The sequence below is a fragment of the Ammospiza caudacuta genome, chromosome 2, assembly GCF_027887145.1.
Source record: "Ammospiza caudacuta isolate bAmmCau1 chromosome 2, bAmmCau1.pri, whole genome shotgun sequence".
NCBI lineage: Eukaryota > Metazoa > Chordata > Aves > Passeriformes > Passerellidae > Ammospiza > Ammospiza caudacuta.
The window spans coordinates 44,933,203-45,221,560 of record NC_080594.1 but is presented as its reverse complement, the minus strand read 5'-3'; the positions used below and the strand labels follow the sequence as shown (position 1 = coordinate 45,221,560).

Genomic DNA, 288,358 nt, shown 5'->3' with positions numbered 1-288,358 from the left:
ACAGGACAGCCTGAGACGTGGGTTAGAGTAGCAAATGTGTGGTCTGGGCATGAGGTTTCCTCTGTTCCCCAGCCTGTGTTGATAGCAGTTTCACTCATGCTGCCTTCCTTACTCACCACTACTCAGTCAGTGTTAATGGAAAATACAAATTACAAAATCTGCTTCTGAATTTGCATTTGAATTTTTTGCCTAAAATATCATCATTCTAAGGTTTTCTTTCAGAGGCTAGACATATTGCCTCTTGTTTTGTCTATCTAGTTGCTGCCATGAACAACCTCTGAACCTGCTGTTTTCAAACAGCAGTATCTGCCACAGGTTTACAGATAGTCCTTCAGGGAGAGCTGAGAGCAATATGATCAAATTAATGCATACTTTCTGTTTCATATCCCTGGAAAGTTGGATGCTCAGAAAGTCACAAAGATAAACAGTGCCAATATGGAATTCCTGATGTGGAGACATAGCAATTTTCTCCCTCTTCTTGGTTTCATATGAATGTGACATTTTTCTCTTTTCATCCTTACCCACTGGCTGCAGAGCTAATACTGGCTGCATTGCTCTAGAGTCGTAGAATTGTAGCACAGTAGAAAGGTGTCCTCTTTTGGTAATACCTGGAATGTTTTACACTGATGAAAATTTAGTCAAGTAAAAATTTTAGAAACAAAAAAAATCTATTCAACAAATTGAGTATGAGCTGCCTTCTGCACCATAAGTGTGATTGCCATAGTCATACTCACATAACCTCACACCTTTTGAAATTCCAAAGGAACACCAACATGGTCAAAACGTACATGCACATTAAATAATGGATGTGAGAAAGGAAAGAATAACCGTGGTGCCCAGCTGAGCACTATGCAGTGTGTCTGTCAGCAGTTTCCTGCTGTGATGCCATCACTGTGCTGCTATACCCCTGGGAGCTCTCTGCTGGGACCTCCATCATTCCCCACTGCATTCTCTTCTCCCTGAACTATTTTCTTGGGAGTTAACCTGAGCATCACTTCCTGGTCCTGCATTGCAAAAGCACATGTTCCTATTAGCATTTAATATTTGAATATATGTTTTGACCCTCAAAAGTGCTGGTCAGAAGAGAGATGGTGACACTCTAGCAACACCTCTATTTACTTTGTTATTCTGAAAGCATAAGTTGATGACATGACCCCAAGCAACCATAAAGTGATATAGACATTTTCCCAGAATTGTCTGAACAATAAAATACCACTGCATATAATTCAAAAGCAAGAACCCTTTTGCTCTGCTAGCTAGGGCAATGCTGTTATTATCATTCAAAGTAAATATCTGAAATAAATCTGACTAAGAATTTTGCTTTGACAGAAAGGATAAGGATAGTAAAATATAGAGATGTTGGAGATTTTTAGGGAAAAAAAAGCTTCTGACTTTTTCTTAAAATCTGCTTCCTGAAGCCACAGAGTCAGCCAAAATTTATTCTGGGTCAGCCTTCATTGCTCTGAGAAATTAGACCATTAGGCAATGCTGTTTTACAACGCTCCATTTTATGGTCACTACGGAACAGACACAGGATTTCAAAGCATGTGGCCAAAAGTCAATATTTTTAGCCTATTACCACATTGTAACCTTTCCTTTATGATTGTTGTAGGCTTTGAGCAGTGCTCTATATCTCTGTCACCTTGATTTTAGATTGTAATGCAGCATTACCTTCAGAAGAATAAATGCATATTACAATAAATGTAAATATTATAAGGACACATGTAATATGTAAAATATATAAGAGGACACATTTTGTGTCATTCTCTTTAAACAATACCTAAAAGTACATTACAGTAACTCATCAGGATATGACAAGCACGTGTGGCTTCCTTGTATCAGCAGACAATCTTCCCCACACAAAGGGAAATTGCAATGTCAACAGCTTTGGATGTACTTAGTGCTACTTATATGCAGCTTTAAACAAAGCAGAACTTCCTAGACAGGATAATAAAATATTTGTATATCAATATAGATATTTTTTAACTTTCAATGATACAAATACAATGACACAATGTACAAATTCAATGATACAGATGCATCAGGAAGAGGCGACAAAGAGTTGAAGAGAGCTCTAAGGAACTCAAGGGATATGACACCTCTAAACTCCTTATAACTGCAAAGTGAGAACACCAATATCAAAAGAAAAATTGCTAAAGGTATTTGATTTCTCTGTGTTGGTGGTTTGTTTTTGTTTAGTTCTTAGGTTTTGGTTTTGTTTTGTTGGGGTTTTTTGTGTATCAGCTTTCAAAGAGAAGGTCTTCTTCTTAGAGAAGTGATGAGAATCTTCCTGTTATGTTGATGCCTTAAGTTTTAGCTTTCATATTTTCCAAATTCTGTACTGCATTAGTAGATAACTCTGAACTTCAAAGAGAGTGCTAGCAAGTTCTCCTCACAGTTCAGTTAGACAAAACAATCCTTTTCCAGCCTGAGAACCAAGAACACCATTGCTGCTTCAAGCCCAAGAAAGTATAAACAACCATGAATTGAGGAGAGCAATCAAGGAGCAATCAGGGACTGCATAACCTGAAGCTTTAATTGGACAATTAACCCCAATATGTAAATAGACTGAAACTTACGAAAGTATGAAAATTCATGACTCGGTGCCCAACTTGAGTGTAGCCTCAGCTGGGCTCTTGTACTGCCCAAGGTGCATACTTTGAAGGCCTTTTTAATAAACACCTACTTCATTCCTTTAACTCTCTCTAGCCTCTGTTCTAGGTACCCCCTCAAGGCATCAGTGTCACCTTCTCATGCAAGCACTGCTGAGGAAGGACAACTTATTTTGGTCTTAGCATGTACAGGGGATTTGAAAGTAAGTGAAGTTAACAGGGAAGAAAAATACAAGGATTATTATCCTCTAGGTTCAAATTACACTTGTTTCTGTTGAACTGAGGACAAGAACTGCCAGCTAAAATCCAATATGCATTTTGCTACAGCAACAAGAGAATTTTTCTTTCCATCTGAGGATGTCCTGTTGTGCTAGCACATGCATAAGGATGTGAAGGAGAGGAAACAGGAGACTATACTCACTGAGATGAAGACAAACTTTGGACAACAAACTATGTCCTACAAGTTCTGTCCTCTGCCTCTTACCAGTAAAACCTTTCTGACAATTTCCATGAGCTCTGGATCCTGTCCAGAATTATGAAGTAGCAAACTAGGAAGTGTGAAAATCCAAAGCCATTTGTGTTCAGCAGGTAACAAACATGTCACTCAGCAGGTAGGTCCACAGTGACCTTCAGTCAAAACTGGGGGTTTTCCACCATGGTCTTCTACTGCAGTATGTGCCAAAGGGTTGAAGAGCAATCAGTTCAAAAGAATCAGTGGGTTAAAATAACATATGAATTTGACCATTTCTTTGGTCATGTCCACAATATAGAAATTTTTCATCAGGGAGGAAATTCTACCCTTCTGTTGTGCCCTTGGGCCGAATATATGTCTTGTATGGCAAGTTGAACTGAAATGCTCCCCATGTGTAAGGCTAAACTTCTCTTCCCCCCAAACACATCATAGATTATTCTAATCTACGTATGGATGAATAATTTGCCAAGGCCCAGAGGTAATATAATAATTATAGGTCAATGGAATATGTGAATGTCCTTTAAGAATATTAGTCCTCATTTAAGAAAAAAAATTACATGGTCCAGCATACTTTATTTCCTTAATGTCAACAATGTTCATAGTCTTACATAATTCATAGGAACTATGAGCAAGTAAAAATCAATTAAGGTTTGGTCAGGGATTTTTCTGGATTTCTTTTTTTTATTCACGTCTCTCATGAACATACATACAAATAGGAAAAAGTTCTGCCTGGGTTTTAGCATCCAGAGGCATCAAATGGACATCAAATGCATCAAATGCAGATGTTGATATGAATACAGAGCACTCCTTTACATGCATGCAACTTTGAGCACTTGTGTAGTTTGCACAAGTTCTTTCAGGATACTATCACCTCTTGTATTGCAAGAAAATGAAGCATGCAAAGTTCATTTGGTCAAGAAAGATAGTACCTGAAAAAATCACTCATTTTCTTTTGTACTACAGATCTAAAATTCAGACAATGTAGTTCTGGTTATCTTGCTTCTGTTGGCCTTAAACCCAACTGTCCCTTAGGAATGAAGTTCCAGTCTCCAGAGAGAGTAGTAGACAAATGAGTGGTGTCTTTTAACCCACATTTCTTACAAGTATCCTTGTCAAGTAATCTGCTGCAACCTCAACTATCTTGGTGTTAGAGCATTTGCCCTACCTGCTAAGCTGAATCTATTCACAGCAGACACTTCCTTGCCCTTTTGCCAGTATCACCGTGTAGCTGTTCTTCAACTCTTCTCTAGATCTAGCAACCCCATTGTCTTCATTATTTCCATGGAAGTTATGTTTAAAATAACATTCCTGTGGCTCAGGTCTCTGCCCTCTTCAGCTGGTTCCCACCTTTCTAGATATATGGTGCACATAACTGTGTGTGAAACTCTCCTCAGAGATGTACCAGCACCTCTTGGGGCAGAACAATGACTTCATTTGTTTCACTTCCCGGAATAATGTTTGCCTTTTTCAAAAGAGCAAAACACTCTTTTTACTCCCATTCTGCTTGTGATCAACTATTAACCAGTTACTCATTGTGCCTGGTGATGTGCAATATTTAACCACAATCACAGCACATGATTCTAATTCCTTTTAAAACTGCACTGGCTGTTTGGCTGGATCTTGGAGGTCAAAGGATAGGTTTTCAACTAAAATGTGAATCACTGATTTAAAGCACAACAGCAGATTCTTCAAGTCTCCACTGTTTCTAACTACGATATTTGTACTTCACATGAAATTATTCATTTAAAAATTCATTATTCATTTAAAAATTCTCTACTTGATTGTGATTCAGAACTTGACAACTTATGATTGTCTTATTTGCTGTTACAGTGACTTCATATCAGCTACCTACTACTGTAGGATTCTCTTCCTTCAGTCCCAGAGGGATAAATATATTCTATAATCATTAAACACTAATGAAGCTGTTGGGAAGGTGCTGGAATCAGAGAAGCAGCTGATTAAAGTCCTAGTTTGCACTAGACCACTTCTAAGTACATCAGTGTAGCTCTTGCCTATCTAGTCCAGCTGAATTGCTTGTCCATCCTCACTCACACTGCAGCATAGTAAGCATGCTATAACTCTGCTCTGTTTGTAAGATAAACATAATTTGAGAATAAATAGTATAAATATTCAGATTGTTGTATTAGAAAAAACCCAAACAAACTGCTAAGAGTCATAGAAAAACACACCTGTTTTCCTCCTGCCTTACCACCTGGCTGCAGCTGTGCGCCCTGTCAAACTAGAGCACATTCATGGTTTTGAGGTCTCTCAGATTCTGCTTCTACAAATCCACAGACTTCTTGTAATTACCAAGTCATCTCGTTCATACATTTGAGATCTTTAACTGCCTGAAACATGCATCTGATATCTAGTCACAAGCCTTGGTCTAGAAATTCTCCCATTCATGACAGTGAAATGAAAGCTGTATTTTATTGTCTTTGGTAATGTTCAAAAGATGTCAGTGGCACGAGTGTACACTTGCCTAGTACAGATGAAGTAAGTAAACCACTCCTCCCCCCCCAAGAAATTGCACTGCAATGGCTTTGACTGATGGTGGCTGGAAAACTGCTGAAGAGGATACACACTCAAGTTCAAGTGGGTTGCCTTCCTAGCTCACTGAGGAAGTGTGGATAGCTTCCTGACCTCTGCAAGGGTGCTTTACATCCCATGATAGCTCAACAAGTGAAGCATTCACACAGTTCAATTGGTAAGTCAGTAAAGTTGCATGAGGTTGCAACCCTAAAGTGGAAGCTGGCAGAAACCTGTTTTAAGTAGATTCATCATTACAGAAATTTTCCTTTTTACAATCCACAAAATTTTTCTCATTAGGTATAGGCACATTCAGGTCTTTTCTCTCCACAATTTCTCCTCCTGTGTATCTCCAACCATAATATCATTCAAGTAGCATAACATCCCCTTTGCTGCTCAGTGTATTCATTTCCTGCTTGTTCACCACATGAAAAGTGTATTGCGATCCTGATGTATACTCATGACACACTTTCTTCCATTCATAGCATTAAAATCTACTAATTTCATTTGCACTTATGTATAGTCCTTAATGACAGAACCTCTTTCTGTATTCTTCTCTTACACTTGGCTTGCATTATAGGGTTGTGCCACTATAGAACTACATGGCGTGAACAGCCTGCTGCCATACATGCACTCTATAAAAAATAAGTAAATAACCATATCTTCTAATTTCACATGTTTCTCCCCAGTTCAAGCTCTTGTTACAAGACAAAGTTGCAAAGAAATAAGGCACATAAAAATCCATAAAAATATTATGTAGAAATTAAGAATAATGAGAAATATCTGACTGCAACAGAGCAAAATTTTGTAGAGGTAAAGAAGACACTATAAGCCATAGAACAAGCCAGCTATACATCAGGTCCAACAGAAAAAGTTGTCAATAACCATAAAAACAGTTGCTCAAACATTAAACCAAATTTACATCCTTAAGACCTCTGGTACAAGCATATGAACTTTGTTTTCATGCAACAATGTTCGCAGCTTTGGCTTGTTAGGCATCTCTAGAGCTGTTTTACGATCAGCTGTAGGTTTTGATTGGCACGTATGGTTTAGGGGCTTTTTGAAGCCTGGGGGCAGGTGCTGCAAACCATGGCAGAGCTCTCCAGAAGCCCACTTCTCTCTTGCAATTATGTAACTCCCCTCACTGTTTTAGGTCAGATGTCCTGAGTGAAATCAGAACAATAAAAATTTTTATTTCTTCACAAAGAACAATGATAATAAGGCAAGAAATTAAGTCTATTAATTCTACAAATACTGGTATCACCAAGCACATCATGTGATTGCTCTTTAAAGATCTGTCACTTTTGTCTATATTAAGTGGGGGAAAAGTCACACTTGCTTGCCAAAAAGTTCACATTTTTGAAATTATTACATATTTCTTCTCAGGAATTGGGAAGCTGTCAGAATTCACAGCACAACAGGTAGAACAGCCTATACAGTCTAGTGTCCTGCTCTGACCTGGACAGAGAGCACATCCCTAGGGCAACACAGCTGGTTTCACTGTACACAAGAGATGAATTTCAACTAACTGTAAACTACAGAAAAACATCTGTATTGCAACTGTGTAAAGCATCCTGGATTTGCTTTTTCCCCCCTCCTTGTCATGGTACAGCCACGGATCTATTATTAGTGTGATGTAGTCAAATTCCTTCCACCATTTGCAGAACAGTAATCAACAACAACCTCCAGAGCAAGGCAGCAGGCTGGGGCAAATTAATTCTGCCTGCAAAGGTGCTGCTCATTTGTAGGAAGAAAAAAAGAAAATAAACCAAAACCAAATAAACTAACACACACACACACACCCAAAATCATAGGTAAGTAGGCTAGTTTCCTTCTTTCATAAAAATTTAAACTTGCATTATGTAAAAATGTAAACTTGATTTACAGTAAATTTCTGGGACACAGAATGAGGACTGGAGTGAGTCCTCTTGCAAGGTGCAATCTCCTGTTGTTACACATTAATGCAATGGATAATTAAGGATTAACATATACAAAAGCCTATTGTTCCCGACCTGTGATCAGCCATAGCCACCTGGCAGTGAAAATTGCCTCTGGAGAAAATGTAATGATGTCAGTCAGATTTTAAAGGGCCAGGGTGCTGGGTGTGCCTCCAGAAGTGTTCCACACCAGACCAGGTGTGTGTTTCCAGCCTTGTAACCATCTGCTCTTGTGGCACTTGGGCTCACACCAGGATCAGCTGGGCATGAGCCAACTGCATCCCTTTGGGATGGTGCTGAGCAATCCACTGAGGATGCTCAGCCTGCTGGAGGGGACATTCCTGAGCTGGTCTGGGACATTCCCCTCCCACACAGGCACCCAGGCCTCAGCACTCACTGTTTCACCCTCTACAGCCACTTAACTCCTTGGAACACACAGAGACTTTGGTTACTCAAATGGGGTTTGGTTAAGCAATCACTCAGGCTACTGAGCCGCTGCATGAAAAAGTTTTCTAAAATCAGCAAGGCTTCTTTGTGACTCACTCCTCACCATCCCAGTGCTAACAGTCCTTATTTGGTGGTGCACTTTTTAACGGTTGGATTGCTTTTTAATGGTGCCAAAGTCAAAATCCACCATGTTGGAAAACTCGGTGTAACTTGATTTGTGGGACACAGACGCTGCAAGTCTGTGCAAGGAAAGAAATTTTTCATGAAAGGGAACCTCAGTGATATAACCAGTTTTACCAATAAAGTGATGTTATTGTCTTTTTACTCAGTTACTGGAAACTAGACAGGGCAACAGAAAAGGACCTGTCCCACACCTGGAGTGGTGAGCAGCAAACAGCTTCCAGACATGAATCAGTGCTGGGAATCAGGAATCATGTGAATAGTGACAATAGCATGATGACACCTGACAACTTCCAGAGAAATGGTGCAGAGGTACACAAATTTTTTCACTTGTGTTCACATACATATGGTTGTGATCTTTTGCAATCCTCACAGCTGAATCTCAGTTCCAATACACGAGATAAATCAAACTTCTGCATTGATCTTATATTGACTACATTCAAATTCAATCTCACACTTCTATACTAGAGTATAACACCATGGAGGTAAGCCTATAATTCCTCTGGAATTGCTTTACTGCATGTCAATTTGCAATGAAATCTTGTATCAACTCTTTGGTATTTCAGGGCCATTGAAATTTTGTACAGAAGCAAGATTTTTCAAATCAGACTAAAGGTAAAATTTTGGTTTATGTCATCCATACTCCCAGCACATTTTCCAAATACTTATACAAGTCTATGAGGCTCAGCACACATCAAGTTCTGCAGTGTCTATCCTGTCTCTCAAACCCTGTTCTCCACAATCACCAAAGCCCAAACTCACCATGCTGTCTCAGCAGATCCCTACAGACCCCTTGCAGATCATCAGGATGAGTCAGGAGGAGCTGTGCACTTCGGCTGCTCCTCAGTTTGGGTTACAGTCAGTGTGGACAGGCCGAGCCCAGCATGCCTCCCATGCTGCCACAGCTTCTCTGCCCGTCCTTGCAGACAGAGAAGACCACCACAAGCTGAGTCTGTTTTAGGTGGGACTCTGCAGCTCATTCACAGGGTTCTACTGCAGGATTACAGGCAGTCTGAGGTTGCCTTAGTGCAAATGCTAAGTTAGGGGGTTCCTACACTAAGTAATATGGTTTTGTCAAGCCGAGATGTAGGCAGTGTTCTAGTTTACATCTTGTTTCAGTCATTTAAAGTATTGAGATAGACATACAAATGGATGGGGCTAGCCAACTACAAAAAGTGAATTCATGAATGAAAGATGACTATGGGAGGTTATGTAACTTTCCTACCCAGGAAGGTTTCAAATCACGCTGCAGCGAAATGCAGCTGGCTGGCTTCTGGCCCTCTTCCCTGCCCCATGTCCTGTGTACTACTGCTGGAAGACAGAATGACTGCATACAGCTAAAGGTTATGACTTCTACTTAAATAGAGTAAATTCAATTATTATGTAGACATTTTTGAGAGATCCACACGTCTGTTAGCTGGAGGAAAGAGACTCCTTATCATTGACCAAAGGATAAAAGAAATCAAAGAATTGAGGGTATCTGAAGGTCACACAGGTAGGTTACACTTACAGGAAAGCTATTTCCTTTGTGGTTTGTTGCTCAAGATTATTACTGTAAAGACTTATCTCTATACTTGCATCTTTTCCCACCAGATGTCCCAATTAAATTGTTATAAATACAAAGTAATTAGAGAAACAAAGCAAAGCAATTCTAGACACTGTGAGAAGATGGTAAATCCACAAGCTGAGATGTGTTAAGTTTGATTGCTTAACTATTAGTGACATAGATGTGCTAGTTGTCATCACATTGTTTGTGCTGAATCTGAACATCTAATCCCTTCCTCGGGCCTTTCCCTAAAGCAGTGGGATATTGCTGAGAAATATCTCAATGCAGCTTGATCCAGCCAAACAGGAGAGAAGAACTGGCTTGTCTTTCTCCTGAGACGAGCTGACGCAATGCCGAGGGGCCCTGGCACGACCTTGGTGCCCAGGTAGGAATGACTGGAGGGTTTTACCATCACACAGCATGAAAAAATGATACACAGCCCTGTATCACAAGTGCCAAGGTACTCCTTTGTAGAGAGACCCCTTGGGTAAAATCTATGGAAATGGACTGCAGAAGCTAGGAAGATTCTGAATCAGATTGCGCCTCGCAGGACTTAGCTTCAGAAATTGCAATGCAGGAAACCAAACATTTTGCTCTGCAAAGATATTTACCATGTTTGAATTTTATTTTTAGTTAGTGAAATTGAATAACCAGATAACAGAACAAAACCAGTCATGTGTCCTGCAGATCCTAAGAAAACAGGTCTATCCTGTTTGGTAGGACTTTAAATACAATATTGCATAATTCACAAGTGAACCAAATGAAACATTTCTCAGGAATTTTTGGCAATACTTTTTTGCTTGATATTCACCACAGGGGGTAGAAACCAGCCAACATCTAATCACCCATACAGCCACTTATTTGCTCCCCATGCACAGTGGGAGAGATTAGGAAGTGCAGATAGTTTAATAATGAAAGGATGAGGTGAAGGTGGAGGGAAGTGTTGCACAGGCTCACCACCTGCTGCAAACAGATTGATGTCCAACCAGCCTCCAGGCAATAACCACTTTGGAAGACAACCCTCACTCCACCTCCTTCTTATGCTAGCTCAGTTTTATTGATGAAAATGACATTATATCATATGGAATTTTCCTTTGGAGAACTCAGGTGAATTGTCCTCGATGTGCCCCTTCCCAGCCACTTTTCCACCCAGCCTCTTCCATACAGTGTGAGAGCTAAGTGTGAGCAGAGAAAGTCATGACATTGTGGGAACACCCTTCACCAATACCCAGAGCATGGGGATAAGAACACCATACATGCTGCTATTAATAAATTTAATCTATCTAAGATAGATCCATAACACCAATAAAGACTTTTTAACATTTCTTGACTTGTATGAACTCTTGTCTGCATTCAGATTGGGCAGAATTCAGCTGTGCCTTCTGCCCAAGTCAAATGACCAAGACAGTGATCATTCACTACTGAATCATTCATTTCTACTTCACTTTTTCATCCTAGTCATGCTCAAAGGAGACTCTGGTATTACTTTATACTGAAGTCTTCTTCTCTGTAACTCAAAAGGTCTGGTGTCTATCAATGAGTTCCACATAGGACATAGTTTTATGCAGCATTCTTGATCACAGCAGGGTTAATATCCTCAAAAATGTGACAGTATAAACTTTTCCATGGCAATATTGTAAGTCTTCTTAATGGAATTTACAGCAATTTCTATTATTAAAAATCTCTACAGTGTTACTTTGGATCTCCTTGACCTTTGTTTACACAGGTCATACACTCCAACACAGACAGATTCTCTGCTGAATACAAGTCACACGACTATGATGTTTGTGCAGGAAATTATTTTTCCTGACCCATAATATTTTTTATTATGCAAGACCAAGACAAAGCAATAAAGTCTGCAAAATTCACATAGCTAAATCTAAAGGAACAGAATCTGTTCCTTTTTGATTTTCATTTTGAATTTCCATTTCCATTGAAGCCTAAAGTTCTTCAAAATCTTCTCACTTTTTTGAGAAAAAAAATACTAGATAGCAAGCTTCCAGCAGAAAATTAAATACAGCATAGAGCTTGTCCTTTTCCATCAGGCTCTTGTGTTTAAACCCTCCTTTTTAGTCTTGCTTATATCCCAGTCAAAGATATATGTAAGTTGCTCAACAGTCTATCAGCTCTCAAGCCCTCAGATTCCTCTTGTGTCTATGAGGAAATAACCAATCCCACACACTGGAGTCATGGAGTTCAAAGTGTTTTAAACACATCCTCAACTCCTGCAACCCAGAACCTGGTCCAGAGACAACTTTATTAACACAGTCATACATAAAGGCAGCTGTTGAGGAAGAAGGAGGTGAACCTACTCCTAGCAATAAAATGTTTAGATTTTTTTAATCAAGCCTAAACATTTGGACATGGATTGATTTGCTGTAAGGTACAAAAACACACAGAAATGATCACATGTCAGTAACTAGGCTGTTTTCAATAATAGGTGACAGCGTCATTCCTTTAGCAGCTGTTTCAGACATTGCTGTGTACTGCAGTCCTCTCCTGCATAGTTCATCTGTGTGAGGTATAGATCCTCTTTCTCTGAAATGAAATTCTTTCTGATCATCAGTCAGAAGTACATTGGATACAAGCTAATAACCCACAAACACTTCCATACACATTAAGCTATAGCCATAAAGAGCTCCCTGAGTGTGAGAAATATTAACCTTCTTTTCCTATTTATGCACATTTCCTTTCAGATTAGAGGTAATATGGTCACAAAACTGCACACCCCAAGATAAAAATCATAAGTCAGTCTGTGGACTGGTGTTTCCAGGCCCCAAAGCTATCCACTGGAATTTAGCAGAGCGAAGCTGGGACCAGTGTTGGTATCAGAGGGCCAGGGAGGTTACAGCTGTCCTGCTGTGTCAGTGCTTCATGCAGCTTTCTCAGGTTGCACTGGTACAGCAGGAGGTCTCATATAGCTCCATATAGCTTAGGGAAAGCTTCTCTCTTACTCCTGAGAGGTTTCACCTACTTTTGCAAGATATATTCTCTAAGAAGTTCTCAAATGTGAAGAGATTCTTCTGATAGGACATCCAATTTGGAAGGAAAGGGACAAAGGCACCTGATGTCCTCCCAGTTCTATAGGGTGCTTTTAAAGAGCTGTCTCCTGAACTGCAGGAACCTCTGCAAGTTTACTGAACGGGCAGTGCTGTAACGTCAGTGGTTTCAGTGAGACACTGCTCATACCCATCTCCTCTCTGCCCCAACACAGACTGATACAGGCAGGCAGCCAAAGGGCTCTTGCAAAATGCCTTTGTATATAAGGAACATGGGAAAAGCACAGTCTGAAGTGATTACACAGTAACTGTACCGATAAAGTTACAGAAAGTGAATTTCCCTATGACCCTGTGGTTTCGCTACTGGAATAACATGAAAAGAGAGAAACAAAGCTGGCTGCTAGCTGTGACGTGACATCAACAGGGAAGTTACAGGCAAGATTTGTTTAAGGTGATTTCATTTACTTCTTAAAGCATTGATGACATTACACTAACAGAACCAAAAAGTGACTCACATGCGTAATTGCTGCTTGGAGGTATCAGGATCTATATAAGGGTTTCAGCTCTGGTCTTGGGAGACAGAAAGTCAAACTCTTTCTGCTGCAGCAAGGCTCCTCATCAAGATGGGCACCATGCACTACCTCTTGCTTTGTGCTCTCATCTTCCTGCCCGAGACTCCTGCTTTTCCACTACAACAAAGACCACAACCATGGAGCATCATAGACCTTGAGAAAGTAAAGGTATGGTACATGGGGGGAAACAATACTGCATTATGAGTAATCTGATTTTGATTCAATTTCTACATTCCTTTCCTACCTGCTTGTATTATCCTTGCCTTACATTACAACAACAGTTTTTGCAGACATGACATAAAACAATTTTGACTTGCTGACTAGCTTAAACGTCTTAAGGCTAACTTTAAAAGGAGACCAGCTTCCAACTGGTAAATAAAAGGGAGTATGTAATTTTTAGAAGGAGTCCAAAATTGTATGTGTACTGTTTTAGAAGGCTGTAGATTTGAATGCTCAGTAAATTGTGGTCACTTGACAGGATTTCTTACTTACAGTGTCTCATTGCTGTTACGATTCCTCTTCTATATGCTGATCTCTATTACTGAGAGAGCAGAATTTGGTACATTGAAATGGAAAGATACAACTAAACCCATGAATGATGCAGGATGAAGAAACAATTCAAACACATGCAAAATGCAATTGCCAAAACATCACAGATATACGTATTAATCTTTATTTTCCCTCTCTTCTTCCAGAGATATCTTGATAAATTCTTTCCAATTTTGTCAAAAACACAAAACCTAAGCATAGAAGAAAGGATTAAAGAAATGCAGAAGTTTTTCCACCTGACTGTAACTGGAAAACTAGACAAAGAAACTGAAGGAATAATGACAATGCCCAGATGTGGAATGCCTGATGTAGCAGAATACCAAACATTTCCTGGAACTCCAAGATGGAAAAAGACACACTTAACTTACAAGTAAGTGATGTTTCAGATTTTCTGAGGAAGGGGATTGCTCTGTATTTAACTAGGTGGGTTTCCTTCACAGCCTGAATGAAATTAACCTGTTGTTCTTTCCTGACAGGATTCTCAGTTATACACAAGACCTACCCAGACGGAAAGTGGAAGATGCAATTAGAAGGGCCTTGATGGTATGGAGTGATGTGACTCCACTGCAGTTCCGAAAAGTTGACACAGGCCGTGCGGACATTGAGATTAGATTTGCACGTCGTGGTGAGAATACCTGTCCTTTTTAACATACATTGCTCCATATGTTACTGAAAGCATGTATTTTTATAGCCATAGCTTTAAGAAAGAACAAAGAGTTGAGAATTAAATCAAAGTCTGCATAAATTTTATCTACTTTATATCATGCCACCAACTTTCTATGCCATTCTTCAATTTTACTCCTGTAAGAGAGTTATAAAAATCCTTTCAGAGTCACAGCTGTAAAATTGAGGGAGAATTCAGCTCCAGAATGAGACACTTAAACTCAGATGTTCAAGGTGTTTTTGCCTTGATAAAATGTAAAAACTAGAGAGAAGAACTCTGTAGAGCAAATTAGCAGCTTCTGAAGATCCAGCCTCCATAGGCTGCATTCAAGCAGCTTAAGGCAGGTTTACTCAGGCCTCGACCAAGCCTGGTTCCCAGAATAAGCACACTTTGGCAGCTGGCTTGCATTATGTTTGGCCACAGAAAGTTTCTTCGGGTAGATTTGTTTCTAGAAGGAATGGTATGTTGCACTCCAAGATTGCACCAAGGTGCAGCAGCCAAAGCGTGGTAAGTGGGGTGAACAGAAGTCACTTCAGAAATCCATCTCTCATCTGGAGGGGTCTGGAGTAGTCTATAGACATAGCTCTGCCTTGAACGTGTGCCTGGCATGTAAACTGACAGCTTAGACTGACCGAATGCCCACTTTAAGGTTGTCTGGCTCCCTCTCTAGATCTACTGACAATAATCAAAAAAGATCCATTGACTGGCAGTGCAGATCAGGCACGTGGCCTGCAAGCAGATGAGCACCAAAATGTCCAAAGCCTGTGTGTCACTGATGGCAAGAACATCAGGGTGCCATAAAGAGGTGACCTCACGTCCTAGTCAAAGGCAGAACTGATCCTTCAAGATGGAATGGGTTTTAATTCCATGTCACACACTGGAATTAGGTCTCTACTGCCTTAAGGATGGCCTCCTAAGGGCCATCAACATAGTCTGAGAGAAAGGACACAGGATGGCATCTCATTTCCCAACTACTCCTCAGAGACTCACTAATGTCAGACTCACTGTGAGGGAGAGGAAATTTTTCCAAGATGGTTCAACTCTGATCCAGGCCTTGCACTTGAAGTAGGAAACGGCAATATTCCACCTGCACTATGACAGAAGTAGAGAATAGACCAGACCTCAAGGCTAGGTATAAATGACTTTATCTCTACAGAAACATGGTTAACTATCCAAAATCACCATCCACACCAAAATCAGTGCAAGTGAGAATGTCTACAACTAATATTGTCCAGCACTTTTCAATATTAAACACATTCAGATATTAACAAGCATTAGGTATTTATTCTGAAATCATCCCTGATTTCAGCCTCAGGATCCCACTTCTGACAAAAGCTCAGAGAAAAATATTCAGCTCTTCCTGAAACATGCAACAGACCAAACTATCAAATACAAGATTTGAACTTAAGTCAGGAATTTGGAGAGTGTTTCCCTAAGCCTCACTTCTCATTTTCACAACCTTGCTGCCATTGCAAGATTATTTTAAGGATTGGCAATCAGCAAAATTAATAAAAACTGCCAGCATGCTTCTACTTGCTGAAGTTAAATATGACAACTGATCTCATCTGATGACATTGATTTATTTCAAATGCAGAGCATGGAGATGGATCTCCTTTCGATGGAAGAGGTGGCACGCTGGCCCATGCCTTCGCACCTGGAGAAGGGATTGGTGGAGATGCTCATTTTGATGATGATGAAAAATGGTCAGATGTCAATCAAGGTAAATCTCACATGTGTAGATGAAAGGGAAAGGCAAATATTGTACATGTTGGAAGAACACAGCCACAGGAACTTGTCACAGACATTTTATGAAAAATACTTTCCTTAGGATTTTTTTTCTCCTGAGAAGCTGAGAGGCCTCAGGAACAAAATGTAGACAATGATTATCTGCTGCTGTGGAATGCAACAGTTGGATCTGTGATTGGTCTCATGTGGTTGTTTCTAATTAATCGCCTATCACAGTCCAGCTGTCCAGACTGTCTCAGTCAGTTGCAAAGCATTGTTACCATTCCTTTTCTCTTCTTAACTAGCCTTCTGATTAACAAATCCCTTCTCCTATTCTTTTAGTACAGTTTTAATGTAATATATATCATAAAATAATAAATCAAGCCTTCTGAAACATGGAGTCAACTTTTTTGTCTCTTCCTTCATCCTAAGACCTCTGTGAACACCATCACAGGAACAGCTTTCCATTCCTATTCATCCTTCAGTGCTACTTCAGTACAAACATTTCTATCCTTTTCAACTACCATCATAACTACTATGAACACCTACATAATCCCTGTACTGTCCATCATTTAAAGCACTTTTTGCAGGCTAAACAAGGACTGGGAGCCCTTGATTCCTACATAAATTGCGAACAGGTAAATTGACTTGCTTCTAGGAATGTGGTCAACCAAAAGCAGAATCCAAAAGAGACTCAGGGTCTCTAGATGAATATGCAAGAAATCAATAGATTTTTTATAAAATATTACAGTAATAAAAGAAAGCTCAACAAAAATGGATCAAAAACCTGGGGTTTCATTTCAAGATGGATTGAAATATACAAATTCTCCTGCACTTTCTGCTAATTGTATTTCAAAAATAAATGCCATACATTTAATACCCATTTATGTGCTTCTATTTTGCAGATGTCAATTTGTTCCTTGTTGCTGCTCATGAATTTGGCCATTCTTTGGGACTTGCTCACTCCAATGTCCGTGGAGCTCTGATGTACCCTCTCTACTCATATCAGAACCCACAAACCTTCAGACTCCCAGCAGACGACAGAAGAGGAATTCAGAAGTTATACGGTAAAACTCATGATTAATTTGATTTTCAAGACAAAGCCTACTGGGATACAGCCTTCACTCTCCCTGATTGCAAGGGCCTCATCATGGTACCAAAAAGAAAGAAAGTGAACAAACTTGGGAAAAACCAACTCCTGCTTACTCTGTCCACTCACTATGTTGCCTCTGCTCCCACTGCAACCAGGAGGTGACAAAGCAGCAGTGCATGGCCTGCTGCTCTGTCCTCCCACACTCCTGCATTCTGCCAAGCATTCCTCTGGCCCTTGCTCTGCAAGTGAGCTCCTCCAGTGAGTGGTGCTCCCGGCAGGAAAGGAGAAGCACTGTGCCACTCACCAAGTTCAGTAAGGCAGAAACTCCTCAGCAACAGGGGAACATAACTAGAATTGACCCCACAAGACAGAATTTGTCAGGTTTGCTTTTCTTTAGGCACTGCCCAACTCAGGGCATGCTAAAGGAACACTAGGAAGAAAGCACAGTTGTTTGCATTGACAATTTTCAGTAGGGTCTCTATGTTTTGTGTTTCTCTTCCACAGGGAAAAAGCCATCAAACTCTTGAAGAAAGTGCTTAACCAAGAGCAAAGAATTCACATCTCATTGGTTTGGTTCTCCAAAGCAATTTTAATCCTCCAGCTAATTAAGATGGTAAACTCCTGGGCTGCACTTTCTCTCCCTGAATTTTTACATTGATTTATTTGCACTTTATGCCATTTCACCTAACAAAAATAAAAATAAAAAATTATATTCTCTGTTTTCTAAGGTTTTCTTTTTTCTTCTGGCATTTCACTGAGGCATTCAGTTACTCCTGCATGCATGACAGACAGTCAGACAATATCTTTGTGAAAAGGGTTATAGGCACCTAAAGTGCCCGTGTGCATCGACTGATGTCAGAACAGAACAGGGTTTGTTCTTACATCAGTGCCTTGCTTTCAATTCCCATGCATGTCCTGCCACTTCACAGCATTGACTCCTCAGAATCAGTGTGCTTCCCATACGGCTCACACATAGAGGAGGTCTCCACAGTGCTTCCTTCAGTCTGGGCTGGGATGTTTTCCCAAAGGGAAGAGCTTTTCATCATCATGTCCTCCCTGGCTTTCCAGAGAAGCAGGTTTGAAAAGCAGTGGACTGGGATTCCCATTGTCCTCTGTGATAGTCAAGCTGCCTTGGGTCTTTTTAAATTTATTAAAAAAAAAACCAAAAAAAACCCAAAAAAAATCCCCCCAAAAACAAAAACAAGCAAAAAAAAAAAAAAAAAAAAACCAAAAAAAAAAGAAACAAGGAATACACACCACAGGGATTCTCCCAAGGAGATTCAAAATCTTCCAAATTCACAAGGTAGAAGATGTATTTATTAATAGTTTCCAACAGATGGCTCCCTGTGCACAGAGATGCTGAGCACAAACACCAGCTCAGTGTCACTGACAGCATCTTCAGTCTCCTAAACCAGTGTTATCCAGCACAAGGAACGACCTTAACCCAGCCCCCAGAGTTGACACAGCACAGCAGGAAACGTGGTGCTCACACAGCTCACTTCGCAGAACAGAAAACACCTCTGAGAGCAAATATATCACCACTCTGACCAGTGACTATTAAACTAATGTAGTGGATACTTACAAAAAGTGTGGTTTAACATGCTCTGGTCAGATCTGCTGCTATCTCTGCCGCCTGTAGTTGCCAAAAAGGACTGACAATGTTCAACCCAACAGGTAACCAAACACCACACTCACTATGCACCCCTCAGTGGCATGGGGAGAGAAATGCAGAAAAAAGGTAAAATAAAGGGGTAGAGACAAAGACAATTCAATAAGACAGGAAAGGAAGCGGAAATAACAATAAATAATAAATACAAAAAGAAGAAAGCAAAAGAAAGTTAAAGAAAAGACAAGGAAGAAGAAGAAGAAGAAGAAGAAGAAGAAGAAGAAGACGAGACCAAAGATGAAGATGAAGACGAAGATGAAGACGCAGACGAAGAAGAAGAAGAAGAAGAAGAAGAAGAAGAAGAAGAAGAGGAAGAAGAAGAAGAAGAAGAAGAGGAAGAAGAAGAAGAAGAATAAGAGGAAGAAGAAGAAGAAGAAGAAGAAGAAGAAGAAGAAGAAGAAGAAGAAGAAGAAGAAGAAGAAGGAGAAGGAGAGAAATAGGAATAGGAATATACAAAGCAAATGATGCGCAATAGAGTTGTTCACCACCCACAGACCAATGCCCAGATGGTGCCCAAGCAGAAACCTCTGGCCAGCTTTCCCTCTAGTTTATACACCGAATATGATATCCTGTGGTATGGAAAATCCCTCTGGCCAGTTTGGCTCCCAGCTGTGTCCCCTTCCAGCTTCGTATACCCCCCAGCTTGCTCACTGCTAGGTTGCTGTGCCACGTTGAAGAGTCCTCACTCAATGTAAAGGCAGCTGAGCAACAACCAAAGCATCAGTGTGATATCAACGTTAGTTTGAAAATGCTCCTATCAGTTACCAGCCATTTCTTCCACACAAAGCTCAAAGATGAAGTGGCTGGTACTAAGTGTGGATATTATACTGAGGACACAGCTGTCTTCAGGTATGAGAAAAAATTTGAAGCCCCAGAATGGAGGGTCAGATCCAATCTGTATTAAAGGCTATGAAGAAGGGCTCTCTGGGCTATGTGGATGCTCGATCCAAATGGGTTGATCTGCACCGTCCTGGAAAGACGCAGTTTGACAGAAAATACCCTTTGTTCCCTTGGCCAAAGTCCCCACAGGGAACAAAGCACAAAACAGAGACACACTGTGCTCTTTATCAAGCTCAAGTCATTTGCTAAAGTTTCACAAAGAGAAAACAGCCATAGAAGACAGGCTGTATCAAAGACTGTGCAGAAAAAAAACACTCCTAAGGCCACATAGAATAATTCATGGACAGTGCTGGAGGAGGCACTCTATCAAATGAAGCTGGGAGAAGAAATGCTAGACTGAGCGTAGCACGTTTGTTTCCTAGTGTACAATTAACATCCTTACAAACTGAGACAAATGCAATAGAACCCAGAAATGTAGTCCTAGGAATACTGTCCTGACAATGGCATGCATCTGGGAGACAGCTTCCTGCGACCACATGAGGTGACAGGCCTGCAGTAGGGCCAGCACAGGGGACAGTGAGGCACCCTTGTGTCTTGAAGGATCCATCTCAAGAGAGGCAGCAGCACCAAGTTAGCATCACCACAGCAAGTGAAATAAAACAGAAGTCAGGAATTTTGTGCTCAAAGACAGCCACTGATGAGGCTGCCAGCAGCATTTTACTTCCTGTTGAGCTCCCATTGCCTTTCCATCCCCATAAGGGATCTCTCCTTTGGGGCAAAGCGCTGCCGTCGGCGCACCTCACCCTGCTGAGCAGGTGGGAACTGTGCAGCGTTTGCCTCCGCCTAGTGGCACAGCTGGGCAAACTGCGCTGGCTTTGCGGCCTGTTGTAAAGTGTGTGCCTTCTCTGCAAGCACATAGCTGGGCAGGAACTGCCGCACAAATAATCGCTGGGGGAAATCAGAGACAACAGCAATCTGGCAAACTTGCCTCTGCCTCTTCCTTCTTCCCTTTATCCCACTGCATTCTGTGTCAGTTTTTACATGCTCTCTCTAATACATCTCTAGGCACCTAATGCTACTCAAATAGCAACTTTCCCTCCGTTTCCACACCAAAGAAGAAATGGCAAACCACAACATTTAGTTTGTTGGGGATTTGAATTTTTACTTGCTTTTACTACTGTTTTTTTAAAATAAAATGATCTTTAAATTCATGCTTGCTGTTCCAGATAGTACAACAAACAGGAAATGAATTCTCAAACGTGTTAACATTTCTCACGGGTCCTTTGACCATGAACATTTAAAGGATAAACTCTACTCCTGCACTATCTAGAAATGCTATTATGGGGACTTACCCAGTCACTTAGGTACCCTGAGCCCACTCCATCAACACAGACTGATATTCTGAGAGGGCAAAATCAATACCTGCTATACCTGGTATTAACAAGGGAATAAGATCTCGGAAAAGTAAAATTAATGTTATCAGCAGCCGTACCAGTGCTTATTAAAGCTGTCACACATAAAAAGTCCAAGATATGTGATGGGAAAGATCTGATGAGATGCAAAAGTGCAAGTATGCCTTGCCCCAGTGATGTCCTCTTGATTTTTTTCTTCACAGTGTAAACTGCAAATTTAATCCCAAATCTTTAATCTTCAAATTTAAAGCATTTGAAGATGCCTTTTCCTTTTTTGTTTTTATAAAATTAGATCTTCAACAAAACCTGCCTCAGACAGGATGCTCTTAATGGCATCATTATGATGTTTTCAGTTTCAGAAATGCCAGTATGAAGTAGCTCCGCTGACATCAATGGAATTATTTGGAATTAATCTACTAGAGTAAAAATGTGAGCAAAGGACTAGAGAAAATATTAAGGGGTGAAAATTGTTACAGTTTTCTGTCAGCCCTAAAGTGTAGAGACAATAAAACAAAAATCATAGAGAGAAGAAGCAGGCTGCTCTGGAATATAGAAAAATATGGAAGTCTATCCACATCAGGGAAACAGAAAACATTAGAGGTCTTCTACTTGGCAACATGCAATGATCTGACAGAGCTGCTGTCCTGTGGGCAGTGAGAGAGTCACTATTTCTTGCAACTCAATGAACAACACAACCCCAATAAAATGTTGCAGAAGATTTGCAAAGAAGAAGGATGTGTTTTTACATAGCAAGCAAGTCAGCTCTGAAATTCATTGAAAGCATATTCAAGGGAACTGATGACACAAATTCATAACTAGAATTTTAAAAGTGACTCACATGCGTAATTGCTGCTTGGAGGTATCAGGATCTATATAAGGGTTTCAGCTCTGGTCTTGGGAGACAGAAAGTCAAACTCTTTCTGCTGCAGCAAGGCTCCTCATCAAGATGGGCACCATGCACTACCTCTTGCTTTGTGCTCTCATCTTCCTGCCCGAGACTCCTGCTTTTCCACTACAACAAAGACCACAACCATGGAGCATCATAGACCTTGAGAAAGTAAAGGTATGGTACATGGGGGGAAACAATACTGCATTATGAGTAATCTGATTTTGATTCAATTTCTACATTCCTTTCCTACCTGCTTGTATTATCCTTGCCTTACATTACAACAACAGTTTTTGCAGACGTGATATAAAACAGTTTAAACTTGCTGACTAGCTTAAACCTCTTAAGGCTAACTTTAAAAGGAGACCAGCTTCCAACTGGTAAATAAAAGGGAGTATGTAATTTTTAGAAGGAGTCCAAAATTGTATGTGTACTGTTTTAGAAGGCTGTAGATTTGAATGCTCAGTAAATTGTGGTCACTTGACAGGATTTCTTACTTACAGTGTCTCATTGCTGTTACGATTCCTCTTCTATATGCTGATCTCTATTACTGAGAGAGCAGAATTTGGTACATTGAAATGGAAAGATACAACTAAACCCATGAATGATGCAGGATGAAGAAACAATTCAAACACATGCAAAATGCAATTGCCAAAACATCACAGATATACGTATTAATCTTTATTTTCCCTCTCTTCTTCCAGAGATATCTTGATAAATTCTTTCCAATTTTGCCAGAAACACAAAGCCTAAGCATAGAAGAAAGGATTAAAGAAATGCAGAAGTTTTTCCACCTGACTGTAACTGGAAAACTAGACAAAGAAACTGAAGGAATAATGACAATGCCCAGATGTGGAATGCCTGATGTAGCAGAATACCAAACATTTCCTGGAACTCCAAGATGGAAAAAGACACATTTAACTTACAAGTAAGTGATGTTTCAGATTTTCTGAGGAAGGGGATTGCTCTGTATTTAACTAGGTGGGTTTCCTTCACAGCCTGAATGAAATTAACCTGTTGTTCTTTCCTGACAGGATTCTCAGTTATACACAAGACCTACCCAGACGGAAAGTGGAAGATGCAATTAGAAGGGCCTTGATGGTATGGAGTGATGTGACTCCACTGCAGTTCCGAAAAGTTGACACAGGCCGTGCGGACATTGAGATTAGATTTGCACGTCGTGGTGAGAATACCTGTCCTTTTTAACATACATTGCTCCATATGTTACTGAAAGCATGTATTTTTATAGCCATAGCTTTAAGAAAGAACAAAGAGTTGAGAATTAAATCAAAGTCTGCATAAATTTTATCTACTTTATATCATGCCACCAACTTTCTATGCCATTCTTCAATTTTACTCCTGTAAGAGAGTTATAAAAATCCTTTCAGAGTCACAGCTGTAAAATTGAGGGAGAATTCAGCTCCAGAATGAGACACTTAAACTCAGATGTTCAAGGTGTTTTTGCCTTGATAAAATGTAAAAACTAGAGAGAAGAACTCTGTAGAGCAAATTAGCAGCTTCTGAAGATCCAGCCTCCATAGGCTGCATTCAAGCAGCTTAAGGCAGGTTTACTCAGGCCTCGACCAAGCCTGGTTCCCAGAATAAGCACACTTTGGCAGCTGGCTTGCATTATGTTTGGCCACAGAAAGTTTCTTCGGGTAGATTTGTTTCTAGAAGGAATGGTATGTTGCACTCCAAGATTGCACCAAGGTGCAGCAGCCAAAGCGTGGTAAGTGGGGTGAACAGAAGTCACTTCAGAAATCCATCTCTCATCTGGAGGGGTCTGGAGTAGTCTATAGACATAGCTCTGCCTTGAACGTGTGCCTGGCATGTAAACTGACAGCTTAGACTGACCGAATGCCCACTTTAAGGTTGTCTGGCTCCCTCTCTAGATCTACTGACAATAATCAAAAAAGATCCATTGACTGGCAGTGCAGATCAGGCACGTGGCCTGCAAGCAGATGAGCACCAAAATGTCCAAAGCCTGTGTGTCACTGATGGCAAGAACATCAGGGTGCCATAAAGAGGTGACCTCACGTCCTAGTCAAAGGCAGAACTGATCCTTCAAGATGGAATGGGTTTTAATTCCATGTCACACACTGGAATTAGGTCTCTACTGCCTTAAGGATGGCCTCCTAAGGGCCATCAACATAGTCTGAGAGAAAGGACACAGGATGGCATCTCATTTCCCAACTACTCCTCAGAGACTCACTAATGTCAGACTCACTGTGAGGGAGAGGAAATTTTTCCAAGATGGTTCAACTCTGATCCAGGCCTTGCACTTGAAGTAGGAAACGGCAATATTCCACCTGCACTATGACAGAAGTAGAGAATAGACCAGACCTCAAGGCTAGGTATAAATGACTTTATCTCTACAGAAACATGGTTAACTATCCAAAATCACCATCCACACCAAAATCAGTGCAAGTGAGAATGTCTACAACTAATATTGTCCAGCACTTTTCAATATTAAACACATTCAGATATTAACAAGCATTAGGTATTTATTCTGAAATCATCCCTGATTTCAGCCTCAGGATCCCACTTCTGACAAAAGCTCAGAGAAAAATATTCAGCTCTTCCTGAAACATGCAACAGACCAAACTATCAAATACAAGATTTGAACTTAAGTCAGGAATTTGGAGAGTGTTTCCCTAAGCCTCACTTCTCATTTTCACAACCTTGCTGCCATTGCAAGATTATTTTAAGGATTGGCAATCAGCAAAATTAATAAAAACTGCCAGCATGCTTCTACTTGCTGAAGTTAAATATGACAACTGATCTCATCTGATGACATTGATTTATTTCAAATGCAGAGCATGGAGACAGATCTCCTTTCGATGGAAGAGGTAGAGTACTGGCCCATGCATTTCTACCTGGAACAAGGCGTAGTGGAGATGCTCATTTTGATGATGATGAAAAATGGTCAGATATCAATCAAGGTAAATCTCACATGTGTAGATGAAAGGGAAAGGAAAACATTGTACATGTTTGAAGAACACAGCCACAGGAAATACTTTCAATTCCTCTTCATCCTTCAGTGCTACTTCAGTACAAACATTTCTATCCTTTTCAACTACCATTATAACTACTAAGGCTTCATTACCATGAACGCCTACATAATGCCTGTTCTGTCCATCATTTAAAGCACTTTTTGCAGGCTAAACAAGGACTGGGAGCCCTTGATTCCTACATAAATTGTGAACAGGTAAATTGACTTGCTTCTAGGAATGTGGTCAAAAGCTGAGTCCAAAAGAGACTCAGAGTCTCTAGATGCATATGCAAGAAATCAGTAGATTTTTTATAAAATATTAAAGTAATAAAAGAAAGCTCAGCAAAAATGGATCGAAAGCCTGGGGTTTCATTTCAAGATGGATTGAAATATACAAATTCTCCTGCACTTTCAATTAATTAAAATTGAAAAAGTCAATTGTAGATCACTTCTAAAAAGTCAATTGTAATTCAATTGTATTTCGTAACTTTATCATCCATTTATGTGCTTATATTTTGCAGATATCAATTTGTTCCTCGTGGCTGCTCATGAATTTGGACATTCTTTGGGACTTACTCATTCCAATGTCCCTGGAGCTTTGATGTACCCTTACTACTCATATCAGAACCCACAAACTTTCAAACTTCCAGCAGAGGACAAGCGAAGAATTCAGAAGTTATACGGTAAAACTCATGATTAATTTGATTTTCAAGACAAAGCCTACTGGGATACAGCCTTCACTCTCCCTGATTGCAAGGGCCTCATCATGGTACCAAAAAGAAAGAAAGTGAACAAACTTGGGAAAAAACAACTCCTGCTTACTCTGTCCACTCACTATGTTGCCTCTGCTCCCACTGCAACCAGGAGGTGACAAAGCAGCAGTGCATGGCCTGCTGCTCTGTCCTCCCACACTCCTGCATTCTGCCAAGCATTCCTCTGGCCCTTGCTCTGCAAGTGAGCTCCTCCAGTGAGTGGTGCTCCCGGCAGGAAAGGAGAAGCACTGTGCCACTCACCAAGTTCAGTAAGGCAGAAACTCCTCAGCAACAGGGGAACATAACTAGAATTGACCCCACAAGACAGAATTTGTCAGGTTTGCTTTTCTTTAGGCACTGCCCAACTCAGGGCATGCTAAAGGAACACTAGGAAGAAAGCACAGTTGTTTGCATTGACAATTTTCAGTAGGGTCTCTATGTTTTGTGTTTCTCTTCCACAGGGAAAAAGCCATCAAACTCTTGAAGAAAGTGCTTAACCAAGAGCAAAGAATTCACATCTCATTGGTTTGGTTCTCCAAAGCAATTTTAATCCTCCAGCTAATTAAGATGGTAAACTCCTGGGCTGCACTTTCTCTCCCTGAATTTTTACATTGATTTATTTGCACTTTATGCCATTTCACCTAACAAAAATAAAAATAAAAAATTATATTCTCTGTTTTCTAAGGTTTTCTTTTTTCTTCTGGCATTTCACTGAGGCATTCAGTTACTCCTGCATGCATGACAGACAGTCAGACAATATCTTTGTGAAAAGGGTTATAGGCACCTAAAGTGCCCGTGTGCATCGACTGATGTCAGAACAGAACAGGGTTTGTTCTTACATCAGTGCCTTGCTTTCAATTCCCATGCATGTCCTGCCACTTCACAGCATTGACTCCTCAGAATCAGTGTGCTTCCCATACGGCTCACACATAGAGGAGGTCTCCACAGTGCTTCCTTCAGTCTGGGCTGGGATGTTTTCCCAAAGGGAAGAGCTTTTCATCATCATGTCCTCCCTGGCTTTCCAGAGAAGCAGGTTTGAAAAGCAGTGGACTGGGATTCCCATTGTCCTCTGTGATAGTCAAGCTGCCTTGGGTCTTTTTAAATTTATTAAAAAAAAGAAAAATCCAAGGAATAAACACCACAGGGATCCTCCAAGGACATTCAAAATCTTCCAAATTCACAAGGTAAAAGATGTATTTATTAATAGTTTCCAACAGATGGCTCCCTGTGCACAGAGATGCTGAGCACAAACACCAGCTCAGTGTCACTGACAGCATCTTCAGTCTCCTAAACCAGTGTTATCCAGCACAAGGAACGACCTTAACCCAGCCCCCAGAGGTGACACAGCACAGCAGGAAACGTGGTGCTCATGCAGCCCAACTCGGAGAGCAAATGTATCAACACTCTGACCAATGACTATTTAACTAACACTGTGGATACGTACAACAAATTTGTTTTAACATGCTCTGGTCAGATCTGCTGCTATCTCTGCCTCCTGTAGTTGCCAAAAAGGACTGACACTGTCCAACCCAACAGGTAACCGAACACCACACTCACTCCCCACCCCTCAGTCGGATGGGGAGAGAAATGCAGAAAGAAAGGTAAAATACATGGGTGGAGACAAAGGCAATTCAATAAAACAGAAAAGGAAGGGGAAATAACAAGAAATAACAAACACAAAAGAAGAATGAAGAAAGAATAAGAAGGGAAAAAGAGCTCAGAGAAATAAAAATAATTATATCAGCAGCCTTAGCAATGCATATTAAGGGTGTTACACATAAATGTTCACAGATATGTGATGGGAAAGACCAGAAGAGTGACAAAAAGTGTAAGTATGCCCTGCCCCAGTGATGTCCTCTTGATTTTTTCTTCACAGTGTTAACTGAAAATGTAATCCCAAATCTTTAATCATCAAATTTAAAGCATATTAATATATATTTTTATTTTTTGTTTTTTATAAAATTAGATCTTCAACAAAACCTGCCTCAGACAGGATGCTCTTCATGGCATCATTGTGATGTTTTGAGTCTCAAAAATGCCTCCAAGAAGTAGCAACACTGACATCAATGGAATTATTTGGGATTCATCTATTACAGTAAAAATGTTAGCAAAGCACTAGAGAAAATATTATGTGGTTTGGCTATTTGAGAGCTACAGGTAATCACTCTTTGTTGGACAAGGCTGAGGAAAATTATTAAGGGGTGAAAATTGTTACTGCTTTCTGCCAGCCCTAAAGTGTACAGACAATAAAACAAAAATCATAGAGAGAAGCAGCAGGCTGCTCAGGTATATAGAAAAATATGGAAGTCTATCCACATGAGGAAAATAGAAAACATTAGAGGTCTTCTACTTGGCCACATGAAATGATCTGACAGAGCTGCTGCACTGTGTGCAGTGAGAGAGTCACTATTTTTTGCAACTCAAAAAGCAACCCACTCCCAATTAAATGCTGTGGAAGATTTTAAAAGAAGAAGGAGGTACATTTTTACACAGCAAGCAATTCAGTTATGGAATTCATTAACACAGAGTATTCAATGACAGTGGTGACCCAAATTCATAAATGGAATTTGGAAGGTTTAGATATATTTTTGTAGCATAACAGCTACTAAGCATGAGGGTATGGTGGGATGTAGAGTCTCACTGTTTTGCTGAATAACAAAGGTAGAATCCATGTGAATTGACGCAGTTGTGCTAACATTGCAAGATTTTCTACAAGGAAAAGGAAGCACCTTGTCTACAAAGGCTGGTGAAGGAGTGCATCGAACATTTCAGTGACTGCCTCGCATTAGAAGATCACGTGGATCTACTTATGTACCAAGATTTCAAGTTCTTTTCTTGGAAATCACTTGTTTCAGAACCATTGTCCCAACAGCAAGGCACACCACTGTGCTAAAGGCCATAATGAGGCTGAAAGGGATCTGTGGTACTACTGTGGGCTTTCTCTAGATGAATCCTTGCCTCAAAGCAGAGATATCCAGGAGCTAAGTAAGGTGGTGTCAAAAAAGCAGTTTGCATTCAACACCAATAGACACAGCTCAGGCATGAGTTACAGAATACAGTATGAGTAAGCATACTCACAGGAATGCCAAGAGCATGGGAATGCCTTTCCATTAAAGCTGAGCAAAAATCCTGAAGGTAAAACTGAATCTCTAATGTTAAATATCTTTTATTTTCAATTACTGGACAGCATGGTAGTGCTCCTGAATGCAGACTACTTTAGACAATTATTTCACTCCAAATTCAACCAGTACTCTGAAATGAATGGTTCCCCAATTAAAAATCAATTTGTGCATTACAAAAATGAGATTTATAAAAGATCAAGAACAATGTTCTTGTCATTTGTGACTGGACATAGGACCAGGAACAGCCTGAAACAGTACTGTCTCATCTTTCCTTAAAGGGAATCAGTCTTATTATAATCATAGTATTTATGCCTAACAGAGCCTTTCTTTCTCAGGATGGTTACAACTCACAGCAGTTAAGGATGAAAGGGAAAAGTATTACAAAATACACGAAAAGATTTCCTAGTGTTACTTTAATGCTTACAATGTTGCTCTATTTTTGAATATATGAGGCCATATGCAGTATGAACTGACATTGCTTTGAAGTAGAAAAGTATATAATAACAGTGCTGTTGTTGGTAATTTGGCTTAGCAGAGACATTTTTGCCTCAAAATTCTTGCAATATTTTCTAGGTGTTCCAAATATGGATGGAAAAAAACAGTAGAAGAGGTGGGAAAGAATCATAATGAGCTGAATTGAACTTTTTCTCCCTGGTTGTGTTATTTTCTTCATTCCTACCTTCACTGCCAGAAACAGGAATGAGGATTGATTCTTTGCATAAAAATATTAAGACTTTTACCTCCTGGGAGCAAAAAATTAGGTAATAATTCGAGAAGAAGTCAAAATGCTGGCACTACTCTAATATTGGCACAATATTCTTTTAAATTTGCCTTAACTTTGTAAATAACACAAAACCACTAAGAATTCTCCTTGAGATAATTTTCCAAAACATTAGGTGATCATCCAGTCCTTATTCAAAAATATATAATTTAAATTTAGCAGTGAATAGACTACTTTCTGATAATAATAAATATGATCAAGGAAAAATCACTTTTCTTATTCATGTTTGCTATGGCTATGAAGCAGAATGCTTGTATCATATCACTGTCAGGCTACTTCCATAGTTCCAACAGCTCAGGGTTCATACACGTTGCAAATCACCTCTAAAAGAGGATGGATAATTAATGGTCAGTATTTTCCAGTGAGCTATTTGCTCCCACAATAAGATGTCTACAGTACAGAAATGTGGATGTGGGATGCTCTGTACACACTCCCTGTATGTAAAATGAGGAATGAGATCACCTATTTGGAAGTGTCTGCCAGCTGTGCAGATCTAAGCTGCTTGCCAGATCAGCTCAATAATTTCTCCATGTTCTCTCATACAACCTTTAGGAAAGTCCATGCAAATTCCACCCACCATTACACTGCCCATCTTCATATTCTGGTTTAACACTGGATTTCAACAAAAAGGTGCTTAGGAATCCAGCATACCTATCACTAAATGCACTAATCCTAACCTTTGCACACTGTTATCCTGAAATTTTTATTACCCTGCTATCTCTTAGTTCTAATTTCTGTTGTAAATCTTTCAGTTGTTAGCTGTGCTTTCATCATGTTTATATGGTACCTAAAATGATTTGCCCTCTGTTCTGTTTGTTTGGCCTCCTTGTTATTACAGAAGAGGAAGCAATAAAAAATAATATTCACCCCTTTCCCACAAATTAATTACACCTTAGAAGTAGTACCTTGGCACTAGTTTATTTAACAATTTAAAAAATCACCTAGCAAGAATAACAGTGTGAATACCCTGGAAGTGCCTGAGACAAACACATTGATCTTAAAAGGATCCTGTGTCCCAGAGTATTTTTGTCAACTTGACTGACATTCCTCCAGGCACCTGGAGCTTCTGCACTTCACATGTAAAATGTTGCCACTACATCTATTTGAATAAAATATATTGCAGTGCAATCTATTAATCCATTCTGAGAATATCACAGTTTTTTCACATCTTCAATTCCATTTATTACTCATGAGATCAAAGTTCTATTTTACCAAGCAAACAATGCACTGAACCCATATGAAAGTAACCAGAAGTTTTATAAATCAAGGCTTAAGTGCCTAAATGCATTATTTATTTCAAGCAGTAATTTAAAGAGTTGAAAAAGAAACATCATCTGGTAATTTGTGCTATCAGAGAAATTCAAACTGTGAAAGTTACATTATTCCCTGTTGGCACTTAATTTCTGGATTATGTCTATAAAGCACAGGAAAAAGTACCATCTTAGCAATTACTTCAAATTTAATTTCAGGTATCAGACGATATAAACTGTGCATTCACAAGCTGATGTGCACCATCCACAGCCACAGATGCTTCAAAGTGTACCTGCTTCAGCATCGGCCACAATCCTTCCATAATCTGCCATAGATGCTTAGAGATATGTTCTGCTGGATGTACAGGCAACCACAGTGAGAAGTTCAGATATTTGGAAAAGCTGTCTCAAAGTACCAAGAGTTACTGATGGAAAATAGTTTCTTGTGATACTGGTTTTTGCCTTCTTGAGTCCTGCAGCACATTTTTTCAGTTCAGGACCAAAGTCTGATATTTCACCCTGGCTGGTTGAGGAAAATGTGCTTTCCAGCTGCTTTGTGTCATTGCCACAGTATTAGCCCATGTGTGCCAATATCCTGGTGCCCACAATGAGCAGTGTATCAAAACCCCAAAAGAGTTTGCAGCTCACAAACTGTTAACTCCCCTAAAGGTGACCCAATCTGCCAAACAAAATGATGGTCTAACCAAACTAACTCCAGTATAAATATTTCATCTTACTATTATGGTTGATTTGAGCAGAAACAGAAGTAAATCCTCTGGAATCTAAAACATTTAGTAAATGAAGACTCACATTGCAGCATATTGCAGGAATGACCTAGTTCACTTGCATTTTCATAGCAACAACAGACCTATCTGCAGTCCTTGCTTAAAACACATCAGTCATAATTACTATCTGGAAAAAAGGATCAGTTAAAGTGGATGAAAGCATTTTAAGACCATCAATACTGAAAGCAAGGAACTTGCTTTTAAAAAGGATCCTGTGTCCAGAGTATTTTTGTCAACTTGACTGACATTCCTCCAGGCACCTGGAGCTTCTGCACTTCACATGTAAAATGTTGCCACTACATCTATTTGAATAAAATATATTGCAGTGCAATCTACTCATCCATTCTGAGAGTACCATAGTTCCCACTACGAAAGCAAGGAATTCTATGACAGACATAATTTACAGATTTATTCAGCTGATAAGTCACAAAATCTTGCTTTCAGAAAGAGTTTGGTCTGTGCTTTATACACCAGGACTGATTAATTTTTTTCAATTGTTTTTCCTCAACAGAAATAAGAACAAACAAGAACATATATGAAACCTACTAGAAATTTCATTGTATTTCAGGATACTCAATAACATTAAAATTAAAAAATTAGGGAAAAAAGGAAAAACTTGGCAACCCTGTAGTTGAAGTAGACTGCTCAATGCTTCTTTCCTTGCAATACACTGTCACAGAGTGCTAGGCTCTGAATTAATACAGTCTGAAGTTGAGAATTCTTTGCAGCTGATCTAGAAAGCTTAGCTATTTAAAAATAAAAACAATTACATCTTTTACAATTATATCAGCAGACACTTTTAAAGGAAGCAAAAGGACTGAAAAGGAAGCTTATTAGATAACACTGTGAACAATGTATTGGTAGTAAAATTATATAATGATTTTTTTCAAATAGAAAAAGAGAAGTCTGAACATTAGAGACTGGGATGGTACTGAAGATCAGATAAAATAAGCCAGGCTTGGCAGAGAAAACCTCATCTTGGGAATTTTTGAGTGCTTTAACTGTGGAGTTTTAATGTAGCTGGTTTTTTAAAGAAATTTTGTAATTGTTTGGGCCTTCCATCAGCCCTGGCTCCCCCAGTGCTGAGGTGTCTGGGTCACTGCGGGCAGAATGCTGGTAAGGGCCATGAGCCACGTCTTTGGGTCAGTGGGATGAGGCAGGAGGCAGAGTTCAACCTGTGGCACATGGGCTCCATGCAGACCTCAGTACAGGGTCATTTCATTCCAAGTCCACTCCTGAGATGTTTTCTTCTCTGTCTCTGTAGGTTTTCACCTAAGGCTGTTAAAGGAAAACATTTCACTGTCTTACATTTTTTCTCCTAGAAAACACCCACTGGGCATGGAGTTCCCTATAGATTCATCTGAAGATGCATATGGCTAGTATTCTGGATTTATTAATTGCAACATTACCATACAGTGCATGAAATCCAGGGCAGACTTTTTTCAACAGTTAAATAGTTTTTCTTTAATATTTCATTATATCTATTTTAACGCCCTAGAATTCTCAGAAATTCATTAATCTAAGTCAATGTCAACAAGACAATACTGGTATTTTATAAAAATATATTGATAACTTCCCAAACTCATGGCTCAATCTAAGTTTTGACATGGCATGTAAGACAATTTTTTATGATTCAGGTGTCTCTGCAGTAGATTATGTCATGAGAACTGGCACAGCACTCTTTTAATTCCTGCTTAGTCGAATATTATTTGCCATCTTTCTATGATTATTTTAATTCTTATTTGAATAAAAAGAATAACAGAAATATTTGAATAAAAGAGACTGCTAATCAGATAATATAATGCAAGTAATGCAAAGAAAGAGAATACTGTTTAAAGGAGACTTACAGACTTACACTCGGAATGTAACCATCTATTGTTTTCCTTCCTTGCCCTCTGCTATGATTTTTCAAGGCACACCCCTCCCAGAAATCTCACTGCATAGGAAAAAAGTGCATAAAAATCATGTTTTTCAAAGCCAAGTGTGACACCCTCACATCACTCAAACTGTTGAGAAAAGAGATAAAACATAGAAGGACTGTTGCAAAAGATCTGTCAGATAAATATTAGTCATGTTTCCAAACCACACTCTGAAATAGCTTTTTACCTTTTTTGTTGCAAGGGCATGCCAACCTGTGAGATGACACATACTACAGCTCCTAGTAAGCTTAACAATTGCACCAGACCTAATCAGACTGGGTTCAGGATTTTTGTTACCAGGATCAGTGCAAATAGAGGCCAGAAGCAGTAGCAGCAAGACTTCATCTTGCCAAGAGTTTACCTGGCCACCCTGTCAGTGCAGTTTGTATTTGTATTATCCTGCTCCTCTGGACTCTGACAAGATCAGCAAAAGCTGCTTGCCCCACTTATTTTTAAATAACATAATCATAATTTAATATTACTTTGTTATTAGTTCTTATAATAATAAGTTTTTTTATTCTATCTACTGATTCCTCAACCTGTGTGTTTGCTCAAGAAACAAAAAGTAGAAATCTTCCCCAATATCAACACAATATTCAGCTGGGGAAAAAAGGACAAGTATTATTTTCCGGAAAAATAAGGGAAGCAAAATTTTTATTGACTTGTCTTCTGCAGACTCTTCTAGTCCCTATTTGAAACCACTTTCTGTCTAATTTTTGATTTTTTTTTCCTCAGTAAATGGTCTTGATGTCATTAATTTTCTAGTAGGTTTGTAATGAGGTCAGATCACTATGTGGAACATTTTTTTTCACAAAAATTAACCCAGCAATATGTTCATAACAGGCATGGATGAATGAGTAATGGAAACCAGGAGAGCACTAGGATCCTACTCCTTCTCAAACACAAAAGAAGAAACCAAAAATTTTAAAAAGTCAGTGAGCACAAGCCAGCCTCAGCTCCAGTACAAATACAAGAGAGCTAAATACTCCTTGCAACAGCAGTAGTCATGCAAGACCTGCAAAGGCCAGAATTAGGGCTCAGGCTCTTCTGAGCTGATGAAATTGTAACAATGCAAAGGCAAACCCACAGATCAGTAAGAAAATCAGGATAGTTTTAGCAATGAACACTGTAAGTTGCTGATGCTTCATGTGGCCACTGCTTCTGAAAAAAAATATGGCTAATCGTGGTTGTGTCAATATGATTTAGAACTTAATTCCTTACTTTAAAAAAAAATTGCATGAAGAAACCCATATATGCTAACGGTCTTGATTAAGGAGATTGACACTTTGATCAACCTGTGTTATCTCTCCTTCTACAAAGCTCAAGTGTTAACTCTGCATTGCAAAGAAGCAAGGATTAAAGCTGCCCTTGCTAGTATTTCAGCAAAACATGTTGCATATTCCTGTCTTTTCCTGATTGAAATACTTTGCTGTAAGCTAGCAGTGTTGCTCTAACTCCAACATCTAAGAACATAAATATTACATGGGATGTGAAGCAAGGTGTCATCTGTTATGTTTGGAATAAGGCACTTAGGGGTGGAGAATAAAAACTAATTTACAAGTGGGATCTGTACAGAGCAGACACCAAGCCAAGTACAGCCTGGGAGTGACTGCTCTGGCTGTAACTTAAATTAACATTCCTTAAGAGAGCAAGACAGCTCATCAAGTATGTCAGCTAGGAGAGATGAGAGATTACAGAAGTGAACTTCCATGGCACAACAATGAGTTACTAGCTAATGGGATGTACAGAAAACCACAGCACTCATAAAACATTTACTAATCAAATACTGAGGCCAGTTTTGAATACTGACTGGAGCTGGTATTGTGGGTTCCCAGGTTTGCCTTTGTAGATCTTTCCTGAGGACCAGGTTTCACCATGTGAATAAAAAGTTTTCCTTCTTCAAGCTGGGTGTTTCTGGTCTTTCACTGATCATCCTTGTGAGTTAACCCTATGCTGGGCCTGTTTTGTTTCACCTTCGCCATCTCCCCAAAGCCATTTTATCATCTCATGAATAAAATGCATCTGAGATGTTTATGTTTAGGGTGTTTAGGTTTTTAATAATTCTGTTTAGGGTGTTTAGGTTTTTAATAATTCTGCTGTGAGGCTTTAATTTATAATCCTTGTGTGAATGTCCTAAGAGTTACACATCTACCTCAACAATACAAGAATAACTCTCACCAATCAAGGACATTCCTCTAAGAGGTCAGATTGTGCCTCTGAAAGAACTGCCTTCAGGCAGTTCCTGTCAGGGCTCTGAGTGCTCTGGCAAGCCTAAACTGGTCATAACAAGCCTGATCAACCTCACCTGTGACCTCCATGCACATGTCTATGCTCATTCTCCCAGCAGCTCTATTTCAGCTCTTGCCTGAGCCTTCAGCCCCTGCCTGAGCTGCAGCACAGCTGTGCCTGTCCCCAGCTGTCCTGATTTAGAGACTGGTTTTGCTAAAAGGACTCCAGACTGAAAAAAGTGGTAGCCTTAAATCATGTCCCTTGGAATGACATTAAATTTATGACATAGCCTTGTTTCTAAGCCCTCTCCTGCTGTTCCTTCCCAACTGACTCCCAGGATCAGGCTCATCACCTTGACTGGGGCTGCTGTGGGACCCTGTCACTATCACCATCCTGCCCTGCTCAGCTCCTGTGGAAGTGCACCATGTGAGCTCCTGTGGTTACCCTCAGCACCCATTCTCACTGCTCCCTGCCACTGGATATCATACAGAACTGGGGGGGAAAGAGTCCTCTCACCATTTGTATCTCCATGTGGGAATCTGTATGGGAAATCATTATTTACACTATGTACCAAAAGCGTATGATTACTCCTACTATGTTTTCCCAGAATGGCTCTTCCACAGTGTAGGAACATCTTCCAGCTACCCCAACACTTTGAAATTCACCTTGCACAGAACAACAAACACCAAAATTAAACAAGACTACGCAATCAACACAAGAACTTCCAGCATCTCTGCCTTACACAGCAAAGGTTCTGTGCAATTGTGCAACTGTACCTCAGCGCCTGCTAACTCATCACTTCTAGGTTAGCTACACTCCTACCTCCCACAATCCCATGACTGCTCTTTGTTCCATCTATCTTAACTGCTCTTTTCCTGCAGTTAAATTAAGCAATGTTAATTAGGATGCTCCCAAATAAATTGTTCCCTGTCTGGTTAAGCCTGGTGGTGACTGGAGGAGTGGTCACTCTTTCAGCAAGAGCTGAAAGATCTAGGTATGTTAAAGATACAGATATATCTTATATGGAGAGAGATATCCTCTAAATGTATGTTAGTTTAATAAATTACTATTGTTTTTCTCACTGTAAGTTTTGCCTTTGTAACCATAGGCCCTGATATTTAGTAACATATGGATTACTAGTATTTCTAAGCTTTTCTGGAATTATGCTAGCTGGAGACACTAGTCCTACAGCTATCATAAAGAAAAGCTTTGGAGGATCATCTCAGAAAATCCACAGTAAAAAGGTGCATATTGATCCTTGGGTCATGAAACCTTAGTCATGAAAACCACACAGGAAGCTCTGCAGAACAAAGGCATAAGAGAATGCTGGAAGTACAATGCATGCAGCTGTTTTCTCTGAATGCAGACTGAGGGGCCTAAACAGGCTAGAATTAAAAAGGAATAAAATATCTATTCACCACTTTCTTGCTGAGATTTACAGAGTAAATACACGTCTGCCTGCAGGGAAGTGAGCTAGGTTTCACACAGTACCCGAGTACAGCTTCACAACCTGCCTGTGAGCTCTCAGTGAGACACTTCACTCTCTCTGGCTCAGATATGTGGCTAAACATGGGAACACCGTTGTGCTGCAGCGAACATAAGTGTAGTAGTACATGCAAAATATTCTACTGTGGCTTTGCTGCTGATCCTTAATTATCCACATTAAAAATTGTTCTTTCCTCTGATAAATATTTTTCAAGTTGTTTTCACTCTTAAGAACATAGTGACAAATCCCCTTTGAAAAATAAATTCCCAACACCACGTTTATGTAAGAAGTTCTCAGGAAAAATTTGAAAGAACTGAACAATACGATTGTTCCCTTTCGCTTTTCCCCGTCGCCTTTGTGGTCGGTTTCACAATTTTCCAAGCATATCAGGAAATTTTAGGCACCTCGGGAAGGCGTGCGCAGTGAATCCAGGTGTTGGTTAGGTGGATATGCTTAAAAAGGAAGATAAATCCACGGAGTTGAGGCTCTGCTGGCAGATGTTGAATGGCATTTGGAAAACAGCCCCACATCACCAGCCGTGAGCGCTGTTCGCAGGCGGCGCTCCTGCAGCTCGGCCCTGTTTCCACAGGTGCTCACAGACCGCCAGAGCGCCGCTCGGGTGTCACCTCTGTAGCACCTGGTGAGGCACACGCATCTCTCCGCTTGCTAACCTCCCCTCGCGGCCACCGCAGCGTTCCGCCGCCCAGTCTGCCGGAAAATGCTGGGAGAAAGGAGAGAGAGAGGAGCCCACCTCGCCGCGCCCATGCCCAGCCCGGCCCCCGCCCCGCGGTCCCGCCCCGGCCCGCCCCTCGCCCGGCACCGCACAGACCGCGCCCGGCGAGCTCCGGCGGCCCCTCCGCGGCCATGCGGCTCCTCGGCGGCGCCTCCTGCGCTCTGTGGGCGCTGCTGCTGCTCGCCTGCGGCTCCCGTGAGTAGCGCCCGCGGGGGGACGGGCCGGGCTGGACCGGGCTGAGCCGGGCGGGCGGAGGGGCTGGCTCTGCGCCCCTCGCAGCCGCTCTGCCTGCCGGCTGCCGCCACAACTCCGCTGGGCCCACCCAGGCTTCGTCCCGCCGTTGGTGGCCGGAGCGGGGCCGGGGCTGCGCCCTGGCTGCCCCCGAGCGCCCCGGGGCGCGGCAGCGGGACGAGCCGGGCCGGCGGTCACTGGCTGCTCCCGAGCGGGAGCCGAGGGGGCCCGGCCGGCATATTCGGGAGCTGTGACAGAAACGGGGAGGAGCGGGAAACGTTCGGGGTGTTTGTTAAACAGAAACAACAACGACAGAAGAACCCCCGGGCAGCGCTTGGGCTGGGGGAGCGCAGGGAGCCCGCAGGGATGCGCGGGCGCGGCCCCGCCCCCGGGAGCCGGAGCGTCCCGGGAGGGTCCGGCCGGGGCAGCCCCGGCAGGGCCGGGAAGGGCCGGGATGGGCCGATCCCTGCCCTCTCTGGGGCTGTGCTTGGGGCCAGGAGCTTCGGGCGCAGGGTGGCGGTGCGGGTGCCACAGCCGCCGCGCTTTGTCGCGCTTCTGGCAGGCGCTCGCAGCAGTGCCCCGTTGCAGTGGCCTGTTCTAGCAGATGCACAGCCTTGTGCCCGGGCTCAGAGCACCACAGTCAGAGGATCAGCCTTGACAGGCATGAAATAAACCGAGAAACGTAGAGCTCTGAGCTGCTGAAGTTGCCTTTTCAGAAGACGGTGCCACACAATTTTCCAAAGTAAAGAAGCCAGAAGATTATGGGTACTGGAGTTAACTTGCTGTAAATACTGCCGATGAATCTCAGTCCAGCAGTGTTAATATGCTGTTGTTTAATCTGGTGAAGTTGTAATATAAATTGATTTTTAAAAAATAGAATGAAGAATATAAACAGCTTTGTAATTTCCCTTCCAAGAAGAAGGGCAAGTTGTTTTTTAAAAGGAGTAACTTGTAACTTGTTTATTGCTTTGCTAAGATCTTATGGCCTCCATTTAGCAACAATAGCCTGTCATTTCATGTGATATAAGACTGCACTGGTCTGTCTCCTATCATGCTGCTTCCTGAGTGCATGTGGTGATTTAACTCAGAATACAGTCACTGCTGTCTCCTGGGGCAGGGCTGCTCTCGTGTAACTCCTCAAACTCAGTTCTAGTCCTTTCTCTGTATGTGAGCTTCCTCTGGAGCTCAGTTGTGATATGTTGAAAGAAATTGTGCCCTTTTAAGGCTCAGTTTAATGTATCTATTGAAATAGCTTTTATTTTTTTTCCCCTTTGTCCACTTAGAAACTTCCAGAAAGTACTGCTGATTTCCAGAAAGTACTTGTGTTGATTTCAGCAGACATTTGTGATTATCTACTCAGCACTACAGGAGGAAGTGTGAACCTCATCAAATACTCCAATATGCAAAAAGTGAAAGTGGCAGATGTGTCTCACTCCAGTTAATATTTTTGTGCAGACTGGTTATTTCAATATAATGCTGCTCTTTTACTCTGCTGGACAGTTTTATTTCTATGTGTCAGTCAAGCCAGTGGAAAAACGTTATTTAACTAAAATAATATGGTTTTGAAAAAATCCTTCACATGTAAAATCCATCTGGCTTCCTGGTACCTGAGTAAGGAAAATCCCCTCTCCCTGTCAGGAAGCGGCCCCCACCCCCTTCCTGTTGTGTTGAGAAAAGGTAGTGAGTGACATCTTCCAAGAGCTTACTTGTGTACAGAACTACTCACAGTAAAAAAATCAGCAGCAACAGCAGCCTTCAAGCCTGAAAACAGGCTTGATATTTTGATTTTAGTGTATCATATTCTCTTAGAAGAAGTTATATTAATCTAAGATCTGTGCTTTAACCGTTCCAGCATCTCAGCTCTTCCTCATCTGGATTTCTTAGAGATTACTGAGCAAGTGGGTGACCTTTCTGATGGATTGCACATTATCAGTGCTTCTGTACTTTGGGGTTTTAAACCAACAACAGCAGAATGACTTGGGCATAAAACTCCCCTCTGTGCCTGCTATGCATTAATCTTGAAAAGAGAAAATGCCCAAAGAGAGTTTTAAATACAACTTTTGCCATGTCCCCAAAATGAGTACGTAAAGCTGTGCTTTAGTAACATTGGGAGTTCATATACCAACATTTTGTGCAGCATAAAGTTTAGCTACACTAGACGTAAAGTGTGTGAGTCCTGAGAAAGGAGTTTGTCTTTTATGTAATGGTTGGAGTGAACAAATTGACCTTTGTCACATGCAGGTAGTTGACTGACTATTGGCATTCATTTCTACCAGGGATCAGCCATGGAGAATAGTAATTTGATATGTGTCTAAGATGGAGACTACTGATTCCAAATGACTGCTATCCACTGTGTTGATTTTTGCAGCACCTGGCAAAATCAAGTCCATTTAACATCCTGTTCTTTTTATTTTTAGCAGGTATCAGAGCTATCCCTATCACTCACCCTGTATGTATTTGTTTAACACACAAGCAGAAATCTTCAGTCTCTGCCACTTCAGCAATCCCAATTCCAGCTATGAAACTGGAATAACTGGACTGATTTTGCCCTTTTGAAAGTTTGCATATCCAGATTGTCTCCAGTTCGTGACTTCTGATGCACTAGAGCAACAAAACCACAAGAGCACTCAAAATGCCAGACTCTGACAGGGGCTTTCACAGGAAGCACACTTGCCTTCAGATACACCCCAGCCAGCCACAGTTCTGTGGTTTTTTAGCTGTATCTGTGCCTGACCTTAAACAGAGCAAAACAGGGTTGTTGGACAAAACTCATGTTGATCCCTCATCTCTGTGCTTTTCCAGTATGTGGTGCTCTGATCCAGCTTTAAGTTGGGTATATCCTTGTGTTGGTTCTTTTTAGCTGTGAAAAATGAAAACAGGAGATCCTTTCTTTCTGTCCTCTCTCCTCTGGGTCACAGGGAGAGTAAACGTCAGCACAGAGTTTCTCTGCTTAAGATTCAGAGGCCTGATGTTGCAGCTGATGCTGTGGCCCCAAGAGCTCTGCTTCTGCTCGTGCACAGGATGCTGCTGCTGGCTCTCTCCCCTTCCTTCCTGTGCTAGCCCATGTGTGCCTACACCTGGGCCAGTGTGGATTTCTAACCGCTGCACTTCTCCTTCCTGGAGAAGGCCAGAGCCCCTCCCTGTTTTGCTTTGGGACAGTTGAACGGTGAAGCCTGTGGTCTGGGATGAGAGGTTCTACTTGTCAGAGCCAGCCCTGCGTAAAAGGAGTCCTTTCTGCCTCCATTTGAAGTCTCCTGCTTGCCACTGCAGTGATTCATGCAGCTTCAAATTCAAGGGCACAGTCTCAGGCTAGAGAACACTTTGGGAATAGTGTCATTTTAAGATGATCTTTTATCTGCCTTGTCCCATTCACTGTGATGTGTTCCAATGTGGAATATGCTTATGCAAAATCCCATTTAAGGAGTATTTATATTCTGGAGCCAGTGCATGTTATTCAAACTGAGAAACTTACCAGTTTAACTTGGTTTGCTTAAGAAGGAAAAAAATAAGCATCTTTTAAACTGGATAAGTCCTTGACATATTTCAACATGTGCAGTCCAAGCTGGTCTGAACTAAACTGAGACAGTCCTGCCTTTACTTCCACCTCTATTCCCTGCCTGTCTCTTTCAACCAGTAATATACTGAGCCCTTTTTACTGGTTAAAAAAATTATCTGCAGAAAAACCATTGTGTGCTGTTGAAGAAGGATGTAGTGTCTGTTTTGTGGTGGCTTAGCTTTCCCAGTCAGATCATTGTTTAATGTGGGGATATAGAACAGTTTTTGCAGGATTGGGTCCTCTGTGGGGAAGCTTAGTTTAGCAGTGTCCCATCCTTTGTTTGTTTGTTTTCCCTGATCTCCCTAATTAAACAGTGTAACATACTTTGCCGTGCTGCCCTTGGTCTTGATATTGTAGGGATGAGATACAATGAGTTATTTTGCCATTTGCAAACTTCACCATTTTGAGACCTTGACTAAGGTTTTGTAAGCATGGAGAAAATGCCCTGTGATACTCAGTTCAGCTTATTTGCTTGTCTTTTACACGATATTAGGTGATCAGAACTAAACTGGTTACCAAAGGCAGAATGCACAACTGATCCTCTTGTATGTGTGATAATGTCAGTCTAATCATTCTCTGTGGTTTATCTTTAAATTTTGTCACTTCTTTGGAGGCGTGATCCTTCTCAGTCCCATTTCCCACCTGCTAAATGCTCAGTGGATGCATTATCGGGCCCTTAGTCCCAAACTGAATAATGTAACTTCTTAGTGGAGCTCATTGTGTTATCATGTTGTCCATTTAGGGCCAGAGAAGCACCTCTCTGCCTGAAAAGGCCTGGCAAACTTCACAGGAAGAGATAGAAGTGAGAAATTCTTTCTCTTCTGCTGTAGGTGGTTTAGGTCAGATGTTATTACTGAAGGAATGGGCCTGATTTTTTGCCTCTTTTGGTCTCATTTCATCTTAAGGAAGATAAAAACTTGGGATGGGGATGATGGAGAAGATAAAGGGTAGGAGGAGTTTCATTTGGTGGTTGGGTAGTATAAATGATGTCACTTTTAATGCACTCAGAGCAGGCTATCAGGTGTGCTATCATGCTTCTGTATCATCATTATGACTGACTCTTGTCCATGGTAAATTAATCATTTATATGCCCAAAGCAAGTGGCAGATGCTATACCTTTTTTTTCTTCTTCCACCTAAAACAATCTTATTATTCCTGTGTTTTTTAATATAGTTAATGAAGGGACAAACGGCACTGAAGATGTGAACAGCACTACTCCGATTCCAGGCAGTAGGTTGCCAGGTAATACTTTGAGCATTTCTGTTGCTGTTCCTCAGTAGCATCAAGAAAAGCAATATGCATTGTTTGTTGTGTTCCTTAAACTGTCTTGTAATAATTTGCATTTTATTTTATTTTATTTTATTTTATTTTATTTTATTTTATTTTATTTTATTTTACTGACTTGTGAGCAGCTGTAGGGCAGAAGGGAGGTACTCCGATTGCCACACCTATTCTGGGACAATTAAAGATATTTAAGGGGAAAGGTAAAACCCAGTTCATATCCTTGGGTACCCCAGAGCAACAGAGAGAGGAGAAGTAAAATGGGAAAATATTGTTTATAGAACTAGAAACACCTGGCAACGTGAATTTACAGTTAAAAGGAGAACCAAGAATTGTGCTAGATTAGAATTCAGTGATCTTCATGGAAAGGCAAGGTATTTTTTCATTTGAGTCATTTTTGCCCTGTATTACTTCAGTCATCTCATTTACTGTTGGCCAACAATACTCTGCTGGTTAACTCACTCTGTCTTGTGTGAATTGCAGTACTGACTCACACCCAAATTCCAGGCAGTAGATGTGGCTCCTTTTTACCTGTATGAACATGCAGTCCACATCCAGAGCTGTCCCAAGGTTGCCAAAGTAAGCACTTGGAACCTGGGGAAAACTGAAAGATGTGTTCTGGTTACAGTGTTGGGTCTTTGTGGAAAAAATTTAACCCCAGGCATATCCATGGCTTATGGTGGGATAAAAGTCAACATATGTAAGAGAGAATATGCTTGTAATTGTACAGTCATAGACCCTTTCTCAAAGGCAGTTAAATCTGCAACTTAATGTCCCAGTTATGTCAGTGTAAGGGTTGATTGTGCAGTACACAGTGTGGGGGGCTACTTGGCTGTGATTATACCAAACAAAAAGCAAAGTAATGTGTGGGATCTCAGCACCTCAGGACTGAGGTGCAGAGTGACTGAGGCCACCCTTGGGGGGCTCGGGAGTCCTGGAATGTTGCCAGAAGTGTCTGGTGGCTGGACTTTGATCCTGCACAGGAGACGACACCTGTATGAGGATGGGAGGATTTCACTGGGTGAATGGTGAAGGGATAGGTTAATTAGAGTGTGAGACACAGGGTTTAGGATTTCTGTACAGGGGGGTCTGGAGAAGTAAGATTGGAGGAATTGGGGCATGTCCTGTCCTTCTTCTTCTTCTTCTTGGCCTCTTTCTTCTGTGGTGATGTTGGCACTTTGGGATTGGTTATTACTAAAGGTGTACTGGTCAATAAGGGTCAAAGGTATTGGGGAAAATAGGTAAATATTGTATACGTAGTTTTGAGTATAAAGATAGGTGACCGCCCCGGGGGCTCGCAGTGTGCTCATGGCTGGCTGCTGTGCAGACCTCTGTCGGGCCGAGAGAAAATCTTTTAGATAAAAAACTAATAAACACTGAAGACCGAGAAAAAACCTGAAGCCTCTTCTCGTCCTTTGGAGTGCGGGCTGCCCAAGGCCATCCCGACCCTTCCCAGGTCATTAAAGCAGCCGAGAAACCAACAGTAATGCCCTCTGTAATTTCCACCCCTCCTACCATTTTTTGGTATGAAGATGTAAATTTGGTGCATTTGTTCTTAACCTGACCTTGCTTATAATGTAGAGTTTTAGACTAGACTTTTCCAGTGGTAAGAACAGCAGATCCATTCAGAGGAAATAGGTGTAGGTCTGCTTCTTGATTGCAGTAACTCTGTTGCTCTCCTCTTAGTCTCTGAGGTTATACTTTGTTCTTCAGCCAGCTGAAAAGCAGCAGAGCTGTTGCAAGGCACATAGCCCTGCCAGTGTTGGAGGGTGCTGTAAAAGATGACTTACTTCAGAGAAAAGAATGGTCACAGAATGAGCATTCACAACAGTGCAGAATGAAGGGGGGAGGTATGGGCAGTGACACTCCCAGCAACAGCCCAGTAAATCTTTGCCAGGAGGAAGAGACACTTAATCTCTGAAGAAGGATGCAGCAATGTGGAGAGAAATGAGTGGGGGAGTGCCTGAGAAGCCTAGAAGCAGGAAGGAGGACTATAAGGAGGAAGGAGGGACAAGAAAAAGAGAACAGGAAAAGAAGAAGTGAAACAAAGGAGAGAAAGGCCACTAAGACTGGGTTGCACTTTATGTCTGGAAGCTGGTACATTCTTGAGACTTTTTTGTGTAGGGAACTTAGGTATGCAGTAAGATGTTTCCCAGAGTATCTGTCTGCCCCTACTTGACTGCAGTATGTTCCCAGTATCATCCAAGTATCATCATGCAGCAGAGATGCAACAAAATGAAAGAAAAGATCAAGAGATAGAAAATGGAACTGAAATAGAGGAATAAAAATAAAAAGCTGTCTTCCCTCATAGTGCATAAGTAGGTTAAGAAAATTAGTGACAGTATGGCTATTTTGCAGCAAACAGAATAAAACATGACATAGAAGTGGAAGACAACACAGGATGTGTAAAGAATCAGATGCAAGCCATTTGGGCACTGCTGTGCATACAGTGTTAACTGTGTTATTGCTGCACTGAGATCTGGAAGCATTTTGCAGAGGGATAAAAACCATCTGCTTTGGGATGGGCTACTCTCTGCTGTATTCCCAGCTGTAGTCTCCAAGCACAGATACCCTGAGGACAGTATTGTGTTGTGGGTACCTTAATTATAGTATGTTAAAATTAACATGAATAATACTGATTTTCTTGTTGCCTTTTTTTTCCTTGAAGACAATAGCAGCTCACCCAGTGCCACTGCATCATCCACACAAAGTACAGCAACACCTACAGGAGGTATGTATCTGTTCATTACTGTGAACATAGAAGTTAGTTCCAAACCCCTAACCCTGATCATACCAAATTCTAAAGAACAGGCCATCAAAAGTGGGTATTTGAGACAGGTGTTACCATTTTAAGGCTGGGAAGCAACATGTAAAACAACTCTGAAAAGAAGCTATATTGTTTCTCAAATTTAGATACCATACTTCGTCAAAAATTATATTTCTATTGCCATTTAGACACAGGAATCAAAATTTAACTTTGAGGAAGAATTGCAAGAAGTTGGGTTTTTTAAATGTTTATTCTTCATCTTTAGGCAAGCTTCTTCCATTTTCATGAAGATGAATAGGTTGTTATGCAAACAGTGCATATCTGTTTAATGTTATTTCACAATAAACAAATTTAGGGTATAATGAAATCCTGGGAGCTTGAGTTTCAAGAGTAGGACTCCTTTTTACATAAGACTCACAGAATCACAGGATCATCAAGGTTGGAGGAGAGCTTCAGGATCATCTGTCTAGCCATCAGTGTAGCACTGCCATAATCACCCCTAAACCATGTACCCGTGGGCCACATCCAGGCTTCTCTTGCACGCTTCCAGAGATGGTGACTCCACCAGCTCCTTGCGCAACTTATTCCAATGCCTAACCACTCTTTCAGTGATTTTTTTTTTTGTAATATCCCCTGGCACAACTTGAAGCCATTTCCTCTTGTCCTTTCATTTGATACATGGTTGAAGAGACCGATGCTCACCTCACTACAACCTCATGGCACCTAATACCTCAGAAAATAAGGTATAAAGAGATCATAGCACAAAATAGTGCCATTTAAACCAGTATCAGTCAAGTGGAACAATTTGTCATGAGTATGTTTTCATTGTTCTAGCACTACTGTATTTCCTTCACAACCTGCCCAAACAACTGTAAGTAAGTTAAAAAAGGGAGTTAAAACATTAATCTCCTGGAAGAACTTGCACAGAGAGATTTCACTGCATTAGTAAGGACTGGATATAAGTTAATATCATGCAGTTGTTCAGGCTGTGGTGCACAGATAGAATATTGCATCTGAGAGAAGCTAGAAACTGGGGCTCCTTTGTGTTGAGCCATGTAAAAGCAGGGCAGAAATGTTTAGTCTGCTTAAGATGCTTTGTGTATTTGTGGAGTTTTATGCTGATCCTAAAGTCCCAGCTATGTAATTTCATTTCTAGTACAACTCTTATATTTTGTCTTTGTAATTTCCAGATAAGCTCTGAGCTAGCACACTCAGAAGGTGCTTCTTTTTTCATTTAAGTATAAAATACTCACTTGGGGAAGGAAAAAAAACCCAAAGGTCTTTACAAAGGTCTTTGCAAAGACCTTCCTTTTGATAGGAAGCAAGTGGTGCAGTGTCTCATTCCATTGCCTGCAGTGTAGCAGTTCAAGCATGTCTGACTTGGAAAGTCCAGAGATTTCTGTATTCTCCTTGTTGCCTTATGGCCATCCCCTAAGTGTGTGAGGCCGCAGTATTTCACTCACCCTGTGCTCCTTCTGACTTCTGCTCCAGCCCTTGCAGATTTCTTGGAGAGCTCTGAGTTTTACTAGTTTTGGATAATAACACTAAAAAGAAGCCTGAGCCCTTTACTGCTAGACATAGGATAAACCTATCAGATAGGTGTGCCTTGCTTTGCAGGTTTTGTGATTCCCCTTCTTTTGTCTTTTTTTTAATCCCTCATTAGAAATGTCATAGATTTTAATACAGTGTTCATGTATTTTGATTATCTGTCTCACCCTCTTCAGAAAAAAGAATAGTAGGTATATGTGCTTAATTAATTTTGGTTAAAGTCTCTGCTATTATTTTTTTGGAGAGGAGTGGGAGGAAGGGAGTTCTTGGTGAGGGAGGCAAAAGTCTGTTTCATTCAATCATTTTCCTTGCAAGAGAAAGTATTTATTTTAGGAAGGGTATTCCATAATAATCTTCCATGTTAGCACAGTGCTTGCACAAATTGAGTTTTGTGCTTGTTGAGTTAGCAGCACATGCTGCTACTCCTTTAGTGCTCTAAGGATTCTTATCTATATGCTATTTATATATTTTTTGCTATTTATATATTTTTTTTAAGTTGATGATTATAGCATAGTTATTTAATACTTAAACACAGGTAGCAAACTATGTAAAATACTTGTAACTTAAAAACAAAGCATCATAAACCTGAACTATATTACTGGCATGCATCCTTTTTCAATAATAAAAAATAACTCAGGCAGTCAGGGTTTGTTTAGTGCAATGTTCGATGAAGCCCAGCTGGTCTTTTGGGGGAAAAGTAATTAGGGCAGTAAAAGATAAAAAGACAGATGTTGCTAGTAAATATTCTTTCATCTTCACTCTGTAAAATAGTACAGGTAAGATTTTTCAAAGATGGAGAGGAACAGATTCCTCTGCCTGATTCATGTCAGCTTCCCAAATTCTCCAGCTGCCTCAGGTGGCCTCCCAATGACGTTTTGAGATGACTGATGCTAAACACATTATGAAAGATAGGTCTAGAGATGAGACAGATTTTACTGTTAAAGTTAAATCACCAAGGGCTGTAATCTTGATTAAGTAGAAAAAAAAAGGATTGCTACTAGAAAAGAGAGGGGGGGAAAAGTAATGTGCAAATGTGCTGAAATCCCTCATAGATGTTTGGATTTTTTTCATCCTGATTCAGGTGTTCCGTAGGGTAATTTAATACCCATGGAATGAGTACCAGCTTTGTGTAACATCATTTTATAATGTTACACATCTAACAGTTAGCCATTGTATTGCTCAGAAACAGAAGGCTCTTTGACACTCAGAAATCTCAGCTCAAAAACAACCCACAGAAAACTGCTTGACACTCATATCCAGATTGGTCCTTTTTTGGTATCACTTATGTTAGGAATGTACTTACCAGGGGTGGTTTCATGTCACATAACTGTAGATGATTTCCATGTAGACATTTCCTTGCTTGCTGCCTACAATGAGGAACCATTTGGTATTTATGGATCATTGTGCCTTTGGGGAGTTTTACCTGTCAGTATTAAAACGTGCCCTGAATTTTGTCTGATGTATTTTATGCATGCTTCACAGAGGAACTGAATTTTTGTAATTGCAACAAGGTAAGCAAATCAATATAGTGTTCCAATTGTTCCACCTCAATGAATGCTCATTTCAGAGGGTTTTCTGGGTTTATGGCACAATACAGTTAAAACATTAAAGAACAGGAAAACAAATGACATTTACAAAGGAGTCTCTGTTTTGGTATTTCAGTAGTTTTAATGCTAAATGTCTCAGAAGCGTTGTGTAGGTTAGTTACTTTCTGCATGTTTACATTGTTATATTGATGGGGTTTTTTTAGGTTTTGATGCTTATATCAGCACTGGAAGCTGTGATACTTAAATCTTAGCAAAGACAGTTTTGTATGTAGTTCTTCATGTTTTACATAAACAAGAATTTTATTCTACTGAAGCATTTTAAATGCTGTTTTAAAAAAAGGCAGAAATTGGGCATCACAGTTACTCTAGAATTGAGATGAAACTATCCTCCAATTTTTCTATTTTTAGACAATTTCAAGAAAACATGGATATAATTAGATAATAGATCTACATAGATAATAGAATAGATTAGGTAATCAATAATTAGATATGATTAGATATTTGAAATTCCATGTTGAAAAGTTTTCAAGGGGTGTAAAATGAGCCCAGCTTGTGTGAAGCTATAGAAACAATACAGAAGTAGACAGCTGCAAAGGAGCTGTTTCTCTCTAGAATTCTTTCATACATAAAAGCTGTTTTCATACTACTGTTTGCTTAGAGAAATGTTTAGTTGCATAACAGTCTCATGTTTCTTGTTAGCTCCTTCTTAGAAAAATAAGTAATTGTCTTACAATCATTCTGTTTGGCTGCCTTCCATGAAAGTTCTAAGGATTTTGCTATAAATAGAAATTTCTATTATTCTTGAGTTTTGTACAATGGTATTTTTATTCTGAACAGTTCATTAGTGTTTTCTGAGGAGGGAAGGGGAAGTGTAAGTAAAAGTAAAGTAAAAGACACTACATCAATGAAACTTGAGAAAAAGCATTCCAGCCTTTGTTTTAACCTTGGCAAGACTAAATAATTAACTTAAGCAGTACATTTATTTAGTTTAAATTTTATCATGTTTTATCCCTACCACATAAATTCAGAATTCTCGGTGGTATATTTTAATGTATATGGAACCCTGGTAATGCTAGTGTTTCGTTCAAAAGCAAATGAAAGATCAAATCATTACTGAAATTCTTCTGTTCTTACCAGAAAAGCTTTGTTGTCTGAAAATGTAGGCACTTCAAATCAAAAGTAACGCTTGATTGAGAACTTTATTGCATTTTAACATCTTATAAGTTAGGCATGATTCTGTGGAACTAGGCTGTTACAAAAAAAAAAAAAAGTCATCACCTAACTCATGACTCACCTAAAAGTCATCATATATTATCCATATTATCCAGGTTTTCTTTATAGCCTTTCCGTTAAATAATTCTTGACCTTGAGGCCCAGAAATCAGAAGTTAGACCTTCCCAAAGGAAAGTCTGTATGCAAGCCTGGACACTATGCAGTGGCATTTTCATTGTTCCTCTGTCGTTCTATTTGGGCATGATAAATGTGGTCTTACTGAATGAGTGTACAGTTGTTTATTTTGATTAATTTTTCTGCGTGGTATCACAAAAATTTCCAGGAGTGTCCAGCAGTACTACTCATGTGACCAATACCAGTCAGCCCAACACCACCACCACCCCCACGTCTGTGATCCTGACAATTCAGCCCACCAAAACCAGCCAGACAGTGACACCCACCACTGCCTCTGCAGTCACATCGCCACAAGGCAACGCTACAGTGGGGACCACTTCTAAGACTTCCTCCACCTCTGTAACAGGTGAGTTCATTTCGGCAAGCTCATTACGGCTTGGATGCACATTCACATGGGTTGTAGAACAGTTCATTCTACAGCAGCGTCAAAAAAAAAGAAGAAAGAAGGTATTTGCGTGCTAAAAAGCAAGAGTGAAGTGGGAATTCATTACTAAGCTGGATAATGTTGCTCTGAGTACTCCGCTTACTGAGAGACTTGACAGATTTAGGGAAAAGGAAAAAAAGTACAAGTGGTCTTATCCAGCAGCCACCAGCAAGGAGATCAGCAGTGCAAAGGAGAAAGCCTCAATTTTGAATACAACTTCTGTGATTGTTCAGCTCTCCTTTCTACAGTTTATTTGAACTCATCTCTAATACTTCCTTTTTCACAGCTGACCTGTATCTCAGAATTTGTCTACTGACTTGGTAAAAATACTGAGTTCTGTTAGCAGTGTAAGGAATGTTACCCTAACAGAGAATAAAGCATGACTGTGCATGAGTCACCCTGTATGTAAAAGTTGTCAAATACAGTTTAACTGTACCTGATAATACAAAAACAGTGAGTGCAGAATTCAGTATTTCCTTGCACTTCTGAACACATCAGGAGTGCTCACATGTCAGTGAAGCGTCATTGGGTGAGTGAAGGTGTCACCAGAATAATTTGAGGTTGATCATGTAACTCTCTGTATGTAGCGAGTACAAATAGAACCAGGCACAGACTGGTGTGAGTTTGTAGCAGATGTAACCAGTTCTAGCTGTGGCTTATCTCAGGCCATGTTGTCTGTGTCAATGTTTGTGTCAGGCTACAGGGCTGATCTCACTTGGGACTGTGAGGGTACAATTCCATGAGACAAGGTAAAGCAATCCTGACAGGTCATTGCCACCAAGTGTTCTGCTCCCACTACACTGACTGACTTGGAGGCTGTTGGACTCCCCTTGCAGGATGACTCATGTTCATCTGGATGAAAGCAGCTTCCTTTATGCTTGGGTTCGTTTCAGGCCACCTTAGTGAGTTAAATTGGCTCATGGAGGGTATGAAAAACACTAGAACTGGCCTAAGAAGAGCAGGAGCTCCATGTGTAGAAGGAGGGGAGAGCAGGAGAGAGAAAAGGCAGGGAGAAAAAGGGGGGTGGAGAGTAAGAGCAGTTGGTCTTGCAGAGACAGCAAGCAGTTGGATCAGCTGTGCCCATGTCACCAGAAGATGGCACTTAAAACCAGAGCCCTAGGTTTGTGTGCTTGGCTTGTGTCTTGTCAGTTGATCTTGGTTAAATTTGTCTAAGTGGGTCTTTAGGTGACAAATCAATGGTGAGGGCAGGATGTACAGTAGTAGTCCTTCAAAACACAATTTTGCAAGCTCTTTAAAATGTGCCTTTTGTTTTCTTCTTTTCAGCCACATCAAAATCAGAGGCTGTCGTGGTCAAAACCTCCAGATTTGATGTGGGCAGTTTTGTAGGTGGCATTGTGCTGACTCTTGGAGTCCTAGTCATTCTCTACATCGGATGCAAAACTTACCACTCTAGAAGAGGTATTCAGTACAGAACCATGTAAGTTCCCAAGGGGTTGTCCCTTGGCCATTTATTACTTTCTTGAGGGGGAAAAGGAAAACCAAATGGGTAGAATGAACTCTGATACATTTGTTTAATGTACATTATTTTAGTATCATTAAGAGATTTAACTCTGATGTTTTGTCTTCCACCACTTTTGTCATTCTTCATATGCCTCTATTCTGTGTGTTCTTCTTTTATATAAAATGTGTTCATCTATTATATAAAATAATTCTATTCTTTTTAGAAGGATCCTTGTCTTTTAGCTAGTCCATGAATAGTTAACTTTTCATTGAAACTTCCTGCAGTTTGCAAGATTTCTTGTTTCTCCTAGACTCTGTTTGTGTGTTCATTCTTTGGTGTTTCGTCCCGCTTGCCATTAATGTGTAGTGAATTCTAATCAAAGTTTCTTATCCTTACCAATTTCTTATCTTACCATCCCACTTGCTATTATTTATGTTCTTCTCTACTCCAGGCTTCAGGACTCACCCACATTTAATTTAAGAACTAGGTTGCTTTACTTTTCCTCTTCAGTGTCATCCATCTCAGTGAAGAAGCTTGTTCTAAGTGAGGTGATGTCATTACAGTGTTGGGATACTGGTATCCAGGCCTTTTTTTCACTCCATCTTGACTCCTCCTTACTGGTCATGGAATGAAGCCAGTCCCTGCTGCACCGTTACCCAAAGTGGTGTTCATGAATGGGTATTTTAAAATTCACATCAACAGCATCTTCAAAACAAAGGGAACCTGCTGCTGAGCTTGTGCAGTAGCTTTGATGAACTTTACTACTGGTTATAGGTAAGACAGATAGGATAAACAGGCCTGAGCAACAGCTGATGTAAGAGTGCATGAATGACATGTGGAAGACAAGGTGTTAATGAGGCCAGTGAAGCTGGAGGAGTGTTGACAAAACAAAACTGTTCGGCTAAATTCAGGCTTGTCTCAGAGAGGACAGTAACTCACTCCCAGATCAGTGTGTCCTTACTCCTTCCTAGCAAGGCATCTTGTGCTCACAAAATAACCTTCTCAGCAGCATAACCTCAGCAGCAGGTGGCTCTTTCTCATGTTGGCTGTTGCTTGTAGTGCAGAACATTAATTACTGTGTTTCTGTTACAGTGATGAACACGATGCCATCATTTAAAGGAGACTTCAGAGAAGACAATGTTGGAAACCCATCCTGTCACAGCTGTTGTAACTACTGAAAGAGTTTCTTTCATGAAGATTATCACAATCTCTAAACCTGTCTTGGGTGTTGTCCTGCAAAATGTTGAGAAGCTTTTAAACATCTTGATTTTTACATTGGCTCTTGTAAGAGGAACTCAGCACTTTGTAGAGACAGTATTTTCTTTTTCCAGTATTTGTAACCAGATTTAGAGAAAATCACATATTGAGTCATTTTAAGGTACATACACAGCTCTCTGAAATAGCTAATTACTAGCACAGGCAATTGCATCCATGTGATTCTAAGTAAGTTCAGGGTTTTTTTCTAAAATTTTGTATTAAATTGTATTTATTTTGAAGTTTGATGTGAATGTTAGTTTAGAAATTTCAGGTTTTGAACAACTCAATTGATTTTTAATAGGCTTCAAAGGAGGCGTGGTTAGACAAATGTATAGAAGGTGATAATGATTACTACTCAATGTCAGTCATTAGCTCACCCGTGAGCTGCAGACACTTTCCTTAATAGGCTGTATAAGGAGAGTAGCTGCAGGAAACATGGACAGAGTGGAAGTATCCATCCATAACCCTTTTCTCTAAAAGCTTCTTTTTTTCTAGCGTGTACTAATGAAGCTTGTGCAATTGAAGATTTAATGCAAATGGAGAAAAGTAATTTTGCCATTATAAATATAAAAAAATTCTAAAATTGGCTTTTAAGTTGAAGGTAGCAATCGCTTGGCTCTTGGTTTTTATTATTATGAAGCTGTCTGCAGTGTTTTAGCAGCATTTGATAATAATTCAAAGTTATATAAAGAAGGGAAAACCTATAAGACAGCATTTTAGCAGACTATAAAGTGCATTTTTACAGCTGTTTTCAGAACTTGGTCGTGCTGCACAGATGAACAGAGGTCTGGTCAGAAGCCCAGCTGAAGGCACTGGGGCATCTCTGAGCACACCTTCAGCTGAAGGCTCAAATGCTCTGGGGGTCCTGCGCAGGATGGCTGGTGCTGTTCCCATGTCACTTGTGCAGGTAAATCTGTCACCACTCAGGTAAACCTGCTGACTTCAGCACATGGGCTCCTGACTTCCACTGCTGTAAGGAAAACTAGAACAAGGATCAGGAAACACAGGCCTGCATCTCCTTAAGCCACTGAATGATTGTTCAGTCGTGCTCAGGTTTCACTTTAGACCCATCCCTGTTGAAGAGGATTGGTGTCCTGGTTACTGCTGCCACCAGTGCCTCATGCTGGGCACAGGAGACATGGTGACAGGTGAGGAAGGTCACAGTGGAAAGTGCACACAGGTCTGTTGGGGACTGGGGAACAACTCATCAGGGAAAATGTAACTGCTCTGGAACAGATTATTTTCTTAAGCAATAGTTTATTCTGACATGCAATGTTAAAGTGGCTGTAAAGGGGTTTTTCTTTTTCACATGGAATAAGTAAAACTGTTTCTAAGGCACAGGCAACTCTAGCAAACCATGGCTAGAGTGAGGCATCTTAGTAGCTACTCACCTGAAAAGGGGGTAACAGGGCTGTTTCATATTTTACTGCATTTGAGGGTCAGGGGAGAGAGAGTGATTTGAAGCAACTTTTGTATTTTTTCTTAATTGTGTTGTTTGGTGGAATATTACTGGATTTGACTTGAAGAGTTATGGAAACAATTCTTTCATGGAACTGTAATTCCTTACTTTGTAGAAATTAAGATAGTTAAGTGCAACTCAGTTACTGGGATTGTCTCACCTTTGCTGTACAGACAAATAAAATTAAATCTTTGGAGTTACAACATTAATTTCAGTTGAATTTTTAATTTATTAGCTGGTTTTGTAATTCCCTCAGTCCTTTCCAGAGTCATAACCATTTCATAAGAGCATCTACTATATATACTTTTAAATGCTAGAATACCAGACCTAGTTCATTTTTCCTAGTTCAATAATTTTTAATTTATTCTGTAATCTAATTACTACTGTTAGTAAAGCAAAAGTATGGGCTTAAGACCTCAGAAGTGTCAGTGCAAAGATAAAACCAGACCTCCTTTCAGGTGTTTGGAATCTTGACAAAGGGCAGTGCAATTGATGAATTTTACTTTATCTTTGCTTTCCAACAGGAAGTGAAATCCCAGCTTTTTTACTGATTTATAAAGGGAGCCAATGCTATGGTCATTCAGCCCTTCCTTAACTGAGTTTGCTAATACTTGTAAAGATGATTCAATCGTTTCTAGTCCATCCACTGTGTGTGTGTTTTCTTTCAGTGCTGGTGGCCAAGCAATGCAGTTCCTAATTCCGACTGCCTTAGGAGCCCCTCTGCTGACACATCAAGGAATTGCATTTACAGGATCACGTTTTAAGCCGGCATTCAATTCGTTATTGCAGCTCTTTCTATGCAGACCTTTTACCCTTCATATTCATGCGTTTGTGCTTCATGCTAAAGTGTTTTTATTTAATACTACAGGCTGGGGGAGTCACTGACTACAGAACATGCCAGTTTAGGTTAGCTTTCATAAATGTTACTTTTGCCCTTCAAACACATCAAGGTCAACCTTACAGTCACATCTCAGGGCTGCAGCATTCTGCTTTCATCTCACAGGTCTTTCCTTTTCATGCAGCTCTCCTTTTGCCTGTATTGCAGTACCAAATCATAGCACTTCCAGCTTAATTGGTTTGATAGGGCTCTGCATCAAAGGCTTCAAGGCAATCTGGAAATGTGGTGCTGTACTTGTGTTTTTATTAAAAAAAAAAAAAAAGCCCATACTGTTAAAGCAAGATCATGTTGCTGTGATAATATTCAGTAACTTGAACATCATCCTTTTGTAAATATTTCATACCTTTCTTCTTTGTTCAGAGCTCTTACCTACTCATGCCACTCCATTTTTACCCTGAAAAGTTACATAGCATTCTTAACAAGCTTTGTTGAAAAAGATGTAAGCAACAATGTGACAGTATTGCCAAAAGCGAAGTGGAAGGCACCAGAGACTGAAATTGCCTAGAGAACTCAAGAGGTTAAGAATTTAGCTGGGATAGGGAAGCAGAGGGAATGAGAATGGACCTGTGGAGAAAGTAAATGCATTTTCTAAACAGCACTGAAGGAGTTCCAGCTGGTGGTCCTCACAGCTGCTGTGTTATTTCCAAAAATGTTGTGCTCCAGCTGGGAATACTGCTGTGCTTGAGACACAGGATGTATGCAATATTCCTTCTATTTGTATCCCACAGCAAGACTGATCACTAAACTCCAACGATCCCAAAATTCACATCCTCCACACCCTCTAAGCTTTGCAACCCACGCTGTCACCTCATGACAAGCCACGGGGCTGAAACACTGATGTCCAAGAACTTGGGCTGCTCAGTCAGCAGAGCTGCACAGGATGCTGGGGGTAGGGGCTTTTTTATTGTTTAACCCAGACAGAGCCCTGGGAAAAGCTTTCAAAGAAGGAAGTTGATGCAGAATGAAGTGTGAGCATTGTCAGCTGGTTCACAAGTGACAGAAGTCACTTGACCCTCTCCCAGTGGAACACTAGTCTGTTACCCATGGGTTAACCTTTTGCCAGGGTGGTTTGCAATGTGCTACAGCCAAGCCTGACTACAGCTTTCTTGGACTAGTCCTAAGGAGACCATAAGTGCTCACGTGCACAGCATTATCAATCAGGGCACCCAGTCATTACAGCAGGGCGTAGCAGAGTCATAACTTACATCAGCCTTCCTGGCAAAACTAGGTCACAGAGTTTTACCCATTAGGTTCTAGATCAAGTTCTTCCACTTATCAAATATGTTCAGGTGCCTAGTGCAGAGAGCCGGTGCTGTTTGAAGCTGCTATTTGAAGGGATATTCAAACATTCAGTGATGGGCTGTGTTGCAGGACCTGAAGGAGATACACACAGGCATCACAAATGACACTGAGCACTTTTTATAAAGCCCTGAATATCCTCTCATCTGATCTATATGTAGTTAATTGCAGTGTCTGAAAAACTTCCACCCCACACAGTTCTAAAGAATAATGCATTGCTTAAAAAGTCTGCCTGCCAGTATGTTTATTCCTATCCTCTTCCCTGCTTGTAACAAGGTGTACCTGCTAGCAACTCCACACTCTTCAGGTGAGTCTGACCTCAGCTCCCCTTGCAGGTTCATCTTAATCTGTCAAAAGTACACTTGGTTCTAATATTACTAATTTCTCACCTGGAACAAATCAATGAAATTTCCAGTCCTGAGCTTTCTTACTTAAAACATTGTCAAAGGTTGTGAAAACTTCTTGTTGCACAAGACAGAAGAGCTTTTAGAGGCATTTCAAAACCAGAAAAGGAAAAGCGCATGAATCAAAGCTGTTTAAAACTCCATGCTAGGTTTGAAACATTTACTTTTTAAGTAATAAAAATAAATGGAAGATATGTACATGTAATAAAGTTGAACAAAAGTCTACATTTGAAAGAATTACAGCAAGCCAATCTACAGGTAAAGAATCCAGGTCTGGACTGAAGACTCTATTATCCCCAAACTCTGTTATCCACAGTCAGGCTCTAAGTGTGGGCAGCTGTGGACTGAAGATGACTGACTTTAAATGAGAGCCAGACCAACTGACTCCACCACTGCAGGACCTGCTGCCATTAACCTGGCAGCATTCCTCCAGTGACTGACATGAATCCTTGCAAACTATCTATGAACACCTCTCTTTGGAGGTCTCCACCATGCAAGTCGAGGGATAAAAAGCTGAAAAAGGTAATGAGTCAACCAGTAAGGGAATAGGAGCTCCCAAAATATCAGCTAACAAAACAAAATCCAAGACTTCAGAGGTGCCTGGGAGATCCTATTATTTAACTGCACAATCCCTATAAAGTTCCAAACACAGAAAAGTAGCTTTTACATTTAATCCCTAGCACAGACTGTATAGCTACTCTCGGTCTCATCTTCAAGGTCATGAGGACCAGGATTTCTGTCATTTGAGGAATCAATTCAGAAGGAAGTACCAGATGCTGTTGCGGTTTTGGGGGGCAACTGTTTGTTTTTAAATAAAGGGGAAATCACCAAACATCAGGAACATTCACTTCTCGGTTCAAAAATGAAAGACAAATTGAATGAAGTTTTATTGTACTTTTACAGGCAAACAACCCCAAACTTTTGTCAGGAAAAGACAGCATTCTTATCACTGCAGTCTACAGATAGACGTTAACAATGGCAACAGAGTAAACAAGCCCAAGTTTGAGAAGTAGAAATATTTTAATTCAGTCTTCATAAAAACTATTAGTATACACATTACTACACAAGTATCAAGACATGAAAAAACTTTAGAAGTCCTGCTGTTCCTGCAACAGTTATCCTCTTTTCTCCTTAAGTCGAGAAGAAAGCCAAACCAGAAGTAGCTGAAGTTAATTAACATTAACTATTAATAACAGCAATTTTAGTACATTTCCTCACATCCACATGGAGGAAACTCAAGTGTTATGTCAAGCTCCATTTTAGGAACTTAACAAAAAACTTCTTTGAATAAAAGTGACACTAGTGAAACTACTTCCCCTACTCAGAAAGGAATGCCACAAAAAACTCACCCTAATATTAAGTTAGTTTTATGAACAGAGAATCTCTAGCACCAAAGGCCTTCTATATATAGTTATACACACATCATAATGAGGATACATTTTACTATCACAATACTTTGCTAGGTAGTTGATTAATCCTCTTCTGTACCACAATTTTCCATTCTTAAGATACTGCTGTGTTAAGCTTCAGCAGGTGGAGGATGACAGAGCAAAGACTTTGCAAATTTCCCTCTTTATGAAAGAAATGTCCGGACTGTGCCTTTTATTGTCCCCCTGCAAATAGGGCATTTCCTAAGGGATGGTGCACATTCTTTGCACACCACTAAGTGACCACAAGGAATAAAAACAATAGAAACTTCTTTGTCCATGCAAACTTTACATGTTCTTTCCTCTTGCAATCTTCTTAATTGTTCTTCCATAGGTAAACCTGGAAAAAATAGTTATATTTTTGTCAGTCTGAATATATGTGATCAAAAATATATTTATTTAGAGTGTAGCCATGCCCCTTTTCACCTTTTATTTCCCTACCTGTATTGATTAAATATAGATGGCAGTGAGCATTTTTAGAGCTCAGAAAGTGTCATGCAAAGAACTAATCTGTACTTGTAAGTTCTGTGAGATGATGGACAGCCCAGGGGTTGGAGGCCAACCAGTGTTTGCAAATGTTGTACTTTCCTTGGTTGGATATCAGAAACACAAACTCAGCCTGACTGGTGGAAGTGGGCTCTATCCAGGCTTGTATACCTTTCTGCAGTTTATTAACAGATTAAACTGCAGGACCAGAGCAAACTCAATCTCATGTCTGACAAGTTTTTATCTACACACCTGTTGGTCAAGCTAGATCTCAGGACACCTATACCCACTCTGAGCACAGAATGGGTATAGGTAAAAGCAGAGATTATACCTGTTCCAAAATGCTAACCAACTACTCATTCTCCAGTCTTTACCAAATGCCTGAATGCTTCTATCAGAATCAAGTCCAGCATGTGCTTCTTGAATTGCTGAGCTCCAGAAAGCTCTACATCCTGTGATGTGCAAAAGCATGAGCAAGGCACAGGATACAGTTTAGAGCTGATAGACTTACTTGCAAGTATGCACATGCACTTAACTTTTGTTTAACTTATTCAGTCTATATTACTACAGTAGAATAAGAGAGAGGGTAAAGCACCAAACTTTTTCTTAACCGAAGTCATTTTCTTTTTTATGTTAGCTGTTTGTTCTACAACAATCTTTAAGATAAGACGAAGAATTTAAGGTACCTGAAACATCTTCTGTGGGAACATACTTGATGGTCTTCTCCACTAGAATAAAAGAAAAAAATCCTTATCATTTAACTAATCTATGTTCAAACAGCATCTGTTTATTTTTCTTTAGACTGTTGTGAGAGCACTGGTAAGACTTTTATAAAAGGATATCCTTTAAAAACAAAAGGAAACCAGAGAGACATACCAAATAAATCCTTGTAAAGCACAGGGTCACAATCTCGTAGACAGTTCCTGAAAATGCTGGCTGCTTCATTTCCTTTCACTAAAATTGTATCTATCAGTTCCCTTGCCTGCAATGGTATCTGAGTCTTCTGCTTAATAACATCATGCTCAAGTTCTGTTATCACTTTAGCTGACAGTAAACTGCCGAGGATCGGGAGTACACATGTTAAACGTTGGAATAAAGCCATTCGATTCTTCTGGATCAAGTACAAATCATCTGGAACATAAGGGGGAATTAGATAAGAGAATTAGGAATACACTACTCCAAGTTGCACTTCTGTTTAACAATAATTGATACATTCTTTAAACTCTACTTGCAATGTTTGCTTTTTACACATCATTAATAAAACACTCAGCAAGTTTGAGTGGTATTCACATAATGAACAGACTTAAGGAAACCACAACAAGCAGCTTCTCAGCCACTTCCTGCAGGTTAGATGATCAGAGAGGATCTTATGTAACTCTGTATTAGTGAGATCTACACTCTCTGGACGGTTGCAAAGAAAAAACTAACACCAATGCTAATCCATTGACATACCAGAGGTTAACTTTTGTCAGTGCTAGGCTGTAAATAAAAGAAAGCTCTGGTATGAAGTGTCCAACACAATTACATACAAGAAAACCAGAAGTACAGCACAACCAGACTCTGGAGACTATTTTAATCCTCTACCACAAACAAGAACAAGAAAATTTCTGGCAGGATTATAATGCTGAATCCATCTATGTTTTTTTGAGAGAAATACAACTAGGAAAGAAGTATGCTTAATTCCATTTATAATTGAGAAGTTTCATTATGCTTCACAGACTCAAAATCAGAATGATTTCTTCAGACTTCAACACTTACATGGCATTGAAGAAACAGGAAATGTTAAAGACACATCAAATAAACAAATTGCTGTCACATGGGCTCAGTTAGACAGAAAACAGATCTTTGGCCATCTTACAGAATCTGAATTTGTAAAAGTTTATGGCCTAGCCTTAGGAGTTGGATATGGTGGCTTACTGATTCAAGCAGCTTAAAGAGCAGGCAAATTTGGATAAAAAATAGTAGTGTACCAAGTGTTTCATTAACAGCAACATAAAGGCACACAACTGAAAAAAAAAGGCCTTGGAAAGAAGAGATGATTCTGAACCCTTGGACTGTGCTATGAACCATTCTCCTAAAAGGGAATGAAACAATTCTCAGACTGCTGTTCCATACAGATATCCTGATGCTTTTAGAGAAGCTGATCCTAGCAGCAATTAAATTCAATCACTTAGTGCCTAAAAACAAGTATAAAAACTATACATATTACTAACTGCAGTCTTCAGATTCCACTTTTATTTATGCCTGATGCCTACCTGATGCCACTTCTTCCAACTGCTTTTCTTTCTCTTCTTCAATCTTCTCATCTTCAGCCGTGAGCAGATCAGACACAAGATCATTAACAGTCTTGTAGTTTTCTCCAGTGGCCAAGATCTTACTTTGCACTGTTTGCTTTATCAGCCTTCTACTGAATCCCATCTCCAAGGCAGCTTTAACCACAGGTGTGTTCATCATGATTGCATCTTCTGAATGGCTCTCTCCAGGTTCAAAACGAATAACTAATCAAAAAGGAAAATCCTCAAGTATAATATAAAGAATAAAATATCCATACAACCCCAGAAGTCAGACACATCAACATTACCTACACACATGAACACTGAGCAGTAAAAAGTTTCAAGTGTTTAAGAAGAATTTTTTTGAAGTAGTTTTAAAAATGGAAGCCAGTGACTCAGTCATGGATTGAATCCAAGATAAACATCAATCCATGTCAGGCCTTTGTTAAAACCTATGTTAATCCAGAGAAACCACTGAGAATTTCATTGTGTACTAGCAGCTTTTTTTATACTTAGTTATTTCTAACTTCAGCCTTGAAAAATGGCCTGGGGATGTGCCAGGGGTGGGGGAGGGAAGTCAGAGTTTATAGTACAAACAATCACTCTATTCCAACTCTTTGTCAGTAATTTGCATTCAAATTTAGTAAACACCAGACACATGGGATTCTGAGTTATTGTCTTCAGTCAGCAGGGACTAGGACAGCATAAATCCCCAGAGGGTGAGTGGGTTTTTCCACCATAACTAGAGTCCAGCCTAGAAAGACTTCACTGTATCAGCTTGTCCTACCTTCTTCCTTAACTGCTGCTGCTCAGCTCAGAGCATTTACCTAGTTACCTGCCTAGAGACAGATCTGCATAACTGCATAGCCATGACACCCTCTAGCAACTGCCCCACCAAGCTCAAACACTTGCTTTGCTTAACCCAACCCTGCAATGAAAAAAAAAACCCAGCAAGCAAGTGTGCAAACCCAAAAATTTCAATATGAGCTGCCAGTATGAAAATAAGGAAAATTAAAAAGAAGATCTCTTAAAGGTGTTTCCTTGGAGCTTGTCAACACAACATCAAAATTATTAAACTTTTAGGAAACAAATCTAAGAACTGGCTCTGCAAAGCTAACTCACTTAGCAATCATTAAGTTTGCAAAATGCTGAGGGAGTTTAAAAACATGCTTTAATATACATACTTGGAGGATCAAGGTTTTCATCTACAGGTGGATCAGAGGTTGACAAGAGCTGTAGAACACAAGAGAAGTATGTTAGTATTGAAGTATTGCTTTTCCCTCTATGTGCCTTTCTAACATATTGTTTGTCACCAATCCTGCTAAGCTTCCTACCCATGAGATATTTCACCTTCAGTTACACAAGTGAAAATCTGTGCAACTGTATAATCAACACAAAGCTAGTGCTGACCACTTCCATGAAGAGCAGTCTGGTTACTCTTGCCATAAGAATTACAAATAGAAACAATTCACATTGTCTATACCTGATTTCTGAAATAATAATAATTACTGATCTGCACTATTCAGTGTATAATCAGAATTTCCCTCTGCTAACACAAAGGAGATCACTGCCTCATAGGACTCTCCATAAGTAATCTGTAGAGGTTAAACTCTACTAGTCCAAGACTAGCCATGTTTCAGCACTAGCTTCTTTCATGTGCTCATGAAGAGCATTTATGATGTTAGAAACCCAGGAGAAACATACACAGAAATAAGGCAGAAGAATGAACTCAAGGAGAGAACATAGCACTGTTCAACAAAGGAAAACCAAAGTCACAGGACAGTAAAAGTTTACCTGTTCAAGGAGATGGGGGAATCTGGCCTGAATTTGATCTACAAACTCTCTTCCTTTTACACGAAGCAGATACTCACACCTGAAACATTGACAAAAGTGAATCAAATCATACTTTCTACCTGCCAAAGGAAAAAAAAACATAGAAGAATGAAAAAGTTTAAATCCAGTGTAAGTTTCTCTTCTTTCAGAAGAGAAAGAATACTCTTAATTGGAAGCTTGGTGCAGCCTAGTGTCCAGTGACACTTAGATAAAGTTTTTCCATGACATCCAGCTGTCAGTAGGCTTATGTATATAAATGCAGCAGCTTTACATTCTGCTGCCACTTGTGATCAAAAAGGCAAGTCATGAGAAGCGCCACTGTGTCAGAATCATTACAAAATGCAGTGATAAACTGTTTCCATCTTGCATCTCACCATTCTTATCTCCTACTCAAACCATTCAAGACAGACTTTAACACAATATAACACTATTATCAAAGCCAGATCTACTTCACTAACACAAGTTTATCACTTATGTACATTTACTGACAGGCTTAACACAGTGAGAAACAACAGTGACATTTAGCCCTACATACATCATATAGTCCAGCAGTAGCTGATAAATTGCCCATGAAAGCCTAGCTGGAGATCTACAATGAGAAGAACTATTATTACCTTTCCTGAAATTAAGTGCAGCTATTTCTGTAATGGAGGTGGTGATTTCCATGGGCATAGATAGCAATTAGGTAAGAAATTGCCATTTAATTATAGGTGACATTAAAAAGTTATTTCTGTCCTTTTTCCAGTAGAGACATACTAAAGAGCCACTGAAACTTTCTTCACAAGCCCTTCCACATGTAGGAAACGAAACTGCACAAGCAGAAAAACTGGTTCAAGAGCATTCAGCATGGGCACAAAACGATAACCCATGAATTAAACATTCCTTCTACTTCATTCCTCAGCAGCCTTTGCTCCCCTCGATCAGCTTACTGACTACTTCTCTTACAGAGAAAAGTGTGCTCATTAACAATGCAGCCTCACTTTCTGTTAGTGATCTGGGGATGCAGACAGTTTTTAATAATGAAGGGGAAAGCATTATATGCCATGGTTCATGAAGAAATGTTTTAATTACACCCACCTACACACTTCAGAGCTTTTAGACATACATGCAATACATACATCCAAATGAAAGAGTGAACCTGTACATCAAATAAAGTTAAACAAAACAATTAAGTGCAGTACATATCTGCCAAAATTAAAACATTTAGGAATATGAACAAATTATGATAAAGATTTTGCAAGTTACCTTGGAAACCACTTTGCATGCTCAATCCATGGATCATCTCCAGACTCCCAGCACCTTAACCCACCATCACAGCAAAAACACTTCACATCATCATTGCGACCTTAAAAAAAAAAGGCAAAATATCTAGCAAACCTTGACACAACTTTCTTGAAGGTAAATCTTGACATAGCAGTATGAATAAAACTGGAGAACTCTGGGTTTCTTACCTACATAGTAAAAGCCAGCATCTGCAAGCTGTTCAGGCTGAACTGGAATTCTGGTTGGCCAATTTATGAATGTTTTAACACGTGCTTCATGGGTCTGCATGCTCACATTTGAAACATTGAAACTCTGCTGCTCTCGGATAAGGTTTTCCACAAAAGGGCAGTTGGGATAGTGTCTCCGATGTTCTGACACAGCATTATCTTTTGGTTCCCAATTACACAGCTGACCACCACAGGTAAAACAAGCAACTTTGTCTGCTGTCCCCAGGTAATAAAGTCCAGCCTTTGCCAGATCAGTGGGTGAGAGAAATGTCAGTGGCCATGACTGAAAGGTGCGTAGCCTAGCATCCTCTGTCCTCATAGAATGATTGTGAAGCTTAGGGCTCAAGAATAGAAGGTCTTCAGCTGCCCTAGTGGTTACTGGGTCTTGAGGAAAACTGGAAAACGAGCCACTGAAATATCCAACCTGTTCTAAACTTGGAGAGAGTGCTATGGAATGTAGAGATGGTGGGAGACCATTTGCAACTGAGTGTGGAAAGGCAGAACGAGACGAGAGTCCAACATTGTTAACTGGAAGCATTCTTTGAACAAAAGTGCAGCTAGGATACAGCTGCTTATGTTTTTCCATAGCATTATCTCCTGGCTGCCAGTTATCCAGTGTCAGGCCACAACTGAAGCACTTAACTTTATCCTGCACGCCCGTGTAATAAAACCCAGCCCGGGCAAGGCTGCGCTCAGACACCGGCGTGTTCATGGGGAAGGTGGAGAAGGTTGACATTCTGTACAGCTCACAGGACAGGTCATACTTCAGCTCATCACACGGAGCGCTCTGCCTCATGATGCTAGCCAGGAAAGGGCTATCTTCCACTATGTTCATAATGGACTGTTTTGGGAAAAATGGGACAAGTCTTCCTCTGGGAGGTAGTTGTGTGCATTAAAGGCAATTTGGAACAAACCCCCCCACCTGTACAAAAGCAATAAATACTTTAAAGTGTAACTTCAGATGTGCATGTGAATAGAATTGACCTCATGATTTAACAGCCTATAAACATTTGGCAAGTTCTCGTACCTTAGTTTAGCAACTGCTTTCAGTGCAAAAGCTTCCCCATCCCATTTTAACAATTGAAGAAAGCATGTTGAAAAGCAATTTCCATTGACTCATATAAGCATCACATCCTTTACTTGTTCTGTATATCTGGGAGACCAGTAACAATTTGTCAGGCTCATGGAGGTCAGATCAAAAGAGGAAAAAACAGTGGGTTTATCAAAATCCTTTGTCAATAAAGAAACTAAATTGGGGGGCAATTAAAAGAACAGTGTTCTTATCCAGAACATATGTTAGGTGATTTAAGGACAAGATTTCACCCTAGACAGCTGATAAATATGTAGCTTATACACACACAAAGATTTTAGTTTGTAAAACCTCACCAGGAGGCTGAAAAGAAGGGTTTATCAATTTCAAAGGGCACACAAAAAATAGAGACCCCGAACTGATGGTACTAAACTGATCTTAGTATATTTGCTACTACTGAACTCCAAAAAAAACAACTCTCAAGTTCTGCATATTGCTGTAACAAGGTCTTAAGACTAAAGAAGTTAGTTCACACTCAACTTCACACGTACAGAATATTCAGCTATTAGAGAAACAAATCCTATACACTGTCTCAGACAAGGATGAACTCTCTCTATTAACAAACCTGGGACAGGTTTGTCTACAAGTCAACACCGAATTGACAGAGCACTTCAGTTTTAACCTGGTGCCTTAGTTACAAGAACAGAATTATCAAATTTAACATTAATTAATTGCTTTGTGTTGAGACATTCTGATGCTTTATACTGTTGAATTAAGTTTTGCCTGTATGCCATGTTTATGGCATACAGAAGCAAACAGAACTCTCAGATTTAAAAAAATAATTTGATGCCTTAGTTTCTTTATTTCTGCACAGAACTACCTCCCAGAGGTAAGACTGAAGTCCCTTCTAAGGTGCCTACGCCTCCATATCGGTACTGACTGTCCTCAAGAAGAAACTGTAAGTATCTGTAGTTTAAATCATTCAAATTTTTGTGGCAGAACAAAACCTGTAAGGAAGAAAAAGAGTGTTTTAAAATACACAATGATGAGGTGCATGCAATGTCTATGCAAACAACAATTACACAAACTGAAACAGCACAAGCTTTTTGCAATTATAGAACGTTAAGGGCTTAAAGATCATCTAGTCCCAACCCTCCTGCCATGGGCAGGGACATCTTCCAGTAGACCAGGCTGCTCAGAGCCACATCCAACCTGGCCATGAACATTGCCACTATTGGGGCGTCCACAACCTCTCTGGGCAATCTGCTCCAGTGTCTCATCACTCTCACAGTAAAGAATTCCTTCCTAATATCTAACATCAATTTCCTCTCTTTCAGTTTGTACCCATTACTGCTTATCCTGTCACTACAGTTCCGGACCAAGAGCCCCTCCCTGGTTTCCCGGCAGACCTTCAGACTCTGGCAGGTTGCTATGAGGTCTCCATGCAACCTTCTCTTCTCCAGGCTGAAGAGCCCCAATTTCCTCTGCCTGTCGAATGTCAGCTAGAAAGTTTCAGGGAGTCAACTTCACACGCCGTGACACAGAGTGATTTCACACACTTCATTTCCCTGTTATTGACGCATATGCAAAACTGTGTAACCCACAAGCAGAATTTTTGGGCAGATGGATTAATCAGGCTACTTAATCACATTAAGTATTATTAAAGGTAAGATTCCATACTAAAGAAGTTGTATCCAGTTCAATTGGTTTAAGCTTGCAGATTCCCAAACAATGAAGCACAGTTTTATAACACTGACGTAAAGAGTACTAGATTTTCTTATTTAGGTAAATCCAATTATATTTGAAGCAAGGACATCGGCAAAACTGAACTTCCCCAAAAATTCAAGGAAGGGCAAGCACAAAGTTCAAAGGGTTTTTATATACGTAGCTATGAAAAACTATAAAATTAGATCTTTAGCAGTCTGGTCGATCGGTTTTCAAACAGTTTTTCCAGGAAAGATTCTGTCATGATGACACAGCACTGCAGAAATAGCCCCCTGCGCTACAGCACCAGATCCTGAGCACCAGATCCTGCACGGCGGGGCCTGAGCGCGGCCCCAGCCCCGGCAGCGACAGCCCCGCATTCCACGTCCCGCCCCGGTTCCCGGGCCTCGCTCTCCGCTCCCTCTCATCCCGCGGGCCCCAGCCCCGCTCCTGAGCGGGTTCCAGGGGACAGCCGCGCTCCCATCAGCGCCGGGGCCACAGCCCTGGCCCCACAGCTCCTTCAGCCCCTGCCGGCGATGCCAGGACGGGCACAGGCGCCCCACCCGCCCCGGCAGCCGCGCCCCAGCCCGGTCATACCCGCAGCACTCCCCCGTACTCACAGCCTCCGAGCAGGCCCCCACAACGGGCCTCAGCAGGGCCCAGCCTATATGCGGGGCCTGGCAGGGCGCGGGGGAGAGGAGCCAGCCCCGCCGGCACCGCCCTCCCCCGAAACTCCCCCTGGGAACTCCGCCCGGGCGCAGGCACCGCCTGGCGGGGCGGACACAGCGCCGCCCTCTCCCCGGACCCGCGGGCGCCGTCGTGGGGCGGTGGGAGGGCTCCGGGCACCAGAGCTCCGCCTCGGCGGGGGCGGATGGCCTTCCGTCAGCGGGGAGCTTGGGTACTTTCCTCGGCCCTCTTCCTCGGGCGGGGGAAACCCGAATGTGCTTCCTGGGCGCGGGAAACCCGAGTGTACTTCCCAGGCGGGGATTTCCAGGCCAGGGGCGCCGGGCTGGCGAGCAGCCGGCAACGGAGCGGCCGAGGGGGCAGCGCCGGTGGCGGCGGCCCGGGCCCGCGGAGACCGTGCTGGGATAGGCGGCCTGTGGGTGCCGGCAGCTCCCACAGCACGGGCCCGTCGGTGCCGTAGCTCCCACAGCACGGGCCCGTCGGTGCCGCAGCTCCCACGGCACGGGCCCGTCGGTGCCGCAGCTCCCACAGCACGGGCCCGTCGGTGCCGTAGCTCCCACAGCACGGGCCCGTCGGTGCCGTAGCTCCCACAGCACGGGCCCGTCGGTGCCGCAGCTCCCACGGCACGGGCCGCACACGCAGCGCCGCTCCCCGAGCGGGCGGCCGGGGCCGGGCTCGCCTCACGCCCCGCGGTTTCTCCCTTGCTCCCTGACACCGCCGTACATCACAGCTGGCTCGGCCGCATTTCCTAATATAGGCAGCTCTGCTGCCTGTAAGAGGGGAAACATGACCGGTCACTTGAAAGCACTGGGGAAGAACAAGAGGAAGACAAAATAAGACCATAAATTTCCACTGGAGGGGTTTAAGACCGTATCTCTGCATATCGAAATCTGAAAATTTCCACAGCACCTATCAGAACGCTGACCAAAAGTTCAAAATGTCCCAGCACAGTCATGATCTGACATTTCCTATGAGCAAACAGCAGATAAGAGATTTTAAAAAGCCCCGTTTTGTGATGAGAGATTGGTAGTAGGGTGTTTACACAAATGAGAACGGAAGAGTTAAAACAAGGAAGTGTAACAGCATTATGACACTGGTGGTTCATTCTCTGTATCAGAGTTCCAGTAACATGAGTTTGCAAGAAACTCATTCATATATTTTCGAAAACTCTTTCAAAATTCCTGCCGTATGTGATGACATTTATCATATATAACAATGCTTTCAAATTTGAACGCTGGCAGTGACATCTAGTACAGCACAGCTTCTACTGTAACACTACTTAATATAATATAATTATAGACAAAAATATTTGCTTTGCAGCAGTTGCAGAGAAAAAGAATGTTAAAAACTTTCTTTTAAAGATTAAAATGGTTGTCAGATCCCTGATACATTGTTTAAGGAAGCTGCTGACACGGGGAAGAGAAGGTTCCAAAATGGAGCCAGCTGATCAAATAGCTTGTGTGAAGAGTGCAGAGGTGTGGCTGTATTTGACATTGGGAACTGTTCAGTGTCACACAAGGAGATGAGCTCTGTACTTTTGTGTGGTTTTAATTGCAAGTGCTTAAATATTAACTTTGACTGATTATCTCCAGTTTCAGAGCTTCAAGCAGGACTACCCAGATGAAGTTATACTGATCTATTATAACAGATTATTGACGTTTTACTGTACATTCTGCAAAACTAGTTAACCCAGTGCTCCTCCTTAACTCTCCTCCCTCCCTTGTGCCGCTCCACACCCAGCCCCTATCTGCCCTTGCCCCTCTGTACCCTTGGCCTCCTGCTAATCTGGCAATAGAAACTGCTATTTCCTCCCCTCCCAGGCTTGAGGGAGCAGTTTCAGGTTTTCCCTTTGTGCTTGGCAGCCTCATGTCGCAATGGAGGAAGGGAGGGGGATGTTATAAAAAGCTAAAGGCTAAATAAAAGGCTAAAATTCTTGTGATAGGAGAAAAAGAGGTGCAGCTGTCCTGAGCTAAGAGGGAACTTCCCCCACTTAGCTGCAATGATGGACTGTCCTTTACCCAAGGACGTGAAGTAATAATGTAACTAAAGTATTCTTAGGACTGGAACTCCTGGGAACAGTGCATTATCGAGTTAGCGTTCTGTGTCTGGCTTCAGCCTGGGGCCAGGGTTACTCTCCAGAGGCAGACTAACAGGACAGCAGTGGTGCTTAAGCCCTGCCCAAGCTAAATTTGGGCTTTGGTTCTCAGGCTCTGGCTATGACTGGGACTGTTCCTTGTTCCAGCCCTTTCACCAACTGCAGCAACCTTCCCAGATCAGTCTTGACTCGAAAACCAGTGAGTGGATGGGTGAAACAAAACCCTCGGCTTTGCAGACTCTTAGCTCTGGAGAGGGGGGAAGAAGGCATTGTTCAGATAAAGCTGTCCTCAACCAAAGGAAACCACAGAGGTCAAAGTGCTAATAAAAGTGCTGCTGCCACACTACCAGGGTTTATGAACATAAACCTCACAGCAGTGTTGACTGCAGGAGCAAAGGTGAGAGAGCAAATTTCTGCAGGTGGAAGGCAGTGACCTGCCAGCATGAGTGCATTATCACACAAAAGTGCACAGCCAGCCCTTGAAGTACCTGATGCTGCTGCGAGTCCAGAAGTCTTCTCTCAAAGTCCTGCTGAATGTCAGTCTCCCCACGCTGTCATCCTTCTCTGCTGCATTCTCCAGTTTACCATCTGCCGCAACATTAAAACGTCTGGCTTTAATGGTGCCTCTGTAACACACCTCTAAACATCTATGAAGAGGAGAGATGGAGAAAACACACATTGTTATTTTCCTTTCCCTTGCTACTGACTCCTGTATCCACTCTCCCAAAAATCTAAAACCCCTTGTAGAACCTGTATTAAAAAGTAAAACCAGTTATGACTGGGTAGTGCCCACATTTTTCAGCTTTACAATGGTATCAAATACCACCATGGGACATGACCTGTTTATTCTGAACTCTGTAGTGTTGGCTTCACTGCAGCCATCAACCCTTATTCCAGCAGTAAGGAGTAGGTTTCCTCTTATAAATTGACCTAAGATGGTGATTAGGGTTCCACAAAAAACTTTAGAAGGAATTCTTCAACTCCTTCAGGATGTAGGGGAAGATAATGATGAGAGAAATAAGAAAAAAATACATATTAAGGAAAACTTTGGGAAAGCCGACTTGAGGCAAAAAATACTAGCTGTAGATAAAGTTGCATTATCTATTCAATTTACAAATGAAGCCAAGAGCAGAGTAGCTCTAACATCCTGTAAACATGAGATCAGATAAACTATGTTATGATAGTCTATGTGAGTGCAGCTGCCCGCTTCGTTTTGACTAAACACAGCAACATTTTTTTTTTTTTTTTAACTTTAGTCACAGGTTTGTTTGCCTTTGCCCAGGGAGAGGGGAATTGAAGTTTCTCTTCAAAACCTCTCTTCAGCTGAGAGGCCTGATGAGTTTAACATCCACAGATTGGGAGTAGCCAGAAGATGCACAGGAGATAAGAGAACACTGAGGAACATTACCGCTGGTGTAGCCGGAGATACCTGGTCTGGGAACAGATCGATAAGAGAACCAAAGAATGAGGACCAGGTTAGCATCAAAGGCAAAGATCAATAACCAATAGGAGATCAAGCACTAAGAGTTGAGTCATTTAAGACCAATGAACACGAACTTCTTTGGGGTTTTTATATAGAAATATGTGAAAAGTCTGGTAAAGAACCATGTGAATGATTTTCACTGCACAACATGGGCATGTGTCAATGTAATAATTTCTGTTGCACATCCTGGCCAGAATAAAGTAATGCCTTGATTCTCTTAACACTGAAGGGATGTAGTTGTAGAGTTTCTGTTTTTCCCATAGTTTCAGTGACAAGGGCATCTACATCTACACTAGCAATAATGATTAGTTTTTTTCTTTTTTAAATGAAACTTTTTAAGTTGCATTTGGGCATATAGCAAAAAAAGAAAGTCACAAGGGACAAATATAATACCTAGATATTTAGGGCATCCATGACTCATTGTGATAACCTTAAATGTTCAAGGAAAAATAAAACCATCTTGCTCCTCCCTTTCTGAAGGTCAGTACATTCAAAGTCTGAAAAGTTTCCATTCCCTTTGCACTCAGGCAAGAGTTTTCTTTCTCACATCCTCCTACGCAAAGGATCATGAGTACAAAAGTTTAGGTTTCCCTAAATCAGTTGTGGGCTTTCTCACACTTAGTGCTCAGATAAATTCTCCCATAAGCCATTAGTAGTCTCAAGAACATATCAGAGCCACGCTGAATAAGCTGAGGCTTTTAAATCAGTCAGAAACTCTCATTAATATTTACTTGGAAGATAAAAAATAATCAGAATAAATTACAAGAAGGTCTTGGTAAATGTTGTGTTCAATTCTCTTTTTAGATTGGAGAATCTGCTCACTTTTCAAAGTTTTATTGTCTGCTTGTAGGAAGACCATTTTGTTCTCCTGGTGGTATAACTAACATACATTCAGCAGGAGACAGGAATGTGAAGAATGCCAAAGCAGAGATGACTTGACTAAAATAAACTGCAATCAGGTGGAAAGAGGACTGCTTTTATATCAGGGAAATAAAAAGGCTTCTATTCAACTGCTTCAAATTGTGTCAGTTGAGAGCCCCACATTCCAGGGTTTTTTCCACAGGAGTTGTCTTTCTAAACAGCAGATTGTCTGCTTTGACTCCAAGTTACTTCCTGCTGTCAGAGTAAGAAAATTTCTCTAGATCTGATTTCCCTCATTTATTCCTCATTATCTCTCTGCAGATTTTAAAACCTTCCCAAGATGTTTAATTTGCTTTAGTTGAACCAACTGTTGCTATTCGTGTTCTTGGGGATTTTTTTCTGTCAATATTCCTTCAAGTGAAAGAGAATCAAATGTGGCACTGTTTAGTTTCCTGAGGTTTATACTGGAGGTTTTCTACCAGGACTGGGGCAAGGCTCAGGAAGATACAAGTGATTTCTAAGTCATGCTAGATGTGATTCTATCACACTTTACCTAGACAATGGGTGATTGCCTTGACAAAGCGTTCAAAGAGTTTAAAAGGCCAAATACCTCAAGGCCAAATAGCTCAGAAGTCAAATCATCCATTCAGAGGCTACAGATACAAGATGAAGTTTCCTGAAGTTTCTACATCACCGTTTAAAACGGCACAAAACACATGGGAGCACACTAACTCCCACAAACCCACACACAAAGAGAAGCTTAAGCCTTCTGTTGCAACATGCAAAATAAGGCCCCTGTTCTGTAAGCAAAACCAGAAATCTGATCTCTGTGCCTGCCTGAGATCCCAGTGCAGCTCATGGGGAACTGATTTGTGATGTACAGCAAAGCCAAAAAACCCCAAGCTCCTGTATGCAAACTGAACAAGCCATAAATCAGCTCTCTACGAACAACAATGGCACAAGCAGTTGTAGCAGACACAGGGTTAAATGACAGGAGTGGGGGCTGCTTAGGTTAATCCTGGTACCAAATGGCACTAAAACTGCAGCCTGAGAGAAGCTGAGCTTTCAATTTTTGTATTCTGCTGCACAGTACTACGTTTAGAAAGAACAGAAGAGAAATAAGAGGAATCATAGTTGAACTGAAAATGGTTTCACTTTCACTTCTCAGGACTTACAGGAATAAATAACTTAAAAGTAATGTAGTGTGCACTACTGAAAAAAAGTTTGTTTTCAACATTAAATTGTAATACTTTCATGAGAATATATTAGAGGAAAAACAGTGAAAACAGAAAAAGAGTGGTGTGTCTTTGATAAAGGGTATTTTTTTATATTGATGTATTTTTTATATTTGATTTTATATATTTTGATAAGGCATACTAGCTTTATACACTAGTATTTTTTGGCTAGTAGCTCCAAACTGATTAACTTACAAATCATGTTACATAGATACATGTAACAAGGAGGGGATTCGGGTGAGGAACAAGTGCCAATTGAGTGCATATAATTGGCTATTTATATCAAGGTTAGAAGACTGTGTATGCAGAAGCTGGAATGTGCTGTCAAATTTTGACAGATTTGTTGCTGAATTGTTCAAAGAATTGAAAAGTTATTGGGGTGGAGTGGACAGACAGGTGCTTTCTTATACAAAAAAAAAGAAAAAGATTGCATAAATGAGATGCCAAAATCAGGCTAAAATGACATGAGATGTCATTCTGAATACTCACTTGGTGGTTTTTAGTGGACTAGCTAGAAAAACTGCTCTGTTCCTGGCACACTTACTCAGAAGGACCACCTCAGACTCAGAAAACAAAGAGTATACTGACAGGGCTTAATTCAGCATCAACCAGTGGCTGCACTGACCTAAAATCCATCTATCCCAGTACCAGCCAGTACCAGACATCCCTGGTATCAGCTAATCTCTTTCTGTAATGAAAATTGTCTCAGCCTTTAGTACAATAATCTGGGCCTAATATCTGAAGGTCAATGTTACTAATTGGGATAATCCAAAAGGTCACTCCAGTCCTCATGAGCAAAGATTTTTTGGGAAAAAAGAAGTTTGCATGCAAATTGAAACATTCTTGGGTCAGGAATTCAGAGTGGCAGTGAGCACAGCAGCCTTGAGAAGCAGGAGTTAGATGCTATGTTCCTTATCCCACAGTGTTGCTGAGACAGAGGGTACAGTAGCCTTGGAGAAGCAAAGGGTCCTTTGTTTCTCTGCTGAGTTATTTCTAGCAAGAAAGATCTTTTTCCTCTGAAAAAGCACTGTCCTAAACATCACTGAGATCAAAGAATGTGAAAAAGGCAGAGGGAAGATTCTCCCATCCTTCCATTGTGCAAAACTCAAGAAATAGCACCCCATTCCTAACACATGAGACAGTAAGAACATGATTTGAACAAAAAGAAAAAGCCTGATAAAATGTGCTTGTACAGCATCTGGAAAATTAGGCTCCAGCCTCTGAGGCTTTAAGTCTTTACTTTAAAAATCATTAATGTCTTAAGTTGACATAAGATGGATTTTATCCTGCTCTGAGAATAAAGTACATATTTAAAACAGACTAGACCATCAGTTCTGAGGCACAAGGTGCTGTGCTCCCTTCAGGCTCTGGAATAGTGGAGATTAAATTACCATCTAAGGGCTGGCACAGAAGAAGTCTCAATATCAAATGTGTTCAAGCCTTAGGCACACAGCATGATTTCTAGCATCACCTGCATGTTGAGAAATACAAATGCAAGGGTCTGAATAAAGTACCAGTGTCTTGAGGCTTGATACTGGCCTCTTGCCACTTCCTTATGACTTCCTTAGTTTGATTTTAAGGAGAACTACTTTTTATCCTGTCTCAAAGCTCTTCCTAATAGAGTTTTGAATGTATATCTAACTAGGAACATGTTTGTGTCTGAACTTCGTCAAACACAAACTGTAGGTCTCCAGAACACTGTCTCTTTCACTTGGCCACACAGTTATAAGCACAAAACAAGCTACTGTGAGAACATTTCCAAAATTAAGCAAGTTTTCTTCCTTTGAAATTATACACAAAAGTTTGGCATTGGCCCAGGACTGTAGGAGTTTCTGGTTTTTGTGATTCTGTTTTTCTTGCTTGGAAACAATAGTGGTATTCATGGCTAGGCAGTTCACGAGGTTACAGCTTCTGAGGCTGTGTTTTTCAATACGTAGCATTCGCTATAAAAGATGCAGCATACTTCAGGGTTACCACAGTGACTTCCCTTCTGCTGGCTCCTATGGAGTAATTTTAAAATGTATGTGTTTTAAAGTGAAACATTGCTTATACATACGAAGCTACTCAATCCTGCATCCAGACATGTGGGCCTGTAGGCCAAGACTTGGTAGACTGGAATACATGTACTTTGTTATTGTGAGTCCTATTCTTTTGTTTCTTGTCCTTTCAAATCTCTTTCCCCTCCACTCAACTCCTTTCTACCCAATGCTAATCTCCTGCACACAGAAAATGAGTGCATTTATACAATATCCTGTTTGTCAAATGTTGTTTTGTCCCTTTAGTTATTACACACAAGCACTCTTCAGCTGACAAGTTGTCAGCTGCATTGTTCTCAGGTTGTCAGGCCTCCCACATTACAGTGTACTTGCCCAGCCTCAGAGAGAAAGACTATGGCTTTTTCATAGACAAAAATAAGCAAAAAAATTCATTGCAAACCAATTTCTTCTGTTCAATAAATAGTTGAACAAAAGACAAGTGTCTGCAAAGCGATGTGTGTTTGTCTTCTGTAACATAACACTATGGCAGGCGCTGCAGTGAGCTAGGGAAGGCAGGAATGCCACAGCAGCTCTGAAAACAAAAAGAGCTGCTGACCAACAAAACTCTGGTGAAACACCAAAAAAGGGTGCAGAATCTGAATGTCAGGAAAGAGAGGGACAAAGGTTACAATGATGCAATTGCCAAGAGAGAATCATCTAGTAAAATGCGTAAGGGCTATAAAATAGATATTCATATCTGAGCTGGTCAGTCTTTACAGTCAAACAAAAAGAAGAACATGCCTTTAGGATGTGTTTTTGTATTAAATCCTAAAATAGACATTTCAAAGGGATTACATGCATCACCCCAAAGTGCATTTTTCTTTCTGTTGATTGCTAAGGAGGTGAGAGTCTAAAGGCACTAGGGAGGTTGTTCCAAGGTTTTGCATTTTTGTAACATCATTAGGAGGCAAACATAACTAAAATCAGAGGACAAGGGAAAATGATAAATGGTTGTTCCAGATTTGTCTTTTAGTGCATGGTTTATGTAGCAAAGGCAGGAACCCAACAGTTGTTCTCATGAACCAGACCTGTGATCTGCTGTCATTTCTAGGAACCACAGAAAATACAAGAAATTTTATAGCAGGAAATTATGAGTAAACACAGCAGATCTTCAGATACTTTTTCTTTTTGTTTCTGTCCATTTTTCACTTTTTCGAAAACTTTTTCATTTGACAGAATTTAATTAAAAACTGCAGAAAAACAAAACTAAAATTCTTCCTTTTGAGGCATGAGATCAGAACAAGAGCTAGTTTTTTTTTTTTTTTTTTTTTTTGTTTCTGTTTTAAAGCAGTGTTTTGGAGTGGGGTTTTTTAGAAGCTAATCAGGAAAGGGTCATTGTTTTACTGGTGCAATTACATATAATGAGCTATGGCAATAACATATTCCTAGGGATAGGAACATAACTATCGGTAGGTGTCCTTTGGCAAGCCTCAGCTCATATAACCCCACATCAGGAGGCCTAGGCTGGGCAGCCACAAGCACTGGTCCCAAAAAGCCTTTTCTGAGCAGCAAGCACCTCCTCTTGGGTTGGCCTGCAGTAAGGGCACTGTCCCATTGCCCCCACTGCCACATCTGAACATGAAAATCCAGGTACTCACCAGCCATGGCAGCTGCTTTTCACATTGCAGCAGTTCAGCCATCTCATCCTCATTCTGTATGTTCAGCAGGTAAAATAAAATGCAGGAGGTGACTGCTGTTGGGGCAGCCAGAGGGAGGAGAGGAGCACAGGATTAACAGCTAATTGGGAGAATGGTCCTGCAAAAGAGCACAGCAGTGCATTTCACATGTCAGAATTTTGGAAAGCTGAGCAGTCCAAAGGCGGGTTCAGGCACATAGAAACTTTTGACATACTTACAAAGTGTGGCATGGGGCCAAATTTCACAAACAAGTAGTCAAGATAATCAGAATTATCTGGCCGCTCCCACCAAGGGCTGTGCTTTCCAGAGTATGATCTATCATGCAGCATGACAGTGGTATTTTATTGCCAAAGAGGCCTCAGTGGATTCCTCAGTGAGGTTTCAGATTGGTTTCTGGGAAATGAACTTTCCAGAGGGCAGGATATTTGACAGCATTACCCTCAAAATTTGTGGGAATTGCCTTTGAGTCTGAAGGGATGTGAGAGTTCATGGATTGAATGTGGAATTCCCCAGTCCATGGAGCCAAGGACTCAGAGGAGCGATGCACATCACTGCTGCAGGGCTGGAGTGTTTCTATGGTGAACATCTGCTGTTCCAGATGTGTGCAGCAGGCACAGTCCATCCCTGAGGTTCCTTGGGCTAGCTGCAGTCTCCCTAAGAGCTGCAGCCCACACACCTCACAGGAAGGCTGTTGTGATGAGAGGGAAGCAACACAGCCAGACTATATCACCTCCCCGTTGACATTCCCCATCGCCTCCTGCACCCAGCCACTGCTGAGCCCACAAGGCTGTGCTTCCCCATCTGTGCCCCAAAAGGCAGCTGCAAACAGCTGTCTCTGCCCCTCAAAGAGAACTTACAGAACCTTGTTGGCTTGCAGCACAGGAGGAGCCAGGATTCAGGTAAAATCTGTGCTTCCTGGGCATCCTGTGAATTGGAAAAGATCCAGTGTGGGCAGAGCACCAACACTGGCACTGACTCAGTGTTACCCACATGTATCCAGTTCAAAGGACAATCAGGGCAGGTAATGTCCTGCCACGTGGCCACATTCCTGGAGCAGGAGGTGGTTCTTGGGCTTTTCATACAGAATCTGGTTAAGAGGTCTATGCAAATCAGCAGGTCATAGGCTGTGACTTCGGCAGTGAACCTCCAAGGCTGCTTCTGGTCACAGGAAGTTAATGAGGTAAAAATTAATATAAATAGAAAGAACAAAGTACAGCATTGTCTGCAAGGATTTAACCTCCATGTGCCAAGTGCTGAGGACACGTGGAATTTTTTTATCATACCAGAGTTTAGAGGTCCTGTTGCACTTTTCTGTACAGAGTTCTGTTACATGACTTCATAGAATTATAGAAAGGCTTAGGCTGGAAGGGATCTTAAAGATTATTTAGTTTCAGCCCCACTATCATTGGGAAGGACACCTTCCACTAGACCAGGTTGCTCAAACCACCACTAACCCAGCTTTGAGCGCTTCCAGGGATGGGTCATCCACAACTTTTGTGGGCAACCTGTTTCAGTGTCTCACCACACTCAAAGGAAAGAGTTTGTTCCTAATGTCTAAGCCCACCTTGTGTAGTCACTTCACATGCCATAAGGGTTTTTCCTCAATAACTTTGACTTCAGAGAACCCTTTCCTTCAGTCTTACTCAGCCACTTGCCATTTTTTGAGTGTTGATTCTGAAAATTAGGGCTAGGAAACATTCCTGGCAGTTCAAATGCCAATCCTTCTCATAGTGTTCCACTCTACACAGTGGGCTCTCTGCTGAATGCTGAGATTCAGCTCAGCTACACGTTAGCTTAAAAGAAATTGAACCTGAAGAGAACTGGGTATCAAAGACTAAACTTTGGGAGTTTTCAATTTTTTTTGTTTGTTTGTTTTAACCAGTTGGTTAAGAGAAAAAGAAAAAAAATCCCCCCATTTCTGCCTAGCAGAGTCAATTCTTCTCTGTCAACTCTTTTTGAAAACGAAAGTAGTGACCATGCTTCATTCACTTTCTCTAAAATTAACACAAAATCCCAGATTAATTAAATTATGATAAACATTAGAGAAAAAGATCATGCATTTGCTAATCTCATACTATATAATTAGGTATGACAAGTCTTACCTCTGTTCCATTGGAAACATAACAACGGGTACAAAGCAGACATCCAGGGAGCTAATTTGGTTTCCTGACCTCGGATTTGCAGAGGTATTTTGTTAAAGCAGTGACTTGAACACAGAGCACAGACACTCAGCCTGCCACAGGATGAGGAAATGCCAAAAGGGGGCTGGTGGTGTTTGAGCACCACCGGGTGGACAAATAAGGGAAAAAAAGTTCATTTTTGAGACCGAATGCATGGGTGTCCTGGCAGGCAATAGTCCCACTTCGAAGCAGGAGCCCTGAGCAGTGTCCCACCCTCACCTGTGCTGTTCCTCTTATTGACAAGTATCTCAGGAAGCTCTCCCACATCCCTCCACCAAACTAGGCATTTCTGTTACACTGCATGTGATCCCAGAGTCTGGAAAGTCTTCCCAGAAAACATCAGACTTGCAAATACAAACATAGTATCTGTAATAAATATGACCACAATAGAAAACAAACACGACCTATAATTTTTAATTCAGAATTTCAGTTACCTCAGAAATAGCTGAGATATTGATCAGACACCTTTCCAGTGTTTTCTGCCAGTTTTGTTTCTGCCTTGAAATCTGTGCCTGGTAGGTAAATGAGTGGGTTCTTTAAATCACAGGAAAAAACCCCGCTGAATGTAGTGTTTCAAAGTGCTTCTTACACCTTGACTGTTCTGTGGGCTTTTGGACAGTAATTGTTGTGGGTGGCTGGCCTTGGACAGCTTTGAATGCTGCTCACAGCAGATATATGAAGACATGTAGCAGCTGTAGCCAGGTAAGAGCTGCTTTCCCCTGGCACCAGATAAGACAGTTTGTTGAATTAAGTGTAAACGTGCTCTCACCCTCCCACCTGTATCCTATGTGCTTTACAGGCACACTTCTGCAGAAGGCTTTGGCCAGCTCTGTGCCCTGTGACTTATCTGTTATGGATCTGTTCTTTGGATTACACAGCAGCCCAGAGAGCCCTTTGTGCCGCTCCAGGCAAGCACACGCTGTCTCTGTATGGGACACTTACCTTTGGCTGAGAGAGCCAGGGAGGAGGTGACAGCACAGGGCGTTCTGGCAGCAGGACCCACCCTGGCCCTGTGCCCTCACCAGGCCTGTGCAAAGCAGGCAGAAATGGCTCCTTGCCAAGGGGGATCTTCAAGTTGATGCGGAGACAAGGAGTGGCAAAGCTCCCAAAATACCTCCTATAAAAGGGTAACACTTGGGTGACTGGTGAGTATCCTTTGGGATACCTGACCTCAGTGCTGTAGCCAAGAGATCTCCCCTGGCAGCAGCTCCAGGGCATACTACACACACCCTTTCTGCAAATTCCACATTTAACAGCACGTTTGCTGCTTGCTTATCACACACAGCCCGCCTGCTTAAAATAGAAGCATTTGAGCTGACGCCTCAGGTCCTCTCAGCTTTGAATGAAGGAGGAAAAAAATCCCCTTCAGGGATTCAAAGTGTACAAATTGTAGTTCTTGCTAATCTGTGTCATGTACTTCTCCTTTGTCCTGCTCACACAGGTCTGAGGGTCAAGTGAACTGCTCAGTCAGGTCAGGTAGATTTCTTTATAAGACATCAGAATACTTGAATCCAAAATAATGCAGCCAAAGACAACTAGTCATGTGTCTAAAGAAAGTGAGAAGGACTCTGACTAGTATTTGGCATGTCAAAGTAGTTTAGTGCAAGAAAATCCACCTCCTACCTACCTGCCACTGTACCATACCAGACATGGCATTTACATCTTTGGCCTCAGCACTCTATAATCTTTGGATGCTTGACAGTCGAAGCATCTGCAGGAAGACTGGCAAATCGTGGCATTATTGCAAGTTATCTGTTATCTAGACATGTTGGTTGTACTCATTTAACACTTGAGAGTGAGGAGGGAATTCACAGCAGCTCCTCTGCAGCCTGGGCACATGGGCTGTGCAGCAGGCTACCAGCCCAGGGGGGCTCACACTCTCACCTGATGGCACACGAGTGCAGCCACACGAGCACCAGTCCTCACTTGCTCCTGGGCACTGCACAGCTCAGGGGGCTGGAGACCTGAACACACTGGGACACTGAAACTACTCAAAATCAGCAGGGATGGGCAATCACTGTAGCAGAGCCTGTGGAATATCCCCTATCACGACAACATCAACCACTTTTTCTCTTCTGAAACAAATAAGTTGCAAAGAGCTGGGCTGAAGGGAAGCCTCTGAGCTATGGACTTAAGTAAAGCAAGGCAATGAAATCCCTCAAAGGTAGTATTTTAACAAATATGTGTCCCTAGAACTTCTTGCCAGTTCATTCCAAGAAACTTCCCAACGCTTGCTTTACTTTGCTTTAAATGTTGGCATTTTGGATCATTTGAGTCCTCCTAAATGTTGCCTACAGGGAAGGTGGGTGCCTAACACAGGGTCCAACCTCCATTTGGAATAGGAAGATCCTTAAACATCTGACTCTCAACATCTGGGAGATCTATTATACAGCTTTTTTAGAAAACACATTTGATCTTGGTTCTGGCTGGAGCAGAGGGCCTGCATTTTGTCTCTCCTCACCGTGCACTGCCCAGCTGTTTGTGTACCAGCTTTCTGTGTAAACAGAGCTGCTGCTGCCAGGTTCATTCAGCAGTTTCACAGGCCAGCATCTGTGACCTTGCAGTTCCCAGGCCTCCTTTGGAACAAGGCTGATTAAAGAGGGAATTGTGCTCTCTCACAGCTGTCCTGGTACCTCACAGAAATAGGAAAAGATATGAATGGACCACAAATGCATTTGAATACAATGATGTTATTGTTCCTGCTCACCCAGCTGTGGCAATGACATTAGGAAAGCAAAGACTTTGTGCCTTGATTTTCATACTAGGAGTACAAGGGCTTTAAAAAGCACAGATAGAGTGTATGAGTCAGGTCTCTCTTACCCCTCTTGCCACGTGGCTGGCACAAACCCTCAGGCTCTCTCACTTTCTGCAGAGCTGTGGCAACGTGTTTTATTTCCCAACTGAACTTCCATGGAAATGCAACCCAGAGACCTGAGCCTGTCTGACTTAACAGCACTCACCATTTCCCTGCCTCTTCCCTGCCTGGGGACCAACCAGCTTCTCACTCTGTCCCCCATCCTGACCATCTGATCCTCCCCAGGAGGCACCAGTAATCAATTAACATTCTCATTCTCAGCTTGTTTCTCACAAACACCATTCCATAATGGGGTAACAGAAAACAAACATGGAAAGGAAAAAGGACAAGACCCAGCCACAAGTCCTCACACCCACACACCGTGCCACACTGTGCCACATCCCTCTAGTCCATGGTGCCACCTACCAAACCATCTGATTACATGCTTCTTTTCCAGAAGACAGTGAAGGAAGAAACCAGAAAGGCAAAGCATGTAAATAGAGGCTGAAGTCATAGAACCCATAGATAAAGAAAACTGCCGGTCCCCTGAAGTTCTGACTTTCTGTCTTGGTCTCCTTTCTGACAATGTCTGCAAACATCTTCAGAGCAGGATCCAGCAGCTGTGCAAAGCAGTCACCTCATCAATGCAGTGTGCTCCCTTTGCTCCAAGTGAGTGGGAAAAGAGGTTTGCATTCACAGCAGACCCAGGGACTTGCATTGATTAGCACAGACTGTAGATTAGTTTAACAGCAAACAGTGTAAAGGAACATGCTACTGAAATGTTATGGGCTATTTTTGAATCAAACATTCCTGTTCCACCATTGCAGCTGGTGGAAAGCTCCTCATCCCAATGGAGATGTCCATTTGTACCACAATGATTAAACTGCTGGGGTTACCCAGCATCTGGGTAGCTCCAGATCACAAGGATTCACCACCATTAAGCAGACACGAACAACTTAGGTAACTCTCAAGTTACCCCCACAGTTAATCTGAGAGCATTATAGATGCAAAACCTGGGGGCTCATATCTGGGGCTCAGTGTGAGTACTTAGAGCTACCAGAAAACAGTGCCTGGGTATTGCTTTTTCATGAACATGATGGTCTAGTTGAGTAAACATCAATCCAGGGAAGCCCCACCTGTGTTATGCTAGATATCAGATCAAATAACAACGAATATGTCTCCTGGATTTACAGCTGTGAAACGGCTGAATCCTTTCTACAACTGACTGGGCAGACTCAACCCTCTGTGAATCCCAAGTTGAGCTGGCTAACCAAGTTGTCCTGTAGATAGTTTATCCTGTGTCATTGTGAGCAACAAATCTCCTAAATATGCCACTAGTATCTTATTTTTGAGCTTATATCTGAAGATGATATAAAAGAGATTCAAACAGCATCTGTCGATGGGTGTTATAGGCTTTCAAGTTTTTTCGTTGCCTTTATCTGAAGCTCATTCATGTGCAAAATTGTAAGTCAATATTTCTTCCTTGCTTCTCACATGCAGATTTTTCTCAGTATTAGGAATTTTAAAAATCATTACAAAATAGGCAAGGACTGAAATGAAGCATCCATTAATATTTCTGATTTTGGGAAGAAACTAGATTTTACTAATAGTGCTTCATTAAAAAAGAGCTACTCTAATCTAAAATGTCCATGGCTTCCTCACTGATTTTTTGCCTTCTTCCTTTAAATAATAGTTCATGGTCTGGAAGCAGCTTTACATAAATTGCCCAATGAAACTCAGTATCATAATTGTTAATGTAGTCAGGATCACATGAATTTGTAGATTTGCCTCCTTTTCATAACTCTTTTTTAAAATGAACCCCAAATATTCTCAGCTGAGTTAAGCAAACTTTTTCATCTTTTCAGAGATGAATATTAGCAGAATGAGGAGAAAAGAGCAAAAGACAAGAGATCTGAGATACAAATGCCACCCAAAGCTGGCATTTGAGAGGTGATAGGAGAGCACAAGGAGCTGCAGAGGAGGAAGAGCACAGCTGCAGGAAGCGATGAAGGGAAGCCAGCAATAGATGAAGGAGGATCAGAACCAGACACTCCAAGGCATGCATCCAATTCTCCAGGTTACATAAAATGATTTTTACCATTTATGCACTTCCCTCCTTTTCTGGGTGCTGCACATTGCAGATAGAGCTGGTTGCAGTGCTTGCAATTACCACTGCCTGGCAGTTCCTGTTACGAGCTCCTGCTTTCAGTTGTTCGATGTTACTCATCCAGGCTGAAATGTCTTTTGCCAAGGCTTGGCCTCAGGCTGATTCTTTCCCTTTCCATTTTCTTTTGGGAGGAGGAAAGGGGAAGGCAGTTTCAGTAAAAAGGGTTCTGTGGTTTCCAGGGGAAGATTAGGCAACTGTTTATTTGAGCAAGAGCTTGAAATTTGGCAAAATGGGGGCAGGTTGCCCCGATGCCAGAAGACGTAGCCAAGTTATAAATGTGTTTTCAAAAAGTCTCAGGTCATGTAGTTTAGCAGAGACTTGTCAGCTTGGCAGATGAATTTTCAGAGGGTTGTGTCAGCACAGGGCACAGTGCCAATTTCCAGGCCCTCACAGGACTGTCCCCAGCAGATCTGGACAATGCCTTCAGTGCTGCCACAGGCCCTGAGCAGGGCAGGAGCCTCTGCCCCTGCCTTGGGAGGCTCAGGGCTGGAGGTGGGGCTGAGGTACCAAGGCGAGAAGGCACTTGGATAACGAACCATGGAGAATCAGACTGTGATGAGACAAGGAACTGGAATGGTAACTACCAATGACCCAGCCTAGCCAAGGGCCAGGACCTGAAGCAGCATGACTGGTGGGACAAGGGGTGCAGGGTGGGCAGGAGAATGAGGAGGAAATGAAAGACATCTTGGTGATAGCTACTCTGTCTATTCCAGAGCCCAGAGCAGAGCTGAGGTCACCTCCAGCAGAAATCTGTAAGTCAGCTGGCATGGGTGATTTTTCCTGCTTGCTCACAGGGTCTTCTGCACTGGCTAAAAACTTGTAACTTTTCCTTGATTAGGTCTAAAGCTTCAATTCTAAAGCAGAGAGATGGATTAGCACTTCTCATTGGAGCACCTCAGCTTGGGATCAGGGCAAACATCCCTGCCATCTGTCATGCCCACTCTGCCCTAATGCTGCAGGGGGGATGAGGAGTGAGAGGCGGTGCAGAGCCAGGCTTGCTGTCTGTGCTCCCTTCTTTGCTGCTGAATGAGGAGAGAAGAGCAGCAGTCCCTCAGCTAGGCTGCACAGAGGTGACAAAAGGCCCTAAGATCTGGCCCAAGCCTTGCTTCCAGCCCTGAAACACAGCACAGAGCAGTTAAGGAGGAGGAATTGAAGAAAGGCCAGAAACCATGGCCATTAACACTTTCCTTACTCCTGAGTCCTAATGATCTCTTTCTTCCTCAGCCAAGTCCACAGTCAGTGTTCTCTCACAACCCTCCCATCTCCTCACCCCAATATTTTCAATCGAGATAAAGCTAAAACTCTATCCCTATCATGCCAGCATGTCTTTGTTCTGCACCTCAGCATCTTCCCAATGCCACTGCCTCCAGTGACCATTATCCCTCAGGCCTCAGATCCAGTATCATTTGAATATCCCAGCAGCCTCCTGATAACTCAAATCCAGTGACAGCCCTCTGGAGCCCTTCTGGCTCTTGCATTAAACCCTTATTTTCTAGTGCCCCCACACACACTCCAGTCATCCCCACATCACCACTGACCCTGCTCCAACAACCCCCCATCCCTGCTGCTGCCCAAGATTCCAAGGTCTAGTTCCCAGTGCCACCCCGAACACCTTCTCCAGCCACCTCCTCCCCTTCATGCAGGGGGAGGTGGACACAGCAAAGCAGCACAACACTCATCTGACTGCTCTAGATACAGCCACTGCCCCCAGGGTTGGGGTTCCTGCCAGCTGACCTTGGACACCTGCATTCAGTCCATGGGTATCTGTTTCCTTCACAGTGATGAATGGAGATAGCTGGATACTTTTAGGGTACCACTGACCTACCTCACTTTAGATATTTACTTGGACTGCCCTAAAAGCCTCATTACCTCTCTAATCACTCTAGGTGGAGAGAAGAATTATCTCAGTTTAGATGTGCTCTTTGCTCATAACACAGTCAGGCACAGAAATGCCAGGGTGGTAAGTTATTGAAAAGCAGAAATAAGGGAAAGTCCCGGGAATGATTTCTCTACCAATTCCACCCTTGTTCCTAGAACACACCATTCTTGGGGAGGTATTTTTTAGAACACATTTAAGTGTTATCTTTTGTTAAGGTCAGTATGTTCCAGTTTGATCAGCTTGACCAGAAAAGTTGGTTGAAAGTTACAGAGACTGGAGAATGGAGGAGACAACAACATCATGTACTGGACAACTCCTGGTTGGGCTCATGTCTGTAATTCTCTTATCAGTTTTCTGTGCTGAAAATGATAGTGTAGGAATGGAAAAGCTTCAAGAAGGGATGCAAGGGCTTGGAGGTTTGGGAACACAAGGACTTTGGGAACACAATTTCACACAAGGAGTACTTGAATGAGCAACAGTTTTACTGCTCAAGAATAGGGAGAACTAAGGGAAAAAAGATGAAATATAAATAGGAAAAAAGTGAACAGCAAATTACCCCTCACCCTTTCTCATTACAAAAAAAAAAAAAAAAAAAGCCCACTAAAATCAGACAACATCAAATGAAATTTGTAGAGAACAAGTTCAAGACAAGTAAGATGCAATGGCTATTTTCACCAGAGTTCATCAGGCAAAGAGGTGTGTGACTCCTTGCCACATGATGTGGTGAGTACTGAAATGCTCACCATCTGCCAGGAGAGCATTCAGAGCTCCTACACCTCACTCAGTGTGCAGTGTGTGACAGTGCCCCTGTGCTCTGGCCTTCAAACAGATGTGTGTGCTGTGTGACTCCCAGTGCTTCCAGCCTCTCTGCTCTTGGCCACAGCTGGCAAGGGGGTACCTGCCTCTGCAGAGCTTTGCCCTAGGTGTTTCTAGGAGAAAAAGATAGAATTTAAACATGAAAATGCAGAAATGAAAACACAGTGCACAAATATGTAGGTAAATATATCTAAGATTTTTTTTCCAGTTGATCTCAAACAGTTGTTTTCAAAGTTTTACAATAGGAAATCTGGTTTTTTTTTGGTGTGTGTGTATCGAAACAAGAAAATCTGAAGTAACATTGTCTTTCAAAAATTAGTCTCAGCTCCAAGATTCTTTTGCATAGCATAGGCTGGTTGCTCATTCACTGAATATTTTCATTATGTGTGTAAGGAAGTAAATTTGTAGCCATATTCACCTGAAGACTATATTACAATGAATAAGCATAAATAATGTATGTGTGAAGGCAAGATAGAATTGCCTGGCAGCCTTCAATCTGTCATTCCTTCGACTGATAACTTGGCAATTTGCATGGGAAAAGTTATAAACCAAATAATCCCGAGGTAAAGCTTTCATTGCCCACACAGTGCTGAATGTACTTATTTTTTAATTCCATTCAGGTCCCAAGTGCTGTCAAAATGCTAGAGTTTCAGTCAATATGATTTTTCATACTGCAAAATCTTCTTTGTTTAGTTTAAAATGGAGCTGTTAAATATCTTGTGATGACTGGGGCAATGTTATTTTACAAAGATATGAAAAACTATTGAAACTTTTCAAGGTCTCCTGAAAGTTTCTATGCAAGATAAAGTTGTTGAGCCTCCAGACTGTGAGTTGTCAGTCACAGTCTGGAGGCTGACTGAGAACCTTGTGATCTCTTGAGGTTTTCCTCTCTCTTCTCTTTAGTAGGGTGACATGGTGCCCTGAAAGAGCTGCGTGCTCCTTTTGAACACTTTTACTGGTAGTGATTCTACCACTTCCCCAGGCAGCCTGTTCCAATGCCTGACCACCCTTTCAGTGGAGAATTTTTCCCTAATATCCAATCTGAGCCCCTCTGAGGCCATTTCCTCTCGTCACTGGGTCCCTGTGAAAAGGCACTGCAGGCTCTGCAGGATCCCCTCAAAGTGCCCTGCAGCAACACTGAGTAGGGAAAACTCCTAATGGCATCTCAGCAGCACCCCACTGCCTTGGAGGAACAGAGTCCTCAATGCACTTCACCCACTTCCCAAGGGACTTGCAAAGGCTTCTTCTCCCTGTATGAAGGGGCAGGCAGTGGTTTGCCTGCGTTGGCAGAGAAGCAAATCTCCTAATGCTCCCCAGCTCATTCTCTCCTTCTTCTTCTTCACATACAAGTGAAAGGGGGAATGAGGGAGGAAACTGAGCTTGCTTCTGGGGATGAAGCAGCTGAAGGTCCAGTTAAAGCTGCCAGAGAGATTTCTTCTTTATTTACTACTGCAAAGCAGAATACAATTGCCAAGGACTCAGTTAAACTATCATCAAAAAATCAATTTACCTAGAAGGCTGATGCTTTTCTTTGTACCACTACAAATGACACATCCTTTTGCTGTTTCAAGACTGGTGGCATGAAAGTTTAACAATTAAAAAAAAAAGTTAAGGCAACCACATTAAATTTGTAAGTATGCACTGTGAACAACATAAAAATAGCTTAGGATGCTTGAATCGTTCCAAACCAAACACAACCTAAAAATAATGAAGTTAAATTTAACAGAAATCAAATATATTTAAGATCCAGGAAATGTTGAGCTAAAATAGAGTCACTTTGCTCTGACTCTAAAAAGTTATTTCAGGATCATAAACACTACTCAGATTTTTACCAAGCTAGGATTTTCTTGAGGCTTCATCTATATATTGTCTTCTGTTTGAGATTCTGGCCTTTACAAATGTTCAGCATCAGGCATTCAAGAAGCTATTTAGCATTTAGAAACGGACTATTATGTCTAGAGCATTTTTCAGGAGGCAAAGGATTGAGGACAAAGGAAATTCTTCAGTTTAAGACATAACCATTTCAGATGTTAAGCACTGCTCTGCATAAGAGAATTTTGCTTGAATAATGACATTTTTAAAGAAAACCAAGAGACATACACTGCCATTTACTTCCCACTTTGTAAAATCATCATTCAGTTGCATAACTGATGTAATCTATGATGAGAATCTCTTCTGATTTTCAAAACATCAAGAAGCTGATACTCAGGTTGTATTTTTGGGGTCCATGCTTATATCTTACCTTTTGTAAATGAGTGTGGTTCCTACCATAAAAAAGACTCAAAGCTTCTGAATTAGGTAACACTATGTAGGATACATTTCCTTTCTCTTTTTCTTCTTTTATGTAAGCAGCTGGTGCAAACTCCATCTCTTTAAAAATTAGTTGTCAAGTATTTTCTTCTTTCCTGGGATATAGTTTTTATTTATCTCAATTTTTCATAAAGTGGGTTGAGTTGCCATTCTGTTTGGGAGAAGGAGGGGAAAGACTACTGCTTCAGTTTCATCTGGAAACTGGCTCTATCAGTTTCAAATTCCTTTGGGTTGGAAAAAGTAGCAGAATTATACCAGGAGAAAAATTGAGAAGGGACAAAAAGCAAATTTTAAAACATCATTTGTAATTTGTAGACTACTCATTTATTATGAAGGAGAAGAAGAGATGAAGTCCTAGGTTTCTGTGTCTGTCAGTGAAAAACTGAGATTCTCCTGGCTGGTAACACAGCAAAATTCACCCCAAGTTTGATGTTTATGAGCTCCCTCTCCCAGAAAACAAAAAACTAATCACATAAATACCACAAAATACAGAAAGTCAGCTTCAGCTGGAGACCAACAGCCCTCAGGCAGTTTCAACATCATGAGTGTCACAAGGACCATCTCCCCTGCTGGAGTTACTTAGTGGCTTCTCCAAGCTGGTTAAGCCAAATCTCTCAGCACACACTTCCTAAAGCTATATGGATACATTAAAAACTTCCCTTGCTCAGATATAGCACTGCCACAGAAGCCCAGCTTTTTGAGGGGATCCCTGTTGTTAGTGAATTTAATGGGTTAATTCCATCATCACAGGATTTTTTGTGGATGGGTGGACTTTGGAGGACTTGCTCAGGCAAGGATGCTGGTGCCTGAGTGACTGAATCACTGGAGATCCCAGACCTCATGGGTAGCTCCCTGTGGTTTGGGGGATCCGTGCTCAGAGAAGCACAGTGCACACAAGGGGCTGTTGGAATATCTGACACCCCCTGGCAGGAACACAGATGGTCCAACCAGATTGGCCATTGTAGCATTTGGATCACTTTTCAATTCCTCCCAGATCTTTTAAAGCAAAGGTGGAATTTACCCTGTAAAGGGAAGGTTAAAATCATGGAAGTATTCATCAAGGAAAACTGGATTCAGTTGTTGTTGTTGTAGGCCCCGCACACAGATCTGTGATTTACTGTAGGCTGGAAGCAACGTTTAGAGTTCCCTGTCACAGCTCTTAATTATGTTGTGCAGAGCTCCAAGCTTATTTAAAGTTGCAGCAGGCAAGTATGATTGGTGTGTTTAGGATCAGGGTGATTCACTCAGATCCATGAAAACCCGTGGCCTGTACTGGCAGGGGGACAGCCCAAGGACAGCTCAAGGTCTGCTGAGGGTAGGCTCTGCTGGTATCAACTGTAGTTATTCCCTTGCTTTATTTAAAGCCAAAAAGAAGAAGCAATTTGAAGGCAGAAGATTTAAAAGAATTACTATTATAAATCAGGGGAAAAAATCCAGCTAAATGGAGAAATCTCTTTTAGGGGCTGCATCTCCTACTGCCCCATCAGCTGTGTTTCAATTTTTTTTCCCCAGACAGAAAAATAAGATAGGACCTAAACCAACAATCCCATTATTAACTTGCAATTTATGGCATAGCACAGCTGTCCAAAAGGATGCTGGATTACTGGCTCTGTTTGCTTTTATCTGTCCACATACTGGAATGATTCACTTAATTCAGTATTTCTTAAGTTTTAACTGTGGTCATGCTTTGATAATTGAACTACACCCTGGGAATGGGATACATTTCTGACACCTAGCTATCACACCCTCCACTAAAAAAACACAGCAAAGGTGACATGAGGTTTTTGGTAAATGATGTAGAGACTCCACATACCTACTGAATGGATGAATCAAGCAATTCACCTTTCATCAAAAACTCTTTAAGATAGCTTTACAGGATTAGTAGACTTCATGGGAAATAACAGATGAAGGGTAATTGTGCTCTCATTTAAGTCAATTGCACTGGCTATGACTGCATCATTACTGGCACCTTTGCAACCACTTTTGTCAGTCCTGAGACTGACTGAAACAGTTTCGTGTTCCCCTCTCCTGGTCTGAGAGAATGGCATTAACAGGTCTGTATCGAACGGTGAATGCAGCTCAAAGACATCCCAGAATTTTCCAGGGTCCTAACTACCTGTGGTAACTTGCTTCTACACATGTGATTTGACTTGTTAGCATTTTGATCTTGCTTTTCGTAGAAAAATCTTTGCAGCTTCTAAAATATGGCCGAGTTCAAGAACCCTCTGGTACAAATGAGAGATGAAAGCCTGGCCAGGGCAGTTTTCTGGCATCCCAGGGTTTCATGGCAGGTGTAAGCATTGCTAAGTGCAACCAGATGACACTGTAGATGAGCTAGGCTCCCAGAGAAGGCACTTGCACTTTCAGAAAATACTTGGGGAATTCTTAACACTATATATTTTTTGTAGATGCCTTTCAAGAATGACTTGTTAGCTTGTAACATGAAAGAAACCTTGAAATGGCTCGATAAAGCAAGTTACTTTCACAGTGGTAAACTACCTATACCCGTTTCACCCATTAATACAGACATGTGAGGGGAGGAGGTTTGCCAGAAGTCTGTGCTCTGTTACAGTTCAGGGTTTGGTTTGTGATCCTGTGTAATACCCCAGCCCATCCACTCACAGTGACTGCTTCACTAGTCAGAAGGATCAAATGACTGGTTTTGCTTTGCCCTTCCACAGAAAGCAAACTAGAAGAACTTGCTTGTACAAAATGGCTCTATTATTAATATCTTATTTTCCATATCATGGAATCGAGAGAATTACTGCATTTTGTAGATTAGGCATCCTGATTGCCAGCATCAGCTGCAGTTAATAACCTCAGAAAGATGGCACGGTGTCTTTTGTGCAAGCTGGACATGTATGGTGCTGACTGGACTCAAACACTACTTGAAGAGAACAAAGTGTTCCCAACCTCTTTCCAAAAATAGAAAAGGGAGAGACAATACTCCTTAAGGCATTTGCCAAAATGATAAGGGAGATGAACAGAAACCACTCCCAGCAATACTTCAAGCTCACCAGAATGCTGCTTTACCCATTCCAGTGCTGACACTGCCGATCCCAAACCCTCGGCAGTCCCATCCCACCTGTGCAGGGCAGCAAGCAAGAAACAGCAACATTATCTTGCCTGAATTTTGAAATAAATCATTTGAGGGGGGAAAATGTTAGGGAACTTCTGTAGGAAGTGACAGGCTCTTTGATGGTATCACCTACGTAGGCATGCCCGGGCCTGAAACCCCACCTCTCACATGTTGTTGGCTGTACATTTAGGTCACTGAAGTACATCTCCAGGGAGGGGCTGTCTCCTGAAAGCTTCAAGATACATTGCTTCCTGTCTCCCTAATCAGCTGTGCAACAGGGTAAATTTAGAAACAAAAGGCAGCACAGCAGCGCTGGCAAATGCGTTTCATGCACATTAAAACCTGTTCTGGAGAAGTCAGAACAGGTTGTGCATGTCTTCAACTCAGCTCTGAGCAAAATAATAAATGACTTGCATACATTTAGCACCTTTCATCCTGAGAGAGCCTGCAGTGTTTTACATAATAGGAGTTATCACCTACCCACCCATGAGCAGGCACCTGTGGAAGGCAGGGCAGGCTGCACGGGCCAGATGGGGAACAAGCGAGGTGAAGAGGCAAGAGAAGATGATCATCTCTATTCAAGCACACAGGAGGAATTTAGGTGGGCATATGAAATAGCCAGGTTGGAATTTTGCCAGGTAAACAGTGTATGAAACAGTGCTTGCTTGGCAGCAAGTACAGTGAATTATTTAATGACCCTGAGCCAAACACAGCATTTCATCTTAACTTACTGAAATTGCTCCCAAACATGTTTATATTCCACAGAGTTCTCTTTCAAGTCTTCTGAAGCTTATTTATTCAAGGGTAGAAGTGCAAATAGCAGAAAGCTACAAGAAAGACTTTCCTCAGTTGGGAAAAAAATAAAAAAAGTGCTGTAGAGCGAAAGTTTTGAGGTGAAGGGGGTGGGAAATATGCCACTCCCTTAAGGGAAATACATACCAGTAAACAAATGATGTGTAAGTCTGCAGGCCATCATTTTTACCACACTGCTCTACACCAGAGAACGTGCAAAAAAGACTGTTCCTTTAGAAAAGACCACACACTTCTTTGGCTGGATTTTTTCCCCTCTTACCCAGTTTGATGCTTTTGTTTTTGCCAAGACTGGTATCTGGGCTTAGCTTCAAGCTCATCAGTACTTCTGCCCTAGAGTTTCAGCCAAAAATACATCTTTTCCACAAAGGCTGGATGATTTTCAGGATGATTTTACTTCTCTGCAGGAGGTTTTTCTCCTACTAAGTGGGAGCTGTGCTCAATCTATTGTATCTTGGCCACACTCAAACTTGTCTTGCTGGTTTAATTCACAGACAAATTGCACACATGCAGTACATTTAGTTAGAAGACAGATAGCAATAAAGCACCCCTTACCACAGTGGAAACATTTTGTCCAGTTTATTAAAGCAGCTGACCTTATTTAAATATGCAAATATTTTCAGTAGAAGAAAAGAGGAGGTACCAAACGACATCTTAAGCAGAGAAATAATCAAAGCTGGACAAATGGAAAGTTTTAGCAACTTATTTAGCAAATAAGATTTTCTTTATGTAATTTTTTGCGTTTTTGTGCTATCAGTATAATTGCAGGAGTGACAGGAGTTACTAGCTGATATAAAGAAATGGCCCAATGATCTGAAACTCTAGGAACCTGCACTTTCTAACCTAGTCCTTGAGCTCTAGCAGTGGCCCCAGCTCTTTGGCTTGGTGCTCAGGAGTGGAGCTCAGAGGTCAGCTCGATCTTTCAGCCACCCTGAGGCCGGGTCAGCTCCATCCCGTTTCTGAGAGACGCTCAGCAAACTTGTTCTTTGAATGCTGCCACAGGAGTCTACTACAGCCTCCTCATGGAGGCATCTTAAAATCTTTAAAACCAAAACAAAGCCCAGCAACTTCATGGGATCTTGGGGATAAGGAAGTAATAAAAAAAAATCCTAATCTCTATTTAAAGAGAATAGTTCAAGCAAGTAGCACAGTGGAACATGGCACTCCATTGTATTAGGCACCCATTAGGGGTTAATCCTTGCTATGAGTAAACTCTTTGCTCTCTAATGTACCAGTTAGTGTCCTGATAGCCACACACACACCTCTCTTTGTGATTGTGCAGTGACAGAATGCACACATACTAGGGTGCAAAGCATGGATTATGCATTAAATGTGAAGGTAAACATCAGTGTAGACAAACCTGACCTGCAGCCAACCTCCCTTCTGTCCCAGCTTAAAAGCAAAACATGCTCTCTCACAGGGAGCAGAGACTGGCAACCCAACTTCTCTTACCCCAGCTCTTTGCTTTGGGGTTGTTGGCAAGGTGCCTTCAAGTCCCCAGAAGCTGACTACTCAAGACTGGTTTCTTGAGAGGCAGCACAATGGAATAACACATGGGTTCATATTCTCTCATTATTCGTTCTGGTTTTCTGATTGAAATTATTCTATGTCACATCTAAAACTCTAAATATTTAAAAATAAGCAACAACCATGCAGACTTTGTAACTGAGATGACACTTTTACTGGTTTTTTTTCCTCGTGAAGCCTAGAACAAATATAATGCCCCTGAGAAACTGAGATGCCTTTAGGCAGGAAATTAGTGCTTATATATAGAATATCTATATATAGATACACACACATGTAACAATACTCTATGCCTGTATATATGTATAATGATGCAAGACTTCCCCCCCTTACATTCATGATCATTCAATGTACTTCCACACCTAAAGGGTCACTCTGGCTTCCCAGAAGCAGTTCAACAAGAAAGCTCAACCTAAAAAATAACTAAGGACTTAGGCACAAAAGTTTTCAGGGAAGGAAGAGCTGGTGCATGTTAATGTGTCAGTGGTGACTGTGCACTCTTTTCTACCAAACAGAAGGGAATTGAAGCTAACTGGTGAGCAGCACAGGAGGGCTCACTGGAATCAGTTCACCCTTCCTACTGAGTGTTCACATGCCAGTAGAAAGCATCATTTTGTACGCATGAATGTATGACCTTCTTATATAGCATTTGTGAGTTTAAACTTGTAGAATCAGATGCATACCTTATTGCAAAGATTATATTCATATGTGGTGATGTCACCGAGTAGAAGCCCCAGAATAGCACAGCTTGAGAATGAATTAATAGGAAGCACTTAATGCTTAACCCTCAAAGCATTTTGCGAACATTAACATTTCAGTACTCCCAGGACACAAGTAAAACCATGCGCACAGCTTTCCTGGGAAATGGTAAAATGCCTCACTCAAAGGCTCAGCAGGAAGTCAGATGTGCCATTACAAGGTGGGAACTGTCTTTATCCAGGGCAGTGTGTACCCAGCTAGATTGTACCTGACTACATTTTAAAAAACATCTTTACCCTGTTTCAGATGTCGCCAGTGCAATCACTTCAATAAGGTGGTCATCTGTTAGATGTTAGTGACATTGAAAATAAAATGCAAGCAAATGTGAAGTGCCAAGACCACCAGATGTCTTCAAACTGAGACATTTCCAAAAGGAGGTCAGAAACACAGCCCTCATGCTGCAGCAGTACATGCCTGCTTCCTTCCTGTTTTCATGAACCTCACCAGGCTCCATTACTTCCTTTTCAAGGTGATGATAAAGTAAAATCCACATATTGCAATAGCAAAGTTCACCAGCAGAGATGACAGCTGTGAGGAACCTGAGCCTTACTGCAGTCATGGATCTTCATGTAAAACCAGCTTGTTTTCCAAACCATGGCTCACATATGGATGAGAAGAACTTGGATGCAGATACTACTGTTTGGGTGACAGATTTTCTAGCATTCTTGCCACTAAGCTGCAAATAGAAATTTCTATTTCTTATAGTATTAAATTAAATTAGTATTAATTAGAAAAATCTATATTCACAGAAAGATTACCAGATCCTGAAAGGCTGTTCCCAAGAACAAAGACCTTTAAAAGGAGAGTCATGTTTTAAGTGAAATATAAACATTAGAAAAATAAAGGAAGTCACAGTTTCACACACTGGCTAATACAAATCTAAACCCTAGTGCTCTAGAGCAGTTGCTTGAATCACCTGCAGGCAGGGATGAAGGGGGTGGCAGGTACAGGCTGCATTGGTAGGAGGGCCTTAATCAGCCCAGCAGCTGTCACCTTCTGTAGCACTGACACTTTTCTCAATCACAGACTGAATCTCATGGCAAGAGCCATGCTGCCCCACAGGCTTTGCTTTTGCCAGCAACTTCTTGGACTACACTATAACCACTTTCAGGTTGAACCCCTGGCCAAACCACAAGGTACCTCACAGTTACTGCCATTTGCTGTGAGGTATCACTACCTAAGTCACACAATTTCTTAGCACTGTGGGTTTGGGATTTTGTCAAATACAAATACAACCAGTTACCTCGTTTCCACTGCAGACTCTGACAATCCAGGATTGCAGCTGAACCTCTCCGAGGTCTCTGGGTCACACTTCAACAGCAGATGATGGGTATGAAAGGGTTACATCGCTGGGCAAAGCCTGAAAATGGCCCCTTGTCAGTCAAGAGAGCTGAGACAATTGCATTGCACACCTAACAATGAAACTGTGAAAGACTGAATTACTCCCTCAGCTTAAAAAACCCATCATGGCTAACACCAGGTTAAATGCTGGGTAGGAGTATTCCTACCCAGGAGGACTGCTGTCCCTGCTCCTGCTAGGACAGCTGGCTGCAGAAGTCAAAGCAATGACACAGCTAAACTTTTCCAACCTCTAACAAGAAGAGGAATCCACTATGGTTCAAAAAAATCACACTTGCCCATAACCATCCTGTACCAGAAGTTGGGCAGCATCACATTTGGAGTCAGACTGTAATTCTGTGCTATATTACAGACTTGAAACACGATGGCAGCTGCATTTTAGAACTCTGCTCTCCTCTGGGGACAAACTGCACTTAGTATTACAGTACAGTCAATAGGTGTTAGGAAAGCAAAGCTCGCAGATGGTAAATACAATAAATAATTTGGAACACACCAGAGCAGCTCAGAATCGACATATATGAGAGGAGGAGAAAGAGCATTTCAGGTGAGATTGAATGTAGCATTTATCTGGAGCTCCAGTTTGTTGTTGCAGAACAGTAAAAAAGAAGCCTCTTGGGCTGCTCCTGACCCCTCCCCTTAAAAAGAAACCTAAGCCAAACAACCCCCTCCCCCCGCAATCACACTTGCTAATAGACAGGAAAATCACATAAAACTACTTTGCCTCTCATGTTCTAAGTGGAGCCAATTTAATATATAAAATTCTATCATTAGTGACCAACTGTATTCCCACACAAAGAAAATTAAGCCAGTCTGTGACAGCCGAGATCTACAGCATTCACTGTTACAACCTTTGCATTAAAGACAGAGTATGTCTGGAAAAGTAAAAACCATGAGTTTTCCACAAAATTTGTTAGGCAGCTTTGTCAGATGTGTCAGTATTTATGTGTTTCTCACTCAACATGCTCCCTCAGTGCCTGGAAAAGAACACATTGGCTGTTTTATTTAAGAGGCATTCAGCACTGGGTATGGTAGTTGGTACAAAGTTCTACCTCTGTTCTAAAGACAATTTGATTTTTCAGTTTAAGAGCTGGACTCACCATTTCTTGGCAACCAAGATCTCATCCCATACCGACATCTTCCTATTTTGATGATACACTTCCTAATGCTAACAGATAACCCCTGTTAGCATTAAGAAGTGGTGGCAACAAAGGTCAAGAAGCCCACCTTTACTCTTAGGAGGAACATATAAACTCTGGATGCTGATACTGTAAACAAAATCAGTGCCCTGGTTTATCTCTGAATGAACCTCTAAAATAGGAGGTGCTACACAGATCATAGCCTGATCTCAATTATTCTGTTGATGATCCAATATGAAAAATGCTTTCTTTGGCTGATAACTGGCACTTGCTTCCTTGGAAGCATGTTATTTCTGGCTTACTGAAACAAATACTTTTTATTTTTAACTAAGTGTTGAAAATATTTCAAAGAGAATTGCAAAGTGAGCCTGTAATACCTGGACCAAATATCCTGTTTTGCAGTAATACAGTCTATTTAGGGCTGCCTCAGAAGGTCACTCATACTTCAACTACTGCAATATGTCACCACCTTATAAATGAGAGTGATATCAGCAAACAAAATTGGTACCTTATCATTCCCTGGTATTGGCTGCCTACTCCCAGGTGGAAGGTGTGATGTTACATTTAAATTTAAAGGATTTGGGTGACTAAATCTGGCTATGAACTCAGAAGTACAAGACAAACTGATAAATCCATCAAGGGCTGTACCCTTAACCAAGAAAACACACAAATTTGCTGAATTCCACAGAGTTGGGGCATTTGGTGCTGAGCCATAACAACTCTGGAACTGCTAAAATGCAAACAGCGTATGACTTTGGCCTTTCCAAATTGCACTACATTTAAAAAAATCCCATCTTTCAGACTGTTATACAGAAGGTCAAAATTAATGAAACCTGTCAAGATATTTTAAACTGAAATCTTCAGGCACTTTCAAGGTATATCATTACATATTTCACAATTCATAAGTCAAAACTTGGAAATGAAAATAGTGTGTTTTTATTGATAGTCTGCCACAAATTAATGCATAAACTTAAGAGTTAGCCAAAAATGTATCTGCCATCCGAACATGGCAAGCATTATCTGCAAAAAGTGGTTGCTTTCTTCTAGTAGATACCCAGATGTACTGTTACCAGGTCTCACTACAGTGCCATCTGCAATTAAAGTATTGTTTTACACAAGGTGCATGATGCTCACCAGAGTCACTGTCTCTTCATTCCTGCAAGCACACAGATATGTACACTTTAATGTTAAGCCTTTACTGAAGCCAGTGGAACTCATTTGTCTCTCAGGTGAGCTTGCACACCGTATTTGCAGAACTGGAGTTTACAACTACAAAAGCAATGACAAGGGGGACAAGAACAGACGCACTACAATAGGCATTCCAACAATTCAATGCATCTATCTTACTGAAGGAAATCATATCTTTACATACTATTGAATGTTAAAAACGAACAAAGATGTTTAAGCACAAAGTATATATTTATACCAAATAAAACAACTGAAAAAGTATTACATAAAGAAAAATAATGTAACAGAATGTACTTAAGTACCTAGCTTACAGTCATGCTCATATCTAAAAATAACATTGTTAAGTAATATATATAATTTTGGACATAATTCTCTAACATACAACATGATTCTGTGATTCTAAATGTGGAGAGTACTTTTTCCATGATACAGAACACAAATTGTTTTATACAAGCACACCTGCTAATTTGTATAAAAAACATGCTTGTAAGTGAAAAGGTCACTGTAGTACTAATTTACCGTGTAGTGTTAATTATGTTGAAATCGTCTCTTCTCCTTTTGCATTGGTGAGCGCCAACACTGAATGGTACAATATTTGATCCATATGGTTCACTGACACTGCAACCTGTTCCCAAGCAGCAGCCCTAGCCGGGTGTTAACAGTACAGTTCTGTACAGCCCCATCTGTCTGCATATAGTGTATTTAAAACTAACAGCTATTACAATTATTACAATGATTTCTGTTTCAATATATACATCAGTATAAAATACTACCCAAAACACTTTTGCATTTCAAACAACTTTAACCACTTCATCAAACAATGCATTCGTAGAATTAAAAAAAAAATCCGAATTAATATTGATTGCCAACAGTACAGCATCTCTACGGTATGTTTCCTAATAAGTGAGAGAACGGAAATGTCTTAATTAAAATAAGTATCACAAAACATAATTAATGTTAGAGCTGTTCAAGGATTCCCAGTTTATCAGTATCTACCCTAAGCCATGCTATCCAAGTACAGTATAAGCCATTTAGTGTTTCTACAATGACAATAAAACATTCAAATATTAAAGCTGTGACAAACACACAAAAGCAAGGAAAGAGAATTTGTTCTGTACTCATTTCTGTTGTAGTGAGGTACAGCATGTCAGGAGCTTGCACTCAGTGCATCAAATCTGGTTTTGTGCATGGACTGGGGAATGAGATGCTGCAGAGAGGGACCTGGGGGTTCTCGTGGATGGCAAGTTGAACGTGAGCCAGCAGTGCCCTGGCAGCCAGGAGGGCCAACCCTGTCCTGGGGGCATCAGGCACAGCACGGCCAGCTGGGCAAGGGAGGGGATTGTCCTGCTCTGCTCTGGGCTGGGGCAGCCTCACCTCCGGTGCTGGGGGCAGTTCTGGGTGCCACAATATAAGAGGGATATTAAACCACTGGAGAGTGTCCAAAGGAGGGTGAAGGGCCTTGAGGGGAAGCCACTCTTCATGGCTGAGGTCACTTGGTCTGTTCAGCCTGTAGGAAACAAGGGGAGACCTCACTGCAGTCTGCAGCTTCCTCATGAGAGGAAGAGGAGGGACAAGTAAGATCTCTTTACTTTCAAGACCAGGGACAGGACCCAAGGGAATGGCCAGAAGCTGTGTCAGGGAAGGTTTAGGTTGGATATCAGGAAAAGGTTCTTCACCCAGAAGGTGGTTGGGCACTGGAACAGGCTCCCCAGGGAAGTGGTCACAGCACCAGCCTGACAGAGTTCAAGAAGCATTTGGACAACGCTCTCAGGCACATGGTGTGAAGCTTGGGGTGTCTTGTGCAGGGGAAGGAGTTGGACTTGATAATTCTGATGGGTCCCTTCCAACTCAGCTTATTCTGTGATTCTGTATGTGCTACGATACCTGGATACAACTGTGGAAGACAGCTGAAATAAAATCAACTCTGAATTTCCTTGCTGTTGTGGTTTTATGTCAGATCGTTCAAGTTAGGAAAACTTAGTGTCTTTTTCTTTTCCTGAAGGGAGGGAAAGAGAGGAATTCATAATGAATTTTAAAAAATGCTACTAAAATCCCTATCTTGGACACATTGCTTTAGGAGCTACTGTGTCATTGCACAATATAAGTGGCCTATTACTCACTGAATTATTGGTGTAGCAGAATACATATCATTGTGAATGTGTTTTAAAAATTATTATTTTAAAACTTGCCTGTATCCCATAACAAGCCATAAAATTTTGTGTTTTTCAAACACTAATACATTTATGTAAAGTAGTAAATGTACATTTCTAGTGGCAAATTTCAAATCTCTGCCTCTGCTGCTTCAGTTTTTAAAACAGGATTTGGTTAAGAGTTTTCATTCTTTACATCATCCTAAACCAGAATAATTTCTGAAGCATAAAAGAAATCCAAACTGCAATAGTAATATCATGGGGTTTTTAATTTGTTTTGCTGATTTGTTCCTAGCTTAAAAAATAATCAGTGTCTTGAGAAAAAATGCAAAACAGTAAACCCCAAAAAATCTCTCCTCACAGAAGTCCCCGCTAACTGAGAGTTTTTTCCAAAACTAAGTTTCACACTTAACAGTATCTTTATAGTCATGTTATACACCCTTGAAAATAAAGGCTCACTGTTGAAAATGGTGATAGGCCCTTAATTTTAGAGGTGTTAACTGGTGACACTATTTTTCATCAGAAAAAAACTCAAAAGCCCCACAGAATTCATAGCTTATATTGAAAGTTTGATTCACGCTCATTTTGTTCATTTAAAAATACTCTTTGGAAACTTGTGTCAACTCCTGCAGACAACTTAGTGATACATCTTTTCCTGTTAAAATAAAAATGATTTGTATTCACCTCTACCCCATGCTAAGCTCTACTACTAATATACACTTCATTACCTGCTCATGTCACCATCTAACACATATCTTTACATTCTTCTACATATAGTGTCCAGGGCTTATTTTTCACCAAACAGAACTAGACAACTAGTTACAATTAGAAGTTTTTATCAACAAGTTTTTTGGTGTTCTAGCCTTTTCATTGCAACACAGTGATATTAATAGTTAGGAATTTTTGTCCCTGTTAACTTAAGAGAAACTTTTCATAAATTTTTTTTCCCATTAAGGATTTTAAAATCTGAACTCACTTAAAGATCAAAACTGAAAACCAGAAGCGAGATTAGATGTAATTTTACAATGGTTCTGCTACTTTAAGATGCATTTAAAATTTGTACACATGACAAAGGACTCTTTAACATTGCTGTAATCAGATTCTAATTCAAAGTCTCGCAAATACACATGAAAAATAAGCCACTGGTCATGAAATCTAATGATTACATTCCAAGCTAGCCTTTAAAAAAATAAAAAAAGTTACAGGCAAAACATACTGGTTTATGTACTCACTAGCTTATCAGGCTACAATAGGCATGGTTTAAGTATAAAAAAAAGCAGACAATTTAGATTTAAATAAGACTGTGTGAAATCAGAAAAAAACCCTTAGATTTCACTATTAAAAAAAACAACCCAGAACACCTATAATTACTTCCCATCCTACAGCTACAGTTAAACCAACTAACAAAAATAATCAAAGTATTTTTGAAAAATGGAAGTTAGGCTAGAGTATGTGGCAACAATCAAAGTTCATATATGTTTCTATGTAAAATGACTCATGATTTACTATAACATAAAATACAAACAAGAGCACTTCGTGGCTAATGCAAGAGTTACTAGTAGGAACACTTAATGCCAAACAGTCTCTTCAGCCCTCCTTTACGTCTTATCTCCAAATCAGTATTGACTTCTTTTGACCAGATACATCATTTTTGGCTTGTCACCCCAGTATGTCATGTTTTACCACTTGCCACAGGCAGCAGGAGACAACTAGCTGAGCAAACTACAAGCAGTGACATGCAGAAATTAACTCTCAAATCTGAGTACTTAGATAAAATGATACGCAAGCGCACACTAGGACAAAAGGAATGGCATTCGTCATCCAAAATAGGCTCATCATCCCTCCCCACCCCCCCTCCAACAGTAGTTGCAACAGCAATAGAAAAAGATCAAGAAGATGTCTGTTCTTCAGAGTCAACTGTGAAAAAAAGTCAGCAATATATAACAGCAGCGATGGACAAGGAAGAGCAAACCCAAACAAACTTGCTGAGTATTTGTTCATTTACTTTTTCTGAACACAAGCCAAAGTGCACCACACTGGCTTGTTCTGAACTTCAGATACAGATGTCCTAATCTCCTTAGATCCTTCACAGATTTAGAATTCAGTCTCCCTGAGGCCCCTATAACCAAGTAAGAAAACTCTCTTTATCTAGCTTGGTGGCTGCCAAGACAGATTCCATGTCATTAAGGATGTCAGAGCTCAAAGCCTCTTGCAGACTTGGCATCAGTTCTTCTCCTTCTATATTCATTCCATCTCCTTCCAGTGTCCCAAGGTCCACATTTGTCCCTGGAATGGCTTCAAGGTAGTCTGGGAAACGGTTCTGATGGGATGGTATGTTACTTTGGCCGATACTGTCACCTAGTTATAACACAAAGATGGATATTAAGTATACTGGAAGTACCAAGCCTACAATTTATCAGGACAACTGGTTAAAGGTTAATCATGTACCTCTTGCATCATACAATCAGCGTGACTCACAGAAATCCATCACAAACCCCAAAGATAACTTGGCTGCATGCAGACGTACAAAGAACATGCCTTTGTTTCCAACTTGCACCTACTGACCCAAATCTTACAGGTCTTTGACGGCATTTAGCACAATTTAATTTTGACACTTGAAGGAAAAAGACAATACTGAGTCAAATACAGTTTTGGAATGGTATTAACAGCTCTGGATGAGGTACTATTCTTAGCCCTGAACAACATTATTTCAAAAAGCAAACACACTTAAATTCCTTATAAAAACAGGAGTGATACTACTTACGAGCAATTTCCCCATCCTCCCAATACACTTGATTACAAATATATTTTTTCATAAATCTAATGTTTCTATCAGAGAAACAGGGGACATAGGAAAAGGTAGAAAACAATGCAAAGGGTATCAGAGCTTTTCAGAACTGCTTGTTTTCATTGCAAATGGATACAAGTGTATTTAGAAAACATGCATTAAAAATGTACACAAACCAGACCTGTATCCATCTCATCAACACTGTTCAGGAAGTCATCTGGGGTTCTGGGTACACTGTAACTGCTCATGCTAAGGCCACTATCTGTGCTTTCATCTCTGGAGTGATATGTTCCACTGTAACAGAAGAAAAGGAGGAAAAAAAATGAGGGTAGAGCACTGAAAAAAAATTAAAATAGATGCTTGTTTTGAACTAATTTATGGCCTTTGAAAACACTGCTACCATGAGAAATCCCCAATTCTAATAAAAAACTGAAGCATTTGTTTGCATGAGACACCTGGGTTTTATTTTATGCAGACCTTTTCAAATGAAAACCATATTATTTAGATTCAATGAAACTTGATGAGAACATACGTAAGCAGCTTTAAGAAATGGCCTACTGTGTGTTGTGCATAATTTTAGTCTTTTCACACCCACCCAGCTAAAACCTTTCGAAGCATATCAGATAATCCATAATGATTATAAAAATAATAGTAATTATGGTGCACCCTTTTATGCTTCCATAAGGATAAAAAATACTTCTAACTAATGTTCCCATGTTTAATCAACCACTGAAGTGTATTTTTAGGTCACTGCTGTTATAAATAGTTGGAACTCCTTTAGCAATTCTTCAATTGCTTCCCACTGCTGCATTATTGCTTGTTCAGTCACACATGTCAAGGCAAGAGAGCACCCAAATATAAATCAAACCCTGGTACAGAAGCCATCCTATAAACAAACCCTGCTCAGAATGATCTTGCTGACAGAACAGTTAACCAGACTGATGGCATGGGGCCTTACATGCCTTCACTTTCTTACTTGCCAGCGCAGCAAGCAAGACCAAGAGAGCCACAGTGGAAAATGTGGGAAGGGGAGGGGAAGTAGGCCACTGTGTTGAGATTATATAGCACTGTGTCACACAGCAGGAGGAGCTGATCCCATGTCAGCCAGCTGCTTCCAGGTGTCTCCAAAGTGGCCCAGCTGCCCAAAGCTGAGCCCATCAGTGACAGTGGTGGGACTTTGGCATAACATATTTAAGAAGAGGGGAAAAATGCTGAACAGCAGATGGGAGAGAGGAGTGAGAATATGTGAGGGCAACAGCCTGCAGACCCCAGGGTTGGGGCAGAAGGAGGGGCAGGAGGTGCTCCAGGCACCAGAGCAGAGATTCCCCTGCCGCCCTTGGTGGACAGACCATGGTGAAGCAGCTGTGTCCCTGCAGCCTGTGGAGATGCCAGGGGGAGCAGAGATCCACCTGCAGCCCATGGAGGATCCATGCCAGAGCAGGGAGATGCCTGAAGGAGGCTGTTACCCCGTGGGAGGCCCATGTTGGAGCAGGCTGACAGCACCTGCAGCCCCATGGTGAGAGGAGCCCATGCTAGAGCAGCTTTGCTGGCAGGAGCTGTGACCTGCATAAGCAGTTGTTGAAGGCCATCATTACCTCCCTCCCCCTGCGTCCTCTAATATTCAGTATTCACAAAATATTTTCAAAATCTGTATTTCTTCAGGTTACGTAATCTGAGATTCACTGAGAATCCTTACTGATTTTCCACCTGGCATCCTCAATGAACATCAACTTGATTTACTGTTCAAATTATCATTTGAAGACATACTAATCCTCCTCATGATGTACTTGTGAAGTATATAGTATATGCCTTTTTGTCAGGTATGAAGAACCAAAAAAATTATGAACAGCTATTCAACATCAGATGCCAGAAGAATGCCTTCAGCTATGTATATAAATATATGTATTTGATTCCATGAAGGCAACTTTGCCATACAAGAAAGGAACCTAACAGTTCTTTATAGATAAATCATAAATACTTCTCTGTTTTTAGACTGATTTAAGAACTGAATCACTGCACATTTGATACAATCCTAGTAATTAAACTTAAACAATTTAGAACTTCTGTGAACAAAAATCTGGTTTACTTTATGGGACAAACTACTAAAAACAGAACTGAGACTATGCTGAACTAAATCACTCCAGTGGAGAAGGCTTTTTGGCTGTTGGTCTCACACTTGGAATATCCAGCACTTCTCTTCAAATCACTCCTTAATACACATTTCCTCTTTCTTCAGCAAGGATTTGTTCATTTAGTAGTCACACCACCCAAAATTACCACATGCAACTAAACAGCATTACCCAAAATAGAGTGGATTCTTCTTCAAATAATCATTGTTAAAATATGTGTATACAAAAGAAGAAATACCAATTTAGGAGTTAAACAGAGAACTACCATCACTACCAGTATAAATCTAACCGACAAAAATATATAAACAAGTGTGGCAAATCAAAAGGTGAAATAGTCTAATGAAGTCTGCATTGATGAATATCCATTAAAAAAATAAAAAATCAAATATACCATAATGATGGTAAGAACTGAAGATAGCAGGCAGATTTGATTATGCATTTTAACCACTACTGAGCATTATCTCAAATTGCTCCAATGTAGTGATTCTCTGAGATTTTTTAATGCTTCTATTATATAGGCAGCAGAAAATATCAAACAACCTAAACTCTGAATAGATAACTCCGGGGCCTAAATTTAGTACTGTCTCACGAGTAACTTTATATACACCCTATAAGGACAGAAAGGAGCATTTCCTAAAGTCTGAACTTTAACTTAAGGAGTATCAACAAGACCTTTAGGTCATGGTCCAAAACTACTGGACTGCTTTCTGAGACAGCAATGCATATTCACAGATGTCTGTTCTTAAAAATCCCTTTCCCTCACCCATATGGCAGAATTAAGTGCAGTGCCACACATACACCTGCCCAGGAGACAAATTTTCAGACCAAAACACAAATTAAGTTAATCTCAAGTCAAATACAGATTTGCAGTATTTTGTATGGGGTAAGGGCTACATTAGAAAAAAAAAAAAAAACAAACCCAAACATATATGCCACCAGGCAAGCAGTATCTTTTTGTACTTTGCAGTAAATATCAATCTGCCATAAAATTACAGAATGCAAATTTGCCCCTTCTAGCTTTTTCCTCTGTTTCTAGTTAATGGCAAAGATCCATCACTTTATATTTTATGTGTGTAGACTCACAATGGATAAACTGCATCAGCCATTTGAAACCTAAAGATGCATTTCCTTCAGGTCAGAAGACAGGTTTGGAAGATGTGAGGACCTGTATGATGTATGATGCAACAGCCTTCCAGCAGTTCAAGCTAGAATTTTACTACACCACATTGATACCATCACCTATCTACAGAGGCTTCTGATACAAGAGCAAGTCAGGTTTAAATTGTCTTGTCTCTTTTATTTCATAGGACAAAGCCAGCACAGTCAAGGCTCACCCAAGAACACCCTACAGGATGAATTCCATGTAGGATTATCCCTCCAAAAAACATCAAGTTTTCTAATCATAATGGTCAGTGTAGCAGATAAATCTTCCCAAAGGGATTACCTAAAATACAGATATCACTTATCTCAAGCTGCAGCAGTGTCTCTAAAGTTGTAATGTTTGGTGGGAAGCATTTGCAAACTGAAATTTGAACAGTATTTCCAACAAAATAAACATTTCAAGTCAGAGGGATTTAGGAAAAAGTTTTATGAAAGACTAGTCTATATTGTAAGATTCTAAATCTTGAATGAAAATACCCACTTCAAAATAATACAGCATTTAAAATGAAACATGCCACTATTTGTAGACCTAACATTAGCAGAGTAAAAATACTGCTAAATACCTGAAGTGGAAGGGAGGGGTGAACGGGGAAACCTTAAAATGAACCTCAAGCTGTAATCCTAAATGTGCCTCACAGTTCATTTGATCTCACAGCGAGCTATTCACAAATTGAGTCAGTAATTTGAAATGACTGTTAGTCAACACATTATGCAGAGGCAAACATGTTATGACTTTGAATAAAAACCTTCCTACAAGTCTGAACAGACTACTTCCTCCCACAGGAGACAGCTTTTAATCTTCAGCTTTTACTAGACTTGCCATTTAAGGAAAGATTCATTTACAGCTGTGGCTCTTGGCACGGACAGATGTTCAAAATAAACTATTACATGTACCAAACAGAATTTTAAATCAAATTTCTTTCCTCTAGTAGCTATTCGTACAAACCTGTTAAGAAAGGGATCAGAACTATTTGTAGTCATTGTTCTCAGTTCCTGAGACATTCCAGGAGATGACACGGGGTTTTGAGATCCACCGTCTTGTTCCATTGTTGGAAGCTGGCTACGGAGAGCCAATTCCTACAACAGCAGGAGAGAGAGAAAGAGAGATCATGTTAGGCATTTGAATGCACTTTCTAGATACATAAACACATGACATTATAGATAATTGATGCTTTTACTGCTTCCAGTAACAAGAGTTAAATGAAACGAAACTAATGTTTTTGAGGACAAAGCAAGAATCTGTACTGGCTTCAATGAAAACGCAAGTTCCAGCAGCCATGACCATCATTACAGAGACTGCACTGTACATGTATTTATGGATATAAATATCTGTATGCTTACACAAAGATTTTCTAGTTCACTTCAGTATCTTTCTGCTAAGTCTTTACTTAAACCAAAACAAGAACTGTTAATACTATCTGACCCCTAATATGACCTGTATAGCTTTGCTAAATAGCATTTTATCCAGATTTCTTTTAAATTCTGATTTAGTTCTTGGCTCCCTTTGTACCTTTGAAAGCAAACTTTCAAGTCTTTCCCTAAAAGTTTCCATTCATTCCTCCTGTTTGAGGCATGCATTTGAAATTTCTGACTGATCAGATCCAGGATTAGTTCCCTATGTAAATTCCGTAGCTCCTCAAATTCAGAGTAATTTCTTAGTAGGGCCTAGACACTGCACTTCTGAAGCTACAAACCTAATTGCATACAATTTTTTACCCATCTGAATGTTCACCAGCTTGAATCAAACCATTCACTAAGCTTGTAATTACTAATTGATGAAAGTGTTAACATAAAATGCATCACATTAATGGCAGATGGAAATAAGCAACATTTGATGTTATTTCCAGTGATCCTTCTCCCCTTTTTAAACAAGTAACACATGAGTTACACATGTGAAAATACAGTAATTTTCTTCAAGCAACTCTATTCAAACATCATCAATGTCCCACCAAGACTGAGCTTTGTTATTGCAGAGACTGATAAATCTATTGACCATCCTGTCAATCACCATTGCTGGTAGTATGTGACTTCCAGGCTGTGCCTGGGAAGATAATCTCAGGCAAAACCAATCCTGTCAGTCTTGACAATACTTAGTATTTCTCACTTGTAAAATGAGAGATCTTGATCCATTTTCAATGATAAGCTTAAGGACTACTATACTGTAGTCTTTTAGTATATAAAACTAACTTTGCCCCAATTCTTTTTCCAAGTGATTTCTTTATAAGAAATCTAAGGTTATTTCATTTTATTTCCAGCAGACTGTGTATTGAAGCTTCCCTGCCGACAGGTTTTCTTTTCTTTTCCAGTCTTCATATGCTTCACTCTCATTCCTGTGGATTACTATTCTACATATTCCTTTAGGTTTTATGTCTTGTATTAGAAAATTTTCTCACTACAGCTAATTAGATCTCTGCAGAAAGTGTACAAGCATACCATTGGTTTCTGTATTCATCACTGTGTTCAAGTAAACCTAGCCCTCTGCTCATCAGCACTTATCTGGCCATTGTTCTAACAAACAGTAATAATACTCCATCCCCATTTTCAGATCACAGGACATTAAACATCTTTTAATAATTTCTAAAGGCTTATCCACATGATTTTCAATTGGTTATGTAATAAAACCAAATGTGAAGCCTATATAATGACCTCTTACTTCACAGCTAAGTTTGCAGCCTTGTATCAGTGACAAGTTACCTGATATACAGGTAGACTCATCCATATCTAAAAAAGAAAGAAAGAAGAGTTCTTTCCTGGAATTTCCCAAACACTGATCTGAAGAAGGTAGAAGGTCTTAGACCAGCTATCCCAGAGACAGCTCAAGAACTGCTCACCCATGTGGTGTGTCCTTTTGCCCTTCCCTCTGTACATTACATCTTTATTTCTTTGGGCAGCAGTCCCTGATTTGGATGAAGAGGAGGAGCCAAAAGTGCCAGCAGACTGCAGAAGCAGCTTCGTGACACACCAGTGCCACAAAGAGTAGTTACAAGGCAAAGTCTACATGGAGTCATTTCTGTATATGAACTAAAGTGACATTTAATCTCCTTTGTGTGGCCTTTCCAACTGGAACTGCCTCCTGATTCAATAGTTGTGAGGAAGATAAGAAATCCAGATGTCCCCTTTTCAAGAGCTACTGACACCAGGAAAGAAAAAAAACCCACAATTTTTCTTCTGTTACTATGAGAAAAAAAATCAGTACAAAGGAACAAGAAATTCAGAAAAACAGTGAAATTACCTTTGTATTTTTCTAAATCCTCAGAGTGTAGGAGAGATTGAAGTTTCATCAATACATAAACTCAAATAGTATGGTAGAAAATAAATGTAGCTCAAGATGCTAGCCAGCTAAAACAAAAAAAATCTCATTTCTTTAAAGGCCCACTATAGGGATGTATTAAACCAGGAGAGAGAACTCTATTTTGCCTATTCTTTGGCATGTACTATGTAGTGAAACTAGTATTTTTAAAATCAGTACTGCTTTTATCTCTGTTTTAACAACACTGCTAAAAAATGGAAAACTGCAACTATTTTTAACTATTTATAAGTAGCATTACTGCTACTTTTACAGGAGTCAGAAGCACTTTCCCTTCAAAAGAATGTTATTACTCATCTAAGTAATAAATTTATGTCATTCTGGGAGTCTGAAAGAGAAAGGAATTACCAAAAAAGACAAGCTATTGAGAAACAAATACAGGGCAATTGTTAATAATTTTGTAAGACAAGCAGAGTTTCCTAAAGGCCTAAAGAGTATGTTAAGACTATTTTTCCTAAAAGGTATAAAAATGGAAGCTGAAATTGTGTTGCTTAAAGAACAGTCTTTTCATTTCTCCTTCCTTATAAACCTGTTTTGCAATAAAAAAACGTTGTAGGTTTTCTATACTTAAAAAATGTATGGGAGTGTCCAAGTCTCTCCCACCTCCAAAACAGAGCAATGTGAACTCAAGGCTTTTAATTCATGCTTTGAAATATGTGCTTTTACAAGTATTTAAAGTCTGGAGGCAAAAACAAAACTATGACAAAATCCTGGCTTAGATTTCTATGAATTGATCTCATCCTATTTTTTAAGTATGTCAAACTTGTTTTAAGTACCTCTGGGAAAGAAAAAAAAAGTAGCATTCCTACTGTTAGCAGAAAAGCTGAATTTTAGTTATTACACACACCAAAATAATCTGTCATCTCCTTAAATAATTTTTAAAATAAGGTCAGCACTGTGTAATTTATCTGGCTGACCTCATGCACTTTTTTTTTTTCCATAATTCCAGACAGATTAAGTTTTACATTAAGTTACAGGTCATTCACACCATGTTCAAATTAACTTTATAAAACTACCCTTTTAGGAGCATTTTTATCTTTACTGGCTTTTGAGGAAAGGCAGATGTCTTGTGCAACCCACTTATATTCTTACTGTATTAAACCTATGATATGCTACTCAATTTTACTTGATATATCCTGATAATTGGTTTTGCAAATTTACTTTAAAAGTGCCAATTTTAACATTTCTGCCCCCAACCATCACTTGACTTTCAAACGATCCACAGGCTTTCCTGGGATGGGACAGAAGTTTTAGGGGAAAGAGGAGACCACAACACTTATGGGCAGACTTACAGTTGCTTCTTCAGATTAAGTGCCTGCATTTTTTGAGGGCCACAAAGTTCCAGCACACACACAAACAGGGAAGACACGGGGACTGATGGAAGACAAATGAACTCAGCAATGAGGAGCTGGGCCATTTGTGAGGGCTGAGCAGGAAATGGACCGTTCACTGCTTCAGTCACAACAACCAGCACAGCCACTGAATGCAGTTCTGATTTACTATACAGACTTTTAAACCAGGTATTTATCCATAAAGATCTACACACATGAGCAAGCAATACAATTATTTTGTTGATCTGTAAAGCTTAGAAACAAGCTAGAAACGAGCAGTAGATACAGGATCAGCAAGCATATACAGAGGAACTTATAAATATGTAGTATGCTGATCTCATTAGCAAATACTCTAATATTAGCAGCAAATAACTAAGAAATCTTCCATTCTCAGCACAAGAAAATAATCTGCACAACATCCAAGAATAATGCCATCAGTACCTCGACATTATTCGCCTCTATTTCATTCCACAGCACACTGTAAGGGAAGAAATCTGTTACTTAACTACCTGTTCAATTTTGTGACATATACAAAACTTGATTGACATCTGCTCTACTTTAGAAATTGCTGACAATCAGATGCTAACTGCAGGAAAATGGAAAGAGAGCTAGTAGGGATGGAGTGAAAGTCAAGTCATGCAGTCTCTTTACTAGGACAGACAGACATTTTTAAGGTTTCACAAATAACTGATGATGATAAGCACAAGTAACTGAACAGATGCTTGGTGTTTTTAAATTTCCTGGATGTATCAACAGTTCTTGCTGATACACAGTAAGTCTGAAAGTTGTAATTTTTGCTACAGGTGCCTTTGACCTTTAGAATTTCAGTAAAATACATCCTCATTCAAACCAGAAGAGTCTCTTACAGTGCTTTCTATAAAAAATTAAGCTGAGCAATTATTTGCTCTTTCCAGAAGGTAAGGCTTCCATACACAACACTTGGAATGTTAGTGTCACCACAGGATACTGCAGTTCCACGGCAGAGCGACCACAACCTGGCAGGAACACTATGGTTACCCAGTACCAAAGAACCTGATCATAGATATAAATACAACCATGGTACTGTATCCAGGCTACATGGGGAAAAATGTCAAGAAGAATCAGGATGTTGGGCTAGATGACCTCCACCAGTCCCTTCTAACCTAGTGATTGTGTGACATGAAAAGTTCAGATACAGTTAAAAGTTAAGGAACATTTCTCAGATGTTTTTAATCCATCCATACAAGAGATTTCATTGGATGCAAGCTTCAAGAATGCCAGTGTTACATAATTTCTTTACAAACGAAAGACCTTGGCAATCCCTCTCTAAAACAGACTTAGCTGTCCCAGAATTAAGAGCACTGAATATATGAAGATTTAATTTTTATTATTCCTTAAAAGAATATATAAAAGTTAGCAAGAGAAGCAATTACTCTGCCACCAAGCACAGCTTTATCATCAGGGAAGGAGGTAATTCCTCCAAACTTTATTAATTTTATTCAAAAAGAAAGAAAGACCTGTCTGCAAGAAAAAGTTGACCAAAGAAATTTTAATTCTTCCTATACATTTTCCAGATTAACTAGGTCAGCTGTGATCTGATCAGATGTACAGACTGGGACTTCAATAGCAGCAGCATCAGAGAAGACAGACTACATTTGCCTCTACAGTACAAGGCCTCAAGAAGCATTTAGAGAACCAGAACCCTGAAGCAGTTCTCTAAGCACTTTCTTCCACCTGTGGCTATTCATTACTTTACTGAGGTGATATGAAAACACAAAAAGTACATTTAGATGGTGTGACACAAATAGTCTAGTATTACAGAACTTTAAAGGTGACATGATTGCCCATTCTTCCACCCAACAGATCTCTCACACACACCTTGACTCATTAGCAAGTGCAGACTAATAAAACTGATGCCAGGCAGGAGGTTCAGTAGGAAGCAAGTCTAAATATAAATGGAATCCTGATTTTTTGTATGGCTCCTTTCATCAGTTTCCACTCCAAACAGAGCAGAGTGACCAGTACATATACATTTAATGAATTATCAGTATAGGCCCTTTGAGTTTTTGCTGTTTTGTATGATTTAAAGCCATAATTTCAAGAAGTTCCAAAAACCACATCTTACACAGTGCAGTATGAAACTGATAACAAACTTCTCCATTTCCTGTATTTTTTTGAGTTGGCAACAGGAAGAAATTAGTGGAAGAGTGAACAATGACAGGGCGTCAGGCATAGAAGAAAACACAGAATAGACTTTTGGCATTCTGTAAGAAAAACATCCCCTATGAATTACCTAATTATGCCAGAAGATAAGGTATTTTACTCCACTACTGTGGAGTAGTTTACCTTTGTTTATTCTCTTGTATACCCATTATTCTTGAGGACTTTTTTTTCTCCTCCAGAACAGAATCTAATATTGACTGATAAGATCATTATGTGGCTAATGCTTTGTTAATTAATCAAATTACTACATCTCAATTAAAATGCTTCTGTTTAAGAGCAGCTCTGGTATTGCCAAACAAGAAAGTATTTATTCCAGGGTGTCAGCACTAAGGTCTGAGGTTCCTATCTCTCAGAACTAGTAACATTCAAGGTTGTGGTACTCAGAATGCAACAGTACATCAGTACTCATGGCTTCCAAACAGAGGATACTTTCATTTATTCTATTATTCTTGCCTAGTGCATACAGAGGTTTTTCTTAAAAAAACAAAGAACAGTACAAGCTAATATAAATATTGGTACTAAGAATCAGTAGATTAAAATACTGTTATCATTAGTAAACATGAAATTCTCTGAATATATCCATAAATCCACCCTTCCAGAGATTCATTCTATGTTCAACTTCTTTAGCAACTGAAAGAAGACCACATTAAGCTGTTTATTATGCTTCACATTTTGAACAATTTTATTTTGGTCTGACCTTTTCATAACTATACAGTTGTTTCTTATATGCATGCAAGAGCCAGTTAAACATCCAAATGGAAAAACTATACTGCATAGCAATTATTTTGTTCATCTAATCTATTAAGTAATTCTGTTATACTATGCGTGCTTAAAAATTGTAACTATTTCAAGTGACTCTTCATTAAGTGATAACAGATATCCTTCTCTAAGATCATACCTGCTTTAATGAACTGATAAGAACATTCATATGAACAGTATTTAAAAGTCACCAACTACTACCTTAGGTAGTTTGCTTCAAACAAACATCTTGATGACATCAGGACTGGAACAGCAGTATCCTCAAGAATGCTAAACAAGAAGGCTGTTTTCAATGTAAAAAAATGTGCAATGAATTCCTTGTTTGCTCTTAAATATTGATATAAAGTTGTGGTAATGGAGCACTCCTAAAAACAGTGTTAGGGCTGTGACCAGAAAAGTGATTCAAAAATGTGCATGGCAGAGGCTAGTTTTTTGTTTGCTGGTTTTGGGTTTTTTCCCCCTTCTTTTTTAGAATGTTTTCATGTAGCAAAAAGTTCCCTGCTAGCCTAATTTAATGCTTTCATTTTTCTAATTATGCTGAAACATCAGTTTAGAGCCTACCTGATGTTTTGGAGAATTTGCTGTGCTGGGATTGATATTCCGCAATGCCTAAGAGTAAAAATAAGATGGATAAAAATTACTTTAGCTGCATGGTTTACCTATGCAGGCTGTCTTATAAACACCATCTTGCAGTATCAAGCCCCTGAGACAGGCCAGATGAGACAGGATAAGGGAGTTAAGAACTGTGAAAATCATGACACAGTGAAACAAAACTCACAGATTTACCAAGGATGCATATTTGACAGACAAGCTTAATAACTAAGGAGAACAACATGAAGAGAATCGGTTGTCACCTGCTCCAAAGTTAGTCAGGTTCTCAATGACAACTGAGGCAAGAAGACAATTAGAAGGCCTACCTAGACACATGCTAGCACAGGGTAAAATGTCTGTTTGTGGATTAATTGCAAAGCAGAAACAGCAGAAGCCCAGGTGCTTAAGCAGAGAGAAAGTCCTGATGCCACCTTTGCAATGTATTCTTACCTAGAGCACTATAAAAAGTAATGGCTGTAAAGATGACCCATCTTACACCAAGAGATGCTGAAGATTCCTACAAAATAGTCCTTGACTACAAAGGGGATAACGGAAGTCAGATTCCAGGACAGAATACTGCAGGTGATGAAGAAAGAGAAAAGCTGTCTTTGAAGACATTAAGATGTTATCCTCTTCTGAAACAAGACCCATCACCCAAAGTGAAAAAGGAAAGATTTTAGAAGGTTTTCCTCAAAGAAAAGATTAGTGCTTTTTCTGCCAGTGTCAAAAACCCAAAGAAATATCTTAAGTATCTAGCACAGATAGTTATAACTATTAAAACACTCAGATTGAACAATCGAAGCAGAAGGCTTAGAGTAAAAAGGAGATCAAGTCCGAATTCCAATCCAGAGATTGCCGAGTCCAGCCCTACACTTTAATATTTGCTACAGCCATATCCATATAGTAGAAAACACTGAAAGGCATAGTTTGCAGCCTTCTTATGAAGTTTGAAATTCTTCGGGATAAGAAAGCCACAGGCTCAAAATGCAGCACAAGTTATTCAGTTGTTTCATGCTCAACTCTACTATTGAACAGATAAGATTCTGGCAACAAGGCGTTTCCTCAATGTATCTTATATAAACTTTGAAAATACTTCAAAATCCTACAGACTGCAACAGGTTCTAAAACTGAAGATTTTCCTCCACTTAAAAGGGAGAACTAAAGTAGCTGTGGGAAATAACTTTTTGCATGACTTGGAACTCAATGAATAAGAAATATATTATTAGGAGGAATATCCAATCATATCAACAGTCCACACTGTCATCTTTATAGTTTGTGAAGCCTGCTCTGTAAGAGTTTTGTTAAAGGGAGGAATGAGGGAGGAAAGCAAAACTCTTCAGTCTTAAAAAATTAAATACTTTCACCACCAAGCTGATATCAGTAAGAGAATGAATTCAGACCTTTTTAGATCTCAAAGCTTTTTGTATAGTCACTGGTCTTTAGGACTCGCTGAAACAACAACTTAGAAAAATCAAAACATAACATACAAAAGAAATAGTGGAAGTAGGTGTCTAACCTGTGGCCTCACCTGCCGAAGCAGTTCTTGATGCTTCAGTCTCAGCCTTTCTTTCTCCATCTGTAGCTGCTGAAGTCTCATCTGTTGCTGCTGATTGGAGCTACTCCCTCCCATTACACCACCCTGGGGACTCTGAGGAGCCAGAGGAGGTGGCTGTTTGACTGGAGCACTTTGGCTGATTCGCTGATTCATGGCTAAGGAACCAAAACAATAAACATTTTAAAAATAAATTCAAACAAATACATGCAACGGAAGTAGTATTCATGAAAGGTATACATTAAAAAAAATACAAAATTACAAGGCATGACAGTACAAAACATGCAGCTACATTAATATTCAGAGTGTGAAACATATGCTCATGTGTGAGCAATTGATGTGTGCAAAATTAACACAACAGTCTCATGGTTAAGACCATGTACTTATTCTAAAAGATTCTAAAAACAGTTTAATGGGCTAACTGGTGAAAAATTCAGAAGTGGTAGTAAAAAAATATTTCAAGTCGAATTAGAAAAATCTCTCTTCTTTCTAATAAACTATTCTCACTACAGACATGAATAGTAAATAACTTGCTTTATTTACATGGAATCCTAGGTGCATTTAACTTGAGAACACACAGAACAACAAAATGGATCATTTCACTTTTACCAAAAACAATTAAAGGCTACCTGTTGTGGTGCAAGGTCATGCAACCAGCATTCACATCCTTGTCACATCACTATTTTAGTGTTAGAGGCTTCATTTAGAGCTTCTTGATAGGCAAAATTACAGTTGGTACAGAAATGGCAGATGAATTATACAGCCATAAATGTGGACATCAACACAGAAAACATTTTGCTAGTGCTTCATTTTCTTTTATCCCCCAGAATTATGCATTGCATTTTTCCTGGGCAGCGGAGCCTAAAAATGGAGCTTTGAAAGCATAATGCACAATGAGAACCCATCTTCCCTTCCCCTATAAAAGCAAGGCCTAAGACAATTTTATTTTATAAAATAATACATAACTGGGATGTATGAGGTCTGATTTCTCCCTCACATGACACCAATATGGTTAAAGTCAACAGAGCACTGGAGTTCCCAGAGTGAAAGAGAGGGTGGGAAAAGCTAACTGTATTGCAAGGGCACTATTTTCAGGGGCTTTCAGCTTGGAATTAGCTCTCCATCTCCATGGTGTTCCCTGCAACAGACTGAATCTGTTAACACTCAGTATATTCTGCAGAATGCGTTTGCTGAAGCAATGATGGGAGAATGGCAGGGATTTTTTTTTTCTGGGAATGAGGATTATGGTTTACAGAAACTAAGAAAAAAAAGAGAGAGGTTCTTTTAGGATGACAGGGTGAAGTGGGAAAAAAAAATCTGTAAAATTAGTTTGAATTAATGTTTTCATCATATAGAGGATTCCTGGAATACTAATATTTCTAACTACCATAAGAAAGGAGATTTCTCTCATAAAAAAATCTGTATAATCTTTTCACTGAAAAGCCCTTCAGTCTCCACTGTCTTTTGCATGTTCAATTTAAGGTAAAGTAGTGCTGTTCTTCTGTTCCAAGAAAGCCAACATATATTTATCACATAATACTAAACCAATTAGAGACCCAACCCTGCAGTCTACCCTTTCAACTAATCCACTGGTCCAGCACAGACTCAGCAGTCTAATGGGCAGAAGGGTCATATTTTCATGAGTCCAGCCAACATAAAATGCTGTAAAATAGCTTACAGTTTTTTGAAACAGTACTTCATGTAGTTACTAGGTTAAAGAGCTTCATACATATAATTGCTAATATGATAGAACTTCCTGTAAGGTAAGTGAACCTGTGAAGTAGGAATACAAACTGGATCCCAGCACCAAGTAGAAACAATGAGGGCTGCAGTTCAGTTCCAACCTACAAGTCTCATCCTGATGCAGCATGAAAAAGAACCAGTGGGAAAACGACACTCCTGTGGATCAAAGGCTAAAATCAAGCAGTTGATGTTACAAGACATCCAGCATCACTTCACCATCAGAACTGAACTTCAGGACAGAAGGTGACCAGAGTGAGCCAATTAACCAGCTTTGCCACGTGTGCTGTGGTCTCTGGGCCAGTGGCAGGAAGAACAGCCCAAGACACCACCAAGAAACTTAAGCAAAAGTCCTAACACCATCAACACCTGCCCTGTAAGGATGTGGGCAGTGAACATTTAACTACAAGCACCAGGAGCTCCACTGGGCAATATCTGCTGGAAGCTTGACAGCAATTACTCAACCTTCATTTATCAAAGTTGAAGCAAAGTTGAAGCTAGAGAAAACAATGCAAAAAGCAAGGCAGCCCATCTAGCAGCTTTAGATAAGCTAGACAAGACATTGCTGGAGTGGGGAATAGATCTCCTTTCTCTCTTTTCAAATCTGGAACCAGGACCATGCCTTTTGCTCTATATATCTTACTCTCTTTCACAAAATAAGCAGAAATGAAGTTAATAGGGGACAACGGAAAACAGCGTTCTCCTGCTGTTAGTTAATTCTGCAACCCTATCCAAAGTCTGTGCTACCTCTCAGATGTTCCAGGATCCAAACCCTGCTAATAAACAAGATGGAAGGTCAATTACAGTGTAAAGTCAAAAGGGAGAAAAATTCAAAAATTACAATCACCTGAAATGAGCACATTTAAGTTAAAAGCAAACTAGCTTGTAGAATTTAAGTACTCAAAGCTGGAAAATGTCAATTTTCTGTTGGTTAAAAACACTCCCTTTATAGTCCTTTTATATGTATAGTCCCTTTATATAATCATGGTTTCAGAGTCCTACCTCAATGCAGTTCACAGCCAAGTCATGTTACAGATAACCTCATAAAAATTTAATAGCGTCTAACCTTAGTTAAACACTTCAGTGCAGTATCACTAACATTCCTTTAATATGTTATGAATTTATTTTTCATGCATGCACCATACAAGTATCTCTTTTCCTCAAAGAGACAGCTTTGTATTTCCTGCTCATGCCACTTTCTGCTTTTTTTATTTCTGACCATTCTGCCCCATTGTTCTCATCTACTTGACTTTGCAATTATAAATTTAAGAAAGAAATCACGTTTCTCTGATGTTTTTCATTTTATTCCCTCATCCTAGATCCCCAAATGTCTTCTAATGTCCACTTTGAAAGCAGTCTTTCTAAGAAAAAGCATATCTAAAGCAGAAATATCGTAAGATATTGAGACTTTGGTGTATACTTAAAATACATCAATAAATATTAGGGGATCACTTAATTATATAATTTGATAATTATTTGGAAACTGAATCTAAAATTCCACTATTACTACTACTACTACTACTACTACTACTACTACTATTATTATTATTATTATTATTATTATTATCATCATCATCATCATCGTATAATTGAAAGGATGTTTCTGAACATTTTATTATTTCAGGAAAGTGCAAAAGACTTCTAATTGATAAGATTTTAAACAGTCCTCAGATTTTTTATATGCGCGAACTCTTTTTAACAGTGAAATTAAACTAAAAGTCAGGATATTAGAAGAAGATGCTGCCAACTGAATTTACTGACTTAACATATCCAAGTGAAAAAACCACAACAATAGTATCAATGATTTTCATACACTTTGGTGATTACACAAGCATGCTATCTTCAAGGGAAACTCAAAGAAGAATGTAATTATCTATAATTTTCAACACAGTATTTAATGAAAAAGCGGGGCGGAAACACATCTTGTTTCAAGAGACAGGAAAAACCAGAGGGTTTTAAAGCTTTTTGTTGCTGATTTGCTGTTGAGGTACTTTTGCTTGCTTGTTTTGTTGGTGAGCTTTTTTTTCTTTATACATTCCCAATTCCCCATTACTTACATGGACATGACTGCAGAAATCTGCACTCTAAAGAACATGCTCATTAATGTGATTTCAGATAGCAGATTTTATTTTTTGTACACCTAATTATTTGTAATGATCCTGACATGCACAGCTCTTATGAAGTACTTCGAATTCAAAGGTGAAGAGCTTCATTTTATCTGTTAGCTAGGACTTACGAGTTTCTACTACATTTTGTTCCTTACCTTCCATGGCTATGGAAAGCATTTAAATAAGGGGCTGTGCACCCACACAGTGGAGGATGCAAAGACCTCACAGGCAGAGCAGGAACAAACAAGTCTTTGTTTCTAGAAGAGGGAGATTTGAGGGAGGAGGAGGGGCAGACAAGTTAAAAAACATGGGCAACTTAAGACAATAAAAAAGATCTTGTCCTAAAATATGGCTTCACAATCTGCAGAATACAGTCAACTGCAATTGCTGCAATACAGCTTTGAGAAAATTACTGGTCTTTAAATGCTACACATTAAATATTCTACTGGAAGCAGCAGAAATGCCTCTTCTGTACTATACTGGACAATACCTGACAATTCCTGAAAAAAGTTTAGACTGCTGTCGACATACATGAAAAAACCCAAACAACCAAAACCCAAAAAAAGGATGAAGAGAGAGAAGCAATTACCAGGCACTGGTGTTAGAGAGAAAAGGCCAACAAATTTTTAACAACTCAAGCATAAAAGGCAAATTTCTCTCCCAAGATCCTCTGTCGGTTGAAAATCCCAAGTCCCAGGGCAGTGACAGTTTGCAATAACACAGCACCTCTCTCCTATGCAGAATTACATGCAGAGATTGCACCCTTAGTGATTAGGACACACAGCTGAATGTTGTTGTTTCTTTCCTACTTATAATTCCACCCTTCAAAGCTAAACCTAATTTTAATCAGCCAATTCAGAGATACTACTTAGCTGAACAAACAACAACAAAAAAAGCTCAGGATGTGACCATACTATAGCTGAGTGTCCTTACTAATAAGAATCAATGTTTTCATTTGGGGAACTAAAGAACTTGTCCCCTTCAGCTCCATTTTGAAACTAGATATTTTGAAACTGTTGTGCATAATTTTTGGCTGTAGTCAGGTTTTAACCTGGTGCTAGTTTGCAACACTTCAACAAAGGCAAAAATCCTCTTTGCTTACATTTAAAAGAGCAATGAAGAAAAAAAAAATACCTGTAGGATCTGAAAGAGTCTCAGAAGTAATAAAAAACATGTTCCGAGGGGATTTTTAAGAAAGGCTTTCTACAACAATTTGTTGTTTAATCAGGATGTAAGTTATGTTTCTGCATTGTATTCTTTATAATATATTGCTATGTTACTCTAAGGAAATCCCACTCACAGTTTCATAATGCTGCTGTTATGAAACAACCTAAAAATTAGCAAAATAAAATATTCCATTGCTTTCAGTCTCTGATTAATCTGACAATCCCGAGTCTTAGAATACGGGGGAAACCACAAATAGACTGTTCTCTGGGCTCATTTTGCTGCTTTAAGTGTACTAACAAATCTTAGTGTCTTAGGCAAATAGAAATATTCACAGACTCCTGAGCTGAACTTTTGGTTAAAGCAAGATATAGCCAATGAAAATACTATTACAGAATCATGTCCAAAGTACAGACTGGTTACTCTGCACTTATCAACTAGTTTCATTCAAATTAAATTAGTATTTTTCTTTTTGTTTTAGTACCACTATCACACCTGCTGGTTAAAACAATATAAATTAAGTTCCTTTTTCTTTGATAAATCTGCCATTGTTTTTGACGTCTTTCTGTATTGTCAAATGTAGATTTGCAATAGCCAGACTGACTTGAGCACCATTAAGACTCTACAGCATGCATAGACTCTTGAATCAGTGGTAACTAAACTGGAGTAAAAAGCTGTGTCAGTTCTTTTCCCCCCACAGCAGTAAACAGCAGTGTTTATAAACCACTTTCACTCAATGTATGCCAGTTTCAGAAGAACCAAAATATTCTGGCCAGCCAGAAAAGCAAATATAAATTATATTCAGCAGTAAAGTAAGTAGCTTTTAGGAACTTCAGTGCACGCATATAAAACAAAACTCTTTAAATAATGGGCTCTTATTAGAATTCTCTTTTAACTCTCTACATAACTCTTTTTCACTTTTTTTTAAAAAAATCAATTTTAATTTTGGAAGGCTAAACGAGTTTTAAATTCCTTCACTTACAGAACGCAACTGACACTGTAAGTATCAGCACTACAGAACCATATAAGACAGAGTGCACTGGACAGATTATGAGTAGAAACCTGAACTAATGTTGTTTAAATTTAAATTTTATGTCTGAAACACTGAAGACTACAGCAAGTGCAGGAATCTGAGCTAACCAAAGCCTCACATGCCTGTCCACTGACTCTCTGGCAAAATATATTTAATGAAAGCTCGTCCACAGGTTAGACCAAAGTTTTATCAGCAAAGAGTCCACATAAGGCTATTAGCTGTGAACAGGTTCACTGTTTAATCACCACATAATACTTCCTGGGTTAACTAACCAAAAGACAAGCTTCTCTACAGTTTCTTATAAACTAATGTGATAACTTTTTAAAATGCAGGTTTCCTTTAATTTGATTGGGTGGAACAAACCCTATATATACACATCTGCACATCTTCATCTTTTTTTTAATTTGTCATGTGCCCATCAGAAATAATTAAATAGAAATTACAGAATCCAGTAAAAACTACTGCCAAATAAAAATCAACAATATGCTGTCAAGAAATACTTCTATATAAAAGAAACTACCATCATGTTTCAACACGATTGAATTCAAAGACAAAAAGCCTGATGTCTTTGAATTTTAGATCATATATGATTAGATATAGACTATATAATTACTGTGGGTACATATATTTAGATTACAGTTAATGAATCATGTTCAAAACGATCCACCTTCAACTTTTAATACAGTATGCTCATTAACAGGAAAGTGCAAACTGCTGTGTTAGAAGGATATGAAGGAAAAAGTGTCCCTGTTAGGAGTGCAGTTTCCTTTCATTATCACAGCTGCTTAGCACAACACTGCAAGCATGCATTATTTTTACTGGCACCCAGACATCATTAGCAATAAATCTCCTTTCCCAAACAGGATTCAATTACTCTGAAAACAGAACAAACCACAAAACAGGTGTAAACTTACATAAACCTACTGTCCTGATAAATTCTTAAGAAAAGTGTGGGTTTCTCTCTCTTTCATAGTCTAGAAATATTCTACATAAAGTAGGTAACTGCATCCTGACACAACACTTGTGGACAGATTTAGTGATTTCTTCAGTGAACTTCAGTTAAGAGGGAGAAATATATCCTGCTTTCAAACAAACCCAGATTTCACTTTCTGATATAATCATACACAACAAATAATTATTTATTGTCATTACCATAAGGAAGCACCTGCCTTTTACAAAGGGATGCTTACCAGTGAAATTTCATCTGCCTCTGCAAATTTGCAGCAGGCTTTGACAGAAGTCACTGGTTCACTGAAAACTGATCTTCTTCATCTGTAAACATCTCTGACACACATACCAAAATACAGAAGTCTTTACCCCATCCTAAGTGATCTCCTGAAACTGTTCTTCTGGAAAAACAGAGACAGGCAAGTGAAAAATCTAATACCACTGGACCTTTTTAGATGGAGTCAAATCCTCCTGTGTTTTACAGGGTATATAAAGAGAATATGCCATTGCATTTGCAGACCAAAGCTACTTGTGGTCATGCTCTGCTTTTTGTGCAAAAAACTGAAGGCAGTTCTGGAACTTAACAAGTCTTAAATGCTACTATGATCAGACACAAAGTCTGGGCTTTTTTTTTTTTTTGACTAGACAAAGGCCAAACCCCAGTTTTCCAATCTAGAGCTCCAGTTCTATGCTGTCCAAAAATCTGCATCTTGAAAGGCTTCTATAAACTAATTTGAAGGAATTTATATTAAACAAAGTGCTAGATAGGTAAGGAATAAGAAAGCAACACTACGGAATACCTCCTTTTAATTTCGGATACTTAAAAATTAGCAGATGCTCTGAAGCTTAAGCTTTAATTGAATTTCAAACTTGTTGTGTGTTTGCTTGTTTTTTCTTTAAACAGAAATGATAAATATATATTTCAATTAAATGTATACTTGACTACAGTGTTTCTGAACAACCTCTTTTCACTTTTTCAACGACAGTTTTATACTACAAAAAAAAGGAAGCTGCAAAACCTGGTGTACCTTCTCTATAATCATATTATCATCATCACTTTTATTTCATTTTCTAATTGTGCAGTCAAGCAGCTACTGTATGGAGGGCCCCTATGGCACTTTTCCTAATGATATTAAACATTGTTTTGCCTTACCTTCCCCCTCATCCAAAATTCATGCAGAACTTCAAAGAACATTATCTCTAAGTGGGAGTGATAAAGTCATGGCAGTGATTTCAACCTGAGGTCACATATTTTGCTTCATACCCCATTATCACAGCTCCAAGAATTGGAAAACCCGAAGGAAAGAAACTGGGAGTGTGCAAAATCGGTATGACCATAAGTTACAAGCCTTTAAAACATAAGAAAACTCAAACATTATCTTTTTTTACTCCAGTTCCTAGAGACACTTGTCTGACTACTCTACTGGAGTAGTAAGGTCTCCACACCAAACTTAAACCAGCAGAAATCAACTGCCAGTTTCCAGTGTTTTCCCACTTTAATTTCATCTTTGAATTTAGGACCCTCAAAGGGCAAAGTACTTAAGGTTGCACTTCAAAACAAAGTCCTAACTTAAATAAGACTTAAAATACCTTTAATGGTATTTGATACAAAAGCCAATTCTTGGAAACTTACAGCAAAAAAGCTAAACAATTTTAAACCTCAACTGGTTCTAGGAAATTTGATTTTATAGGAAAAGCAGATGTTCTTCTACTTCACCAACTCCAGCCACTCTGAATGCATAGCTGACCTGCTTCCTATCCAGATGTTTGAATATCAAGAAAATGCATTATGTTATCTGAAAGGCTCAAAAATCCAGTAGGATCTGTGAAGACTGACCAATGAACAACAGCAGAAAAGACAAAACGGTCCCAAAAAAAAGTTCAACCCGACAGTCCAATTCCATCAACGGGAAAAACCCTCTTCTAAATAAAATGAAAAACCAAGGCAATTTGAGGCCTCTTACTTTGAGGCCTGCAAAGGCACTGAGAAGGTAGGACAGCATGTTTTTACCACATGCTCCACCAGACAAGAATCCTGCTGACACAAGCCCAAGGACCAACCCCCTCCCATCTCCCTACTCCTTTGATCCCATGTCATCTTTACGACTGCCTGTGCTTGGCATCAGAAGACCCTCCTTTCCTTCTTAGTTCTTTCCTAGATATTAAAGTTTGTGAATTACCCTAACACAAAACTGTTTTAAAGTTGTATTTGTAGACTTGGAGAACGAAAGTCTGAGCCACAGGACTTCACTGACACTTAAATGGTGTAGCTGAAGACCTCTAACCCATTTCAAAGATGCTACACTTGAGTCTTGGAATGAAGTTCTTATCTTCAACTTGGAGTGCTCAGGTTTGAGACCCAGCCTACCCAACAGCTATTCTGACAGAGGCTCTTTTTTGATGCATTATTTCTAAAAGTCTGCTGCAAGAAAGAATACATACTAATTACACTCCTTTATTTTTTGTTTAAAAGCATGAATGCTATACCAGAATGCTCCACACCAAATCAGTCCACCTGAAATAATTTTTCCAACTGATTTTCCTTCCACTCACTCTTTTCTAGCCACAATAATGGAAAATTCCAAGCACTATTTAAAAAAGAGCTATATCCACACCTACTAGAGAAAATAAAGATGAATGCAAAGTTTCCATCTGATGAGGAACATACAGAGACATAAAGGCTGTCTCCCTGGAAGCTGGGAATTCAGAAGCAATAAAGGCAAAAACTCTTCATACCTTCTGCATACTGGAACAGACGAGTATGTTTGCACATACCATTGAATAGGTTTGTTTTCCTCAATGGTTCTTAAGATTGGTGAAAGTGGCTGAGAGAGACATTAATTCCTTCTTCATTTTCAATCACTGTTAGCATCACTGTAATAACCAAAAGCTTCCACAAGACAAAGATGAATTTATCCTGCTTCTGGAAGTATTAGTAGTCACAAATATTGAAAACCAAGCCCTTATATTAAAGCATGGTGATAAAAAAGGGTTTGGTCATCCTCAGGGGAAAAATACAAACAGAAGTTTCAACCTATATTAAGCACAGAAAGGTAAACTTCTGAGTCATTCACATGCTATTTAGGGTCACAGCACACATTTGCTGAGGATCTCCACATAGTAAATAAATGCAAGCTCAGTAATTTAACTCTGTCAGAGATTTTTTTTGTTTCTTGACTGGAGTGACTTAAGGAGGTCACAAGTAAGAAAGCAACAGGAAAAGAATTTTGTATTTTCTTGGCTCAAATTATAAAAACATAAGCCATAATACAATGTGTAGAACTTAGGTTTTCAAGGAAAACTCCTTCAAGCTCAACTAGCAGCTTGTCTCTATTTGCTGTCACTCTAGATCAGAAGAGCCCACATGCTTTTTTTTTCCTTTCCTGCCCCTTTCAGTTACACTTGAGCTCTTTGACTGAAAAGGTCTGGAACAGATTAAAAGTCCGACCACAAAATAAAGAGCCTTGGCATATACTCAAGCCTGTCTGGGATACACATACACAGTGGGCCCAAAAAGGGAAGCTATGCAGCAAGAAACCCTTAATCAGTCTTTTGGACATTTCTAGCTTCTTTCAGTTTAACTGCACAGCCTTAACATTTGATAGGGTTTCAGTACACACAAGACAAGCAGCTTTTGCCCTTACAGTTGGACCACTCTATTTACCAGAATACAAAATAGTTGTGAAAAGCAAGATTCATCTCACTCACAACCTCTGTCTATTAAGGCATTTTCCACACCCCTTTTTAATTCCAGTTAATCTTTAGAAATGACAAAGTAATGCATGAAAAGAAAAAATGATACTCTGGCAAGATTACCTGAGTAAATGTAATTGCAAAAGGCAACACTGATTTTCAAAATGACTGCTTCCTTTTCAGCCTTACTCATATACTACGTAATTGTGAAGTTGCAAATTACCCACACACTCCTCTTGCAATGTGCAAACAGGTCTGTAGCTCTGGCTGGTGTTAAAGCCAGCATGGACATTTGCCATAGCTGACACCCCACCTTTGGGCTCAAGTTGCATAGTGGTTCAACCTGTCTACAAACTGGTGAGCAGTTTATAAACAAAGCGTGACAATTTGGTGTTCTCCGTAAGTGTAAACAGATGTTGTAAGTAAGCACTCAAGCCTACAAACCAAAATGCAGAATTTCTAGCAGACATTTCAGAAAACAAAACAGAACAGTGACTGTTGAGTTTTGTAGCTCTGTATTTATATGGCATTCATGGAGTTAATGCCTCTCCCAGAAGGGGCCCACAGTTGTTGTTAGGTCAACCCCTGTAAAGCTTCAAAGGTTTTGCATCCCCTCAGCCTGACCTACTCAGTGATCTGCACACTGTTTTCATTTAGCTGCACTGAGTCCAAAAGTAAAGCCTGAAAACCACAATGATCTCTTCTTTTTTTTTTTACTCCTACTGTTTTTCCATGGCTCTGGAAAAATAATTAAAATCCAAAGGAGTTGAAAATAGTAAGTTATTGGGAAAACAAATCAAGGGCAAGCTAATAAGGCTGACGCCCACAGGTCATGGCTTTACAAAAAAATAGAAATTTTAATGCCATACTAAATACATCTTGGATAATCTATGAAAGTAGTTTAGAGTCTTCATATTATATGTGATTTCTATTCACAGTCATCAGTGCCAATACTTTATTGAAAAGCTTGCAGTTCAGCTCTTCATATAGATCAAAAATATAATTGAAAAAAATTACATAAAAGTTCTGTTTTGTTTAATTTCTCCATCCAGACTTTGTGATCATTAAGTTACTATTTCTATTTCCAAAATTAAATAGTCTTTATCCCACAAAAAGGTTATTACCTTTTATAGTAGGAGCAACAAAACTAGTAATTCCTCATAATTTGTTTAATACAGGAAAGTTTCATCATGATAATCACTGTGACAAGCTGGAATTATAAGCTGGTATAATTTTCAAGTGTATTTAAACAGCATGAACTATTATTTGACAATGCCCTCTTAAGATAGCACAAAGGAAAGTAAATATTTGTTTAGGAATTAAAAGATTCTACTGCAGTAAAGTTTTGCTAATTTAAAGGGATGAATGAGCTTGTCTGAAACCATCTCAATAAGTAATTTCTGAATGTCACCACTCTGGGGAACTGTATGGATCATGTGGCAAAATACCAACCCGTAGCATTAGAAACTTGGGTAACATACAGTCCTGGAGGATATAAGCTAATAGTATTTATCTTAGAAAAAAAAGCAAAAAGTTATTTAAATAAGGCCTCTACAACTTAAAATCTATTTTAATCATACTATAAAAAGTTTTCAAAATATGCCTGCAAAATTAAAGCTGCGTGAACTGAAGCAAATCAAGAATTCTGAATTGAGATGAACTTTTACCAAAGCGTGGGTCAAGCCTTGGGTCTAGCCAAGATGTGGTCTTGTTCTTATGGTTTATGTAGTAAATTTCTCCATCCTGGGTCATAGCTTGTTCCCATCCATCGGGGAGTGGGCCTGCAATATAGAAGGAAGGAGTTGATGGCGGGCTCTTGCTTGCTCCACCTGAAATTGATCTAAAAAAAATTTTAACATTCTACATATATAACAATTCATGAAACAGAAGAGTTTCAAGCTTATTTCTGGGATTAAGGGCAAAAAAGTGCTGGGTGGAAAACGAAGGAACAGGAAACACTTCTATCATTTTTATTTAGGATTTGGACTTTAATTTTCAAGTTTGTTTGCATCCTTTCATATGCTTTTGACATATCATTTTGCTATAGCATTCTAGTATAAAACCAGCAATAAGTCAAGCCTGCCAGAATGAAACCAGCATGTGCACCAGGAAAAAGAAGCATAGAATAATTCTACCTTCCACAGAAAAGTTCATCTAGTGATTAAGACACAGCAGCAGGAACAAGCTAACACTGAGGAGATCCTGAAATGATCCTGTCTTTCACAAACAATTAAAAAAAGAAGTGAACAAAACTAATTTCCTCTTTACCTCATACTCTAACTTTTGGTGAAAGCATTCAAAGCTTAAGCAGACAAAAATGCAAACCTGAAGAACAAGGCGGGCAAACAAGCAATGACACAGCAAAGGCAAGGAAACACAATGAGCAGTCACAAAGACACAGGGCTATGAACAGCAGTGCAATGTCTCTACAAGCAGAAAGGCACACACAGGAAAAACTACTTCTAGAAATGGTCAAAGGAAAGTACATAATGATGTTGTAGAGTCCATAGTTGAGGTCTGAACACAGCCTGAGGAATGGTTCCCATATGCTCCCATCAGCAGCTTTCAAGAAACTACCTTTCATTCCTATACCAATCTTAAACCCCTTGTTCCCATCTCTATATGATCACATACAGTCACCCATACTTTGCTTAGACTGAAAACTATTTAAAAAAATAAATATTTATCTCATCTTATCTGGAAGGTGCTTTATAAATACATGATTTTGAATTTTTATGCTCACATTGACATGAACCTTTAAAAATGTCTAAATTAGATAGAGGAAGATCTTCCCCATATTTTAGATTTAAGTACAATCCTCAAATTATACAACAAAAGATTCACTGCACACGTTAAGAATGCAAAAGAAACTAGGATAAACCTGCTGTAGCAGCAAGCCATTGTATTTCAAGTTCTTCTACTCTTAGTCAGCGTGATACAATAATACAACAGCAGAAGCCATCTGGCTGTTAGACTTGGACGAACAGATTATTCCGTATGATGTAAGATACACTAAGTGTACACAAATATCATTATTTCACACATGAGATTCAGGTATAGCCAAAAATATCTGCCCATCCTGTAAATGTCTACTACATCCATCTTCGAACTACATTAGCTCTTGACTGTAACTCTGTCCTGAAGTCATGCTCCTGCTGAAGAATTCAGTCTAAAGCTGGGAGAAGAGGTAGGGAGGATAGATTAGTTTGCTTAATCTCAAAAGATGTTCTTGTAGAAACGTCAAAATGAGTAAAAAAATAATTCAATTGCATTCCAGTAATATCCCAAGGCATAATCAGGACAAGAATTTCTTACAGTGGTCTTTGAAGATCCCTTGCAAACTACATTTCTAATTTAAACATTCATTTTGGCTCCAAAAACAAAGCCCTTCTCTAACAACTTCACCACTCCATCATTAGTGCTACAGATGAATTTCAAGTGAGGAGAAACAGTGAACTCTAGGTATTTTCTTCCCACCTCTACTGCTCTAAGTGTTGCCTACAAGTAACAAGTACCTCAGTTTCATCAGAAGCTAGTGAACAGAACAGGCAACAAAGGGTGACAATACTGCAAATGATGCTTAAAGCCTAAGATACTCACTGTAGAAAAGGACTTTGATGGAGAAGGAGAAATGAGAGCTCCAGTGCTGTACTTTGAATGCTGTGTTTTGTTACAATACCCAAAGACCAGCCAGCTAACCAGTGAGATGTTTTTTTACAAAGGTGGAGCAGAGGACCACAACGACATGCCCCCCATCATCCAACTGTAGAAGTCAATGAAGAATCAAACCCACTCCTTCACTGCTGAGCCAGCATGCTAGCCATGCAGGCAGACCTTCTCACTACCACTCTCCTCAGAGTCCTGCTAAGCCATACATGCCTTGGAGAAACCCAGCAAGAGATGCTTCGTGAACTGCAAAGCCAGAAAAACCCTCTTTGGCTTCAGGAATAACAAAACCAGCCTTGGGGTGTCAGTCCTGCTGAGCACTGAAATCTGTACTGGTCCGGCATGTTCCTTTGTAGCAAGTAAGAACAAAATGCCTTTGAAGAAGGCTGCCAGGAGCTGATCAGTCCATCCACCTGGTGGAATAATGCTACTTAAGAGATTCAGTGATCTGATGAGTACTAGATTACTACTAGAGACAAACCTGGGCAAGGTTCTCTTTCTAAATAAAAAGCACAGCTGTGGAACAGGACAAAAAGGTTCGTCCATCTGCTCACCCGGCTATCACAGCAGCAAGCCTTCCTTGCTAAGTGCTATGAATGACTGTAGAAGCAGAGCTTTTATCTCTGGAAACTTCTGGCATTAATAATGTAGCTTGCTTCCTTGGACAACAAACTGCTCTCATGTTTCTGCTGTCATCGTTACATACTGAAAAGGCAGTTCAAAAATTGAAATTATTGCCTTCTGCAATTCCTGTTTGGTTTTGTAATTGTGGAGCTAGAAGACATGTCTGATTTTCTAAAGGGTCACTTGATAAACTCTGTATTTGAGGCAACTACCAGAGGAAAGAACTAAACCCATGCTGAGGAATAGGGGACACATTCACCCAGAGCATCTAGGAAAAGTCCTTTGCAATAACATGCCCATTTATCCCCAAAAGGCTGAACAGGAACAGAATTTTTAGTGTTAGATAACCTAGGTCACAACAGCTAAATCCTATATATTGCTGCTGTTCAGACCTTTTCACTAAAATTTCCATGGTTACTGTAGCTCACGTTGTATAGAAACAACAATACTGGGTCTAACCAAAAGTCCATTTAGTCCAGACATCTAGCCTGGGGTGATGGACAGATCTTGTTGGCTGCTGAAAGTAGCCCATTTAGGGACTGTCACATTCCATAAACTTTTGAATAAAGCACCAAATACATAAAGAGACCTAAAAGGTATAGAGGCTACGAATAGTCACTTGGCCTCACAAGCATGTTGGGCCCTGGAACAGGCTCCTCAGGGACATGGTCATAGCCTCAATCCTGACAGATCTCAAGAAGTGTTTGGACAATGCTCTCAACGGTGTGACTCTTGGGGATGCCCTGCACAGGGCCAGGAGTTGGACTCAATGATCCTTGCAGGTCCCATCCAAATCAGGAGATTCTGTGATTCTATCACAAGTTATTCCTTGGGCCAGTTTCTCTCTGCTTACTAAGTGCCTAAATATCTCTCAAGTACTTCTCCAGTCTCCCCTCAAACTATTGTAAATATTTAGCACAAACAGTACCCCTGTGACATGGTCCCCCTACTAGTTCTGTTTGGTGCCTCCTATGACAACTGAACCCTATCACAACTGCAAGTTTAGAATTCTGTGAAATAATTTGCACAGGGAGACACAACCCTTCTAGGCAGGGAACTCAGCCTGCACTGTGGTACTTTTGAGGACAAAGTTACAAAAAATTAAATTCTGATTTCCAAATGTAAGCCAGCTTTCCAGAACTACTGGTAAGCCATACCTCTGTAACTAAATATTTATATAATGGTGTAACTTCATATAAATAACATGTAATTTCAAAAGTCTGTGTGCATGTCTCTTTGGTGCATGTCTCCACTTTTTGTGAGTTTTTTTTTAAACTTTCTCATATGCCATGGAATCTGGAATGCAAAGCAGAGCTTGCTGCTGGCAGATAGAAAGCAACTGGAAGAGTAACAAAAGCAAAAATGTAGGAGAGATTTAATCTGTGCTGGGATAAGAAGTGAATCTTGCAAGACTCTACTATTCCTAACACTTATTTTTAAAACAAATGTAAACAAAGCCATATTTTATCAACAGGTCAATGCATTTAAGAGGGCATCTGTATCTATCTACCAACTGACTATGCATGGACAACCTGGGAACTAGAATACCTATGTTCAACAACAGGATTCACCTTCACCTCATACAAACACTGATCTCCAAGATCTTTCCCAATCTTTCTCCGTGAAAGCTGAACTTCTTCCTTTCAGTCATTGTGGTTCTAAAACTTCCAAAAACTGTGTCCAAGTCCACAAAATTTACTTTAAGTACACCTTTATCCTGTCAAATTAGTATAAAAAGACACTTTTTAAAAAGGGATGAGTTTTTGCAGATGAAGAAAGAAATTAACACTGTCATGCAGATACTTAGTAACTCAAGCTTCAGAATAGACCATAGTGCTGACTGTACACAAAATGGAATTTTGTACAGTCAGCACTATGATGGCTACACAGACACGATCTGCAACTGAAGTGAGCAAGAACCTAAGAGAAGAGCTAGAACTTGCTTTAGTTATTGGCATATTCCTTCCTACCCACCTGTCCCCTGAGAGTTATGAATTCAAGTGTCCATTTCCTTACCAACATTTAACATGGCACTACAGCCTTACCTTAAGAGACAATGGAATTACACTAGGTCTACAAACTTTCACTGGGAAACTCAATTCAAAATTGCCACATAAGAATGAAGACAAAAGAGGACAAAGACACATAATCTGCTCCAAAGCTAATTATCTAAGGTCTATGTGCAAGCAGAAAAGGCTAAAGCATGCAGTCCTATCAAGCCTGACTCAAGCATGATTCAGAAAGTAAAAGTATCTGAAGAACAGAAATACACTAATACAATTATCCCATTTCTGTTGTAGCAACTGTAATTGTATATGAAACAGCCACTGTTTATTTTCAAATGTATAACTTTACCTCAGTAGGAAATGTATAGGAGATGTTCCTAAGAAGAACAGCATACCATTACTACCACCTTTTTGTTTGTTTGTTTTAAATCAAGGCAGAAGAAACTATGTTGTGTTTTTGTTTTTTTGGTTTTTTTTTTTCTGTTCTTTCTGTTTTCCTTTAGGGAAAAATGGTTAGAAACAATGCAAAAAAATGAGAACAGTTACAATGACTTTTTATATACATGTGGCATATGTACAAATAACAGGCTTGTCTCCTTTCTACTACTGAAGTGAAGATGCAATGCTATTTCACATATTAACCAACAGATGCCATCTAACAGAGTACTGTGCTCCTTCCCTGCATACATATGGCCCAAACTATTTTAGTTGATTACTTGTAGCAACTAAGTTAAGAAAGACAGACATAAACCCCCTCACTTTTCACACACTGATGACTTTCTATAAAGCATGTAGCTAACTAACACTCATAGAATAACTCATTCACAAAAGTCATGCCTGGAACAGATATAACTAGTTCAGATGTCCATTAACTTCTTTGAAGAAATGTAATTTGCAGCAAGATACCTAAGTGCCTCAAGAGATGGAATTTCTTAAGTCAGATAACCTAAAGATTTCAATCTTATGCTAAACTACATGTTTCCCATTTTTATATTTTAACAATCTTTTGACTTGCCCTCATCACATCTTTCCTGAGTTCTTCTTCCCCTATTTATCCAAAAAGACAACAGGTTTATCTCCAATATGCACACATCAGCTTTCACAGTTCTCTTCTCTCTGCATCTTCAGTTTGTTTTCCTGTTCATAGCAATTTCCTTGCTAATGTCAAGAACTCTAATTCTGACTAAATGGTTAAAGCTTCTAAAGGCTGTCACAACAGCTCCCAGAAATCTCTCCTATGTTTCAGCACAGTAACTTGACTCACAGGCTCCTGAGGCAGTACACTAGAACTTGGACAGTAACTTTAAGGGCTAAAATTAATGAGCACCATACAAGGTCTATACAGAAAGGAAAATATTCTCCTTTGTGGCATTTCAGACACTTTTTTGCAAGTCAGTGATCTCCAGCTGTCACAATACTCACACTCGTTTTTTCCCAATATCTTTCATGAAAGGCTCTCATGCACTAGGGTATGTTTCGCTGCCAGCAATATTTCATAACAGGAAACTTCTGTCTTTAAGGCCTCAACTTGATTTCTCGAGGATGAATGCCCAAATTAGAACATTAAGTAGTCTTAAATCTGAGTGCCAACATCATGACTGTAAGTTCCACTGTGCTGAAGTGGTACATAGTTACTTGACTTTTCCATTTCTCTCAAAGATTATTCGAGAGGCTACCAAGGAAGCATAAGCCACCATGAACTCAGTAATAAAAAGTAACAAAGCTAGGTATAAGAGACTTTAGTAAAAACAAATAAACAGTCATAATTTAAAGTTTGTACATAAACATTTGCCAGATCAAGTATCAGAATCACATCCAATAAATGCAGATTTGGTATTATTAATTCAAAGCAGACTTTTGTTAATAGCAAATAAGGGTAATAAGCAAGTGCATCCAAAGTGCCAGTTCCAAGTCATACTACCTCAACTGACTTAAACTTAAAAAAACCTAACTCCAGATAACATATGATGTATACACAGGGGTTCTGAGTCCTTCATGCACTTTATCAGACTCAGAGCACTTGGGGAAAAAAAGCTTCACAGGATTTTCAGTTGATATTCAACATAGTATCATCTGTGATATTAAAAATAAATGTTCAATGAACTTGTATCCAAGTAAGTGCTTTCTCAAATCACAAGACAACCCACTTGCCCTTTTCAACTGTTCTTTACTGCATGAACGACAATATCTATGCAACATCACTCTCTCACATAATTATATCAGGCAATTACATGTAAATGTTCTTTAAAAAATAATCCTTGTGTCCAGATTACTAGCTTCTTTCCAAGTTTGTTACCACCCTGTTACAATTTAATAGTACTTTTTTTGCTAAGAACCCTTCATTTCTAAGTACATAAAGTGATTCCTACTTTACTATCAATATTTTTTCCTGTGAATTCTTGGTACAGCGGAAGGTTTGAGGAGTTATCTTAAAATATGTCAATATTGAAACAGCAAGCATCTAGTTTTAGCACAAATAAGCAAAAAGGCAGGACAGCCCAAGGGAATTGTTTCCTTTCTCCTATTCTCCCTCCTTTAGAAGTGTCCCTACAAAAACATGCCACCTCTATTGCTGCAGGTTTCCTGGGATAAATTTACACAGAAAATAATCACACTGTTTTATTTTCACATCAGAGCCTGAGACCTTAATTGCTGTGAATCACAACTTCCTGAACTTGAACAGGACTCATTTGTTTCAGGATAATCCAGCCTCCTGGCCTAGCCAGCAAAAAGTTTGATTAACTTCCCCTCTAATACTCAGTCATGAACAGCACAGTTTGGTCACGCCTGTTAATCTTTTGGTATTGTGTGCAGCACATGAATTGCAGCATGAAACAAAGCTGTCTAAACAGACCACAAAAAGCAGCACCAGAGAATAACCCTTGGGAAGTACAGGAACAGCAGACACACACAAAATACAGTCAGACTGTGAGAAAATAAATATAACATGAACCTCAGTGACAGACAGGAGGTGACAAAGCCAGGGCAAGACCAAGCACTCAAACAAGCATGGTACCAAATTTATCTGCTTGCTCTCTGCATAATCAGATGCAAGAGCTCTGAAAACACACAGTAGATTCTATAGCAAGAACAAGAACATTTTACTGCTGTCTAGTGAGAGCCCTCCCCACCCCTGCCCCCAGCCAGCTGAAAAACAATTCTATATTCCAGGAAAAGGCAACAGACTTCCTCCAGTTAGAGCAATAATGACCATGATACTGGATTTTGGAAGTAAGAGAAACACAAGAGGAAAACAAAAACATCTCTGCTTCTAAACAAGACTTTCATGGTATTTGTTTGATCCATTTAAGGACAACAGGAAAAAATTATATGTTCATATTAAATGCAGAAAATGTAAATAAATGGTGGTATAACATGTCTAGTCAGTGAGCAAAGGGAGGCAGAGGCAGAAGAACACTGTGAAGCACAAAAGCTTTAATGTAAATTGATATTAACTGAATGGAAATTCTGGTCTTCATCAATTTAAGAGCACTTTGTGGTCAGAAGAAAATAGAGAAAAATTCTGCTTCCTTACAACTTTGAACCATTCATTTGAAAAAAAAAAAACATAAATCAAAGAACTACAGTGTTCTTTTTATTGACAACATAAATATTATACAAATTCTATTATTTCAACTATCAGCCTCTTGCTTGATGAATCAGACATCAACAAATTTAAAGTTTCAAACCAGGAAGAGTAGAAGAACATTTATTAAATCTGGACTCCCTCTCCCCCTGATTAGATTAGCCTGTGGTTTACTTGTATGATCTTTTTCATAAATGCAAATTTTGCTTACCTGATGCTGAGTTCATGATGTTCTGCTGCACAGAAGGACTGGTGGGAGCTGTAACATTCATCTGGGAAAGCATGGCCTTCCTAGGATCTTGCCATGTTGTTGTTTGATCAATGTGACTAGGACAAAACAAAGCAAGAGTTAGGACAGTCATGCATTCACAACAATGACCTGCTAGCACAGAAAGTTTAATAACAAAAGGTTAAGCTTGCCAACAACAGCCACATTCAAAACCAAACAAGAACTTTTTGGATTCTCTCCAAGCATCACTGTATGTCAGATTCCCAAACCCTTGCCCTGGCCACCACCAGTTTCCCAACCAACATTTGATTCCTTCTCTCTTTGATCACTTATTTGCCATTTTTAAATGTGACTTCACAGATTTTCAAACCAAGCCAGATATGTCTGGAATCTCAAGCACAGTCCAGTACCTCAGCATGATGAGTTCACATCCAGGGCCTAGAGAGTGGTAATGAACTGGCCAGTACGCAATCATTAGTGTTCCCAAACTTTCTGTGCATAGATCACACCCTCAGATTATCGGGCAGACTACTCTCCTCCCCACTGACACCTGAACAATCCCTCTGTGGTAGCTGAAGTAACCAGTCACAGTAAAGCAGTAATGTGAAAGGAATGTGCAGCTGCCTTTCAACTTCAAGCGAAAAGATGAGAACAGTAGGACTGTCAAGTAACCCACCCAGTCCTCTGCAAAACCCTGGAAGCTTACATTTCTCTGTTTTGAAAAAATGGCAAGTACATTCACGACTGTCATTCATGGAAGTATTCAATTCAATGGAAATACAAAAGTGTAATCAGTCATTATTTTTCTTTAGGAGTATATGATTAGCATGCTTTGCTAATAAGCAGCAGATGCAGTCTATTCATAACAAGCATCAATATTATCTTGATGCCATTTAACAACACTGCTCTGAGAAGTACATGGGGACGAACATACAACTCCAAATGAGTTGTATGAACACTGACAACAAAATTTGTTATCTGATCATTTAGAACCGGTAGAAATTAAAAATCATATTCAGATAGTATTGTTATAAATTAGAATCCAATGCGTTATTAACTTGGTACCATTCATACTTTAAATAAATTATCCTTAAAATTATGCTTTTCTGGATTACATGGAGTGCCCATTGTCATATTCTTCAGCAAAACCACAACAAGTAACAAATTCAGAAGGACATAAAATGAAACAGTAGTCACCAAAATAATTACTTATGTCAAACTACTCCCATTCTAATCTTCTGTTACAAGGTAGACATACCACAAACTAGCTTTTAAAGACGTTTTAACATATGTACATTAACACTCTCTAACCATGCACATAAGCTATTTCAGACCAAAGAGTTACAGACACACCGTAGTAGCTCATTTAATACAGTATGTGCTGGTTTTGTCTGGGGTAGAGGTTATTTTCTTTACCATGGCTAGTGCTGGGCTATGTTTTGGATGAATCTGGCCTCCCTCTGATCATCACACCAATAAATTATGTTTGATGGCTGGAGTTAAACCTCAACAAGATACTATTAAGCACACTGCATCTTTGGTAGCACAGGTTTTCAAATATTCAGCTTCACTGAGAAACATGCCACATACAGCAAGACTTCTTTATTTCTTTTTAATGCCTATTTATTTATAAAACATGGTGCAACATAGTAAAGACTGCCCTATATATACTGGACTATATATAAACCTTCATACTGGGGAACAATTTTTCACTTTTCTGCTGGTCAGTTTTGCAAAGCAAGGAAAACAGGTAAAGATAATACAGATGTAAAAACACTGCACTGTAATGCTTCACAGACCATGTGTTTAAATTACTGTACCAGCATGTGCTACTCCTCCCTTACATTTCTGATTTGTTATATTTGCTCAACTCAGTTCTGGCAACAGTGGAAACTGGGAAAACATGACTGTACCCATAATAACACATTCAACTATTGCCATTTAACTCATAAAAATCCATGTAGCACTATGAACTAATAAAATGCAAGGTACATAATTTATAGCCTTTGTTTTTATATGCTATTTGAGTGCAGAGTAAGAAATAAAAGGAAAAATGTTTTCTCCCTGCATTACAGAACCATTTCTACAGTTAACTGTAGGAACGCACTAAACAACATTGATCAATTTTTCAAAACACATCAGAACATGGGACAGTTAAATGAACTATGGAAGAAGCAGTTTTAGGTGTAGCTGCAGGTTGGAGAACAAGGACAGCATTACTGATTCCTCAAGACAGCTTAAGCATAGCACGCAACGTACAGTTAATGTTCATATGGAGTTGTTAACAAGGGTAGCTATTTTAGGCAGTAGCAGCTTCCAGCTTTTCCCTAGCTCAGTATCACTTGAGAACAAGTCAACATGTTCCTTACGTGACCAGCTGAACTACAATCAGCAGTCTTAGAGCAAAGAGCCATGGAGGAAAATCTTCAAAGTAAGCAAGCTGATTATATTAATATCATACTGACTGTATGACTGACTCAATAAGGCAAACTTTTTTCCCTCCCACTCAGCTCAGTGCTTCATGATCTACATATCCATTTCCTCCATACCTTCCCTCAAAACTTTTCTCCTCAAACTCCATAAAATCACAGTCCTCATACCTTACCTGCTCCATATCCTGAGTGTTTGAATGCTATATACTAAGAAAGCATCCAAAACACTTCACAACAGATCAGTTCTTTCCTATAAATTCCAAATAATGCTCAGCTGATGAAATACGAACTAGGCAAGCCCCCACTTATATGGATGAAATGTTTAAATAAATCCTAATACTACATAGAGGAATATAGGAATTTATTTTGTTCCTATTCACAGCACGTGGACCAGGGTAACTTACTATAAACACCATGTATTTTTAATTATCAAATTAAGTATTGGAACAGGACATTCTACACAAGATCTTTTCCTCTGTTTTGAACAGCAGCACAGAAAAGGTCTCAATGGACATAACAAGAACAGACATCAACACTGCATTATCTTTCCCTACATTAAGTAGATTTTTTTCTCAAAGTAGCTGAATTTCATGAAAACCGTCCCAATCCTTACATTAAAGATCTTCATTTTTACATGAGGTTTACCATATCTCAATAAACAATTAGTGTCAACACAAATAAAAGATTAAAAAACATTAGCAAATGATATGAAATCAATGTAACCTATAAATCAGCCAGTATATGTAGCATGTATTATCAAACTAAAACTTAAAATTCTACCTACTCAGGAATGAGAAACATAGCTCTGTACGGTGTGAACAGAACAAAGTGAGTAAATATTCCTGGAATTAAGTCAACATCTCTAGGATAATCAAGCAATGTAAGACATTTTATCTCACATAATGAATTCTCAAATCTAACATCTATCTGGCAATATTTATTATTGTTCATTTATGACATGGAGAAGCAAAACTTTAGTAAACTGGAGGAGCAGAGTAGAAACGAAGGAAATCAGACTGTACCATAAATGTAGGTCTGTGGTAACAGGCCTTAGAAAAACAAAACTAAAACACCCACCACATGCTAAGCATTTGTTAGCAAACATATGTGAATTCTAGTATCAAGAAGAGTGACTGTTCCAACACAACACCCACCCATCCTCCACCAAAAAGGACCTTCAAAGTGCTGTGCATTATGAAGAGCACAAACTGCATCTCCTCACCCATCTTCAACTTCTACAGCCAAATACAAATTATTTGCATTTTAACAACTTCAAAGAAAAGAAAAATGTTCTTATTTTATGTACACAAAGAGAATTTCTGCAGTTACTAAGAATCAGAATTTAATTGAAGGAAATCTTTACTGGCATTAAACACTATCACATGCCTAAAGATTTGTCAGATTCAAATTCTAACCTAAGTTTAGAATTTAAGGTCTGGGTTTGTTGTAGTGTAGTGGTGGTTTGTTTTGTGGTTTGTTTCTTTTTTTTTTTTTTTTTTTTTTTTTTTGATGGAGAAGGGTGTTGAAGACTTAGGTTTCAATTTTTGTTTGTGTTTTTTTAATTTTAAAGTATATTGGAAAAGAAGTAGGATATCTAGAGATCTAAAAAGAAAAGGAAATTTACTTTTTATTTTAAGAACCTTTCGGATCCCAGTAGACTAATAAAATAACACCATTCTAAAAACAAAGCCCTTGTACAAAGTGTAATATACCTTCCCATTCATTCTCCAGCTGCTGCACTAAAAAGACACGTACTGTTTTGTCAAAAGCCATGCCAGAAACAAACTAAGACACTCAAAGAATTACTTAAATTCTTCAAGAAAGGCTTATCTAAGAGGCCTTCAGTTTTGACATTCTGTAGTATGTACTGCAACTACAGTGTCCCCATTGGCAGCTGCACTTTCCAGGGTATGCTGAGAACTTCATTTGTGTAACAGAATTTCCAGTCATTACAAAATTATGTCTTTCTCACCCTTTCTGCCTTTATTAGCATAGAGTCACCTTATATATGCCACATCATTTATAATTAGAACTTCCTTTTCACAAAAACAGGACTTAGGATAGACATTATTAACATAAGCAGGTCAGAACTGCAAGACTATTTTACCAGAGTGTGGAATAGAAATGTAATGTTAGTAAGAAAAGCAAAAGAGAATGAACAGACATTCTAATCCTCAGTACAGATGATCATACTGCATGAAATTTCTGCAACAACAACAAAAAAATAAGAGGTCTGATTGACACATAAAAGAATAGATAAGAATAAATAAACCATGGCTTCTCAGTACATTTGGATATGGCTCTTCCTGAAAGGACATTTCAAAAATTTAGTCTCAAACACACAGAAGGACAAGTTTTTCCTAAGTATAAAAGCATCACTGTAAAAAACTATGCAAACATCTCTCCATAATGTAGTGCTTGTGTTTTAACAATCTAGAGAAGACTTATATTTTATGTCTGTTGGAAAGTTATTTTCAGTCTCTAGTGAACTTGAGGTGACTAACCTTGGATTTTGGTTTTCAGATTTTTGGGACTGTTAAGAATTCACTGGAAATCACATTTTATGAAAAGCAAAACAGGAACACATACCACTGACCACATCAAGATAGACCTCCCAAGGGTGTTGACGTGGCATTGAGTACTTTTTGTGCAACATAAGCAAGTGCACAAATGAAACTAAACCTAATTATGTTCTACTTTCAGTGTGAAATTTAAACTTTTCACTAAATCCCAAATGTCAGCTGCTCCATTGACAAGCACGTCACCTATGATTCTTTTTACGTTAAACAAATGAGATATAGATTTTACTCTTTCATTTTTTGTTTTCCTAACCAACTAGCTTCTTTAATCCACATAATGCATCCCGTTCTGAAAGGTTTTCTCTTTTTATTTTTATTTGTCTATTAACTTTAAGGACTAGTAAAGAGAAAGTGTCTCCTCATAAATATCAGAATTATTTTAGAGCTCTCATCAGTCCATTTCAGCACGTCAGGTCTTGATGTGTTTACTGAAAGTTAGCTTTCCTAGTGATTCCAGGAGAAACTGTATATTTCTGCTCTTGAAACTATCACAAATTGTCAAAAAAATCAACTAACCTCTTTACCAAATCTTATACAAACTTGTCCTGTGCAGAGGCAGTGTAGGGTACCTCCAAGATACCTACTTATCTATCATTTTAGCAGGCAGGGAAGAAATCAGAGCATCTACTTCTGCAGAGGCCTGAGCTCTACAGCAGAATACCAGTGTGGTGGTCTGACCACAGGGCAGCTGTCAAAGTGGCAGTATCCACTAATTCAAAAACAGAGCTGGATGCATGCCCCTAAGGAAGTGGCAATATCTGGAAGGCTGGAAGGCTAGATCAGTTTGGCAGGGCTGATGAGCTAGGTAAATTTTCCACGGCTGCATTTAGAAATGGGATGAAAAAGAGGGGTTTGAGTATAAGGGGCCTCGACATGAACTGGTCTAATTACCACTCACAAAAACTGGAGTGCAGCATGCAGAGACTTTTGGGTTATGGCTGCTGATGATCTTAGGATATTTACACACAATGGAGTGGATTCAGCTTTGCCTGAGGATAGAAGGCGTGACATTCTTTGTGCATGCACCCTTTTTTATCCTATTCAGGGGATTTCAAAATTGGAAAGGATTAAAACATGAATCTAAGTCTTCAGATATATGGGCCATTTTTAATTAGCGTAGCTGACTTTGCAGGTGCTGTAACAAAATTACAGATTTATACTTTAAATACATCATTTGAGATTATTTCAATTCCAAGCAGCAATAGTACAGAGAAAAAGCCTGAAGGGGAGAAGGACAGCTCATCACCTCTACCCTTAGTTCAGTCCTCCATAAACCTTTCCCTGAATTTGCACCATTCTTAGACAAGGATACACTCTTAAACTGACTGTAAACCCTTTAAGGACTTTTCAACTAGCTTTGTGAAAAAAAAAAAAAATCCAACAATATCCAGCAAAAGAAAAGGCTGGTTACAGAGCAATGAAAATCTCATTTGCTGAGAGATTATATTCCACCCATTGCTGGGGAAAGCACTGTTTCTCCACTTGTTTTGTCCATTTATTTGCAATATTTCCTTAGGTTTCAGGACTGTTACAGCCCAATTTCAACAAAAGTACATGGCAGTAAAATTCAGAACTTCCTAATCTCACTGTTTCCCAAAAAGCATCAGAAAAAGCCCCTAAAATTTGCAACAGTTTATCTCTTAAGGATGGTTATGTCTCCAGGCATGGTCCAATTGCCTGAAAGAAACAGAAACATGGATACAATTTTCTGAATATTCCTGCAACACATAAAATGCTGTATTTTTGAGCTTTCCTTATTCTTCCTTCTGCTTGGCAGCCTTAATGCATTAGCTAAACAAAGCTTGTGTTGGCCTACTCCATCTACACCACTGATCATGTTCTCACCAAACTGCACCACAGGCATATAATGCCAGAGAGCACACCAGTAAAATGACAATAGACATTTCTAGCCTTCATTCAGCTTGCAAAAGCATAGCTTAAAATTGACATGCAAGTGCTCAGTGTGCAATCCTGTGGTGCCACAGCTGTGATTTCATTAACTGTGAAATAGAACAAAAGCAAAAATAACAGGGGACAAGCATCCTGTTGACCAGGTGGGAAGAGCCTGTCAGAGCTTAAGTTCCTTAACTTTAGTATGAAATAAAACCACATGCTATCCCATGAAATTACAGTCCTAGGCAGCAGAAATTCTTCCAGCAAATTAATGGTTTGAATCTGAACTAGAACAATGCAGTAAGGGAAACTTAAATACATCTGACAAAGTCTAATTCATCAAGAAACAGATTTTGCACACAGTCATTACTAGTCAGACAAGTTCTTCTACAAAACTCTCTGGAATTTATTCCTAAGGTGGTTGAATATTGCAAGATACTAAGAAGTACCAGAAATTCCAGAAAGCATGGCCCACAAAACTGCAGACACTGATACACAAAATAAAGAGCTTTTACAGATACACAAAACACAGTATTTAGTATTAAGGTATTCAAAGGCAGCCTTCATTAGCACTGGGCTGCCTGCAGACAGTGCACAATACATACATACACCAAGGACTTAAAAACTAAGCTTCCTGTTCTGACTATGAACACCAAGCTGCAGAACAGCACTGCACTTCTTGGGAAGCATTTGCAGACAGGTCCTCACCTCAGAGTGTGTAATGCTAAAATGGATGTGAGGGCAGTAGGCAGCCTGACCACACATTGCATGATTAACAGAAAGAGGTGAATGCATGATATGATGTTCAAAGGTTTGCCAAGGTAGCCCCACTTTTATTTTAATGTGTTCTTGAAACAACTACCTTTTGTCAAAGCCAAAATGGAAGCAACAACATGCTTACTTTTGCACTTATTATTCTTTTTCCTCCTGCCTCTTTTTCCTGCCCTGTATTTAAGGACCTCATACAGAAAAGTAGAGCTGGTATCACAATGCTTACAAGTTTTAAAATTGATTCCCTGAAGTATAATTCTTGGATACCACTGTGGATTTCCCAAATAAAATAATTTTCTGAGTTTCAGGAACAAATAAGGAGTAAAAGGACATTTTCATTTCCATTACTTTGAAAACTGTAAGACATAGCAGTATTATAGAGTGAAAAGTCCTTGTTTTGCAGTCTTTTTACCAGTTCAATTATTTTCCAAAGTCTATAAAGGATTAAATGCTTTGATCACATTCTCTGTCAACAGATTTATTTAAACTTCCCCTCTCAGTTCTCCAGCAGAAAAAAAAAGCTACTTTTAATGGAAACCTCCCTTTCTTTCTACCCTACCCCCAAAGTTAAGAAGTTTGCTTTTCATAGCTAAGTCATTCAGCATATGAAGAATTTATCTCTTTTTCTCTCCTTAATTTTCAATGAAAGAGATAAAGATACATCACCAAGGAGGGCAAATCTAAAGGAAGAACTGTCTCTGCTCCTATTTCAAGTGAAATTACGGTATTTGTTTGACTTTACAGATACCCTCCTACACTCCTGCTTAGCAAATGCAGAAGGCCTCCCCAAGATGCCTTCTCTAACACTTAAGACAAGATTACACAAACACTAGCTTTCACATTTATTAAGGGAATGCAGATGATTTTCAGAAGTGATGGACCATGGAATACTTTATCACCTTTGTGTACTTTTATCTCTGAGATTCTATCTCATTTCTCTCTCTTAAAAGAAAGCAAGAGGGAAATCAAGTGTTTCTTTGCATGAAGAGAAGCCAGGCAATTTTATGCCCCTCTCAAAACACCCTGCTTTTGTTGCCTGGAGGTTTTCAAGTCAGAGAGGCTTGCCTAAGCATGCTGCAATAAAAGCTGCTATTGCCAACTGCCTTAGCATCTAAAGGGGGCTGCTCCTGCAATCCTGTCGATTAACCCTGAGGCTAACCACCACTAAGGAAAACAAAATATGAAGATAAAAAGATTCTTTAGGTTGTTTCCTTATTGCTCTAAGTAGGAAGTCTCAGAGGGCAGTGCAAACTGGTTGCTTGAGTGCTCAGACAATGACCACTCCCTGATGGCCTTGACAGGATGAGCTGACTCTTAGGGAACCATTAGGTAGGACCTACTGGAAATGAAGGCACAGCTTTCTGCTACAAAATGAACCTGCTTTTATTTTGCCATTAAAATCATTAACATTGACTTTTCTTTTTAATTTATGTTTCAGAGCTCACACTTCACACCTTAAGTCGATCATCTGTTCAGATGCTCTCGGTTTAACTCATACAAATAATCTTATGGATTATCGTTTCCCTCATTTGAGGGCTGCACTTTATTTCATAAAATACCCCAGTCATCTGTTTCCTTCTTATGACTCTGTTTCAGGGAGAGCTTTTTACTTTTACAATTCAGACAACCACCACGTGCTGCTGAGGTAGGAGGCAATTATTCCTATCCCTAAAGACTCTGCAGCATACTAAGTAAAACAAAGAAGAGAATCTTTCAACAGCAAGTTGCTGCCTGAGTCAGTACTTGTAAGATACCTGCTCAGTCGACCCTAGGCAATCTTGTACACTGTTTTTGCCAGCAGAATATTCTTTTTCCTCCCCCACCCTTCAACCCCCTGAAGACAGATTTCACAAGTTGCAATCCACCAGAGGCAACAGATTTCTTGACCGCAGATACACCATATTGTCTGAAGGCTATGCTTTGAAAAGTTATTTTTATTTACACATTTAACCTACAGTCGCAAAGGAAATACAGAGTAAAAGCCTGAGAATAAACTAAACTACTTAGTGTATAATTTTAATTATCATTTAAATGTACAGTATACTTAAATATAATAGCTATTACATTTATCTTTAAAAATGACCTTAAAATGTTTTTGACCTGAGGCTTTTAAAGCTGCAGGTTCTACATTTCTCTTCACCTTTCAGAAAGAGTTTAAGGAGCATCGGTTTAAACAGTATTCAAAGGCCCATTGTAAAATAAGCAAAGGAAACTAAAACTAACTTTGAACTCAAATTTCACTGTATGTTTCAGAAGTTATCAACTGGAAATATTAATTTACTTTTTGGTTTATTATTAAGAATTTGGGTATTCACAGAAATGGAAAATTTGAAGGGATTACTGGAGGTCATCCAGCCCAACCGCCCTCCTTGAGCAAGTAACAGAGTAATAGCAGAGTTCAGGATCGAACAGAAACTAGAAGTTTGACTGTAAAATCATCATCAGCAAAACAAACCATGGCTTTCTAGCAATTAAAGCCTTAATTTATTTCATTAAATCATCATAATAAATACCAATACCTCAGCATTTATGTATTTGATTTGTAGTAATTTAATTTACTTCCCGAGTATCTTCTTGAACAGAGGGAAATACAAATAGGGATGACAAAATATGCCAAGCACATGATTTTATCTAAAAGCATATCACTTACATTACTAACAGTTCTTAAAGTACTCACAGTTTAGTCTTTGCCAAAATTAGCAACTACTACGCTTTAATGATAAACATAGCGAAGTACTTATTTAGATGTTGTTCAACCCTTAGATGCAAAACAGATCACAAAGCAAAAACCACAGATATCCTAATTTCACCAAATTTCAGCAGAATTGTAAATGTTGAGGTTCCAAATGAAGCCTATATAACTTGACGTTATCACCATATCTTAGTATAAATTAATCCCAAATTTATAATCCCTGCAGTCTTCATCTACTAGTTATGAAAATTAGCATTTGTCATTGGGGAGTGGGATGTTGAAGGGATTGTGCTGCTGCCATGAGAGAGGGGGATAAACACTGTTTTTAATTATTGTCATACATTTTTAAAAATCATGTACTCACTAGACTCATATGTCTAGTATTTAAAATCATGCTTACTAGTAACAGGCCTCTCTAAAGATGTGAGTACATCCTACTCACACAAGAGATCAGACTACAGGTCACATACTAATGATTACTACTAACTTCTTTCTCAGAAGACAATTGTGTGGGTTTTTTAATGGCTAACATCATTACAAAATCAAGTTTTCTTTCTAGCATTGCCTCTCCCCACTTTCTAACAGTCGAGCTTAGAGACCTCCTCAGCCCAAATTTTATGCTTGGATAATACAGAGTTTATTTTTCTTCAGGAAGTGAGATCAGTTCTCAATACAAGAACTCCCCTACAGTGTTTGCTCACCATTAGTCAGCACTTCCCTATGACCCATCCCTTTCCTCCACTCCCTTTCAGTTCCAAAAGCTGCCATTATCGGCTTCCAGCTTTTTGGGATATTTGCCTGCAAATTCACAAGCTATTTCAGAAATCCCCTGGAGGGTGAAGCAGCTTTTTTTCCTGTGAGTATTGTCACTTTGAACTCTTGGACAAACTGAGTTCCTTCAATCTCTTCTATAAAATAGACTTCCTATAGCCAAGTGTCTTATCACCATCCCATAGGACCGCTTTTGTCCATCAACTAGGCAGCCAAAATTGTTTTGAAACTTTCAATTAAAACAAAATTCTAACTGCAAGCTCTGGAGGTTGTCTAGGTTTTGTCTATTTGCTTGGTTTTAGCTCATTCAGTCCTTAGCATATTTGACAAACATATTTGTTTCACAACCCATGTTTGGAAAATATAATGCTCCTGATGTCAGAAGAGCAAATGTGCATATCACATATCAGTAATTTCAACACGTGAGTAATAAGACACAGCTTTTCGGAAATTTAAGCAGTAGATTAGAGAAGACAGTCAATGGAACCATATTGATGCCAGTTTAATGCCAAGCTCTCAGGAAGCAAGCCTGTATAAAGGTTACCTGATACACACCTGCTGGGGCAAGGCGCCTAAACTGCACATGAACAATTACAACCCTCAGTGATTCACTGTCACTGCAAACTGCAGCACACATCCGCTCTTGTCCTTTAAACTCACTACTCTAAACTGTAATCTTCCCATCAGAGGATGTGAACAGTACCTGAAGGCAAAGGATGAAGGATATATAAAGAGGAGATTGAAACTCCCAATATATTTTTTAATTCATAATACTTCTTAGACATCCACACTTAGCTTGCTAAAATTGAACACCAAGCTAATATAATCCTTTTGGTCTGCCCCATTCCAATAATCTTTGATATTCATATAAAACGTCTGAACTGTATTTATCAAGGTGAATCAACTGCTTCTAGTGACCACGAAAAGAAAGCTTATTGTAACAGATGTTTTTTGTCTTTTTTTCCACATAATTTTTACATTCTGAATTATGGAAGAAGGAAACAAACCACTCTGCTCTTCAGCTCCAAGTTTCTTAGTTTTGAACTAAGATGCTTGAATAAACCAAAAAGTAAACATTCACTTGGCTAATGCTTTCTAAGTTGTGGTTTAACACTTCATAGTTCCAGGTACTTACACAGCAACTTCCTTCCAGAATTTATCACTCAAATTTCAGTAGCAAACATTCACTGTTTTATGTTATCTTAAAATTTATTTTGCAATCACTTCATTATCACTACAAAGATCATAATTTTAAACTTTATCTAAAAACCTTTTAAAAGTAAACTATACAGTAAAAAGAAAAAAATCTATTCCTAGATACTGTGATTCTAGTTGTATAAACTGGGACATTAAACATTCTGGTCACTCTTCTCTGATATCTTATTATCCTTTAAATATATTTTCAGAAATCTATTCCTTTAGAAAATTGTTACAAAATATTTATGTTCAAATAGACCAGAAAAGGACTGTTACATGTCTGACAATGTAACACGCTTCTTTACAAGAAATCTACTTACGTTTTTATGTATATCAAGAACAACAGAATATACCAAGAGCATAGAATATAATGTAGAAGACATAATAAAGAGAGTCAACCAAGCCCTGGAGTTGACTGGCTGTATTTCAGAGACCCATTTCTTTGTGCTACATTTCACCTCACCTCCAACTTAACTACTCACATATGCTGAGCTTGTCAAGATTGCAATCTTAAGTAACTTGCACTAGTCCTGTAATCTTGCAGTCTATCTGGTAACTCTCCTACTCCACTACAGGAACAGCTGCTTGGAAAGCAAGCATCACCCAAGCAGCCAAATATCCCCTTCTGTGCTAGAGCATGCATGGAGCCGGCTGGGAGCTGCTGCTGCCAACGCTGCTCCCACATGCGGCAGGAGCAGGGCCTGGGGCACTCTCGCCCGCCCACAGAGCAGCCAAAACTGCTCCTGGCTGATTCTGTCCATGCAATCAGTGGGGATTTGTCCCTTAAATACAGTAACTGCAGTGAGACCATATCAGTGTCAGTACACAGAAGACAAATTAAACCTGCTGACAGACTCATGCTGCTACAATATACTTAGAAAATCATCTGAGATGAGGGATTTCAAATGAATCAATTTCCTGAATATCTTCATGAGATGTTATCTAGCACCTTATCTGAAAATCACTGGATATGTTAAAGTAAAAATGTCCCGCAGGTGAAAGCTGCTGAAGAGCAGTTTGCACTAAAATAAATCACATCCATTAAAAATTAATTTGCATCCTATCCAGAACTGTGCAAGGATCTAATAAACTGTTTAATTACTGAACACCGGTAGCTATTCTGTGAGACAATGACACTCAAGTAATTTCTGTACTTTCATAAAATTGAAGAGGACTACACTTCAAAACAGCAGATGTTGAAACATGGTTTGCCTGATTCTGTAACTGCTATTTATTTATTTATGGTCATGTAAAAAAAACCAACATCACTGTGAACACTTCAGCACAGTACTGGAGGTGATTAATTAGGGAGTGGCAGAGGAAAGGATGAAACATCAAAAGAAAGTGAATACTGTAAGCATAAAAGAAGAAACGTCTTGCAGAGGGATCTGGCAATCTTGCAATATCAACTTCTCCCGAGGAGTCAAGCTGCATGAAGAGATGCTGAAGTAACCAAGGAAGGAGGTCAAAATCTGCAAATTTACAAACCACAGGCAGAATTCTTGCTGAGAATGAACCAACTGTTGAATCCACCGGACAGAAATATACTGGTCTGGGAGATTAAACTGGGAGGCATACTCTCACCAGACTTCACCAGGAAGTACTGAATAAAAACATTATGAACCCTCTCCTGTTTGCAGGCAGAGGAAGGACACAGACCACTTAATCTCAGGTGGGAGAATGAACCCAATTTGTTGAGCAGAAAACTACCACAGATGAGCAACACAACATATCAGAATACCAAGAGTAACAGGAGGACACAGAGGCATCTGTGTATCAGCGGCAGAAGAAGAGTGAATGAACATACTGGAGAAGAAACACTAAAAGCTGATTTAAAATTCTCCCAATGTTAAGAACAGATTCGATTTTCAATCTGTACAAGCCAAAACATACTTGCAAAACAGAACTACAATTCTTTCTTTAAGCACGTATCTGAAATTCACTGTAAGCATCAACTGAGAAACGGAAAAAAAATAATCAAAAGCTGCAAAGCAGTAAGTTTTACAGTAAAAATATATGCCATCTGCATATAAAAAATGATCACTTCCCAATGTTAGAATTATTTTTTTAGCATTGTGCAATGCTCTTTTGAAAATATTGACCTCCAAGAAATAAAAGTTTCCTCACTCTCACACTGCAAATTATTAGATGAAATGCTTTTACTTCACTATAACTGGCAAAAACCAAGATTTTCCCTTAGTTTTGAACTGAAGGGTTTTCTAAATATGCAACAAATATTCCAGTATGCTGTAGAAATGTGCACATACTCTATACAAGGGGGTAACACTGTTCTCAGCACAGAGAATGCCAGTACTGACTTAGCAGTTTTTTGCACAAAGCTGCCCATTTGCTCCTTGCTCTCCTTGTTTTTGCTTTGCTGATCAAAGGAGTTGCCAAGGTTTTTCTTTACCATTACAAGCCAGGAAAAATGGCTCTCCTCAGAGAGGCCCCTTGTGAAGGTCACAAAGGTTAGCTCCACAAGACCTGGAGTCTGCTCTGATGCTGGAGTGATTGGCTGGCTTCCCTGCAGTTAATCTGCATTTCCCCTCCTTCACAATAGTGCGCTGGTTATGGAAACTAAATATGAAAGAACTTGGTGGGGGAGGAAAGAATTTCTATGGAGACACATTCTAAAACACTCCCAAGTTCTACTTGTTTTAGCAGCCTGAAAACCTAGCATTCGAAAACAGTTGATTTCTTTCTGAAGAACTCAAAAATTTTAGCCTGAAGCCTCTCTATTTTGAAAGGAAAATCCAAAAATTTTGGGGTTTTTTGGCATTCAAATACATAGACACTAGTCTGCCTTGGTCTGGAAAGAGTTTAAGATGTTTACTTGCCCCATCTCTGGACCTAAACAAGAGGAACCCACATGTCAAACCATCTTAATGAAGACTAAAATGAAGCCAACTAATCCGGATTCAGATTTGTAGCACTTTCCAGCTCCAGAGCAGTATCACACCCAAGACACTTTTTTACTTCTAGGTCCTTAAGTTAAGTCATGAAGACATTTTGAGATACAAAACAATCATTGTGTTTTAGATGGCTGATTAAATACACTTCCCAATTTTTATAAATTCAAACCTACCACTCCACAGGTAGCCACAATTATTCAGGTTTTTCTAATACATAAATAATTTAACTCATAGTGTATACACTGAAAGCTCTAAGCCACTTCAAAGCATCTACTTCTAGAAAACTGATTCAGTGTTGGTCCAAGTACGTGAAAGTAGTACAGAATGAACTTTCTGAGGCCTCATATTCTGGGGACACAATTTCATACCACTTTCAATAAAACTTGGATTCTTAGTGTTGCTCAAAAAGCTTTCTTACCACCCCAAAAGGCAAGCCAGGCTCTTTCCTCTCTATATAACTATAGGTGTGAAGTTCTGTCTGCAGTGCCATCACCCATATGTTTGGACAGATGAAGCCAATTAGAATTCAGACAGTGTGTCTGATGCTGAATCTACCTCTGCAGCTGTTTTGAGTTCATTACATTACCAGGAGTCAAAACTACTTCCAGAATAGTCAAGATGTACAGCCCCACTAACTAGGTATTTCAAGCTGTTTAAGTACTCTCAAGATTTAACAATACCTAGTAAGAGAGAGGCTCATACTACAGTTTTATCTTCCTAGGTGGAATCAACAGGCCCCCTCTTCTTAACCAGCTGCCTCTGTTCACAAAACATTAAGGAAAACAAACCCTGTCTATTGGGACACAACAACAAAATACTGAGAATGCCAGAATCCTAAGCTGAAAACAATAAAATATATAATTAAAGAAGGAATATTATAGTTCATATAAAAGCACAAGAAATGGAAGTGGGATTTTGACCTTGTTCACCTGTAAAAATATGTAACAAAAGTAGAGACACCTCATGAGGTCTCCAGAATTACTTCAACAAGTTTAAATGTAGATGTAAGGAGAAATCCATTCAATAGCCATATTGTAATAAAAAGCAAAAAGTATATGTAGGAAAGAGCTGCATCTGATCATCATCAATATTTACTGGAGAAACTTTTAAAGAGGTACAAAAACACAATACCAAATTCCTTTTCTCCTCATTTGCAGGAGAGCTTTTACCACCAACACTTGTCATTTTTTTGTCAGCAGGTATAATGAGGCATAGCACACTTATGACAAAAAGTTTTATCAAACTTCTCTAGCCTCTTTAGGGATGGGCCACAAAGGTCAGCACACCTAACACCCACCAAACCCAAGCCTTCCTCCACTCTCATACAAATGCTGGGTACACAATGTGCTGGCCAACAGAAAGCACAGACACCAGAACACCTGAGACATTTGCAACACCAACACACTGAAAGTTCACTTAACTTTCGAACTTGCCATGACAATAAAACCCCAGAGGAGAAAGGACTGGGTCAAGAGTCAATAACACATGCTATTTTGCTACCAGGCACATCTTTGACTCTCTCAGTACAGAACAGAAATTCTTATCCTTCTAACTGATGTTGCTAGGCAGACAAGAAGCCTCCCATGGTACATGTTGTGGTAACATTAAGGCATTTCTCCTGCTTTTGTCATTCAGACAATACAAGGCAAAACCCCCTTCTTATACCACCACCTACCCACACCACACTAGGGGGCTCTGCTGGTGTAATCACATTTTTTGACAAGTATTACTTAATGATTATATAACCCATTCCTATCTAAGGAATTAAATTTATTATCTGAAAAGTGTGGAGCAACATCAGCTTACTGCACCTCCTGCTCTTACAGTCCCCACAGTTAAGAAGAAACAGCTTTGGTCTAAAATATCTAAAATATCCAAAAGTAAAAAGCCAACAGTAGACACTGCTAAATGAACAAGAAACCCTCTCCATAAGCAGCAGTAAGACAGGGATACCACTCAAATCTGTAACATGGGAAAAGGCTAAAGTTTAGGACTTTTATGTTAAAGGTTCAGATTGCTGTAATGTTTTAATAATGACACAACTGGGCCAAGGAATAGATGCACTGTAACCAGCCTCTTTCTGCTGTATGTAATATAGGAAGGACATCTAAGACTATTTGGGTAAGCAACCCCCTTCAAAAACATACTTTATGAAAATGCTGAGTAATTCCCTGATACAAGACTCAACCAATATAAGAATCTTTGGAGTGTTTATAGGACCGAGTGTCTTACACCAACCCTGCGACTGTAGAGAAGAAATATGCTCAGATCTATCGCCTTTTTTGAGCAAGTTACAGAAAAATTACTACTTACACCTATCTTTCTTAAAATTTGAATTGAAAAGGGCTTCATGTATGGCAAAAAGCTTAAATATTTCATTTAACCTTGGTTTCATTTCATTTTATAACTTACGATGTAATCAAGAGGTCAATAAGCTTATAATTTCCAAATTAACAAAACAAACCTCCATAAATTGACATATAACATTAAAGGAAAAGAATACAGACATAAATGGGGATGAAGACCAAAATAATTCAATTTTATGTTTTCCACCTGAGTAATACAGATGTCTCAACTCATGAATATGACACATGACTTCCAAAGTTAGGTTTTTACCATAAAATTTGACAGGCCTTATTTTTTGATTTAGCCTATAACACCAGTGAAGTTCTGTTGTTAGTGCAACTTCCAAGATTTTTATTCCAGAGCAACTGGACCAAAGCAATCTTTACTATAATTTCATTGTTCATACCAGACATATATCCGTAGAGGTAAACCTAATCTACTAAAAAATGAAAACCCCTTTGTTCCTGATATTTTAAATACAAAGTTTTAAGAGAATGCAGAGGTTTTCCAATAGGAAAGGGGAGCAGGACTAACAACACAACAAAAACATACATGCCCAAATGTTTGCTACAAGATAACTCAATGTCATCCTTGTGACATGCACTCAATTTCGGAGCTTGGTCTTTTAAATGTAAGCAGAACAACTTACATTGAAAGGCTGATGGCAGCTATACTTTAAATCAAGGCTAAAATCATAAATGCTTTCATCATAACAGACTTTTATTTTTAACAGGGATCACATTTGTTACATTCTACCAAAAGTTTTTGAGACTTGTAGAAGTGTAGGGAGGAGACAAGACAAAGCTGGCAGCATTTAACAGTGCAAAATACTGTTTTGTAAGAAGTTACATAGCTTCAACTTTCCAACTGGGGGATCCATTTAGGCACATTACAAATATTACCTGAAATTATAAGTCTACACTGACAGCTACTAGAATTTCTGTTGCCTGTTTTCATAAATGCAAAGATAAATCTGTTCTGAGATTCATGCTGAAGGAGATTCAGTCTGAATTAATTCTCCACCAAATACAACAGGATTGTTGTAGGGACAGGGGGTGAAAGAAGAAAAAAAGATTTTTCTAGTACAAAGCTGCGTCCAAATCCAGAAGACAAAATCATAAGCAGCAATGAAACCAGGCCTGATGCAAAAGGCACCATCCACTACAAAGACAAGGTTCCTCTCTTTGCTGCCTACTGCACACAAGAAACCTTTTAGTTTGCCATGATTTTAACATCAATTTACATCTAGAAGGTGACCAGATAGTGACTGATCACCTCCTGAAAATATTACTTCAGAGGATGATGACTTTAGCTTGAAGGATGATGCTCTATTAAGAAAAGAGCTATGATAATTTACAGAAATACTTACTTCTTCTAAATGCTATTACTTTTTGCTAGATCAAACAATCAGGTGGTGTATTCAAGCTACTGAGAAGAGGGACAGGTTCAGCAGTACTCTTAGTGATTTCTGAGCCATTGGGCCACAAGGTTCCATTTCTATATATGGATAAACAGAAGAAAACAAATAAAAATCATGTGCCCAGCAAAGTCAGGAAGACAGACAACACTTGAGAAAATCAGCCTTACATTGATCCAACACTCCCTAGGCACATAGTATTAGCACCCCAAGACAGTCATCAGAAAGCCTGAAATTCTTTGTGAGTACAGTAGCCCAAAAAACCCTGGTAAAGTGGCAGGGGAAATTATGGCCCACTTTCTAAGCTTACATTTGTTATGAGAGTGCTATTTACAATGTCACATGCTGGAACTTGTTCCCAAGCTAGCTAAACCTACACGCTTAATTGACTCGACAGACAATGCTGCATTGTTAAGACTAATCTCTTCCTACAGGCTACAGTTTCCAAACCATGAAAGTTTTTATACATTTTATTTTTTTCCAGCAGTTCTGAAATCAGAAAACTTCAAAATACACATGCACATACAGACACACACAGTATGACAGCAACTATCACTAAAATTCACATATCCATATGCAAACTGAGTTATCAAAATCTGCAAGTACTTTAAAGAACACAGGAGCCAGTGGGTTTTTAAAGCTCCTATTTCAGACATCCAAGATGGAAAGGACTAAGGAAGAAAAGCCTGGGAGTGTGTTCAAGTCAGCATGAGCAGCAGGTCTCACATCACACTAGATTTCGACTAAGCCACCTTATAAAGTATTTGTTTCAAGTTACTTACCAAGAGTAAGGTTTTGGGAACTTCTAATTAGTTTAAAGTCTGACAAGTTCACAATTAAAAACCAATTTAAACAAAAATTACTGAATGCTGCAGACAGACTAGATTGCAGACAACCTTAGTTTTGCACAGTAAACAAGTTTCATTAAGTAATTCAGCCATGAAAAGAAACTCAAGGTTTTAAACATTTGTATACCAACTATCAAAATATTTGCTGAATTTTGGAATTTAAGTGATTCAATTACTATTTAATTGAAACAGCAAATTGGTTCAATCACTTTTATAACCACCTTTAGAAAACTGAATTTTGATATCTTAGGATCCATCAAGATATTTTCATTTTAAAATACTCCTTCTGACTCCACCCCACCCTGAAATTGATGAAAAGAAACAACTTAGAGAACACTACTAAATCTTGAAATTTCTTGAATAGCTTTAGGAAAAAATAACAAATAAATTCGAAAAATAATAAAACTATGCCTTCTCAAACTACTGCCAGATGTAAGTGATTAGCAGAACTGAAGTCTTCATAACATCACCAAGCAACTCTTCTCAGAGTTCTTGAGTTCTTTAAGTCAATCGTGATCAGCTGCTCTAAATGCCTATAAACACACACCTAACAGTTACCAAAATACAGAGACTAAAAGTCCAGATAAACATTAAGAGGCATCAGTGTACACATGTACTTTTATTTCTCTGTACAGACCTGCTGTTTAATGAGTTCACCTTTGAAATTTTTATAGTTACATAATGAAGATTTGTATTTGAACTCCCTCTTTTTGTTGCTAGTATCTCAACAGGATAGCACTCAACAACCAAAACAATCATCCTCTTTAAACAACACTGCTCCACTGAAAAGACAGCCTCCAAAAGGATATATTTACATATATGCAATGTTTCTTGAACAACATGACAGCAGGAATGACATGCTGAGTGAGCACTGCTGATAAAACCTGGTTTAGATAGTCTCCCATGTCTCATGTTTCATTGACTCAAGCTGAAAACAGCCTTCTAAAACACTGGAAGGTTAAATTAACAACCATCACAGCCTTCCTCTATAATGCATCTCCTAATTTTCCCATACCAAGAAGCCATCAGGTTTATACTGTAGGAGGATAAAACAGCTTTGCAAAAACAATGTATGATTCCCTTTAATCTGAAGGAGTTTTTAGGCTGAAGGGCATCTGGTCCCACTTCTTTCACTTTTTTCTGATCTTCACGAAAACACCATTATTCAAGCTGACTGTAAAAATTAAAAGATGTAGATAGAAAACTGCTAAATTACTTAAAGCATAAAAAATGGACTCCAAAAAGTCAAACCATGTTGGAAAGACGCTCTTTCAATTGCCACAGGGTCTAATGATATTTTGACAAGACTGCAATTATGCTTCTGTTATAAGAACAGATCTTGTTCTCCACGTCTTGCCAGGATAATACTGCTTTTAATTAATGCTTTTGTTGTGAAGTGTTCCCTCAGGCAGTAATAACTTCTATAATAATTTCAGTATGCAGCATGTATTTCCCCACACCATTTACTCAAAATTTCTCATCATTTGGCCTCATGGATAATGCCCAGGCCCTTGCTTCCCAGAAGGCTTCAAAATATGGCTAACCCTTGCCATGCTGAGCAAGACACTGTTAAAACACGTCTTTGCACAATTGTTTTCCTCTGCTTCCCTCAGGAAGAAAGAAACATTACATGCCTATCAGACTGGCACAACCACAAGAGAACCAAATTTCCTTACAAATATAAGTGCCAGTATCACTTTCAGGAAGCAGCACACATCTTTCTTCTTTTCAAGCAGTTAATACACACTTTTTGTGTACATTTTAAAAAGAGTTGAAACCATTGCCAAAGTGTCAAAAGATGCTGATCTTCAATTCCATTTACTGATCACTAAAACTGGGTAAAACAATACAAGTGCAACTTTTCTTCTTAAAATCCACTGTATAACCCACCTCTCAAACCTGTAAAGTTATGCTAAAGGAAGTTCCAGACCAGAATTTCAGTGAACAGGCCATTACTGAAGCTGTGGAACTACAGACAAGTGTTTATCTGAAGCTTGAGATAAGTACAGTAATGGGTGGGAAATATTATGAAATCCCTTTCAAGAAAACCAGGCCTCAATTTAATCCACTCACTGCCTCTTTCTACCACAAACAACTATGAAGTAACTTGTTTTTGGTTAAATGCTACTAATTAATGAAACATGACTGTCTAAGTCCACAAGAAGGTGAGAAGTTTCAAACTAATTTCTATATGTCAATTAAAATTGGCTTTACAAGGTGTTTTGATAGATTATATTGACTTGTTAAGTCAATAAACATGCTGCAGGGACTCATTTTTACCTGTCATATGTTCTCTGACCATTTTCAATAAAAGAAATTAAAATATTAAATCTCACTTTCACTGAAATATTCAAACTTTGTGCCTTTTCTTTCCTTAATTAAAGTGGTCTCTGTATTTTAGCAGGTTCAGTTCTCCAAAGTTTGAGACAGTATGTTTAAAAGCAACAGTATGTTTATGCCTTCAACATAGGGAAAAATTAATGTTACAATTAAAAACAAAATGACAAACATTATTTCCAAATATTTTTCATTACTTTTTATTTCTCTAATAAAACAAATCCAATATTCTGTCTGATCTCTCAAAAGCAAAATGAATTTCAGAATTCTGTCCCCATTTCAGGCACAAACAGCTTCTCCTGCATGGTCTTTGCATGAATTTACTGGAAATCAACATTTAAGTAGACCACTATTTGTTAAGAATAAACGTACATTTTGTCAATAGCAAAACTGAAGGACTGCATGATTCTTTAGCCTTTATCAAGAAGGTCAAATTAGGTGACAGATGCCTCTAGTGCTTCCAAACTGCCTGGCAGTAGCTGGAAAGTGCACCTATCTGGAAGGGCATCACTTGAATTTTTTTAGCCAGGTTGGATTTGTGTGATTAGTCTAAAATCTGATGAACTAGCAAAACCATCAAATTTTGTGATTGTGATTTGCAAAAGCAGCCAGTAAAAGACTTCTGAGGTTTCCAATGTAAGAAAAAATGAAGTTATTTAGCAGGAACTCCATTTAACACACATAAAACCACTCACACAAAAAATAGAACTGTGATTATGTAATTATTTTTAGACTCAAACCTACCACAACATTGAGCTTTTGCAATCTTAACTGCCAATTTCTTTTACACTGCCGACATATTTGCCCAGAAAATAACTACTGATAGACTTAATCAGAGGTCAAATCCAAACCAGTAATAAACACAGGCTTTCTTTATAAATGGCTGAATTACCCCAATCAATAGATTGCCTGGTTGCCTCTGAACAGCAGGCTATAGCATCAATTTAAGAAATTATCCTTTTGACTCCCTTTTCTTTCAGAAGAAGCCTTACTGCATTACTCTATTCCCAATGCTTCTCATAATAAAGCAAAACATAATCTTGGAATTAAAATGGACTCACCAAACAGAAGCAGATTGAATAAAGAGTTGAAATCCTAGACTTCTGGTGATCAATACTATTAATACCAAATCATTAACTAAAGAAGGCAGTATCCAACCTCTAGAAATCTGTAGACTGTCTTCAATTAATCCTACAATCAAAAGGCTTGTACTATGAAGCAGAGAAATATTACAAAAGGAAATCAAAGTAATCCATTTTTACTGTCTCTCTCCTGTAGTCAGTAGGTGACATTACCACCAATGGCATATCTAGTGCTACTAGAAACAAAAAACAGCTTAAAACCAAAGTGTAAAAAAGTGTGTAACTCAGAACTGAGATTTATTTCTTTTTGATTTTGTCACACTGGCTAAGCTGCATAGTTACTGTTTAAAGACTATTAAAAATCACATGAAATAACTTCAAATACAAGAATTCCCAGAATCAGAACTACTACCTTTAGATATCAGGCACACTTGATAATTTCTGCTTTGAGAGAAATTTCAGGCTATACAAAGTCCTTGACTGAATTTACAAAAAATACTTAAGAGTGTTGTGCTTTTTTGTTCCAAGGATGTGTCAGCCATTAAAGTTCTGTATTGGGCACTGAGAATTTCAATGGCACTTATTTCTTAAAACATGCTTTTGTGTTACAAGTATGACTTCTGTTTAAAATCAAATTGCATGTATTTTGATCTGTGTATCTGACTATACACATATGGGAGAATAAAAGGTTCACAGATGAGTTGAATACATCTTTCTGTAATGAAACATACACGGAAACTATTTGCTCTATCCTCATACAGTATGAGAATTAATTAAAGCATTCAAAGTTGACTTTAGTTTTACACAGCACAGCAGTTAAGCTGATCAGCTGGAAGAACAAATCAAAAATCAAAAAGGAGCCATGTGTAGCAAGGAACAGGGTCATTTTTTATCCTGATGTTTGAGATGAACAACTGCAGTAACTATTTACATAAGGAACAAGAAATTTTAGAAAAGGATTGAACTTTAGAAAATTTATAAAACACTACTGTTTACTAACACTTTTAAATGTTTAGTAAAATATCTGAAGACAATAGTACAGGCTTGAATTCTGTGTTAGTATCAGTTCTTCCAGGAATAAACCATGACAAATTCCTTTAGTAGCAGAGCTGTACCATTGGCTTCTTGAGGTCAGGACTAAAGGCACTTGAGACGGTGGTTCACGTTCGGACTCAGGTGTTTATTATTTCTTATCAGTGAAACAGCCTCACAACATGAGTTCTGCTCCCTTTCATCACAAAGGCCCAAAATGGCTAACTGTCTCTTGTTACAAGGTCTTTTAAGACTAAACTATCCAATTAAGAAATGATACCTAGATTATTTGCCCTTTTAACCCAACAACTGATCCCTGGAAGCCTGCAATGCAGACTTTTCTGTCCAACTACAAAACATCACCCAAACCCATGAAGAAGAAGGAAGAAGAAGGTAAAGAAGAACAACCTGCCTCCTCCCTAAAACTTCCATCTTGGTTCATATTTATTTCTATATTCTAAAACATCAAACTCTAAGTTTTCCACTCTCTGATATTACACACTTCTAACCAACTATACACCCATAATTCCAGTGCTATTAATAAATTTTGGAAGCCTTCTCCACAGCCTTAGGTCAAATGCAGTGCTCTCTTGTGGGTCTGTGCCTTTCAGCACAGAAAGTGTAAAATTCTCAGCATCCAGGGTTCCAACATGTACATACATGTTTCTTGTTTTCTTGCTTCCCTACATCAATTCCTGTTGGTCTGACATTCAGTACTCTTCATCACCCTGTTTAGCCTATGGCAACAAAACAGCCACGTGTATTTTGAGAGAAAAAGACACTGCAGCAAAACCCAACACATCCCTCCTCTTAGGCGTCCCTACCAAGCCTAAATTTATTATAGGACATAAAGCAGTAGCATGCTAATTTTGTCACTAAAAAGCATAACAGATTGTAATGTATAAGCACGCAATTGTAATTTCAAACTGTCATTATTACTTAAAAGTGAGCTAAATCATTACCGCTTTTATTGCTCCTGTTGAACAGCTTTTCTTTAACATGAAAAAGAAATTAAGAAATGCCAAAACTGCCTTATTTTTAAAGTTCCTTTTTATTTCAGTCTCCCTATAAACCCACCCTCACATTACCTGCTGTATGAATTTGAACCTTGCCCAACATTTCAATTTTGCTGGTAAGTGTGCTTCAAGAACTTGCAACATGTTCAGCAACAAAAACTCCAACCAAGAAACAAGAGTGTGGTGTGGATACACTTATGAACAAATTTATGCATTTACCCTTCTAAATAAAGCTTGCATTCTGTGATTTAATCTACTGAAACAGACCTTCAGAACATCCAAGACTTTTGCTTGCACAGGTGTACTTACAACAAAAAGCTTTTCAGAACAGAAAATACTTGTTCTGATTTTACCTGGACTATGAGAAGTCAGAGTTGCAACAGACCTACTTAAAAGTTGAGCTGCTAAGTTCAATAGTTACAACATTAAATATCCCACTTGGATCTAGTACAATTCACAGTATTTATCAACACCTCACTTTAGAACTAAACCAGTCAGCTTTTGTAAAAAAAAAAAAACCAAAAACATTTTTCCCCCTCCATTTTATTTTTAGGGCACTTAGATCAAATTGAGTACAGTTTTATGCCAACAAGGCAGATACTCTGGTAGGAGTCTGTTATAGACCACCCAACCAGGATGAAGAAGCAGATGAAATATTCTGTAAGCAGCTGGGAGAAGTCTCACCATCTCTAGTCCTTATTGTCATGGGAGACTTAGACTTACCAGATGTCTGCTGGAAGTACAACACAGCAGAGAGGAAACAGTCCAGGGTATTCCTGGAGTCTGCAAAAGAGACTTCCCTTACAGAGCTGGTGAGGGAGCCAACTAGGGAAAGGGTCCCCTTAGACCAGCTGTTTGTGAGCAGAGGAGGACTGGTGGATGGTCAGAGGCCATCTTGGTCATGGCACTCACAAAATGAGAGTTTTCAGTTCTCAAAACAACAACAGGCATCGCTGATGTAGTACTACTAGTACTGCCACCGTGGACTTACGGAAGGCAGATTTTGGTCTGTTTAGGAGCCTGATTGAGAAAGTCTTTTGGAGGGCATCCTAAAGGGCAAAGGAATGCAGGAAGGCTGGACATTCTTCAGGAAGGAAGTATGAAAGGTATGGGAACAGGCCATCCCCATGTGGTAAAAAGACAAGCTGTTGAGGAAGACTGGCCTGGCTGAACAGACAGACCTGGCCAGAAGTAATGATAAAAAGAGTTTGTGATCTTTGGGAGAAGAGGCAGGCAACTCATGAGGACTACAAAGATGTCATAGATTATACAAGGAGAAAATTAGGACCAAAGCACAACTAGAACTTAAATTGATCACTGCTGCTAAGGGCAATAAAAAAAATGTTTCTATGAATGTTGCATTAGCAACAAAAGGAGAGCTAAGGAGAATCTCCATTCTTTACGAGAAACAGGGAGAAGCATAGTGACAAAGGATGATGAAATGCCTTATTGCCTTCATTGCCTCAGCTCCTCTTAATAGTAAGACCAGTTGTTCTCAGAGTACCCAGCCCCCTGAGCTAGAAGACTGGGATGGGGAACAGAATGAAACTCCCATAATCCAACAAGAAACAGTCAACGAGCTGCTAGACCACACAGACACGTCTCCGTGGGGTCAAAAGGGATCCAACCAAGAGTCCTGAGGGAGGTGGTAGAAATGCCACTTTCCATCATTTACCAGCAGCCCTGGGAACTAGTGAGGTCCTAGTTGACTAAAGATCAGCAAATGTGATTCCCATCTATAAGAAGAGACAGAGGAGCTGTGAGAGTAGAGGCCTGTCAGACTAACCTCAGTGCTGGGAAGGCCATGGAACAGATCACCTTGAGTGCCACCACTCAGTTCATGCAGGACAACCTGGGGATCAGGCCCAGCCAGCATAGGTTTGTGAAAGGCAGGTCCTGCCTGACCAACCTGATCTCTTTATATGACCAGGTGACCCTCAATGAGTGACAGAAAGGCTGTGGCACCATTTCCCACAGCATTCTCCTGGAGAAGCTAGGTGCTTGTGGCTTGCAGGGCTGCATCGTTCACGGGATAAAAACTGCTGGGATGTCTGAGTCCAGAGAGGAATTGTGAATGGAGTCATGTCCAGCTGGTACACAGTCACAAGTGGGGGGAGCCCAAGGGCTCAGTATTGGAGCCAGCCCTGTTTAATGTATTTTCTGATGATGTGGATTAGAGGATCAAGTGTCCACTCAGCAAGTTCACAGATGACACCAAGTTGAGTGGGAATGTTGATCTGCTGGTGGCTCTGCAGGGCAATCCGGACAGGCTGGATCAATGATGAAAGTTGGTCAATGCCAACTGTATGAGGTTCAACAAGGCCAAGTGCTGGGTCCTGCACCTGGGTTATTGCAACCCCAGGCACTGCTACAGGCTGGAGGCAGTGGCTGGAAAATCGCTCACTAGAAATGGACCTGGGGATGTTCATCAACAGCAGCTGAACATGATCCAGAGTGTTCCCAGGTGGCCCAGAAGGCCGATGGCATCCTGGCCTGGCTCAGCCAGGTGTGGCCAGCAGGAGCAGGGCAGGGACCGTCCCCCTGTACCCAGCACTGCTGAGGCCACAGCTCCAATCCTGTGCTCAGTTCTGGGCCCCTCAGTGCCAGAGAGACATTGAGGGGCTGGAGCGTGTCCAGGGAAGGGCAGCGGAGCTGGGGAAGGGTCTGGAGCACAAGTGCTGTGAGGGGCAGCTGAGGGAGCTGGGGGTGTTCAGCCTGGAGAAAAGGAGGCTCAGGGAGAAGTTCATCACTCTCTGCAGCTGCCTGACAGGAGAGTGTAGCTGGGGGTGGGGGGGGGGTGGGTGTCAGTCTCTTCTCCCAGGTAACAAGGGACAGGACAAGATGAAATGGCCACATATTGGGCCAGGGAGTTTATGTTGGGTATCTGGAAAAATTTATTGACTGAAAGGGCTGTCAAACACTGGAACAGGCTGAACCTGAACCACTTCCAGGGAAGTGGTGGAATCACCATCCCTGGAGGTATTTAAAAGACATGGACACATGGCACTTTGTGATGGTGAACACAGCAGTTTAAGGTTAGCAACTGGGCTCCATGATCTCCTCCATTCCAACTTCAATGATTCCAGGATTAAAAGTCACTTGTAGATCAGTCATTAATTTAGCTCAATATGTTTCTTTTCACAGTAACTTTCTAATACCACCTGCACAAAACTTACACTGTTAAAAAACTAAGATTAACATTCTGTTCCCTCAATGAAAGTTAACTATAGTAACATTATTCATTTTTTGCAGATTTTGGATCCTGTTAATGGCTTGAACAGGCTGAAACTTGGTTGAGCACTTATAGGCTCAAAAATCAACACTTATATGCAGTCACATAAATCCGTCTTCCTCCCAGCACTCCTCCAAAAACCCACACTATTTCAGATCTTCCAGTTAGGCTAGAAGTTTTGGACTGTGATAAATTACAAGGAAACAGAACATTCTATACAAAGGCAACAAAATCTTATTTCAGCTTTATTAGTACATCATCTTTGATAGCACATATCATGTGAGCTAACAGCTCAATTCAATGTTCAACTTTTTTAACTAAAGGAAAAGAAAAACCCCAAACCAAAAACCTCAAAACCACAAACCAAAAGCAAAAAAAAGAAAAAAAATCCAACCACAAAACCACCACACACCCTTTGCTGACTTCAGCTGAATTTAGTTCACACATCAATGTGTAACTGCAGCAAAGCCAAGTTTATGCATATTGTTAAAATAAAACCAATCTCAGACCTCAATGAATCAGCTACAGAACACATACTGGATCACAACAAAGCGCAATACTTATCAAGCATCAAAGTATGCCCTTTTTCTGGATTGTCCTTTTATTTTTAATTGCCAGTCCTAAGTAACTAAGATGTGTATTGATGAGATTGTGCCACCCTAGTCCAGTTTCAGTGAAGAAAGGTGGTAACTCTACACAGATGGCTGCAATAAACCTTGAAGTTTACAAGCCAGACAAACATGATTGCTAAAAACTCCTTCTCCCCATTATTTTTTGCTGTTTGCCAAGTTCATATTAAGCTAAATATTAATGCATGGGTTTATTTACTAAAAAAAAAACCAAAACCACCAAGAATGACCCCTAAAACCCCCATCTAAACTAAAGAATTATACTAATTTATCTATACTATTTCCTTTGTCCCCCACTGATATACCACATACTGGACCAGAAGACTAACATTTTCAGTCAGGCACCAAAGTACACAGTCTTACATCCTGTTTCAGGCTATTCCATTCAGTGAGACCTGTGATTCTATAAACAGAACAAGAATGCAAATTCCACAAACAGAAGATTATGATCACATACCTACAGGAGTGTACACAAGGGGGATTGGGGGTTTTTCATGGTTTTTGAACCAAATATCTCAAAATACAATTTAAAAAGTGAAATTTTGTACACTTTTTAAACTCACTTCTTGAGGATTGTAGTCAATCAACTTTCTGGATTTTAGATTTACGATTGTTATATTTTTTGAGCATCACCATAGCTGAAATTATGTGCATAAAGATTAACAGAAAAACCTAAAGGGCCCCTTTTCTGAAGGTTCCTAACAGAATCTAGATTCAAGACAGACAAGAATAAACATTATGCCTTATTACTCAATTATTCTTGCAATGACTGTGTTTAATATCCACAGTGAACTTACTATAAAGAAGAGTATCAGAAGAAAACTGCTTAGAAGCTTTAGTCAAAAATTTACAAGTAACATTTCAATAAAGCCTTAAAATTTTATGTTATTTCTCCTGTACATATAGGTTTATGTTCACCCACCGGGAAGTTCATTAAAATATTGTTTGATTGCATCATAGGGTAAAAGAGTAAAAACAGCATCAGTTGAACCTAAGATATTTTTACTGCAGACAAAACAAAAGGACCAAATGCCCACTAAAGCTGCCCAGAGCAAGGCAATATAGAATTCACTAATTTGTCCACAGGAAATGTGATTTTGAATTGCAGAGACTAGTATTGACAGTAAATGTAAAAAATAAGCAAACTATACAACAAAAAAACTAATCCACACTTCCCCCAAAAAACCGAAAACTAAAATCCATAACCTACCACACAACCAAGAAACTCCTCTAAACCCCAATCCCATTCAGTACATCCCAAGCATAAACAAAATACTTCACGGAATAGAGGCTTGTTTTGACAAAAAAGTACAACTAGATTCTGATGTCAGATGGAATGATGCCACATGCATCTATCTTTAGTTCCATCACTGATTTGCTTAATTAACTCTTGGGAAGCATCTACCTTACTTCCTCCTCTGAGCAGCCACACCATGACCTGGATAAGAGAATGAGTTTAGCTGAAAACATATAATCACAGAAAAAGCTGATATATGGCTTATAACATAACTCCACAACAACTATGCATAGCTTCAGCTACAAAACCCAGAAAGACTGTTTCAAACAAAATCTGTAAACAAAGCTTGCTTTCACTCTTCAAACTCCACCTCTTCTAACATCCTTAACCTCATTAGGCTCTGCTGTCTTCCTTACTCACATTCCATCTGCCATGACAAGTTCAACAACCGAAAGGGAAAAATTAAGACTTACTGTAGCACCAAGAACTGGGGAGTACCACTGCTGACAAAACACCATCCCTATGTACCAGTGTGATGAGCTCACATTACAGCCAAACTCTGGAATCAGATGAGAAGTCAGCTCTTAAGACTCCTTTCCAAAATCAAACTACATTATAAGACATGCTTTCCCAATGGAAATAAGCTTCTCTCTGTTCTGTCTAGTTTCCTCTTCTCAGTTCTAGCTTACTCAGAAACCCATAATTATAGTACACCAAGAGTACAAATATACAGGATGATTTCATAGACAAGGAGCAATTTCTTCTATTTTGAATAGGATTCCCTGCTATTATGACTTAGCACTCACCATATACATTTAAGAAACCTTGTCATATACTGATTGAAATGTAATTACTGTATTACACATCCAGTAACCTGTCAGAGCTTCATGAAATTTAAAAGAAATTGCATAAACATGATCACAACTGTAAGCAACAACCAAGAAAACTGATATATGTTAACCAGGTATTCCAGTAAGGCAGATCCCTGGATGAATTACTGACTACATACCACACTGTAGAGTACAGTGTGGTATGTGTAGAGTACAGCACAGACATTTGGAGAACTTACTCAATGTAAGAAGGTCGTGGAATATCACAACACAGGACTAACTTAAGTAAATGAAACAGACTGCAAAAATGTAGTAGGCTGACCCTGGTGGGTCACCAAGTGCCCACCAAAGCTGTGCTATCTCTCCCCTCCTCAGGTGGAGAGAAAATATAACAAAAGGCTCGTGGGCTGAGGTAAGGACAGGGAGAGATCACTCACCAGTTACAGTCACACACAAAACGTGATGCAGGGAAACAAGTTTAATTTATTGCCACTCAAACCAGAGTGGGATAATGAGAAATAAAAACAAAATCTAAAAGTCGCCTTTACCCCACACCTCCTTCTCCCTGAGCTCAGTTTGACTTCTGATTTCTTTACTTTCTCCCTGACATCAGTGCAGGGGGCAGGGAATGGGAGCTGCCGTCAGTCCATCACACACTGTCTACTCAGGGGAAGGGCCCCTGCTCTAGTGTGGGGTCTCTCCCATGGGATGCAGCCCTTCACTAACAGCTCCAACATGAGATCTACCCATAGGCTGCAGACTGCTCCTGTCTGGGTCCTCCCCACAGCATGGGGCTCCCTTCAGGAACAGGCTGCTCCAGTGTGGATGCCCCATGGGCTCACAAGTCCTGCCAGCAAACCTGCTCCAGTATAGGCTTCTTTCTCCATGCTGCCACAGGTGCTGCCAAAAGCCTGTTACAGTGTGGGCTTCCCACGGGGTCACAGCCTCCTTCAGGCATCCTCTTGGTCTGGCATGTGGTCCTGCAGGGGATGCAGGTGAATCTCTGCATCCCCATGGACTCCAGGGGCTGCAGGAGCACAGCTGCCTCACCATGGGCTGCAGCAGGAGCTGCAGGGGAATCTTGCCTCCAGAGGCTGGAGCACCCCCTGCCCCTCCTTCTGCACTGACCTTAGTGTATACAGGGCTGTTCCTCTCACATACTCTCACTCCTCTCTTCAGCTATTGCTGTTCTGCAGCAGTATTTTTCCCTTCTTCTTAAATACATTATTCCAGAAGAACTACCTGTCACTGATGGCCTTGGCCTTTGCCAGCTTCTTAGAGCCAGATGGCAGTGGCCCTGTGAGACATGGAGGAAGCTTCTAGTAACTTCTCAAAGAAATCATCCCTATAGCCCCCCCCACTATCAAAAGCCTGCTATGCAAACCCAGTATAGCAACTTCCTTAATTGCTTCTTTTTTTTAATCATAAGATAATTCCATCAAAAGAATAAACTTTGTTTTGGGTAACAGAGAAACTTCAGCCTCTTTACAAAATCACTGTGTCCATCAGGAGCTACATTAGATATTTTGCTGTTCTGCAGAAAAAACATCTTATGGAGGATCATTTTAATAGGAGGAAGGGAGGATGTGGTATCTCCAGCCTTGGATGTTTTCCAGACTTGGCTCAAAAGGTCACTTCTGACCTGATTAAGCTTTAGCAACATTTGTGTGCTTTCAGCAGAATGGTTGGGTGGATGACCAACCTCCACTAAGTACTAGGTTAGATAGATAATACTAATGACACTAATGGCTATGGTTGTGAACTTCAGGAGGAAAACAGAGAAAAAACCCAAACCATGTCTAGATTACTTGTTGATTCATGATTCTTTGTACTTCCAGTCAACTTAAGAGCCAAACAGTGCTGAGCTGTCTATGCAGAATAAATCAACCTTTACTGCTGTGAGAAGAAAGCTTCCCCTGAGCTAATTACTCAGGTGTTTTTCAGACTCAAACAACTGTCTCTTATTATTTATTTACTAATTGCTACATTTGAAACAACATATTCGAATCACAAAATCAGTTACAGATGGTTGACAATCTTTAAAGAAATCACAACTCTGAAGAGCCAAACACTTCTCTTTTGGTTACTGAACTGTTGTGCCATGCAGACATACTGCATAGCACATACTGTATGACAGAGCAAAATATGGTATAAGCATCTGGCATTCCGATACTAGGAAGTAAAGCATGGTATTTGCAGAAAATTTAGTAGAATTTCAAATGACAGTTTCAAAGCATGGCTGACACTGACATTGTTCAGCATCACTGAAATTGAGTATATGAAGAAACATAAGCCATCTTCAAAATACACTGCCACTGCTCACTTCTTTAATCACATTTCCATTCAATTCAAGACCTACATACACTGAGTAGGTTCAGTAAATCTAGTAGATCATTTAGTACATGTGTCCCATCATCCACAAAGTATTTTGTTCTAGAAATGGATCTTGCTTGGGTATTTTAAAGCACATACACATCATTTTATCAAACCAGCATAGTTCCATTTGGAGGAAGCAGCTCCCAAATACCAGCCAGACACAAGTGCAGATGACCTTTCTCTTTCGCGGTGAATGCACCAACGGAAGTATTTGCATCCCAGCATTTATACAGACGGCTCCCCTTCTGGAGACACAGCAATCACAGTGGGCTCCACAAGTAATCACAGCTTCAGAAACGAATGACTACACAATCTAATTAGGAACAGCAAGTATTGTTGGTTTTTATTAAAACAAACAAAAGGCACAGGATGCAGATAGGTCCTGATATGACATGAAGAAACATACCAGTAAGAAACTATAAAGCAAGCACACAGCATGAGGAAGGAGGAATCAGCAGCTCTTGCACCAGAGATGGGACTCTTGCTAACTTCCACAGGGGCCTATACACCAGAATCCAGCCAAAAGAAAGCAGCTGCAGCGCCATAGTTCCCCAATGATACAAATTTACTTTTGGTCAACTGCTAACTGCAAAGAACTGGGGAGAAAAAACAGGTATATAGAGTAAAAGGACAAACGAGTACTTTTTTAGATGGAAGGCTCAGAATGGTGAATGCTGGAAAACATCCCTAACCCTTCACTTGAAAAATAACAAACTAGAAAATGCATGAGTTCAGGATATGAAAAAAAAAAGGATGGCAGGGTTAACTGAAAAAATGCTTCTATTCCAGGAAGATCCTGCAGATCTTCAAATTTCAAAAGAAGTAGTTTCCAGAGAAAAAGACAGCAATCTTGAATAGAACTAGAAATATGTACCAATTGTTCATTGTCACATTTAAAGTAAGAACTGAGCACCACTGAATGCAACTAATGGGGGCCAAGCTTAGTAGAGATGGAAGGTGTTTCTTCAAGCAGTGGACAGACAACCAGTGAGACAGACTCCCTGCCAAAGCAAGCAGCCAGTGCTAAAGGGGGCTTCAGGCACAGACAACACAAGTCTTGGAGGACAGTTGGAAGCCAGCAGAGTTCTCAGAGAAGAGTATTTGCTAGAAGAGCAAAGAGATATGCTTGTCCTGCTTAGTCTTTGCAAGGAATTTGCTCCTGACCACTACTAGCAACAGGACAGTTATCTGGACAGGCACCTGGACTCGGTTTGTATAAATGAGGGAGGTTTCAAGTGATGCTGTTAACAAGCTCTCTTACAAAAGCAATGTCAGAAGGGCCCAGCAGTCACTAAGTTTTAAAACTGAACATCTTGAACATCTCAAACACCTCAAGAACAGCAAGAAGAGACTTAGGGAGAACAACATAGCTATTTCTACTGCATCCCTACTGCCAGTACTGCTAGTTTTTATCTCTACTTCTATCACGTATCATCTTCTGATTTTTTTCCTTCACCTGATAATTTTAAGTATAGTTTAGATGTGTTACTCAGAAAGATACCTCTATTATAAACAACACAACACGATCATCTGATGCTGCATTGCAGCCTTGCTGTAAGATTCACCTAATCTAAAATGCTGGGCAGCAACACAAGCTAAAGAGCCTAATAGATTTGACAAATAAATGTTTTCTTCTTCAGCAGAAATATGCCTCAAATGGTATGCAAGATTTATACTAACCTAAATGAAAACCTACTAGTCTTAATGAAGTGCAAATGAAAGGACTGTGGTATAAAGTACAGTGTGACAGCACCAGCTGCTACTGCACTGCAGGCTGTATATATTAATTTAATATAACTCTTTGGTGTTTGCTTACAATTTGCATCTTCTTTACTCTTCTGCAGCTTGCAGAACAGACAAGATTTTTAGCTGGCAGTCAAGAACTGAACTGCATCTTATACAAGAGAAGAACACCTTTTATCAAAAGTGTATCTTGCAGTTTGACTAGATGAAGAGACACAGTACATGCATAAATACCTGCATACAGTAGTTGAGGATGGAAAGTTTTAATCAACAGTGGGCACGTAACTGAATGGTAGCACTCAGTTTTTATATACTTCAGTAAAATATTCTAAGGTCTCATTCTAAGGTCTCAGTTCATGTCCCAGCTGCAGGTAAGAGCTATAATGATTAAATATATTTATCAGGAGAAATCAGAAAGAAGTCATATAAGCTAGTTGAGAAGAAAAAGCACCATGCATGAGCAAAACTGTAGGTCTACTTATACCTTCACCTTTATCTTTCACATAAAGAATTTTGCAAAGTTATAGGAAAATTATGCAAAGATCCTGCATCCAAATTATGGCAAAGTAAAAAGCATCAACACCAGAATCTCCTGTATTTCAAATAAATTCCATACAAACACGAATGCACAAAACAAGAACTGAACTGTTTCTTGCGAATATAAAAGACTTCTTCCCATAAACTGATTTATATAAATTCTATCCATGACAAAAGCCAGAAATTTTCACTTTATTGCCACTACCTCAATTATTTCGTAAGTTACTTGTTACCTTAGCTTGGAAACCACTTAAAATCCCCCTTAGGTTTCAGAGAGCAAGCATTTTGAGGCCATTTTAAAAAGGTCAAGTCTGCCACAGACAGGAGCCTACACTTCTACTCCAACAAGACTGCAGAGCAAAGGAATCAGTTACAGTTCATCCACAATCTCTGAGTTGCTCACCATCACAGTATACACAGGATTCCAACTGTAGCTGTCAGCAAAAGCTACACAAATAGTTGCACCAGAAGAAAACAAAAGCATCCCCCTTCTGCTTCCCTGCTCCCTACTCCAACACAACACTAAAATGGAAAGTTGGAAAATGGGTACCACAAGGATGAGGCTGATTGACTGATTCTTTTTTCCTGGATATATTACCACATAAAACTGAAATTTAATTCATTAAGAAAACAATGAACTCTCCAACTTCCTCAACAAATTCGCGTAAGACAAAGCTGATCATGTCAGGACCCGTCTGACAGCGTAATAAAAAATGGGGACAACTTTGAATTGCAAACAATTTTTAAAAGCATGCAATTAAGACTTCCTTTGACCTTGTTAACAAGGATGCTAAAATGTTAATTCTTAACTAACTGTTTATGCTAAAGTCTGTTTCACATTTTCTCTTCCTTATGCCTAACCAATGTCTAAATTACCAGGATATTGCTAAAAATCCAACAGATCTCTTTCCTGTTATTAGTCATTACAGGAAAAATAAAGACAAAGCCAAACCCTCACAATCATAATGATTAACAGTTCTAATGCTACAAATCTGGAAGTTCCTGCCCTCTGTAACTTACTAATTATTTGGTCCCAAAATCTTAGGTCTTCTTAGTTTTAGAATTAAAATCTCATAAAAAGTGAAAACATGAAATACCAGTTATGAAAGAGAATGATTACTTCAGTTCAAATGTTATACTCACTGGCCAAAAGTAAGTGATATACATGGTCAGAAATTAAGTGTGCATGTGTTTAGAGGCCAAAGTTATAAAAATGAAGCACAGGTCCATGCTGATGATAACATAATTCTGTCAAAAGCAGCATAACAAAAAGCTCTCAAAAATCTATCCACACATAAACTAGGACACAGGCAATTTTAGCTTAGTCAGGTACTTGTGTACAAATCCATGTAACCACAGAATCTGCTATTAACTGTTTTCATTGAAAACTGGAAATATTTTAAATATTTCACTGTTAAAAGAGTACAATTCATCATGACCCAAAAACCATCACTGAAGTCAATGGACACCTAAAATCCAGTTACAGCACAGTATTACTTTTTTCTGCAAATATGTTTTTCTTATATTTATAAAAACAGTCTCTAAAGATGACATAGAAGACACTTCAAAGCAACTTTTTCACAGCCTTTAATACATCAGATGATACCTTTTTAAGGATGTATATTTCATATCCTTGACTCATGCAAAGCTGGCTGCTCTGAGAGTGATAAAAATTTTGTAAATAAAAATCACTACTGAATTATTTGTTCATTGGACATTTAGGTCTATTAATCATATCAACTACACCAACAACAACACAGGAAGAAATTTCTCTTTTACTGTATTTTTCACCATTCTAAAGAGACTACATGAAATGCTGCAATCACAGTAATTGCAGAGGACTTGGCAACCAAGCTTTTCAAATAAGTACAACGAATTAGAAAAAATAACTGAGAAGTAAGATCCAAAAAGAAAATACACCTGTGAGCTGCATTTATTTCCTTTAATCAAAGAATTCAATTTTGCCTTCAAACCCATGATTCTCTCCTTTCAGATGCTTTATTCAACCATAGACGTCTAACTTGATAACATATCCAGTAAAAACAAAAAAGTTAACTTGCAACAAGGGAATCAGAAAGGTAAGGCAACCTTGAAGTTGTAACACAGTTTAAAACAAATCTGTGTAGTGCAGACAGAATTCCAACAAAGCTCTTAACAAATCAGAACTCACTGGAGATAAACTAGCAATAGTTAATGAACTTTACTTGACTTTCCTATAAAACAATTCAGCATTAAAAAACCTGGCTTCACAACCTCGGTGTAATAATCAGTAACTACACTGAACCCCTAACACTGATATAAGTTACCAAACAGCATGTCAGAGACTCAACAAAAGAGATCTGGTCTTTCACTGTGACGCAGCAAAGCCTCGTTAGCAAAATTAAAGCAAAGTCCAAGACTGTTTTCAAGACAGCTTCGTCTCCTTAGCAACTGACATGACCGACAGGCAGCACACTGGTAAAAGTCTTACTTTACAAGGCAGCTTTGTATTATTACTTTGACTTAACCAGTAATTTAGAATACTTGCCTGAAACACTGCCTGAAGTAACTTAGCTAAAAGCCAAATAAAACAGCAACAGAGTGAATCCCAGAAAACAGACTCCAAGAAGCACTTCAGGAGGCCATGAAACAGCGACACAGCTTAGTCACGCCTTACAAAAACTTTAGTTCTCCAAATAAAACTCCAGTTTTATTTAGCAAAAAGCAACTATGAGGTACCGTTTTCATATTAAAACCAAATTTCCCCCATGTTGTAAATGCCCATTCAAATGCTTAACAAAAAATACAGTTCATCTGGTAAATTTCCCGAAAGAGCCTGACCTCAAAATCAGGTTCAGCAAACTGTTTGGGGGACAGTGTCCAGCCAGTACCTGGCATCTATCTATTAACATTCCAATACAACATTCCTCCAAGAATTTTTTCACATCATGCTAACCCCCCCCCCCATGCTGTTAAATTCCCCCTAGACACAATTCTGCCATTCTCTGAGGCCAACTATGGGCACCTACCAGAGGACTGCTACTCACAGAAATCTACCATAAATTTCCTGCATTCAAGCAAGTGAAATTTTCTTTATAATTTACATGAGAAATTGAGTCAGGTAAATAACAGCATTTACATAATCACTCACAGCTTGTTGTCATGGGGAGAGGGAAAAATAAAAAGAAAAAAACACACCTTAAAAAAGGAATATTTACTCAAAATAGCAAAAGACAGCAAGTTCCACCCACCATTATTGAGTTTTACTGCATAAGTATATGAGAAGTGTACAAACAATAAATGCAAGTATGTTGGAATGCATAAAAACACAAGGACACAAATTAATATGAGAACTGAGCAGCTATCAGTTTTAAAAGGTTAAACTAAATTTAATTACATCATCTGCATTTGTTTCCAGCTATGAAGATAAACACATGCAGTGCTCTGGCCACATATAAAAAGACGATGAACATCCCTAGGTTTTGGATGACAGATCTCTGTTGCTGTTTACCACATTTTTGTTTTTCTTTTCTTTGGTTGGTTGCAGAGCAGAGGTGTCTAGTCTTAATCAAGATTGCCTGTAACTAAGACTAGTTTTAACAGTTAATCTTGTACCTCAGCCCTGAGCAACACCTCCTGCTGTCCTGGGCATCACCCGCTTAAGCGCCTGCATCCAGTGCTTTCATTCCATATGGGAAAATGTGTCTTTGAGAGCAACAAGAACTCTGCTTTACTTTTACATGTGACTTAATTTAGGTCCTGATGTTAAATATTTCAGCACTCTCAGTGCTAATAAGTTACTTTCTCTGAGGGCTTAATCTAAAACCAGACAGAATGAAAAATGCAATTTGCTTGCTGTGTCAGCTTTTAAAAATTTGCAGCTGTTGTGTCACAATTGCAGGGGGAAACTGAGCAAAGTATAAATGTGGCTTTACGTTTTGAATTTTACAGCTACTGTTATTTTTTCATTTCCAGAAGGAGAAAGATAAGAGATTAAGAGATGAATCTTTTAAAAGTTGGTATGATTTTACCCAAACATGCCACCGATCAGTTCAACAGCATTTACACATTGTAAGCTTCTTGCAAAAATATGATGTAGTAGTGCTCAGTCTTACCTCATGGGAATTTTCAAATTAAGATGCTTTTATTATTTTACTGCTTTCTATCAAGCAGGAATTTCCATCATGTAACTGAAGGGTTAAGACTACCTTGTGCTACAAGCCAGATGACTACTAAAAACCCCACTACTGTAATTCTTTGCCATCTTCTACATACAGGAAAAAAAAGGCAAAAGGATAAAAATCCAGAAGACACTAATCTTGTTTTATATCAAATTCTTGTTTGTCTTTAGAAGTCAAGACCTCAGAAAACAGAAGTGGTTCCACAGCAGTGCAATTATACTCATAGAGCTTAATGCTACAATTCTAACTCAAATTTAACCAGAAGAAATATTTAATATGTAGAATTGCAGAAGTATCTTTCTGAAATTCTGATTAAATGAAATTCTGATTAAACCTGTATTCAAATACTCTTCTTATTACTAATCAGAGATACTTTAGTACTTTAATTATAAAAGACTGGTTAAGACTTAGTCACAATTACAGCTTTCACCACAATAAAAAATTTTCAGATAAACAGTAATATAAAACTGATTTCAAATTTGATTCAGGAGATAGGAAAGCAATGCTACAAAGCAGTACAAGATACCTAAAGCACATAATCCCAAAATCACAAACTACAACGCACAAAGACTATTTTTATGAGAGATATGTGAAAGACAAAAAGTCCTGGGAAGAAGAAAGGTTCAGATCAACAACTAATTAAAAAGAAATCTTAAGAAAGAATTTAATTATTAACTTCCAACCAGGTGCCACAGATGCTGTATTTTCCCCAGTTCTATGTTCTTCTGAAGATAATAAATGTCAATATGCTTATAAATTTAAAATACCCTATTTATGAAAACCATGAGATATGTTTTTGGTTTACCTGAAATCGTATCTCAAGTGCTTTTTGGAACAGTCTAATAAAATCACCATGGTACAGCAGGGTACTACTGAATGCATGGATAACGTTGTTTCACCAAACAGAAGGAAATGTGTGCCACTGCTTTCACTGATGCCCAGTCTCAGTGCTAACACAAATGAGGCACATTTGCCCTTATTCTTCCTCAGCCCTTTCAAAGGTATTGAAATGTTCAGTAGAACTGCGAATTCGAAAAAAATTGTGTTATTTTCTTTCATGGGACTCTTCAAAGTAAGAGGTGGAAGGAAGAATACACACGTGGTAGTACTGTGACTGCCTTCCCTTAAATTGGCAAAAACATACCACAGCAAGCTTTCCTTTGAAAGTGTTTTAACTAATGTTTTTCCTTGATACTAATGATACTTGTGACACTAATTTCACTGTGTCGAAATGTTCTGAAACTGACAGTGCCCCCAGTACCATTTTTTCATGGATTATCTAGGGAGATCTTTGATCTTTTGAGTATTCTCTTTAACAGTCAAATCATCAATATAAAAATGCAACTGACTTGACATATTACAAATAGAATTTAGCAACCAAAGATCTTCAAAAGCGGAGAAGCCCATCAAAAGCAGTGGCTACAGTTTTGGCTTCCAACAATGTTGCTATTTTACTGACCAGCTTGCTTGAACTATAGAACTACAAGCATAAATCATATTGATGACTCTGAATACGCACTTCACTAAATTAAGGTATTCAATAAAATATGCAGCTGTGGCTGCCACTTTTCCAATGAACACCTTTTGTCCTTGAAAACTAGGATTACTTTGGTGGGGTGGGAAGACCAAGGGGAGCAGAGGATATTGGCGTAGTGGGTAGTACCAGTCAGGGGTAAAAACAGGATGCAAGAGAAATTTAACATCATCACTGGATATTTTTTATGTGTGGCACAAGGAAATTTAAAAAAGACAAAACCAAAAATCGTAGCAACAAACTTCCTTGTTGTCTTAACACTAGTTGGTTTTGTAACACCCAAAACCATACCTCCACATGGAGCACATGAGAAATGTGTAACAGTAATCTTTTTTTCTGCCAGATGGATAAACACCTCAAACACACCCACAAATACTACTGAAAACCACCTTGGCCTCCCTCAGGAAGTCATTCAACACTTCACAGAAAAAATAGGAAGTTGTTGATAAACTGCTTGCAAGAACTACTTCCTGTAGAAAAAATAATTACGAGACTTGTTTGCTGGACAATCAGTTAACTTTTCCTCACACTACAACAACAGAAGAAGTATTACACAAGCTCTGTAAGAATTAAGAGCATAACTCTAATTTAAAATGATCCAAGAGTAATTCTAAAACTGAGCAAAATTTGTTTATTCTTTCTGCAAGCTGCTGTCTGCTATTCCCATTGCACATTATCTTTTGCCTGGAGAGCGATTCCCTATCTTTCTGCACAGTTCACCGAAATGTCAAGCAGCAGCTGGCTAACAGGAAGTGGTTAAAAAGCAATGCAATTGACATCACCACACAAACCAAGCTCGGCTTCTTTACTGTATGTTTAAGAATGGGCTACATCAGTGAGAGATGACTCAGATGTGACCACTTACTAACCATCAAGTCTTATGAGCTCCACTGAAGGAGCAGTAGCACCAAAAAATAGTTTTACCAGCTGTACAGTTAGCAGGCCTTAACCCACTGCTCAAAATCATCACTAAGGGAAAATGAAACTCAGCATTACTACCCATAACAGTGAGATGAATGCTAATAAGTGGAATTCTGGGAAATCATATGTTGGGCATTCATACATAAGGGGGTCCATTTATCCAGATTATTGTGCAATTTACAAGAGTAGTTCTGGTTCAAACCGTACAGTACTGCCCTCACCTTCTTTTAATGTGCATGGCTACATGGGGTGTATATATAAAATATCTGGCCAAACAACTCTGTGCATCTATCTCTATAAATACACACACAAACAGATAATTAAGTATTTTCTCTCCCATATACACTATTTTCATTTCTTTGCACAAATTACTGTGTTTGCAGTGCTTGACCCACTGATTAGTGGAAGTGACTGTAATTCCAGAGTGTATTAAGTATGGTACTCAGTTTTGTACTATTGTCTTTGTACTGTAGCATATTATGATAACTATAACCATAGGGCTTACTGACATCTGGAAAGAATCTAATATTGTTACCTATTCTGCAAAGATGTTTCTAGAGCCTGATTACCAGACTGTTCACGGAGCAAGTAGAAACAAGGAGTGATGCAGCCAATGAAGAAAAAAAGCTGAATACTTGAAGAGACACTAAAAATCTGCATATGGTAGAAGGAACCACATTAAAGGTGATTTAGAATCAGAAATCTTAGTACACACATTTCGAGCAAATGTTTAAGGTATAACCAGGCCAGATGAGAGCTTTAGCAGGCTTGTAGGTGTGAACTAGAACTTAGCACTCATCACTGAAAAAAACCTTTAGTATAAAACTTGCCACTCAAAACTAGTCTTAAATTTCTTTGGGCTTCCTATACATACAGAGCAAATGTTGTGCTAGTACTTTAAATGCTTTTTACAAATCTCAAAAATCTCCAATGAAGTTGGTGGATCTTACCTGCATATAGTATTAAGCAACCTTTTATGAACAAATGTTCTTCAAGTGTGAGTGAACAGAGCTGTCCTCATTAGACTCTCCCATACCAAAGTATCACCCAAGGAAAGCCAAAAGGAAACAGCCCATTACACTGTTTAAAATCTCCCGAGGTCAGCATGTGACCCAGCAGGGAGAGGTTCAAAAAGCACAGCCTTTATTTTTTTTCCTAACAACCTGGTTTGTTTCCACTCCTTTCCCCTTCAAGACACATCCTTCACAGCTAGCAGCTCTTTCAATCATTTACTTTGGATGTCTGCTTGAGAACAAACGATCTTGCTCATGCAGATGAGTTTGCCAGACTTGTGTGTACTTTCCAGTCTCAGGCTCTTTATTGTTCTTGCTGAAACCTGACCCTTTGAAATGGATATCAGGACACCAAGAAAGGACAAAAAAACTTGCAAAAGAAAAAGGAAAGATTTTTGTGGTAATAATCAAACTGCAGAAAAAGCTTTCCAAGAATAAATCTTTCAGTCTAATTTCACCTGAACGAGCACAATTAAAAAAAATCATTAGAAGAGCAGGAAGACATTTTTTGTCTCTTAAACTCTTTCATCTTCTGTAAAATTGACAGCGCTATCAAGAACAAACACTTGTGGCAGTAAAACTTTAAAATCAAATATCTATTTTTCATGCTTCATAAGGTGCTCTTTAAGAGCTCTCACACAGTCAAAATAAAAGTTTGCTTTTCATTTCAAAACTCATTCTGTTCTTTTCTCAAGGTTCAATGAGCTACACTTCTCAAATGGCATAAATTACACAGTTCAAAAAAACCTTCTCCTTGTGCCTGCTGAAGAGCTCATATTCTAGAGCACACTGATCTGTTAAACTTCACCAAAGAAAATATCACATCTTCAAGATGTATAGCTAATGCTTATTTTCACATTTCTAATAGAGAATGACTGTGTTCAAAAGGGAACCTCCAGGCTCAAAAAATTTCAGACAACTACTGCACCCTCTTTTTGGTTGAAAAAGAAAAGGCTAATTTCTCTGTATGGAAATACCACAGCTACACAAACAAGAAACATTTTTAAGTTCTGCAAGTTCAATTTTCATTGCAGACAATGTAAATTTGTTATTATTTTTGAAGCTACAAGCTCAACTATTTCAATCAGATGCAGGTATTAATCACAGGGTTTGAGATGGAAAGGTAGTAATAAATACATTTTTCTTGGCTGAAACAAGTTTGCCATAAGTAACACTGTGTTACCTCTTGCCATCCTGCAAATGACATACAATGGGTTATTTAGAGACTTGCTGTTAAATAAAAAGTTCAAAGTATAGTCAAAGTATTTGAGGGCAAGTTATGGTCTTGGTGGGCACATTTTCAGAATGAAGGACAAGTCCCTGCTGTTTTCGAAAACTGCACAGAATAAAAGAAAGTCATTCCTGATGGACTGGGTGTCAAATGGATGGCACATCTAACTGTCTTCAGCTATGGAAAAGGTGATACTAATTCCAGTGTGTGGAAAAGATACAGCTCTAGGAACATGAAACAATGTTAGAAATTCTGAAATTTCCTCTTCATTGCCAGGAATGTAGATGAGTTAATTTACAAACACAAATACAGTAATCAAACAGATATGTTAATTACCTCAGGAAGAGAGAGTAGGCAAAAAACATTTTGGTTGTGTATTTAAACAATTGTCTTTAATCAAAATATTAGAAGTCCTGACATACTGTCACTACAATACTCTCTAAAGTTAACTCTGTATTTTTACATCTGTATTATTAAAATGAAGTAAAATGTATCTTGACCTGCATGACAGCTCTGAAAATATTCAGCAAATCCAAAAGTCTCATTGTTCAAGAATGACTACGCTATTTTCACTGATTTTTTTAGTACACAATATAATGGATAACATTCTTTAGATAAGATTAAGATAGGACAAATATTCATAGAGTACCATACAGTTTTCAGAAACAGCAGAGTTGATATGTGAGAAATACTGAAGTGGTAGGGTCCCCTACTTAAAATCACAAGCGTGTTTTTAAAAATACATGTTCTAAACACAATGAAATTTACTGACATTCTAAGATGGTAAAAACGTATATATCCCAACAAAAAAAAAAAAAAAAAGAGCCAGAGATACAGCTAATAGAAAAAAAATTTTACTTACTTAAGAAAGTATCTCTGTCCAGATGGTGTCTTAGCCATCTCCCAGCCTGGTGGCAAAGGTACATCATCAGGGATCTCAAAAGAAGACTGGCGGAGGTGTTGAGAAGATGGAGCTCCAGGCCCAGTCACTACTCCAGAGGGTGTAAGTGTCCCTGGAGAAACAGCTCCCAGCTGCAGTGATGCTGGAGAGGAATGAGCTCGGACATGCTGTGGGGTCAGGGCTCCTGCTGTCCCGGCATCAGTGCTGGCCTGCCAGGAGTGAAATTATTTTTATTAAGATTCCTATATTTCAGTAGAAGTGCAGCTGTCAGAAGACATTTCGCTTTAAAGGAACATTTCAGGAGAGATTCACAGCTCAGGTTGTTTTAAAGTTCTGCTTGTTTGCCAGTTGTAACTGTTCAAGCAAGCCTCCATGTAGTTTGGTTAAAAACCCCTGTGCAAGTCAAGAAATATTAAGTGTACATGTTGAGAGCCCTGAGTTTCATTTTGAAACTAAAGTTCTTTCTCCTCAGCACAGGGTTAAGAACAAACCTGCCTGCAGTCAGCAGATCTCGTCCAGTGCGCACTGTGACTGGACTGCACCCACTCCCTACCATCACACCCACTTTCTGCTGGAGGAGTTAATTTCCCACTCTCCTTTGCAAGTTGGGGTGTGGGGATCCAAGTAGATGCACACACCACACACCATCCCACCCCCAGACCGTAGGGGTTTAAAAGATCACAAGAGAAAAGCAATAGTGAAATGCCAACTGGCAGCAGCCAGTTCCAGTGGAGGAAGACTCATTAATTCAACCATTAAAAAAACCTAAACAAGAAGACTGAACATAACATTTCCTAATAACTAGAACTTTTGAGGGTACAAAGAGTCTGTCCATGCTTTATCCAAAGCAAAGATTCAGCAAACAGTTGAACCAGTCAACCAGAAATGACTCACAAACCCATTCACCGGAGTCACCACTCATAAGTACACAGCAAGTCCTTGCCAGTACTAAATACACATCCAACATAGAAAAGGCAGCTCTGAAAACCTGGTTAAAGTAAAATTTGCTTTAAAAAATATATTTACCAATTAACTGGTTTCATAGACAGACCAGAACAACACTGACACCTATAATGATATGCATGTATCAGTCCCTGTCACACCCCTCTACACAAGATATTACACCATAAGAGGCCCCACTTACACACTCTTACAGTTCTGCTTCGCTCCATCTGTATGCAACCACACATGAAGTTCCATGTGTTCAACTGGAAACAAATCAGTTTGCACTTTCATCCAGACAAAAGAATGGATTTGCAATATTTAAATTCCTGGGAATCACAGATTTATAGAAAAGAGAGACATTTCCTTTAAGCTGAATGTTTATGTGGCACAATTAAACAGAAAGGAAAAATGAAAACAATCCACAATGAAGCAATTATTCTCTCTTGCTTTAGCTGGATTTCAATTTAATGTTTTAGGAACCACTGTGTGGTACAAGGAACAGTGATCCAACCAAATATGCTTTACGGACCAGATTAACATACACAAGGAATATAAAGCTAAGCCTAAAAGTACAACCAAAAGTTGTACTTTTAGTGCATTTCAATGCACTAAATGCACTTTTAGTGCATTTCAAACACGATAGCTATTTAACTGCAGTTACTGTATTTAACAAGACATAGTGTTAGATGAATGTCTACCCAATGTCTACACAATGGAACCGCAATGAGATTTGCACAAGCTGGGAGAACACTATACATAAACCCCTTATTCCTTGCTGGATTTCAGTATGTTATTAAACGTCTAAAACTCAGAAGCTAGCAAAACTACAGAAGCAGATCAGCTCCACCCCTTCCAATTTTCTTTTCAGTATTCCTATATGAAGGCCAGACTGCTTTTCCGAGTATTTGGAAAATGAATTAACTCCTAGGCTGGGAGAGTACGTGCCAAGGTTCAGCCTGGAATGAGCTTCTGAAGTCAAGTTATAAATCGTTCAAAACAGAAGATTAATAATGGAAATGTTGACAGGCCCTTAACAACACGGCACCAGTACACAGCGAGTTTCACCCTTACTGGCTACACAGATAAAGTGACAATAGCCAATAATAAAACTAATTTTATAGCTTAGCAACTAAGTTCATTACTTAATAACACTTGTCTAGATATGCACGGTGTCCATCCAAAACGTTGGTTAACAGCAGTAGCTTCCCCTCGTATTCACACCAGCACTCAGGTCTCGGTACAAAAGTCCCTCTGCTTAAACACCAAAAGCTCCCGGAGGCCGAGCGCCGACCCTGCCCCGCATTCCCCACCCCGTTCCTGCTCGGCCCTGCCCCCGCATCGCCCCTTCCCCCCGGCGCTGCCCCGCCCCTTCCCAGCCCTGCCCCGCATCCCTCCCCCGCTCCCTGCGCGGCCCTGCCCGCATCGCTCGGCCCGGCCCGGCCGAGGGAGGCCCCACGCTCCGAGCCCCGCTCGCAGGCTGCCGCCGCTGCCCGGGATGCGGCGCTGCGCCCGGCGGACCCTGGACGCCGTCGGACCTGGCGTCTGGCTCGGGAATTAACTTCGGATGTGCGTGCCTGTGTATGTGGGGGGGTTAATCCTACTCAACCCAGCGCCGTGCTGAAATGGTGGAAAAGTCACATCCATATTTACTGTCTGACGGGGCGAGGGGGTGTAGGTTTGGCACCACTTCATCGACCCCTTCCACAGAGGGCAGGGTATTGGACCGCAAAGCGACATTCAAAGCGAAGCGTTTTCACCCAAGTTTTAGGGGCTCACCCCCACTGTCGCCCTCCCGGTGAGGCCGAGATAGCCAAGGAGCGGATGTGGAGTTCGAGGCCCCGCTGGAGACCGGGACGGGGCCAGCGCTCGTTCGCCCTCCCGCCGCGGCCCCGGCCCCAGCGGCGTCTCGGGGCGGGGGAGGCGGCCCTGCCCCAGGGGAAGAACAAATAAAGGGGTGTGGGGGCGGCAGAGAGCGCCCCGACAGCCCCGGCCGGGCGCCCCCCGCCCGCTCGGCCCCGTGGATTCCCGCCCCGGCCCCCTCCCCCACACGCCTCCCCCGGGAAGAGCTCGGCGGCGGGGAGAGGGAGCACGGCCCGACCGGGCCGCCCCCCGCCCGCCCGCGGCGCGGGCCCCTGCCTTCCCTCCCCCTCACCTGGCGGGAGTGGGCCTTGGGCTCGGGGGGCTTGAAGAAGGAGTCGGGCAGTTTCCGCAGTCGCATGGGCAGCGTGTGTGGCACGTTGGCGCCCTTGGGGTTCATCACTGCGTTGAACAGCGCCTCCAAGTCGGTCTCCGAGTCGCCCCGCACATGGACGATCTGGTGCCCCGCCGGAGGGGGCCCCGCACCCGGGGGCTGCGCCGCGCCAGCCGGGGCCCCCGTCACCGGGCCAGGGGGCTGCGGCGGCGGCTGCTGCTGCTGCGAGGCCGGGGGCTGCGCTGCCTGCGGCGGCTGCTGCGTTTGAGGCTGCCCAGGATCCATGGCTCCGTCGGGACCCCCCGGCGCTTCCCTGGCGGGGCTCGGCGGCTCAGACCCCGGATTCCCAGTCCCGCATGCCCCGCTCCCCGGGCCGCGGGCTCGTCCTGCTGTCGCCGGTGCCTCTCACTCCTCGGTCGGGAAGCCGACCGCCCGCGGCAACTGGCAAAACAACTCTGGCCGTGCGGCGCTTCCCCGAGCCCGGCCCAGCCCGGCCGGCGCCTCTGTCCCGGCGGCGGAAACTAACTCACACAACACACCAAACAAAAGTTCGCAGTTACGCCCGCCCGAATCACTCTCCGCCGGCGGCTCCGCCCCTCCTGAGCCCGCCCGCACCGTATCCGAGCGAGGCAGCCCGTTCTCGCAGCGCTCCTGCGCGCGCCCGCCCGCACCGCCTCCCGCCCGGGGCGCTGCGCGGCCCCCCCGGACCCCGCTCCGCCCGCGGGCCCGGCCCGGCCCGCACCGCCCCCCGCTCCGCGCCCGCCCGCGCCTCTCCCGCCCGCTGCCGCCAACCACAACTTTTTTTTCTCCCTAACTTCTATCCCAACTTCCAGGAGGCCGCTCCGCGAGGGGGTGGGGTGGGGAGGGGCGGCCGCGCTTCCCTGCCCCCGGCCCGGAGGGAGCATGGGCCCGGGACCCCTGCCGCCCGTCCCCTCCCGCGCTTTCTCCCGGTTCCGCAGAGCTTTCACCGACTGCAGAGCCTCCCTTGCAGTTACGCGTCGCGGGTCTGTAAAGCTGGTTCATAAAAATGACGAGACCTCTAGAGAAATAGTTTTTATTAGATAAAACGGGTGAGGGAATGGGGGAAAAGGCCAAGAAAACAGCTTCAAGAACTATAAATACCGGAAAACTTTTGTCACTAACCACATAGTAACATCTGAGTGAATGGGAAGCACTTCCAAGCACGTCATCAAGGAGCTGAACTTTCCTCGTCAGAAAACTATGCAATGTATACCTGAACCCAACAGAAAGAAGGCAACCTCCATTATAAAACTGGGGACCAGACGGGTTTATAACTAGTTTGTAAATAGGCTTCCACCAAAACAGTGATACAGAATATTCACGTGTCGCTTGCAGGGATCCACAATCAAGTAGGCAAAAGTCTGTTGGTGGCTTTTGCTTGAAGGGTAACACAGGCCATTAGCATCCTGAAAGGAAGAAAAAAAAACCAAAACAGTATTAGGGACAATAGGGATATCTGTAAAAGAATTAATAAAATCTGAAGCTAATAATTTTGTTCCAGTTGTAACTGTTCATTGCACAGCAAAATAGAACAAATACACTGCAGTTTATTTAAATGGTATATGTCCTTATGAGGATCCCAACACTACAAAATACACAGTAATTCTGGCTGGATGTATCAAATAATCTTGAGGTAAATGTAATATTAATATAAAATGTAAAATTAAACATGTAATCATGTGTTTACACAATTAGAGCCTAAAATACAAATGATTAAATATACAACAGCCCATCATGTTTCCTTTGAAAGAGAAAAATAATCACTTACTCTATATTAATACATAAAGCTGTTCCATCCATAATTTTTTTTTCACTTAACATTTGCTAATGCATCTGTTCAAGTTGCAATATTTGCATTTAAGCAAAATGCTTATTACAGATCACATTAACAACTTTGGACTATTATTGGAAACATTTTGTGTGCCACTTCTCAGAAAGGGTTTGAAGGGATTCTGGACACCTAGCTGCAAAATCCTGGTTCTGAAAAAAATACATTAAGCTGACAATCAGCAGGGGAACTGGGCTCTTCACGTTAACATCCTACGTGTGCACATGTCAATAAAAGCTTCAGTGTTGACAGAGCAGCACAGCTGGACACACTTCAAATCCAGTAGGGATCCAGAAACTAGAGGGAGGGCTTTTTAAAGCGTTGGGTTTTTTAATTTAGTTGGGTTTTTTTATTTAGTCAGCGTGGTAATTGAACACGTGAAAGACCAATAAATACATAGCTGACACTTCTTTTCTTTTAAAACATGTAACAGTTTCCTCCTGCTCCCCAACAGCTTTGTACAATAGTTGAAGAGATGTGGGTTCTGTTACACTTTTCCTGCTGGAGGAAAATTGCTACATTGCATATATTCATTTTCTCCGGGAAAATTTTAAACTCACAGACTACAGACTATTCCGGATTTCACATCTCTTGCATTCTTCTGTTGAAGCTGTCTTCCTTTGCATAAAATAATAATGGTCCATAATTTTTGGACCAAGGAAACATGAAAACTGTAACTCAGTGGTTAAGTCAGTCAGCTGAGAAGGAAAAGAGCTGGGTCCCCATTTCTGCACCAAGGACCATTTATGAATTTTATCCTTTAGCTTTTACTGGCACCCCATTTTCTCCTGCTGTTTTGAAGGGAATGAATCCATTATTAGATGTTCTAGTGTCTTCCTTTGAGGGATTACTCAAACCCCTAAATCTTAAATTAAGCTAAGCACCTCATAAAAGTACTGTTTTAGACAGGTAGAGATTTGATAACGTTTATTCCCAGAATTTTCCAATGGTAGTCAAATGCCACAAGCTAGAAATAGCATTCTATTTTTAAGCAGCACAGCATACAAGCTCTGCGGCTCCAATTGTAGGATACCTAGCTTTCTTCAGGTGTTTTCTAAGGATACACGTGTAACAAACACTGGATTCTCAACTGCAGTAAGGAGAGCAAATTTTGAGATTTTATAGTGCTCAGCATCAAAAGGCCTTTGGAATTTGATCCAAAAATAACCTAAGCTCATGCATGTAACTGAAGAAAAAAAAGTAAAAGACAAAATCAACATCAAGATGTGATTGGTAGTTAAACTCTTTTCCCATTGCTACCAAGGATCCCACTCCTTCAGTCTGTGTGGAATTGATGGATGGCAGTTGAGGTTTTGACTGTTTAGATGCAGTGTAAGCCCACTAAAAATTTGTTCAACAACTCAAGAACAAAAACAATATAAGTTCTGGCAATGAGGCATTTCAAGCAATATACCTAACTTGGTATCAGGAAAATATTCAATATAACCTAATGAAATTAAAAGGTTCTTAATTTTAGTCAGTAAAAGAGGTCATAAAACCCCTAAAATGCTTGAGCATAAAGGCTCTGATATTTACATTCATGCATGTACACAAGTTAAGAATCATACCAATTCCATCTGCAGTGGACTTTGGTTCACACATGCAGGGGGTGTAATGATTGATTTACTGATGTTAGAGTAGGATCATTTTATTTTTTCTTTGTAGCAACACAGCTGATGATTTAAGAATACATATGCATAGCATAAAACAGAAATAAAAATCCTGATGAACATTTTCAAAACTGCATAATGTAATTAACAATTTTTAAAAACACTTATTGAATAAACTTTGCATTATTCTGATTTCTAAAACTGCCACAGTTTGGGTTCAGGTAAAGAAAGTTCTAAAATAACAGTGAGCACTCCAATACTTAAGCTGTAAAAGTATTTCATTATATGCAAAGCTCCAAAGCTCTCAAGGGTATGTGGAGTTCAAGAGAGTACTTTGTCACAAAATCTAAAATTATTTCTCTTGTGATGCCCAGGTCTATCAGGTCTTGACGCTCAAGAGCTCTACAGACATTTTTAAGAAAGACCTCAACAAATTAGAGGGTTGGACAATCACCAACCATATGGAGTTCAACAAAGTGTCAGATTCTGCACCTGGGATGGGGCAGCCCTGGATGTACAGACAGACTGAGGAATGAGATGCTGCAGAGAGGGACGTTGGGGTCCTGGTCTGTGGCAAGTTGAACGTGAGCCAGCAGTGCCCTGGCAGCCAGGAGGGCCAACCCTGTCCTGGGGGCATCAGGCACAGCACGGCCAGCTGGGCAAGGGAGGGGATTGTCCTGCTCTGCTCTGGGCTGGGGCAGCCTCACCTCCAGTGCTGGGGGCAGTTCTGGGTGCCACCACATTAAAAAAAACATTAAACTATGGGAGAGTGTCCAAAGGAGGGCAATGATGATGGTGAAGGGCCTTCAGGGGAAACCGTATGAAGAGTGGCTGAGGTCCCTTGGTCTCTTCAGCCTGGAGGAGACTGAGGGGAGACCTCACTGCACTCTGCAGCTTCCTTGTAAGGGAAAGAGGAGGGGCAGGCACTGATCTCTGCTCTGTGGTGCCCAGGGACAGGACCAGAGGCAACAGCACGAAGATGAGTCAGGGGAGGTTTAGGTTGGATAGCAGGAAAAGGTTCTTCACCCAGAGGCACTGGAACAGGCTCCCCAGGGAAGTGGCCACAGCACCAGCCTGACAGAGGTCAAGAAATGTTTGGACAACACTCTCAGGCACATGGTGTGACTCCTGGGGATGGTGTTTGCAGGGCCAGGAGTTGGACTTGAGCAACCTTATGGGTCCCATCTAACTCAGCATATTCTGTGATTGTGTGAACTATAACGTAAAACTTTGAAATATTTACATTTCTAATAGTGTGCTTTTTCAGATACGGTTTTAAAATTGTGTTCAGCCATACAAGTCACTTTTACAAGACCAGCTTTTAAAATTACATTTATTTTAAAAATTATTTATCTATTTACATCAGGCTAGGAGGGTATGTCCTTTCCTTCCAGATACAAGCCAAGAAAACTTGGCTTAAAAACTCTCAGCTCAACATAAGAATTATAATACTCTACAGTTATTTTTCATTTGATAAATGAAACTAACTCCACTGCAGAAATGTAGTTATTCCTTAAGAGAAACTTTTCATCACAAACATAAGACATTTGTGCTCCAGTAGGTGTTGTTCCTGTAAGTGCCATGTGGAGTGGAGTAGTTTTGATTGACATAACCATCAAAAAGTCTAGACACACTGTTTAAGCCTTTCTGTTTTCCGACAGAAAATTCTTCAGCATGTTCTTTAATAGAAACTGTAATTTCAGAGTTCTTCTTCACCCCACAAATTTTCAGAATGTGCAGTAATGCCCAGTTTTCCTCCAAGGATACAAGGAGGATAGCCTGCTCTGCATTAACACTGGATCTTCTTTTGTCTATCTATTTTGTTTACAAAATTTGCTGAAGTTTGGTTGGGGTTTTGTTTGTTTGTTGTTGTTTTCTTTGTAGTACTGATGATATTTAATGTATGGCCAACATAGTTAGGGGGGTTCTTTAATGTCCATCTGCCTAAACACAGAAACCTGCAAAGTTCCCATCAATGCATTTGATTTAGAGATGTGAAAGGAACAGTAATAACAGGAGAACATCCAGTTACCAGGGTTTTGCCTTTTTATTTTTATTACAGTTTGCAACCTAGCAGAAAGATAAATTTTGATACACCCATAAAGTGTTTATTTTCAAAAGCCTTTTATGAATCATACATAGTACTTAAAAGATGATGACCAACAGATGAACAACTGGGCTATTGGCAACCTGCAGGGAAGTTTGTGCACTCTGAAATGACATCAGCTACTGCTGTTGAAAGTCAGTACATTATCTGACATTTAATTATCACATATTCTGGTTATTCAAGAAGAATTTGAAGTAGTTCATCCTACTCTAACAACTTAATTGACAGATATGCTGAATCTAGTAAACGTGCCAGTTCTCAAACTTATCTTGATGGTAAATGTATGATTTTGCAAGGGAAACAGATAGGAATGAGACTTGACAAGGGAGGGGAAAAGAGGTTAGGAGTCATCCCACTACACCAGCCTTTTTGTATACTAAACTTCCTTGCAGTCTTTACAGAACCAGATACAATACAAGCTATTCATAAAGCTCTAGCATAATTTCAAAAAACAGAACCATAGGAAGTCAAGAGTGCATCCTTGATCCTTACTGTTAACTCAAGTTTTATTATTATCTATAATTTTTTCCATTAACTAGTTTTTGGATGACTATTATGACTTCCACTGTAATCCAGTAAACCTATTTTTAGTGAGCTACCAAATAAAACTTTAGCTGGTGGTTACTAATGAACACTTAGAAAAGAGGATGAGAAACAGGATGAGATCAGAGAAAGAGTTCACAAATAAAGAAGTGACAACTATGGGAAAATAAGCCATTGCAATGGAATATTATATTTTCTTTGTGTAAAAGTACATTAATTATATTCATGTTATGTATATTACTGTAAAATCCCATATAAAAATTATCAATACTTACATATGCAGACACTCTGAAGACTGTAGAAATAATACGTATTTCTTTTGTTTCAGGGTTCTTTTGAACGCTGAAATTCAGGGGTATAATACATACTTATTAGATATCATAAGTACTGATAATTAGACTCTTTAATTTAGTAAATTCATTCTAAACATATACACTGTATCCTTGCTCAAATTTTATGAAGGTCAAATTTATAGCTAAAATTCAACTGAGCATGAAAAGTTATGTGGTCATTGTTAGTTAACATGCTTATTATGACATTTTGCTGAAAAATATTGCATATATCTAGTAATCTGACCTGGTTTCACTGTTCTCAGCTACTAAATCACAGCAATATTACCCAGACCTAGATGATTCCAAATACAGAGTTTTCATTTTGATAGATATGAAAAATTATGCAGCTAAACATTTCATAAAAATCTTTTCATATATTCTTTGAGAAAGGAACCTGCAAAGTGAAATGCATCTTAATACAGACTACAAGAAATAGCAGCAGTACTAGTGAAGAAATACATTCTTTAGCTCATTTTAATTTGTATATAATTATAGTTTAGGTTTATTTTTTCTCCTTTGGAATTTTGTATATGTAGTCAGCTATGCAACTTGGGATGGGATTATTTCTAGACTGTTGTGAAGATTGCCATTTCTTTCATCATATTTACTAATAACACTGAATATTATTGCAAAGAATCCAGGCATCTCAACCTATCTAAAGTATTTTAATATATCATTTTTCCTCAAGTCTGCTTTAAGTGATTCTTACATTTCTTCAGAAATTAGATAATGCAACTGCTATTAATTTATCTAATGTTGCGGATTCCCACTTACTTTAACTCACTGTGGAACAGCTGAGGCTTAAAACTTCCATACTTACATGCTTCCAAGAAATACGTATCTCAAAACCTGCCGTGTCACAAATAGGTTCCACTCCCAAGAAAGGTCCCAGTATAGACAAGTTACAAGAGGATGTGTGAAATACAGCACAGCTGAACACCACACCAGGTCCAAGCTGTGACAGCAGTCCCCTGTTATCAGTGCTTTGGCAAAGCTTCTTTTTGTAAGAACAAAGGAGCCCCAAATCAACCAACAGCACCTTTGTGGATTCAATCTCTGCAGCCAATAAAAGAGATTGACTCTCCAATTAACTGATTTCATCTGTAGAGTAATGACACAGTCGTGTTTGACCCTATACTGTGAGGCTGATCTTCCCTGTGGTCAGTCAGTAATGAGGCTTTCTCAGAACTTTTGTTGCATCTGACATGTTGACATACTCAATGGTGGATGAAGACAGCATTGCTGAAATCAGTAGTAACCCCAGTTGTGTGCCTTCCCACCCCTCCAGAGATGATTGCCTTCCCAGCAGGACAGCTCAGCTACCTCATGACTCAGCTTCTGAACCACTGCAGTTCACAGACCAGTGCATTAAGCCAAACTAACCCAGATGTCACTTTATGCTGACACACCAGGCTGTAACTGCAGCAGTTCAGAAACTCTTCAACCATCTCTGTGGAAAGAGTGACAACTTTCAGAACAAGACATAGAGGATTAGTGGCATTATTGCGTTCTACCATACATCACCACCCCCAAAAGCAACAGTTGTATTTAAGTTACTCTGTCTTCAGATTCTTCTGTCAGAAAACTATGCTATCAATTTCTGTTCTCTTAATTTTCATGTTTTATATATATATATTTAGGATACCAAAGTAAGAGTTGAAAAATAATGTCTTCCTATTTATTCCATGACCTTGAGAAATTTTCCCCTTGTAGTTTGTTTCCTGTAAGTAATTTTTCAAAATGTTTATTTTCAGTATTGGTTATTTTTTAAGGCAAAAATTTGTGTCTGTTAAAATCAGATGAGATTCTTCACTTGCTGACTTGAAAGACAACCAAGAGGTTGCCTTTGACAAGCTCATTTGCTCTATCTCTTTATTTCCCCCTGAAAGGTTTTAGAAAAAAACTATCTCGTCCTTTTGAAGAGGATAGTATTTCCTTAAAAATAATGTTAATAGTCCCATGTTCTTTCAAATTGTTAACTTCTGAACTATTCACTGGACATGGTAGTTCATAATTTTAACGTGCATCTATTCTCTTTTTATGAAAAGCAAACATCCTCATGGTCTCTCTATTCACTTTGGGCTTTATTTATGTCCTAACCTTACTGGCAATATTTTACTAGGCTTTCCAAACAATAAAAGAACAACGTAATGCTTTCACATACATTCATTCATTATGGGGAAAAGGGCATGGAGATGGAGATTAAGAAAGGAGAAGAAAACAATCATTACTACATGCTACAGCAGCTGTCACCATGGAGAGACAGTCAGAAAAATCAGGGGTTAAGTACAGAGGACAAGATTTACCAACAGAGATTCATAGATTATATTTTAATTAACGAGTTTTTGTTATGTAAATATATCCTTTAAATCAAAGTACTACAACAAGGAATAGTGATTTGAAATTATTTAGGTTATACAGGATACAACACTAAACACTAGAATTTTGGATGGATTCAACAGATCACAGACTAATTACCGATGGGATAGTAACAGACTACAAGTTGTGCATTACTTTTCTAGTCAGAATATATCACTCTTTTTGCAAAGAAAAAATGTCTGCCATTTAGTAGCTGTATTTGCAAGTCCCCAGCTTGTAAAATATCTAGAGTTGTTAATTTCAAAAAAATTATTGCATTCTCTCATAATAAAGCAATGTACATAGAAATGCTTTAATAAAATGAAACCTCAAAACTTTTGACACTATTTTGAATGCTACTGCCTTGGAGTTAGAACTCAGGTATAGCCAGGAAAAAAAAGCTGTAATAAAGGTAAGTAGGGAAAAGCTCCTTAACAGGTCTGCTGCTCCCTGCAGTAAAGGTACTTATGTGGAACTCTTCATGCCAAGGCTCTGGCCCATGAGGAATACTGTAACAGGACTAAACAGTGGCAGTTTATACATCCATAAGCTTACTGTTATTGGACTGAATTCATCTGTGGCAGCTAATCTTTCAATGCACATCCTCAGCCAGCAGCTAATGATTATTGAAGTATCCATTTGTTTTTTTACCAAGCTTTCTGATCCCCAAACATAAAAGTTAAACCTTAAGGACAGTACAGCTTACAAATTTTTTAATACTGTGAAGTTTATAATATCACTTTATAAAGAATAGAAAGTGTCCAATGCAACTGTAATCCAAGATACAATGAAAACACACAGAGAGTAGCAGTCTAAAACAAGAATTTAAACAAAACTTGGTATTCAATAGGAATTTGAGGGTGAACTTTTTGGTAAAGAAAATTTAAGAGATTACTACTATAATCAGTAGTCTTTTACTGAAAATAAGAAAGTAATTTTAATTGCTTTATTTTCTGGTGTAATTTGTGCAAGAATGAAGTAACACAGTGGCCAGAAATTAGAAATTAAGTCAAGACTGTCATTAGCGTCCCTATGCAGAGCCTGTCACTGCCTTTTTCTTTCTTAACACAGTGGAAATAAAACAGAACCATAATTTTGGATAAACTGGGAGCAGGGGGAAATTAAACCAAGGAAAAGGCAACTGTGATTCGGAAGGGGGAGGAATGGTCTGAAATGTCAAGATTAAAAGCTTTTCTCATGGGACTGAAAAAGAACTCAATACCAAAGGAGAAAGATAAAAGATTCAGTGAAATGGTAAGTTTTGTTTTCAGCTGGTAACCAGTGCTAACACCAGCTCCTCTGGCACTGAGAGACCAGCAGACATTTACAGGCAACAGAGAGACACATGGTAGACAAATTTGGAAGATCAGTTACATCACTTGAAAACTTGGGGCCAACTGGCAAAAAAAACCCCAAAAAACAAAAAAACCCAAACAGCACAGGAATATACACTTGAAATATTTTCTCCTAAATATTTTATTAAGGACAGAAACCGCACACAAGAGGAAAATACAAAGGGCTAATAGGGAACAGGTTGAGGATACAGAAAAGGTAAACTTTGAAAGCAGGATGAAATTGTGGGAGGATCTTGGCAGAGGCTTTTTTTCTGTTTTAAGTAACAAGAACTATTTCACATCCCTATCAAATTTTACAGCATGAAAAGGAAAAAGAATGGAAAGATGTTTAAGGAGATAGGAAGGTAAAGAAAATGAGTGGCTTAGAACAGAACTTGAACATGTTTAGGATAAAACAACTCCACAGCAAAGGGGAGCAGTAAAGTGAAGGAACTGATTGGATTTGCACTTTGTCCTAGATTAATTCAACAACAGAAGAGCAGAAACAGCTGCAGTCAATGCAGAGTCACCTATGGCCCAGGACTGAAGGAACAAGCAGCTTGATTCAAGTGCAGAATGAACAATATAAAAGAAAAGGGAGGGTAGAGTTAAACACTGATGGATCCTTTTAGGTCAGATGCTGTGCTTCTGAAGAACCCACTTGATTCTCATCTATGTATGAGATGAAAATACCAAAACTACTCATACTAACAAAAATTTTAGTAGTATCTTTTACAATCTTTATATTCCCATTAGCTTAACTAGGAGTGAGTCTGTATAACCAATAACTGCATTCCATTTCCCAGCAACCAGAACATACAAGTTTTGTCAATCAGAGAAGTCAGCATATGGATATATCAGAGCAGGGCAAAAGTTGTGGTTTTAGTCTGAATCTAAACCTCTGATCAATTACTTCTAATCTCAGTGGATAAAAACCCCTCACATAAAGTTCCAAACAATTCCATACACCAAACCTGGTAAAAAAAAAGTGTGTTAGTTCACACTGTCTTAACAGCAAGATTCTGTCACCCTTGGTTTTACACTGTGAGAAGTGTATTTGCAGAACTAGGAAGACCAAAATCCAACTGTATTAAAAAAAAATTAAAAATCAGCAGAGATAAAAATATATGAAACTGAAAGTTTCAGCTAATTATTTCAATTTTTAAATCCTAAATTAAAAGCAGTCTAATTGAAAGTAGCCCAAGATCATACAGGCAAGACTTAATTGTTGATATTTTATCAATGGCAGTGGCAACAGTCTGTTTGCAGTACTATGCCATGTTTTCAGCAGATGATTATGTAAAAAGTCTCTTTAAATTGGGAATGACTTATATTATGTGAATGTCCATAATTGTAATATAAAAAATGTTATTATGTAGGACTGATGGAATTAAAATTGCTTATATTTTTGCCACAGAACTACTGCCATTGTTCCATGGCACTTGGATTGTTGGACACAAATAAGCTTGCAAGTAGATTAAATAACAGCCCCATTTTTGAAGCAATAATGTACAATAAATTTACACAAATCAACACTAAGTGGATATGGATAGTACATGTACACAGTTGTACAAAAAGTGAGTAACACTTACCTCACCAAGTCTTTATAAAAAGCTTTTGTAGTTTCCAAGTATGGGTCAACTGCATCTTCATACTGGCAAAGGGTTCCTCCAATGCAAAAATGCTTAAAAAGACAGAACAGAAATTCCTCACGATCCAGTTGAGTGAATAAGTCATAATGGCCCGAATCCTCCAGAAGCAAGACCTTGTGGAATAAGGAAAAAACAAGGAAGTCAAATTGATAAAAATTTATTTAAGATTCAGTTTATAAATAATGCAGCTAGTATGGTGTATGGTACACAGAAGTTATGTCCATGTAAAATATATGAATGAGGGACGGAAATACATATTTCCAAATCCTTCTTCCATTGATGCAATTTGGTTCAAAATTCTTACATATAATATAAAGCAGAATCACTGTCAGATTTATGCCCAAAAGACATAAAGGAATATTTTTCAAGTCTTGTTATTTCACTGGTTAATTATCTGTCATGCTAGTGAAACAAGCAATCTGAAAATAATCTACCTATATTTGATATGTCAATTGCTGTTAATCAATGGGGTAACAGTTTTTGGTAACATTTGCTTTTTCATTTTTAAATTGACACAGTTATTTCACATTTGTAAAGGAATTCTAGGACCTCCCAGAGGAGATCACTCAAACTCCCATCATTCTTTACTGCCGACTACAGCGAGCCCTGATCTGTAGCCTGGATTAGCCAGCCGTGCATCCAGCTGCTCCATGTGTGTCACCTGCCTTTTGCTGAGATATTATGTGAGCACAGACCACTTGCTAGATTGGTGTCAACACTGGTTCGTGTAAATGTGGACAGGAATTGGAACTCACAACGGCTATAAGACATTTTGAGTCATGTCAGCCAAACTGCAGATGCCAGCCCAGGCAAAGTGGTCAAATTCAGACATGAGTCCACTGTTCTCTGGCCCTCTTTATAACAAAACTACACAACCTGAGTAAAAAGGGGTCAGGGCAACAACTGTTCTGGATGGCCACCTCATACATATCCCAACCTCCTTGGCTGAAGCAAGAGAAGACATGGCAGGTAGGAAAGAAACATGGAGTCTTGCAGCCAAGGGCTACCCTCTGACACCAGGAGACAGTTTGGTGCCCCCTACAGTTTTCTGTCCTAAAGCCCTGACTAATTAATTTGAAATTTTAAGCCATTCCTGGATTTTGAGTCATTCTTTCTGCTCTCTTAGTTCTTAGGAGTACGAATCACCTTTGTTTCAAACCAATGTTAAACCCTCAACTTGCAAATGCTGACACACACATCACTTCCACAGGAAGGAAACTGGGAAGACACCGAAACCCCAACAATCTCTAATTGTAAATATTGCCTCTAACCCTCCTACATACAATACATTTTATTTTCAGAAAACATTTCACATGTACACAACTTATAGATAAATACACAGTATTTTGAACTGCTAGGCTACAAACTACGTCTGAAATTCAAACATGAGCTTGAGTTCTCACCTTTTCCCAGAACTTTACAAGACAGACCAGTATTTCAGGCCACATCCTGTAACCAGTGTCACTGGTTCAAATACATTGCCTTCAAAGGATTTGCCAAGTGCAAATGAGTGCAACTCTATAATTATTTAGTACTTATGTTGATTATATATACAAGGAAGAGCAAAATCCAGTTCTCCCACACTATGCTTTGCTAATGCTACACAAACATAAGTTTAAAAAAATGGTTTTAGCTTATGAAGTCAAAAGAAACACAGTAAAGACATACATTGATTAAAAGGGTGCCACTGTTAGAGATTCTTTTTCAGATAATCTGCTTTCTGACACTTCCACTAGAGTATAACAAACAGTTTCACATTGCAGGCCTGTTCAGGAGTTGTATTTAGTAATTTTCCAGTATTATACTGAAAAACTTCCTCTTCCATAGTTCCTTTTGCTTTGGAGAAAATGTATTAAGATGGCTTTCTTTAAATGCCTTCAGATATGATATGATCAGCATTCCTGTCCAAGAAGGCTTCAGGATGTAGCTATTGAATACATTCAATTTCATCCACTACCTGGAAGGCTGGGTGAACCTACAGCTCTGAGTATCACAGCATCTTCTTTTGGACCCAACCCTTTGTTTCCCCCTCCTAAGCAAATGAGCAGCTGCATTTCCCCACACACCCCCCAGCACTGACTGCCTGAGACACAGGTGGGTAGAAGAAGGCTTTATCTTTTTCTTCCACCCAAAAATGAAAGAGGGCTCACCTGGAAAATAAATTATTGCTTTTACATACTCAGGCAATGTAGTGCCTCAGTTGTTTGCAAACCATGGCTACTGATGCCTGGCTTTACCACTGTCAGAAAAAAAACAGCCTGAAAAATGTGTCCTTATAGCACCTAACAGAGTAGCAAAACTTATAATAAAATATTCATTACTATACTGACCTTCCTTAATTCATCAGAGATAAGAATATCATCATAATAATCATCATAACATTTCACAATAGTTCCAGTTTCTCTAACGATTCCTTCAGAGTACAGCCGATCAAAAAATGACATGGAAATCTGTGTACAGGGTACCACTGTAGCTTCAATTTTTGTCACTTTGGAACCTGAAAGATACAGGAAGCTGGTTGCATGTTTCATGTTTTAAAAAAAAACACACATCATGTAAGTATGACTCAGTCACAGAGTCCCTTAAAAAAAACAAAAATAAAAATAAAAGGCATAAAAAGAAGCTGAACAAAGCTAAGAAGGAAATAAGCGTAAAGAAAACATTAAATTCATCTGAATACTACTTTCCATTAAGGCTCATGTGTCTGCTCCCCCTGTTGGTAAATACCATCAACCGAAACTGGGATAGATGGAGCACCGTGTGAACCCTGCATTGCAGTAGATCACACCCTTAGAAAATCATTGCCCAGCTTAAGCCTTAAAGCATAGGAGGACATCTGCCAAATTTGGCACGATGAAGTACGGAAGTCAATAGCTGCTAACAGCACCCCACAAAGTGAAAACCAAAATGAACATGGCCTCAAAGAATTTTTGATTTGTTAAGTATTATATTGAACTTTTTAAAAAGTTATTTTGTAGCCACTGTAGGCTTTATTAGGCAGCTATTTCAGAAGATGAAAGAGGTACTATCAGCACTTCCTGCATGAATCTGGAGTATTACCTCTGTAATCATTAAATGCAGAATATATTTTTCTATCATTTCTTTCCCTCTGCTTGCAGATCATCCAAGGCTGGATCCTGTTGCTCACAGACATCTAGTGCCATTTGTGATGCCTGCCCTACAGTATTTTCCTTAAAGAGTTATCAGTCCATAAGGGCACATATCTTCTCTATATACAGTGGTACATCTACAAATCTGTCTGCATGGTGTTGGATAACTTATGGCATCTCAAACAGCATTAGGCCCCATGTGTAAGAAGCTTTGGACTCAGCCCAGTTCTGTCTGCTCTCTGCAGTCCAAGTGTTCAGCCCAAATGTTAGAACATGTTCTCCACCCATCTCCAGGTCTGCCTGAACAACCTTCAAAGCACTTCTGAACAGGAGAGGGGAGGAGAGCACGAGTGAGCATTCACACAAGGGCTCTGTGTCTCAGCAGAGAGAATATTCACAACACTCCAGCTGTCCATGAGTTTATTCTTATCTCTTCTCCTCTGTAGGTTCCCTCGATGGGAGACTGGCCAGCAACATCACAGTATCTAAAGGCTTTTTACCATACAATTAAAGATAAAATTCAGTGCTGTCCTGACAAACTGACCTAAAGGATCACTAAGCAATACTCTTCAGGAAATGTACAAACTTGCCTCTACGTGACAGTATTTCAGGACCAGAAACATGCCAGAAAGGGATGCATGAACCATGATGCTTTCAAGAGCACCCATCATTTCATTCCAATCCCAATATTTGTAAGCTCAGCATAAAGTAAATTTTCTCTTGCTCACACCTGCAGAAAACCTTGGGATTTCTGCCATATACTATTACATAGAGATTACTTATTCATAGGTTAAGTAGGGCTGGCATTTTAATACCTAAGCCTGGGTAAACTGTACCACCCAACCAATCAATACCAGGGAAAAAAATAAAGTGAAATTATAAATTGAGAGCTTGAAAATATGCCTACTTAAGCTAACATAGTAACAGGAACTTTTAATATTATTTTATTGGACCATTGTGATCTCAAGAAAATCTGTTAAAGACAAAAGCACAGCATTTAATTGCTTGGCTTCCTGTCTACCGACAATGGTTATGAAAAAAGGGCACCTCTTGTTAAAGAATAAAAGGTTTAGTGCCTTCACCTACCTATACAGGTAGTGACTATACAAAATAATCATATTACATAACCAAGAACAAGTCAGAAAATCATGAATTACAGCTTTACAACCTATGCAAAAAGCCCAAACTGATTTCTATTTATTTATTTGTACTTCCTCCCACCTCCTCACTTCCAGTTTCCTCTAGTTCTCCAGCTCCCTTTCACAGGTATTGAATTTTTATTTTATAAGGGATTTATTATGAGACAAATCAGCTTTTATCACATTAACTATTTTAAAATCAACATTAAAACCTGAGTTGACTAACAAACATCAGATGCTAAGTGACTTGAGAAAAATGAAAGATCCAATTACTGAGCTAAAAGTATAGGAAATTTAGATATTTATAGGCTTTCAGTTATAAGGATTTTATTGGTGGAAGGGAAGGAGACTTCTGCTCTGAAAAAAGGTTTTATGAAAACTTTAATATCGAAAAAAAATATCAAGAGCTTTGTAATTTATTCACTAGCTCAGAAAACCAAACTACACATGGAAAAGTTTAAATACACTGGAAGGTCCTACTCTCTATTTGAGAGGTGAGATTTGAAATTCAAAATTTCCTGGACAAGAATGATAGGTTTTAATAACACTATAAAAGTAAGCAGTGAAAAAGGAAGAAGAAATGCCTTGACAACTCTACAAGTGGAAAACAAAGAGCTGAGAAATCCTAAAACAGCTTAAGCTTATTATAACAGCCAGCTCTGGTATATCTATAAAGTGGAATATCTATATAGTGCTCCCAGAATACTTTTAAATTAACACATCACATATCTAGTACGGGGCAGATAAACCCTGGATTTGGTATATTTAGAATTCCTCCAAAATCTAAGAAAATTTTTTATGTCAGAAAAATATCTTGTAACTTACTATTTACAAAACAGTTTATATGTAATGCAAGTTCAGTGCTCAGTATTAAAAAATATGGTATTTCAAAAGTAAAAAGTGTAGGTTGATGACTTATGGCTTCATATGACATCTAAAATTCTTTGCAAATTATAACCTATAATAGTAGCTTAAAGATTGCTGATTTAATATTCCAGATTTTAAAACCCCATTCTAAAGACAGAAGCTGTTGAAGCTTTAAGCACATATGGCAACTCAAGAATCCTTTTTTAGGCAAATCCTAATATTTTATTTGCACAAATAGATGGTAACTGTACCCCTTTGAAGATAAATTTTCAAGTCTTAATTGAGCTTAAGCAGATACAGTCCTGCCTCCCTAAGACTGCTGACAGGTGCAAGGACAGCAATGTATCCATGGAAAAATGACTATTTAGTTCTCATTGCAGCTATTTAAAAAACACAAGACTCAATACATAAATGGGTATGCATCAAATTTGTTCCTTTTGCTGCTTTTATTTTTGAATTATCAGAGTAACAGATGGAATGGTGGCTTAAAGCACATCAGAAATATCCAATACTCTGCCATGCAGCCAGAACAAGGTGAAAAAATGTCCCTATTAGGAAAATTGCCCTACAGGCAAAAAAGTTTGGTGTGAGACTAGGTCATTAAGTATCTTTCTGATCAGAGGAAGCAGACTAGAGAATATCCTTGTGTATCATTTACCTAAAATGTTTTATTTCAAGCAATGTTGAAGCTGAAGTCCTTGAAACAATGTATTATTATGGAATTCTACCAGGACAAAAAATGTAAGTAAAAAGGTGAGAGCAGACTACAGCCTTAAAAAGAAAAAAATTATTATGAAAAAAAGCATTACTGTAATGTTTTATTAATTTCCTTTATAATGCTGACATCTTTCTGCAGGTCCATAAATACTTTCTGCCCAGTCTCATGGAGGGCAGGAGTAGGGAATTTTCTGTGGATCTATCTAAACCCCCCTATATTATGCATTCAAATTATCTCCCCCATTAAAAACAAACAAACAAACAAACAAACAAACAAACAAAAAAACCCCCAACATTTTTGTTTGTAACAGAATAAATGTAGTATTTGAATCAATGTAGACTATGTATTTTCTTCAGATTTTCCAAAGGGCAAAATAAGCAAGTTTCCAGTATTTTTTACCAACAGATATGTTGCTTTAAAGTTACCCCACAGTGATAAGCAAACGGTATATTCGGATTAACGTATCAGTGAGCCCGAAGAAGAAAATACTAGATGATCATTTTTACCTCCTCCCACTCACAGCTAATTCTTACTATATTTTCAAAAAATGCACATGAAGACTAAGTATAGAAAAATGTGCCAACATTCCTCACCAAAAATAGGCAAAAAATGGGAAGATGAAATTTTAAGAGCAAACAGGGTATACCAGCTGTTCAGGATTTAGAAAGGGAACCCTTCCAGTCCTTGGGACAAAATGCTTCACTTCTGTGCGGAGGAAGATTGAGCAGAACCAAGAGTTAAGCTGGGTTACTTGGCAAGAGACCCTCCACTCTTAACACAAGGTATGTAACCTGCTGACCTCCACTACAGGGACTGTCAAGTTGCAGACTAGACAGATAGCCTAAAACAAATCCTGTCTAAAGCAAGAAAAGGTTTACTACTGGCTTAAAATACATCTATTTTCTTTCTGCTTGCCAGAGAAAGAGGTACCTGAAGGGGTACTTGACAGATTTTTTGCATTTTATATATATTTCAATTGTTTTAACAGTTGGGTGAAGTGTTTGGAAAATCTATTTTTGCTGACAAAAAAGTGGCAATGCCTAGAGTCATTGTATATAGTGGGAAAAACCTATGCCAATTCCAGAGAGCTGAAATGGAAAAGTAAGAAAATTCCCAAAGCTCTGTTAAATATTTACACACAGTGATATTTGTAGACAAACCAAAAGAAATGAGGGATTCCCACTACCCTCCTCTAAGATACTCCTATTAGGGAAAATCACTTTGGCAATATCAGAGATCACATTATGCATAAAACACCATTACATTATCACATGAAATTGCCATGAATTTTTGTGTGCAATTTCAAAGTGGAGCCACAAATTTGCTGTTTGCTTTTGGCCTTCCTGCTTTAGTGTTTCATCTGCATCTCCAGACCTAATGGAGTGTGTCCAGAAGTTTCTGATTTGGCAACAAAGTTGAAGTGACCCTCACGGCATGGCTGCCAGCAGAGCAACCTGTCTCATGGGGCTCTTCTGTGCCTCCATCAATCACCACAGCTGTACAGAGGGCAGATTTACACGAGCTCAGGGTGTGCTCTACCAATCCTCTGCTCTCAACTTTTATTTGTAACAGAGCAATCATCTCAGACCTGTCCCAAGTCAGGCTGCAACTCTGCCCTTATGTTATCTGCATAAGGTACTATTGTAATTCCACAAATAATGCAGTTGTGTCTGGATACATGATCAGGTCAACTGGATGCTACAAACCCATTTATAAACAGCTTCAGGTGCTTGATTTATGGAACGATCCAGGGGTCAAAAGAAAAAAAGGCATAAAAGGTGACAATTCAGTTATTTTATTCTAGAAGTAGAATCTCTCCCTATTACTTAGTAAAAGAAATAATTCTTTAAGATATTTCAACTAGCTGAAAGCACACATGTATGAACTGTCATTGTGGTAAATTAGAGCAAAATCATTAAAATACAGACTTTTTTATTTAAGATGCATTTATTCTAAATTTACCCAATGTAGTCCATTGTCCTGAAGCTGACAGCAACTTTAAACTGGAGTTCACACTTTGATCATTAAAAAATGCCTGTAATATTCAAATAAGAGAATACAAGTTAATGAAATGAAACAGAAAATCATCATTCATAATGCCTTGGATACTTTCAATACAAATTATAAGGCTCCAATTAGTAAGTAGATCCCATATGATCTACCAGTTTGTGTACTAAGTATCACACCACCAAATCTATCAGTTTGTAACTCAGTGTAGCCAGTGTCTTTTATACATAGAAGATCTCTTCAGGCGCATATTTTTATATGTAGTATTACATTTTTATAATAAAACATTTTTAGTCCAAGAACACACAAAAATGTATGAAATTCATGGAGGTACAGAAAACTGAGGATGAATGTTTTATCTCTGCATACAATGTCATTGAAGTTAAAAATGAAATGCCAAGTATGATTTTAAAATTTACTCTTTTTAAATAAATTTGAAGCTTGGAGAAATGTACAGATACACAAAAATTATTAAACTGATACAGAGTAAGATCTGAAGATTTCAACTTATTGATTTATCAATTAAAAGAAGGAGACATCCATAGTAATGTTGATAGCTGACAAGTTTCCATGAATAGGTAAACCAACTAAGAAAACCCCCACTTACAGAGTGAATAATCACTGAAGAAACTGTGAAGAAAATGAAATCATGGATCTTTCAGTTTCTGGATCATTAAATTTCTTTATCCCCCCTCTGGGATACAGAGAGATCAGATATTACATGTAATGGTCCTTTTTTCCCCAATTACTTTACAGCTCTTCAGATTTCATAACTTCACAGCAATATCTTTACATTTTTAATTCAAAAGAGACAAACATCGAGAGGGTAAATGGGTATTCTGTAAACTTCAATAATTTGAAATGTTTATCAGTGGAAGATTAAATAAATATTGGTGTATCTCTGTGTGAATTTCTTTAAGATATAAAGAGGCTGAATTCTTTATCTGGGATAACAATATAAAGCAGACATATAAAATATCAAAGAGTTGTTTTTAAAACAACAGATGTAAAAATCACACAGTTCTTAAAACCACAGGTTCTGTCTGCAAACAGATGAAGAGATTTGACTTAGCAGATGACAGAAATGGAGGACACAAAATCAGCAAGTGATTTGAGTCTCAAAAAGCTGGGAGTTCAAAATTCTAGTATAAAGTAATGGCATTCAATAAATTTCAAAAGTTATATGTCCAGATATGTGGTGCACATGCACATCTAATTGCACTGTGAATTTACTGTGAGAAATTTACTGATAGGTGTAACTGTGTACACTGTTTGAAGTCTCACACTAGGTGGACTTCCCAACAAGAAACCCTGCAGCCAACATCAGCATCCAGTTCAGATTTCCATTCTTGGGAATCCTGAAAGGCTAAATTGTTCCCTCTTAAAGCAGAGTAACATTAGTACAGACTAAAATATTTTTACTGGACAGTACAGTTAACCCACAAATCAGAGACTTGAGCACCACACCTAAATCACCTCCTTTCAAGGAGACAGTGAGCAGGCCAATAGCATTCAACACTGCTAATGTTGAATATAATTTCATGGTGGGGGGGCGGGGGGGAGATCAACTTAAAACACAAAGGATTTAGAACTACCATAAGAAACTCATCCTTTTGATAGGGCTTGAACTGCTGGTCAAAACTGAACGCTTGTGCTGTGATCCGGCCTTGCATGGACCTGAAATGGAAAAATGAGATTAAATATTCTGAAGACATACATAATGCCCTATTCTGACAGATTATACTTTGTTTTTTTTATCCCAATTCTCAGTTACAAGCGCCTCCAACCCTTCATTGGAGGGCTGGGGCTGCGCTGGAGCCCCGCTGCGAAGCTGAAATAGATCTCGGCTCGCTGTGGGAGGCCAGGACACACGCCTCACACCTCAGAAAGCGCAATTTGCCTGCTTGGAAAATACCAAGGGGACTTCAAATTCAGGGGTTGGGGGAACAAATGAAAAAAAAAATTAAAAATGAGAGAAAGAGAGGCGGACCCGCCGCCACCGGAGCGGGCGTCCTGTGGGCGCGGCAATGGCCCCAGCCCTCAGCACGGCCCGCGCGTTCCCCGCCGCCCCCAGACAGAGGCATCCCGCAGCGGGCGCTCCCCCACCATTTGAGGAGCCGGTCCGCGATGTCCCTGTCCTGCAGGCAGGAGAAGGTTTTCTGCGGCAGCGCGCGGAACACGACCTGCCCAGCTCCGCGCCCGCCCTCCGCGGACATCTTGCCGCGGCCCGGCCGTTGCCGCGGAGACGGCGCCGCTCCGGCGCGGAGCCCGGCCCCGCTCGCCAGCGTTCCGCCGCCCGTGAGAGCCGGGGGACTCGGCTGTGCCCCTTCTCTTCGTAGGAAGAGGGACTCGGCTGTCCCCCTTCTCTTCGTTGTTTGCTTACAAAATCCCTTAATTCAAAACCAGCCTTCTCCCCTCTCTCCCCGTCTCTGCCCCAGGAAAACTCAGGCTTGCCCAGCAGGCCGAGGCACGGGCTGCCATTGCGGCCTTCGCCGAGGCCAGCCCAGCGCAGAAGCACCGAAACGAACTTGGGAAAGGCCAAAGTTCTGAATGATGAGCTTCTGGGGAATCAGGGCTGCTGCTTGCTTCCCAGGATGCAAAGCCATTTGGGAACAGCAAAGCCGTGCTTTCAAACTCTTCCCAGCCGAAATTAAAGGAAAGACCATTGTTATTTCAGGAAATTATTTCCTCAAGTCTAGTAAAGCAAGGGACACCTTGCACAGGTTAGGGAATTTCCTGCCCTTTGCAGGGAAAGCAGTGAGAATTTAAGGCTGCTGCACATCTCATGCTATTTCCTTCAGCAGCCTACCCCCTCCAAAGCCTGTGCTTGCTCAGCCACAAATTTCCAAAACTGTAATTTTCCCATTAATCTATTGCTCAGGCTTAGCAGCATTCCCACGTCTGAGAAGTTTGGCAGTGATTTTGTTGGTCTCTAATTATTAAAAAAATTAATTAAAAAAATTAAAAGTTATGCTGGCCCACATCTTTGATTAGAAGTCAAAACTGCCAGCACACATCACCTGGTTTCATCAGCCTCTAAAAGGCTCTCAAAGATTTAACTTGGGAAACATTCATCAAGCAGGCTTGTACCAAAGGAATTCAGAAGAAAGTGGCATCATAAACCTGTTAAGAAGCCCTGTGTTAACACAGTTTCAGTAGAATTAATTGCTCACCACAAACTCACTAGATTTTCTAACAGTGCAATGGCCTGCAGTTCAGCAGACCAAGTTGCTCTACAGCAGCTATGCATGTGAGATTTAAGGAGCTATTCCCCTATATTTTCTCCATTCTATTTTCTCCAAGCATTTTGCAACACAGTTCTGTGGTTTTGTTCCCCGATAAATTTTGCTCACACCTAAGCAATGAGGGAAAATAAAACTATGGTAATACTTCAAGATGGTCAAATGGTTAAAGATGTTTTTAGTGGTAACTCAGGAGGGGATAAAGAAAAAGTGTGCCTTTCTTCTCAGTGTTTCAATATAATGTAAAGTGGTAGCATGTGATACAAATTATTATAACCTTCTTCTCAACTAGTCTCCACCTACTCCAGCACTACCCTGTCTGTTAAATTCCTCTTGCCACTAATATTATTAGCCGGTGATTAAATAGCCAAAGTGAAAGAACTGGTTTGGGCAGGGAGTGATGTGTAGCAACAACTACCAAACACATAAATTCTTAATTTCAAGTTGTGTGGACTCAAATGCAGGATTTAAAAACAAAGCAAACAAAAGACTGAAAATTTAGGTCTTTATGGAAAAAATCCTACTGATTTTAGTGGGGATTTTATCTGATTAAAGTGTTGAATCAACTAGCATATGCTCAAAACCCCACAGAAATCTAGAGTGTTTAAACACTCTGATGAATCAGGAGTAAGGAAATGAGCAAGGACTTCAGGACTGGCCCAGAGGGATCAGAACAGGAAACTCTAAACTATGGAATTAATTTCTTTAATGTTGTGCCATTTACCTATCATAGATTATGATTCAGTAGTTCCAGTTTAAGCAGTACACAATAATAAAAGCTAAATTGGGACTTTCAGTTTAAACACTGACCTCAGTATCCTCTGATGTCGTGAACTACAGCCATGTTCATGGCTGTTGAAGAAAGTCAGGCACAGTACTCTTTTAAACACAGACATTGAAACTGGTTTTTAAAAACACTGAGGATTTTATCATCTCACAGAAGACATTTGGAGGGTGGAAAATGTATCTTTCTGCTGTAGAATGAAGTCTGGTTAGTATATACTGTTAAGCAATAGTAGTCACTCCCTTTTAAGCAGACAAATTTTTAGCACTGTTTGTTTTTCACTTATTTTCTTATGGGTGATTGTGAAGAGTTTTACACTGCTGAATAAACTGCAGGCCTTAAGTGCAAAGCAAACAAACCAGCCTTTCCATGGCAAACAAAAATCAAATTACAGAGGACCAGCCCTGTTGTACCTCTGCATAGTGCATCAGTCTTTAAGGCAAAGGTCAGCTGGTGGCAGAGGAGCAGCCTGTTCCAGTTGGGGTGGTAGTGAGGAACCTGAATGGCAGCACCTCCCTCCCTCCCTCCTGCAGAAGTCTTCAGCATTGCTGAGGGGTAGTTAAGCCACATAAATTAGCCAAATGTAGGAAGAAAGGGGCAATTATCAGTCTATATATTAATCTGTGAAATAAATTAGTCTTTCCAGTGTTAAAATACTGTGGGAGAAGTCTGATGGAGAGTGAATTAAAGTCCATATCCTGCATCCAGTCTGTAATGAGAACTAGAAACACCTAGCATAGAAGGCACTGTACATTAAAGTGAAGTTCAGCTCCTGCAGAAGTTTTGTGGGGCATCAATGTCCAGTTCTGGCCATTTACACTGATAAAAGAGGATCAAGTCTATGAGAGACAGAGTCCAATTTGAAGCCAAATAAAAATGTCTGATTAGAATTCTGTCGTATACCTGAATTTCTCTCTTTCTCCACCACCACTCCAAAGATTACTCTTCAATAATTCAAGATTGCAAGGCAGGAGTCATTGTCTGCTCCAGAGTCAGACTCTGGATCCTCAGGTGAGGGCAGGAATTAGCACCTCTGCTTGCTCTGCTTTTTTCTTTTAAAAGACAAGCAACTGGAGGCATCACCCAGGAGGAGGAAGCTCAGGATTTTATCATCTTTCAGCCTGAGGAAAGATGGTAAAGCTCAAAGCTTTTATATCTCAAGTGCCTCAACCACTAGGGCTATTGTCACATCCTGAGTTAACTTGCTGTTGTCCTAGCAAGCGCATTTCAGGATGAGTGTCAGGACCCTACAGAGACTCAGCAGCCACTTTTTGCTAGTGGTAGGCCTGCTGCATTCAAGGCTAACTCTACTGTGACCTTGGATCAGACAGCTGGGTGGGACAGAAGTGTAAGGCACCTCAATGGGACCGTAATCCTCTTGGCTTAGGAGCTGCATTTCAGTCCCAGCTGTTGCCCCAGCTTCTTGTTGGAGCTGCATGGACAGCATGTTTGTGCCTGGCCATAAACCCACCAGGCCTAGGCCTGACCTCAGATTCAACCTGTCTCATCCCTTTAGACTGGTCTGATGATCTGGACTCATGGTTGAACATGGTCACTGTTGCCAGGCCTGCTTTGCTGGTTAGGGTGCTGTGGGATGGAGCTGTGTCAGGGAGGGCATTGCCCTACCAACTTCACTGTCACCCTTGGCTGCCAGCTCAGCTGATTTCACAGAGCAATCCCCTCTTGCAGCTGCCTGACACTCAGTGTGTGGTTAAAAGGTTGCTATATTTATGGCAGATTTGTCCATATTTTTCTGTCTTAGTTTAATCAGCTTCATATCTCTGAGTGACTGCTCCATTAATCACCTCTGCTTCCAAAGGGTGTGGCGTACATTGCTTTATACATGCACTACAGCCTATTATGAGGCTTAATTCAAAACTAATGTATATATGTAACAGGTAATGTATAGATCTAAAATATGGATAGCTTACAATTTGCATCTTAAAAAGTATTTAGAAATAAGTAGCAAAGAAAATACCTACAGTATTTTAATACCTACAGTAATAGGTATAATAATAGAATATAACAATGTGAGTTTAGGTGTCAAAGCAGCAAGCATTGCAACATCTAGATTTTCTTTGGTCCTCAAGAAAGAGACATGAGATGCTGGAGATGCACAGTTAGAGTTAGAATGAGGCCTGAGAAACTCAACACAGGGTGTGTGGAAACCATCCAGGCCTGTTTCCCCTTCTCCAAGAGGGAAAGGAAGAGGATTCACACATTTAAGTATCATCTTTCAATTACAATTTATATACCCTCCTGGAGATTCACTGCCTTCTTCAAAGGTTGCTGTCTAAACACTTTCTCTGAATCAGACATGGGCTGCTGCTACTTTTAAAACAAGCACAAGAAAAAAAGGGATTCTGAGCTGCTAATCCTCTTTTGAAGCAATACATGAGTTTAGCATATACACAACAACTGAGATACACAGTTTCAAATTCACCTTATGCTTTGAGAGTTCAGCAGTATACCCCATTTCTTCTAGGCCTACAAGCCAAACATATACTTGTGTACACATTTTACCTGCACAGTTTACGTACAAAAGCTTACAAGGTGTCTGGGTTGTTTGGTCTCAGAAACTGCTTCGCTGTGTAGAAAATAATTTTTTACTGTAGTAGTTGGAAAACATAAACATGAATTTGTATCTATAATTTCTTGGTTAAGGACTTTATGAAGGAGGGAATGACTCTGGGGCCTGTTTGAGTTCCAAAAGATTCTTTATTACTTGGATTTAGGCCTGCAAATTCTTCAGAAATCCTATTTTTAAATGTTTTTTACTTATTCTATCTATTTTTCCCCTTATTATTTGTGTAGCCATACTTCAAGGAGTTCTGTTAAAAATTCCTTTAAAGCATAACAGTTCATCTCCCTCTATGTGCCTAAGCATAGCAGAACCAGGCTACCAGATGTGCTGTTTTTCTCTGGGTGTTTGTAGGAGTGACTGAAGGTCTGGGTGTTGGAAGTTTGATTCAGTTGCTTGAACCTCAAGGAGGCTGGAACACCTTCATGGGGCTGTCAGACGTGACACAACACGTAGAGGAGGCCTATACTTCTCCAGACTGGTGCCTGGAGGTCAGCTAGATGGCAGTAGACTTAGAGGTGAGCGCTGACACCTGGGGGTATGTTTCAGGTCCAGAGACATCATTTTATAGGTGTCTACTTGTAGGTCTTTATAGATCAGATAAGCTTCCATTATTATCAAGGGAGATCAAGATCTCAATTTAATTGCAGAGAGAGGCATTTCAGATGCTCAAGGTAGTTTTCAGATTCCCCCAGATACCTCTTTTCTGGTTTTCTGGAATGGCAGCTAGAGGCTCAGTCGACTCTGAAGTAGTGGTGTATCTGCCAGCTCCAGAAAGGCCATACCCTTCTTTGTCTCAGATGGGACTAGGTGACTGTGTGCCTGAACTGGGTTCCAAGTCAGCACTGTGCTTAGAGCGAACAGATTTATTCAGTTGGTGAGATGAATAAATCTCCCTAAGGTGAGCTCAAAACATCCTAAACTCCATAACTGAACAACAAAATTGAAAGCACAACTGTCTCTTCTATTGTAAAATTACTTATTATCCTTCTGGGCTCTGTACACCTTCCTCTCCACCTATACTCTCAATAAAGCATCTAAGACTATTATCTTCCCACCAGTATTTTGTACATCCCAGTTTAGCCCCTCTCCTCCAAGAGTCAATTACAACAATCTGCAGGATCCTGTCTTTCTCCCTCCCTCCCTTGCTCCCAGCTCTCTCACATTGTGCCCAGCCTTGGGTTACTTTTTTCCTTTTACCCACACTCACCCTCAGAGTTCTTTGCATCCTCTGCTGCTCTCTATGCCATGGCTTTCAGGTCTCACTCATATGACCTTCACTTTGTGTACCAAAGCCAGGGAGTTGTTGATTTTCCTTATAAAGAGAGGGCAGAAATACATCACCACTATCTTTTCCCCACTTTTTCTTCTCTGAAAAGAGGACACAATATTAGTCCTATATTTAAACATCTTCTTTTTGCATATTTTGTATCAGACTGCTGAAGTACAGATGGTTCTAAGCAGTTCACTAATGTATATTCCTTGAGTGCTTATTCTGTTAATTATTCATCTTGATATTTCTTGGCTCTTCTTACTGAATGGGACTTCACAGGGTTTCCATTTTTGGGGTATCCAATACAAAATTCAGTCAGTAACTGAGGGTTTTACAGGGTGTAATACTGCATTTGAGGAGTTTATTAAAGGTTTCAAGGAGGGAAAAGGAAAACTTCATTCAGAAGCAAACTGTGTTTGCTTATCCAGCAGGATATATTTACTAATAATATTGTTGAGGTGACTTTGGAGGTGAATGTGTTAAAATGAGCAATGAGCAAGCAAAGGTTTGCCTGCAATACTGATTTTACATTGAGAGGGATGACAAATCTAAATGAAATTTGACATAAATAGGTTGAAGTTAGGATATTTAGGACCCACTGAGACCTTGATTTCTCTCCTACATGTATATGAACATGTGTCATGTATGTGAGCTACCCATCAATACATTTCACTTTGAACATTTTGCCTAGTAAAAATTCAGCTACACAGCTGCTGTAAAAGTCAGGAGCTATGGAAGGGTTACTGCTTAACTGCTTGGGGTTTTTTCTCATCCAGAGACTGAGGCTAAGGCAAGGAGGGAAGCTATAAATATGTAAGATTTAGAATTTAGCACTGTTGCCTATCAAGACCTCTGTTTTTGGCATTAAATTCAGTCTTTTTCTGGGCTGACAGGCAAAGCAAGTTCTGTTGCTCTCTTAAAAGCTGGATAAGAGATCATGTGACTTTTGCTTTAGTAAAAATAGCTGTTATTGCAAAATCAATTTTTTCCTTTGTCTTTTGTTTATACTGTTTAAACAAAGCTTATGAAGCATTGTAAAATAAGGTACCCAAATGTCATCTTCCTTTCTGTCTGACAAGCATCCTTCATTGCATAATCATGGATCTTAACCTAGGCTGTCTGAGAGACTGGCAATCTAAACCCTGATCCAGTCTGGAAGGGTGGAGGAAATGCTCTGGTTTTGGATTTGTCTACTAAATTTATGAGGTTTTTGTTGAACTGCAGTATTTGTTCTTTGACCTTTATAAAATGCCGTATTTGCTTGTGAACTTATTTTAAACCATTAAACTGATCTAAAAATCCTATGCAGATGTTTTTCTTGCTATTGTTTTCAATTATATAGGGCAATCTATACTATCCTATTCTTCCTAGACAGGGGAGGAAAAGATGGACTCCACTGTGAATTTGCTTCTTCTGGACTTTGCAGAACTGAAGTCAGTTCCCAATGTGACCACAAGCTTCTAGTGCAATCTAAGTGAGTGATTTCACACTAGACCACAAAGGGCAGAGAAGGTAATGTTGTTGGGCTGTGGTGACCAAGATCCAGATTTTTAGTTGTATGTCTGAGCTGCCACTTTGGGAAGTACCACTCTAAGCAGAAAGATACCTAAACTATCCAACAGGAAACAATATCTGACAAAAGGACAACTTCCATATGAACCATGAGAACTGAGTCATGCCCTCAAATTGAAGTGTCCCTGATTTCAATTAAAAACTCTGGCTGTTAATTGTGTGGCACAGCATTTTTATGCTCTTCAGCTCAACAAGTATGGCACTTCTACCCAAACAGACACTTTCAGCAGTGAGGCTGATGGACACCTGTCCTACACTGTCCTCTCATCTGGAGGTTATAAAAGGCAATACATGAATGCACATTTCCCCTATGGGTAAAATCCACACAGATGAAAGGAGAAGGGTGACACAGCCACTGTCATTCTTGTTTTATGCAGGACTCTCTCTACCAGGACACTCAGGGAATGCTTACTGAATTGAGCTTGGGAAGTCACATCAAAGAGGAAAGTCTACACTTTGAATCCTGATAGGTCTAGGACAGATATTCTCTGAAGTCAAGTTTAAGATTGTTTTGGACTTGTCCATAAAAATAAAAAAAATACCAAGAAAAGGTTTTTGGGGCAAAATTTTTCTCCCTTTTAAATTTTCCAGCCAATTATCTTGCTGTTTCCCTTCACAATTATGATTTCTACAGCAGCCAATAGACTACCAGCCAAGACATTTTTTTCTCAAGGTGATGCCAGAACCTCCTGCAATGGAAAAGGCAGATGTTTCATGCAATTTGACTCAATTTTGTTCAATATCAGATAAAGATTCTTCCAGAGACCTGGAAATAATGGGTTCCTTGCTAAGTATCAGGTGCTATGACTGTCCTAGTTCACCTCTACAAATTCAACTCTAGGACAGACAAACATGTCTAGGGACCTAAGCATAATAAGTACAGAGGAACAGAATGCACTCATGTAAATGTCGGAAGCAAAAGGTTCTTGTTATTCTACTTAACCTAAGAGACAGGCTGTAGCAATCAGGAGTAATTGAAGAGTGAGGGTAGCCTTCCAAGGATATCTGTTTTGAGAGTACTAAGGCAGCACAGCCTGAAGTCAAATATAGGGTCAGTTTAGGAAAATGGTCATTGTCAAAACAAAAATGTCCCTTAGTTTAAATGAAAGCTTGACATTTCTACATTTTCTATGGAAGAAAGAGGAAACAGGTAAACTTTCTGGTTAAGTTCCAGGAATTCTGCAGTCAATTCAAACTGTTGGTCTCTCTGGGACTTTTTTCAGCGTTGCAAAATAATACAGGGTTCCAGGAGACAGGAAAACCCAACACAGTCTCCCAGGGCAGAGCTGAAAATCTAAAACTTGGGTTCCACAGCTTGTGATAGAGGTCACCAAGTGTCCAGGCCTCTCCCTCAGTGCAAGACTGAAGTTCTCATTAGTGTTAGAAATTTTAGGCTCTGAGGACAACAATACAGAGTTTAGGAATCCAGATCTATTTGCACAATAGAGCTATCTTGAGTTCACAGAACAGGGAAGACCCAGGTCCTTATTATTCTACCAAGCAGGAAACTAGGAGGGCTTTTAGTGAGAATTCAGAGTTTTGGTTTTGATTCATGTAAATTGAGATTATATAATGGAAGTCTGCTTCTCCAGAACTTACACAACAGAATAACATGTCAGTGAATGTGATTGCTACATTATCTTTGCAAACTCCTCCTCCTGGATCAGCTGGTGTTTTTCTTGCCTACTTTCTATTCTGAGCTTCTGTGTGGTTGCTTTATAGTGTTAAATAGTAGTCTTCTGACAGCATTGAGCTTCAGCATCCGCCTTGAAGGAGGCAGTTCCTCTCCACAGATGCAGGTTCAAGACTGAAGGAGAGGTGGAGCTCTTGTTTATGGACGTGAAATGTGTGGCCTAAATCTTGTGTATGTCCTCCGGTAGGAAACCAAATCAGAGAGCTCATCACTTTGTCTGCAGATGCCAGAAGATAAAAGGATATGTCACTAGTTTACTTCTGTAATTTATCTGGTGAGAATAAATTTGCACCTGCAAATTGAACAAAAAGGCTGCCACCGATCTACAACAACCACAGCAGGATAGTATTATTGCAAGTGCAGAAGATTCTTCTAGAATTTGTCCTTATATTGTCTTCCCCACAAGGTGTTTGCATCTCCTTTCAGTCCTTGATCTTCCAAATTATGCTGTGTAGTTATGCCATCCACGTCAATCCTGGTTTCCTTTTGACTCCTTTCTGAAAGGAGTTCGTTCTGTGAACGAGAAGAGCACCCTCTTAGCTCTTCAAATGAGTGTGCACATCTTAGTTACTAAAACAATACTGTCCCAATGAGGAAATGACAAACTCATTCTAAGATATGACCCAGTGAAGAGTCTGTCTTGTGTTTTGTGCTGCACTATTTCATTTGAATAAAATAATATGTAAATGCTTTCTTAAAATGTTTCCAAGAAAATACACATTTTACTTGGAATAGTAAGAAGTCAAACTGAGCCACAAACTATGAAATTGAGGAAAGAAATCCATTCCATCCCCTGCAAAAGACACTGAATTGTCCTTTCGGGTCAGATGATGGGATGAAGAATGAATAGTCTGCTTTTATTCCTTAGCAATGAGTTTGAAAGAGAAATGGCAACATTTTGCTTTTGATTTTAATACTTTCTGTATTTCAATGTCTAAATTAAAATTCCCCTTGCTAGAGCTCAAGCTAAGAAGCGATTCTAAAGTTTTCGACTTACAAACTTAATAATCAGAAGTCCTGGCAGAAGGATGTGAGGTTTTTCTTCTGAGGGATGCATGATTTATAGTGCACAATCTGGCTCACAGCAGGAACAATGGGATCATTGCCATTTTCTCTAAAGCTGCAATTCTCTTCCTATTCATGTTGTAGTTCAGCTGAGGAATATTTAGACTAGAGTGGTAAATGTTTGGGTATTAAGACCCTCTTAGGAAAAAAATGCATACAGGACATTTAGAGAACATTTAGAGAACTAACATTTAAAGAAATTATTTATATAACAATAGACCAAGAGGTCCTTGCCAAAATATAGACTAATTGTGCCAGACATGTGCATAAAATAAAAAAGTTTGTAATCTGGAGGAGAGGTGTAAAGGGTTTTCAAGCTGTATCCAAGACACAGCAAGCAGGGAAAGGTTAACATGCTCTTAATAAACCCATAACTTCCTTCAGAGCTTAATCTATTAAATGCTCTCAGAATAGTACACAATCTGACACTTCACAATTCTATTTAGAGATCTCCATACATTTCAGAAAGCGCTACTTAATTTTCTAGTGAGCTTGTAAGCATTTCCTTATTTCATGAACACAAAGAAATAAAATTATTTTTCTGAAAGGCTTGTGAGAGAACTTCATACATGAATATCTTGAAATGCAAAATGATCACTTTTTGTGGATACTTAGGTTTACAATCTTAATACAAAATTTTACAGAACATACTTTTAAAAATTAGATGTAGAACACATTGAGAGTTAATAAGAGAATATTTAACTGTTCAAGGAATAAACAAGGGATCTCAGGAAGCAATTTTTCATACTGATATATCTTTTTATTTGTCATCGACAATTAGATCTCTGATGTCAAATATCCTGACAACTGTAATTTTAGCAAATCATCAGGCTCTAAGATGCCATTGCTGTTGCCATTACTGAAACTTGGTGGGTTAAATTCCATGACTGGAGTGTGGCTGTTGATGGCTGCAGGCTGTCTAGGACAGACGGGCAAGGAAGGAGGATCAAAGAGGTTGCCCTCTACACCAAGAGGGGTGTGTGTGATAGAGCAGGAAGAGATCTCTCTGAAGAATAGCCATGAACAGATTGAAAGCTTATGGGTAAGGATCAAGATACTGAGACAAGAGAGGGAACCTCATGGCTGGTAGCCTGATCCAGGGAAGCCCATTAGTGAAGCCTCCTTGCTCCAGCTACAGGAGGTGTCACACAGGCTCTTGTCCTGCTGGGGGACAGTAACACAGACAGCGGGATCAAGTACAACCCCAGCAAGTTTGCAGATGATACCAAGCTGAGTGGCATTGTTGACATGCCTAAGGAATGGGACTCTGTCCAGAGGCACTCTAACAAGCTCAAGAAATGGGCCCATATGAACCTCACAAAGATCAATGAGGCCACATGCAATGACCCAGCAATGTGCATTTGCAGCCAAAAAAACCAATCATATCTTGGGCTGCATCCAAAGCTGTGTGGCCAGCAGGGTGAGGGAGGTGATTCTGCCCCTCTGCTCTGCTCTTGTGGAACTCCACCTGCAGTGCTGCAGCCAGCTTTGTAGTCCTCAGCACAGGAAAGGTGTGGACCTGTTGGAGTGGGTCCAGAAAATGGTGACAAAACCAATCCGAGAGCCACACAACCGCTCACTCATCCTGTCCTAGTGGGATGGGGAGAGAATCAGAAGAATGCAAATGAGAAAACTCATGGGTTGAGACAAAGGCAGTTTAATATGAAAAGCAAAAGCCACACATGAAAGCAAAAGAAGGAATTAATTCACCATTTGCCATGGACAGGCAGGTGTTCAGTCATCTCCAGAAAAGCAGTAACAGTTGTGTGTAACAGTTACTTGGGAAGGTAAACAGCCTCACTCTGACATTCCACCCCTTCCTTCTTCTTCTCCCCACTTTACATACTGAGCATGATGCCATTTGGTCTGGAATATCCCTTGGGGCAGTTGGAGTCATCTGTTCTGATTGTGTCCTCTCAACCTCTTGTGCACCCCTTGAGCATCCTCATTGGTGGAATGGGATGAGGAGCAGAAGAGGCCTTGATTCCATAAACCCTTCTCAGCTATGATGAAAACATCTCTATATTATCAACGGATTTTTCAGCATAAATCCAAAGCACAGCCCCATTCAAGCCACTATGAAAAAAAATAACTATCTCAGCCAAAACCAGCACAACGACCTTTAAAGGTCATGTGCAATGCAAACTGTTCTATGAACCTGTAAAAGAAATTTGATTACATTGGAGCACTGAAGGTCATCATATATATGTAAGGTGGCCCTTGCATAGAAGTATTCAGATGTTAACAGAAAAACTTCAAACTCATTGGCATCAAGTTCCCTAAGGTAATTGAAAACATAGTCACAGTTAGCTTATTCCTGGTCATTATTTGGTTAGCAACCAACTAAAAAGGCTGGCAAGCTACACCTCTTCCTCTCTGGGCAAAAATAAAGTGAATGCCCTTCCTAAGATCATGTTTATTTTTAGTGTCTTCCTTTATTCCAGACATTTGTTTTAGCAAAATCAACATGTTGACTATGTCCTCGTGAAGCCTTGATAGTAAAAGTGAACACTCTCTGCAACATTATCAGAACAGACAGATTTCTCAGACTCTCATCCTGTCATTGGACAAAAGCCCTCAGCTAGACAATACAACTGCTTGATTTGTGGGAAAGGCAATGTTGAGAGCCGTAAACTGGCATTAAATGGAATCAGAATTGTTTGCTCCTTTTCATCTCATTGAATATGCAGACTGTTTGGCTGTGTTTATACTGCTGAGTTGATTCAAGCCTTGAAGCTGAATAGCACTGACTGGCTTGTGTCCACACTCCACAGGGTCAGCTCCCTGTAAACTGGCTTCTCTCAGTGACAGTTGAAGGGCTCCAAAACAGAGCCAAGGAGAGCAGTAAGAATTAGCCATGTAACAGTAAGTGTGAATGCCTGAGCTCATTACCTGGTCCCCTTTGGTTTGGAGGTATAGATATTCCCTACAGAAAAAATATCCAGTTGCTGTAAAAACTTGTGACTGGAGCACCAGTGATAATGCATCCATCTGACCAACTCCTTATTCTGCACAGGACCATTCCCAAGAATCACATCATGTGCCTGAGAGCATTGTCCAAATGCTTCTTGAACTCCGTCAGGCTTGGTGCTGTTACCACTTTCCTGGGAGGCTTCTCAGTGAGTCTATAGGAGTAGATGTCAGAGACTAGAAAGAAGGCTCCTCCTGGAGACTTTCAGGTATATTTTTTTCTGGAGAAGCAAAGCAGAGAGCTGCTTCTCAAGACCATGGTCACAGCAATCAGGAATCACAAAGAATTCTGTGGAAAGCTGGGCTTATAAGAATCACATGTACGTTGGTATAGCCAAGGCAGCTGTTCCTGCTTGCACAGAGGAGTTGGTAACCTCTCCTGCATGTATGTACACACACACACAGTATCACATGGACATACAGATAGAGCTGTGAAATAAAACTAGCACTAGTCCTGTTTGTATAAAACCAGATTGTGCTATGACACCCAGTATAATATTAAAATGCTGCTAAGAAGTCTTCACAACAATGGAGACATTTATTTGCTGTGGTCCTTTTAAGATGTTGCCCTGGGCTGCTATTGGGAAGCTGCTTTGCAGGCTGCCAGATATGTCTTTTTGTTGTGTAACACCAAGGGTGGCTTAGGACATGAGGCCATCTGAAATACTGGTTAGTCTGGGAGAAGCCAAACCCAACATGAGTCACACTCACCCTGCATCTTGGTGCAGTGTGGGGGTGGGACACAGGCACGCGCTATCTCCTCCTTTCTGCCCAGCTCTTCGAAGCCCATAAACAACCAACCTTTCTCCAGATTTAACCTTGGGGGTGAACTAACACTCAGGCAGCATGAACAATCAGGAGATAACAGGCACAAAAATCCAGCAGATACCAACAAGATAGTATAGATCTACTTTGTGTTTTCTAAATATGAAATAATATTTTTCCTTTGTGTTTAATCTTCCATCTGGAGTAACCCAAACTTTTATAGCGGAGTTGGTTAGGTTGGATTGGAATAATTATTTATGTAGTATTGAAAACTCTGCCTTGAAAGCTTGAGTCTAGAGACTAGTAAGGTGTAATATTAAAACTCCACCAATAGCAAATATTGAACATGCTACTGCAATATATGGATTTCCCTTGATATGCTCACAAGGTGAAATGATATTGAAAATACAGCCAATTGTCCCTTACTGATGGCCAGCTTATTTTTGTGGAGGTAAAACCATATCCTAGGCACACAGACATGTGATCTGGCTGACTGAAGGAAACTGTAATCCAAATTCACTGGGCAGAATGTCTGAGCCTATGTATTTTATTAGACTCTTAAACTACCTCTATAACTTTCCTCTATAGGAAACAAGTGGGCTTAGAGGGAAAGTGTTTAGGCAGTGACCTGTTGATGGTCTGTACACTTTAACTGGCAGTGCAGTCCTGGGACTCTTCCCCAATGCCACATTAATAAAGCTACCTGCTGTAGGTGAAAGGAGAGTTTAGCTGTGTGGTTGCAAGCTGTAGTGTGTTACTTGTTTCTGTGGCCAGAGAATTGTCTCAGATCCATTTTATTTACTGACAAATATAGCCAAACTGATCCATGCAGAGCCAGCTTAGCTTCTGAACACCCAGTGTCCCAGTTGCACTGGACAAATCAGGAATTAGGATGCAGATATCTCAATTTTTCTCATTTTAGGTTTGGCAACACAATTTCTCATTTACTTTTGGAATTCCAGCACTTAAGTTGCTTGGATGAAGGAGAATTGGCTACAAGTGAACAAAGTTTTGTCTACAGGAAGGTGTTCAGTTTGGCCCAAGATATGCCAAAGGTGCATATACATCGGTGATCATCATGCTTGCATGTTATATGCCCTTTTATATCCAAATTTGGCCATCTCATCTTGATATCTAGTTTTTTTAAAACAAAGCACAATATGCCAAGAGGGAAAGTGAAGAAGTCAGTAGACCACTTCCAAGTCTGTCTCCAATGCATGCATGTCACCTAAATTCTACACAGTGCTTATGGCTGAGCTCATCTGTAACCTTTCTTTCAAGTCTTTTAGAAACAAATAAATATTTTTAGGGACCGATTCATCTTACCTATTTCAGATATGTAGGAACAGGTGGATCTTACCTTAAAATTGCCTGTTTCTCTCCAGTTGTTATAAAGGAAGCACTTAGCAATATTCTCATACGTAATTTCTTCACATTTACAGGAGATGTACATAGCTTCTAGTTCCTCAGTCTACAATGGTGCCATACAATTATTTGTTGCATTTTCTTCACCCTTTCTGAATAAATCCATACACAGCAGAAGCAGTCTATCAAGGCATAGCTCTTGCTCATGTGCAGTTGTCCCCACAGTGGTCAGGCACTGAAGGGTAGGAGCACAGACCTCAGTGGGGTGTAGGTGACACGTGGTGGCCTGGGGAAGGGGGGCAGCTTGGGGGCCCTCCTCAGCACACAGCAAACACAGTGGCCATGGACCTGGTGGGACCTGGGCTCTGCTACAGCTGCAGATTTACAGCGTGGTAAATCTCCAGCTTCTCAGCTGCCAAAGGAAACATGAGCGGCCACAGGAGTCGCGTTCTTTATAGGAAATGAATAAGCACAAAAGGGCCATCTGATACCCCACAGGCTAATGTGTGAGCACTGTCTTATTAAGGACAAAAGAGATCTGAGGAATTGGCAGAGATGCCAAATTTAGTACTCCGACTTTTAAAAATATGTTAATAACTCCATCTTCTCTAACCCTTTAGATTTTTTCTTCTCCAGAAGAAACAAAAAAACCCCCTCCAGTAACTTTTAGATTCATTTGGTTTAATATATCTTGCATTTTATAGTACCAGAAGGATTTTAAAATGCTGAATTAATTATGGGCCAGATGTTGTATGCACGGCCAAGCTAAATTGATAGGACCGTTCAGGGCTGCCACAAAGCTGTGTGTTTGTTGTCAGCTCTCAGGAGAAGGGTAACATAGCTGACAGCTATGGATCACTGAACAAGAATTTTGACTGAGAATATTTGTATGATTCTAAGAGTTATATTGTCTTTTAAAGTGTTTTCTGCAAAATTTCTATAAAAGATTTATACTTTGGTATTTAGAAACTGAACTAAGCATTGTCATTGGATTATTGGATTCACCTCAATTTGCTGCAATGTGCTCTGTGCATTTATTTCTCTCTTTAGGTGCCACTTAAATGCTTTTGTGCTTGGTTAATAAATCATACCTGAGATTTAAAAATCTTTCCAAAAAATGTTCCATTAAAATGAGTGGGAACTTTGGACCCTGTCCCTAACTTGGACTATTATAATGTTATAGGAATAATTATTCATCTCAGTATACTGAATACTTTCTTTCACCTTCTCTCCTTTCAAAATTAAGAAGAAAAAATATTAGAATTAGAAGAAAAAATTAGAATAAGTGCTTCTGATAAGGATTTAATTGCAACATATTTGTTTTGAATTTGAATTTTTATCAATAGCCCAAAATCCAAATTAAAGTATTTTGCAGAGAATAGTCCCCCTTTTCAGAATCATCTTGCTTCTACATTCAAAAGAAAAGTGTCTTCCCTTGTTTTCTATATTCCTGGCTCCCTGAAGCAAGCCACAAAACTCAAGCTTTTCCTTGGCTTCCCTTTTTGCAGAAGACCCCATGTAAGTGTGCAGTCATACTTTTAGCAACATATAATAATAGATATATGTTTTAATATATATACACTATAATACTTATTACATATATTGATATAAAAATATAATAATATTGAAAAGTAGCTTTCATAATGCTCCCCTCCATGTGGTACACATCCCCAATGTTTAAAAAAACCCATGAGTAACAGATTCTGAGCTATCAGCATGCTGAGTTAGTAGGGACATCTGACTCCCCAAATGGGGTCTGATCTATTTTATCTGACTGTTTTAGAATATAATCGTACTTACACAAATTGGATGTAGCGTCTCATGATGATCTCCTTCATTGAAACTTTAAATCAAGATATTTTGTCTTGTTTACAGTTTAATTTACCAATCTTTGGTATGACCAATAGGAAACTTGAAATATGTTTTGGTGGAGCTGCCTGTTTGTGCAAATCCTACTAGCCAAAGAAGGCCACTTGAAAAGATAGATGAAAGGATTTTAGTATTTACTTCTCTTGGAAAAACTGAGCTCAGATGACAGGACCTCAGAAAATAGAGCCGTTAGGTGTTCTGCAGGAAGATGGTACTGACTTTCTTCATGCTGTGCTGGTATTGGGTTGAAAGGATGTTTTTCTTTGGTGTGGGGCCTCTGTTCCTCCATTAATGATAGATTCAGAACAACTTAGAACTGGTCTCAACATTTTTTTATATCAGATGAGGAATAGAAATGAGCGACTCTCAAAACAATTTCAGTACAATTTTCTGTATGATATTCAGGCAAAGCTTATCCTGATGATGTTCTCATCATTTGGTTTGCTATAATGCAAACTATGGAGACTTACAAGCTGTCTGGAGAGGAACTTTTCACAAGGCTATGCAGTCAGAGGCAGCCACAAGAAAAAAAGAAATGGCCTGAAGCTGAAGGAGTGCAATGTTTAGATTAAACATTAAGAAAAATATTCTCTTCTGTGATGGTGGTGAGGCACTTGCACAGGTTGTCCAGAGTGGTTGTGGACTCCCCATCCCTGGAAGTGTCAAACGCTGCTTGGGATGGGGCTCTGAGTAACCTGGTCTAGTGGAAGGTTTCCTGCCCATGGCAGGAGGTTTGGTGTTAGGTGGTCTTTAAGGCTCCTTCCAATCCAAACTATTCCATGTTTTTTTGATTCTCTGATATTTGTACAGAATCTCTCAAATGACATGTACCCCACAGCATTCTTAGGTGAAAGAAGAGATGAGACTGACTCTGCTACAAGTGCTGATAAAAAGTAAAACAAAACTATGCTCTCTCTGACTCATATGCACAAAGGACAGTTGCATTGGACCTATATGGTCAATAAAGTAATACACTCAGACCACAGCTGTGCTGGAGACAGTTCAGGAGATCTTGCTGTTTAAATTACCATGTGTACCCAAATGGCTTTTGGCAAGCTTTGCACCTTGCTGCAGGGTCTCCTGGGAGTGGTAATGCCATAGTTAGCTGAGTTTGAAAGTCTTATCCCTTTCCTCTTCTCCTCTGCAGCCTGCCAAAACTTGGATTCAGAAGCTTCTGGCCCTGCAACCATTTTCCTTAGGTATTGATATGGCAGTGGATTTAATGACACAAACAGAAAAATAATAGGCCTAAACTGGGAAGAACACAGAAATATTTTATTATTTTAGCTGCAATCATAAATCCTAGAGGTATTAATCTGTGTAGCCAGCATATATGTATCTGTGCAGCCACTGTGCAGTGCCAGGAGCAGTTTCCTTGTGGGAAATGGTCCCTGTGTAGTGTTCATTGTTATAGTGCCATTTCCTCACCTTTCCTATCATGTGCTCATGGTCAGAAGAGCATAAAACATCTACCAAATCCCTGAAAACAGGAAAGGTGGGTGAGTACTGAGAGCATACAGGGGCTCTCCCTTTTGCAAGTATGTATTTTCTAACCAATTATTTCTTCTTTGAATGTCCCCTATGTAACAGCCCTTGAGGATAGCCTGGAAAACACTTGTTTTACTTCCAGTGCTGTCCATGACAAGGCTCATGAGTCAGAGCCCTGAGGTGTCTCAGGTCCCAGCCCTGGGTGTTCATTAACTTGTTTTGGGGTTGTGAAGTTCAGCTGAGCCATGGGGATGCAAATCTCCAGAGCAGGGGAGGATGGACAGATCAGGTCTGTGACACCTTAAGTGACTCAGTGGTTTGACTCAAGAATCTTAAGGGTTTTTTTTCTAACCTAAATGATCCTGTGATTTTAACATGAGCTATCAGAGCTTGTGAACAAGGGACCTAATAGGGGTTCAATGGCACCGAGACTGGACCATGTGGTTGGACCATTGCAAAAGCAGGAGACAGACTCAGGACACAGATATTCATTTATAGAACAATGTAACCTCAGCAGGGTTGGAGAAATATTTTATATTCCTCTTCTCTGTCCTAATTCATTGACATAATGAGGCAGCAAAACTGCTATGACTATTGGTCTATCTATCTATCTATCTATCTATCTATCTATCTATCTCAGAGTGACTAGAAACCTGGGCTAATGATTTAGTTCTCCAAAGGGTATTAGCTTTTGGAAGATTCAGAATGACATTCATGTACCTTAAGAGGATACATAAGGTAAGGATACACGTCCAGTACATATCCATATCCAAAGTTTGGTTCTCACCCATGAACAGAAATGCTACTATCTTGAGCTAACAGACTACCTGGGCATCAGTCATTGGTTCAAGGCATTTGAGACTCCAAATCTACTTGTCTCTGAGTGCTCTGAAAAATGAGGTACCCAGAGAGTACACGTAACAAATGCAGCTAATGGGGAATACACATTTCAGAGCAAGGTAAGGGGTGGAGGAGCTGGCCCTGGTAGCCTATTGTGGAGGGCTCTAAGACAGTGAGTTTGCCATAATGGTTTGCTCTTACCAGTAGAACCCCTTCTGTCAAGTTTACCTTTTTTCAAAATCAAAGTATGGGGATCTAATAATGTGTGTCTTCTCATATTGACTGAGTGTGTGAATACAAAATATGATTTAAGAAGACTCACTGTGGAGCTTGTCTCCAAAGCTGAGGACAGAAGCTTTCTCCTAGAGTTCTCCTGTTTGACCCCAGCCCTGCTTTTCTTACTCTGGTGCTAGGTCCCCAGAAACTTGGAAAGGGCAGTTTTCAGAGGGGAGGCTGGGTGATCCTGCTGCAAGCACTGCACTGGGTGCAAATGGTGATGAGACTAAGAAGGTAAACACAGAAGGCAATTGAAAACTTTTTGTTGTGAAGATTTAACATAGGATTCATTGCTTTAAGCACTGCCTTGTCAGATCATTGCCCTTTGACAGGGCTTTAATAACTGGAATAAAGCAAACTGTCGAGATTGTCTCTCCAGCTCTTTGTAATAGAGTAAGCATAAATGCTAGAAATTAATTGCACTTGGATAGGAAACTTGTAAAGGAGAACTTTCTTTCTAGAAAGTAAGATTAATGGGAAGTGTGGCTTTTGTGGGAGATAAAGAATAGTTAAAACATTTGGAGGAAAAAAAAAAGAAGGAAAAGTTCACCTTTTTCTATCACTTAACACCAAGCATTCAGCCAAAGGAAAAAAGGTATGGATTAAGCAGAAGACTGCCAAAGTTAGTTAAAGCTTATCATTGACCTATTGCCTAGAAAATGTAATTCAATCCTATCCTAATTATTTCAAATTTGGCCTGTCTGGCATTCAGTGACAAGTCATTAGCAAGATAGACAAGCTGCTATTGCAGTGCAGTCTGAACTCTTCTGAAAAAACATGCAAAACATTGAAAGGCACAGAAAAAACTGAGCAACATGTTCCTATTTCCCCAGGCTTACCAGAGAGCAAAGGTACAGGATAGGAAGCAAAGATCACCTGAATCCATTTCAAAATGTGTTGGAAAAATTAGGGTGAAAAATTCTGTGCAATCCTTCTGTCACACTGAGGCCAGGAGTTGATGAGAGGATGTTGTATAATTTCATTTAAACTCTACTGGGAGTTCAGGCAGAGGAGACCAAACGGAAGGTCTAGCTACAGATCCACCACAGGATTTAAGGATGACTGTTGCTGTTCATTCATCATGCAAAGACTCAACTGTTGTGCTTTTACTGGGTCCTATTGTCACAAACTGAACCCACCAAAGGTGTGCTGTCCATCTGTACAACATCCACTGTCCTCCGTGCCCCTGTACTGGCAGAGTGTTTCTCTCTGTGCAGTCTGGCCAATCCATGTTCTTTGCAACAGGAGATGCTATTTAGCAGCAGTTTTCTGTGATGTGCAGCTGGCTACAGTCTGAAGGTTTGCCTGACAAGTTTTTGCTGCCCTGTCTCCTCACCTGCTCTCAGGTGCCTAATGTGTGGAAACTGCCATCAGATTTGGGGTTGAGGGGCCTCTCATCTGACATGTACATCAGCTGTCTGGGAGAACACAGCTCACGAGAGTATTACTACAGCACTTGATATTTGACAGGACCTTGAATAACAGGCTAATAGAGCTGTGTGCTTATTTATACCAGCAACAGCACAGTAGTCAGTGCAGGTGAAATTGGGAAGTCACATGCCGTGGTAATGATAAGCGGCCCATGTTTCACATGAGTATGAGAAAGTGGTGATGACAGCTGTGTGGCACTTTGAAGCCAGATGCCTCCTGTATTCCAGATACAGTGCCCTTTAATCTCCTAAGAGCCGTGCTGGATTTTGCTGTGCTCTGCATGACTTCATGTCTTGCTGTGACACTCCAAGACAGCCTCCTGCCGAGTTCTCTGAGCAGAATTGGTCTGCAGGCTGCAGAGCTGCATTGTGAGCACAGACAGGTCAGTCTGTTTTCTAGCACGGTGAGTGTGGAAAAGAACCTTAATTTTCTTCCTACTGGTGATCAGGCCAAATTGCCTGGCAGCATTACTGAAGTATTAATTAATGTGCTGTACATCTTCTTCTGGATGCACAATGACTGCTTGGCTGTCAACAAAGAGCAGGTTCTCAGCACAAAGGCTCTAGGGCAGCAGGAGGGAAAGTAGCTCTCAAGATGTTATTTCACCTTCTGTTGATTCTTCTGCACTGGAAGAACGTTCTTTTGGTAATTATGGATGATTTGCAAATATTAGTTATTTTAGAGTGACTCAACCATGAACAAACATAAATATGTGAAAAGGCATTTTAAGCCATGTCTCCAGAAATCTTTACATGCAATAAGCTTGAGTATGATGTTTCAAATAATCATTCTGAGACTTATTAAGGCCAGAAACATAAGCCTTAGCTAAGTGCAGATTTAGACCACTCTGTATGTGACTAGCTATTTTCCTGAGAACTTTCTGACCTAACTGTGTGACAGAAGCTTTCTTTTTTAAATAACCTTATGAATGTTTGCTGGCATGGCAAAGCAAAAGAACAAGATACAATAGCCTCTTGGTATAAATCTCTGTTAATGAGATCAGGACTAGAAACCTCATTGTTCAACTCACATTCTGTCTGAACACAATCTGCTTCTCAAATTATAAATCAGGGGCAAGACACTGTTCCATTGTGTAACCCTACACTCTGGCTCTGGAATGTTTCCTAGTCATAAGAGGATTGTCATCATTTCATTTATGAGAGAACTATCAAACAGGCCTGAGCCATATTTGGTCCACAACCCCCCCTCGAAAGAAGATAAATACCCCTGCTTGCAGCAGGGTGTTTTTGCAGCAACAGCACAGAAGCATGCATTATAGTGTGCCACATCCTGGAGTCCGAAAACAAAAGAAAAAAACACTGTCAGAAGCAGTGCTCATTACTAAGAAAACTAATTTGTTTATGCATACCCTATATAACTATGTGCCTCTATAAAACAAACACACATATGTGTAATAAGATCATTGAGTTGGAAGGTTTAGTTCTGTCTGCAAAGGCGCATTGTGTGCATGAAGCCTCTGCCATCCCAGGAGACCCTACTGCACATTCTGCTTCAGAAAGAAAGAACCATCCCCTCTGACAATCTCAGGCAGACAGAGAGAAGGACTTAGTCACAGGGTGTGGATGGTACAGTCATTTGAAGAGCTCTGAAGGACATAATTGCTTTCACATTTTCATCCAGCTTTCTAACAATCCAAGAAACTGGGGAAGGACTTACTAATTTTTTACTGACTTAGAAGCTGTCTAGGAAATCCCAAGCTCACTCATTGGCTCCATCAAATGTAGGTTGTTAAACAATTAACCTAAACGCACTACCTGCCAGCCAAGTCACCTCTTGTCTTTGGTAGGACTTACTCTACAGGAAGGGAAAGAGGTTCACCCTTAGCACCCTGTGTTCTGTCTCCCTAGTTCTGCCTGTTGTTAAGAACAATATCATGCAAGGTCTGTGTAAATACCATCCTACCCCCATATCCCCACATCGCTCTGTTCTCCAAAGGGAGACCGTGGGCATGTGCTGACTGGACAGCACAGAAACCAGTGCTGCCCTGTGAATAACCACGAGAGAATAACACCAGCACTCTGACCAAACGACCTCTGAAGGCCGTGTTCCCCAGTGCCAAACCCTTTGCCTACAGCTGAGAACAGAGTTAAGACCTCTTGAACAGATTGTGTAATTTTTGCTTTTTATTAGACAGCCAAACTGAGAAATCAAAAAGGAAATAACTTCCATGGGCAAGAAATTACCACATTTTTAAGTCAACCTGAAACAAAACACTTCATATAGCTTTTGACTAATCTTATTAATCTAGTCTTAAAATCTTATTTTGAAGTGAAAAGTCAATCTTTTAAATATAAACAGAAATATTTGAACTTTAGTTTTTTTCTTTGATGAAAACTCTGAATATGAATGATTTCAGCAGCATTTCCTTTTTTAGAAAGATATGTTTTCACTTTTTCAGTTTGCTTAATGGCACAACACTTGAATGATCATTGAATAACAGATAGTGGTTCATTCTACTGACATTTTTGCCTAACTGCAGGATGGCACAACCTTCAAGAGATTCAGCATCTTTTAGAGTCTTTTCATGGCAGAAGTAAGAAGATCAAATAAAAACATTACTGAAAATTGTATAAAAAGCATAGAAATTGACCTTTCCTTTCCTTTCCTTTCCTTTCCTTTCCTTTCCTTTCATTTCCTTTCCTTTCCTTTCCTTTCCTCCTCTTTTTAAAATTTTTCTTCCTCCTTTCCATTTTTCTTTCCTTCTTTTTTTCTTTTTTTGTTTCTCTGATAGAGCACAAACTACTGGATACAGACTAAATAACAATGCCAAACAATTGCTTTCTTCTCAAAAAAAGAACAAAATTAATAAATACAATAATAGAAATGTTATATGTAGATTCCTGTCACCCACAGACACTTTGGTCATCCTGGATCACTGCTACCATTGTTCCTGGTTTGGGATTTATAGTCACTATTGAAGGAATCGTGTAGCTAAGATTTGAAATACAATTCCAGAAATATTGTGGAGTCATCTCTAGATATAGGGGGTCAAATTCAGTTTGGGTGAATTCTCTCTTATAAAAGCAATGGTATTAGAGAAAAAATCATTATGAGCCAGATGATTATGAATATTATGATAAAGATGAAAAAAAGGATATGAAACCTCCCGTCCACTTGATGGAGCAGATGTGTGTTTGGTGAGAAGTCTGGTCATTCCCACACACCACTGGCCATGTTTTAGATGGCACTCTGCCCACCCATTTCTGGTTCCTTTTTTATTGTGCATTGTCATTCCTGTTGTGTCTGCAGAATTTGACAGTATCAGTCAGGTTCTCCTCCCAGCAGGGGCTTTGCCAAAGATGCTGCCACACAACTCAAGACTTGTGTACTCTATACTGGCCTAACACAAGCAAATGCATATTTTGAGGTAGCCCTTTTGTCTCAAATGATTTGATGCACCCTCCTAGCAGCCTGTGGTATAGCACAGTCATGTTCACTGCTGCAATTTTACACACACATTGGCTGCCCCAAAACACTGTCATAAGGGTTTACTCGTGCCTGTTTTGCCTGAAAAACACTGTTCAAAATGCTTGAAACATCATTTACAGGTGTCAGTAGTAGTTCTGCAAAGGCCTTCCCACTTCACAGGGCTGCAGTTCTTTTAGCCTGTGAATCTGGTAGCTAAAAAAATTACTTTTTTCCCCATGAAAGCAAATTGACCATGAGCAATGGATGGAGGAGGAGGATCTCTGACTTCTCCCAGTCCCTTCTTCCCACCCATTACCACTGCAGCTCTTGCCACTGCCAAGAGCTTATCAATGAGCATAGGCAAGGACCCTGCAGTCTAATGACCATGGCTGGAGGGAAGTTCCAGAAGAGAAAGGAGAACCAGAGCCTTGTTCAGAATTCCCATGCCACTGTGGCAGCTCCAGCTGCAGCCCAGCCAGTCCCTGTCTCGCTGTCCCTGTCAGTGCTGAGGACTTGTCATAGTCCCCATGTGTCTGTAGCTGCACCTATCCCTCACATCCACAGCACTGTCACGCCTGTCACTTGTGCCTCCAATGCCAGTGGCAGGCTGCAGGTACATTGGCTCCTGCCATCCTAGAGCCTGGATGCAGGTGCTGGAGTGGAGGGTGGCTATTTGCTGTGGTGCCCTCCCAGATATAGAGGTAGATCATTTTCTTCCTGCAGCATTGGAGGCTCCACAGGTGATGGAGGAAAAGGTGAACCTTGTTAGGGTAGGGGTGCTTTCACACCCTGTTAAGCCCTGATGGGGCATAAATTAGCCCATTTCTTCTAAGCCTGGCATTCTCCTGGACATGTCTGCACTCAGGAGGCTGTTTGTCAATGACACCCTCATGAGGCTCTGCTCTGGATTTTCACAAGTGCTCAGAATCCAGCTGCTGCCCCTGGGCCCACTCTCATACTGCACATTCCTGATTCCCAAGGGTCACCCTGTTTAGACATCTAAATAAAAATTATACTTCATTGTTGTCATAGGAGCCAAAATGACCTCAGAAACAAGGTTATTACCTTATTGAAGGTAATATTACCTTAGTTGAAGCCTGTAATGCTAAATCAAAAAACTAATTTGAGATTACTTTCCTGGAAATGTAAATGCAGGCACCTGCTTTTGAAAGAATGTCTTCAGGTAATTGAGAAAGCTTACTCATGGGCTTTACTTTTGCCACCTAAACTGCCACCCAGGAGTAGAAACCTGGTTAAGCTGCTGCTCTGGTTTGCTGACTAGCACTACCATGGCCTCTGGTATTTGGATTATTTGCTTTCCTCTCTCTTAATCTCTGTTGGGAAACCTTGCCCCGCTATTTAAATATGAAATCCTCACCATACTGGAATGTCACAGGGGACTGCTGACAAACAGAGATGTAAGGGCTCACTATTTCAGGGCAAACAAATTTTGAGTCCAACTCAAAATGCTCCTTGTTAGTTCGTTTCATGCCTTTTGCTGGGAATTCTACATTTATTTGAGACCAAAGACCAAGTAAGTACTGACACACATCAAAATCCTTTAGGCATGTGGACTTCAGCTATAGTTTCCCTTTTCTGGCAGAACTATCAGAGCAGATGGCAGCAGTGGTCATAAGAAACCAAGTTTCTGCAATTTTGATGTTTAAGTAGAGTTTATCCTAACAGTCTCCAGACTGACGTCAGCCTCTTTAGGCCAGATTTTTCCTCCAAAGATGTAATAATGCCTAGCTAGAGAAGAAAGGTTATTTATTATTTATTATTTCAGTCTTCAAAATATTTTCCTGAAGGACTCAATTTTTCCCTAAACCTTCTTTGTAAAATTTAAGCTGCTATTTGCTATATGTAGTTCACCTTAGTCTTGGCTGACACAATGCACCAGCAGGTAGCTCTAAACCCTGAGAAACTGTCCATTGTTAAGATGGGCACATGTTTTCCTCCTCTCTTTTTCTTGAAGGCTGGTTCCTTCCTAAGCAATGGCAATGATGATATGATGACCTTGGTATGATGGGGAACAACCAAGTTTTTAAAATACTTTTGCCAAATGATCATTTAAGATCTTCTTTTGGGAAGATGCATTCCATTTATAGAATACCAGTCTCTAAATGGGGGCAGATGTTCCTGTGGTTGCACTCTTATGGCACTGAGTCCACTCCTGAAATAAGGCTCTCCCAGGCTTCCAAACACTTTGTTTCAAAGACTAGCAGAAACACTGTGTGGGGATCAGGCACAGCTCTGGAGGAAGTACAGGAGAGCTGAACCCCCAAGACAAACCCTACAATTGTTACTGTGTAGGTATGAACAGAAAATCAGGCATCTGATACAGAGTTATAAATCAAGAGATTTTGTAAATTCTTTTTATTGCTTCTTGTAGCTAATTGCAGCCTGGATTTGTTGACTGATTCTGCTTGTTTAACAAAACAAAAAAAGAGATGAGGATGTGGTGCCTGGGTACTTGGTTTAGTGGCAAACACTGCAGTGTCAGGTTGATGAACTCAATGATCTTCCAACTGAAATGGTTTTGTGATTTTATGATTCTATGAATGTTTATCTTTTCATTACTTTTCATCGAAACAGCAGAGGAAGTGAACAAGAAGTAGTTAAAAACTCACCATTTCTTACCAATTAACTAACTTCACAAACTGAAGTATCATGCTGGTTAACAAAAGGTCTTTAATCCAGAACTGGCATAACAATTCAGATGTTTTTTTTAAAATTGATTTTATAATAAAGTGCAGAATAAAATAGACTTAGTTATCCTAAAAATGCTTACCAGTCAATTGGTATTCATTATTTGAGTTTCTGCTTTCTTCTTAATTTTATTGCTAATTTTGTATTGTCAAACATTATACACACTGCATATAAAGTACATAAAGCCACAAGATTCTGTAGCAGATAATGTCAGTGTCTCCTGTACGGTTGCAGTGGGTTGCCAGCTGGAAGTACTGGTACTGCTGTGAGGCTATTGCAGGGCTCACCCAAGGGGAGGACATGCATTCCTGAATACTCTATAATAAAACAGAATATAGTGAGATATGCATGTGTATAAACAGAAATGTGTATAACATTCAAGAAGCATCATTCGATGGTGTCATGTGATCTGTTTTCCATTCTATAAACAACTACATACCTTCATCTCAGTTTAGAGATTGGTATTACATAGGACAAGGCCCTTCACAGAAATAACTGAGTAAATATCCATATTTTATCTAGGTGCTCTGAAACAAGGAGAGCTGAAACAGGTTGTTCTCTTGGTGAAGTAAAAATTTAAAACCCCATTGTTTCTCCCAGTAGATTTGATCTCATTCATCTGTATTTTTTCTGCAGCTGGATGCTTGTATGACAGTTCATTCTTATCATCAAGAAGAATTCCAAACCAGTGGCTGAGATTTGAATGTATATCTATAGCTGGACACCTGTTTCAATGCGTAAGTATATACTTGTAGTGAAAGAAGGGTCTTAAATCAGAGAACTTGAAGTTCCAGAGACTGGACAGCCTGAGCAATATCTAGTGTTTGTATCTTATTCATGAAATAAAAATATTGTAGATGAATTAGTGGGAGAAAGCTTTGTTGCAGACCAGTCAGCCAAGAAAGAATTCTGTCTACTGAAAGCCATGGAAATGCATCAGTGAGGAAAACAGCTTTGTTTCTTTTTTTTTATTTTTAATGTTGGGCAGACCATGAAGGACCAGAGGAAAAGTTCAAAAATGCATTATTAAAAAACACTTAGATCCAATAAAGGTAGCTGTGCAGAAAAAAAAATTAAAAAAAATAAAAACCAAAGTTGTTTACCTGTAAACAACTAAATTTATAAGATAGAAGGCAGAAGAAAGGAAGCTGAGGTTCCAAGTCATTGGAACCTATTACTGAGATTCACAAGAAGAAAGGCACTGATGCACAGTTGTCTTTTCAGAGTCTCACTTCAAAACTGGGCTATCATTTTGAATTTAGGAACTGGGATGCTTCCTGGGGTGTTTCAGTCTCAAATTCACAAAGTTGTAAAAGCCTTATGAATAAAGAATATTTTCTTTAACATTTTTGGTAACAGCTTATCCAGTAAAGTATATGCAGTATGCGAAGCAGATCATCTTGTGTGTGATCACACAGCATGTACAGGACCATGAGGGTATCAGGCCCAGCCAGCATAGGTACAGGAAAGGCAGATCCTCTTTGACCGACCTGATCTCCTTCTATGACCAGGTGACCCACTTAGTGGATGCAGGAAAGGTTGTGCATATTCTTTATCTGGACTTCAGTAAAGACTCTGACACAGTTTCCCACAGCAGTCTCCTGGAAAACTGGCTGCTTATGGTATGAATGGATGCACTCCTCTGTGACGGTGGTCACAGCAGTCTTAGGATGAGGGAAGAGACGTAGATCTGACTCTATGTTACAGAAGGCTTGATTTATTATTTTATGATTTATATTACATTGAAACTATACTAAAGATTAGAAGGAAAAGTTTCATCTCAGAAGGCTAGTTAAGCTAAGAATAGAAAAGAAAAGAATGATAACAAAAGGCAGTTGTCTCAGACTCTGAGACAGGTGGGCCTAGATTGGCCATTAATTATAAACATCTAAGATGGGCTAATCAAAAATCCACCTGATGCATTCCACAGCAGCAGGTAACCATTGTTTACATTTTGTTTCTGAGGCCTCTCAGCTTCTCAGAAGGAAAAATCTCAAGAAAAGGATTTTCACAAAAAGATGTCTGTGACACTCCTCAAAGATTAAAAAACTGTCTAGCTGGCTGAGCCCAGAAAGGGGTGGTGCCTGGAGGTACATCCAGCTGGCGCCCAGTCACAAGTGGGTTTCCCAAGGGCTCAGTGCTGGGGCCAGTTCTTTATCACTGATCTGGATTAGGGATGAATACACTCTCAGTCACTTTGTAGCTGACACCAAGTTGAGTTGGAGTGTTGATCTGCTGGCTGCTTTGCAGGGCAATCTGCAAAGGCTGGATCAATGGTAAAAGTTGGTCAATGCCAACTGTTGAGGTTCAACAAGGCCAAGTGCTAGGTTCTGCACCTGGGTCTTGCAACCCCAGGCACTACTACAGGCTGGGGGCAGTGGCTGGGAAGCTACCTGATGGAAAAAGCACCTGGCTGTGCTGGTCAGCAGGAGCTGAACATGATCCAGAGTGTGCCCAGGTGGCCCAGAGGGCCGATGGCATCCTGGCCTGGCTCAGCCAGGTGTGGCCAGCAGGAGCAGGGCAGGGACCGTCCCCCTGTACCCAGCACTGCTGAGGCCACAGCTCCAATCCTGTGCTCAGTTCTGGGCCCCTCAGTGCCAGAGAGACATTGAGGGGCTGGAGCGTGTCCAGGGAAGGGCAGCGGAGCTGGGGAAGGGTCTGGAGCACAAGTGCTGTGAGGGGCAGCTGAGGGAGCTGGGGGTGTTCAGCCTGGAGAAAAGAAGGCTCAGGGGGGACCTTACAGCAACGAACTACAAATTATTTATGAGTTACATATACTTCAAATGGACCCTGCTAAATGACTGTTCCTTGGAAGTTCTTGGGACTTCCTGGACTTAGCAAATGTCTTCAAATACCAAAATGGAAACGAAGCCAGAGGATGAGGCAGTCTGACATAAACTGTTAAAGCCTGTTTACAGTAATATAAAGTTCACGTTTGTTGGGGGTTTTTTTTACATAAACAAAAAATAGGGCAAGCCAGCTGAATAGATTGATATCAGTATTTTCAATTATATTTTTACAATAAAATAAGCCATAAGGTTAGTTTGTAGAAATTAAAGCTGAACACATTTAAATTAAATACTTACTAAGGGTTGCTTATCTGTAAAACATGTGAAGCAAATGGGTTTCTGGTAATGGCTTTTTGAACATCTGAAAAAAGCATTAAAGTATATAATGAATAATAAATAAACAAAATATTTGAATAAAAATAAGATTCACAGTCAAATATTCAGCTAAAAACTTTCTGAAGACTGTGAAAATGTAATTTAATAGCACTGGTTTTATTTTCCCTACCAACAGCTGCTGAAGTATAGGCCATACCTCTATTTTTAAAATTTGCATCTAAATAGTATATGAACAAAAAATTTAGCACCAATAAAGACATCTAAAGCTAGAGAAAAGAATGCCATCTACTCATCAGCAATAAATATTCCAAAGGTAGATTGGCTAGTGATTCACTGCTATTCATTAAAAAGACCAACATAAAGCTACATGATTTTTCAATTTGGTAACATGGGAAAACAAAGTCAAAAGAAGGAATGGAAAAAGGTAACAGCCTAGAACAGCAATGTACTTGTATGACATGTAAATACCTACAACACTTAGTTACTTACAAGTACTTACATGTAAGTCTACCTGTAAAATTTCCCAGCTTCCTATTACCAGTATTAATCCCCAAATAATTAGGCATGCTAATTAAATTTCTGAGATACATATGTACGTGTATGTATTACACTAACTTTCACAGCTACTGCATTTGCAATCTTTTAATTCCTATGATTCTTTCACTGTTTCCTACATAGTGCTATGTACTTTTCTTACAGTTTTCCTTTTCACATTTCAAAAATTTCAGCGTTGTTGCTCCCAGTTATTTTGCTGAATTCACCTTTCCCTTCCTTTTAGTTTCTCTGTTACTTACACAGAAATTTAATTTTATATGCTCATATTTCTCTTTTCATATCTACTTTCTTAACCTGAGCACATCATACTGAAACAGTTTTCTGGTAAAAAATGGATTTTTAAATTTCCATTTGCCTGGAAGCAATAACCACAGGTTATGAAATTCTGAACCACTGTTTGACAGAGCAAGAACTGTAAGCTACAGCTGCACAAAGTTTCTAAACAATTGTAAAGATCTTTTATTCTGCTGTTGCAGTCTATAGCAAACTGAAGCCTTTTTCCTCAAAGTCAGACTATTCACCACGTAATGTAGAAATACACGGATAGTGTGCAGAAGTTTAATAAACCCTGGTTTAGTTTGATTCCAGTCAATAAGGGGGTAAACTTAGGTAACATGATCATAAATAGTGCAGTCCAGAAGGAACAGTAGTGGAATAGTAAAGGGAAATCAGTGGACTTTAAGAAAGCACATTCTAATAAACTGAAATAATTAGCATGTAAAATTTTATAGGAAAAAAGTGCAAGGAAAATTAAGGAGAGCTGGCAATTCCATGTAGAGCACAAATGTCAAGCAGTTATTCCAATCATATAAAAATCCAATCAGCCAAGCAGAAGAGACTAAGTCATAAGGTTCCCACTGATTTCAAGTACAGGACAGAGCACAAAAAATACCAAAACTATGCCAAACCAATGTGAATTTTTAATGGAAGGCCTTTATGATCACATCAGTCAAAGCAAATCCTAAAGTAGCAAGAGACTCAAGAAGTAAGTCTGTTCTTCAAGTGCAATATCATAGGATGACTAAAGAAAGCGTTAGCTGACTAATCACAGGGGAAAAACTTATTAAGAACAAGTACAGACTTCCCCCCAACATTCTTCAGCAAAATGGAAGCTGTGGCTGGGGAGTTCATATAAAGAGCACCAGTATAAAGCAGGTAAGAAACCCACCTGGCATAAAGGAAGAACAAGTTAGAAAACACTTAGGTAAGACTGCCATTTTTAAATGGTTGCACAAGTAATAGTCATTTATACATTTATATTTATCTGCAGCAATGTCAGAACTCCTTATTTATTATTTCTAGCCTTTCAGAATTCATGGAGAAGAGAAACATTCTAAAATATTAGAAGAAAGAAAATGAAAAGCCCATTCATTTTAAAGGGCTACATTTGCAAAACTGTATGACATAGAGGGCAATAATTTGCAAAAAGAATTGCAAAAAAATGAAGATGGATAAGCTTTGGAACAGATTTCCACGTGAGGCTGATGCACCTGATGTACCTTGATGGAACAATTTTGACAAGCATTTCTTACAAACAACAGGTATCTGAAGATATCCTCTCATCACATTTAGAGTTATTCTTTACAAAGAAAAAGTCATCATTATTTTAAATTAATTTCATTGCCTTAAAGAAGGATTTCCTGATTTTGATACAGTTTGATACATTTAGATAACAACAACAACAACAACAACAACAACAACAACAGAAAATATTTCTATTACAGGATTCTTGGTTTCATCCAAAAAAATTGAAGGCAAAAAAATATAAAGTTATTTAATCAACTGATGTAGCAGTATATTTATTATGCAACATACTTTGTAGCTTTTCATCCAGACAATCCAGAGACTGGAAAATCTTCTGTTCTTCTATGGAAAGGGTACTCCTGCCTGGACACAGAGCCCTTCTAAGCAGTGAGAGCTGTCTGTCTGGCTTCACACGGTCCATGACTGCCAGGATTTCACCCTCTGCAACTGGTGTACTTGCTAGTTTTTCTGCCACTAGAAACTGAGCAGTGCTTTCTGAAACTGAAGAGATTGCAGGGGGATCTTCAAATGAGAAGGGCTCATTTGAATAAATATTTAAATAAACTGCTCTTTTTCATAACCATAGGTCTGTGAAACACACAAAATTGACTTTAAAAGAAGAAAAAGGTGGGAAAACCAAGAAACATGATATGTTAGAAAACAAAATAATTAAGGACACTAATTAATCTTACAAATGGCACCAGAATAGGTACTATCGGGTTTGGAAATATGTAATGATAGCAATCAATACCTGTCCATATATACAGTTATATGTGACACATACAGTTAAAAAACCCCAATAATTGAATAAAAATGGAATATATGTTGCAATGCATTTATAAAACCATTAATATCATGCTATATGATGCTATATCTTATCTTTACAGGAAAAAATGCTGTATAAAATTATCCTTTCTTAGTTAGCATCACTGATGCTAAAAGACACAAGCCATGTTACACAGTGGGTATATTCTGTCATTGTACTTTATGTATAACAAAGAACTGAAGTGAGTTGTGTTACTATACCTTCCTCAGATTTAGAGATGTTTTTCATCTTTTGTACTGGATCAAATGCAGATTGAATGGGACTCAGCTGGACAGCACATAATGAATTCTATTAAAAAGATTGTAAGAGTATTTTAAGTATAATTTAAAGTAACTATACTACCTTCTGAACATGTTTTAATATTTTGCATTACCAAATGTTTTCAAGTGAAAAAAATATTATGTTACACAAATAAAGAGATGTATTCTAGTTGGTTTTATTCTTTTCATTAGCAAGCTGACAGCAAGCTCTGAGCATTGATTCAAAATCACGTGACAACGAACAAATCTTTGATATTCCTGAAACTCTTTCCATTTTGAAGATAAATAACATTTTTATTTTTTGTGGTGTTTTATACTAACCTGTGCATGATGAGCAGGCTTCCATATTTTAGAGATGACACTTTGTCTTCTGCATTCTGAAAAACCTCGGTGTTTATTTTCATAGTTGCCAAAAACCTGATTTTGTCTTGTAACAGGAACACTTCCTTAAATGACATGCAGACAAAAGTAAACCAAAATGTGTAAACAACATGATAAATATAGTAGTAAATGTCTCTGTCCACATTTAGATATTTACATCTGATCTCCCTAAATTGTCTTGGATGTGGACATAAGAAGCTTAAGTGAAGCCCCATGTTGAGTCCCAGAAAATAAAGATGGTCTGTAAAGGGGTACAAGGTGTTACCAAGTAAAAAGGAGAATGAAAGTTGAGCTGTGATATAGAAAAATATCCAATAAGTAATGTTTTAGAAAATAAACTGCATTTAGACAATAATCTTAAAGTCTAACTGCCCAATACAATAAATCACTGTTGATAAATTGTTGTATCTATATGTTAATTGATTCAACTTCCATTAAGATTCCATAGTAGTGTGCAGAAAACATGTAGTAGTTCACAAAGTTTACATGTTTCACAAAATCACAGGGTGGTAGAGGTGGGAAGGGACCTTCTGAGGCCATCTGGTCCAGTGTCCCCACTCTAGCAGGGTCACATGGAGCTCATTGCCCAGGACCATGCCCAGATGGCTTTTGAGTGACTCCAAGGATGGAGACTTAAGAAAGTCTCTGGGCAATTTATGCCAATGCTCAGTCACTCTTACAATAAAAAAAAAAGTTTCCTGGTGTTCAGAGGGAACTTCCTGTGATTCAGTTTGTACCCACTGCTCAGGTACTTTCAGCGGGCACCATAAGTCTAGTAAGTCTAAAAGTCCACTTTGCAGCTTCCTCCCAGGTATTTACAGACATTGGTAAGACTCCCCAAGGCCTTCTCTTCTCCAGGCTAAATACTCCAAGCTCTCTCAGCCTTTGCTCATAGGAGAGAACAGTGCTCCTGTCCCTTTACCATCTTTGTGGCTCTTCACCAGACTCTCTCCAGCATGTCCACATCTCTCTTGTACTGAGGAGCCCAGAACTGAACACAGCATTCCGGGTGTGGCCTCACAGACGTGAGGTTTAAAAGTCATGGATCTAAGCCTCTTTTCTATAGCTTGGCATTTTGTAGTTAATCATATTAATTCATACATCTTTGTGCTAATTTTTAAAAGGCAGTACTGCTGTGCAGCATTTTCTTTCTGCCAGAGAGGTCTAATGTAGACACTGTACCTCAAATTTATCTCAGTTTTGCCTGGTGTAGCAATACATTTTCAAAATGGAAGCCTCAAGTCTCAAAATTAAAATTATGTTCTAAATTAAACTTTCATGCATACAAAGTGGAGATGCAAATTAGAATTTTCATGTGCAATTCAGGAATCTACATACCAAGGAGATACTATTTTCTTATTTGTAAACACAGTTACTAGATTTGTAAATGGAGTTACTTGAATTAAACTTGGGAACACAAATTACCTATTTATTTACACAATCAATATTTACATGTGCAGTTTAATGAGCAGTTCATAATTTGACCAAGAGTTGCATTCCTGATTCTAACACAATTTTATTTCTTTTCTGGTTATTACAGTGACATTAGAGCAGAATTTTTATCACTCATAGAAAAAGAAAAGAACTGATCCCAGAAACGTATTTGAAACTAGTCATCTGGCTGCTGTCATCAATAGTAACATCGGACACATTAGCTTTGAAATGTTGCCATTTAGTTATATGCAAATTATTGTAACACAATACATGGAGCTGAATAACATCTGAAAAGGAAAGGAAATGTGATCATGTTATATTAAATATGAGAGAAAATTTAAAAAAAAGAAAAAATAAGAACCCCCTTGTTATATTAGTAATCACATCATGTTTTTCTGAAAAAAACAGAATTCAAAGTTGCTCTATGTCTATGCATCAATACTTCATTTAATTAATTTGCAAGACTAGATCAATGCCAAGGAGGACATTCCTTTGAGATATATAAGACAAAATAATAATAATAATAATAATAATAATAATAATAATAATAATAAGAAGAAGAAGAAGAAGAAGAAGAAGAAGAAGAATCAATAGTATCTTCAGGGAATGAGATTTTGAGCAGTCTACTGCTATTTAACTTTAAGCACGTTAATTAGTCCCATATTTGTCAGAGGTTAAAGGTTAAACACATTTTTAAAGCCTTTACTGACTGAACAAGAAAGGTGTTAAAACTTCAAATATCCAGCTAGAATGATATGGTATAATATTTTTCAGGCAGAAGACATACAACTGGAAGCCTGGAAGCCAAACTAAATTAAGATCCTCATGGACAACAATTATATTCATCTGGTTCTCACTTTCTGTACATTTGGCAAAGCATTGCAACCGATCATATTTTCAACAGTGTCTTCACAGACCTCATGGAACTCTGCAGATATTTTACTAGAGAGCAGTGCAGTATTCAGTCTCACTACAAGCACTTTAGGACAAGACTATGGTGTCTATGTGCATTTTCAGGCAATTGAACATATAGCAGCAAGTCAGTAAGAGCTATCTAGAATATTTAAAATAAAGAAGACTTTCAGAATACAGAATATAGGCAGATACTGAGAGAGGGCAACCCATATACATTTTAAAAGACAGTTACTCAGCCCTTCTCTAAAAGAGCCGGAGGGATGTGGCGCTGGGGATGTAGCATTTAAAGCTGCAGTGAAGACACTGTTAGTAGTGCACAAGCTGGAACCAGGACATTTCCTGATTCACTGATCTGATGTGCAGGTAAGGACATCAAGAGACAAAAATATCTGCTGGAGGCAAGGTGTGGTAAAGCAAGTCTTCATTCATTTCCAATGTAAAATCAAATAGGTTAAGTCACACAGATCTTAAACTCATCTGTTTGACTTTGAACTGGAACAGACAAGCAGATAATATTTTTTGTTCCCACCCCTGCTTTAGGCCAAGAATATTCACCTGCTTGCATCTGCTCTTACACAACAGAGATGTTCTGAATCACTCCATTAAAACTGTAATAACTGTTAAAACGGTATTACTGTATAAAAAACTAAAAATGTGTGGGGTTAAAGTTAAGGATATTCATCATTTTGTTAGAAAGTATCTTTGAGTTCCATAGCCAGACCTTTGGGTGATCCCAGTATGAGAAGCAGTTTGGAATACTGCTTATACCTGAAGCAGAGACTACAGCTCTCAGGAGCTCCAGTTGCAGCCCTCAGAAGGAAGCAAACCAGCACACTACATAGAAATTACAAGCACAAGGATGTCATCAGTGCTCAAGGCACCGAATATAGCAAGGCTGCATGGGACAAACCAGGCAAATCAAAAAGTATGAAATGTCAATTGAAATGTAAACTCCAGGAGATTAAAGTTTATTCTCCCAAATATTTCTTATTCATCTTTCCTGTATCTTACCAATTTGTGCCTCATATTGTTCCTAAGGTTAATGTTTAATAAAATGCAGGATTGTTCCTCAAATTTCTTAAAATTCTTTATAAATCAGATACACCTTGCAGTAGAGCAATGTTTGCCTGGCAGAAGCTTTTTAATTTTAACTAATCTTGCATTTTTGCTCAGCTTTTAACAGTATTATTGCAACTAAGTCTCAGTAATTGTAGGCATTTAGAGTGTCAGCATTTTACAAACAGAGCAGAACTAAACTTCTTTCACTCTCACAACTGTTGGACAACAAGCTATCACTCTTAGTTACCTTGTAAAACTCACTTGTATAAACTTAGTCACTTCCTCCTACATCATTATTCAGACCACCTGTCACATCTGCTCATTACTCATGAATATAATCTCAGGGAAAATACTTCCTTTTCACTTAATATTGCAGAGAGCTATTAGAAATGAGGATTGACGTTTGAGAGGCCTCTGGGCACCACTAGAATAGAAATGAGAATGACAAATGGTGAAAGCTTGTTAAAACTGGCTGTGTTGTGTGAATGGATGAAAAGGTTGGATGTTTTAACTGAAAACAAATCTGTGATGTATTTGAAGAAGACTTTTGTCTGAACATTCCCCCACCCCAGACCCAGAAACATGACTCTTACCAGTAGCAGATTCTTTTGGAGCTTGGGTAGAATGTGCTCCGTGCCAGAAGGTGCTTGTTTTTCCAGCTGCTGGGATATGATGGAGATGTAATCTATTTTCTGTGTTAACAGGTCTTCTCTCAGAGCAAGTTACTGAATGATGTTGACAGGCGCTTGCCTTAACATTATTTACAGAACAAGTATTTTTTGCCCAAGGTTTGTCTTTGGCTGTGCTGCAGTCAGCTGTAGAGATGGCAGTGGCCAAGCCAGCACAGCCACCAATATTCTCACTGTTTTCTGCACTGTTGCTATTTAAAACCTGACTGGCTGGCACAGCACGCCTGTCATTGAAATTGCTGCTGCTAGCACCGGTAGCTCGCGGGCTGGCAGGCAGTGAGGGACACCCAGGGCTGCCTGTGCTCTCAACACTTCTGTTTCCTGGCAGAGGTGTGGAAGGTGGCTGAGGTGCGAGGTATTTCCCTGAAGCTTTTTGAGTCTTGTGGGCTTCAGTGGCTGACTGCAGTTGGATCAGAGTCCCTCTTCTGTTCATGGGCACAAAATGTGACTGGACTCTTATAGATGTTGCTCTTCTGGTTACTTTTGCCTTATTTTTGAGTTGATCACCTTCTTTAACTTTAGTATTATTGCTACATACTGGGGGTTTACTTGCTTGATCTTTTGATACCATCCAAGCTTTCTTAGCACAAAAGGATCCTGTAGATGTAAATATATTCCGAGATAGGTATTCTTTATTTGATTTTTCAGTATTAATGTTTGGTTTTGACATATAAGAATTTTCCTGATGATTTTTTATGAACATGGGGTTTGAGGGCTGAGCAACAATACTTAAATTATTCTTAGGAGCGTCATTTGCAGTTTGAACACATTGCAGTTTTGAAGAACATATTTCATTGATGCTTTTTTCACAGCATTTTTCATCATTTTCTATTATTATCTGGTCAATTTCATCACACCATTTTAGCTTCCTATTGCATTTTTCAATTTCTGCATTTTTCTTTTTTCTTTTTGCCAGTTCTAAACTGTCTCTGATAGATGACATGTGTTGAGTTCTAGAACTGATCGCATGGTCTGTAACCACAGCTTTGAAATGACTAGGTTCATATTTAGAACCCTTCTTTAAGATACTTCTGAATAACTTCACTCTTTTTCTTTCAAGAATATTATTTTTCAGGATTTTGTCCTGTGCAGGAGTGCCAGAATTGAACTCTGTATCAGGTAACAGTGACATATTTTTAACTATATTTCCCTTTCCTTCTTTATTATTCTGTTGTTTAACTTCCAACACAACTGAGGCATTTGGTATGTCCTGAAATAAAGATGTTTCTGAAATAATATCATTCATACATTTAATATTTTCTTCTTTTGTTTCAGTCATTTTTCCTAAGGTATTTTTTAAAAAGCCTGTACTGATCTTTTTGTCCTTTGGTAATACATCAGCTGTGCTGGGAATGCCAGTGGAACATCCCTGATTAGGAAATAAGATTACAGATGTTGCAATAGGTTGACTGGATGATTGCATAGATTTAGTTCTCTCCTGTGGGGTCATTTTAAAAGTCTGATCTTGCATCAGATCCTGAATTCTTACTCCTGAAATAGAATCAGGGCTGTTCCAGGCGCTGCTAGGATTGAAAACAGGATGACCAGTGGCAAATGTGCTAGCTGTTCCAGAAGATGGCTTGCTTCTGTCTTTTATGTTTTGCAAAAAACTAAATGCATTACTTACAGAGCTCTTTTGCTTACCAGAGGCAGAGAATTCTGCAGGTTGTTTTCCAGATGTGTGAGAAGCAGATGATTCCTCTTCTGAAGTGTTTACATGTTCAGCAGGAGTTAGAACATTATGTTTAGCTAAAAGATCATGAATAGGTATGTTGTGGTAGTGTAGCAAATCTACATTTCTCAGACAATTATTTAGATGCACATTTTTAGAAGTACTTTGATCTGTGTGAAGTAAACCATTATTCCTTGTCTGGCATTTTTCTGGATCATACAGGGCACAGTCACACTGTGTGGTAAAAGATGATTCACTCTGTGTTGTGCAATTTCCATTTTGCTCTCCAGCCTCAAGACTGTCAAGGCTCATCAGGCTTTCTGAATCATCTGTTTCTTTGACTTCTTGATGAAAATTCTGAAATACAGGCATAAAACCAAACTCTCAGATTTATCAGAAATGTGGTTTTGCTGATAATAATTTTTCATTAATGAGAGATTAGACCAAATAAATATTGAGCCTAGTGTTTTTGTGACTTGGGGTCATATCTCCATGTGTGTTTCCATCAAGTCAAAATTTACTTGGGTTAAATTGCAAAATAAAATTACATAGTTTGGGAAGAAATCCAGAAGAGAGAGCAGCATAGTTCAACGAATTTAATCTTAAATTATATATAAATCTGCAATATTAAAAAAAGTAACTAAATTTATCTGAACAACAGTACTGTTTCTGAACTTCCCTATGAGACTGGGTGGTTTTCATCCTCTGTAAGGGCACTCGAGTCATAAATTGAAAGAAAATCCATGAAAATGAAGGTTTGATAGGGGATCTACCCCAAACTGCAACAATTCCATATTACTAGACTGAGGATATTTCTTTTCATAGAAAATGCCACAAGTGATGAGGAGTTAACCCTTGTCATGATAAACACAGAAAAGTCTCTTAGTGACCATAACCACAGTGATTAACAACTCCCCCCAGTGAAACTCCTTCTTCAAGTCTTTCAGAAAGAAGAAAATATCTCCTATTCTATGAGGACAGATCAAGTCCCAGGGCATAACAGACTCATCCACGTCCCCAACCTTTTCATTAAATTTTAATGGAGTAATGAATAACAGCAACTGGCACCATCTGAAACACAGTCGGACAGCTGTGTGCATGTACTATACAAACGTTTTCTTCACTATTACTCCTCTATCCAAGCACTGAGATGCTGGCATGGTTGAAAATACATACTTTGTAAAGTACAAGACTTCAAAATACACAAGAACACAAAAGAAGACAAGCATGTCAACAATTTTCAGTCTCATACACTCTTGCCTGGAAGTTCACTTTCACACAGCTCAGCAGCAAAGTAATTTTAAACCTTATGTCGGACAAAATTGCTGTGAAAAATTAAGAGAAGCTGAATTAGATATGCACTCTTACTCAATAAATGGAAAATGTTTCAACTAGCAAAATCTGTTAACCTAGGGTGAGTGACTATATATTCCCTTGCAATGATATTGAATTAACATTTTGAAAACTCATCAAACACTGAATTCTTTAGCAAATAATAACACATTTTTGTAGTAAACATTTTTTATTCCAATAAAATTGTTATATCTAAATATTGTATATTTTATAACTGTACAGATATATTAAACTGCAGAAGAAAAAGCTTAGTAAGTCCTGAAAGACTTTTCATTATTGAATTAAATCTTGCACTAGATGTTTAGAGGTTGATGCAGTCTTCTGTTATAGTTGTGATCTCAGATAACAATACTAAATAGAAGATCAAAGAAGGAAGTATAGGAAAATATCCCTTTAGGGAGTATTTTCAAACTAAACTTATACAAACCCGTGTCCTTCTAATAAAAAAGAATAAGTAGCACTTTGTTAGTTATTTATTAACCTTTATTTTTGTTGAAATTACATTGTTAACCTCTGCTTGAACTTTCCCAAACATGGAAAAAAGCATATACTCAGAGTTTTTTATATCAGGCCAAATTTAAGAACTAATTTTGAAATTTTCAGAAGGGGAAAAAGCTGTGAAAAGAAATTACAGCTGTCAGGCTTACTTCTTGCCTAATTTGGAAACTGCACCTGTATCGCAAAATGTGTTTCTCAAATGACAGAAGAAAAAATTTTAAAGGTAGATTTTAAAAAACCTGCTCTTGATAGCAGGTTAACTTAAGCAGATAAATCTGAAGGGTGAAAGAAAATTTCCAACTTTCAAAAATTAAAATAAAAAAATCTACATAGCTGTGCTCCAGCAGTTGAAAATAGACTTGTTCCTACATTATATAAATAAGTAATGTTCTTATAAAGCAGAGCCTATGGAAAACAAAATCTCAGTTGAGGTAACATCCAGAAATGTTAGGAACTAAAGAACAAAGAAGGAGTTCTCATTTAAACACGCACTCACTCTTACTTAGTTCATGTAAATTTAGTTCATTTACATTTATTTTGTTGCATCATACAATTTCATCCTTTCACACATTAAAGATGCTTAACATTCTCATTAAAATATTTACATATTTCCCCATTTACAGTACTATGTAATGCAAATGAATGTCCCATTTTCCTTGTAAAAATGTGTAATTAGAAATCCTGCAGAAATAAAATGCATTCAACAATTATGCTTTTTTAGTGATCAATAAGTGCAGGGAAATAGACCTAGAAATCCCAATGACTTAATTTTGTTTAATCTGTGAGAATTTTATAGGATGATAAGAAAACAAAATGTTCATAGAGTACTATATTGTTATTTACTGGATTCACATTTTTCCTATTATATAAGTGCCATTTACTGTATTGCCTATAGCCTGCATTATCTTATGTTATAATGAATGAAATCTAACCCCCACACATATCCACATTCCTAGGAAAGGAATAGTTCCCAGGGGTTAAAGAGGTCACTTGTATGTCTTAGGACTTAGAACAGCTGTGTCAAGCAACTTCATTTTAGTAAAGCAAAGAGAAAACATGAGCCTAAGAGATCTTTCATAAGGCCAGTGAAAGAACACTATAGCAACAAGTAAGATTTTAAGAGAACCTGATAAGTGAATTTTCTGGCAAAGGACTCTGTCAGAATGCTATTACACTAAAGAGCTGCTACATGCGTATTTGACATTTTCTGCAAAAGAAGTGCTGACTGCTCATAATTACAAGACGTGAATAGGAACACTCTTCTGAAGATAAAATCCTGAAAAATGATGCCTATTCTAAAAACTGAGGCCCCTCACGCCTTCACACTACTCGCTATTATTGATAATTTCAACTGGTTTCTTCACAGAATTTATTCTCTTTTCTTATGTGTATATTTATCATGTTACACCTGACATTGACTGTGAAGTAAAGTACACCACTGAACTTATTTAGATGCAAAACTAACTTTCAAAGCCAGTGAGATACCTAAACAACTCATTGCAAATTTACCAGCTATGGAATAGGAAAGCCCATTCAAAATTAATAATCTCATTTCTGTATGAGTTTGAAAAACATCACGTACATAGCACTACACAACAGTTATTTCTCAGAAGATCTGGGTAGACTCAAGAGAACAAGTGACACTGTGAAAGCATTTTGGTGCTTACCTTACACCAGAGTTCCATTCTATTGTGGCAAACCCACCAAAGAAGCTCTGAAGGTACAGGATGACCAGAGAAAAGGTTACTATCAACACCGCTGTCTTTCCCAGTCTGATGCCTAGGTGCCTGATCTCCTCCCAGGCTAAGAATACAGAAACTACCTATCTATGAATCTATGAGTTTTTGAAAGGACCTATTTGAAATATCATCACAGGATGCTAGAAATACAGGTTCAAACTTCTCAGTATAAAAAGAACTTGTTTCTAATTTCATAGGCATACAGGCAATATCAGTAATCCATATCATCAGAAGATTTTAAAAGAAAAGTGTTCTGTACACCGAATACCAATGTTTCATTCTGATTTTCAGTCTTAATAAGCCCTGAGGTAAATGTACATAATTGTGTAGGAAACAGATTTTCAGCTGAACTTGTCTCTCTGTTGCTTTAACATCTCAGTAGAGTTAAACTCTACTGAGTAAACTCTGAGTAGAGTGCTGTTTCTCAGGTACTCTATCCCAGGTGTCTAACTCTCACACACTAATCTAGTAATTTATAATGCTAGGTAAAAATACCATTAAAATTGTTAAATGATTAAATGGTGAGGCAGTGTGCACCATAATGTATTGTTCCCTTTTTTAGTTTCTATCCCATTAATAAATTCAGTTTGAGCAGACATTGTCTACCCCGCAAATTTGTCATACAACAATAACATGGGATTGCATAAATAAAAACCATGATAAGGCAGATAGTCATATAGAAATACTGGGCATGGATATGAACTATGAATTCTAGAAGTTCTTTTGTGTTTAACTAATAATCACTTTAATGATTTCAGTTAACAGATTTGAATGATCTGGAGCCATAACATCAGTAAAAAAGAATAGATTAACACTATTTGACCAGTACACACTTCCTGAATCAATCAGTGTGTGAATATAATTTTTAAAATAATCTCTCGTTCAGCTGAGGAACCCTACCAGAGCTCTTTTTTTTCTAAAAAATTAGTATACATCTTTTTAGTCCATGAAAAAGGATTGCTTTTTCTTTTAGGAATATACTTTGTAAAGATGGAAGAGTTTTTAACATGGTCTCACTGTTGTGCACTGCACAGCAGCAGCCAGGGCAGGAGTGGATTTATGTAAGGGAATCCTAAAGGTCAGATACAGAAATACTTTTAGAATCGTGCAAAATCCCAAGTTGAAAGGGATCCACAAGGATCACTGAGTTCAAAGTTGACTCCATACAGGGCAACTTGAAGGCTAAACAATATATCTAAGAGCATTTTCTAATACTTATATCTTTCTAGAAATAAATTTACCTAATAAGGCAGTTTCATGCAATTTTCAACATTCACTACATGCTTAATTAGTATAATCACTTATCTTGAAAAAAAATTCTGTGACTTACATGTTACTTCTTTTACAAATTCAGCTTTTTTCAATCAGATATGTTTCAGGACATACATTCTTCCTAAGAACTTCACAGATTTGATTTTTAAGAACTTGTGCAAGCTTTCAGCATCTACCTTCCCTTAAATAACCTACCAAATTTAAAGGTTAATTTTTTTAAAATCTTGCCACTGTTTGAAACAGTGAAATTCTTTGTTTATTACAAGAACTTCCAGTCTTCCGAAAGAGGTCCCAGTTACTCTCTCCTTATCCTTGTCTTCTGAATTTTGGGTTTTTAGTTTGATGCTTTATTTTGTAGTTTAGTTATGGTGGCCCACATTTCCTTATGGAGATATGCAAGTATTGGGCATAAACTGTTCAGCAAAGCTCAAGCTACTAAATGCCACAGTAGCGCTGTGTCAGGTTTATAATAATTAGTATTAGAAATAATAAAATAATTGATTTGGCTCCTGGTTACCCAGGCCACCATTAGAATACTAAGATATAAACAGAACACTAGGATACAACAAAGTAGCTGAATTCTGTGTTGCTTTAAAATTCACAAAAGTCTTATAGCCTCAAAAAAAACCTAAAGCACATCTCTGCCATCTTCAAAGGGGCAAAATTACTTTGGAGATTGTTACTTTAATCTTCATGAGAAATCAATAGATTTTCCCATATCCCCTTGAGACACCAGTATATACTACCACTGATAATACCATGTTAGTATAATGCAGCATCCAGGTAGACCCATATGCACAAACTTTATATCTTACAGTCCCTTCCTGCAAGCAAACATCTTACTGTAACTGCAGTACCCTAAAGATTTCATACTGGTATTTTTTACTCTGTTCCTTTCTTTCAGCTACATTTATGAACATCTTAGTCTGTTGCAGTAAAACAAATCTCTCCAAAACCAGTCCTGAAGTATGGTAAAAATACTTTAGTGCGTATCTATACATAAATATTTTATATATATATGTATGTATAGGTATAGGTATATGTATATGTATATGTGTAAGTATATGTATATGTATACGTATATGTATATGTATATGTATATGTATATGTATATGTATATGTATATGTATGTAAACCCAAAAACAAAGTCATGTTAATGTGTATGGCAATTTTTATGAAAAAGCTATATGCTTGTAAAAAAGGAGCAGGTATATATTAAAGGACAGCATCAATTTCCTTGTTCCTGTAGTTTGAGAGCTACGCTGTATGTGTAACAAAACAACTATGTATCCACAAGCATAACCTTATCCATGTATAAGAGCAACTCTGAAATAACCTCTTTTGTAGTGAAAATCTGTTTTAACTTCAATCCTACCTTATTACCCACTCAAGAAGGCCATTGAACTGAGGAAAGACACTGTTGAATGAACTCCAGATGGTCAGGTATGAAGATTGTCATGTGATTTTATACAGCACAAGCTTAGAATAAGTTATTTTATGAAAAACCACCCCCAAAACCTCAAAACCTACTCTTGAGGAATACACAATCAAAACAAGTTGGAGTATTTGGGTAAAATAATTTAGTCTGGAGATACATTTCAATTTGTCTTTATAGCACATGTGAATTTTGGATTACTGAAATAATGTGGAAGATATAGCTGTTAGTCACAATATTGGTTAAAAGCCAATGAAAACTGAACACCTCTCCTCCTGCCAAGACAAAAATAAGTAAGGAAATCACTCAGGCCTGTCATATAATTTAAATGATCAACATAAAAATGTTAACACTCACATTTACAAGTAAAAAAATGGCCAACATTTCTAGATTTAAGGTGACCGTAGAAACCTATTTCAATTTGTTGAATGGTCTCTACAAAATCGAGTTTGACTTCTGCTTCAATGCCATTTTATCCTAAGCACCCTTGTCTGAGTCTGTTTTCCCACAACTAGCCTTGAGCACTCTCATGGTTTTTGATGCTTGGGAGAGACTCTGTACACAGCACTCCTTTTTTCCATGCTGGTCTTGCCTATGGCTCTGAAGAATTAGACTGGCAACACCCCCTGCAGAAGGAACTTTTGATTAATTCATTCCAGTCATACAACAGTTTTCCATCAGTTACCTGAAACATCTCCATTTCACAGTCACTGTGAAACTCAGAAGCACAATAACACCAACAGCTAACAGCCTTACAAGTAAACTCCTGCAAGGCAGGTGGTGTCCAAACCATTCAGTGAAACATCACTTAGAAAATATTCTTCATTGTTTCTCAGACACTTATGTGATTTTATATGCAGCATGTATAAACACACATAGTACAGTAAGATACAAATTTTTCCTGTGTTGCAATTTCTGAGAAATGATACCGGTGTTCCAATACTATTTCAATAAATATTGAAGTATTTCCTTCCAAGGGGAATGGTATCCATAGAAAGAGGGGTACTGAGTACTTCAATGGCTGCACAATATTCTCAGCATAAACAGCGAACCAAGGTAAAAATACTGCTTGAAATCAGCCTGAAAGGGATCTAAATTCAGATTTCACGGATACCACTTGAGTAACCTAATTATGGTCATATAAAGGAGGGAATAGGAAAATACAATCTCCATGTGATAATCTACACCTATTTTGTCTTGAATTACCTCTTACTTCCAAGTATTTTGTTTAAAAAATGAAACTATAGACATAAAATGTAATGGTACCAGTTTAATTCAGGCATAATGCAATTTTTTTCCTGGTAGAGCCTAGAAATATTGTACTGATCAAAATATTGTTGCATGGCCATGAAATTGAAGAGGTGACAAAAAGAAAAAGACAAAAAATACCTGAAAAATACTCTTCCTTGTCACATTTGAGCCATTTAGTGGAAATTTTCTAAATTATTCAGTCCAAGATAGGTACCAGAAATGGAAAATTTCAACATAAGGAATTAACAGTTCGAAACAATGTTGAGCACCTTGGGACTAATGTCATTTGGTTAAAAGCTGCATGCACCTTTAGCTAAAGACCATGGTACTAGCTCCATCTTAAAGGATTTATTTATGCATGCAATAAAACCAGGAGAGGATGGAGAGACAAAACCTTTATTTGTGAATGAAGTTAGCAGTATTAAATTCTTCAAAATGGAACATATTCACGAACATAAAACAGTAACTTGATGTAGTGGCTTGGATGAAACTATTGCACAAAATAAAATCTACTGCTCTCAATACTTAACACAAAATCATTTTGGAAAATGGTAGAAGCCACTAAAACCCTTGGCTTACCAATGAATCCGTACAAATATTTAGAGATGGAAAGCAGGCAACACAACAAATCTACTGGTAAAGGTTCACATAGAACTTTATTGCCCTGTAGGAAAGTAAAGAATTTTAGGAATCTTTATAATCCTGTTGGGCCTGTAAAAACAGAAACAAAGAGAGGTCAAAGGATCTCAATGAATGGCTAGGTTGCAAAGCATGTGCACAGTGAAATACTTTAATTTCAGAAATTACTTTGGACAACAGGTAGCATCAAGACCACTGAAGTCTATTGATTTCAGTAAGAGTATTCTAAATCATTATAAATTTTATTAGTAAGAGCACTATAAATACTATTTCACAGTACAGGATGTCACAATGCACATGCACACCAGCCATCAGCACAATCCAAGTATTAAACTTCCAAAATTCAGGCCTTAGAACATGGTCAGTAGCTTTCTTGACTAATTTTCTAGTCAGAGTCCAAAGCATGCAATTTCAAGAAAGCAAGTCCAAATGTCTGAAGTATAAATATTTACATTTTGAAACTATTCATCCGAGGAAAGAAGCTGAGCAACCCCTAGTGGTAGCAGAAAAATACCTTCTGGAAAAATGCAAAATTTTTTGCAGGTATTTTCAAAAATACATTGATTTGTAAACACAAATTTCTATACTATATGCACTGTCCAAAGTTGATGATAACATTTAGAAAAAACTAAAAGTAAAAAATCATGCATGACTCATAGCTGTTTTCCCCTAGAATTCAATTAAGAAGTGATAATTCTGTTTGATAAAACACTCCAATATAGAAGTCTTAAAATACATTTAGAATAACATTTTTATATATTTTTATCAAAGAGAATGTGTTTTGTTTTCTAATTCTAAGATGTTCTAATGCAGCTACTGCCAAATTCACCATCATCATTTAGGGAGGGATTTACAAACTCTCTACCAGTGAAATGCAAATGTGATATTATTTTAAAAAAGCTAATGCTTTTTTGTATTTTTTTAAAGCGGTTATCTAGAATTCAGTTTTATCAGCTCTCTTCTATAAATTGTCACTTTCTCTTCCTTCTTTTCTACTAAGAAATAAGAAAGAACACTGCCAGTACAAGCTATACTTTCTCTCCATTCAACTTTTTTGAACCTCACTCCAGGTGAGTGAGATTTTCTGTGTTAGCCATCAGCTGCTCAAGATTTTCATGCATAACCATCAGAACAAAGTAGATACAAAGGCAGAGATTAATGCTCCTAGAAACATCAATATCAAACCATATCTGAACTCTCTAAAGTCTTTCCCTAGTTATCTATACACTTGTATTAAAAGGAAAAGCCCTTGCTCTATGGCCACCAATGATTCCATGCCTCCAGCCATGACCAAAATAGAGGGAGGGCTTCATGGAGTCCAGGTCATTTCAGACACCACGGCTCTGGACACCAATAGATATTCTAGAAATAAAAGAGTGAGCCCCAAACTATGCCCTCTTTTTTTCCAGAAAATGTAATTTTGAAGACACTATTTCCAAAATCAAAGACAATACTGAGGCATAAAATCACACTTAAAGGTGCACAACTAAAAGTCACCTTAGAGCTCAGTTCTTGATTTTCACTGTTTCTAAGGTGACTTTTTACACTTATTTTCAGTCTAAAAATTAGTTTAGGCAGGAAAAGCTCATTACTGGAACACCTTCAGCTATTCCAAAGATGATAAAAAAGGACCTCAAGAGACTTGAAGTCAATCTTTAACATATCACTACATACTGGGAAAAAAAACAACCGAAAAAAATCCCCCAACATTTCACATGCCATCATAATACTGCTATAGCATTTTGTGCTGTCAGTCAGCACAGCAGAAACTTGGGTGTGCACTGAAAATAATCAATTTAAAGAGACTTAAATCACAAGATCACAAGACTCCTGCTACCAATGTTAGATACAAGAAGTCTGACATACAAATCTGACATTAACAGGAAAAAAAGGACAACATAACAGGTACCTTGGATGAATTTGTGAAAACATTCTTATAAGTATTTTTAAAGATCTCTGACTTCTTACTGGAAAATATGTATAATTTTACTAAAAACAATCTATTGATAAGGCATAAAACAATCTGCCCACCTGTATTGTCTAATTGATAAAGACAGCTGAACAGAACTTTTTTTTTTCACATTTAAGAAACTTTCTGTCACACTTAAAACTGTCTTGCAATGAATCACATGAAAATGAAAATATCATACCTGCAAGTTGTTGAGATGCTGTTTTTCAAGGAGCTGCTGCATTTCTTTCAGATTTTTCTGGAAGAGAAGTTGGCGACTGTCCATGTCTGTTCTACTGCTCTCCTGTATTGTTTCATCACAGCCAAACGTTGCTGAATTGTGCTTCTTACGGAAAGAATCACTTCTACATGCTGATGAGCATGACGTGTCATCTGTGGTTCTTGGTACAAACAAGCAAATTATTACTTTTATTCCTATACATCAACTGTACATTTTTAAATATGCTCCTTACCAAAAGTATACAACATCAATAAAGGATGAAAAGCCTGACAAATGCTGTTAGTACTATCTGAATGTGTCCAACACTTTCCATTTTAAAACTTCTCTCCTGTTTATTAATAAATAGAATTTTCTGATTGGGTTGCTGGGTGACTGCTTCAAGATACATTCATATGGAAAATGTCAGCCAACAGTTTGGTAATTTACAGAAACCAAACAAAAAAAACTGAGGGTTTTTTTTAACAAAAGAAAAAAATGAACAAGAAAATGGGCTTTATATTTCCATAAAGTAGGCTTATGCAGAGCGTAATTATATTGATGCTGTCAGGTATTCTCTTACTTCAAAGATCCAGAAGGCTTTCTAGTATCCATAGGGCTCAAATCTACCAATGATGTGTAATCTCAGTTTCATGGTGTTCTACAGAATTGGTATTTGCTACCTGACAAAAAAAAAATCTTTACGGTAGCTAGTGTAGTTGGGCCCTATGACCAGCACTTAGTTGAAGATATATGTTTCACATATGTACAGAAATTCAATCACCTCTTTCCTTCATTTCTATCTATTTCTTCAGCTTAAGATTTTTCTTCTGAGCCTTCTCTTCCTGCATCTAAAACTGTCCCTTTTCTTTTTACTGGATCTGTTTCAAGTGGGTAAATAATCGAATAAGACCTTTTTATTTCGTATTTATCACAACACTTATAATTTTAGGGCAATGGAAAATGGAAACTTTCAAACCCTTAAGTTTATTGTTATTTTTCAGGAGATTTTATACAAGACTGCAAAAAACTTTGGCTCAATTGCAGTGACCTAAAGAGAGCTAAAAGGGAATTTGTTATTTCTGATGAGATAGCTGACAGCAAAAAGGGAGAACAAATTCATATATTTATTTACTGAACTTAGAAAACTACATGCTAGTTTCTTTTGAATGGCAGATATTCTCCCTATCCCAAATCTTTTTTGTTATTGTGGACCAGACTGGCTGACACCTGGCCCCCAAAAATGTGGTTTGTTGGTTTTTTGGACGCAGACAACTTTCTTTATATTTATTTGAGTGCTTAGACCATTCAAATTTATAAAAATTTCCACATGCTTGGACCATTTATATTTACAAATGTTTCAACATTCCAACTTTTCTACAGACCATTTTTGATTTGTCATATTAAAGTTTATATCCCAAGACTCAACTTCATCAAACATAGCAATTTTAAACACCAATAGGGAAATATATCCTGTAAAAGAGCTGCATGCCACTTGCACACCTAATGTACAAACATCCCTGTATCTGTTGGCTAATGAGTTCTCCAAAATCTTTGCTTTAGCATTCAATAACTAAACCCTACTAGAAGAAAAATGGCTCTACTGCAGCATGGAATACACTTATTAGGTGTTTCAGGACTTTTGCTTTGTTTAAGAGGAGTCAATATGTCTCCATTGCTTAATTTATTTTTTTACACCTTTTAAAAGAAAGACATTATGAATCCTAGAATCTTGTAAAATTCAGATATTCACTTGGGTCTGAAGCTATATTTATCTTGAACACTTAATACAGTATTTATTTCTTCCTCTAAGAGGGCACTGTCAATTAATTCTAGGCATTCTCTTTCTGAGGAAGGGTAAATTCTAAAGATGACACAAGATTTTTGTCTTCAGCATTTATAAAATTGTAAGAAGCAACAGAAATACAGAAAGGTATCTACTACTTCCTAAGAGTTAATCACCCGTCCCAAACTATCCAATTAAAGGGATTCTAAGAAATTTTTAAAAGTTTTCAGCTCAGAACTGGTGACTTTTAAAGAACCTTCACTGTTCAGAACTGTCTCAAAATGCTCTTCTGTTTTACCTGTACTAGCTGTCTGGCAACCTCCCCATAGGTCATAGTGGACTCAACTTTTAAACCTTTCAGATGCTGGGGTCACTTACTTTAATTTTTTTTCCTTGAGAAATTTCTAATTTCAAACTTACAGAAATATAATTAGCCTCAAGATTCTTAGCTTTCTCTCAAATTGGTTACTAGGGGAAAACAAACGGTAAAATAATATGAACATATAAATATAATTTCCTTAGGAAAATAGGTCAAGAAAATGAAAGCCAGAAAAAGAACACACTACCATTATTAAAGAATAATGAGTCTTTTATATTATACAAATAAAAATGGAATGACAGCACTCTAAGAAATGGTAAGTGGTTTGTGCAATATGTTGAACAAGAACCAGCTTGAAAAAACTTGGAAAATAAGGAAAGAAATTATTAAGGCAGTGAGATGCTGTCCTTAATCAAGTTTATAACTGAAATGAGACAAATGATCAGCAAACCTGAGATAGGATTCAAACACATCTACGTTTTTGCATAAATGAAACTTAGATTTAACAGGTAGATTTCTTGTTTGTTTCTTTGGTTTTGTTGCTGCAATCTTCCTATGAATGTTGACTGGAAAATAGCATGAGTATTAAGCTCTATGAGTTATAAAATATTTTTTCAACTGACCAGTTTATCACCTGAAAATGTGTTAATCAGAGCAGAGATATGTAAACAAGTTGAGTATCAATGTCACACTGAAGAGCACATTGAAGCCCAAAAGTAGGGAGACCTCTTTCAGGCAGAATTTATCTCTGTTCTGAACATCTGTACAATTTATATCATGCAGAAAATAACTGAAATACAGAAAGGAATAATAAAAGCAGCAACAACAAAAACAACCCCCTGAGCTGAAATGTTAAAGAAATGAGAGGTTAGGAAAGAGATAATCAGGAACTAGTAGGAAATACAGCAGATAAATAAAGCATATATGAAGGAACATTCTGTTATAACTCAGGGTATCTTAGAAACAGTGCTTGGGTAGAATGAAAAGTATGCAAATAAAATTTTATGTGATATAAAATGAAATTTCAGGTCAAATTTTTACCAGGACACTCTTGATTCACATAGAGAATGAGAAATATAAAGGAATGATAGCTGTAAAGAAGATCCTTGGGTGAACATATAAACTATCATATCTTTGAATGTCAAAAGGAGAAAAATCTAGATAAAAAGTCACCTAGACAGAATAATTCTGAGAACAGCAAATAATTTGATAACCATGGTAATCTGAGTTGGGCTATAACTGACTGCAGATTGGGTTAGTCTTGACTATTCCCAGAATTTGACTGAGGGGAAAAGGTTTGTGTCATCTCCTCTGCTGTCTTACCAACTGGACACAAACAACTCAATGAAATTGCACAATGTTTCACTGGAAAAGTTCACAGAAGTGCTCTCTTTGCCGCTAGAGAAATGCCCTACAATTTCTTTAAGGTAATAGTCTGCTCTTTATTGAACACAGTAAGAAATTTACTTCCTTTGATCATCAGAATAAACAGGACTGCTTACCTGAAGTTGATTTTGTTTATGTTTTGCAAGCACTGTCCTGGTGTAAAAACTGTTCCTTTAATTTGTTCAAGAGCTTCTTCTAACTGAAAAGCTGCTTTAGTCTGGACTGGAGGGATCAGAGCTAAAAACACACAATGGGGAAAGAGTTTTTTAAAATTGGAATATTTTACCATAAATGGTTTGGTTAAGTTGCTGAAGTTTGGAAGCCTAAATCCAGACAGTTACAATAAACACAGTAGTTTAGCATTATTAGACATGCAAGAGCACTTTGAGTTCCTCTGAAACAAAATCCCAGTCTATTTAAGTGTTTACAGTCACACATGTATTCAACAGTTTTGCTATTTGCTTTTAAACTGCACTATTGAAAAAATACAAGGTTAAAAAAATCTAACTTTGTTTTTACATCATGATTATTCCACTCATGCACTAAGCCAAAGTTATGGCTTGCAGATATTTTACAGAGGCCAAATTGTAACTTAATAATTGAACCAGTGGGGAAAGAAAAAGTCCAGACAGGCACAATGTGTTGCCACTTTCAAGTGAGTAGAAGTAGGATAGAGAGTAGCAGAGGCAGAATTTCTGTAAAGGAAAACCAAGAGAAAAAACTGTGATTCCTTCTATTGCTACACTGTCTGGGCTGTCAGTAGAGCTATGAAGAAGCCTTAAACCAGTACTGTTCTATTTTGTTATTTTTATCTGACATTTGATCTTGAAGTCAGAGACATTACCTCACAGCTGGCACAACTGCAGTTGGGAGAGTAAATCTGTTAAAGAATACCTAAGTAATAGACCATATCTTAAGCATTTGAACACTGGAAAGTTGACGGGAAATCAGACTTGGCCAATGCCGCTACAAACTCCTGCCAATCTGCACCGATTCCAAGAAAGCAGGAACTGAGCTGAAGTGATCACTGCTTCCCAGTAAGAGAACAGCTTAGAAAGTGGACTAATTCAGGAAAAAGAACCTTATGTACCATATTAATATATGCTAGGACTGCAATTACTTAATGACAAACAAAATGCACATTTTGGAATATTTTAAAACCAAAGGTTCAAAGAGGGGATCATCACACTATCCTAGTAACTGGCTTTGTAATACCTCTCACCCAGCTGTGGAAACACAGTACTGCAACCAATAAGCACACTGCAGTCAAAAAAGTGGGGAAAACCCAGGAAGCCACAATACCTCAAGGAGGTCATGTACTTACTGTGACTGGAATACAGTGAAATGTCTCAAAATACAGTTTTTAGGAAAAAAAAAATCTGTTTTTATTTCCCCTACCCAATTGTCCTATCTATCAGATATGAGCTTCTTGTCAGTTGTTTTGCTTTTGTGAATTCAATTACTTTGAGTGAAGTTAACTGTTCTGTTTACTAACAGAAAAGACTAATGGCCTCCAGAGGTCCCTTCCAACCTTAACTATTCACTGATTCAGTGTAAACACTTGTATTGTAAATAACAGTTAATTGACAAACCTGTTTGTTTCTGCTGAGAAAAGGACTGATGAGCATGTTGGAACTTAGCAGTTGCCTCCTGAAATTTAATTTTCCTCTGCCGCAGAACTTGTTCTCTAAATCTTTGTTCTTTTGCTTCTTCTTCCTTCTGTCTTTCTTCAAAGGCTCTGTATATAAGAAGCAAAAGTAGACAATTCCTATGTTTATGAATTACATTTACTGAAATACTAGTAACTTGCTTACCAGCTTGCTGTTTTAATACAAAAGCTTGTTTGTTCATAAATCAAATGCTATCAACTTGAGCACAGCTGGATTTGTAGAGTTGGAAGTTAAAGAGGACAGTGGGTGATGAAGAGTCACAATATATTTTAACTTCTTAGCCTCAACCAGGGATTTGATTATTTTTTATGTGTGAATTAACATGCAGACTTGACCAGTTCTTGTCACCAAGGTGACTTTTACAACAGCCTTTACAGTACCACATAAGGGTATCATAGTGAGCAGATCAGTAGAAAGGTTAACTGCAAATGCTTTGTGTGTGCTTTTCATAAAGCTGTTGGGGAAATAAAAACAGTTTAGAAGTTGTTATTTCAAAATAACACAAAGGAGCTACAGCTTTTATCTATAAATATGCAGGACTAAGTTGTAGTTGTTAAAAAGCTTCCTGAAAGACAATCAGTTTAGCAGCACAAAATGGGATAAAACAGTAACACAAAACTATACTTGACAGAATCTGTTATTATTAAAAACACATTAAATGGGTCCTCTCACTGACTGGAAAGCAAAGCAGACTCTAGTCAAAAACAACCATCATCACAAGTCTCCTTCACCAGGCATGAGCTTCATGAAGCTATGTAGAATCTTTTCTCCTGCTGACAGAATAATCAATTTTTACTGACAAATTAGCTGCCTGAGTGAAATATACCCAGAATATTTATTGGCACATATGTAGGCAAGTAATATTTAATGGTTTTAAACTAAAAGAGGGTAGATTCAGACAAATATAAGGAAGAAATTTTTTTACAGTGAGGGTGGCGAACCACTGGAGCAGGTAACTCAGAGAGGTTGTAGATGCCCCATCCCTGGAAACATTCTATTTTAAAACAGTAATACTGTAAAAGTAATGAAACTTCCAAAGCCTGCCATGCAAAGATCACTACAGCTGGGAGCTTCCCATCTGTGTATTAGAAATGTGATTTAACAGGTCACTAATACACTAAGTAGGGTCCCCCTCCAGCCAGCATTAGTGCAAAGTTTAGCCAAGTTCTTTGTTTCTCTCAGCACAATAAGATACCATCCCATAACTCCAATCACTAGCAGTTACTTCATAGCTCTTCTTGCTTAATGGTGCAATGCTGCTACTTCACAGAGCTCCTCCTTAACTCAAGCTATTTTAATTATTATTCCCTTTGCTTTTCAGGGAAAAAGTTCAAACTGAAAAAATCAACTTGACTCTCTCTAGTATCCCTTCAATATGACGACTGATCTCCTGTGAAAACAAACACAAAAATTATTTGAAATAGGTACTTTTTATTTTAGAAAACTTAAAGGCTGTAATTGCACAATAGTAAAAAAATAGAAAATCTGCCAGCTAATTCCCAAGTACACACTTATACAGGAATATTCACTTTAATCCACTTGAAAGCCAAAGCGTAGCAGAGAGAGAGACAAAGAACTTTCACTATTTTGAAAACTCATATATACATAGCTGTTAAAAAAGAACTGAAAAGTAGAACTAGAGTTCATTGTCCACTTTCAGTATTCCTGAATTTTAATCACCATAAAATCTAATACAGAAATACGCAATTTTATCTTGACTAAATGAAATTCACAGGAGAGGAAACAGACTTGCTTATCCTCATAAGTACTTTAGACACATTCTTCTTGAGGCCCTTTAATATCTCTAGAAGCTGATCAAGGCCTTTAGTTGAACTGTAGTTGTTAAATTCAGACATGTGGGAAATTCTACAATTTTATACCTGGAGTAATTCCAGCATATAACTCCAAAAAAGAAAAAAGTCAATTCTGACAGAGTATGTTTTTAGACTATGTTGAATATGGCTTAGCTACACTCTTCCACATTCCTAATAATGAGTATTAAGAAAGGACTGTTGTTCCATATACTTGGCAATGACAGAGTCCAAATGCTGATGCAAGAGGTCTTTTTCAGCACAGTTCATCATGATCAATATTTGGTTTGGATTAAGACAAGAAGGAGAAAAAAGGATCTTACTTCAAAATAATAAAATACCTTAAAGTTATTCAGGGAAGCCTTATTAATTTCTTGACCTTGCAGAATGTAAATTGTAACACCCAGGATCATTACGTAAAATAAATAATTTTAAAAATGCATATTTACATCTTACAGAAAAACATTTAAAGCAAATGATTGTTCATGCATTCTCCTTAAGTCACCAGCTTAGGTTCATATCACAGATGTAACATTGGCAAAAGAGTATGGCTTTAAGATGGATAGCTAACAGAAGAATTTCCTGACTGGTGTTTTTTTAACCCAATTTTTCTGTCTACTATAAACAACCCAGTGGTGCAGCAATTTTTGAAATGGCTGCCAAAATATTTATGGAGAATTTGGAATACAAAACTTAAAATACTTAGCTGTCTCACATATACAGACATTATGTGGAAGGCATTTTTATGTTAAAAACAGTATGACTAGATGGTAGTACTATTTCCTGGATAATTCTGTTAAATTCTCTTCACAGTGAAGTGATAGATGCTACATTCCCAGGTGGGTGGACTAAATGCTTACTACTGCATTGGATGAAAATGATAATTAAAAAGGAATATATACGGTGTGTATGGAGGGCTATGAAATGAACGTTTTGATACTGAGTTTATATTACTCTTCCATTGCCACATCATGTTGCAAACCAGTACACAGTAATTTTAAAATTAAGTTAGGGAGATATTTGTATGGTCAATGACAACAGTAGGATGAAGAAAAGGCTAGAATGCAGTGTCACATTCAAAATTCCCTTCATGGGCAAACAGAAAGCAATCTTATAACCTTAAAAAGATCTGTGGACATTACCCAAAAATCAACATTTTTAATCTAAGACACTTCCCAAGACCAGGAACACATATTAAATCTATTCCTTCATCTTCTTTGATTATCATATGCTGAATACAAAAAGACAGCCTGAAATTGCTGCAAGAGCTTCAGAAGGACTAACCCCTATACTACTGTATGGGCTCACAGAGAGCTGTCCTGCAATATGCCCCAAAGATCCACAGGTGGGCTGCCTGCACTAGGTACCAGTTGTCATATTCCAAGTCTTGCTCATAGGCAAGACCCAAGCACACCTTATATAGTCAAGCATGTTTTTTTCTTAGCATAATTCAAATCTTAAAGAGTCCAATTCTCATTAATCCAGAATTGTTACTGAAAAATAATTATACTGTTAGAATACTTCTATACAGAAAAAGGCTCAGTAAACTGTTATTCACACATTGAGCTTCGATCTCCTTTCCTGATGCTCATTCTTGCATTGCTGTTTTGCATCCCAAGGTTTGTGGTTTCATTCTGGTTGTGCTGGAGTGTTAAGATGAACTGGCAGCATCTGGAGTTCCTTCACCAGGAACAACAGGATTTTCATGTGAAGGCTTTCTTGTCAACGGAAGGAGACCCGGACATCAATTAGATCATCACAGGCCTAATTTTATTGATCAGTACAGCAGGTTAAATACAGTTCATAATGAGCTTCATACATATTGCAAAAGTTGAGCTCAGGATTGGTTAGTTACATATCAGCAACTACGCCTACTTCTGCATTCTTATGGTTATACTTTTGATACTTTCTACATATTCTCAGGAAGAATCTCTCTTCCCTATCCTCATGTTGCAGCAAGGGCATTCTGTCCTTGCCTGTCATTGGTCACCAACTGCTGACTCTCCTTTCAGCTTACTGACTGCTGACTTCCCTCTCTCAGCTTAACCAGCGGCATTATGTCAGCATGGCCTTTCTCAGCTAACCAACTATTAATAATACTCTCCACACTTTCTTCTCTCTCACCTTAGGATCCACTTGGAGTAATTTTTATATTTGCTAATACACTTTTACACCTCTGCTCTATCACCATCAATCTGTAGCTCCACAGTACCTCCAAATATTCCATACACGGTGCTTTTTATGTATGTTACATACTGTTATTTAATTCTCTTTATTACCTCTAAAGCCAGGTTTTTCAGATCTAGTTCTGTACTTCTTTAGCTGACTATTAGTGAGTATAGCCATGGGGCCTCCAGTGCCAAGCCTGTGTGCCTTCTCTTACCATTCCCTGCCTGTACTTCTCCATGCCTCATCCTGCACCTCCAGTTTTCAAAGCCTCTGCTACCATACCAGGCCTGCATTTCTCTATGCTGCTTCATGATTTTAGAGTCATAAATGTCTCATCCTCTCCACAGAACAACTGCTTCTTACTGTTATCTATATAAAACTACAATAAAAAGATAAACAATGGCAAAATTAGCCACAGACACCTGGTCTTTTAGAGAAATTGCTGTTACAGCTAAACCAAGCAAAACAAAGCTGCTGCCAGGTCAAGAAAAGTTCAGAGAGCAAGTTTGGCAAGCATCTGTTTCAAGGCCTTGCAAATTCAACGCAATCCAGTGGTCCGTTATCAGAAATGGCAATACTGCATTTCAAGTCCGCATCACAGTGGTTACAGTGAACACCTACTTTTCACAGTTCCATTCTGAGGCAGAAAGAAATACAAATTTCTTAAAACTCTGCCCTCTCTGTTTTACAAATGCTGACATTGTTCTCATATTTCAGGCCATGTTCTGCTTTTCATTTTCTAGCAACAAAACTAGTGAATGATTTAAAGAGCTTTTATGAAATAATCAATGTTAATCAGCCAGTAGGTGGAGCACAAAGCTTGTGCATATGTTGAAAACAAAGTATTATGGAAAGAACAATAGATTGGGAATAGATTGGAAACTGATAAAGATTTCCTTCCCCAGTTTCAGCAGACGGATTAGCTTTTTCAAGGTATTTCAAAACAAACCAAGATAACTGACTGTACAGTTTATTTCAAGATGCACAGAGACAATTGCATTTCCAGAATGAACCAGCTACCTGCAGACAGTAACATCACAGTAAAATGGGAAACATATTTTGCACTGAGCACTAACAGCACGAAGTCTATAGTCCCCAGCAAAACTGACAGCTGGGATTTATAAAGCAGTGTGTTATAGAAACATAAAGTATGATATCCTATTCATTTGCATTAAGTATGTGCTTAGTCAGTAGCTCTTATTTCCAGAATACTGGTATTTAAACAAAATATCTGCCAGCTACTGCCCCAGAGAATACTTGATTCTTAATCTGATTTTGAGATTGCAACTTCATGTATCAGTGAGACAATAAAGAAATTGCTTTCTTTATACTCAGGCAACATGTAAAAACTGTAGGCTATGGTTTTTTGCTGTGTTGAAGTACTATTGTTAACACAAAGCTAAGGAGCTTGGTCAGTAAAAGAGATGCAAAAAAACAGATGACATCAGGGGGATTGAAAAAGATCTGAGATTTAAGTTACTGAGACTTTTATTTCCAAAGCTATCCTTGCTCTTTCTGAGCAAGTGATGCTTTTGTCTTTTACTACTAAACCAATTAACGGTGTACAGCTTGTAGAAGGTATTTTTAATGCTGAAGGTGCTGCATTTTAGAAGTATTGACAACAAATCAACAGTAGACTGTCAGAGAAAATTTTATTACAAGTACATATAGAAAAGGTTGAAAACAGAAGACCTCAATCTGTGACAACCTTGCATATGCAGATCTCATTAGCTTAAAAAGTACTTTAGTACAACCTTGTTTGAAGGAGGCCTGCTGTTGGTCCCTGAAAAGACCCACAAATTAAAACCCACAGAAAAGTTTTCCTCCACAAAACAACATGAAGAGAAGGAACCTAAATGACACAAGATTAAAGACAGAATAGAAACTCTTCTGCACCTTCACTAGTGCTTCATCCTAAAGAGAATTCACTGCTTTTATTTTTTTTAGTAGAAAATTTATAAACTTAAGGCTGCCACAAAATTTGGTTAGGCTTGATCAACTTCATAAAATTCTGCAAAGAAATGACAGTCCTGTAGATGAGAGGAGAGCTGTAGATATTGTCTATTTAGCCTTTACTAAGGCTGCTGGTACTGTCTCCCCTGTGATCATCATAAATAAGATGCTGCTGTACAGGCTGAATGAGCAGAGAGTGAGGTGGAATGTAAATGTTCTGAATGGTCAGGCCCCAAGGGCGCTGATCAGTGACACCAAGTCCTCATGGAGGCCAGGACATAGTGGTGAACCCTAGCAGTCAGTACTGGGCCAAATCCTCTTTAACATCTTCATTAAACATAGAAACACAGAATCATTTGGGTTAGAAAAGACCTCTAGGATCATCAACTCCAACAACAAGCCCAGCACAGCCAACTCCACCACTAAACCACGTCTTGAAGTACACCACATGCAACCATTCCAATGGGCAGCCTTTTCCAATGCTTGACAATCACCTTCATGAAGAAAATTTTCCTAGTATCCAATCTAAACCTCCCCTCATGCAATTGGAGGTCATTTCCTCTCATGCTGTAGCACTTGTTACTTGAGAGAAAGGACCAACTTTGCTGTCAAGAAGGTCAGTGGTATCCTGAACTGCACTAGGCAAAGCTGAGCCAGCATGTAGAGGAAAGTGATCCTTCCCCTCTGCTCAGCACTAGGCAGGCCACAGCTGAAGGGCTGTGCCCAGCTCTGGGCTCCTCAGTACAAGACAGACATGGACAGACTGGAGACAGTTCAATGAAGGGCCACAGAAATGATGAAGGGACTGGAGAATTTCTCTAGGAATGCTGAAAGATTTGGGACTGTTCAGGCTGGAGAAGAGAAGGCTCAAAGGAATCTTCTTAATGTCTATAAATATCTGGAAGGAAGACGCAAAGAGGAGAGAGCCAGGCTGTCTTCAGTGATGCCTACTGACAGGGCCAAACTGAAACACAGAAGTTTCCTTTGGAATATCAGGAAACACTTTTTTTTTTGGTAAGGATGACAGCACTGACACAGATTGCCCTGAGAGGCTGTGGAGTCTCCATTCTTGGAGAAGCTCAAAAGTGATTCCTGGACAACCAGCTCTAGGTGGCCCTTCCTGAGTGGAGGTGTTCAACCAGATCAAGAGGTCCCTTCCAACCTTGACCATTCTATGTGAAGGTTAGAGGTAGAAAATGGACTGTCACACTCCACAGCGTACTCATTCCTACCCTCCATATAAAAAATTAAGAAGATACAAATTTTCTTTTGAAATTATACACTAGCAGTGCCAAGAATAACTCCTGATACATCCCCATAAGCCCTGGTTTTGGGTGCTGCTGGATGAGAATGTGGAGCTTAAGAACATCATGCTACCCTTGAGAAACCATCATCATATCTAACACCTTAACATGTGTAAGAAAGCTAATGGAACTTGGTTCATATAGACCTGACACATGACCTGAGGGTTGATCAATCAATTCCTACCTGCATAACTGTCAGGAAAAAATACTTAGATTCAAGGAACTTTATTTTCAAATTACTTTCATGAACATATGCAGTGACCCTTAATTTTTACTTTTATATATTATAGCTTATTACATTGTATGCACTTACTACCTTTTAAACATTAAATAACTCACTCCTTCTCAGTTATTAGGAGAAAACTTGTTACCACAGACTTCTATTTGAACTGCTTATTGTGCTAATAATTATGCCAGTCTCAATTATCACAAATTAAAATGTCTTCATTTTATGAATACCATACCTAAATTTTTAAGTGGCTCACCTGAGTAATTTGGATTTATACTGTGTTTCTTAAGGCTACAATGAAATACATATGGAAATGTATTTATGCATCCATGAGTATTACTTTAACTACACCAGTCTGTCAAAAATATGCAGGCTGTCTGGTACTTGCTTTTACATTAGAGTATAACATTTCAAGACCAGTAATACAATAAACAGAGTTCATCTGAGATGTGTAGCATTATAGCGGTTCTGTTCCAGAAAAAGAAATTAGGTATTTAATTTTTCAACTGAGACTCAGTCTACATCTGTAAAGGTTGTGGGTTGCAGTCTGTCTTTAATTATTCACAGGTGATTATATCTCTCCTCCAGTTTTCTTTTTATTTCGAAATGTAACTTGATAGCACATACTGTCAGGCTAAAATGGCAATATAAACAATATATATCACCTCTCTTATGAGTTATGAACATATGCAATAAGTAAACATTGTACAACAGAAGTCATCAGATAAGGGAACTGTGGGGCACAAACATTAATGAGTTAACAAGAGGCAGAGGAAGCTGGTCTGAGGCTGGGGGCTTGCAAGGAGGAACCCATCTGCCTCTGCAGTACACACAGCTGAGCTCTCTGTATGTGTGAGCACCACCTCAGTGTGAGGGAAAAAACCTCTATGCCCATTACACTACTCACAGCTCTTCACTGAGACATTTCAGTGCATAATTTACTTAATCCATTTGCCACAGAATATTTCATGGCTTTGCACTCTCATGTATGCAGAAGACAGACTATGTAAAGCTCTGTTTAAAATGTCAGTACAAAATAAGATTATTGTAAGTGTAATCCTGTACAAGAAAAATGTTGCTTTGTGTTTACTGGGAAGTGGGAGCACAAAGCCTCAGCATGAAGGGGAGGCTGTGCAGCTGTTATGCCAGGCAGACAGAAAAACACACACTTCAGAAGGCAACAACTGCCTTCTGCTGGCCCACACTGTACAGATGCGTGCATTTTTCATACCTTCATTGAAGCTAATAAAAGCCAGAACACCAGAAATGCACATCAGAACCACAGGATGAAAGTGCTACTTAACTTTAGTTTATATGAGATGTGACTACAGTGAGTTTCCAAAAATTAGCGAGTAAATCAGAATATTGCTATTTTTATTTTATTTGTCCTATGGCAAGAAACTGGATTGGTGAAACTTTTCAGCTTAGATTCCTCTAGGCCAAAGCAGTGAGCTATTTATCAAAGTGAACATGAAAATAGTAGAGATCTATTGATCTGTCTCAAGGTTTTGACTCTTTTTGCTTTGGCTTTCTCTTTTTTTTACAATCCTCCATTAAAGGAACCCTAGTTACTTGCCTTCTTCTTCTGTTTGTCTCCATCAAATATTTCATTGCCTTGCTCCGATGCATTTTTTGATCCTTTTTCAGTGCCCGACGTTCTTCTTGTAAATCCTGTTCAAAATGAAACATTAAATCTCTACCCCTAAGATTGTGTTAAGGACAATAGAAATTGGATGGAACTGCTCATTAAATGATACAATAGCCTGTATGATTGGCCTTCTATAGAGTAGGTTCCGTAACTGTATGTTACAGTCATAACTAACTTTATGCTCATCTAGAAAGAAATGTAATTGCATTTTCATTTTTAAAAGGATTTTAGGAGAGGCTTTGCACTTATCTTTCATGATGCCACCAGCTGAAAAATCCCATCTTTATTGTGTTCATTTTGTGTAGTTATCTAAACCTGTAACATAAGGATGCAGGTATGACAGGGAAAATACTAAAGCTCCCCCACACACACCCTAAAGGATTAGTTGTTTACACTGAAATTGATAAACATAATTAAATAAAAGCTCTCCACAGAGCCAGATCAGCCCTACATCACGCCAGTAATTATTTAAGTAGCACTGTGCAGACGGATCTCAAGAGTTTGTGTCAGTAGTTCTTACTACTAAAATTGAAAAAAACAAGAACCCACAAGTTAGGATGGAAAACACTATTCCTAGTGGCATAATCTCCTATTAAAGGGAAAACAAGAAAACTCCGAAGTTGCTTGAGAAGTCAACTTTCCCACGGCAGTTTAAAACCCGCAAAGTACAAGTTTGAGTTTGAAGACACCCCTGAGGCGGTCTCTGACCGCGGGGCAGGGCGAGGCTGGGACATCGCCGCCCCGGCCCCGCCGCCCCGGCCCCACACGGGCCCCACGCAACGCCGCGGCCCCGGCCCCCCTTCGCAGGGCTCGGCCGGCCCGAGGAACGCCCGCCTCGGCGGTCCGGGACCGCCTCACGAAGGATACACAGGGACGCTCCGCCGCCCTCCCGCGCGGTCCTGCCGTCCCCCGGCGAGGAGCTGCCCCCGCTCCGCCCCGCCGGCCTTCCCGCCGAGCTCCATGCAGCGCCCGAGTCAGCGCCGGGCCCCGCCGCGCCGCTCTGCGCCCACTGCCCGGCCTCGTAGCAACCGGCCACGCCGCTGCCCTCGCAACGGGGCGGGGCCGCGGCGCGGGGAGCGGCGCTGGGCCAGAGGCTTCGGCTGCCGCGGCATTTGCTGCCTGCGAGGCTGGTGCAGGGGACCGGGCGGGCCGGATCCCGCCTGGCCCGGCCGGGCCTCGCCGGTGCCCGTGCCAGTGTGGGAGCCACGCGTGGGAATCGCTCCGCACTCTCCCCGCGGGCCCGGCCCGGCCCGGCTGGGAGAGCAGTGCTGGACGCCCTGTCAGGGACGGTGCTTGGCTCTCGCTGGGCTTTCCGTCCTCTGCAACGCTGTACACTGCGGGATAACTTTTAAAAGCCCCAAACACACACGGGGTCCGAGCGAACGCGTTCTCCTGGGCAAACACCACGTGCGGGTTTGCAGAGCTCTGCGGTGCTTCTCAGGCCTGCTGAAGACTTGGAGTTAACCCCATAAACTTTTGTGCAGAAATAACAACATCAACCACCAAAAGATGTTTTGTGCAGCTGATGCACAAAATGATGAGTATTATAGAAAAACGATTTAAAAGGTCCATAAATACACTTACAAAAAAAAAAAAACAAAAAAAACCAAAAAACAAAAAACTACACCAGTGTGTTCTTAAGACTGCAAAACTTTTTTTTTCCTTTTCTTTATTTTTTTTTAAAGCAAAGTAGGGTGTGTAGTCTTGGGATATTGCCCTGCCTCGGATGAGCTGTCAGCAACAGGCTAAATGCCTTGGTGGTTTCCTGGCGAGACATTTCTTGGCCGGTGTATTTGAGCTTAAACCAATTCTTCCTTTTTTTTTTTCCCCTTTTTTTTCAGTGTGCAGCTGTTCTATGTCTTTGACTAGGAAGGTAAAAAACAGTACTCTGCATTTGTAAAATACTTTTCTGCACAGACCCCTCCCCCGTATTTGTAGCACAGTTTGGGAAGTGGGTGTTGCTGTTACCATTTTACAGTCAAGACCAGTGGTGGTCAGGTTGCCAAGTGTGTTTAATGTTTACAGTATCCTAGTTACTGCCATTGAGAAGATGACCCTAAAACGGAAGTCTTTCACCTCTAGTTCAGAAAATCAACCCCAAATTCACCATTTCTTTGCCCCATCTGCTCTGTTGTGTTGCAGAAGGGGGGAAAATGGTTGTCAATTTATCACTGTGTGCTTTTCAACCTACCCACACATTTAAAATCCCACTTTGCCTGATAAAATGCACTGTTTCATTTAGGATGCAATAGAAGGCTTTATCAGGTTGGAGAACTGTGTCACCCAAGCAGAACTGAGGCAGAGCTGGGACACTGCAGAATTTGGGCCCATGTCACATTTAGGAAGATTGAAGGTCATGGTCAACTCATGCCACTGACAGATTTTGAGCTTCCTTAGATTTACTGAAATTTTTCATCTAATAGACTGCAACTTGCATCTTCACCTTAAGACACCTTCTGAGATTCAGAACTTATTCAGTGTTTATATATATTTCTGTCTTTCTCTTGTTTACTTTTTTATTAAATCTTCATAGTTCTCTTTTATGGTTATTGGATCTCCTCAAGAGTAACCTCACATCTTTCAGATGGTGGGACAAGAAGGTGACAAGCTGGGGCCCATGTAATTCAGAAGTGTATGGTTATTCTGGGGCAGCAAGAAACCTGATTTTAAGTAGTTACAGAATGGAAGGTCCTGCTCTGATTTGAAAGAAGTTTCATAAACTTTACTTGGGACTGGCCACTATATTCCATTGAAGGATAAAGATAATCTCTTAAAACTTTGTGGGATGGATTCTGAATTTATTACAAGTCTTATTTAAACGCTGGAGTATAGCTGTGCTGCTGCAGGAACATATTTTTCTTTTCTTCTTGTCCCAGTGGAGGATTAATCTGCTGATGCCCTATACTTTTTCTCTAAGGTGTGTAGGCAACTGCATGGGAGAAGTTAATGTTCTGACTGTTTTAACCATTCCTGAATTTTGTCACTTGGCCTACTGATGTACATAGAAATAGGAAGAAAAACTGCCTTTAATGTGATATATAGAGAGCCATGGAAATATTTTCACCTTTTTCCTGAGACTGAACTAATGATCACAACCTGCATTTTCTTGAGAAATCATCAACTGATGCACTAATTAAACCCTACTAAGTATCACATTGGAAAACTATTACGTACTATGGGGTACTTTAGAAAAAAAATAAAAATTTGATTTTGAGAGATAAAGAAGAGCCAAGTTGTTCAGAATTTCACAGGCAGTTAAATATACTCTTCTCAGTTACAGGTTCTTAGTACCATTTAGCTATTAATTTTAAAAGAAAACATTGGATTAAAAAGTGTATTAATCCTTACTCCCAACAAATGTTGGTTGGTCCCAACAAATCTTAGTAGCAAAAGCTATTTCTAGTGTATTCCAGCTTTAGATAGAGATGGAGATTAACTACTCCACTAGAGGAGGAGATTATCAAGCCAAATTTGGAGCATTGCTTTCTTTTACCAGTGTAAGGTGCAGTTGAACAGTGTATTCTGAAGATCCTTTAGAAAGTGTATTTCCCAGTGGTACATTCAGCCAGATCACAAATTATTTAAATTCTCTAATATGTCTAAATTCTCTAAACATGTTGGACCTTTCTGAACTTTTTTATCAGATCCAGTTTATGAGATCCAGTCTTAAGACACAAAAGTAGTGGAATTGAGTGAAATCTTAAGTGCCTCATAGTTTTAATTAAGCTTCTGTGGACTACATTTAATTTTCTTCTTTTTCATGCCATTCTCTCGTACTTTGACTTTTTTCAGTCATAAAAATCATTGTACTGAATGATAGTCTCAGTGCCTGTTTTACAAGGGGTGGGCTACCAGTGAGACCAAAATACTGCTATTATTCTGGTAAAAGATTTTCTATTTAATACAAACTACTAATTTAAAATAATGTCTATTCAGTTTTGTATTTTGAACTCACTTTGATGACATATTCCCAAATTGCCTCCACAGCCTGTTCTAGTGCACTACCACCACAGCAATACAGACTCTTTAATTTTAATGAAAAAAAAAAAACTTGGAAAAAAATTGAAAACATGAAGTAATACTAATTTTTCTTTCAAGTAGCCCAGAACACTCATGCCAAATATACACAAATGCTCAAAAATAGCATATAAGAAAATCTGTCAGAGTTTATCACAATGAAAATATATATGTTTGATGTGTCATGTAGAGGTGATAAGCAGTAATTTTCCTTCAGGATGCAAGTAGTAATATATAAAATCTGCTGTGCAGTTGAAATGTGGTTTATTAAATCCAGGCAGTAAAAGAGTGATGTGTTGGCTGCCCTTTGTGCTGTAGACATTCCCAAATAGTTAGATCAGGCCTTCATAGTGTACAATTCTTTCCACAGAAATTTGAAACTCATCAAAACATTTGCATTTCTTCAAGTAAAAGATGAACCACCACTTTAGGGTAACTTCATTTATTTGTCTTAATATATTTTTGTTCGGTTTAGGAGAGACTGTCATAAATAATGGCAAACCTTGTTCACCTGAGGTAAGATTTTCTGTTACTTTGTGCAGATAAGATAATTAATGTAACTGAATGATTTCTCAGAAAACTGACAGATGTTCTAAAAATATGGATTGTTTTATTCAAGATAGATATGAAAATACAGAAGAATGAGGTATTTGCAGATAGAGAAAAGAAACTACATTGAAATTGTAGGAATTCAATATATTACAACATTTTTGAGTTAATGTCCTGTATCACAGCTCAGTTGTTATGTCATATTTTTAATCTCATCTGCATGACTTTAAATGCAGAGTAACTATTGGTTTTGGCAGAGTCAGTTCTTGCTTGAATTGCTGAGATCAGACTTAATTGCTTGTTTCATGTTGGCTTTTGGTAAAGATAAATATTGATTAAAAATATTTGCTTAACAGTGTTTAATTGAACATGTGGTGAGTAGCTGTGATAGCCCTGGAACAAGCCATACTTTCAAGTGTTCTATTTATAAGTTCTAGAGATCTGTTTATAACTCTTGCATAATTTTTCTTTCTTTATTTTGTACTTATTTCAAAATTAAAGAAACACATTCTTTTACTTCTCTATCATTCTCCAGGCATAAAAAGCAATTATATTAGTAATTCAGAAACCTTTTTTTGTTAAATTCCTTTGTTAACAGTTTTCTGTAATTTTTACTTTCACTTTTTAAGAGCAAAAAAACCCTGTTCAGTGCTTGCTGGTGTAGTACCAATTGCAGAAAGACAAAACTGGAGCAGGAAAGAACAATTATGATGAAGATGTATTCAAGTCTAAATAACTTTTGTTTTCCATTAAAATCTTAACATTTCTAAGGATCCCATTTATATTTGAAAACACAATATATGAACATACTACAAATGTCTTGCTGAGATGATGAAATCATCAAACAAAGACTCATATGAAAATATGTTGCTTAGTCTTTTGACAATTACACATTTTTAAAATTATTTTTAGTAATTTCTTTAAGGGATGATTCAGAGGCATTCCCTTATTTTATGTCATATGGCACCATGGAAGAAAAACTATTAAATATGAATATACAATTTTAAAATAACAGTAATAGGTGGAGCTACTTTTACTAATGCTATTACTGTTACAGTTTCAGATAATTGTGTGCCCATAAATACTGTCCCTTTATTCTTTCCCCTATAAAAACATTTAAAATATTTCTTTTACTGCTGAATTGGTCTGCAGATCTTCTCAGTAGTTGCATAAGTTTTCTCATGACTGCTTGTGTGCATAAGTCAAAAACTTCTGCAACTACTTCCTTGATCAGTGTCTAAGTAATGAATGTAGGGATTTTAAAGAGTAAAAGTACTTTGTTAATATCTGGTAAATCCAAAAGCCTGCTCCTTTCCAGTGAAAATAAGTTCATTACCATTTGAGATGGTGGTGGTGATTCCTAAAATGCAGGATTTGCAGGTTCTTGCCTCCCACTTACAGTGCTTACAAGTAGAATACCTCGCCAGAAATGGTGGTGGTATTTTTTTAATATATAGAGGTTATTCTTTATCTCTGACACTACTTTTTTCTTGTGAGGTATGGCTAAGCAGAGAACATCTAATCAGTTTTGGTCTCAGCTCTGTCAATTACTGCTTGATAAAGCTTTTAAGAAACAGGTTTTGAAAGAAGTTCTGTGAAGCAATATACTTCATTTTGACAGACTGAGCTATTTTATGTGTGCTTTATGTTCAATTTATTTCCCCCTCCATTGTTTGGTACAACAGGACACAAGGAATGTTGGAGCTGTGGAGGAACCACTCCAGGCAGAAGAGAAAAATAAATCTGCAGATATTTCAAAACAAAAAGAACAATGCCTTGTACCATGTGATGCTCAAGCTAAAATTTTACGAGGGGACAAACATTACATGTGCAGTATGTATTCATAAAGAATACTTTCAGTGATGAGCTGTGCAGTGCCATGCTATGCAATCCTCTCCTCTGCTATGCTATGCTGTGCAAATTTAGTTTTTAATCTTCTTGAGCACACGTGACAGCCTTGTGACCCTGCTGCCCAAACTGTGTGTTGTCCAGAAAATCTGGGGTACCCTGTTTTAGGGATGCAGCTGGTGTGACAAAGTATAATCATTGGTGCAGACAGGCAAATCCAAGCAGCCACACAACCCACCTAGATCTGCTATGCTCTGAATGTCAGTATCTCACTCAATTAGAGAGGAAGAGGAGGACGTCTGTTGCTCATTTAAACATAGCTGGGTGTGGAGGTGTAAGTAGGAGGTAATTAATTAATTAATTAGTCAGTTACATGGGAGTAGATGTGTACTTCACCTTACTTTTATGGAGGCTTACACAGGATATTCTCTATGCACTAGCTTGACAAACTACACAACAAATTATACAGTCAGTCTCTGAAAATAATTGTGCAAATTCTTGGTTTTCACATATGATTTCAAAATATATATTATTATAATATGCCATTATGATGATGATCGTGATTTTTAGCATCAGAGCAAAAACCAGGAGTAGTACAATGAATGAGCAAATGTAAGGTGACAAGAAGCCTTATTTATATCTGTCTTTTATCATATGCATTTACATTTCTGTGATATCCATTAACTGGTTGTCCAGTTTATCTAAGGATAAGATTAATTTATTCTTCAAAACATGAGAAGATCCATCACTTCTTAAGATGTCTGTACTGCAACAAGAAAGTCTGAAGTTTTCAGCACCTTTGGCTTTAATCTGTGGTCTCTGTATTGCCTTCATTTCACTTTTAGGTTCTGTAAGGTAAAACACCTTCAATATTCATTTAGATGTCGTAAATAAGTATGTTGTCATTTAGTCAAGAATATCTCTAGAGTTATGAAAACAAAGGGGATGAACATATTTCTTTCTGAAGGAAATTTGCAGAACTCTCTTGCTGAATATGCCAGAAGTACAAAAAAACTGGTAAGAGACATGATGGATGATCAACAGTCTTCGCTGGATTACCTTTCTAATCAGGTACCTTTTTCCTTTATTATAAAAATTTGTATTTGTTATTTCTCACAGCATGTGTTGTCTTTCTGAGGAAAAAAAGGGCTCATAAACCATTAAACTGTCATTAAACCAGTAGTATTAGAGTGTTTTATCACCAGTCCTTGTACCTCTGGTAGGTGTGATTTCCATTTCTAGGAGGAGTGGTAAGCACCCCATTTCACAACTTAGTGTCATGCATTGCAGTAGGGAAAGTGGAGGGCCATTACTTCACATTAGTACAAATTACTACACATCACAAAAATTAACTACAGATTATGTTTATTAGGAGTCAGAAAAAAAAAATCTTTAGAATGTAAAATTTCTTATTGCAACCTAATTAAAGATCTTTTATTTGAATTTGCAGGTAAATGAACTTATGAACAAACTTGTTCTTTTGAACACAGTAATTTTGAGAAAGCATCTGGATCCACTTCCTTATAAAGTAGTTCAATCTCATGGTAAGTATTTTTCAGATGTAGGCTTGGCACCTTCCCTTTTTATCTTTGTATCTTGAAAAGGAGCTAATTAAAACAAAGGTAAGCAATTGTACATTGACATTTATCCTGTGCTAGTAAAATATAAACTTTGGAAACTTAATAAACTGTTTAAAAATGTTATCATAAATACTGCTTTAAATAATTTGCAACTGACAACTCTGGGCATCCTATTTAGAATGCTGATTTTTATGAAAAATACCAAGTATGATTATTAGCTAGTAAGTGATCTGAGGCTGCTGAATGGCACATTCTTTTGCTCTGCATCTGCAGTATCCTTCTTCAAATGGAATGTTTGTCATGTATACTTTAAGATGGAAAGGCTTTTACAAGTATAAATATAAATATCTGTAGGAAAAAGACTTCATTTCTCAAATAATATATCTTTTTCACGGTCCAGGTGTTATAAATAAAATTAAAAAAAAAATCCATAAATGGACCCAGATACATAATCTTTAATTTCATATAGGTATGTATCATATTTATTAAGATTAGAAAGAACTTTGTCAATACAGTGTCATTTGTACTTAGAATCTCAATGGTGTTTAGAGAATTTTAATTTGCAAGATAAATTCATGACAAAGCATGATTTTAAAGTTTGCATAAGAAGAAAATTATATTTTAAATAATTCATGCCACCAAGAAAAGTAGTATTCCTGTATTAATCTGTATTTTTTTTTAAAACATATTTTGCTCATGAACTTCCTTGTATACCTTTTTTGTCTAGGTTTGGACTGCACTCATATTAAAGATACTGTTGGTTCAGTTTCAAAAACTCCAAGTGGTTTGTACATTATCCATCCAGAAGGATCAAATTATCCTTTTGAGGTAATAAATTTATTATTAGTCATAATTTGCTTGAGAATATACATTTAGAATATTTTTAATAAAGTGTTTCCCATGACAATTCTTCAACAGATGAATGAAAAATGTATTAAATCTTCGGCACATGCCTGCTTTTACTATAATTTTGACAAGTTTCTTATTTTTTACAAAGAAACTTATTCTCTGTCATAAGAGTCCATTGTCAGTTTTCATATGCAGTGAAAAATACCAAAGAGGAAAACCCAAGGTGTTTACCAGCACCTCTTTTGGACATGGAGAAGAGCTGTTCTTTGCTGTTTTAGAGATGGGAAACTGAAGAGCAATTGACTGACCCATTTGGCTTTTAAGACAGGACATTTCAATTTTGAGTGATTTGGCTCTATAACGTTGCCTTCCCTTGTGATGGGACTACATGGACGCAGAGTCATCCACGTGGAGGTGCAGATGTTGGTTTGAGGAATAAAAACCTTGTCTGCGTATCATTATAATCCAGTCTTGAGGCACAGTCTTGAGGATCTAAAATTGTTGTTTTCCTATCCAGTTTGCAGGATTTATATTCCTAAGACAAGGATATATCCCTAAAAAAACCTGCAGCAATCATGCTTCCTATCACTGCCTGCACTTTATGTAATTGCTCAGATTAATAGTGCTCATCTAGAAGAATGGAATTTTGGGTTAGTTTCCTCAGACTAGGAATATTAAGATCCTTGCAAACACAAGGAATATTTTGTTTTATGTGTTTATTTCCATTTCAGGCTGTTCTATTTAGAGAAGGACTTATGCATAGTAGAAAGGTAGACATGGCACTTTCAAACCTTCAACTTTGCCATACAGGTTGAGGTCATTATTTTTTGAAAAAAACCAAGGAATTTAAGCCAAGCAATAACTAGCAAAGTTTAATATCTATCTTCATAGTGTTCCTTTATATGTAACAAAGGAAGAATGAATGCCTTTATCTCTAGCCAAGTGGAGCCCTTCAAAATCCTACAAAAAGGAGCTTAAACTGGTTAAGAAAAGGTTTCAGATTTATGCTGGCATCTCAAAAGAAAAATATGAACTTGATACTGCAACCTTTGATATAAAAACCTGTCATTCTCTCCATACAATGCTGGGGGCTCAGGAATAAGATCTGTAACTCATCAGTAAGTCCCTTCCATGTAAAAGAAAGGCAAAGATGTTGCAGTGTTCACAGAACAACCATATTTGTAGTATGAGCAAAATGCAACTATAGCAAAAATTGCATCTGTTTAATAATTTCTTCTGGATTGAAGGTAATTCCAGAAATAGAAAATAAAAATCATAGCAATTTGATTAAAAGAACAAGGTAACAATAAATAATGAGAAGAATGTTTGCAGTCATGAGTGTCTCATTTCTTGTCTGGTAAATGTTGTACAGAACTTGAAAGACAGTGCCAAAAAGCTCTCAGAGAAAAAATTTCTAAAATATGTGTTCCATAAAGAATGTTATTTTAAGGAAAACTACTTAATGTGCATTCTTTCATGTGTTGAAGCATAAGAAGAATACAAGAGAAATGGTAGATAGACAAAAATATCAAGATATTTGAATATAAACAAGAAATTATAAAGCATCTTTTAGAGGCTAATAACCAAGAGTTCTAAATGTTCTGCAGACCAGCAAAATAAGAAAAAATACAGAGGTAGAAAACCATAGTAAGAAACTAGAAAACAAGAAAAAAAACCCAACATGAAACAATTTATATCAATGAAGACCTTTGCAGCAATAAAATGTATTTTTATGCAACGGAACCTAAATGAAAATGTGCTTAGAATAATATGCATAAAGATATCAGTTAAATGAAAACTATTTAGAAAATGCGATCCCATTCTTATTTTTCATGTTTGATACCTCATGTTTCCAAAAGTGAGTATAGATTTTTATGCTTAATTTGGGCTAATTGAACTCCAGATGCCAGCAGCAATAAAAATACCTAGCTTTAGTGGTAGTGGCAGGTTTCTGTCACCTCAGAAAGTTACTCTCAACTACGCTTTTTCCTGAGCATTTATTAATGAGATGATTAAAACCAATTTTACTTTTGGAAAAATGAACCATGACCAATTTCTGATACATTTTTCAATCAGTAAATTTAGATCAATGATATTTCTCAGTTGAATCAGACAAACTAAACAATTGTTTAGAATATACCTCTTATACACACTGCAGGTGGAAAGGGAAGAAATATTCAGTAGAAGTGTCCTCCTTCTCATTTAATTTAGCTTGTACCTGGCACAATCATGCCCTTCATACCTTTCATGATATGAGACAGAGCAAACTGTAAAGCAGATTAACTATTATAAGGCTTTACAATTTCCATAAGGGATTAAGACAACTACACAGCTATAACTGTGTTTTTCTGTACCTATCTAATATTTTTATTTAGCTGGTGTATGTATTGGTCCTCTCATGTAGAATCATATCCTCTCATGTAGAACCATATCCCCACCTTCTGTGAATTATCAACACTCACACTGATTTATATTGGACCAAAGATTGATGTTATGACCAAGTGGGATCCTCATAGTATTTCTGACTCATAATCAGAGGAGTAGCCAAGCATGCAATTATGTACTCAAGACAGTGGGTGAGGCAATGGTATTATTTTGAATGAGGTTTAGGTATTTTCATCTAAATATTCATTTTGGAATCTTCTGTATTTCTTTTTATTCCAGTTCTATCCTCCTTGGGTGACTGAAATAAGCATGTGACTCTCCAGGGAATAAAGGTCACAATTCTTTTTTCATGCACAAAAATCTTAGTATGATTCATTTAGTATTTGTTTTGCAGGAATTGCCTGAAGTATCTTACTTGAAGGTCCAAGATCCTTCGGGGTGTATTAGATCAAATTGCAGCTCTTCCTATTGCTTTCTTGTCATTCATTGAGAAGACATTGTTAAATCACAGAGGCTCTAACTATAATGTTGATATTTTCCTGCTAAGGAGCAAATCTGGTTTCCTGAAAAATATCTGGCTACTACAGGCAATGGAGGTGCAACATATAATGCTCAGTCTGACACAAATTTTTTTGAGAGTTAAACTGACTTACACCTAGTTTCACTTTTATCAGCTGGCTAAGGCTGCAAATCTCTCTTTTCTGAAACATGTTTCATTTTGTTTCATTTTGTACATTTTCTGTAACATCAAAAATATTTCATACTTTATTCTATCGCTTGTGCATCGGCTTAGTGTTATCACAGCCAATATTATGTTCTGAACTTACTTTTGTTACCAAAAGAAGCTTACTGGCTCACTACCTATAAGCATTTTCCAGGTTAATTCTGATATTCATCACCTTTGGAGACAAAAATGAGCCCCTGTTTTCAAACATTAATTATGGATACTATCCCTTAGAACTGCATTGAATAACTTTGGGAGTGCAGTGAATAAATGTGCAATATGCTCTTTCTAAATTAAATTTCCAGACTTTATAATCCCAGTTAGAACTGATCAAGATTTGGAACTGCAGATATACTTAGGAAAGTCAATTACAAATCTTAAGTTAGATGGGCAGAGGAGAAAACGTGTCACATAATGTGATATTCCAAAGCAGAGCAGATGGCAGCTGGACCACTGCCATTTGACATACTGCTGGGCACAAATTTTAGCAAAGACTCCTAAAGACTCATAAATTTGAGAGCTGATCTTATGTATGCAGTGGTTCTGCTCAGTTGCAGGCAGTTATATGTTCACATTGGGACTTCCCTGGATCGGGGCCACTTCTTATGTAGAGGTTTTTGCTGCTGTCAATTATTGTTGTATGCTGGGTTATTGCTATCACTGTTTTCCATTTCCTCACCCTTATTAAAGGCTCTAAATTTCCCAGGCACCACAAACACATTCTCTGGAAGAAGGTGTGGTGGTGACAGAGAACATACAAGAAGTTGTGTTCATTTTGCTTTGCTGCAATAAAAGTTTATTTGGTGTTCCTACCTGTATCAATGATATGCTGCCTGATTAATACATGACATTGCAAGTTGCTTCCCTTTCATGCTATAAATGTTACAGTGACATTTATCAAAGTTTATTTATTATATTTGTTATGAGCAGACTATTACACACAGCAGTTTCTACTGGTTGAAGAAATATCCAAATCAAACAGTTCAACAAGAACATATAAGAAAATACTGCAGCTTTATTTTTTTTATTTTTTTAGATCTTTTTTTAAAAGATATTTGAAAAACATGTTGCTTAGCAAAACTCTGAATAGTCCACCTTCATTTAATTAAAATGTGTTTTTCATAAAAACTGCTTCAAGAATGCTTAATCATGCCTAGGTTTATTTTAGGTTTTGTGTGACATGGATTTTCGAGGAGGTGGATGGACTGTGATTCAGAAGAGAACTGATGGATTTGTTCAGTTTCAGAGAACATGGTCTGAATATCTGGATGGATTTGGTGACCTTACTGGTATTAATTTTAAATACTCTAAAGTGCTTTGGATCCCACATTTCTCCTGCTTTTATGTGAGCTACATTCCACTAAATTGCATGGTAGTTTTGGCAGTATGAAGTTCTTGTTTCTTAAAAGTCTTGTTTTTACTTAAGGATTTTTAAAATCAAATCTGTTGTGTGATCTTCCTGATAATGACTATTACCCCACTAGAGTCTTTAGTTATTGCAGTCTTACAAGAGTGTTTAAAATATTTTCTGCTTGAAATAATAGATTGTATTTCTTCTCTTTTCAGATTAAAAAAAGAGTGCCTTTGTTGGTTTGAATCACTCATTTCCTTAGAGTAGAGAAAAATCAATAATATTTCACCATAGGGCATGCAAAGTTATTAACAATGGAAATAACTCAGTACCCTATACCAACACAACTGCGATATTAATTTTTTATTGCCACCTTTAATCCTGCCAGACTAAACCCATTTGCTTTTTCAGAAGCTTATCTGGGATTGCAATGGAAGCATGCAGCTTTTCTGTACAAAGAAGTGCAGCTCATATGAGGCTACATTTGTGATTTATGGAGGCAGCAAATCTTGAGAACAGAGCTTAAATTTTGAGAATAGGGTTTGCTGGTTTTTTTTTTTTTTTTGCATTTCATAGAATGCTAACATTTATAATTTCTCTGTATTGCTCTTAGGAGTGATACTGAGTTCTGTTCATGCAAGTGGATCTTTAGCATATCCAGTTTTTGTGGTCTTCTAGGATATATTGCAGACAAATATTTGAAATCTATCATCTGGACAATTTTCTAAAAAAATATCAGAGAGAAAAAAACCATGATGCACACATGGGTTTTCTTAGGGATTTCCTAAGGAAATGGGAAGATTACTCTGTTCCTTCATTAGTCTTTCAAAGGAATATAGCATATCATGCAACTTGTATTACATTTGCTTCAGGAAGGAAAGTAAAAAAAACAGAAACAATGACTTTTTCTTTTACAGCTTCCTATTACAGCGACCTGAGGAGGTCACTGGGGTGAGAGAAGGATGAGAATCTTGTTTCTTGATCAGAAGGCTGGATTTATTGATATATGATATATGATGCATTATGACTATACTAAAAAGAATAAGGAGAAAAGTTGCAGAGGCTTGCTAAGCTAAGAATAGAATAGAAAAGAATCCATAACAAAGTTCTGTGTCCAGGGAATCTTTCCCAAGCTTGCTTCTGTGATTGGCCCTCAACTGTACACATGGAACATGAACCAATCACAGGTGCATCCTATTGCATTTCACAGCAGCTGATAATCATTGTTTACATTCTCTTTCTGGGGCCTTAGCTTCCCAGAAGACGAACAAGTCCCAAAGAAAGATTTCTATGAAAAAATGTCTGCGACAGTTTCCATTTCTAGACTATATATTATATTTCTCTTCAAGGAGAATTTTGGCTTGGACTGAGGAAGATTTTTGACATCGTAAATCAAAAGGCCACCCATTTCAGTCTTTATGTGGATTTGGAATCAGAAAATGACA

General features: G+C 39.1%; 8 protein-coding genes across 13 annotated transcripts in view; 4 read left to right on the top strand and 4 right to left on the bottom strand.

Moving 5' to 3' along the window:
* Nucleotides 1–13,239: 13,239 nt before the first annotated feature.
* LOC131572330 (matrilysin-like) lies at nt 13,240–18,044 on the top strand. The gene is made up of 6 exons (XM_058825464.1): nt 13,240–13,462; nt 13,990–14,213; nt 14,320–14,468; nt 16,102–16,227; nt 17,138–17,299; nt 17,830–18,044. Exons 1-6 carry the CDS (start codon nt 13,346–13,348, stop codon nt 17,850–17,852), a joined length of 801 nt encoding a protein of 266 aa, XP_058681447.1. The 5' UTR covers nt 13,240–13,345; the 3' UTR covers nt 17,853–18,044.
* A 4,114-nt stretch (nt 18,045–22,158) lies between these two features.
* On the top strand, nt 22,159–26,545 carry LOC131572331 (matrilysin-like). The gene is made up of 6 exons (XM_058825465.1): nt 22,159–22,306; nt 22,834–23,057; nt 23,164–23,312; nt 24,946–25,071; nt 25,643–25,804; nt 26,335–26,545. The coding sequence occupies exons 1-6, from the start codon at nt 22,190–22,192 to the stop codon at nt 26,355–26,357; spliced, it is 801 nt and encodes a 266-aa protein (XP_058681448.1). The 5' UTR covers nt 22,159–22,189; the 3' UTR covers nt 26,358–26,545.
* Nucleotides 26,546–38,270: 11,725 nt separating this feature from the next.
* On the top strand, nt 38,271–55,326 carry TMEM123 (transmembrane protein 123). The gene is made up of 6 exons (XM_058825365.1): nt 38,271–38,373; nt 43,139–43,207; nt 45,915–45,977; nt 50,664–50,861; nt 52,224–52,377; nt 53,494–55,326. The coding sequence occupies exons 1-6, from the start codon at nt 38,310–38,312 to the stop codon at nt 53,516–53,518; spliced, it is 573 nt and encodes a 190-aa protein (XP_058681348.1). The 5' UTR covers nt 38,271–38,309; the 3' UTR covers nt 53,519–55,326.
* Nucleotides 55,327–58,581: 3,255 nt separating this feature from the next.
* LOC131554935 (inhibitor of apoptosis protein-like) lies at nt 58,582–68,819 on the bottom strand. Of its 2 annotated transcripts, none has more exons than XM_058800556.1 (9): nt 68,582–68,819; nt 65,189–67,264; nt 64,983–65,082; nt 63,699–63,777; nt 63,089–63,137; nt 61,887–62,129; nt 60,508–60,762; nt 60,318–60,359; nt 58,582–59,485 (listed from the first exon to the last, which is right to left on the bottom strand). In XM_058800556.1, exons 2-9 carry the CDS (start codon nt 66,060–66,062, stop codon nt 59,292–59,294), a joined length of 1,836 nt encoding a protein of 611 aa, XP_058656539.1. In that variant the 5' UTR covers nt 66,063–67,264; nt 68,582–68,819; the 3' UTR covers nt 58,582–59,291. The 2 variants fall into 2 exon arrangements, with proteins under 2 accessions (XP_058656539.1, XP_058656540.1); XM_058800557.1 differs by lacking the exon at nt 68,582–68,819 and adding an exon at nt 67,667–68,258.
* Nucleotides 68,820–99,718: 30,899 nt separating this feature from the next.
* On the bottom strand, nt 99,719–188,069 carry YAP1 (Yes1 associated transcriptional regulator). Of its 4 annotated transcripts, none has more exons than XM_058824040.1 (9): nt 187,527–188,069; nt 184,391–184,638; nt 138,743–138,858; nt 130,317–130,430; nt 117,928–118,121; nt 116,382–116,429; nt 109,168–109,298; nt 105,113–105,225; nt 99,719–104,501 (listed from the first exon to the last, which is right to left on the bottom strand). In XM_058824040.1, exons 1-9 carry the CDS (start codon nt 187,848–187,850, stop codon nt 104,263–104,265), a joined length of 1,527 nt encoding a protein of 508 aa, XP_058680023.1. In that variant the 5' UTR covers nt 187,851–188,069; the 3' UTR covers nt 99,719–104,262. The 4 variants fall into 4 exon arrangements, with proteins under 4 accessions (XP_058680023.1, XP_058680031.1, XP_058680040.1 ...); XM_058824048.1 differs by having other exon boundaries at nt 117,940–118,121; XM_058824057.1 differs by lacking the exon at nt 116,382–116,429.
* Nucleotides 188,070–188,771: 702 nt separating this feature from the next.
* CFAP300 (cilia and flagella associated protein 300) lies at nt 188,772–209,509 on the bottom strand. The gene is made up of 7 exons (XM_058800361.1): nt 209,298–209,509; nt 208,787–208,868; nt 207,147–207,219; nt 201,681–201,847; nt 199,291–199,463; nt 193,950–194,016; nt 188,772–188,992 (listed from the first exon to the last, which is right to left on the bottom strand). The coding sequence occupies exons 1-7, from the start codon at nt 209,405–209,407 to the stop codon at nt 188,861–188,863; spliced, it is 804 nt and encodes a 267-aa protein (XP_058656344.1). The 5' UTR covers nt 209,408–209,509; the 3' UTR covers nt 188,772–188,860.
* Nucleotides 209,510–239,628: 30,119 nt separating this feature from the next.
* CEP126 (centrosomal protein 126) lies at nt 239,629–274,572 on the bottom strand. The gene is made up of 10 exons (XM_058800433.1): nt 274,478–274,572; nt 273,539–273,664; nt 264,419–264,564; nt 262,943–263,063; nt 259,321–259,519; nt 247,216–249,340; nt 243,155–243,279; nt 242,774–242,861; nt 242,039–242,248; nt 239,629–239,693 (listed from the first exon to the last, which is right to left on the bottom strand). The coding sequence occupies exons 1-10, from the start codon at nt 274,570–274,572 to the stop codon at nt 239,629–239,631; spliced, it is 3,300 nt and encodes a 1,099-aa protein (XP_058656416.1).
* Nucleotides 274,573–277,920: 3,348 nt separating this feature from the next.
* Nucleotides 277,921–288,358, top strand: part of ANGPTL5 (angiopoietin like 5) — a 12,796-nt gene continuing 2,358 nt past the window's right edge. The window contains exons 1-7 of one of the 2 annotated variants that reach the window (XM_058799920.1): nt 277,921–278,143; nt 279,862–280,009; nt 280,992–281,095; nt 281,475–281,568; nt 282,332–282,432; nt 286,731–286,851; nt 288,263–288,358. The exon at nt 288,263–288,358 is cut by the window's right edge and continues 90 nt beyond it. In XM_058799920.1, the coding sequence (XP_058655903.1) occupies nt 278,042–278,143; nt 279,862–280,009; nt 280,992–281,095; nt 281,475–281,568; nt 282,332–282,432; nt 286,731–286,851; nt 288,263–288,358 (766 nt within the window). In that variant the 5' untranslated portion in view covers nt 277,921–278,041. The remainder of the gene's footprint in view (nt 278,144–279,861; nt 280,010–280,991; nt 281,096–281,474; nt 281,569–282,331; nt 282,433–286,730; nt 286,852–288,262) is intronic. The other variant, XM_058799921.1, reaches the window with a different exon arrangement.

Bases quoted from the DNA above. Each gene is read 5' to 3' on its own strand.
- LOC131572330 (XM_058825464.1), top strand. From the start codon at position 13,346: ATGGGCACCATGCACTACCTCTTGCTTTGTGCTCTCATCTTCCTGCCC. The intron at 13,463-13,989 runs GTATGGTACATG...CTCTTCTTCCAG, and splicing joins TAGACCTTGAGAAAGTAAAG to AGATATCTTGATAAATTCTT. The intron at 14,214-14,319 runs GTAAGTGATGTT...CTTTCCTGACAG, and splicing joins AAGACACACTTAACTTACAA to GATTCTCAGTTATACACAAG.
- LOC131572331 (XM_058825465.1), top strand. From the start codon at position 22,190: ATGGGCACCATGCACTACCTCTTGCTTTGTGCTCTCATCTTCCTGCCC. The intron at 23,058-23,163 runs GTAAGTGATGTT...CTTTCCTGACAG, and splicing joins AAGACACATTTAACTTACAA to GATTCTCAGTTATACACAAG. The intron at 23,313-24,945 runs GTGAGAATACCT...TTTCAAATGCAG, and splicing joins GATTAGATTTGCACGTCGTG to AGCATGGAGACAGATCTCCT.
- TMEM123 (XM_058825365.1), top strand. From the start codon at position 38,310: ATGCGGCTCCTCGGCGGCGCCTCCTGCGCTCTGTGGGCGCTGCTGCTG. The intron at 43,208-45,914 runs GTAATACTTTGA...TTTTCCTTGAAG, and splicing joins TCCAGGCAGTAGGTTGCCAG to ACAATAGCAGCTCACCCAGT. The intron at 52,378-53,493 runs GTAAGTTCCCAA...TTTCTGTTACAG, and splicing joins GGTATTCAGTACAGAACCAT to TGATGAACACGATGCCATCA.
- LOC131554935 (XM_058800556.1), bottom strand. From the start codon at position 66,062: ATGAACATAGTGGAAGATAGCCCTTTCCTGGCTAGCATCATGAGGCAG. The intron at 63,138-63,698 runs GTAAACTTTTAC...TGTGTTCTACAG, and splicing joins TCCCCCATCTCCTTGAACAG to CTCTTGTCAACCTCTGATCC. The intron at 62,130-63,088 runs GTATGTATATTA...CTTTTTGATTAG, and splicing joins TGAAAACCTTGATCCTCCAA to TTATTCGTTTTGAACCTGGA.
- YAP1 (XM_058824040.1), bottom strand. From the start codon at position 187,850: ATGGATCCTGGGCAGCCTCAAACGCAGCAGCCGCCGCAGGCAGCGCAG. The intron at 138,859-184,390 runs GTAAGTAAAATT...GTTTTGTCCTAG, and splicing joins GGACAGAGATACTTTCTTAA to TCACATTGATCAAACAACAA. The intron at 116,430-117,927 runs GTTAGACACCTA...TTTTACTCTTAG, and splicing joins TTCGGCAGGTGAGGCCACAG to GCATTGCGGAATATCAATCC.
- CFAP300 (XM_058800361.1), bottom strand. From the start codon at position 209,407: ATGTCCGCGGAGGGCGGGCGCGGAGCTGGGCAGGTCGTGTTCCGCGCG. The intron at 194,017-199,290 runs GTAAGTGTTACT...CCTGAATTTCAG, and splicing joins TTTTATAAAGACTTGGTGAG to CGTTCAAAAGAACCCTGAAA. The intron at 188,993-193,949 runs GTAAGTATTGAT...TCTTCCTTTCAG, and splicing joins TCTTCAGAGTGTCTGCATAT to GATGCTAATGGCCTGTGTTA.
- CEP126 (XM_058800433.1), bottom strand. From the start codon at position 274,572: ATGGAGCTCGGCGGGAAGGCCGGCGGGGCGGAGCGGGGGCAGCTCCTC. The intron at 263,064-264,418 runs GTTTGTCAATTA...GTGTGTTTTTAG, and splicing joins TTCTCAGCAGAAACAAACAG to CTCTGATCCCTCCAGTCCAG. The intron at 259,520-262,942 runs GTAAGCAGTCCT...GTTTGTACCAAG, and splicing joins ATAAACAAAATCAACTTCAG to AACCACAGATGACACGTCAT.